Source organism: Astatotilapia calliptera, chromosome 14, assembly GCF_900246225.1.
Source record: "Astatotilapia calliptera chromosome 14, fAstCal1.2, whole genome shotgun sequence".
Classification (NCBI taxonomy): Eukaryota; Metazoa; Chordata; class Actinopteri; order Cichliformes; family Cichlidae; genus Astatotilapia; species Astatotilapia calliptera.
In genome coordinates, this window is record NC_039315.1 from 24,210,172 (window position 1) to 24,420,485 (window position 210,314).

Here is a 210,314-nt window from a genome sequence, read left to right on the forward strand (position 1 = left end):
AGTTACTGTAGATTGCAGTAAAAGGATTACTAGAAATACTTTATATTCTTAATGGAGACAAGCACCTTCATTTTCAAGAAATTTAATAAACTTAAACCCCAAATCTTAAACTCTCTGATGCAATAAATTCAGCATTGTTTGAGATTCCATGAAAGAAAAAGCCAGCGTAAACATTTATTCAGGCATAACTAATCCTGTATCCGAGTGTAATGTAATGCAAAGCAATATAAGAGGAATTGTACAACAGAGAACTCCCACAAACATTATAAAGCAGTGAATATTGCCCTTTTTAAGGGAAATTAAAGAAGCTGCTAATTTTACTACTGAGTTTTTGCCACGAAGCTCGCACTGGCGCACACGCTGAGGTGAAAATGACAGTGGTACATGTTGCTGTTTATTGATGACATGATGACTGGCGCATGAAATGCCTCCCGGTGCTCACATTTTGTGAGTGGGTGTTCATCAACAGGAGACAGCGGCTCCGTTTGGCTGATCACCGTGAAAAGGGCTTACACAGCGTATGAAAGCTTGAAGAAGTTGGGTGGTGACTTGGGACACACATTTGCCCACGGCGTTCCTATTGGTTTATTAGTGATGTGATGACACGGAGGAGTTGGGCTTAACGCTTTATAAAGCTGCTCTGTCCGCGGCGAGCCACTCTTCTAAAGATCACCGTGCCCGAAACTTCACTTTCCAACAAGACACGCAGTGGAAGCAGGGAGGGAAACGTCGGCATTACTGTCCATCATGAGCGAGGTAGGACTATTTTATGATTTAAACCAAAGAAGCGTCGGGATGAACCCTTTTACGCACGGTCCTTGCGCAAAGGGAAACTGTATTAATGAGACGTTTAACGCCCCACGCGAGCTGCCGTGTACGCCGGATTTCTGTTAATTGATGGGATTTCTTCACATCTTCTGTTGCAGCTCGGATATGATTCAGTACTGAGCGTCAGACACTATCAAAGTGTGCCGAACAATGAGCGATGTAGGAAACACCGGGGCGCATTATTGCACCGTGGGCTACTCCCCGTGAAGTGACAGTGGATTTACGATAAATAACTGTATTTTTCAGTACAGTTGCTGTGATTTATATTTTTGAACTACACAGCGTGGTTTGACAGCAGTTACAGGGAACAAAAGGTGGTGAATTTGAGCGCAGTGTGTGTTTGTTTTTTCTTTTTTTCCCTTTGTGCTCTTCGCTGTCATTTTAAAACACTTTTTATTGCAGGGATACGAAGAGGCTGCTGAAGTGTTTTGCTTTTTATCATATAGCTTGTGTGACTGGTAGTACATGGCGATTGTGCCAACTCTACTGTAGGTTTATTGTGCTTCACAAACTCCCAGCAGTTCTGGCTAAAAACGTGTAACATCACAGCTTCCAGCTTTCAGTGGAAAACTGCTGTTTCCTAACTCCGCCAAAACGCCACACAGTCACAGATGTTTCAGCTCCATGAAATTGGAGGGAGGAGGTTATAAATAGCTCAATTTAATGAATAAATTTTTTCGTATTACACCCAGAGTCACCACAGTTTTTCTTTTCTTTAGGTATGGATAGCTGATATTTTCAGCAACTATCACACCTGGTTTACAAAATCATTTAAAAAGAGCTGCTGTTCTGACAATAATATATTCAAAGCTCTTTTTTCTTTGTTCGTTTGATTGACACTGTCAGAAGACGGAGGTGGATCCAAGTGACACCTCCATCCTGGTCAGTACTTGAGATGTCTGGACTCATCTGCTGATGGGACATCAGCACACAGCTGCAAGCAGAGGTGCAGACGCCTTGCAATCAGAGTTCAGTCAGTCAAAGTTGTGCTCGCAAAAACAATACCTTTCACAGAATTTTTTTAATCTATCTATCTATCTATCTATCTATCTATCTATCTATCTATCTATCTATCTATCTATCTATCTATCTATCTATCTATCTATCTATCTATCTATCTATCTATCTATCTATCTGCAATGCTTTGCATATATATACATGCAAAGCATTAATGTATAGGAAGGTTGGCAAATTGAACAGAACTCTTTACTAACAGGAATTATGAAAAATAAATGGTCTCTTGCGAGATGCAAGGTCATTCTTATTCAAATGAATATTGTATTGGCCCCATGAACACACTCACACAGACCTCAGAACCAACCCTGAATCAACAAGTCCCATTGTTAAAGGACTGGACTGTTTTTTGGTTGTGGCTGCTCCTGCGCACCAGCCACGTTCAAGAGGAGTCGCCCTGAACTGTCTCATAGAAGCAACAAACATGCTCCCATGGAGATGCAATATAGTTGGTGATGTGCTCAATCTGGTTAGTGTGAGGCCCTCAGTCTGAAGAGTCTGTTAATAATTCTTGCTTATTAAGCAGACACTACTGGCTAGTACAAACTGCACTAGCCCGCCTGTGTCTAAGGCCATGGATACTGGATGGATTATACTGGATGAATTACCCACACAGCCTCTCAAAAACATACCAGTTGATGCTTCCCACTATCCCCATTTGTCGTCTTTCTCCTTCTCTCCTCCTCCCCGCTCTTCTCCTTTCAAAATAGAAGTATCAACTCCCATCGATATACAGAGAATAAAAGAAAAAAAAATCATGCATAAATGTGAATTAGAAATAAAGTTACTCCCAGTGTCCACAATGCTATAGATGGAGGGATCTGTATCTTTACTGGTTTCTCCTTTTCCCAGGCTCCACCTTTGCACCAAGTTTAATGATATTCAGCATGGTGGTGTTTGCATAATCCTGCTAACTAAAACAGAAGCTGGCAAACCTGACAAACAAAAACCATTTTTTTAAATTAATAAATTGACATTTTTAATCTTGTTACCAAACTGCTGTTGTTGTGATGGCTTAAATTCGGACAGCGAGCATGAATGAATTCATAGTGCGCTACGGTTTTCTGCTGCATCTTATGAGAAAATAAGTTGAACTGAAGTGCTTACCAGGGACAAGTGTGCTTGGAGTTGTGGGAGTTTTCTTGTTTGTACAGGCAGGTGTGTTTGCTTTTCAGAAGCTTATATAGAATTTTTTTGTTTGCGTTTCATCGTGCATACGTTAAGGTTAAAAAACATGGAGTAGGCACAAATGTTTGCACAAAGGATAAGTTCTGAGTCTGTTTGGCTTCAGAGCGAGCCGCTTCCACGTGTTCACAGCAGCAACAGCCTTCAGGTAACAATGGCAGCAATTCTGTCAGAGCTCGGTCCTGCAGGGTAGTGGGTATGCAGTTTGTCACTCGTTTAAATGGATCGGTGGCAGACGTCACCTTTGCGTCTCTTCAAGCTGTTTACAGCAAGCCACTCGCTGGCTGCCTCAGTAATTGATTCATTCCAGGCACACACACACAATGAAAGCATTAACAGCTTCTAAATAATTGAATCCCCTGAATAACCTGAGCCTTTGGTCTGGTAATGCTGTGAAAAGTGAAGAGAAGCCAGCCTGTTGGTTAAAAGAGGTATAAATTTATTGACTATGTGGCTCTGCTGCAAATGTGAGGAAGAGGAAGGAGAATGGGCAGTGGTGGGGGATGCTAAATAACTTTGGAGCGTTTGGGCGAGTGCTGCGCAGAGCGAAGAAGTCCTCAATCAAAGTCATGAACGTATTCAGACTCTGAAGTTGACTTGAAGCCAGTGAGCAAAGCAGAGCAGCTCAGCATGTTCTGGATGGATGAGTCTCGCAGCGGTCAGCACTGCAGTGCATCCTCCCTCACCCCCGCCTCACACTCTGCCCTTGCTCTCTCCACCTTCCTCTTTCTCTCCCTCATCTGCACACACCTACTCTGAATTTTCCCCTTCTTCTTCTTCTTCTTCTTCTTCTTCTTCTTCTTCTTCTTCTTCTTCTTCTTCTTCTTCTTTACCACTTGGCAAATAAACCAAATCTATGACTTAAAGGAAACTTAAAAGAAATCTAGTGGTATAATCTACTGAAAGTCCCTAAAGCTGCTTACATCTGTCAGTGTGTTCATGACATGGAGGAGAGAACAAGCTGACTAGAGAGCCTGAAAACTGTGAGGCAGTCAACATGGAGGGAAGTGGCTGATTTAGAGACTTTATTACTTCTGTGGTCTCTATCAAAGTGGTTTTGTCTTCACCTGTTTGACAACATCTGGATATTCTAATAAGAAATATGAAGCAGAAGCAGTTTTTCGCATGATTGCTGCAGCTGTGTCTCATTACCGTGACCTTGAAGTGTTTGCGTAGTTACCAGAAATCGGCAGAAATGCATTCCTAATATGTTTAAAACTCATAAATGCTCATTATAACTTGTAAAATATTTGTCAAATGGTTCAATAAACACTTTTACTTTCTTAACAAAACATATATATATAATTTGGGGGGAATTAGTTCATGGTTCTGGCTTTCAAGGGTTAAAAATGTTTCCACAGAATGAGAAGTTGGTTTTTCCTTTAAAAAAAATCTTTTGCAGAAAACAAATGACCTTTAGATAAAACCTCATGAAAGTTATTTCTCAAAACAGTCTGTGACATCCATTGAAGAGGAAGTGAGCTTTTATCTCAGCAGCAGTTTGATTTAACAAGCTCAAACTTCATGTATTGATGTAACACCCTGCCCTGGGTTGTTACTTTCGCCCCCATACCCTCCCCCCCCCCCCCCCCCCCCCCCAAAAAAAAAAAGATGAAAAAAATTACTGGCCACTGGAGGGAGCTGCAAAAAGCAAAAACACATTTTTTTTCCTTTTCCTATCATGGTTACAGACACCCTTTTAACAGGATCACATCAGTTTCCATGGTGACTGTGTGTGCCCCGCAGAACTGCTATTATGAAGACTCCCTGCACTAAAAAAACAATTCAAACAAGCAAGAACAAAAGAACCTTGGGACTCTATTTAGTTAAACTAATAAAATAAACATACAGTAACCAGGATTAGAAATTCTAGCACACAGAAAATCCACACATCATCACTGGACACTTCACAAATGTGTGTGAAGTGGCAACAGCGTGACTCTAAACTAAGAAAGGGACGACGAAGGGTTAATGCACAGTTCACGAAATAGTTGTTTGAAGGGTACTTGAACTCCCGTTGACTTGCAGGCATTTGCAAACTACACAATGGCACTGTTATGCTGTTACATTCCTGCAGACACTGACTCATAACTAAGCTCTCGTCAAGCCCAAACAGCAGTCTCCGGTGTCCGCAGCTTCAGGAATGGCTTGTTTCCATCACCGCCAAATAAGCTCCATCATAATTTGAGTCAAGGGTCTTCTTGGTTGTTACTGTCACCTCCCATCCATACTCTGCTGCACTAATTAACGTCAAAGGAGTGCTCTCACAAACTGGCTGGATTATAAAGTAGCAGCACAGATGTGGTGGGTGTGTGCACAGGGTCATTTGAGAAAAGTTGCATTCATGTGTGTGTGTTTTTCTCATCCTAACCCGTAGTTTTTTGCGATGTGCAGCAATTTTTTGAACAAGTTGGCCCATCTGAGAATGGAAATGCTAATTAGCTTGATTAGAAATACAACTTCCAGCTTCCTTGGACATTCAGACCTTTCACTGATTTCAAAATAAAAAAGGTTATATTAGAATATCTAAATGACCAACAATGTTTTTACTTTAAATTACTTGAGTTTTCAATGATAAGAACAGTTTCATGTGATCTCAGTAAGAAATCTGAGTTTTCAGGCTGCTCAGAATTAACCTCGCCTTACTTTTGGTGCAGGCAGGAAGCATAAACATGACAGAAAAAGCTGTTTAATCCACTTTAAGCAGAGATTGGATTCCTCTAAGTGCTTAGACTGAAATAACCCAGGCCAGTGTAACAATGATGCCATCATATTAATAGCCAGCATAAATCAGGCGTCTCTCCATAGCTTTGCAGTTTTTGCGAGACTTCAGATGTGCTTACTTAACCACCCATCTTTAGCTTTGCTGCTCTTGATCAAATTATTTTCTCCTAACTTAGTCTATTTTTCACGAGGGAAGGCGACTGTAATTGAGTCTGACACCCAGATAATTTTCTGCTGTGTGTTTTGTGGCAGCAGCTCTCCGACTTCCATTAGTCTCCAGTAATGCTGGACTGACATCTTCACACATCATCATCGTCGCACGCCTCCGATTGGATTGTTTGGTGTTATCCATGAGCTTTGGGTAGGAACTGTAACAGGAGTTGTAATAAATTCAGCGTGTTAATGACTCCAGACGCTTAAATGTATTTGCTGCTGTGGCTTTATGTGTCATTTTTATTAATGCGGTGACAGTAATGGTATCCATTTTCATTTTTGGTCATTATCTGGGGTGGATGTGAGGAATTGCTTCAGATGATGGTTTTTCCGTCTCGCTTTTGTTGCTCTCAACACTTTGCCAACTCAAAGTTCAAGCATTTGTTCTCCAGCCCATTTGTTTGATTTGTCCATAAGTAGCATGATATACTTTGTGTTTGAAATGCAGGCTGCATCTACGGGTACAAATCTGCATTGATGCTTAGCAGAATTCAAATACATCTGTCCTAGTCTCTCCAGATTGTAAACCTATAACATGGACTGGTCTGCCCCTACAATCAGAGATTAAGCAGCTTTGAAGCATGTACTGCTGGATTAGAGGACTTTTGGGGATTGCATAGATCTGCTTCAGTCTGATTTGCAAGGCTGTTGGCCATATTTTTATACACTGTCCAATGGACAGATGGACCCATGTAAAAAAGTGTTTTTCACCCCAGTGAAACAGACAGATAAATTGGCTTGGCGTTGTAAATGGACTAAAATGTGTTGACATTAAATAAATCGTCTCCTATTTGCCATTTATTGCTGTTAGCCTGTCATAGTTTTAACAGATGATCTGTACCAACAATCAAAGCACTCTGATGGCACCTTTAAAGAGAATTAGGGTGCTGGTCAGCTGATTCACCACTTTAATGCAATTGAAACAAGTATCTGTTTATCTTCATTAGATTGTTGTTTCTGGTTTTGAGTGAAATTTCTGAATTGACCTGGCTAAATATATAACCTGTAACAGTTCCTCATTCACTGGTCAAAATTTCTATTTGTTAGTATTCAAATATAAATCCCGATTTAAACAAAAAAATGTAATGTAACCATTTTAGGCCACCAGTGTATCAGTCATTAGGGATTAAGGTTGCCAGAAAATCAAAGCTCTGATACTAGAAATTAATACTGGATTAGATACTCACTTGCAACAGTATCAATGCCAGCAGTGCTGCAGACAGAAACACAGCCCCTCCCCTCACTCACAGCTGATCACATGACCAGTTGCTCTGAATTTTAAGAGTTCAGTAAAGCTCCCATTTCAACAGCAGTGAAATAGTAAATAGTTATCATAAATGTTAACCTGGCCAGACCACATGTTGATGTTATTAATTTAACTATCAGCATTTACCCAATAGCCGTATTAACAGTCTGTAAAGCTAAGCTAGGTAGCTTTTAGGGGTGTCCAAATTCATGGGCTGCATCCTCCTGAGGACCCAGCCTTCGCGGTCTACGTGGGCCGGGTCCTCAGGAGGATGCAGCCCATGAATTTGGACACCCCCTTAGATACTAGTTTATCTAAGCTAGCTAACTAAGCTAGTAGCTAGCAGCTATGGCTACTAATAAAATATAATGGTAAGGCAATTATCACATCATTTCACTTAAATATAACAGTTTGCTGACTTTAATATGGGGTATAAAGTAGGTAATTATTATATTAGCTTAAGCATTTATGTAAATATTTATATGCATATTTTGGGTAGCACAGTGGCACGATGGTTAGCACTGTTGCCTCACAGCAACAAGGCTGGGGTGTGAAGTTTGCATGTTCTCCCTGTGTCTGCATGGGTACTCCGTCTTCCTCCCACAGCCCAGAGACATGCAGTTTGTGGGGTTAGGTTAATTAGCAAATTTCCCATTGGTAATGAATGTGAGTGCGAATGGTTGTCTGTTTCTCGGCATTAGGGCTGCAACCTGTTGAGGGTTGCAGCCCTAATGCTCATCCAGCTCATCATCCAGCTCATCCAGCCCCTGATAAGAATAAGTGGAAGAGAATGGATGGATTGATATAAGTGTATTTATATAATAGGCTAAAGTTATGTGACATAGCTGATCTCACAACGGCTATAGCAACTGTCTCAAAGGGAAAAAAAAGTTAAAGTGTAGGATAACAAAACAAATTGCTTCCACACCTTTTCTATAAATGTTTGGGAGACGACTATTGTGGCAGTTGCACTAGTTGCATTTGTCCATGTGTAGTTTTTTTCTGTGCTTTTGGGCATTTTCCTCTTCTTCTTCTTCAACATGTAAGGATAAGACAAAAACATTTGTATGTGTATGCTGAGCTTGTCAGTTCAGGAAGTACTGCAGCCTCAGCAATGCACTGCCTACGGTAATAAAAAGAAAAGAACAGAAAAGAAAAGAAAACAAACAAACAACATGAAGTACCATCACGTTTCCAGAATTTGGTATCAAAAGGTATCCTAAGTATGGGTTCTGTTCACTATAAAAGAGTGCTTCTTTCTTTTTAAAATGACTTAGAAATCATGTCACATCAGCCAGATAATGCTATCAGCCCATTTATTATCTGTTTGTTGATTCATATCAGGTTTAGTTTCCTTCATGTGTCTTATTAACAGACACTTCATCACCAGCACAATCTTTATCAACAGCACAGAAGACATGAATGGCAATTTACTCAGCTGCAGCGTCATTAATCACTTGGGTTGGTGTCGAATGCGCAGCGAAACTATTACACACTGGGTGCTTAAGCGACTGGGATGAAAACAGTTTTTGTAATGCATGTGCGACTGTTGTCTGATTAGTATGCAGCCATAAATTCACCAGCTGCGTGCATGCACCACTGATGGGCCCCTGCATCTTGCACAGCCAATAGCTACAATGTGAAGGGAACCAATAACCTAAAATGACATCTTTATTAAATCTGTGGTTTACAGAAGTTGTTTTGTCCTGTCCTGGTTGATGCATGAGATGCCGTCAGATCAAACATAAAATGCACAAAAAACACTCATCATTGCCACTTTTTGACACTGATGGAAAAATATGACACATAAAAATGAGGAAAAACAGAAAAACGTTCAAGCACTGTACGTTATGACTGAACAATAAACTAACTCTCAATACGGTAACACTACAGACTGAAAGATGAAAGCACAGGTTGCCAACCGTAAAATACGTAAGTGCAGGTTTAATAGACACCGTTGCTGGGTAAAAGGGGCCAGAGTCATGGCTGCTCTCTGTGCTAACCGCAGTCGTATAAATCACACATTTCAGCAACATCAGCAACGGTGCGGGCACCTATATTTTAGTCATTCACCTTACGAGTGGTGAGGATTGGGAAGGGCTGAATTAGCAGAGCTGCAAATTTCCCTCCCACAAAATCATTAAAGCGTCACACTCTGCAGATTTGAGAGCAGGAAAACCTCAGGGACCACAGGGTGGTAAAGCCATATAAGACTTCTTTAATAAGATTGTGCACGCTGTTAGATGTTTTTGCAACAACTGTAGCCCTCAACGTTCTTCAGCTTGCACTTACAACTTACAGTTTGCTACAACAACTGCTGTTTTGTTCAGCAGTTCCAAGTTGAGCTCTTTCATTCGGGTCATTTAGTTCTTAAACGGAGGTCATGTTATTTGTGTTTTGTTATTAAATGTCTCTGTCAGGAAGAATAAAGGCTACACTAAGTCTTGATGCATGAATCCAGCAAACTCTGAACTGTCCTCATATCAGCATTTGCTACTTAATGTCCTGTGTCTGTGTTCTCGGTAATTATTACGAGCCGCAGTGCATAAAATTACAAGTTGCTGCAACAGAACTGTGTTCATACTCTGCTGGCTTTTCTTTTAATCCCTCTTTGTAGATCGTGTCCTGTCTTCACTGGTATAATAATAGTGTGTTTGCCATGCTTAAATGTCACACTGATTATTATTGGTTTCATTTTCTAGGGATGTTTTTGAGCACATGTATTTGTAACAATAATCAGTGTGACGTCTTATTTGTTTCTTTAATAAACCACAGAATTGATCTGAATGTTTTCCTGCAGAAGCATTGGGCTATGTTTTATAATGAACACAGTGGCGGTGACACTTTCCAGTTGGAGTGCTTAATTTAACAAAGCTGTAAGTCTAATCGCAGTATTCTCTTTTCTTTCAATTATGGACAAATATGGAGCCTGACTTGTGTTCTCATTTCTACATTGTGGGTCTTTGGCGTTACAAATAACTGGATGTCTGCGGTGATCAGAGCTGAGGGGAAACACAGATCAGGTGGCATAAATTCATGTGATTGGATAGCAATGCCAAAATATAAAAGCAGGTTCTGCATTCCTTCTTCGCATTAGCCAGAAATGGTAAAACAAATAGCACACAATCACTCGGATGCAAGAAGTAAAGTTGTTTTTTCCTCATGGCCCTCAGGTCACCGTCTTTGCTCAGAGCGAATCTGCCTGAAACACTTTTCATCTGAGCAGACACAGTTCAACTCCTGGCCTCTGCACTTTCCCACCGGGAATAATAAAAACGGAGACAACAATGCTGTTTACAATCAATAAACTAGTAGACAATCCCCTTGGCGTTACTTTGAAAATTCAGTTGCTGCTAACCAGCTAACTCTGGCCCTTCCTATATTGTGTTTTCTTACTGCCAGTGTTTGAGATTTATCAGCTGCTTGAGCTTCTCCTCCATCTGTGTTGGATTGTACCTCATGACAGTAATCTTAATTCTGCTCTGGAGTTTCGCTGCAAGTTGTAGGATCACCTGAACAAGAACCTTCTGCATTTTCTGCTTCATGTGCTTCTTTACTGAACTCACCAAGGCTGCAGAGCAGAACAAGGATCAGCTGGAGGAGGAGAGACTAAAGCCTGAATTAGACTTCTGTGGGCAATCTTAGTAGATCCATCCTTTGTTCATCATTTGCTTCCAAAGCATCAGGCTGATGATGACCACATGCTTTAAAACAAGACCTCAGTAACCAATGACGGATGTCAAAGCAGCTACGTCTGTCTTTTATACACAGTCCATGCTCCTTTTGAGTACAGACACACTCCCCTTAACACCGCTACTTTCAAAAATCAAATCCACATCCACCCCTCTCACCTTTAGATTTCTTAGACTGAACTCTCTACTATCTGATCAAGATCTTAGGTTGGTAGTAGGTAGGCTGGTGGTTTCTATACTTTCGCCTCTCGTGGTAGGACAGTAGACTAATCTTTCTCTGACGTAAACTTCAAGAACTAAAAGAATGAAAAGAAACTTTTGCCGTTTACGTTGTTTCACCCTCAACTGTCCTTGACCTACTTTTTCTTTTTTTCAAATTCTCAATGGGCATCATGTGTGGCAGAAAACTGTGGGACACAAGCCTTAAAATAACTGTAGAAAAATGATTTCATTATTTTAAATAAAATTAATTTAAGAGTGATTTAATTTATTTCCAATTCCTCACTTGTTGTTTTTATCCACAGTTCTGATTTGGTTATTACTGCTAAGAAATACACATTAGGGAACCCACTGAACAAGGAGAAAGGAAGTTTGTGGAATCGTTTCCAGGTTATGAGTTGATTCCTGATTATTAACACATCAAATACCAGTTCTTCTTCAGGAAGTTGTTCTGTGGGCCGTCTCTATCTGACGATGTCCGACGGGACGGCACAAGCAGAGGACAGATCGTCATTCCACATAATTAGAGCCTTAATTTGAACACCTTGCTCTTTTCACTTCATTTGCAAAGATACTCTCCTGCTGCCTGGCCCACAAAGGCAGACTGGGGTGCTATCTGGGTCGCCTGGTTAGGTAGCATGCTTTCTTTATGTTACTCCCCCCGTCAAATGATGGCCGCTTGCCTTGTATCTGAAAAACAGAGCTCCTGCCAGCTGGTTGGCCCGCTTCTAAACAAGCCGGTCTACTTCGATGTTAGCTCATCAGATCAAAATGGTCAGTGATCCTGAGCCAGACAAAGAAGCTGAAGCCAAAACCTCAATTATCACATTATGCCAGCTATGCTAATGAATCAGCTATACAGGTCAACTAACTAAGAAGCTTCCGGGATGCAAAATATTCATTTTTCCCTCATTCTCATCTCATCTGCTTCAAAATACAAATAACCATTCCTGTGAGCCACACAACTGAGTTAATGCAAGAAGCTACAGAAGCTTTCCAGGTGTAAATATAATTTTGGTTAATAAAACAATAGATGAGGCAAGAAAGTCTGTTTGCAAGTATGTTTACAAAGATCTTACAGTGTGATTTCAGATTTCATGAAATAATAATAAAAATAAATAAAAATAAACAGAGCTATCATCTTTTTGTGTTGCTAAACTGTGATTTTGGTTGTGAGAGTGTCTCGTGACAATGACGTACGAGCGTGTGACGCCCCTTGCAGCAACAGACGTGTGTAGAACAACAAAAGATAATCTGGAGTGTGGGAGAGAGTACGACCATGCAGCGTTTAAAGCGTGGACGTATTTACATTACTTTGAGTTTTAGCCCGCAAAAAGTGAAAGAAACATTAGCATCCGCTGTAAACTCTGCGTGGGAAGAAAACTTCTTTCTACAGCGAAAAATTAAACTTCAAATCTGAGCATGTACCTAGCAAGCCGCCATGGGAATGTGAAATTCACAGAGAAACTCCCGGATCTCCCCGCTGACATGACCGCTGTAGCACCGGGCAAACCTCCACCCGCCCCACTCCTATTAAACAGGTGAAAATAGATCTAAGTGCGACAGGACGTAGTACCGCTGAGTCTTTGATCTTATTTATTTATTGCTGTGTTTTACTTGCATCAATTTGAAAGAATGAGTGTAAACACAAATTAACTTAAAATTCTATCTTATATGATGGATCATGCAGAAAAAATAGAATTGGGCTGAAAGGTCTATTGCTTTATTACGTATTTAGGTTGTGTATCATGTTTTTAAAAAGTAACTAAGTAACTAATTACTTTTGAAAATAAGTAATCAGTAAAGTAATGGAATTACTTTTTTTTGGAGAAGTAATCAATAATTAGTTATTAATTACTTTTTTCAGGTAACTTGGCCAACACCGGTCGGTGTACGAATGAACGTTTTTGTGGGCGGGTTTTCCAAGTGATCATTGGAGGTTAAGATTTCCTGTCTTTAAGCTTAGCTAACCAGAGGAGGTCAGCAAAACAGCCACTATTTAGACATGAAAGTGTAAGTCAGTGTGAAGCAACACCTGTAAATTAACTGAAATATTCAGCCACTGGCTTCATTAAGCTCTGTGAACAACTTGACCTTTCTGTGAAAAGATGGTTTTGTGTTAAAAACATTAAAATAGAAACAAGTTTTCGCTCTTGCTGCAAAGCTTTGTCAAATCAGCAGGCTCACTGAATGAACCCTCAAGCCGCTCACGTTTATTTCCTGGCTTGCTGGTTAGTCTGTGGCTCTATTGGTCAGTGCAGTCTGTGGCAGCACAATGTACAATGCCAATGCGAGGAAAACCAATCCCCAGACACTTGCGACACCCACATTAATGACAGAAACACAGAAAGATGTAATCTCGCCAATTTCAAGGCTCATTAATTTGTGTAACAGACGGAAGCTTGAAAAAATAATTTGAAGGGGGTTCTAATGCGTTTCCCCCTCCTTTCCTCTTGTTCCTTCCCTCATTGCTTCTCTCAGTGGAAACAGCTTTTCCCCCTTTAGTAGCACACCATGAAAACAAATGATTTTTATTCCAGGGATATTTGTAGTTTTTTTTTTTTTCTGCGCCCCAAAGGCATTAGCACTTCTTTGTTTAGTGTTGACCGCATTATGAGAGCTCAGACTTTCACTGCTGCAAAGCAAAACAAAAGAAAAAGACTTTTGTGAGTCAGTGTGAGAGGTTTGATTTGAGCTTTTCCAGGGAGGGCTCCTTGGTTGCGTGACAGCCGGCCTGCTTTTTTGCTTAGGCTCGTAATTTTACCGAAAGCCCTCCTCAGCCCGAAATTCGGAGGAATGCAAAGGAAGCAAAACAACTAAAAGTGTGTCTCTCACACTGACAGGCACAAGTAAAGGTGGCTAGACGGTGTCAGGAGTAGTGAGGAAGAGAAAAGAGGGGAACGAGGAGTTTGACATCATCTCCTCGCCTAATGAAACGATATGTGTGCGACTGAGTTTCTACGTGTTGAGGTTCCCCGGGCTGACTGTGCAAACGTCCAGGCATCTCAAGTCACCTTCAAACAGCTGATGTTTGTGACACGTACTCCTCCCCTGCTGATTCCCCTTACAGTATCACTAATTCTCCACTGAGGAGGAAAGCCAACTCCACTCGTTATTTGTAAAAGTAGCACCTTCCTTCATCGCAGTGCCGTTCCCGCACCGACACTCAGCAATTTAACAGGAGCCCTTTTTTTGGCTGAAGGTAGGTGTATTCCCTGAGAGCATTTTAGCTTAACAGTATTGCGAATGCGCCCAAATATGAGCTGAGCAACAGCGTTGGTTAATATCTGCCAGTGTTTATTGGTGGCAGCTGTATCACAACAGTGATGTGTTGGCAGCGGTGAAAGGTTTTAAAAAAGCAATTTTTATAATTTTATAAAATAAGAGTTGTTTTCCTGGCACAAAAGAATGAAAATGTACCCGTTTTGAGCCAAACTTCCATTTAAAACATTATTTCGGTGAAAGCTTACGGAGTTAAAAGAGAAAACTATACTAGTAATTGTGTTGTCACTAGTGATTAATACCATTTTCCTTTGGCATGAATGCCACATTCACATGCAGAGTAGCAGCTCAGACACATTTCAACCTTAATGCTCACTTAATGTCTCTCTTTGACTCATAAAAGCCTCTCTTTATGTTCTAATTACTGTGGTCAAACTACTGCCCGTCTTTCTAGAGAAAGTGAAAAAAAACATCCAGGGAAACTCAGTAATCATGTTTCATGGTGCTGCACTGCAGGAGTAAGAACCCACCCACTTCCTCCACACTCTCAACCAGACGTGCACTGGCCGCCCAACAAAGGAAAGAAAATCCAAAAAATCTGCAGTGAGGAGTTATTGACCCAGCACTGATTTGGCGATGCTTCAGGACGCCCTGTGGCCCTTATGACAGTATGGTTTATGTAACTGCCAATGGAGCTCATACAGATGAGTGGTCTGTAACACACAATCCAGCGCACGCAAACGCAGACACACACAGAACACTTGTAGTAAAGAGCACAAGCAGACACCCACTCCCACTGCCTGCACAGTGAGGATGAACACGCTGATTTCTGAAGAGCTGAAGAGGCAGGTGGAGAGTAAAGTTAGAGCACTGAGAGGGAAACAGCACAGCAGCATCCTGAAAAGCACAGAACATGGCCGTAAAGGCTGCAGATGCAGATCGCTACGCCTTTATTAACATGTCACTGTCATGGAAACAAGGCGTCTACAGCCCCGCACGTATCTCTGTATGTTACTGTGGGAAGCCTGTGGAAAAGATATGTAACCGACATGGTGAGTTTGTTATTTTTAGTGCAGCGCTAACACTTCCGTTCTTCCTGCTGATGCCTCACATCCTTGTTGCCGCTTTTGTTTCCTTAAAGGCTCGGTTGTGCAGGCTAACAGATGGAAGTGATGAAGACTTGTGCTCGCACACTGTGGAGGAAATGAGGGGCGATGAAGTATCTGGCCCTCATTTGTGGGGACAGGGCTTAAATCTGCTTTTTATTTCTAAAGCTACAGTAGGAAAACAGTAGTTGGAGATCGCGGCAGGATCAAAATGATTGTGACTGTAGGCTTTAAAACAGTTGCTTCAAAAAAAGGGACCAGGTTTGTGACCATTCATAGTTGTTGTCTTCAACATGACTTTTGCAGCAGTAAAACAGCAGTAAGAGAGTTGAGGGTTTAGCTCACTGCCTTCAAATTCTTGTTTTAAAAATATTTTAGCTGTTTACACTGACCACTTAATTTAGGAATTATTTTTCTGGGTCGATCTCAGTTTTTCAAACGTGAATGAACAGCTCTGATCAGTACAATGATATGGGAGTAGTAATTTATCACTGTCTCACCTCAGACACAGCTAGAATCTGCTCCGGGTCAATCAGCTTCTTCTCCCCCTCCTCAGATGTGCTCCCACCTCCGCCAAACTGCCACACTGACATTTGTAGGAAACCATGAAATTCCTCCTGTTGCTGCCTTTCCCTGAGAATCGGATGAACCCAGAACCTCAGTTTCTTCTTTTTCTTGTTTAGAAAGATCAGGACCATCTCTTCATTTCAACTTCATCTTTTTCATTGAATTGTTTGCAAACACAATGGTTTCATTGCGGATATGCATTACATGTTACAAGTATGAATCTGATAAATGCGGAATTTTTCTGAATTTTTTCTGCAGTGCATTTGGTGTGTAAACCTCTTCAGTCGGCTTTCAGTTAGGTGATCAAATTTGCAATTACCTGCAATCTGTTTGTCATAATACCTCAGCTATCTGTGATAAATTGTTGATAATTACAAATGTGTTGCCATCTACATACATAGAAATTCCCATTGAACAGAAGTCACCTCCACTACTTACATTACAGACGGAACATCAAAGATCTGAGACAGAAACTCTTCCACAATTAATGACGAAGAATGACAGTCTAACTGCAGAATGACATTGGTGCTCTGCAACTTTGCTTTTATATAGAAAACCAGGTAGCAACCAGGTGAGTCGAGTCTGCTATTGCAAAGACCCGTGTTGCAGACAACTTGTGCTCATCAGTGCAGACGGATTCTGCAACAAGCTGAAAAAATGTCCGTGCTTATAAATTAGACGGCAATTATTAACAAACTTCCAATCTGTCTGAATGTGACTGCAGTCGCTCTGAGCTGAACTGCGATCGTTGCTTCCTGCAGGTGACCCATGTAGTCACCTTGCAATTGAAACTGGTCATCCAGAGATTTATGCTGAATCTGTGGGCAAAAAACGCCATAAATGAGGAAAAAATTCAATACAATAACCAGGATGGTTGTGATGTTGCCCAGTTTAGGGATCAACAGGTATGAAATCACCGCCCACTCATGTAAAATAAAGTTGCTATTCTTGGACAGTCCCTCAGACCTGCCATGTTTTATTCTGTTTGTTGACTGTTTCTTATTCAGACATTAGAGAAGCACCTCTATACTTTCCTATCTATATCACGTTTAATTTTCAAAAGAAATACAATAAAATAACAGAATAATAACATCATATTTAATATAATATTGGAACTCATTGGCCAACATGTAGTCTCGAAACCACTGGCTACCATCCGCTGACTTTGACATTAGAGGTCTTCGCTGCTGGCAACCCTGGAGGTGCTGAAACATTGGCCCATAGAGGTTAATCATCAGATAACCACTAGTTCCTCAGATCGTGTCTAACTGCAGGATGGCAGTAGAAGCACTCCTTTAAGACTCCATTCATGTGGACCTGTTTTATGTAGACCTAACTACATAAGCACTGACTTGGTATTTTTTGCTTAGACGCAATCCTGACATTCACTGAACAAGAAATGCTTTGAAAACTTGGAGTTTGACGACTTGATGATAAATCACACAAAAGTCAGGTTCAAAGTGTCGGTTTGCCTCCAGCATCCTATTCTGCAGGGCAGATAACCGGCTTTGACTTGGAGTGAGGAAAATAAAGGCTCGCTCTCGGCAGAATGAAAGGAGGGGGATGATTTAAAGGATTCTCTCTGAAAAACCTCCTCGCTCTCTTCCCGCTCCATCCCCAGATGAATGCCCAATCAGAGATAAAACATATTTACATTTCTCTGATGTGCAATGCGCTTATGGTATGCGCGCACTGGATTTTCTGCTATTCTGTTTAGGGGCACGTGTGCATGCAGGGACTCTTGTTTGCACTGTACGCGTATATGTTTTCTCCTTGCAGTACTGTAATTGAAAGCCTGGAGGCTTTTGCAATGCAGAAACAGCAGCTTTGCATGCGGTGCGCTGCAATCATAGTTTGTGTTTGTCAACTTCACCTAAAGGCACACATACACACACACATCAAAGCATTGTTTGCTGACCTTGTGTCCCTTTGAGTCTGTAAATGATTAATGAGACACACAATATGTATCTCTTTACTCTCTAGCTCCCTCATCATCATATAATTACTGTTTTCTTCTGCTTGATTGGTTTCTCATCTACTTGTTTGTTTCTCAGTGCAGGAAATTCAGTTTCTTGTTGTTCTCCTCCATCCTTTCTACAGGTGCACTGATTTTTTTTTCGAGTGCAGGGTAATCTGCAACGTGAGGATAGCCCCCTTTTCCCCCTCAGTAATCTCACTCATCGAGCGCTGCTGTTATTGCAATTTACACTTGGCTCAGCTCCAGAGCAGCTCGGCCTTAATGGCTCCTCCTCTCTCCGTTGCACTCGAGTGTTATAGCTTCTCATCATCACCTCAGTGCTGAGCTAAGAACTCTTGCTATAAACACAATGACCTCAAGACGCTTCTTGAACTGTAGCCAAACTGTAACCTGTTAAACCCCACAGAACCTGTTGTAACTTTAGTATTATACCAAGTTTACATTCATTGCAATTATTTGGTTGTGTCAGAGGAGAGATTCAAATGTTTCTATTGGTGCTAGACAGCATCAATAAAAATTAAATCAGAAATCAAAATTAAAGCATTATTGCAGACAAATGTGATATTCAGTCACTTGACCGAAGTGCATCTCTGAAAAGCAAATTAAAGTCTTTCCCTTCATTCGTTGTATCTGCATGACATTTGCAAATAAAACTCATAAAAAAAACACTCCACGGTTGTGAGATTACTCTCTATTTCTCCTATGTGCTTTTACGTACAGTGGCCACTTTAGAAAAGACAAATAATTGTGTCAGCTTTTGTCACGTATGTGCAACATTTTTGTGAAGTCTTTGCACTCAGCATGTGTACTGGAGAAATTTGGATAAAACATTTGGTCCAATGAAATACTGGATGGATAGCTCACCGTTGCTCTTGCGGACAACTGAGTTTTTCTTGACACGTGGTTGCACTTAATTTGCCTTTACATTAAGTTCTGTTGGCAGACGCACATTTTCAATATCGCTTGATCGCATTCATTTAATTATGAGAAGTTAAAATGATGATCGAGATTAAAATTCGATTTATTGCGCGCCCCAATGTAGTAGCTGTTTGCTGTTACCAGGGTGCACTGTCACATACAACCACTCTGTGCACGCAAGCATGTCTGTATAGGTTAGGCAGGTTTGTGTTAGCAAATAGGGCACTGACAGAGTTCAGGTTTAGGTTAAACAAAGACTGGATGGCATGTAACAACAGCCCTCTGTTGGGACTCTCCTAATAGACCGGACAGTTTAAGTATAAACTTCCAAGAACCCCCAAAAAACACAGATCAGACTATTTCTGCACTTCCTAAACGGTAAATAGTTGGTCCATGATTCCACAGGGAGAATAAATCAGCAACTATTAGCCAGAAGGTCTTCTTCACAGTTTTTGCTTCCAACTCCTCAAGTCAAGCAACGCTTACATATGCACTGGTGTTATCTAAGAGAAGAGAGTCAGTGATTTCTACTGATGCCTTTAAAACCTCACAGTTGTTATTTCGTGCTGTAACTGTGGCTACCAGATTTATGAAAACCACCCTCAGACATACTCTGCAGCAATTTAGAAGATAAACAAGTAATTTTTTAACACACAGCGTATATTTCAGCAGTAACTGTGGAAAAAGTGAAATATTAATGCTGATGACTAAATGACGCAACAACCTCTCACTGAAACTTGAATTTACCATCTCAGCTTTAATCTCCAGTGTGCTTAGAGACAGATTGCAAACACCACCACGGTGGTTGCTGGACTAGTACATTTATTAGCACTGCTTCCTTACATTGTATTGAATTTAACTGTCTGTATAATTGTTGGAAAACACAGATTAACTGCTATATAAATTCTTGCTGGAGCACGGCCATGAATGGTAAATGCTGTCATTTGAAATGTTGGCACTATCGGTTGGCTTTAAAGGACCATGAACAACAAACCCTTTGTGAAGGATATGAATGGTTATATGTAATTTGTAACCATTTAACAACCCTAAATGAGGTAAAAATGACTGACTTGCTTAGTTTATAATAAATGGAATGGACTCATATGCTACTATCTACTAATAGGCCTGCTGGACAGCTTTAGTGATACAAATAAATTAAAAAAAATATCTGCGAATGGTCGTGTTGTAATAAAGCTGTGACTTTACATCAACATTATAGCTCCAAAAGCAAACACGAAAGACTCAGGCCCATGAGCTTGAGGCTAGTTTTGTGTGCAGTGAGTACTGATGGAGTGCAACGCAGTCTGACTGTCCTCTTTTCTCCTAGTCAACTGGTGCCACAATAGCTTCTGGGAGCCACATGAGTGTATTGTGAAATATCAGCTCCAATAGCTCCAATGCAGGAAGCAGCTAATTTCATGGCTATTACTAAAGGCTGCAGCAGAGACTCAGTTACTCTCTTTGAACTGGGATTAGTAACGAGGAAGAACAAAACAGTGCTCTTATCTGGTCCTGATATTTGTTTGGCGCTGCAGGGGTGACTGGAAGAGAGCTCAGCTGTTTTATTCTAATGTGAATTTTAAAAGTCACTTCCCTTCAGCTTTCTCCTGACAGACAAATGCAAAAGTGAGAACAAATCAGGAACACATGTTGACAGGTAAGCATCACCTGCAGTGTTGTATGCACTTTTTTTTACACACTTGAAGTAATCCGTGTTTTGTTGTGGTTTGAACTGCATCAAAGACCAGCCCTAAATTAGACTTTTCTTCCCAAAAGGCACAGCTGTGTTGTGTTTTGAGTTAGCGTGGATATTTCATACCCTCGCACCGCTCATGCTTCTCCTCAGCATCAAAGCACAGCGCACGCCGTTTGAAATTCATTGAAAGCATTGGATTAATAATGCAGGGAGAGAAGCTGAGAAAAGAAGATACGTAACGTGATGTTTTCTTGACTCCTCAGCTATTAAACCATGGAAACCCATCTGACATGACCGAATGGGAAACCTTTGACCGAGCAGGTGGATAGCTTTTAAAAGCTTGCAGTGAAAATAGCAGGAGCTAAATCCCCCAGGAGGCAGTCAGATACATGCTCCCTAAATGAAACCATTTTCTTTCTCTGTTTTGCTACCGTGGCTTCACCTCATTGTTTCCCACTGAATTTACAGGAGGTTAAAATAAAAATAATAAAATATGTATAGAAAAGAGATGAGTAAAATTAGAATAGAATAGAATGCTTTTATTGTCACTATACAGTTGTACAATGAGATACAGAGCATCTCCTGCTCAGTGTAAACATGCTGGGGGGTACAGTTCTGCAGCGCTATATACATATGGACAGTATTAACATAGGGAAAAAGATATATATATATATATATATATATATATATATATATATATATATATATATATATATATATATATATGTATATATATGTAAAATGTACAAATATACAAGCCGTTTAAAAAAAAAAAAGTAATATTTAATAAATAGTGTTGTGTATATACAGTTGAGTTATTGCACATAGAATTGGTATTGCACAGCGGTGGTCCATAGAGGAAGTAGGAAGAAAAAAAAATTGGGGGGGGGGGGGGGGGGGGGTGCTGTGTTATTGGTGCATGTGTGAGTTCAGGGTGGTTATGGCTTTGGGGAAGAAACAGTTTTTGAGTCTGTGGGTTTTTGTGCTGATGCACCTGTAGCGCTTCCCTGAGGGAAGCAGGCTGAACATATTGAAACCAGGGTGGGAGCTGTCCTTGATAATGTTTGCTGCTCTGCTGAGGCAGCGGGAGGAATAAATGTCCATCAGGGAGGGGAGAGGGCAGCCGATGATCTTTTGTGCTGCCTTGACTACACTCTGAAGCCTCACTCTATCCGCCTTGGTGCAGCTGCGTACCATACCGTGATGCAGTAGGTTAGCAGGCTCTCAATGGACGAGCAGTAGAAGGTCAGCAGCAGGTTGGAGTTCAGCTTGTACTTCCTGAGGACTCTCAGGAAGTGCAGCCGCTGTTGGGCCTTCTTGACGACCGCTGAGATGTTGTCTGTCCAGGAGATGTCAGCAGAGATGAGGACACCAAGGAACCGGAAGGTGTGGACCCTCTGCACACACTCCCCGTTGATGTAAAGGGGGGCCAAGTCAGCGCTGTGTCTCCTGAAGTCAACAATGAGCTCTTTGGTTTTCTTAGTGTTCAGTGCCAGGTTGTTTTCTGAACACCAGGCTGCCAGCTTCAGAACGTCTTCGCTGTAGTCTGCCTCGTCTCCCTTTGAGGTGAGTCCGACTACCGTGGTGTCATCAGCAAACTTTATGATGAGAGTGTTGTTGTGGGTCGAACTGCAGTCGTGGGTGTAGAGAGAATACAGGAGGGGGCTCAGCACACAGCCCTGTGGGGAGCCGGTGCTCAGTGTGTGAGTGGATGCGATTGAATGTGGATGCGGATGTGATGCGATATGATATTGAATCAGTGCGATTCAATATCATATCAATAACTCTGCTAAGCATGGGTAAATAATGTCAAGCCCTGATGATAAGCACTATGCAAGTGAAGGCCCCGTTTCATTTTCTGTACTTTACTTTATCTTCAGTCCTCTTTTATGCTAGTCTTGCGACTAACTTGCTACCAAGCTGTATTTAGCTTAAACTCTGGAGACAGCCAAGATGCTAGCTCCAGTGATAAAAAGTTATCCCAGTACTAAAAGAGGCAAAAGCTGAGGTCCTTTGAACGAGTACATTAAATTTGCTCCAAAGCAGGTGAGTACCATAGAAAGATGTGTTAAAATGGTCCAAATCCACCATGAAAACTGCCCAAAACTAGCTAACGCCTCGTAGCTGTAGTAGTTTCCTCTCATTGAATGTCTATATGTGAAGCAGTTTCTTTTCATAACTTGCCTGTTTAAACTGCATTGGGATAAAGAAACATTACTTTAGTGGCACGACCACTTTGTTACAGACAGTAGCTTTCTACTCATCTTCACTAATTTGACACATTTATCTGATATATAACATGACTTGCTCTTTGGTTCATTGTACAAGCAGAACGTTTGGAGTCAATTTATAAATGTTTTATTTTGTTTTCTGTGGCTGCAGCCAGTAGTTGGTGATGGTTTATATTAAATGGCTACCTTTAATATTTAAATAGAAATACAATTAATTTGCGCAAACACTGTTAGAGGGGCATTCTTGGGTGACACAAGAGATCATCAAAACCTGCTTTGGCTAGCAGATAGTTTAATGGAAGATACCGACTTGGCTGCAAAGTGAGACTGTAAAAAGCATGTTGCAAGTAGGAAACAGATTTTTTTATCTTCAGGGTAAATTTTGTATCTTATTGTAACTAACACATTTCCAAAGAACCAAGTTTTAATGTAAAAATATATGTTCCTCACTTTACGTTGCATGTTTGCACAGTTGCACACAACACAGAAACTACTGGTGACCATGGAAACCTGCTAGTGATAAAAGTAGTCACAAGGAGGTTTACTGTGCAGCATTGTTTACAACATTTTCAAAGCTAGGGACTGTCAGCAACCTCCAGCAACCACTTGCCAACCGGTCATGGAATTCACACTTTTCCCTAGCAACCAGAGGTTACCAGTTGATCATCAACCAATCACCATACCTGCTCGCATTGGGGTTGCTAGCAATGTCACAGCGACTGCCAGCAACCTCACCCAACCAGTTGGGGAATACAGCCAAAGCTTTTAAATGATCAGAATTGGTAAAAGGAATTGTAGCAAGCTGGCATATTTAAAAAGCTGGAACTATGAAGTAATGTAAAAGTAAAATTTAATCTGTAACACATTCTGAAGATATAATCACTGCATTGATCTCTGAGGCATTTATTGACTTGTATTAGTAATAAGAGTTGCACTGAGTGAAAGAGCCCAAACTGTCTGCATGTTGATGGTTTTTGAGGTTTTTTAAAAAAGTCTTCCTTTAGCTAACAACCGGCTAACCAATCACAGGACAGAATCTTCCTCTGAACTATTACCAGTTATAATGCATGTTGGATGATCTGGTTTCTGGTCACTCCCACTTCAGGCTCCAGGAACACATTTGACTGCAAAGGCTGAAAGTCTCAGTCCCCCCCCCCCCCCCCCCCCCCCCCCCGGACCACAGGAGGCAGTCAGAGAGTGGATTGAGGTCATTTATCTTCCCAGTGCCAATGTTTGTAGACTACATCTTAACTGCAAAGGGAGGTATTGATCCTGCTCTCCTCTCTTTATCCCCTCCTCCTCGATACACAAGGGAGAAACGATCACAGCTCACACCCTGGTTATGAATATGAAAATGCATATTGTTGATGTTAAAGTGACATTGTAATTTCTGCAGTGATTTCCTGCAAGAAACTTACTCGACTGCACATGTCTGAGCTCAAATCGACTCACAGTGATTGCACGGGGGACTTTCGAGCCTTGCACCATGTGTGTGGCTTCAGATGGAAATCGCACTGCAAAAAAAAGTTATTAGCAGCAGAAATTTAAACTAGAAGTTTGCTAGTGAGCATTTCCTCCAGGGTGTCTACTTTCTGTGCATAATGATTTTTATTAAAGTGACAGTGAGTTAGGAGTGTTTGCACGCTCTCTCTCCACAGAACCCTTCGGTTGTGGCTCTGAAGATAAATGGGCCACCAAGGCGGGCCCAAACACAGGCCTGGGGATAGGGATAGCTAATACTGAATTAATTAGCATGGGCTGATATGGTGAAGCAGCAAACAAGAGGATCATTTGATGCTATCTGCTTTTAGCTCCATTAATTTTGAACACTGTAGGGAATGCTCTTCGTGTCAATAATTGAATGACAAAAATATATTTTTAAACAAGTAAATAAAAGTGCAGTGACATCATATTCATGCTTCCAGAGAAAAACTTTATTTCTCTGACAGGCTTAGTGCCCAGGGTTTAAGCGAAGTTAAGCTAACCTGCTATTTAAAAAAAATACAAAATGATATTTTATATCTTATAATATTTAATATTTAAAGATTATGAGTTCAAAAGCCAGGGAGGAGACCAGCTGAAAGCTCTGAACCCTATTCTTGTGAGACGAGTGGAGGGAGGAAGAAGATCTAAGAGTGCGAGGGGAAGTGGCAACCTGGAGAAGGTCAGACAGACATGGAGGGGCGAGGCTGTGGATGGCTTGAATGGCCAAAGAAACATTTTGAAATTAATGTGGAATTTAAGTGGGAGCCATTGAAGCTGTTGCAGAACAGGAGTGATGTGGTGAGTGGACTGTAGTGACAATACAAGCAACTGAATTCTGGACCAGCTGAAGCTTAAGAAATTATATAAATATATTTTTTAAAAATAGACATCTGCTGATAGGCTGTGGAAGTGAATTATCTTGCTTGCTTGACTAATCACCAACATTAAAGTATCAACTAAATGCTTTTTTTTTTTTTCAAAATAAAGACACAAAAAGATTTGTGATGTTTTTTTTTAAATAATATGAACGCACACAGCTTTACAAGGATGTCACAGTTTTTTTCATTGGACAACGACTGATCAAAATGTGTGCTGGCTTTTGACACTCAGCTACTCACCAAAAAAAAAGAGGAAAAAGCAAAAGGCTTGAGATGTTGCTCCTCGCTGCAGCCCATCCTCCTCCCTTCCTTTCCTTAATCCGTCTTTACTTCTTTTATTTGGTTCCTTTATGATGATGATGATGTGCCTTCTCTTCCTTGCTGTGCTGCATATTAAAAGCTATAATATGGTTCTAAGAATAGCTTTGCCTAATCTGCTCACTGTGATGAAGTGTCACTCTTATACTCTTCTATAATGTTTTACCCTTTTCATGCCTCTAATGCTGAGAGTACCTGTCTGGATCCCAAACACTTTAACATACAAATGAAGGCATTTTACTACCAAGAGCTATATAGTTGTTTTTTTCTTACATAAACTTGTTTTTATGACCGATATTTAAAAAAAAAAGATGAACATTTATTTTCCCAGCAGACTGATATCTCATTACGAGGCAAAACTTTTCAAACTCCCCGGTGTTTGGGCTCACTTTATGTACACGCTGAGAAAATCACATGTTGTGTTGGCAGAAATGGGTATTACATACATTAACTGAGCGTGTGCGAGTGTGTGTGTGTTATTTCTCTAGAGATTAGTGCTTATTTGCAGTTTGATGGGGGAAAGCGAGTGTGTTTGGAATACAGAGTTAATATGATGTGGCAAATAAATGGCTGTTGGATAATGAGACATGGCATTTAGATAAATGTCGCTGCTTTAGTGTTTAAGGGCATAATGATAATGCTATATCAGCTAAGCGTGGCTATCTGTATTATGTAACATCTAGATTTTATTTATTTAAAGTGTATTTAGCAAACAGGTTGTTTTGGACCTGTGCAAAATACTATTGACTTGTTAATACTATAAACTGATGTGAAATGTGGTATTAGAATGAAGGTACATAATGTAATTGGACTTTATTATACAATAAAACTATACCTACAATGTACACATCCTCATTTAGTTGTCGTTTAAGCCCTTATTTAAAACTAAGGTTTAAGTACTTATCCAGCTGCATGAGGCTGTATAAGATATACTTATATTATCTCATAAATAGTGAGAAAAGAAAACATGTTGCTACTATTGTGACCTCTGTAGTGTCACAGTGACAAGTCATAGTAAAGAGCAACCCCTCGGGTACTGTGTCAGTCCCTGTCTTACTGTAAACTGTCTCTACTGTCACGGGCTCCTTGGTCCACAGGGCCTGCACTGCCCAGCCCACGTGGCCACATTTAAGACCCCCTCTGGCTGTCATGGGGAAGGCGTGCCAGCGTAGCCTCCAGTATGTCAGAAGCAATCATGAGACTGGGTCTTAATAACCAATAAGAGCACAGACCAGTGGCACGTACTCAGGCCCTTTGGATACAAAGACAGGATGCTGTCAGAGTAAAGTCTGGTGGATTAAAATGAGAAGAAATCTGCGCTCCACTGACTCTTACATTTTGTTTTTTGTATTGCAGAGACAAACATCTGGAGCTGCTGCTGGCAACAATAAGACTTCTGGAGGACAAGGTAAAAAAGTCACAAAACGATATGTTTGTTTGTTATTTCCTTTGGAATATACTTGGACATTTATTTTAGGGGAAACAAACTGTTGGTTTAGGGGAGAGGAGATTGGAGTTTACAGTATAGGATGGTTTTAGAAGACAGATGACAGTAGATGGACAGCAACAAGGAGAGAAGGACATGCACAAAGACACAAATTCACCTCAGGCTTTCCATCAGATCTGTTCTTACAAGAGTTCAGGGAATGATGTCATCATATATAACATGGAGAACATTTGATAAATGTCAGAGATTATGTGATTTTTATCAAATTATTCCTTATTATTCAGAACAATATAATAATCTCTTCCCCTGCTTGACAGAAGATCACCTTGTTTATATTGCTTATACTTTATGGCTTTACATTATTTGACAAAGAGGTTTGTTTGCAACTTTGATATCCTGATTCAGCTGGAAAAAAACACCCTAAAAACCAGGAGACAAAAGTGAGATGACCACCAGTGTCTGTAAACACACTTCTCTGATGATTGCCTCCCTGAGCAGAGACAGACGGCCTGTATGAGTTCAGTCCTGGGGGAAATAAAGCACAGCTCTGTGCACCGAGCACGTTACAAATCATGTTTATTGTTGAGCTTTCTGTCATTAAACCCATCACAGCAGAGCAAATAAAGGCTTCAACGAGAGAACTAATATCCTCCCAGCTTTCACCTTCTCTAAATCATGGCGCTGATTTGATGCCCTGACTCAGCAGCGCATCACGGATTGAGATGGGACCAAGTAGGCTGCGCTATTTTTATGAGATAAAACAGTGAATCTCGGATCTTATTCACTTTATTTGTGGGAAACTGCATTAAAACTCAATAGCACCGCTGTTACACTGACACCTGTATGTCACAAATCAGATATGTTAGTCATGTAAAAACTTCTTTTTTTTTTAAATGAAGTAGAGACTGCTTTAATTAGGCATGCCACACTCAGAAGTCCTGAACTCACAAAAAATAAATCACTTGGAGCTATATTTTCAAACCATAGAAATTCGTGAAGACGTGACGTGTTCTGTGCAGCAACAGCTGCTCTGTAAAAGGATACTGTCGGTTGCTCCCAGATTTTTAACACTAGATGCATTTCCTGGTGCAACCCCCAGGGGATTTGTGTCTCCACCCGGGGATCTTTTGCTTGTTAGGCGAATGTGTAACTAGTACACAGTGGAGCAGTTTTGTATGTAATCACAAAGCACGAAGTACAACAACCACAAGGCATTAAAGAAAGTTCAAAGTAAAACAGGAAATAGACGAATGCTAAACAGTAGCCATGAGAGAGAGAGGAGAACAGGCATCATCAGAAAGATTATGAGAGAGAGAGAAAGATGATGACAGAGAGAAAACACTTGTGGAGCTAAAACTGCAACTCATAAAAATCAAAACATCACAGGAAACATAGTTAAAAACCTGATGCCAAACAAAGCAAAGCAGACAAAGCAGTCGTGGTATGTCTGAAAACTCGAACAAAAGAGAGATGACTGTTGATGGTTCCATGTATTTCTACACTTTCTTTGTCTTTCCTAGAGAACCAATCTGGTTAGTTGCTAATAGATGGCCACACACCTTCTCTACTTTTAAGTCATTTACATTTGTGCACATGTAAATTGGGCCTCATTTGTTGAATGAAGATGGTAACACATTCGACTGTTAGAAGCATCACCGCTCTGTCCCTGATGTCAGCATCATAAACCCAGGGGTGCAGCTCCTTGTGTGTATAAACACCTCAATAGGAAAGAAAACAGGGCTGGAAGCGTGCGATAATGAGTTTGCGTCACCACTGACGCAAACTAGAAAATGTTTTGTTTTTTCATTCTAATCTATAGTAAGTAGGAAACAATTCTTAAGCTTTCTGTTGGTAGAAAGTCTAATAAGGATGTCCAAGCAACCTGAAGAAGTACCTGAAACCGACGTCACTGCAGTGGTTAAATTTGGAGCCATTGTTCATACATGTAAAAAAACAAACCAAACAGACGGCCAGTTGACCATTATACAACCATGAAATGTTTGTTGGGATTAAAAACTGAACTGAACTGAATGGATAAAAATGAATTGTAGACTCAAACTAAGACTCACAATCATACAGGAATCAGACTCCAAAATCACAGAAATTCAAACAACAAAATTCAGAAACACAAAACCCAAAGGTGCCAAAAAAGTGGCCAATATGTGGCTGGCAGAGTGCAGACCCAATTGAAGATCTGGAGACACGACCGAACTTTGAACAGCATTTATTGCCAGAGCTTGGGGAGCGAAATACTCTATGCAGAAACTCAGACTAACCAGGAATCAAGCACTTGCAAGTTACAAAACTGAACACGCACACATGGGGGAAAGTATGACAACGACAAAGACCAGAGGGAGACTCGGACAATAAATACACAGGAGGGAATCACGGAAGACAGGAACTCAATGCACATGAGACAAAGGACTATCAAAATAAAACAGGAAACATAACAAACTCAGAAACAGACACTAGAAACAGGAACAGAACACAAACGTGACTGAAAGATGACTCACCTGAGACAACTAACAGAGAGACCAGAGAGCGAGACATAACAGGGATCACAGAATAGAATAAGAAGATAAACACATGCACACTATGACCTAGACAAGAACCTATGAACTAGACGGACCAAAGTTAACCAAATACAGTGACAAAGGCTGACTACTCAAAGAGACAAGACAAGGGGCAGGTGACAAAAGAGGGGACAGATACAGTTCCAGAAATAAGAATATAATACAATGGAAATAACCTTAAACTCGAAACACAGAATACCATAGGACTAAAACCGAAAACATTTCATTAGACCAAAAATAATTCCCAAACCTCTAAAACTCAAAGGAATGGCCCAAAAACCTAAGATGCAAACACACACCGACGTTTGTTGCATTACACACAGGCAGTATTGTCAGAAAATATTACAGTTTATGTGCAATTAGTTGATGAGTGTGATGGTGAGGTTTTTTTTTTTTGCAAAGATAATGATGTATTGTATAGATAAAGTTACATAAAGCAACTTCAATTCAGTTTTATTTCTATTGGATCAAATCACAACAGCAGTCGCCTCAAGGCACTTTATATTGTAAGGTAATACAACTTCAATAGAATCAAAGCAAATCTTTTGTTCCAATGTTTCAATTTCTTATATTATCCACCTGAAAGAGTTAGAAATACTTAAGGGAGTAATCTGCCTGGAAAGTGCGTTTGAAAAGTGCATCCTCATTTGCGATTGAGAGAAGCTTGGAACCAAGTTCACGCAGCAGCTGACCCCGTCTAAAATAAAACAAAAAGTCGCTCCAATTAAACCGAGCTGCTGTTTCAGCTACATTATTCACCAACAGCAATTAACGGGATTATCTCGAGCAGGGTAAACACTGTGATGCAGGAGACTAATTTTTCACTGCCTTTAAAATTCAGCTCTAGCATTTCACTCACTTAATGAAAAGAGAAAGTGAAGGAAACTACACGGCCCGCAGTACACATACACAAACACAGAATGCGCCTTTGTTGTCTGACCTTGAAAATTAATTTGAAGCCTGTAAAAACTGCTTTCCCAGCGTGTCTGAAGTGTGTTTCTTAATACACAGAGATGTGGGGGGAGAGAGAGAGAGTGGGCGAAGGGGGTGGGGAGGGGGAGTAACGCTGCTATTGACTCGCCCACAGCACAGTCTTTAGAGGCAACCTCTCACGGGCTCAAGGACAGCCACAAGCAGATGTATTCATATGCACTGGAACTCATTTTGAACTGGGTACATTTAAGTACATGCAGCTGTGATGCACCTCAGAGATGCAGAAGGGGCTGTTTCCCTGATACCAGCGGGTGGAGGATGCAAGTGTTTACTGCAAAGATAAGGACGCCAGATTGAATGTTTATCAAGTGGATACAAATGAATCTTTTTTCTGCTTTTCTGCATAAAGAGTTAGAGAGTGCTGGCTGCTGGTGCTCATATATTTCACTCTTATTAAAAGAAAGTGATTCAGAAAGTGACACAACAGGCTCTTATTGTTTTAAACGTACAAAAAAAGTCTGCAGAGTGATAATAATGTGCAAAACCTGACATAGATAAAACAGAAGTAACTGCAAATGATGTTGATCAGAAGAGGTCATTTGCAGGGTGTCCTATCTGCTATTTGTTAAATATATAGCTGGAATATTATTTATTTTCATGATGCAACATGATGAAATTTTGCTAATTTTACTACTTTAGTGCAAAACCATCGTAAGGTTTGTTTATCTAACCGCAGAGGAACCTGGACCTTCATTTGAGGCTTTTAGAGTTTGATGTGTAAACTAATCTGTAATTATATTTCTTTTCAAGGTTCACCTCATTTACAGAATAATTCAGCCTGTTTAGCTAAAATGACTAAACTTAAACGTGTAAAATACAAAACTTTTCACTTTAAAGTTTTTCAGTTAGCTTCCCTGTAGCCATTTAATTTGAGAAATTCATGTATTATATTGACATTAACAGTGCTTGAAAGAGAGTAGAGTCAAAGCAACTGTGAATGTGTGCGATTGAATGATTCAGACAATGAAAACCTTACAAAAGAAACATGAGATTGGTGTGCATTATGCTCAAATTGTAATAGCAGCTAGGTGAAGAGCACAGCCAGGCACATTTTTATAATGTCACATGTAGGAGAGTTGTGCTTTCAGGGCTTGAATACACGGTTAATGTTTTTGAAAGGGCGTATTTTAACCCCAGCCTTTATTCAGCTATACAATACCTGAACACAACCAGGCAGTTAAACTGAAAACATTAAACTATTAACAGTAAAAATTTATATTACTATTGTTTTTTTCACTACGCACAAACCTCATTGTCCTAGGTGAAAGGCCTCTGTTTTCATTCTTTCATCCAACTCATTTATGCTTCGTCCACAACAGGTTGACTGTAGTGACTTGCATTTTAAATAGTTATTTAAGTCTTTCAGATTTCAGAAATCTATCCTAGCGTTGACATTTTTTTATGTTTTCATGGCAAACAGGGAGAAAAAAATCACTTCCCAACTCAACTCGCATCTACGCAACTTAGTTAGTTCTGATTGGATCTCGTCTCCCTTGAATTTCATCTCACTTCTACTGGTTGACAAATGTATCAATACATTTTTATCATATTTTTTGTCCTTTTTATTTAGTTACAGTCTTGTTGTAATCAGAAAAAAAATTCTTGTTGAAAATTATTCTTCAAGGAAATTAACAGTTTTTTTGGTCCGATCTCTATAAACCCTACAGATGGTCGTTTTGACGATGTCTACATATCTAAATTTATTGAGCTGCTGCCATGTGATTGGCTGATTCAATATCTGTATTAATGAGTAGTTGAACAGGTGACGGTGTATATTGAAGTCAGTGTACTATTCAGAACCTTTTAGTGGGCTTCTGTGACATTGGCAGACGTGGTTGGAGTCCAGATGTCATGTGTTTGTACCATATGTTTCATTTCTTCAGTGACCTTATGAGCCCAAGTACGACACAGACTGTCCCTGCCACTGAAACAGCTGTTAGTACCACAGCTTTACATGATACTTCATGAACAAACCACACTGACAGTAGCAGTTAAGGATGGGGCACAGTGATGCTGTCATATGGGAAGTGCCCCCTGTTATCTGCTTATTCATGTGGGACATGACACATGAAAACAGCTCAGTTACCTCATGTAAATGTTAAGCTTGCAAAGTAATGTTAAAGAACAATGTGGAACTGCTCCACCAACGGCCCCTCCCCCTCGTTTCAAACAGGCACAGGCGTAATTTCAAGCGGGCTCACCTTAGAGATCAAAGTCATCCTTGTATAATTAGCTTGTGACAAGCCCTCAAAGTGAAGATGACCCATTTTCTACATACTTTTTAATTAGCTTTACTGTACTAAATTATAACCATAACGAATTCTTCCTATTCTGTTGGATAATGTTATTGAATGCACACTGTATTTCTGTTTCAGGAGCTGAAAACACAAACAGTATTTCTTCTTCAGGCCTTTGAATGCACCATGTTTTCTGGCTTCCTCTTTCAAATCTGATGCCATGTGCAAGTAGATTACACAGATGCTTCCTTGCCAAAGAAAGAGAAAAAACATTAAAATAAAAAGTAGACATAAAGGGGAAAACCGTACCAATCGATGCTGACATGGTCCTCCACGTTTATGCGCATATCGATCGTCTCTCTCGCGGTTTTCTGCGCCTCTCTAGTGTCTCATGGCCTCAGGGGTTGACGATGTTTCCTTGACTTTCACGCTGGCTTTAAACTGTACACACACATTTCTACCCACATAAATATATATGCACACAGTACATATGAGGATTTTTCATGGCTCCAAATGAGTCTTTGTAGGGTGACTGCAATTGAGCACAACTGATCTGGGAACAGCGTGTGTTACCTTACTTAAGATGCATTTTCCTTTCTTAAGGAGTCTTTTTTTAGTTATCTTTTGAAATTTAATAGACAAAAAATGTGAAAAATATTTTGTATGTTCACACAAATGAAAATTGACTTAAAAAAATGGTTATATTATTTCTATTGCGCTTTGTTCTTTGGGAGGCTAAAACCTCTTGGGAGGTTCTGTTTGTGTGCACCATATGTCATAGTTAAACAAAATTCTTTCAAGTCCAGATCTTTCAGCAACTCTGTTATTCGTTTTGTGTAAAATTTAGAGGTGCCATGGTAAAAAATGCCAAAAACGTTTAAAAATTCTGACTGGCTTGTTCTGATAGCTGGAGGACATTTCTTGCTTCTTGTCTATCTCAAGGATTCCCAGTCTACTTTAAGCTTCACAGGTGTATATGTGGCAATTGCACTACTGGGTCCATTTGGATAAGGTGTCTCTTTACTGCGTCTTATCTCTTGCTATGCAAATCAGACGCCAGAGTATGCCTCCCCTTGTGTCACCTGATCAATATTACTGATAGCATTGTATAATGATACAGTCCAGGCCACACTTTAGACTCTTAAGCTCAATTTATGATCTTATATGCTGTAAGTGTCACTGATTCAAGTTACATACTTGACAAATAAACTTCCATTCACTGTGACATCTACTGTTGATGATGCCAACATAGCAGAATCCCAACAATGCTTTATATTGTAAGCTACAGACCCACAATAGTTAACAAGAACGCAAACAAAAAGTAAATACAAATCTCATCCTTTCAGCACCAGAAGCAGCATTTTACTATTTTGTAACCCTTTTTTTTACAGCTGTGTAACACCTGTGAAGGGGCTGTCGGGTGTTTCATTGTCACCCCTGGTATTCACTGCATATTCCTGCCAGTTATAATTCCTGGTGTGTTGCACACTGCTTTCTGAGAATAAGACCCAAAGTGAAGAATTTAGAAGCAAAAGATCTAGATTGTTTATCTTCACTAAGTTCGTGGAAAAATGTGTTGCATTTTTCTATTTTGTGGCATTTGAGAAATAGATGCAGTGATTTTGTAACACATGGAAATAAAATTTCTACAATTCTAATGAGATTGAAAGTCAATGTTTGACACAAAAACCTTCACTTTCAGCAACACAGCCTGAATCAAGCCCGAGTCAAGCTTTCTTGTCATTCCTCTAAGTCGTCTTCAGGAATAGTTCTCTGGCTTCTTGAAGGACATTCAAAGCTCTTTATTGGATGCTGGCTGCCTTTTATTCTGTTCGCTGTCAAGACGATCCCACACTGCTCCAGTAATGTTGAGGTACTTTTCTGTGTTCATATTTCCATCAGATTTAAAGGGATCTCCAACACCACTGGTTGAAATTGATCCCCATGACAGAACAGCCACAGTGTTGTGCAGATGGCTGTAGATACTCACCTGTCTCCTGACCTCCTCCATACATACTGAAGATGATTTTATCCAGAACATTCGATTTTGGAACCATCACTCCATCAGACCTGACAGTGTCTTTCAGTCCAGCTCTTGTGTAATTTAGCATAGCTCATCTTTTTTTCTCCTTGTTTCACCTCCTTAAGAATGGCTTCTTTGCAGCCACCTGTTCACTGAGAAGATTTCAGATGGGGGTTTAGTGAGAAGGAGTTAAATCAACTGAAGGGAAAGATGCGTCTCTCGGGTCCTGTATTGGATTATTATTATTTTTCCTATTTCTTAAGGACATTACTTGCAGATACTGGTCTTCCGCTGTAGTCTATTTTAAGCCAGTTCCTCTTTTATCCTTTTTGTCTAGTTACTCAGACTTTGTAAGAACACACTGCAGGTTGTAGGTTCAATTAAAGAAATAGGAGCAAATTATGTGTCTTTGTGGCATGCTGCTAGCAACAACAGCAAAAATATGCGTAAAGTATGCAGCACAGACCATTTTACTCACAGATGTAATAACTTGCTGCAGTAACGTGGGCTAAAATAGCCGTCTACATGCTGTGCGAAAACTTAATAAGTTCTACTTTACTTTCAACAATCACTTTCTTTTGTCTCAAGGTCTGTAAGCCTTCTTTCATGTCTCTCGTCCCCGGCTCACACAAATCCCTCTCATGGCTCAACTGGTTTTAAGCAGTGAAATCAATAAGATGTCCCAACTTTCAGTGGGCTTCAAAGCGGCTTTTAAAAGGCATTCTGAAAGAAAGCCAACCAAGGAGGGTCTTATCATGACTCTTATGAATCTATTCCATTTAAACTAAATCACCTTAGCTTCAGACCTCATAGCAATTAGGCCTAAATTTCAGCAGATACCACACAACAGCACCATGGACTTGTTTATTTATTCTTTTACTTGCTGAAAGTACAAAATCAGACGAGCGGGTGCGGCACCCCGACAGCAGATATTACAGGGGTAATGGGTTTGATGATCTGTAATTTGTGTCGTGAGCAGGAGATGAATCCACAAAGTGAGGAGAATGATCTGTCACTGTCACATTCAGCCGTGGCTTCCTGTCTCATAAAACAGAAGAAAATCCATCCTAAAGACTCCAAGCATTCATCGGGATGACGACGACGTGTTGGGTCTGTGCAAAACTCCAGTTTGCAGTTGTTGATTGCAGAGAGAAACTAAATGTTGCCATGGTAATGCCATTTTTAGTGGGTTTTATTCTCTATTTAGTTTTAGAAGTGAGAATAACAGAGATTGAAGCAGTGGTGTACAAGAAGCAAATGAAACACAATGACAGTGGACAAACTGGGGGACATATGCATGGCAGACAGGCAGAGCTCATGAATGGGTGGGATGGGTGGATGAGAGTCGAGTGATTTGAAAAAGATAAGAAAGTCTGAGGGTGAACAAACCAAAGAATTCAGCTGCTCGTGTTGACAGAGGAAACTAGAAACGTGGGAATGTGTCTGAGAAAATCACAAATTCTAACAGGCTGAAGCTCAATATGAGGACGAAGGAAGGAAATGTTCCCAATAAAAGCACACAAAGTATTAAATGTAGATATTACAAGACATGTTTATATTTTTATCTGTACTGTATTGATTTATCCTTGTATTAATTCTCTTATTTACTGTATGTATTTATTAGTTTATTTTTAGATTAATTAACCTTTTCTTTCTTTTTTTAAATGAATTTTTTTTTATAATCATCCAAACAAAGTGGGCGAATGAGTGGGTCAGTCATGCAGCGTGCGTGACGGCTGATCGACAAAACACAAACAGCGAGTCAGGGCATTGCTAATGAAGGTGCTTAGGTAACATAGCTGACATGTGGCTCTGACTGACATGACTAGCGGCGAACACAGAGGTGAGCCCATTTGCTTTCAGTAATTTGGAAGACGTGTTTTTTTTCCTCCCTTGTTAATAATGTTCATAAATCTTATTTTAAATACTTTTTCATTACTGCTCTTAATTCACTATAGCAGTTTCCCCTCAGGCCCACAGAGAGCACAAAGGATAAATGTCGCTACCATTATGTCACCCATTAGTTTCCGAAGTCCTGTTTTGACTTCCCACTATGAAAGTAAGCATAAGTCGTTAGCCGATGAGCATACCACAGAAAATCCTCCATTTTGAAACATGTTATGACCAAGACTTAAAAAAATAGGCTGAAGTTTTTATTCAACATGGCCCAAAATGAATGACTGAGACCATAAACTCAACAGTGTTTACAGAGGTCGGGGCAGAAAGCCATTTTTATGCAACCACATCTGTCACCATCTGGTGGCCTTCAAACACGCTTCTTTTTTCAGACCTTTAAAATTGAAGCTACATCCATGCAGGATCGAAGTAGCACAGTGTTAGTAAAGTACTGTAAATCGTGCTTGCATTAGCCAATGGGCATCAACTGTTTCATTCACGTTTCCTTGCTCTGCAGTTCTCAACTCACAATGATGGGAGTGGTATAGTTTCTACATACTTGGACAAATGTTGATTAAATTGACCAAAATAGCATCTTTTGAGACATGATATTGAAAACTAGAATAGTAACTTATCCATTTCTAAACAGGTTTGACTTTATGTCTACTGTGCTTATGCACTAGTATTGAAACTGTCCCAATTACTCTCACTGGTGCAGCCTCCTTGGTCCATGTACGATATACAGTATAATTCACTGTATAGTGAGAAAAGCCAGTTTTGGTTACAGCGTTAATTTTGCCCATTTTTGTCCAAAATACACGTTTTCCTACGTTCACACCGCAGGCGAAAGCGCATCAAATCTGACTTTTGTGACCCTATGTGACCCATATCCGATCATGGTATGACAGTTTGAACAGCACAAATCAGATATTTTCCAATCCGACCTTGGTCACTTCTGATACTAAATCCGATACATATCTGATGTTGTAGAAAGCGACTGCTGTTTAAATCCCTCTTTTACTTCACTGACGCAAGACAGAAGCCAATTATCAGCGCCGGAGAAGACAAACGAGAAAGCATGGTGGCCATTGTTAAAGCACGGGCTCTCTTTTTTCTCAGTGTCCTTCTTTCTCTAATTAATTTGTCAAAATTCTGTCGGTTACGATTGTGCAGAAATTGCAACAACACCCACTAGCTCTGTAGCCGCCATTTTTACTTCCGTAAACAGAACGTGTTGTGTGTGAACGTAGCCTAATACACGGCCATCCAACGACAACTGCTGTGAGGTTAAAATGAATATTCCCTGAAATGTGGTTGATGCCAGTCGCTGAAAAAAAATGATTGCTAAAGCCACGGTCATGCAGGCCTACAGATCACTCAGTGAGCCCCTTGCAAATCACCTGTCACTAGTGAAATTGTTTTTCTGGGTTCAGTTTACAGAGGTCTTAATGTGATATGTATGAATACGATTCTATGTTTGTCTGTAGCTTTAAAGGAGTAGAACCTTCGATGCCACTTGGATTCTTAATCAAATCTTTTAGCAGTTTTTGCAACATAAACTGACCGCATTCAACCAGGACAAAGAGATTTTAATGTATTATAAAAAGGTCAGCTCTTTGATGGATGCATTTCTGACTCAAACAAGCTGGACTTGATTTTTTTATGACTTAGCTGAGCTTGACATGATCCCTTCAAGCACTTGAAGGCAGCATCAGATCAGATCCATCCTTTCACCTTCCTCTGTAGACAGACAGTACAGATCTCATCCAGTCGTACTGCAAAGATTACGAACATGTTGACACGGCAGAGGGCACAGCTCAATAGGTAATGCCGCTGGGATGAAAACAGCAGGCATCAGAGCGTTGGAAAATTCAATATCAATTAATGCTGGATTCAAAGTGCGACTTGATATAGAGGTTAGTGTTTTCTCCTTGAGCAGCAAGAGAGAGGTACTCAAGTTCAACCTCAAGGGAACCCAAGGATTAGCTGCACGGTCAATACACGAGTCGCTCCTCTGCTCTTCTGTCGTGTGTTTCTCTGCTGATCAAACTGGAGACAATCAATGTTTTGCAGAAGTTTTGTAAGGCAGCAAAATGCATTAGACTTCATGTGGAGCTCTGCTGGTGACTCATTAGTTGCTCAGAAAAATAAAATGGCTAAAACCACCTAACTTGTGGTTGTGTTTGAGGATCGTTAATCATCACAGATGCAAAATGGTAAAAATTGTATACAGTTATTCTTTACATGGCAAAAACAATGCTATGATTATTATTTTCAGGAGGCCTGAGAGACTTTTACTTTCTTCTAGACTGTTATTCTTGGTGGCAAAAGTTGTTGTTGTTGATATATGTTGGAGCCACAGTGAATGCTGCTTGAGAAAAATCTTCTGATAGCCTCCCTTCATATAACCTACAGGGAGGAAATCATTTTAATCACCAAAACTCTTCTCTGTAACACCACAGCTATTTTCATCTGCTCATTTACTCCTCGATCGGCTATTTATTCATGTTTCTAACCGTTTGTCAGGTAATAAAAATGCACAAATGCTTGTTGACCATATTAAGGACAATAATAACAATAATGACATTTGGAATGACATTCAAATGCTTTGTATTTTCCACTGTGTAGAAATTTAAAATGATAACCTAACACTGATTTGATTTTGGTATATATATACTCTACCAGTCAAAGGTTTGTCACACATTTTCTTTAATAGTTTTTCTTTATTTTCATGACTATTTACATTGTAGATGAATGAACACATGAATTCTGTAGTAAGCAAAAAAAGCGTGGAATAACTCACAACATGTTTATATTTTAGATTCTTCGAAGCAGCCAGCCTTTTTCTTTGATTACTGTTTTGCACACTCTTGCCTTTCTCTCATTGAGCTTCCATGCATGTAGAGATCATCTGTTCACCTTTTCTGCGTCGCACAAACAAACGGTGGGTGGAACCAAAGATCTCAAATTTGGACTAATCAGACCAACGCACAGATTTCTACTGGTCTAATGTCCATTCCTTGTGTTTCTTGGCTCATCTCTTCTGAGATTTATATAATATAAGACATATTTAGAATTATTGTTTTCTTTGCTACATAATTCCATATATCTAGCTTCATATATTTGATGTCTTCAGTATGTACCTACAATGTAGCAAAAATAAAGAAAAAACATTAAATGAGAAGGTGTGCCCAAACTTTTGACTGGTAGTGTGCATATATATGATCTGCTTTCACTGGGATTACAGTCGTGGCCTTTTTGCCAGTGTTGGTTGAGCTCCAGATAGGATTAAGAACTGGTCGTCAATTTATTTCTTGCACTCTGCCCGATTCCCTCACAGAAGCCCTGCTCCACTATTATTTACCCATATCATATGATGTTGTGACAGAACTCTGTGTGTTTCTGTGTATGCTACATATTATCTGTGCATGTGAGTGTCATCATTGCAAAAGTCTTTTAACAGTAGCAGGAAATACCAAAAAAAGCATCTTTAAGTATCTGTAACAGCTACACTGTCAAATGTTTTCAGTCAAACTTTTCGGCTGTGCCAAAAGATGTGGTCTGATCTGTAACTACTGAGTACTCAGGTAATAATGTAGTAGTTAGTTACAGCAGTATTACATAAGCTGATTTTGAGAGATTATGAGATCAAGCCAGCTATGTCCTGCCAACGTTCACACTAGACTAGTTGTCTACACATTACTACTTCAGGTTACGGAAAAGACCACAGCTTTGGAAATCAGCACCTGTGTGCATGCCTTTTCACCTTGGTAATGCTCTGTTGATCTGTACCTATGAGCCCAAATGAAGGCCGAACTGCTAACAAAAGCCTAAACTTTACTCATGTCCACACAGTGCTGATCATATATAGCAGATGTCTTGAAAGACCTTATATGACCATTAAGTCATGCAAACTAACAGAAGCAGTGATCTCTCTACAGTAAGCACTGCCTTGTTATCGGGATATGCTGATGAGGCTTCAAAAAACAACTTTTTAAATTCTAAATGTTGATCCAAAAACGGTCCCGCGGAGATGTCAATAAGTGGAAAAATACAACTTGACCTCTGTCCTTAAGGTTGCTAATCTAAAATCGCTTTTCAGAGCAGAGGCCTTACCTGACCGTGGGATAAACTCCAACTTTGTCCACACTGATGAAAGGTTCAAACACCTTTTCATTTTCCTTTCCAGATGCATCCAAAACGGATGTGCCAGAGGACTTTGACATCGACTTGGACGACCCAGAGACTGAAAAGGCAGCCGTCACCATCCAGTCCCAGTTCAGAAAGTTCCAGAAGAAGAAGAAGTGCGATGAAAAGTCCTAGTGAGCACCATGTTGCTCTGTCACTGTGTGCAGGGACGGCGGGCGGAAGTGACGGCACAGCGACGACGGTGTGACATTTGCATGTAAAACAAATTCATACCAGTTGGAACTCAAAGGGTTGCGATGGGGCTGGGGGGGGGGTGGGGGGTGGAATGCAATAGCCTGTTAATCATATAACATGTCTGTGAAGTTTCCTTACCCTATAATTATAAATGCTATTATTTAATATTCGACTACTGTATCAATAACTAAGTAATAGAGTAATAACGATATGGTTTCTGTCCTGCCATATATGTCCCGTATATCATAAAGTCTAGCTGGTGTTTGTGTTAGAATATGTTTTTGTACTTATATTTCCCCTCACCATCCCTTTCTGTCCTGCTTTAGACCGTGTTTCCCTAAAAGCACCTGTATTCTTAGTGTGGGTGGATTAAAAGCTAATGTTAGAGTGAAGGCTGTTTTAAGGAAACCCTGCCTGGAGCTTTTTCATTCCGAGCATAATATTTCATCCAGAGGCATTTTTATTTCTTACCTGCATGGTACTATCAAAATGTGTATCAATGTAAATTGAATAAATAAAAACTCTGTGTGGAAACTGTGCTGAAATGTGGCTGCTGAATTGTTGCAGTATGCGTAGGGACTTTTACTCTGTCTGCGAATAGAAACTGTTCTGAATAAGCTTGGCCTAATGTATTCCCTTCTCAGCTTGATGACCTTCTCTGTGTAAAGCCAGGCTAACTGAGTGACTGATTCCCACTGAGCTGCTCTCAGCTTTAGGCATTTGCTAACCTACAACCACCCAACAGCATACACCTCATTAAATGTCATATATTTTAGGTCAAACTCCAACAGTGATATTTTGTTGTGAAGTGAAGGATTGTAAAAAATAATAATAATACAATTTTAAAATTGGCTTTTATTGAGTTTTCAGTAGCGATTTGTGTAAAAACTGCATTTGTAGGGGAACTGACATCTGATTTCTGTCTGAACTGCCCGGCTGCTGCTTCATTATTTGATTTTTTTTATAGTTCTGTGTAAATTATTCCAGTGGCCAGGATTTCAGCTGCAGAGCTGTCACAAACAAGCCTTACTCCTTTTGAAACTGATTACAGAAAAGACACAAAGCCTCGCATCATTATGCAGTACAGTATACGACACCGGCACATTATGTGGTTAGCCCTTCCCTCATTAGTCTGTATAAATAAACAAACCAACTCTGGCAAAGACACTGTAAAAGTTAAACCCTGATGTCTGGTTTCAAAAGAATGAAGACCAAAGCACATCACACAAAACACACAACTCTAACAAGCAAGTTGTCAATCACTGATGCTTTTCTAAAAGAAGATTTAATTTTGTTCCCATGCTAGCGCTATCACAATACGAACAGTGATGCCAAAATTTTGACTGGTTAATCAACTACTTTAGTTCAATCAGAAAAATGTGATATTCCATTTTGTTTAAACTGTTAAATGGCCATATCTAGTAGATTCTAGTACGGGCAGTCAGAGGCTCAACAATTAGCAAATGTTCGTAAAATGCAACAGCTAGCACAGCAATAGTGGTACATGCGTGGTACATGCGTAAATAGCTGTATTTGACCCTGTCGAAGTTCAGCACTAAACAAGTAAGTTAAATAAATTGTACTAACAGAAAAGTAATGATGAATATAAATCTGCTAGTTTACCATTTACCATCACCGTTTTAGCATACTGATGTTAGCACTTAGCTTAAATGCACATTAGCGCCTGCCGAACCTGTAATATGGTAGCAGAGTTATCAAAGTTTGTATAATGGCAGTGTGTCGTATAAGGTGAGTCATCATTAAACAGGTTTATCTGTGATCTGACTCTTTCTGCTGTCCGCATTGTGCTGCTGCGACAACTTACCAGTTAAATAACAAATTCACGACTGCCCTTATGCACTAAATCTTCTTATTCTTTAGAAGATGCTGAAGAGAATAAGCTTGTCGGGGGTTTAAACCTGCAAAGCTTATGAAGGTCAGTGGTAACCTTTGCACCCCAGGGAATTGATCCTCACTGCGGATCGGCTTTGTAAGCCTAGGAGGATTAAAGTGCTGAGACAACAGCTACTATTTTCTTATTATTATTAACAGAACAAACACTAAAAGAAAGGGCAACCATTGTATTTTTATATTTAGCTGTCTAGAAAACCTGTGTAGTATATTAATTACATTTTTGTGCCTTGCTTATGTCCCATATACCTGCTAACAAATCAATACAAAGCATGTTTGGTGACATCGCCAGGCTTACTTAAAAGCAGCAGTGCGGATGATCTTTGTGTTTTCACAAAAGGTCACTGTGTTCTGGAAGGACTCGCTGCAGCACCCTGTTTGTTTTATTTTCCACCTGATACCTATTAAAAAGCTCCCTGCCAAGTCATCCAAAGGCCCACAGAGAACAGCAGTCCTCCCAAGGGCCAGACTCTTGTTTGTGTTTGTCTCTCCTAATAGAATTAAAATATGGCATTATCATATGGAGATTGTGTTCTCGTCTTGCATTATGATAAGTCCCTCTCTTCTCCTCTGACAGTAAGAACAAGAGGATGACGACTGTGTCATCCGTTGTGGGTTCTTCGTCCCCTGACATTTGCCTCGAAGGTGTGCTACTCTCACCTACAGTAGAAACAGCTCTGTGTTCTCCAAGCAGGGTTGTACAATACAATAAATGTTAGTAGTTTTGGTTTTAAAGTCAACAGTCACCCTTTTTTGTACTTTACGCACAAAAAAGATTAAAAATAGTACAGCAGGGATATGTACTCACCAGCCTCTTCATTAGCATACCTGTTCACCTGCTCATTGATGCAAATATCTGATCAGCCAATGACTTGGCAGCAAATCAGTGCATTTCAACACGGCCTGCTGGTGTTGCCAAGGTCTTCTTTTTTACTGACGTGTGTTGGGGAGGCAGTGTGACGCACAAGGACGCTAGGAGAATAGACAAGTTGGTGAAGAAGGTTGGCGTGGGGATTGGTAGAACTGTGCACTCATTGGGAATTGTGATGGAAAGGTGTACAGAGAAGAAGGAATGCCATATTTGAAAACCACAGTCATCCTTTCCACAGGAGTTTGGTTGACCATAAAAGTAGATTAAGCGGTCACCTTATCAGATGATAAGTGCTTTAGGACAGAATGCTTTAGAAGATCTTTTGTTTCTACTATCAAGAGATTTTATAATGATTTGTCAGGACAAAAGATTCATGACCTGATCCCCACACTACCTTCCAGCAGTAACAACAGTTGAACATTTATACTCTTTAAACTGTTAATTTATTGAGTTGATCTCTGTGTGTAAGCAACTGGACACATGAATATCCCGTAGGAGATGAATCAATCTTTATCTTCTTATGTTCAAGACGACCTAGAGCGGAAGGCAACACAAATAACCACTAAATCCAACCAAGATATGGAGACGAGGATGTCTGTATTTTTTGTAAACTCTCTTGTAATGGTGTAAGGGGTTGCCCACCATTGTTTACATGCTGTAGCCTACCTGACTATTGTTGCTGCCGTGTCTCTTTATAACCATGGCTGCCAATCCAGCAGGACAACACACCATGTCACAAAGCTCAAATCCTCTCAAATTAGATTAATTACCAAGACACTAAGTTCAGCGTGAACACTATGGTAATGCATGCACTGAAATAAGGATGAAATTTTCCACGTGTACTGAGAATAGAACAGTGAAACTCACTGTGTGCCTCCTGTTCCTCCTATAGAGACAAATATCACTCCTACAGAAACCAGAATAAATCTTGGAGCATTTTTCGTAGCCCTCAGAGTCTGTAAAAGCAGCCTGTAAATGTAGAGGCATCTAAATAAACTGGTTTCTGTGCTTATGTCCCAACAGCCACAGACATCACCTTCACACTACAATGTTACTGATAATAATTTATCAGCCATGATCTTATGAAAACTGACATTTTCATGATTGGTTTACGCACTGCTGTGCACTTTGCATGCCAATGTATTACCTTGGAAATGGTAAATGGCCTGTATTTATATAGCGCTTTACTAGTCCCAAAGGACCTCAAAGGGCTTTACACATCCAGTCATCCACCCATTCACACAATGGTGATGACAGCTACATTGTAGCCACACCCCCCTCTGGGGCGCACTGACAGAGGTGAGGCTGCCGGACATGGGCCCTCTGACAACAGGTGAAGTGTCTTGCCCAAGGACACAACGACCTAGACTGTCCAAGCTGGGGCTCGAACCAGCAAGCTTCTGATTACAAGGCGACCTCCCAACTCTTGAGCCACGATCACCCCATAAATCAACCGATCTGCTTTTTTTCTCGTAAATGTGTGTTTTAACAACATTATAGAAACATAAAATCTCACACATTGTTGTAGTGAGATGTGGTTAGTTGTTCAGAGATAAGGATATTTCTGCACGGTAGTCTTATGCTCCCCGGAGATGTGGAGATGAATGATTCCACTCAGTTTGATTCATTAAAATTGCATTAGTCATTAGTATCCTGTCACACCAACAGTAACATGAATCTGATCTAATCGAGTGAGCGTGTGTGCCTGTGAGCATGATCTGAGGAATTTCGCTGTCAAATACAACGAGCCCTCTGTCTGTACCAAAGACTGATGCTTCCTCTGGAATTAGCACAATTATCATTTTCACTTCTAACACTCCACCAGCCAGTTTTCCAGCACAAAGGACCAGTAAATACCTAATAAGGTATTTTCCATCCAAAGTTGATTTCTTTTGCACGTCAACGTTCTTCCGCTGGCAAATCTCGGAGCGAGACGACAGGAAATTGAGCGCTGATGGATTAAAGCTAAACTTGCTTCTCACGCTTCAGAACAAAACAAAAAATTTTCCGTCTCTCTAAAATCTGATTAAAACTTGATGTCAGAAACAGAGACAGGTGCCTGAGGAGTTTTAGTTAATGGTTTCATATAACACACACCTCTCTGCTGTTCTGTCTTTCTTGGTCTACCTATTGATGGTTGTAGATATGAAGCTCTTCATAAAGCTACAGAAGTTCTAGGCAGCAGCTTTCAGTTTGGGTTTTGGTTTTAGGCGTAAAACAACACAAAAGTTATACGCAGTTTATTTTAAAGTCCACCTGACAGTGTGAGGAACTTCAAGTTCATACAGTTTATCTTTAACCTCCTAAGACCTGAACTCTTTCATGGCATGCATTTTTAATTTCTCTTTGCTATTTGAGCTGATTGTGACCTGTAAAAAAAAAAGTAAAAACAAAGATTTACGTGATTTGTTTTGTTTTTTTGTTTTTTTTACATGATTTTTGTTTCTGACAGAAATGAGATCCACAAATTAGGACATTCGCTTTAAATTTCGATAGAACAGTATATATATAATGTCCTCGTAAGTGGATATCAGACCCTTGTAGAGCAAAATTTGGTATTTTGGTCTAGACAACCCAAAATGTGATGTCCACATATGTGGACGCCAGGTCCTAGGAGGTTAAAGTTCAGCATTGCGGTGATCGGACCACCCAGTGGTCTTTTTTAAAGATGTTTTCTTTTGGGCATTTGCTCCTTTATTAGACAATTAAATAATAACCTCACTGTCCGCACTGTCTCACTTACCATTATTTTATTAAAACACAATATTTCAGTCCAACAGACCTTCATCCGGTACAAAAGAACATCGTGCACGCAATCGCTCCCATCCAACAGGCAGTATTCAGTCATCCAATTAGGCAAAACTGGCTGTCAAAACAGATCAAACGTGTGTGCTGCTAATTAGATATGTCATGGTCCAAGTTTATTATTATCATTTTCCAATTTATTATCATGATTATTATTATTGTTTGAGTTCTACGTGTTACATTCGGTCTGAGTCTGCGTCTGTATCTCTGTCTGTCTACGGTGTCACCCCGTCTGTTTGTGAAGCTGTCTGTTTAGTTCAATGTCTCGTCTGGTTCCATGTGTCTGAGTTTCCTGTTTTATTGTGTAGGTCTGTATCGTATGTGAATGTGCTCAGTTTACGTCTCGTCAGCTGTGATTTCTCCCAGGTGTGTTCCCCTCCTGTCTCTCATCCCTTGATTACTGCCATCTGTGTATTTAAGCCCTGTGTTTCTCTGTGTCAGTGTCGCGTCGTACCCTCAGAATTATGCCTGTGTGTTCAGTTCTCGGTGTCATTGTTCTGTTCACGTTTTCGTTTGTCGCCAGCAATAAAGCTAAGGTTCTCAGTTTCAATTCAGTCTCAATTCAATTCCAGAGTCTCAGAGTCTCGCATTTGGATCCTCCTCTCCATCCGCCTGCACACAGAGCCCTGACAAGATAAGACTGATAAAAACATCTGCCTCTAAAAATTCGATATTCGATCTCGATACACCCTTACAACAAAATGCAAAAACAGTATATCGAGCTAAATGCTCCCTAAGACATTGAACCATGAAGGGACTAGAACAGTATATTTACAGAAAAACAAACATGACTGATGGATGCATCTGTTGCCACTTTATACACTTTGGTAAAAACATTCAATAGAAAAGCTCCAGCTGTCACAGATTCGAATGTGGGCCACTGCAGTAAATGTCGTAACAATATGAGCACCACAGAGTACCTTTGCTATAACTGGGAAGCATTTTGTGAGTTTTTGTTTTTGTTTGCCACTCCTCATTCAACGATTCTCTTTTTCCTTCCAAACCTGATTCAAATATACAGGGAGTGCAGAATTATTAGGCAAGTTGTATTTTTGAGGAATAATGTTATTATTGAACAACAACCATGTTCTCAATGAACCCAAAAAACTCATTAATATCAAAGCTGAATGTTTTTGGAAGTAGTTTTTGGTTTGTTTTTAGTTTTAGCTATTTTAGGGGGATATCTGTGTGTGCAGGTGACTATTACTGTGCATAATTATTAGGCAACTTAACAAAAAACAAATATATACCCATTTCAATTATTTATTTTTACCAGTGAAACCAATATAACATCTCCACATTCACAAATATACATTTCTGACATTCAAAAACAAAACAAAAACAAATCAGCGACCAATATAGCCACCTTTCTTTGCAAGGACACTCAAAAGCCTGCCATCCATGGATTCTGTCAGTGTTTTGATCTGTTCACCATCAACATTGCGTGCAGCAGCAACCACAGCCTCCCAGACACTGTTCAGAGAGGTGTACTGTTTTCCCTCCTTGTAAATCTCACATTTGATGATGGACCACAGGTTCTCAATCTCAATTCTTCTTTTATACCCTTTCTTGCCAGCCACGCTGTGGAGTACTTAGATGCGTGTGATGGAGCATTGTCCTGCATGAAAATCATGTTTTTCTTGAAGGATGCAGACTTCTTCCTGTACCACTGCTTGAAGAAGGTGTCTTCCAGAAACTGGCAGTAGGACTGGGAGTTGAGCTTGACTCCATCCTCAACCCGGAAAGGCCCCACAAGCTCATCTTTGATGATACCAGCCCAAACCAGTACTCCACCTCCACCTTGCTGGCGTCTGAGTGGGACTGGAGCTCTCTGCCCTTTACCAATCCAGCCACGGGCCCATCCATCTGGCCCATCAAGACTCACTCTCATTTCATCAGTCCATAAAACCTTAGAAAAACCAGTCTTGAGATATTTCTTGGCCCAGTCTTGACGTTTCAGCTTGTGTGTCTTGTTCAGTGGTGGTCGTCTTTCAGCCTTTCTTACCTTGGCCATGTCTCTGAGTATTGCACACCTTGTGCTTTTGGGCACTCCAGTGATGTTGCAGCTCTGAAATATGGCCAAACTGGTGGCAAGTGGCATCTTGGCAGCTGCACGCTTGACTTTTCTCAGTTCATGGGCAGTTATTTTGCGCCTTGGTTTTTCCACACGCTTCTTGCGACCCTGTTGACTATTTTGAATGAAACGCTTGATTGTTCGATGATCACGCTTCAGAAGCTTTGCAATTTTGAGACTGCTGCATCCCTCTGCAAGATATCTCACTATTTTTGACTTTTCTGAGCCTGTCAAGTCCTTCTTTTGACCCATTTTGCCAAAGGAAAGGACGTTGCCTAATAATTATGCACACCTGATATAGGGTGTTGATGTCATTAGACCACACCCCTTCTCATTACAGAGATGCACATCACCTAATATGCTTAATTGGTAGTAGGCTTTTGAGCCTATACAGCTTGGAGTAAGACAACATGCATGAAGAGGATGATGTGGACAAAATACTCATTTGCCTAATAATTCTGCACTCCCTGTAGTTGAGAGCCTCAGCTGATCCACACATTTTTGATTTTGTTGTCAAATTTATTTATTTTTCTTTCATTTTTGGCAATTTTTTATATTTCAGACATCCGTATGTACAGGTGCACATGCCAGACCATGGCCACAACTGCAGCAGGCGCAGCCGTGATACTCGCTGTCTGCAGTAGCTTTGCTCTGACTCTATACACATCAATTGACTGTTTTAATTTTTCCAAGGTAGCTTGGTCCAGGACGTGGCCCTCTATGCAAATAGAAGTGTGAAAGGTCTTTAAAGCCACCCTGGCTGAAAATGAACAATTAAAATCAAGTGCACACAGAGTCAATGAGCGTACCATTGAGCAGGCTGAAAGACCAACAGTGTGGCACAACTTGCAGGACTGCAGACTGAAAACAGACAAGCTGAGCAAGCTTGTACCCTCTTTCAAAGAGAAGTGCCAAACATTGACTACGCTGCTGGAAGCAGTTCTTTTCTTGAATAACAACTACCAGAAGGAAGAGGCCTTTTCACATACATACAGGAGGTGAAACCCCTGGAAGAGCAACCAAGGCAGACAAATAATGAAATAATCGACTTGCATACATCTTTACTTTACTCCAAATCACTGAGACGCTCTTTTCATGCCCAGTCATATTACTGACCTGTTATCAGTTAGCCTAATTAACTGCAAAATGTTCTCCCATCTGTTTTTGTTTATTACAAATTCAAATTCTGCCCAAGAACCAACCTTTCTTTGTGATTTGTTGCTGGCATCAGATTCAAAATGAACTAATATGTTTTATGAAATAATAAAATTGGGTTTTGGGGTTGTGTGTTGAATGTGGCCAAGCCATTCCAGACGTGTGTCTGATATCCATCTGTTGGTGTGATTCCTGCCTCACCATAATCAGTGTTGTTCACGTTGCTGTGATGCCACAGCTTTAGGACTTTGTCAATCACGATGTGGTTTCTGGAACAAACAGTAAGCTTTTATTAAATAATTAGAACATTTACTTTGCATTTGCATTATATGCAGGATTGGCAATATTAAGGTTGTCTTTCCATATTTAGCATCATGCTAGTTTGCTAGTGGTAAAGGTACAGCAGAGGTAAATAAAGTAAGCTGTCACATTTGGTATTTTAAAGGAAAATTTAAAAGAGGAAAAAAAACGCTGTGAACCAATTTCTGAAAAGCAAAAAGTGACACCTCACACTCGCTGTAGTGAACTATAATTTCCCATCTTCATATTTGAAAACCGTCCTAGAAACTTTATCCCCCGGCAGTGTTGCTGCTCCACTGACCCTGTGATTGTGAATGAACCCCAGAAACCAGCTGCTATTTATACCCGCTTTTCTTTCTCATTAATGAGACTTCACCTTTGCAGCTACGAATTCCACCTCAAAGGAATTTTTCAATGATGGCAAATTCACTATATACTGTACTCTAAGTACAAAATAAGTGCGTAAGTGGGAAACAAATAACTTGTGCACTTTTCTATCTTTAACAATTTTTAATTGAAGGGAAAGAACATCACAAATACGATTGGACCTTTGTGTGCACAGGCGGAGGTTTTAAAAACAAGCCTTTTCAGATTAGTAAAGTGACTTTAAAATTTTTTGTGCATATCAGAATCCGAACACTTTATTAATCACTAAGGAAATTATGTAAATGCTCACTGTGTAGTCGGCCTTTCATACACACAGCTTACTTGCACTGAAATCGCTCCGTGTGTGAATTAGAGCCTGCCTGCTCTCACAGCAGTTTGTGAATCAGTCATAAAGATGCAGTAGTTAGTTTCCTTTCAGTGATCTTGAATTTGTAAGCGAGTAATTGTTTTAATAGGACGTACGTGTGAGAGCAGGTATTTTTTCCAGAGAGAGCTAGGTGGTGTGTGTTTGTGCATATGGTCACACATCATTGCATGTGAGAGTGGGTAAATACATGTTAAACAACATGGAAAACTGTGCAATTCAATTCAGTTCAATTAAGGGTTGTGATGTTTCACTCGCTGACAGGAGGTTGTTGCAACACACATTTGCGATTATGCAAAGTTACACTAAAGCGATTATACACATTTGTAAATCTTATTTTATGTTTGTAGATCATATCGTGGTTATGTGAAGTAATTTCTCTCTACATAATAACACGATCAGCAAACCATTTGGTAGTAGTTTTGGCACTGCGGGCAGGTGTGAAGTCCTGCCAAAGAAGGAAACCAGCATCTCCATAAGGCTCGTCAGCAGATGGAAGCATGAAGCGCTCTAAAATCTCCCAGTGTGTGGCTGCGTTGACTTTGGACTTGATTAAACACACATTACCAAGAACCACTGACAACAACAGATGATACAACAGCCCGAATAACCACAGACTGCACAAACTTCACACTGGACTTCAAGCACCTCATATTCCTCCAGACTCTACAGCCTTGATTTCAATATGAAATTGAAATTTCACTGTCATCTGTAGAGAGGACTTTGGAAAACAGAAAAACAGGTCAGTTCCTCTCAAGGCTGCCATCATCACTGTTGCTTGTGCAACTTTTTCTTCCACACGTTTCCCTTGCAGGCAACTTTCCATTAATATTATTTGATACAGCATTTTGCAAAAAGCCAGCTTTTCAGGAATCACCTTCCCTCACTCTCCTCACTGATGACCGTTATCTGGACAAGTGTTGGATGGTCTTCACCATGACTGAGGTTGGGGGTATTGAACTATACTGTGAGAAATACAGTGTTTATAATGTTTTACTAGATACCAGATTTCTGATTTCCATGGACTATAAGCCATAATAATCCAATTTAAATCAAAATGCTTAAAGTTCTTCATTTTATAAATAATTTTAATTTTAATTCTTTTAATGCCCCCAGAATACCACTTGTGATCTTTCAGGATAGCTCCTGGAGAAGACTGCAGTTTATATCAATAGTTAGATGTCACATCTCATAGATGCTAAGGGAAAAAAACATCAGCAGTGTGAAGCTTTGAGTTTCTGTGCTGCATATGTTGCTCCTACAGAGTGTTATTGGCTTCTGCATATGCCTCAGAAGCTCATAAAATTACAACAGTTTACATCTGTCTGCACTTGAAAGGAAAAGACTGCATTAATAACTATAAAACATAAATCAGTTGTTAAACTCTTACATATGGAAATAAAACTGTAGAAATCAATAGAGATGCTTTTATCTAATACAGTGTCTGGCTCAGTTAGCTTTACAGTTAAAGCTAAAAAGTGCTGTTCATGAAAGGCTCTGCTGATTAAGGCCCCTGTCCACACGTGCGTGTGTGTTTCGGGAAACAGCTTTTTCTCTGCATCCTGGCCTTTCAGCCACACATCAGTGAGAACAAAGATTTTTGTAAAACTCCTCTAAGGTTGAAGATTTTTAGAAAGTCCATCTCTGCTTTTAAACTGAGGAAAACAAAGATGTTTGCCTGGCCCTGCTGCATGTGCGCACCTGTTCCTCCTTGTATCGACAGCAGACTTTGTTGTTGTATTTCATCTTTTGATTGGCTAACATTTCTGTACAGTTAGGATTATATCACCACCTTTTGCTCTGGCTTGATAGAATTTTTGGCATTTTCATCTGAATGAAAATAGTTTTCAAAATAAAAGCAGAAATCTCAGTTTTCTAAAAATACCCATGTATGTATTGTATAAGTGTGACAGATCTATGAGGTTTTATTGATTTGTGTTTTTTTCCATATTCACTTATCTTCCACTGAAGTTTTATGGGCACTTCAAGTAGCCTTTGACTTGAGGGGACAGTAAAGTAAATTTGTGTTAAACATCACTCCAGATGTGAGTCTGTGTAAAGTCATGAGACATAGTAAGCACACATTATTGACAACATGCCTCTCTCGCAGACCACCATGATTAAATTATGAAGTATGATGCAATTCTCTGAAAGATTTGCAGTTCTTTGGGTTGCTGGTGTTGCTGAGGAGCATCTGGATTATGCTTTCAGACACCAGCTACACTGACACATTGATACCTTGATCTGAAGCTCATTTCATGATATATATAATGATATAGCTGCTTCAATGAGAAACAAACCTTAAGTTTATAAAGCTCTAACTCCTTATTGCATGACTCTTTGCCAGTTTCTAATTAACTGTGAGCAATTACAACAGCTTTTTACAACATCGACTTGGCTTAATCAGACCATCCATCACTTAGTAGTCCATAACACAGGATCTCTTCCTTTAGACAGATCAATATTGTTCAAACATTTGCAATCTGTAATGTTTTACATGACAGTATTAAGTTTTTCATTATAATAACAGATATTTGACAGGGATCATAGCTATCAAACCACCTAACAAACAGCTTGTGTCCTTGACTACAGTGACTTCCTGAGCACTCACTTCTTTTCTTTGAAGTATTCTTTTTCCAGAGTCGAATGATTGTACACTGTACCACTTAAATCACTTAAAAATGGTTCTTATGGTTCTACATGACATGAGCAAGGTCTACAAACTTCGAATTACAGCTCATGACTAACTACTAGTTGCAAGGCTTAAGTCCGCCATGAACAGGAAACTGATGAGCAAAAAAGTAGCACCAAAACTGGCACCTTTAAGTGAGTGAAATTTGCAGCTGCCCACATGGTCAAGACAAATGCATACTGGAGAAACATTTTATGCCCAGAGTTATGTTTGGAGGAGTGAAGGTGAGGCTTTCAAACCTAAGACCAGTGTACCAGCTGTCGAGCATGGTGGCGGTAGCATCATGCACTGGGCTGTTTAATTGCCAGAGGTATGGATAGAATAATGAAAACATTACCTCCAAATTCTTCAACTTCCCCTCAAATCAACAGCTAGACAGTTGAAACTTAGATACAACTGGTTGTTCAACCAGGTCAATGATCTCAAACACACATCAGAACTGGTTTTGGAATGGATAAAGCATGCTAGCGTTAAGCTTTCCCAAAGCCCTGACCTCAACTCTATTGAAAATTTGCATTATTATCACTCCTTGGCAGCCGCTTATCGGGGCCTGGAGCCTGGGGCTTGCTCGGGCCACTTCGGAGGTGGGGTGCCCCCGGCCTCTCGGCCTGGGGCTCGGTCACTCAGGCACGGCTGGCTGCCGGCGGAGCTCACGGGCGCGTCACTGCAACTCCCCCTGGCTTCTGCTCCGCGGCTGCTGAGTGAGCCCTCATCTGGGACTCTCCTCAGCTCTTTCTGGGACAGTGGCGCGGCTGCCCCTCTGTTGGTCTTCTTGAGTCTCTTGTGTTCTGGGGGCCTCAGGATGTCTGGAGTTTTGATCTCCTCCATACCTGCTTCATGCCCTGGAGGACGGGGCTGTGGCCCCCCCACACCCTCTAGCAGATCATTACATGAAGGAACCTTTTAAAAAACAAAAAACAAGCGCGTCCATGCTCACAGGTGTACACACGGGTGATCACACCCACAAACTACACCCTTTTTGGCTCCTACCTCAAAGCACACTGTGTTCTGTTGATCTTATGTGCTGCACAATAATGTTTAACATTTAGTATTTACTGTCATATTCCCATATATCATTGTGATGTTGTTTATTCTATTACTCTTGTTCTCTTCTGCTTGTTTTCTTTTTTCTTTCTCAGCAGGTGACCCAGGTGATTGATATATGCATTTTTTTTCTTTTTTTCTTCTTTTTTTTTTCTGCTCATTCTGTTGGTTTTTGTCTTTTGCCCTTCTCCCCCGTCCCTCTTCTCAGCTGTTTCTCTTTCCCTCTTTCTTTCTCCCCTTCTTTCCCCCATTCAAGTCTGTCCCATATTCAGTAAGTGAAAATAAAATAAACAATAAAAGGTGAATCAAATGGACCATTATGGCAAGGCTGGGATGGTCAATTTGGTAAAGTAAATCCGTTGGGCATCTTTCTTTGCCTTTAGACAACAATTCTGATGGCAAAAGAGCCAAACGGGACAGGCAAAAAAAAAAAAGAAAAAAGAAAATTTGCATTATTATTAACCATGTCTTTAGCAGGAAACTAACCAGTCTAAATTAAATCTACCATATATATAATATTTAACCCAAACTTGTTGATTGCTACCAATAGTGTCTGGTCGTGGTGTAACTTGCTAAGGGACATTTAGCAATGTCTCATTATTGCTGGTGTATGTATATTTTATTCTTTTTTTTTTTAATCAGTGTGGATTAGAGAATAAATTTAAACTTATGCACTCAATTATTATTATTTTTTAGACCTTAAAGGTGTATGCTCTACAATCATTCTACCTCGGAAGAAGAAGAGTTCAAAAAAATGATTAAAAGCCCAAAATTACCATGAACTTCATGTCCACGATGAGAGTGTGTAAACATCTGAAGTGTATTTGTTGGCCTACAATTCCACAGCTAACTCGTTAAGTACTGAAAGTCCACTGGTTTGCTTGAGATGACAAAGGGAACCCATGTGAAATAATCTTCTTGTCAGAAAAATACTGTGCTCTTCAAGTCCTTCACTGAAGACAAGGACAGACGCTGCAGGATCAATACAGAGGCAGAGCAGCGAGATGGAGGTCAAGACTGAGAAGAAAAATAATGGGCCTCGGAGAGATAAACACAGTGGGAACAATCTGAGAACTCCGGGGGAATTTCCTTCCGTTTCATGCTCTCTAAATTGCACCCCTGTCTCCTACCAACTCTTAAGGCACCTCATTATGAAAACCACCTGGGAGCTCTCTTGACTGTTCCTAACCTCGTATGTTCACTGACAGTGCACATCATGCTATGGTATCCTCCTAGGAGAGTTAGAAGAAATCTACTAAAAATCTGCACCACAGCACACAAGGGCTCCTTCTGAAAATTAGCAGTCATACAGTACAGCCTCATTCCCGTGGGAGAGGTCTACTCGGTACGGCAAATTCTGCTGCTCAAAATAAACAATATTTTTCCCCACAAAGTATACCCACATATTGAATCTGAAATTATTCCGCAAGCAAGCTAGCAGAAAAGTCAGAGACAAGTAAGAGATAAATGGATAGAACAGCTAACTAAACTAAAAGTGTATGCATAGTGTTGCTTAAAGGTTACTTGAATTCATATAGCAAAAGAAAGAACGGTTACAAACCACTGCACTACACTTTTATCTTTAAAACCTCCTCATCCCGTTCCACTATCTCAGAGTTTCCCTCTGTGGCTGCTGAGCGTGGTTGGAGGCGCGATAATGGCCCACAGCCAGGAGGCAAGTCACACACTAACACCCCAGTCCTACTTCTTCCTAATGTATGAGGGCAAGTGAACAGGCATGAAGTATTCTTGGTGTGCAGGTGGGCAATCTATCTTTATTATAATACCACACACCAGCGAAGGGAGTCCACAGGTTTAAAAAAGAAACTGCAATTATTGTCATTCGCCCACGGTGCTAAATTTGATTTCCAGTGTGACCGTTTCCTTGCAAACATTTATAGCAACTGCATGAAGTTTTCCTGGTAGCCAATTTCAGAGCCTGCAGCAGATCATTTTTGTGTTGCACTGAATGGACAAATGTACGCACCATAAAGGGAAGAATAAAACAGCAACAGAACAACTTAAAGCAACTTCAGCTGCATCGATTTACCACCAAGGATTAGCATAATGTGTGTGTGTGTGTGTGTGTGTGTGGTTATTCATTGGGGTGCAAGCAATCTTTTCCCAGCTTCTGCTGTCTCATCCACATTTGGGGCACCGTGGGGATCACTGTGACAGTGTAAACCTGATCTAGCCCCCAGTGTCAGCGCTGGCATGAATAATTCACAGTGTTCGGGGTGGCGTGCTCCTGCAAATGGCAGACACACGCTGGAATGGATGCTGGGTTGCCCTTGATGTTTCTCTCCAGGTTGTCACAAATAGTTTTGGTGCTGAACCATCCTTTTCCACCTCCTCCAAGTCCACAAGCTCACTGCTTGTTATCAGCAAAAGGACTCGATTCAGTGACTGCACAGTGCCATCTGTTGATCAAAACCAACGCCGAGCATCCACACAAGCCTGTTTTAATTAATGCTTGTGCCATGCCAAGGTTGTTCTTCGCTGTTACATGCTCCCCGCTGACGTGTGGACACACTCAAGAGACCGATTCATTGCATTCAAACAACTTCTACACACCAGTAATCCTCTGTAAAACGTGACGTGTTTGTTTTTTAATGATGTGTGTATTTTTGTGCTTCAGCTCAGTTTTTGTGGATGCTTATGTTGGTGAGAAATGTTTCGACAAAATAAGAAAAATAAGAGAATAATAATAAAAAATGATCTTTAAAAATTTAAGATTTCTTTAAAGTGGTTTTGTGTTACTTTTAGTTTAGTGTACTAAGCCTACCTTTCTACAGGCAGATATCTCTAAATTGCATATTGCCATGATATGATGTATGTATGGATTTCACAGTAACTGGTAATTCACACAAAATTGGGAATAGTTCAGGTTAACAATGGACATCAAGTGCTGTCAGATGATCGGTGTTATGGTTCCACTGTGACGTCGGACAGTCAGCCGATCAATGCAAAAGGTAAACGTTAATTCAGTTTTTTTTTCTGCTGTATGAGTATACAAATGAAGCAACTTATGGATTTGTTTTCCAGATATCATTAAACCTTTCATCTCCTACTTACTTGTTAATGGTTTTTCAACTTTTTCCTTTACAGTTTAATTATATTTTGTACTGCCAGCAGCTTTTTAGATGAAGGTCTTTTCCTCAAATGGCGATGGCTATATAAATATCTTACAAACTCCCAAACTACAACTATCCCCAAACAAAATAAATTAACTCTGGGAGGAGTTGCGGGTTTGATATTGCACAGCTTCCAGCCAGAAGCCTAGACCATGTCTGACAGATCATACACCTCGAATGCAACCTCTGTGGGTCTTGGACTGTGGTTTTGAGTTTTGAGATGTTTAGTTTCTCTAGTTTTGTATTTTTCATCAATCTTATTCTGTAATGTTGTTTTCTGTTCTCTTTATATTGCGGTTTGCTTTCCTTACCTCAGTTATCTGTGCCTTTAGTTCTTTGACAGTTTTAGTTGTTAGTTTGTGTATTTCCTGCCTCTCTCAGTCCTGTCACCGTCTCTGTCTGTTTACCTTTTGTCTCTGTGTAAAGTCTGCATTTCTGCTCTGTTACTTCCTGGTTAGTTGTGATAGTCTCTTCTTTTGTGTGCGTTGTGTTCAGTTTCCAGCTCTCCCAAGTGGAACAGTTTTGTTCTTTTTGACAATCTTGTCACGGCTGCAAACACCCCTGCACCCGGTGGACCTTTCCCTACCACGCGTTTCACTTCTAGTCAACTTTCCATTAATATTTTCAGCAGTCAACTTCTGTGGCTTCGATGCATTGTTCCCCAATGACAGCTGTGTGTACTGAACTATAGTGATACAAGGTATTTGCACTGTCTGAATAGTAATTTACTCACACTGGAAATTAAACATTTTAATAATTTAAGATACAGGATTTCAGATTTTCATTATTTTTGTTATTACCAAAGTTAAAACAAAAAACAAAAGGTAAAGGAAAGCTTACTTTTTTAATTATTAATCTATTTTGGATGCACTAGTGTTTGGATTTTGCACACTAATGCATTTCCAGGAACAATCTTCAAAGTAAAAAACTTTGAAGATTGTCAAAATGATGTTAAATATGCAGAAAATCAGGCTGCAGCCATCAGGAGGTCATTGATCAAACCTCTTTTAGATATTACCAGATATGGCTGCCCTTTTTTGGTAAATTAGGAAAGTAGGTGGAAAGTATAAGAACAACCAGGTTAAAGAAAAAGGAGGGATATTGATCTTTGGAAATATAAATCAAACTCAGATGTGTGCAAACATGACTAAGGACTTTATTAACCAAATCATTTTCCCCATAATATCCACAAATAAAAGTGATCTCTTTATATATATTCACATTGTATAATTTCATAGTGTGACAAAAATTCTCTTTCTCTGTCTCTTCTTTTTTTTTTGGGATGTCCAGCCATTCCTATTAATTGTCATTGGATCAGTCGCCATGCAGTCGTCAGAAAGGTTGAAAAACATTACGATTGGTCAGCATTGGCGGTCACGTCTGGGGTCTCTCCTCTTCTCCTCTGTTGGCTCCTTGTAGTGCTAAAAACCCCCTCAGTTTCCCAACCACAGATTTCATCACACTGCGACAATAAAACAAAAATAAATTAAGAAAGCAACGTTCTCCTGCAGAGTCCTCCTCCCTGTCCCTTCTTCTTTTTAAAATATTTTCTGTTTTATATAATAATAGTAATATTAATAATGACTATAATTGTCCTTGATATAAATTCAATAGTATTTTTTTCTCTTTCTCAAATTTTAAATAAATCATTTTGGCAATCCTCATATTTTGTCACTTTAGAATAAAAGAATATTCAAGTAGAAAATAAAAACTGTGAGAGAAAATTTCATCAGAAGAGGAGCGAGGCGTGAGAGAATGAAAGGTGTGAAAGCAACAGAGAAGAGCGAGAGAGGAAACAAAGAAAAGAGTGAAAGAAAGAAAGACAGACTCAAAGAAAAGCATCCACTTCAGACGCATGTCAGAAACAGCTCTATATACAACAATTTCTGTTGTGGAAAACTGTCCGTCCTGTGCCTTTCGTCTGCCTCTTGTCCTTCCTCCTCCAGTGTGTCTGCAGTAGTCCTGTTGTCTGAAGCAGTCCTCTGTGTCCCAGTGTTATACCAGAGTGTAAGACTTGGCATAGGGGTTGTTGCTCTGTTTCAGGTGTCCTCTGGAGTCCAGCAGTGACTCCTGGGAGGTGCTAAGCTTGGCAGCCTGTGCTTGGGCTAGATCTCCTGAGGAAGGGACCTCTCCCCGGACCTCACCACGGGCCTCTCCCCTCTCCCGGACATCCCTGTGTGGGAGGGTGGAAGCAGTTCCTGGCTGCCACTGCTGAACCTCCCTGGGTGAGGGCACTTCCATAGGGGTGGGTTCCATGGGAGGTGGCCTCTTCAGGGTACGGCTCCTCTGGGGCTCCAGGCAGGTCTGACCCATGGCTCCTCCGCCTCCTCTTGTTTCCCCTGTAGCACCGGCACCACTTCCACTTGCTCCAGCACCACCTCCACTGCTGCTGCTGCCACTACTGCTGCTGACGCCCCCACCTCGGGCTGGAAGAGGCACGCCGCGGTTCAACAGGAAGTCCATACGGAGGTAAGGCGGCAAGTGGACCAGCTCTCCTCCTGGGAGGTGACACACAGGAGACAAGCAAAAAGACTAAAAATGCTGTCAGCTTCTAAGGTGTTTGTGAAACTAACTAATGTCCCACTCACAGAGGCCTAAAGACCAGTTGGAGACTGCATGGCAACCACTGGTTAATGAGAAACCACAGCAGGAGGATGCTTGCTAATACTATAAAGTGGTCACAAAGAAGTATGCAGCGCCACACCCAAACCTCCTTGAGGTTGCTTGGTTGCTTGCAGATTGCTGCAGTTGCCCACAGTTTGTACTGAAGACACTGACATGTCTGGAAAACACCTTCGTCACTTACTCACAAAGCAGTAATGAAGAAGTGAGGACTGCAATGGAGTTGCACCTTTTGAATCATGTTGGTCTCAGTGCTGAGGCTGTGAAGGTGAATTGTTCTCCTAGTCTGGCTGGTGCTAGGTGGTTAGTTAGAGAGTGTTTGCAGACAAATCTGTGTTTTCCATGCAAATAATCTGGTAGAGACCAAGGTGCAGCACCCAGGGTTCCTGTGACCAATTTTCACCCAGAAAACTTCAGCAACTACTCACCATCTGCATATTCTTCTCTAGAGACCGGAGGTTGCCAGTGGGGTTACCAACCTTGGGTAGCTTTCTTTTTCTCTGCCCATGATGGAAATATCTGTCTTTTCTATCTCTAGCTGCTAAATGCTCAATTACATAGATTCTAACGGTTTTGGGGGGCGAGACAGTTTATAATGGGTGTCAGGATGTTTTTTTTAAATCATTTAGCTTCTGTGTCTGGAGGAAATGCTAAGACCAGTGGGACTAATGAGTAGTTATGTTATGCACCATAAACCAAAGCAATGAGGTGAAAGCCATTAAAATGCTCTGCAGAGCTACTGGCAATAGAGTCGGGTGATAATTCTCCTTGGCTTCTTCATCACAAGATTACACGCGGTCATTTGCTGATTTGCTGAAGACATCGATTTGGGAAGCGTTATTTATTGTCAGCTATCAGGGGTATTTAAATCAATCTAAGGCACTGCTTCAGTGAGGAGGAAATAAAGAAATCTTTGAGATATCATTTAACATAAGCTGATTTTAAGAGATGCCTCTGCTTGCCCTGAAACAGTGAAGCTACTTTCTGGGCTCCCTGCTTGTTCTTCCTTCCCCTCAGTTTAAATTAATTGCACAGAGCCGGAAAAGAAATCTATATTTAATTCACATTCACGCCGGTACATTTTCTCACCTTGGGCCCCTCTCGGGATTATGATTCACGACTATTATTTTAATGTAATACCAATCTTCGCTATTTGTGAATCTATTTAATTTAAGAGTTGGTATTGGGAAAAGAGTGCAGGAGATAATGTAATAGGAAAATGAATATTACAGTGTTAACTTTGCTATCACTGTCAGGGACGGATGCAGTGATGCAGTGGCTCTCTCCTCTTAAAGCGATGAAACTGAGTTATGGCCACCGGCATATATGTATGACATTCATTCATTTGTCAATTTGCACTTTTCTCTCAGTGTTTCACTGCAGGAATGAGAAGAACCTTCAAAGGCCTGTGGACACATAAAGCAGGTCAGATTTAATATCTTGACCAAGTGATAAACTTTGACTAAATGCTGTCCTGTCAATTGTTAAATAATCCTGTGAGGTGTTGGATTAGGAGAGGCGCTTTGGGTTCAGCGAGTTTACTGCTATTGTATCCATTCTACTGAGTGGATTACATGTTTAACACAGCAAACAAGCCAATCTCAAAAGAGCGTCAGGTTACCAGATTGGGTGCTCTGCGGCGAGATTGAACACTTGATGAGCTGAGCAGCACCTGCACTGTTTCATTAGTCATGGAGCGTTTATGTTTCACGGGAGCAGGGATCAACATTTCAACACGTGTACAATTTAACGCTAAAATAACATTTTCAACGCATGCACTCTCTCTCCCACGCACACTGACACACTCACATGTACTCGGCCCACACATGCACAGAAGTATACGCTATATGTAGACCCACACTTCCTGCCTGCACAGCATTAGCCGAGGTCATGTTTGCACTTTCAGCCCAACGTGACCTTGGAGAATGGATTTCTGGGTTCACGGGGAGAATGAATAATTTACTGTGTTTCATAACAAGCCCTATTAGTGCCACCAAAGATGATGAATGAGGAGGAGTGTTGATTGAATTAAATATAGATTTAAGTGATTCCGTGGGGGCTCATTAGAAATGTGGTTTGAAAATTCATCAGCCAGTAAATTTCCGATCGTTCAGTAATGGGGCGTTATGTGTAGCCACGATACAACCGCAGCTCTCTGCCAAACACATTAATCTGTGCAAGTGTCTGTTGCCTTATCGCTGTAGTCTTCTGCAAAGGATATTATGTGTGTCGTTAAGGAAGAGCTACGCGCAAAATATTTACAAGCTGATTGTGCGACGATTGCTGCTCATGGCCCCGTAAATCCAGAGGATTTGTTGCAAAGGCCCAGTGGAAAGCAGCACCTTTGACCCCTGCATGGACAGGTTAGGTGAGCTCATGTCACTCAGGTGTAATAGAGACAAATATAGGGTTGAAGTCAGGTCATTTACCCACAGTCAAGCAAAACAACCTCCACACTGGGTCTGTATTTTTTAGAATTTACAAGTGTGGAGATGTTTTAAATGAGCTGTCTGGCATTTTGGGAAAGTCACTCTCTTCTAAGAGCTTGTTGGAAAGATCGATACTGCTGTCACGTCTGTATGGCTACACCTGCAGAAGCAAGCATGACATGGCATTAAAAATGTCTTTTAAGAAGTTTAATACGGCAGCGGTCCTGGGCAAGTGCACACCATAAGTGATGAACTACGCCTATCATCCAGTTTCCATGCTCACCTGTGCTTTGGATAGCACTATTTCCCTGTAATTGGACTTCTGTTGGTCTTTGAAAAATTTTAACTCTCATTCAAGAGGCTTTTTCAGTCCCAGGTAACTGGCCAGGAAGGTCTTCTGGGGACTTTCTCCTTTTGGAGATGATCCTGAGGGGGACACGTCATCACAAATAAAAGAAGGCCCATTCCCTTCTTTTTTCAAGCTCTCAGGACTACCGTGACCTGGGTGACAGAGATCCTGCATCCACATATTCAACAGTAATATGCATACAATGTTTCTAAATAATTTTGGCCAGATTGGTTAATGTTTTGCATCTCTCTCTCTCTGTACTCTACAAGACAACTTACTAATAAATAGAGCTTTGATAAATCTTTGTTAACTGTAAACTTCCAGAAAACCATGTAGTCATTTTATAGTCCATTAACTGCAAAGGCAGCAAAATACACAATGCTTATACAGCTAAGAAAAGCCGTACCTACCAGACCTGGTGTCAATTACTAATGTAAATGACACCAGGGTCTCAACACTCCGCGCTCCCACACCAGCCTGAAAAGAGTCTGGTATCACACTGACAGGTCTCCAGTGTGGCGGTAAAGAGCCGTTTTGTGCCGAGTGACAATAGGCAATAGAGATTAGGTTGACTGATAGCCTTTAGCCGACCTCTCTCTCCGCTAAACTGGTGATACGAGTCCGCCGTCCTGTGCATAAATGTTACAAACATAATGAAGCCTAAGAGGCCTCAACCCAGTCAGGTCAAACTGAAGATTCTGGGATGCTTATTGTTGAGAAACAAAATAACAACAACACAGACCTAAATTTCCAAACACCTTCGACTCTGCTAATTATCTGCGGCCCCAGAGATCAGAGGGGATGACAAAAGAGCTGTGAATACGTGTGTGTGTTTTTGAATGTCTGCGCTTCTGTGTGTGGCCAGCAGCTTTGCAGCGGGACTGCCAGATCTTGTAACTGAGCTGCAAATCTCCCAGGAGGAGCAGAGGGTCACGTAAGGTAAGACTACAAACCGAGAGGAGAGAGCACAGCACAGCAGGTCTACCTCAAATTGCAGAAGTAATGAAAAACTTTGGAGTCACAGTTTAAAAAAACAACAACAAAACATACGTATCAATTACTAGTAAAACGTTTTTTTGTTTTCTAACAATGACGAGCTTCCCCGGGGTTCAGCAGGGAAAACTGCATATTGGAATTCTTCTTGTTGCTTTGTTAAGGGCCTAAAAGTTGCCAAAACAAGGAGCTACTCTCCCAGGAGGCCTGTAAAGAGCTCTGTACTGGTTTAATGAGACAATACCTTAGCACCAGCTGGGTGAAGACTAAGGGGATGCATCCTTAGGATGGGAAGCTGATGGCAGCTGAATTAAAGCAGAGGGTGGCCATAAAGTGAACTGACCAGCTTCTGCAGAATAATATGTGGTCATTTACAAAACAGCTTAAAAACCAAAGAGACCAAAGTCACTGGTTTTGTTGAAAGACTAGAGAGGTTAGAGAAAATCTTTAATGTAATGTGATTTAGCTGTTCTGCCCATTACACAAAACTATACCTGCCTGTCGGCTTGTAGCTCGTGTTGTTGTAGCTCGTGTTGGCTGCTACAGGAGAACAAAAATCTTTCCAGGACATGTTTGCTCACATTGTTGGTGAAGAAGTAGCTCAAATTTTCCTGTGCGAACCACACAGGTGAGAGAGGTGCACATGAAAGCAAATGGATCTCTGCAACATCTGTTAAGCTATGTTCAGATGAGCAACCCAGTCAGTCTCAAGCATGTGGCATAAATGATTGCAGCTGCCCACATTTTTTGTCTTAGATTTCTGGTTAAATTCTCTCAACTAGTTTTCCTAATGAAGAAGACGAATATAGAAGCTTTTCTGTACATCTAAATGCAGTTTACTGTCAGAAAGGGTGGTTCAGCTACGAACTGTGTGTACGCTGGGCGTGACAAACACCACATCCTCACCAGGTCTGTGCGCTTTGGGCACGGCCATGTTCATGACCCTGCTGACATCCTGAGGTTTGGGCGGAGAAGCGGTAAAGCGGCAGATGCCCGACTCGGACGGTGTGCTAGAGGTCAGGCTGTCGGTGTAGTCGTTGGTCCCTGCTGTCATCTGTTCAGATGAGGTGTCAGAGATGAAGCACTCGGTGATGGTGAACTTGGCATGGCGGAGCTGTTCCTCCATCTTGGCATGCTCATAGGCTCTGGCCAGCTCCTCGTAGGTGGAGGAGGCACTCTCTGTTGATACCATGCTGCTCCGTGCGCGATCTGAGGGTCACAAGTCACACATCGTATAGCACGTGCTTAGTTATTGTAAAGAATGGTGTATTATGAAAAGCTACGGTTTATCATATATGTGGATTATTGCCGTATTTCCTGTGCTTTTCAGGTTTATTTATTATTTAATGTGTTTTAAATATAAAAAATGCGTGGGTTCAAGTTGGACTTGTACCCTGCAATCTTCAGCCAAGAGTACGCCCCAAAACTGCAGTTTGGAATAAAAAACTGCAGCCCAAATGATTTGGATTGCAGAGAAAAGCCAACGTGATATTCATGCTGACTCTTCACACTTGAACATCTCCCAACAGCAACACGATTTCCGTCACCTCCTCCAACTTTAAACCCTGAATTCTACCAAGGGCTACATATGAGTCCATGTTGTTTCTGGACAGCACTGCTCTACCTGTATCCTGTGAGGGGCTGACACTGTAGCTGTCGCTCTCTTTGTCCACAGATCCAGTGGCACGCGGAGTGGGGAGTCTCCAGTCAGTGGTCAGGGTGTGTGAGGAGCTGGTGGGGTGTGGCCGGTTCAGAGTCCACTGGCTGGCGTATCGGCTCCGTGCTGCGGCAGGACCAGCTTTGGCAGTGCGTCTGGCAGTGGGATCTAAGTAAGGACAGAGGGGGTCGCACTGTTAATGAACACAGGTAATAATTTTCAAACCACCAAAGTCCTCTGACACAACAAAAGGCATATTTTTTAGTTTAACTATTAGTTATCTAATAAATAATTGTTAAATGACATGGATAGATCTATTTAGTCCTAGCAACCATTGCAGAGTCCACCACACATGACAGGCACGAGACAAATGGATGCGAACAAAAAAACACATTTTTTCCGTAACTGTGCAGGGATTTAAAAAGTGAATATGTGCGTTTCCTGCTGGGCTTTCATGTAAAGCTACAATTATTCTCTCTAAGAGAACTGAACATTACACTCAATCCAATTGTCTCATTGCAGACAGACACACAAACCGTCACCTGTCACCCTGACCCAGACAGACTACTGGTCTATTCACTGCTGGGCAGATTCAGTCTTTAAAAAAGGCCTGGATTGGATCTGTGCAGAGAAGAATAGTGCTGGTAATTGTAGTAGGTCAGGCTGTAATTTTATCTGCGCGGATGGGGGGATAAATGATGGAGGTGTTTGGCCAGCAGCAGGGAGGAGGAAAAAAAAGCAGAGTCAGCATCTGGGTTCATGCCCCACCGGACAAATTAAACGACCCAATCGTGTGGCTGTTTGATTAAAAATGACTGCAAATGCGTGTGTTTGACTGTGATGAATATTGGACTCGTGCCCATGTTTTCAATTTTATGTGAGCACAGATATGCTGTTGTTCTGTTTATGTCTTGTTTATGTGTTGGCAGATATCAAGTAAAGCTAAAAAGCACATGTTAATGAAAATTAAGAACTTTTCTGATGAATTACAGTCATATTTTTTACAGTCAAGAACCCTGCTGCTGTACTTTTGGAGAGGGAGGTTATCTCACCCTGTCAGTTCAGCACCTTGAGTCTTCTACTATAAAGTAGAATATAATCATTCCATTTAGTTTTGATTTACATTTCAAACAGCCTGTTGTAAAATGAATAATTTAAAGTTTAAGCCATTTAATTAGGACAAAATGAACCGCGTGACTCGGTGTTACAAATACCACAATATATTGTTAGGTGAATCCATCTGCAGCTAACTTTCTGCACAAAATCACTTTGGTACATCACTAAGTGTGTGCATTGAGGTCTGCGTCTGTACTCGGGTCCAGCTGGCCAGTTGGAGCACGGCAGTCAGATGGGAATATGTCAAGAAAAGGCAGGGAGATAACAGCTCTTCATCACTTCTGCTTCAGTGGGACTCAAACACCAGAAGCCCAGCTGTTGTGCTTTGTCATCTCACTGCTGAAAGGTGGTACAATACTCCACGTGAGCTGCCTACTGTTAAACTCAGACCGGCTAGAAAACCCATTTGCTTTGCATGTACTGTACTTCAGCGCGATTTGCACTGAAAAGCTTTTACTGTTTGTGTTTTATGGTGTAAGATGAAGCTGCAGAACAACCAAATAAAACAATATTACTGCTTTATCCACAAGACAGTATTCAACAGTATGCTAGAAGCACAGCACAGCACTTGCAGTAGTATTAGTATTATTAGTAGTAGAGGAAATAAATGTTGAGCACTGACGGTGGTGGGACTCACTGGTTCCAGGCCTAGCATCGGACACATCCACCAGCGGTCCAGTGGCCTGTGACAGAGACTGGTAGTGGACTGTGTGGGTCACTGTGGAGGACTTCTGTTTATTGGTCTCCCCAAAGTCATTGTCTGTCAGCAGCACGGTAGACCTGTCATCTGCAAAACGGAGGAAAAGACTTTAAGTATCGTCCATATTTTACACTTAGACGCACAAGTCTGACTTTGAGGGCCTTACCGATTGTCTCCATGGTGTCTCTCTCCTCGATGAGGAGCTGTGCTCTGGGGATGTCGATGTGCATTCTTAGCGTTTGCTGCTGCTTGTTCACTGTGTCAGGGGTCCGGGTGTTCTTACTGAGGAGATTAATAGGAAAAAAATCCTTACTTTTCAGCTGTGATTTTGCACTATATTGCAGAAATGCTAATTCAATTTAATTTAAGCTGATAAGTAGCTGTAAGAAAGCAGGAGGGACAGTGTGCATGCGATATATTTGATTCTTACTGATGGGCACTGTAACTCCGGGCTACACAGTGATTTATGTTCCCCGCTCAAAGGAAAGCTGTGTGCATAAATTAAAATTAGGAACACATACCTCATCAGCATTTCTGCCAGGCTTTTGGCATCTGTGAAGTCAGCAAAGAGGCAGTTAATATACTATAATAGCACTGTCCTAGTTGATAATCCACAGCAGCGCTAAGAGTCTACAATCACTGACAACAACTCTTACAGAAAGGCGCCAGGTGCAAAATACTCACAGAGGCAATTTCTTCATTTTAAAGGCAAACTAAGCCTAAAGTTTTACATTTAAGATTAATTACACAACACATTTTTGTCCGAGTGCTTATCTGTGTAATGGAGATCAGGTTTGCACACAGACATGTTGGGTTTATGGACCAGATTTACACTTCACACTGTAAACAGAATGCAAATTCATACAAATTATAAAAGCAACACAACTTAATCTACAACCCACCTCTGAGTCTTTTGAGCCTCTGCTCCCGCCTTCTCCTCTTTAGCACCATGAGCATAATAAAAACCAGCACAGCCACCACAAGAATAGAGGTGATGGTCACCACCATCTTCAGACCTCCACTGCCTGACATGTTGTCTGAGATGGGATCTCCTGTTTTCAGCAGAGGAGGGATGGTGCCTTGAAAGGAGGGTGAAAAAACAACATTTGTTAACATTTTCAAATACTTTGCTTTTGAATCTTCAAAAACATTTAATATTCTACAACAACAAAGTGCTGTTGATGGTTTCCTGCAAGACAAACACTGAAGATAAGCTTTTATGCAACACAGTTAAAGAATACAGGGATGATAAGATGCTGATTCTCTCTTAGGATGCTGCTTTTCCACATGCGTGTTCTTTATTGGGATGTCACAAAGGATTCAGCCGAACCCCAAGAGAAGACTCGAGTACACATGACCAGTCGGTGGATTTAAACCTGGTTAACATGGTTGCAAACCTTTGCACACTTTTTAACTTGCAAAAATATATGTATTTGTGACATTTTGGTGCTGTTTTAAACGGCATGCACATTGGCAACATTGGATCAGCTTGTCCATTTCCTGTCTATGTTTGTGAAGTAGCTGTTTTCATCTGGTCTTAATTTATTAGTTAAACTATTTTCTTCCTGGTCTCAAAACCTTTTCAGTTCAATTCAATTTATTTTTATTTATATAGCACCAAATCACAACAACAGTCCCTTCCCGGTGCTTTATATTGTAAGGTAGAGACCTTACAACAATACAGAAAACCCCAACAATCAAATGACTGCTTTGATTAAGCACTTAGCAACAGTGGGAAGGAAAAACTCCCTTTCAACAGGAAAAAATCTCTGGCGAAACCAGCCTCAGGGAGGGGCAGCCATCTGCCATAGCTGGTGGGGGGATGATGGGGAACCAGGTTTGTAGCAGACTGAATATGTGGTGTTAAGTCCGCAGGACTGCTTCTCAGCAGCTGCATTAAGCTGTAGACCCACTCTCACACTCACAATAGCATCCACACACACTTGTGTCCCACACACACTCACTCACATACATGCATGCACGCACACATAACACCCTTACAGGCAGCTTACACATCTCAGCAAAGCTCTTCAAAGGAAATAAGTTAACCGTCTGGAGAGCACAGTGCTTACAAGTTCCTATCCTTCTTCACAGATCCTTTGTGCATGACTGACACAATCTGTAGCCCAAGGCAAATAGAGCGACGCCACAGCCCATGGAGAATCAGAAGACCATCCCCATTCTCTTACTGAGCCTTGTTCAAAGGCTGATAAAACAGTGGGACAGACAATCTAAATAAAAAATACATTCTCGACTGTAGGCAGAAGTGCAGAATGGCACTTTATGGTGTAACGCCGACTCTGCGAGCAGCAAACAGCACCAGAGTATTTAACAGAAGCTTTACTGAACAGACCTCTCAAGTCTGAGAAGCAACGAAAGGATCACACTTTTGCTGTAGTGTTTCCTCGGCTCAGAACAGCCTTCGATTCAAGTCTTCCTTTAACAGTTTGACCCTTCTTAACAGCTAATATATTTTGATTCTTATTATGAGCTATTTTTGTGTATTTTTCATGTAGGATACCTTGTTATTCGTTTCAAATTTTTCTGCTCATTGGAAATATTCTTCAAACTCTGGAACACTCTACAGTTTTCTGTATAAATAAACAATTACTATTATTATTACTGTTAATTGCAATCATTGTAAATACACTATACGGACAAAGGTACGGGACCACACCTCTAAATCTTTTAATTTTAATGTTTTTATTGCCACAGCTGTATAAAATCAACCACCAAGCCATACGGCAGGGGTGGGCAACTCCAGGCCTCGAGGGCTGGTGTCCTGCAGGTTTTAGATATCACCCTGGGTCAAAACACCTGAATCACATGATTACTTCATTACCAAGCCTCTGGAAAACTTTAGGACATGTTGACGAGGTCATTTAGCCATCAACTGTGTTGGATCAAGGACACACCAGCCCTCGAGGCCTGGAGTTGCCCACCCTGCCATATGGCCTGCCTTTACAAACATTTGTGAAAGAATAGGTCGTTCTAAAGAGCTCACTGGAATCGAGTGAGGTACTGTAACAGGATGCCACCATTGCAACAAGTTAGTTTCTGGAATTTCTTCATTCCTAGATATTACATGATCAATTAAAAATGGTTTTATTGCAACATGGAAGTGTTCAGCAACCAGATCAACTCAACCCTGTAGTGTTGATGGTGTTTAAGACTCCCCAGCGCTCTGCTGACAAGTTCCAAATCTGGCATCAACATCTAAGTATGTTTGACCATATACTGTAGTCTTGGGCTCAGACTGGTTTCTTGCAATAGAATGACAGGGTTAAACATTTCCCAACAGACTTTCGTTTTAGTAAGAGCCCAATTTTGCTAATAACATTTCTTCCATCTACTTTTCACATTTTTAGTATTTCTTTAAACATTTTTATGATTTCTTGAGTCATCCATGATTCATCCAAAGATCCGTAACATGCAAACTGTTAAAATCCAAACTCACTTCCATCAGCATTCAAAGTAGCAAAGGTGATCCTCTTCTCTGCTGAGCCGGCGCTGTTGGTGACCTTCATCTGCAGTTCGTACCACGTCGCCTCCTGCAATTCGTACAGGATGTAGCTCTTGGTCAGCGATGTGCGCTGGGCTGTGGTCCAGGTGCCTAAGTCCACTGCTCGGTACTCCAGTATAAAGGAGGTGATTGGACAGCCTCCGTTATTCCAGCCAGCCAGGTTGAGCCTGGCCCTCGTGGAGTTGATGCTGGTGAAGAGTTCATGTTCTTTGGCAAATTGAGGTTCTGAAGAGAATACAGAAAGAAAGTTACAACTTTTGCAAGTAAATACCAACTGACCTTGAAAAACAAAGTCAGTATCAGTGATTGAAATCAAAGTAGCTTAAGTATTATTTTAGATATAGTTCACCACTATTTAGCAGATATCTATGTCTGCCCGCTTGGTGCACCCACACATGACTGTGTGGGTGCACCAAGCTCGCCACTGAAGCTAGCTAGCATTAGCTGCTAAATGTCACCATCTTGTCCAAATATGGATTCCCTCATCTAAGCTCATGAATCCTCTCTCTGTGGGAAAACTGTAACAACTATTTTTGCTTTGACTGCAGAGCACATAACAAATTTATTAAACACAAATAAAACAATAAACACAAATATCAAAAACTTGTTTTAAAACTAAAAATTATAAGTAAATAACTTTCATTTGGTCATATGATCTTCTGCATTTTTGTAAAATAGAAAAAAAAAATCACAGAAAACAACAATAATTATATTTTAGCATTAAAAAAGTTTTCATTAAAGAGCTTGCACCTAACTGGTGCATTAATCATTGCAGTAACATTAAAAAATATGTTATTAATTACCAGTACTGCTAATTTGGGGTAGGTGTGGCATAAAGTTTGTTGTATAGGGTTAGGGTATATTATTTATTTTAAAAGCACCCTTTCCTGGTCAACTATACCCAATGTTGTAGCACTGCTGTTCGCATATTAATACTTGTTAGTATAATAATAATAATAATAAAAATAATATTTTTTTAAAAAAAGTACTCCACACCTTTCCCATGAGTCTTAGCTTCAATGATCTCACTGATGCGCCCTGGTCCCACTGCATTCTGGGCCGTCAGAGTGAATTTGTACCACGTGCCACACTTCAGGTTCTCCAGGCGGTATGAACGCTCGCTGGGGCTGATGGGAAAACTGCCCCACTGCTCACTGTTATCTTCTGAGTACTGCAGAATGTAACCTGCGAGGAGGAGAAAGAGGTATGAATGAAGACATGACACAGTATATCTGGAGTGAGCTGAGTCCGAATAAATTAGATATTTTTCCAGTAATACATAGTAAGCTTGTGTTCCTACCTTTTTAATATATTTATGGCTCCACAGTTAATTATTGGATGTAAGAAAGTATTTTGTTTACAGAGACAAACATTTGTAGCCTTTAATTCACCAGAATGTTTTCTGGTCCTGCATTTATCATCAAAGGAAAACTCTCAATAATGCTTAGACAGAGGCTTATTCTGGAAATTCCTGGAACAATTTCGAAAAATGTTATGACACGGAAGAACTTAAACATCTAAAAAGGATCTCAACTGTGAATCAAGGCAAACAGGTCCAACTATTTCAGATAAATTTGGCACGTATCGGCTAGGAAGCTGAAAAATTTAATCACAGTTTGTTTATAGGTTTTGTGGTCAAAGGATGAGGAAAAATAGACCAACCGCTCATCACAGGATCCCGAGAAAAGGCTGCATGCTAGCCTGCAAACAGACATCAGTAAACTTGCAGTAGATGTGTGTATTTTGGTGATGGCTGTTGCTTTGTGCAGGAAAGCAAAACAAATATCACAGAGAAGGTATCATAGACAGCTTCTTTAACGGCTCCAGCTCTGAGCACAGGAGCCCCTCGATTATGTGCAATGATAAATCATTACAACTAGTCTCAGTGTGATTACACTTTCTTTAAGATGGAGCGCTTTAATCTTCACTTAAAAGGACCTAATCTTCCCTGCTGCTTTTTAATCTGGCTTTTAGGACTCCAGTATTGTGCTGCACCAGCAGATAATGAGACACGAGCAGCAGAAATGGGGGTCAGGCCACAGTTTGTGTGTGGTGGTGGTGGTGGGGGTAATTGTTGTTATATAAAGGTGTATGTTGTTGACCATCCACTTCCTTGTACTGTCTGTTGTATGTGCACATGTTATGTTCTGTGGATGTTGGACACCCTCACCTCTGATTGAACTCCCTCCGTTGTCTCCTGGTATCCATGACAATGTGATCGATGTGGTGGTGGTCTTGGTCACTGTGAGGCGTGGCTGATCAGGTGGTACTGTGGATATGAGGACAAACAAAGGTCAATGCTCGGTTAGTCGCTTGGATTAAAGTGTCTCATGGTTCACTTGATGCAAGTAAAAAGTCAGTTTACTCTATATGGTGTTCACTGTAATTAGGAATTGGGTTGGGCACCTTGCTGTCTTTAGAACTGCAGTAATTCTTCGTGACACAGATTCACAGATTTTGGTTTACATTGGTATGACAGCGTTAAACAGTTGCTGCAGATTTACTGGCTGCACTTCCATGAGTCCATGAATCTCCTGTTTCACCAGATCCCAAAGGTGCTTCCCCGTTCTGATCCTTGGTTTGGTCTTGACCATGTCTATACGCCTAAACCCTGAGCACTGAGTTTGTGCCGTGTGATTGGCTGATTAGACATTTGTGTTAATGAGCAGCTGAACAGGTGTACCTCACCCAAATGCCAGTGAGTGTGTATATAAAAGGTAGAAAATAAATATTTCTTACCTTGCACCTGCAAATTGAGTGTGATCTCATCTGACCCCCAGTTGTTGCTGGCCACACAGCTGTAGTTCCCAGAATCCTCTGCTTTCACTGTACGGATGAGGAAGCTGCCATTGCCGTAGACAATACGACGACCATCCACCAGGACGGGTGTAGGTGTCCCATTGGTGCTGGAAAAAGGCATGAAAATAATCTATCTGTATCCTGCTGACCAGTACTACATGCTTGTTTGTGCATCTGTGTGAGACCTACTTTCCCTTGAGCCACTTGATGGTGGGAGGAGGGTCTCCAACCGCCCTGCATGGTAAAACAATGTCCTTCATCCAAGGAGTGGTCACTGTCCCATTAAACGTCAGGATCCTAGCTGGAGCTAAAAGCAGCACAAAAATAAGTTACTGTTCCTGTCTTCTTATAAGTTTATGCTCTGTGTGATTAAAGCACCACTATTAAAGGAACCATGCAATTCCACTTAAAGAAATAATCCGTGGGAAAATTCCTACATGACACAAAAAAGGCCAGTTTAGTTAGGATTTTGTACCTTTGGCCAGAGGCTGCACTGTGATTTTCTCACTGTTGTTGCCGTGACCTGCAGCAGTCACAGCCACCACCCAGATACTGTACTGTCTGGTCAGAACCAAGTTTGGGATCCTGTAGATGTATGCATCTGGAGAAGCTTCAAACTCACTCATCACCTGTGAAGCAAAGGGACGGAAAGGATTAATGTATCACTGGGCAGCATCAGCATGAGAAAGTGCAGAGAGGCTTGTGAGGAAGACTGAAGAAGACCATGAAAATCTTGTGGTATACAAATGCTATTACCATCGGATGCAGGTTGGAGCAGAAGACGATATATTTCCTGATGATGCCATTGAGTTTGAGCGGAGGCAGCCAGGACACGTAGACTTCTGAGCCACTGGAGGCCGCGGCCTTCACTCCTGCTGGAGGCCCAGGAACTGCAGAGGAACAACACAGTGCCATTTACACTGAAGCATTTTCCAGGAGCAACTAAACTATAGTCAACGGGGAGTTATCTGGTATTTCTTATACCATCCTCTTTGGTGCGGACATAGATCTGTTCACTGCGGACACCATCTCCAGCATTTGTGAAGGCTAACACCTGGATGCTGTAGTTGGTGTACTTCTCCAAACCATCGAGCTCCAGAGAAGGCTGACTGGTGGTCATATTTCTGATTTCTCCCAGTTCTGACACAAAAAAAGAAACATGTTAATAAGTCTGAATGTATAAACTGCGGCAGAGTAGAGCAAGAGCAGTTAATTCAGCTCTGAAAAGTTACAAAACTATCCCTCTTCACATGTGATAAAACTTAGATAAAGTATTTTAACCCGACAAAACTTTATTATATTATTACTCGGATTTTTACTCTACTCTCATCTTCTCTTCCCTCTCTTCTTATGTCCTGTCACTCAGAGCTGAAGCAATGAGGCTCGCTGGAATTATTGCACTGTGAATTATTGATGGCGCCCAGCCAGACTGCAGGTTCGCTCACTGCTATACTGCTATATATTCACAGGAAATACAACCACAAATCTTCCCTCTGTGAACTGCAGGCTTCGCGTTTCTACTGCTGATTAGCATTTGTGAGCAATCAGGATGTAGTGTAACGCACCGCTGATTGTCCAAAAGTCACATGCTGGTCACAAAATATGAAAAATATAAAACATGCAAGTACGTTTATAATCCCAAGGAGATAAAACTGCATGAGACGTAAAAAAAAACAAAACATTATTATTAATGCAACAAGGTGGCTGGAAATTATATTTAAACCTTTAAAAATGGGTAAAAATGAGCTCATCGTTCTGCTGCTAACCACAAACAGGATGAGTCAGAGACAAAGCACCATGAGTGTTGAATAAGTGATAACTGTCCTATACACACACACACACACACACACACACACACACACACACACACACACACACACACACACACACACACACACACACACACAGAAACAGCTTCAAAACACCATTTTACATCATATTGTTGCATCTTGACAAAACCACAGCGCCACCTAGTGCCTGGGTAAGCAAGCAACAGCAATGAAATAAAGACAGGGACCAAAGGATTGGCCTAAGTGGCAACTAAAAGGTGTGTGTGTGTGTGTGTGTGTGTGTGTGTGTGTGTGTGTGTGTGTGTGTGTGTGTGTGTGTGTGTGTGTATGCTAGTACCTCCGTCAGGCAGGTTGGCCCAGTAGATGACTCTGTAGCCCTGCAGGTTCCCGTTCAGAGCCTCCCTGGGTAGAGGTATCCAGGAGAGTGAAATGACCTCTGGAGACTTGGCCACTGCCAGAACATTTTCAGGAGGCCGAGACGGCACTATCAGAGACAAGGGAGACAAAAAAAAGTATTGAAGTGGAAGCATAATGGAGTCTTTTTAAGGAAAAGTACCCTCATCTAGGATATTGAACAAGTATCCAAAAATAAATCACACAAATACCTCCTGCCACCAAATATTAAGTCAAAACCTCCATTTATAAATCATTTTATTTTACAACTATGATTATTTTAAAATGAGGGAAGTTTATGATATATATTTGCATCCTGCAGTGATTCTGATATGTTAAATGTATTATTATGTTGACTAAGTCATATTCTAACATTAAATACTGAATGCATTCTTTAATTTTGGAAAAGAGATGTGTTTTGAGAGACAAAATAAAAGGTTTTAAATAAGAACAAACACTTTATTTTTCTTTTTAAGTTTGTATATCCTTCTATGTTAGAGCCCCAGACAGAAGAGAAGCTTACTGTTTGATGTAATGCAGTTCAAAATATGCCCAGTAGATGGAAACCTTTTCACGAGAATAGCTTTAAGGTTTTGAGCCCCTGCTCATTTAAGGCTTGATGTGAGAGGAATCTGAGAATATGCTGATCCAGTTCAAAATATCTAAAACTGCTTCAGTTACAAATACAGAATAACTAAAATGCATTATTATGCTACAAACTACTCTAACTGCTAAAGTGCAACATTTTCAGTATGGCTGCATGGAAATGCACCAGGTAAGAGGCGCCCACATCCCCTGCTTACCATCCTCCAGTGTCTTAGTGACCACTTGCTGTGAAGACGGCCCGGTGCCTGCTCTGTTTGCAGCCTGCACCACCACACTGTACTGGGTGAATTTCTTCAGGTTGTCCAGCACGATGCTCTCTGTGGTATCGCCCGTGCTGTCCACACTGATAATGGTAAACTGGTGGCTCCCACCGGGGCTGTACTCCCTGTAGCCCACCTGGTAGCCACGGATCACACCGTTCTGCAGGTGTTTCTGTGGAGGCTGTGAGGAGAATCAGGAAGCTCAGACTTACTCAGATTCTTCCTATTGGGTAATTCTGAAATACTTTATGGCTAATTGTGTTTTATATTTGAAATAATTACATTAATACTTTGTCTTATGTCAGTCCATACATACCACAGATTTTAATCAATGCAGCTGAATACACTTAATTACTGTGTTCATTTCATTGTTAAATTCAAGATATAATTTTTACTTTATTGCAGTTTGTTTAAATTCCTGAAAAACACACAAAAAATAAATTAATAAATAAATAGAATGGCAAATGCAAATCAGTATTTGGTCTGTATTTGGAAAAATTCGGCTGTAAATTAAAAGACTGTCTAGTGTTTATTCTCGATGACTAATGAGATGCATGAGAATAGTCCCTGTGTATGAATGGCTCAGCTCATAAAGCGGCACTTAAAAACTTTCAAACAGCACCTTCCAGGAAACTTTGATGCTCTGTGGGGAGGTGGGCTCTAGAGTGACATCTTGTGGAGGGCCATCAGGAGCTGCAAATGAAGCACATCATTTAACGTTATTAAACACCGCTGGGTATAATGCGGGGAAAGATGATTCACTGTGAAATTTCATTTGTTTTCAATCGCGTTCAGCTACACTAGATGGTGCTGTTGAGCTAAGATTGCATGTTCCTCGATGCGCTTGCTGATTCATGACCCCAGCAGGTTTCACCTTAACTTAATAATAATTAAAAAAAGAAAAAAAAACTTGTAACAACTTTAACCTTAAATAATGTGAGGAATGATATATGAATTTTAGCACTTTATTTTAGCAATGAATCTGATAAAATGTGCCATTTTAATGTGCTGGAATGCCTGAGGGAGGATCATTATAGGCAATAGAGGGTAAGTGAACACTGATAGAGATGACTAAAAGCAACGGTGGACTGAGCTGTTTCTCAAGATATAAAAAATGATGATGACCTACATTTAAAGCAACTGCAAAATAATTACGTGCATGACGACTCAACAGGTTTGCGAGGCCGGAGGAAACAGGCTCTACGTTAAACAGAATATCACTCCCCCAAACTGAAGCTCACTGACCTGCTTCATCAGTAGTGATGGTGAGCTCATTGCTGGGGTTGCTGTTGCCGATAACGTTCTTGGCAACCATGCGGATGTTGTAAGTGGAGGAAGGGTGGAGGTCGATAATAGTGGCCTGGTTGAGCTGTGGCGAGACATCTTTGGTTACCTGGGCTGATAGCCATGACGCTAGAAGAAACAAAACACAAGAGGGTGAACACACACTGTCAAACAATCGATAAAGGTTTTGCTCTTTTATTAATTCTGGATTGTTGTTGTTTTTTTTAGTTTGACTCGTGATAGTTACATCGCTCCCCTCTCCTCGCGTCTACCTGATTTGTTCTTGCACTCAATATCGTATCCTGTGATCGGGCTATTTCCATCGAAGCCCATAGTCCAGCGGAGCGCTATGGTTCGATCTTTGACATCCCTAATCTCCACCTCAGGAGGGTCAGGAGGTTCTGTGGAACAGTAAGTTTGAGAGAGAAAGAGATACGAAATATCTCAAACACCAATAAATCACTCAAAACTTTTTCCCGAAACCAATCCACTGACACAAAAAAAAAAGCTGAGGTGAGTTGAAGCTCACCTTGCACTGTCAGCTGTATGATGCCTCGGTCCTCGCCGAAGGAGTTGATGGCATGACAGGAGAAAAACCCAGAGTCCTCGCGAAGAGTAGGCATAATCTACAGAGAAACACACCAAACTCGAGGCTTTCAAGTGTGCAGAGCTTTGCTATCAGGTAGGAATCTAAAACACTGTTTTATCCTGAGTGAGTTTAAAAGACAGCAGGGCACTGAACTCATCTCCAGCACTTTCATCTTTTAATTTGCGATAAACTAGAGAGAGGCTGGACCTCCACTCGATTATCTCTTGGCGTACATTGCTTCAATTTACTGCATTACATTTGTACTTGTTCATAATGTGTATTAACCATTAAATTTAATTGGAAAATACCTCCTTAATAATTAATAATTCATACTCAAAGATTAATACAATGAGAATGTCTTTTAGCCTGAGTTTTCCTCTGCCCTGCCTCCTCTACTCCTCCCTTTCTGCTTTCCATCTGTCTGTACAGATAAAATGACTGAAGGTTGGCGTGCTCCCCGAAGATTTGAAATGCGTTTCGATTTACAGTGAAACCGAGCACTTACCACGAGCGTTGAGATGACTTCGTCGGCCACCTCTTTGACAGTGACCACATATCTGCTGGTCTCGGGGTTGATAATGCGCTCTTCTTTCTCCCAGCGCACCATGATGGGTTTCTCTCCGTGAGCTATGCAGCTCATCCTCTTCTCCTCACCCTGCGTGGCAAGAGTGGTGTTCGGGTAGGAGGTGATCATGGCTGGTACTGAACGGAGAGTTGGGTGGGTAATGAGTAAAAGTGAAAAGAAAACAATATGGTTTACTGTATTTATTTGTTCTTGAACTCCACTACAGTAGCTTTGCATGATTCTCTGAAACAAGCTGTTTTAGCGCCTCTCCTTTTAAGGCCAACCTCCCTTTGAGCAAACTTTCAGAGCAAGAGTTAAACTTCAAGTAGACAGGATTACCCTGCTCACAGCCACACCCACATAATTGAGATGACCATATTAGGGATATCCCCTCTCTTTGTCATCATATCGAGCGAAGAGTAGAAAAAACTCCACTACATACACAAAGCTGACACACACAAATGTATCTACCTATATACAGAAAAAGGAAGGAAATTTGTTTTGGGGTGTGAAGGGTGACTATTTCTTTGTTGCAAATAAATCCTATATTGTTGGAAAGCCTCTTTATTTCCCTTTAAATATCGCCTATGTAAGGAAAATGCATTTGTGGGTTGAGCAGCAGAGTTGAGTAGGAGGGTTGGGCCCATGAAAAATTTGCCAAATATTCTCTGTCAATGCCAAACAGCTTATTTTGCTATTGACTCTTGTTTGGGGTCATTTATTTATTTAGATACACAGCCACAGCAACCTGGAACATCTTCTCAATTCCCAAATATTGGAGGTAGTCTCTGATAAACCCGGCTCTGTGGGGGTTGAGCACTGTCATCTCAGAGGATAGAGTTTGGTCTCAGACGGTGGAGATTTGGGATTGCCTGGAGTCTAACCCCAACAACTGTGAACACTTCTGAGTTCCATCTCACAGCAGTGTTTCCTCAGATTTCAATCATCCGATCCAATGAACAAGGCCAAACCAGAGTCAATAGTTCTTCAGGGGCGCAACCCAACTGCTCAACTCTGCTGCTCAACCCACAAATATGGCACCATTTGAGGGGAAATAAAGTAGAAGATTTATTAATTTCCTGACTGTTAGTGCTAGGTTTCTCTATATGTGGATGTGACATAATGCTTAATGTGTATGTGCCACTTTGGAATCACTACCTTCACGTTTTAGCATAGAGTTTTACATCAAATTAAAATATATCAATATGTATTTCCCAGAACATGGCACACTCTACTGTGTTTCTTGTCTAATGCTGAGAAAACTCTATTTCTGCTTTTTTGTGACAATTATGACAACCACTTAAACACTCCAGGGACCGCCACGAACTCCTGTTTGAGTCTGCCTGTCTCTCCCAGTACTTAGAAGACTGAAAAGGAGCCTTTCAGGTAAGCCAGCGCCTGCTTTGATAAAGACAGTGAAGGGTAACGTGCTCCTTTCTGAAGATGAGGTAGAGGAATGGAGGAAGGAGAAAAAAGCAGTGACTCCTGACTGAACTCCCTTCGGTCTGAGAGTGGAGTCGGTCTGGCTCTACACCGTAACCGCACACCAGGCTCATTAGCAGCACATCTAGCCCATGTGCGAGTGTGTCGTTCAGCAGAATGAGTATCTGTTGTGAACGTCTCTCACCCACAATCTCTACTCACACTATTCTCGTACTCACACTCTCTTTTATTCCATCTTTTTCTCCCTTCTTACACGAAGCTGTCTCCTGATCGTAACACTCGCAGAGACTTTCAGGTGCTATTCACACCATAATGATCTCTAAGGTGTGAAGCTCCTGAATTGGATTACACCATATTAGCTCCTGCAGTCTGAGCAGACTGAATGAATATGTTAATCTCCATCGAAGAGAGCATTATCTCAATTATTATTATACACTTTGCAATTCAAGTAAAACAATTCAGAGGATCCGACTGCTGTCAGTAGTGTTAGACAGCACATCGAAATCAGCAGCAGAATATGGTTATGGGAATCACTCCTATTAGAAAAGCTGTAATTACAGACGATACTGAATCTTAAAAGGTATCTAAGCAGACAAATATGAGCCACAGATTTCAACAAATGACAATAAATAATACATCAAATAATGTTTGCCACATGTAAATAATGTTTTATGAAGTTTTTTTTAAGTTTTATATTAAAATTGTATTCACAAGAGCATTTGAATAAATTGTAAAAGCATATTAAGGACATTCATTTAAATCTTGATTTCCACTTGGGATTATGCATGTCCTTACCTGCCAATTGTCACCCTAGCTTTCTCTAGTCTACAGTGCTGTGCAAAAGTCTTGAGCCATCCCTCATTTCCTTATATTTTACTAGGGACATGGAAAATGGGACATGGGTTCAGCAACTGAAATGTGCAACCATACATAAGAAAGAGTTTGTACGATTCTAACCAGATTCCAACTCAATATTTGTTATGTCCGCCTTTATTCTTCAACACAACCTGAGCTCTCTTAACTAACCTTTCTTGTCATTTCTTCAAGTAGTCTTCAGGAATAGTTCTCCAGGCTTCTTGAAGGACATTCAAAGTTCTTCTTCGGATGTTGTCTGCCTTTTCCCCCCATCCTCACTCAATATGGTCCCACACTGCTTCAATAATGTTGAGGTCCAGGCTCTGGGGAGGCCAGTCCATGACTGACAGTGTTGCAGTGTGTGTTTTTCCTATCCAATATCCTTTTACTGCATTGGCCATGTGTCATTGCCATGCCATCAATTCTGATCAAATCTCCAACACCACTGGCTAAAACGCAGCCCCAAACCCTGACAGAGCCTCCACCGTGTTTTACAGACAGCTGTACGTCTCTCCTGACCTTCTCCCTACATACTGATGATGATTAGAGCCAAAAAATGGATTCGTCTCTTCATAAGACTAGTTGCCACTGATTTTCACTTGAGTTTTTTGTTTAACTGGGCATACCTTAACCTTTCCTTCCCATATTCCTGAGACCATTTCTGATGAAGCTTAAGTGAACTGTAGATGGATCGACTGAGGAGTAAGATGACTCTCTCAGGTACTGCTGTTTTTTAGGCCTGCAATCATGCTGCCAAGTTTTCACAGTTCATAGCTCTTGGGGAATTAGCGGTGCAAAGATTTTATGGCTATCAAACTGTTATCTTTGGTATTTTTCATCAATTGAACAAAAAAAATTTTTTTTGTGACAGACCACTAGTAACAAAGTGCCTAAAGATACAATTAAAAATAGATTTTTTTGCTGGTGTGTGTAGAAACAACAGCCTTGCTTTTTTTTATGCTTGAATGATTTATATGTCAGTCTTAAGTGGCTAAGAAAGCAAACAAAACAAAAACATTCCTCTGAAACTGGTCAGGTACAAGGACTGGACTGGACAGAGCGGGAAAAACAGCAAATGTCCAAAGTAAAGCTTTGAAAGACCTTCAGACAGCCTTGAGAGCTATTGCTCAAGACAAGAAAGTCTGGCTCCCTGAAAGCAAAATATAAAGAAATGAGGGCCGACTCAAGACTTTTGCATGATATCGTATCTGCTTTTTAATAATGGGCAGGTTTGGGGTTGTAATAGGCTGAAAGAGGTTACAAAATGATGCAAAACTGAGAGACGCTTTAGACTCCTTGTCATTTTAAGATTAATTAGTGGAGCAGCTTTCGTCGGTTAATCAGCTACAAAGGATTCTGTCAAAAAGACAAATCTCCAAGTCTTGTTTTTATTAGGAAAACACATTTGTACTACCGGTATATATGCGCTATGCATTTTGAGGTGTTTGCACGCAGTGGTGAGGACTGTGTGACTGAATAGGACAGTAACAGCAGCTACATGTGGCAGATGCTTTTGTAGCAGCGCTCCGAGGCCTTCGCTTCCAAGAAAGGAAGCGATACGTGTGTTTGACTCAGTGCGCGAGTGTCTGTACACTCCTGAACAACGTGCACGTATGTATGAATATGTGTGCGCACGAGAGCGGATGTGTCTGGGGGAGCTAAGTGGGCGAGCGCAGAGAGCAGAAAAGACTTGTGCTCATGACACATCTCAGCCACAGTACACGATGGAGGAGAGAGAGCGAGCATGTACCCCTGCAGCGCTAACTATGATCCCTCGCTCTCTCCCTCGCTCTCTCGCTCCATCTCCCTCCTCAGGCTCCCACCAGGACAGTGATGATTTAATGATGAGAGAGACCACTTTGATTATTCATACACGGCAGACAAGTCCGCTGGCCGTGCTGTTGTCTCACACAGGCGTACACGAACCTCAGATATGCACAGGCGCACACACATACTCACACTCAGAAATGCATAAATACAGCAACGTTGGCCTTGCACACATGCACAGTGCATCTACACACAATAGGCATGCATGTACACAAACAAATCCAAAGTAAAACACAGAGAGCACTGTAGAAACAGACCTGTTACCCACCGTCATCCACAAACACACACGCGCACACAAACACAAAGCATTCCTGTGGTTGAACCAGCATTTGTAGCTAACTTTGTAATAATTTATTTTGGCTGCACACAGTACGCTTTGATTATACTTGGAGTGCCAGGAAGGTTAGACAATCACAAGCCATTTAAAGTACTTGAAAACATAATTAATCATTTATTATCCCACACTTGTGTGAATGGCTATTTGCATGATGGCGTTTGAATTACTCTGATGTGTTGAAACGTCACGCAGGCTGAAAAATGCTGCAGATTATTTTTTGCTCAGTTGTTATTCATCATTTCGGTGGCATGCGTGAAGGTGTCGCTATACCGGATACCACACGTATCAAGGCCTCACCAGCGTTGGATTTTTAAGGTGAGTTCAGGCTTACACACATGCCATAAGCTCTGTGAGGATGTTTGATGAGTTATTTTTATTATTAACCTTTATTTAACCAGGAAAAGTCCCATTGAGATTAAAAACCTCTTTTGCAAGGGAGTCCTGGCCAAGAGGCGACAACATGATAACAACAGCACACTAATGTGTCAAAATAACAATGTTATAATAGTATTGGATGAATAAAAACCTTGGCCTGATGATGGCAAAGGGTGTTATCAAGTTTACAATACAATTTTTCCTTTTAAAATGAAAGGAGCAGAATAATAACACTGCCATCCTGCTCAGGATCTCTGCTTCTAGTGTGGCTAAAACAACCTGTAAATTCCCTCTAGAGGGAAAACTAAATTGTGTGCCTTATCTTTTAATTAGCTCAAACATGTCTTTGAAACATCTGTATATCTGTGATCATTTGCCATCTGCCAAAAACATCAGACTTATATCTCTCAGTCTTTTGTTTTTGATGCTCTACATTCAAATCAAGAGACTCGACAAGCACGTCCGCACACAAGCACGGATCCCGCGTACAGTAACCTCCCCCCACATACAAACAAACAAACACTTACACACAGACTCTTTCAACATGTTTCTCTGTCTTTTTTCCCTCCCTCACAGCACATTTTCATCTTTGAAGCAGCCAGCAAAAATCAAAAGGGGGTTGATACTCGTGCGCGTTTGTGTGTGCCTGCGCGGATGTGCACGCTCGGGTCTGTGCGCTATTGTGCGTGTCAGACTTGGGACTGCCGACGTTTAAACCTCATCCCTTATTCACTTGGAGCCCCTCCCTCTCCCTCGCTCCCAGCGCCATCATTCCCGTACCCACTGCCCCCGCGCAGGAAACTGCTGATTTATTTTGCATAGCAACTATGAATTTTAAGTGAGTCCTATAAACAGAGTCTCCTCAGCCCCATCTCTAAATGTTATTGCTCCTTAACAGGGGCTATTTTCTCCATCTAAATCGGAGGCCTCGGCGAGTTAACATCAACAGGGATCATGTTTGCTCATGAAAAGAACTCTAGAAAGGGCGCACAATGACTGTGAAATCACGTGTGCACGACTGTATTCATCATTTACGGTTGTACCTACGAGCGCATGCTTGACTGCTGAAGTGTTCCTGTGCCCCTGACTGCACATATGAATACCTCTCTGTGCACATTGAGGTATTCAAGCTGTTTTTGACCTTGTATACAAACACGTGTGAATGAAACATGCGAAGTACAATGCAGTACCTAAAATGTTCTACATCTTCTCGGCTGTGCTTCAGTGGCCCGAGCAGAGGTAAGGCCTTCTCCTCATCTGATCTCTATGCATCTACCGTGCAGCACTTGCACAGCCCCGGGCTAAACCTATTCTTTTTGATGGCCTGTAATTGCTCAGTTGATGTATATTTTTTAATATCCAGCAATATTACAGGGGCCTGGTAATAAAACACGGACGGGTAGAGGAGAAAGCGTGAGTGCGAAGAGGGGGAGACAGGAGAGGAGGAGAAAGCTGAGGTGGTCGAGAAGGGAGTGAAAGAGAGGGAACAAAGACAACAGAAAGGAAGAGGAGGACTTAACAGAGGAATGCAAAGATTTATACCCTTTCAAAGCTTTTTGCCACATGGTCAAATTCCCTTACATTAGAAGAGGTGTAAAAAAGGTGAACACTATTTACTTAATAAACAATAACCATGTGTCCGAAACTAAAATGCCACGGTCTCGTGTCTTTGCCCCTGTGTTTTGAGTTTTGACATTTTGGTTCTGTTTATCCTCACATTTTTTGTAATGTGTGCTTTGTCCTGGTCATTTTCAGTTTTGTATTCTAAGTTATTCCTCCTGTTTATTTATTCTCAGTTTCAGTTCTGCCTCCTTTTGTAATTTGTAATTATAGTCAGTTGCAACGCGCATTTGTGTACATAAGATTTTCTGGAGGAGGACAGACATTTGTTTAGAACTTATAAAGATGTCGAAGAAGCAAACTCAACTTAAACAACTTTAAGCAATTACACTTCGGTGTTCCTCCACCTCCAAAGAAATGTCAGAAGGAGTCCGAACCGCAAAAGAAACGCATATTCTCGGAAAAGTGGTTGCAGGAGGTGAGCTGGCTTCGCAAACAGCGTTGCAACTTCTTATCTGGGGCCCGTTCTTCGTACGTCGCTTACTACATCCAAGATCAAATGACACATCCAAGATCAAATCATCGCGCTAACCGTGAGCTCGCTAATCCGGTTCCCTGAACACACCTGCTGTTGACGATTACTACAGCTGGACGCAGGAATGTGACATCACTGGGTGTTGTAAAAGGGGCTACGCATCGATAGTAGAAACATTGATCGGCAACCCGCTGATTGGTCGGCGAAAATGTCCAAGGGGCGTGCTCGGTATTTTCCGGCAGCAGAGCAAGAACTCATGAGTGAGGGATTTCAGGAGTTTCAGAGTTTAATTAAAACGCAAGAGAACACTGCAAAGGCTGCAAAAGCAAGGAGAGAGGGCTGGCAGAAAGTTGCTGACAAATCAAACTCGTAGGTAATTTAATAATAATAATAATAATGGATTGGGTTTATATAGCGCTTTCCAAGGCACCCAAAGCGCTTTACGATACCAGTATTCATTCACTCCCACATTCACACACTGGTGGAGGCAGCTACGGTTGTAGCCAGGCTGCCATATCGCGCCATCGGCCCCTCTGGCCAACACCAGTAGGCGGTAGGGTAGATCTATCATATGACACTATATTGTCCAATATCATATGGCATTATATTATATTATAATATGTTATATTATATCCCCTTTCACATTAGAGCCACAACAGGACCCACAAGAACATGGGAACAAGTAAAAGTGGAATACAGGAGTATTCTACAGAATGGTAATATTTATCTCTTAGATTGCTTTGCGTCTCTTGGCAAGGTAATACTGGCCTGTAATACTCTGTTAGTTTGTTCATAACAGCAACCAAGAAAAGGGCAGAGGAAAAAAAGACAGGTGGTGGTCCTGCACCCCCTCGTCAACAAGTTGGTTAAGTAAATAATATCCTCACGGGAAGATCGATATCTCTCTATGAGCACACTGTCGCGCTGAGCTAAAGGATCCTGTCTGTCCCGCAATATACGCTGAATTCTGAGGACTCTCCTTATCAATCTTGGACCTTCCGCAATGGGTTGGTCGCGTATACGGACAGGACATGGCTGCGACAGGCTTCCCAAATCCACCTTCGCTTTTATAGCCGTGGTCTCTCATCTTGATTACACGAAGTAATTTACAATTACTACTCTGAAATATGAATTACATCTGTAATAATCACATACATGTAATAGAATGTTAATAGTTCATTTCCCTTTTTTAGGAAATGACCTGTATGTATCTGTGTGAAATCAATAAAAGGATCAAGTGCTGCATTATCTTTAGTTACATTGATAATATTTATTTATGGTGAAACAGTGGTGGAATATCGCTGTTGCTTTCGTATAAATGAAGCGGACATACCTGCGTGGCCGCGATCTAATCCTGTTTACATAAAGTAAACCTGCTCCCGAGCAGGTTTACGCTTACGGCTCTGTTGCTATGACAGCAAGTCCCGGATGAGCTTCGGGGAACCGAACGATCCAAGATCACGCGAAATCGTCAACAATCTAATCCGGCTAACCTACTTAGCGAGGTACGAAGAACGGGCCCCTGGTGTGCGTCTTTTATTTTGACAGCGAATGCGGGACTGCGGACCACTTATGTGCACCTCTGCTATTTATGCTAGTGAGTCCCAAAGTGGCAGCACGGTGGCACGGTGGTTAGCACTGTTGCCGCACAGCAAGAAGGTCCTGAGTTCAATTCCAACATCAGGCTGGGGTCTTTCTGTGTGGAGTTTGCATGTTTCTCCCCGTGTTTGCGTGGGTTCCCTCCGGGTACTCCGGCTTCCTCCCACCGTCCAAAGACATGCAGCTTGTGGGGATAGGTTAATCGGATAATCCAAATTGTCACTAGGTGCGAATGAATGTGAGTGTGAATGGTTGTCTGTCCCTATGTGTTGGCCCTGTGACAGACTGGCGACCTGTCCAGGGTGTACCCCGCCTCTCCCCCTATGACAGCTGGGATAGGCTCCAGCGCCCCCCGCGACCCTGAAAAGGATAAGCGGAAGCGGATAGATGGATGGAGTCCCAAAGTGTGTGCTGGGGTCACCTGCTGGGCTGCAACAGAACTACAGGTGGGCCGCAGTAATAGAAGAAATTCAGTTTAAAATTAATCATCATGTAGGGTAACATATCATACTATCGATATAAATGATATAAATTTAGTTTGTGATGATATTCATTACTCTGACCTTAATTTACTGGTCATGTCCCAGTGGCAGGTGGGTCACACATTGGTCTTAACACTTTGCACATGATTAGATGGCATTAGCAATTCGTAGCCCGCAGCCTGTGTTCTTAGGAGACACCTTGCTTTCTCTTGTATTTTGGGGATTAGGGTGAATATTAAAAGGTAAGCTCAATGGGATTTTCTGTTTTTTTATTTAGTTAATTTTTTTTTAAAATTTAACTTAGTTTGTTTAATCAAAAAGTTGGTAGTATCCATCGTATTAAAATTTTATGTTAATGCTATATGCTATTTAGAGAGCCAGTCATGCTGACCTTTAGTAGCTGGAAATCACAAAAACACCTGCTTAATATTTAACCCTGTGCTTTCATTTTTATTTTTACTAATTTGGTTTTTAAAAAGGATTACTAAAAAGAATAAACACTACTTTTTCAACTTTTTCAGTGTCACTGCAGCCCTGTGTATATACAGCACCAAAAGAACAAACAAGTTTGAGGAGCAGGTTAAAAATAACCAGTAAATTTTAAATGTTTCTTTTTTGCTTGTACTTACACTCATAGACTTAACACAAAATTCAATTACACAGACCAACTGATAACACTTGGACATATAACATAATACGGACATAATTAGACTCATAAAATAGCGTAAAAATTTAAATAACCAATTACAACGAACAGCAAAAATATGTAAAATAGATCTTTTGCTATATAACTCGTATATTCATTAGATTAACACTATTTGGTGTGTTATTCAGTCTCTCACTGCTGAATGTGTAAGACGAAACAATGGGCTGAGAGTGCAAATAAAGCAGAGAAACATGCAGACTGCACTTCCCTTGAGCCCACGTCAGCTACTAATTGAGGTATTGATGGATTTAAATGAAGCAGAAATGCACTCAAGAGTTCTAACCTCTCATAAAAGGCACACATACACCCCCACACACACAACTGTATCCTCTCCATACAAGCACAATGCAAACGATGTGTTTTACATGAATACACAAACTCTAAAATATTCCTGCAGCGTGTACAAAAACATATACAATGTATGCCAAGAAAAAAAATTATACACCACTCAGGCGACTTTAGTTCAGCTTTACAGAAAGCAATCTCGAGTACAACAAGTACAAGCTGGGGTTTAAAATGTGAAATCTGATCTCTTGATGAGTGTTCGGCATGGGGCTGAGCCAATGGTAGCAGGGGAAGCTAAGTATGATCAGAGGCCCAAAAGAACATATCACATTTTCCTCTAATGTGAAGTATTCTAACTGTGAAGATGACACGTCAGTGCTAACTGAATCACAAATGACTAAGAAGGTTTGGAATAACTCTATAAAAGAAAAAGAAAGAAGTGTGTTCACATTTGATCTACTTTGATGATCCCATACAGACGTGGCATCAATATAGTAACTGTGGTACAGAAATGTCCAGCCAAGTCAAGTCATCTTTAATCATATAGCACATTTAAAAGACATCAAGTGTCGGCCAAAGTGCTAAACTGAGGGATAATATAATAAAAAGAATTAAAATAGATAAGATGAAAACATTATAGAAAACATTGTAAGACATCCATATATGTTTGTAAAAAATATGTGTACATGCAAATATGCACATACATATACAAAAATGCACACATTCACACACAAGCACACATACGTGAACATTAAATACATGTATGCGCATGCAAACATCATTCAATGAGGTAAAAGACCTGAATAGCTAAAACAGAATAAAAGAGGTGTCAGAGAGATTGGAAAGCCTTGGAAAATGGGTAGGTCTTTAGATTCCATTTGAAGACTTCCAAGGACTGTTCCAGAGCCTCGGGGCGGCAATGGAGAAAGCCCCGTCACCTCTAAGATCATTTAGAAAAAAATGTCTGGAGTGAAAAGTGTATCACTCACTTATATACAGAATATACCATCTTGTATATAACATGAACTGATCCTGGATTAAACAAAATATGACTGTGATCTTAAACGTTTTATACTTAATTTTCTTTTTTCAAATTTCGACTATGATAGAAAATGTTGGACTATGACGATTGGTAGCACTGATCTTTCTTTATGTTTGCCTGCACATTTCCTGAAGAGAAGTGTAAGCTCGGAAGATCTGCTGAACACCTACAGAACAAATGAAAAGTTCTCAATGTTCTCAAATATTACTAAAGTTCATGAACGTGAGAATCAATGGCATCTAATACAAAGGGGGGAGGGAGGGGGGGGGGGGGGTCCATTAACTAGCAATCGTTATTGACTGAAATAAAGTTGCTTGCTCTGTACAAAATCATGCGGAGCCCGCAGGCAGCTATAGAGAATATAAAAATGATATTTCAAGGCCATTTTACTACATTGAGTGTAAGAAATACTATTACATGCCTGCAGCCTCCATTGTAGGCTGCCTTAACCATAAATCTCCAATTCAGTTTTATCGAATCGCCTTCTTTCTCTCCATACTACAACTGTCTCTTTGTAATTTTATAGCAAAGTTTTAAAAAATTACTTTACAAGCACCTAAGAATTTTTTTTTTCCTTTTTGGGGGGGGGGGGGGCAGGATTTTCCCATGTTTTACACTGTACAATCCAAGCTGGGGTATTTTATATAGATATCGTATTACATTATATGAATTATACAAGTGCAGGTTAATTAACTCAGTCACTTTACCTGCAAGTTGCACAAAACAGCAAAGCAGTAAAAACTGGATGTTTAGTCATTTCTCATGTAAAACCCCGCAAGCGTTATCGTCAGAGCCGGTGTATATGTTTTTTTGTTTTTTGTAGCACAGATGTTTCTGAATGACCTGAGAAATATTAAAGGGATATTTTAGGAATAGAGTACAGCCAGCATTGCTAGTTCAGCACTACGGACAGCGGCATGGACTGCAGACACAGCAAGGCAGGCCATTGATTGCAGTGGCTGATTGTATCTTAGCCTAATAGCAGAAAGAACTGTGATAGATGCAGGTGACTTTATAGTTCGGTAATGCAGATTATCGACAGCACGGCCTCAAGAGGACTGGAGTGTTTGTGTTTGCTGGAGAGCGTGACAGAGCGAGGGGAGGAGAAGGTATTCTAGTAATCTCAGCCAAGTTATTTATAAACGAGTCATCTTTGTCGCTTTTACAGCTGCTCGAATGTTTGATATTTTCTAATAAGTTGCATATGTTGTCGCATGAGGAGTGAGGAAGACTCATTTTGGTTACTTTGGGTGGAAAGAAGCATCTTTAGAGCACAAATCCCTGAACATCTTTCCAACTAAAGATGTGCAGGTGCAGTGCACTTGGTGCTTTAGGGAGAAAAAAGATTTTATCAGCACCACAGGCCTATCGTGTGTGTATGTGGCTTCAAAAATTCACCCAACTATGTTGGGAATATATAACTCGCGCTTTAAAGGAATAGAACATGTTTCTGTTCATTTAAAGCAGAAGAACATGTTTTCATATAAATAATAAAAGCTGTAAATCATGTTACGGTTACAGTTCATGTTAATGAAACTACTAGTTGTGAGAAGCAAGCGTACATTATTCAGTAGTGAAGTTATTAGAATTCCCTTTGATAGAGCCCAGTGCAACGTGAAACTGAAGCCTGCAGCAACAGCAGAGTGCATTCAATAGGTCAAGCCTCTCTCACGCACACACATATACACAACTCTCTCACACTGCTGTGGCAGCTAGTGCAGCTGAATATTAGGATCAATGAAAGTGAAACTATGCAAGCAGTTTCTGTTCACTCCTCACACGATTCCATTTCCTACTAGAATACAAAATGCACACCAATAACACAGCATAAACAGTCCACTGCTGTTTCCTGTCGAGTAGAGGTATGGGTTATTGATTGTTCATGTCCTCCACAAATAACACACATACACTCACTGGACATTTTGTTACATACACCTCTTCAGCTGCTTGTTAACACAAATATTTAACCAGCCAGTCTCATGGGGTAAACTCAGTGCATTTAGTCATGTAGACGTGGTCAAGACGACCTGCTGAAGTTCAAACTGAGCATCAGAATCTGATGACTCTTGTTTTCTGCTGCAACATTTGGACTGTAGGGTCAAACTTTGGAGTAAACAACATGAAAGCATGGGCTTATCCTGCTTTATATGAGTGGTTTAGGCTGCTGATATAATAGTGTGGGGTATATTTCCTTGGCACACTTTGGTCCCATTACCACCAACTGAGCATTGTTGAAACAGAGCAGCCTACCAGAGTATTGCTGCTGAGCATGTCTGTCTCTTTATGACCACAGTGTACCCATCTTCTGATGCCTTCTTCTGGTATTATAACGAGCCATGTCACAAAGCTCAAATCATCTCGAACTGATTTCTTGTGCATGACGATGAGTTCACTGTGTTGGGATGTGGTGGAACATCATGGATGTGCAGGGTATCGTCACTCATTTCTAGAATCGATTCGATTCCGAGTCACAAGGTCCCGAATCGATTCGATCCACGATTCGATTCAATTTGAATCGGGAAATTTTGCCTCAGACAGTCAGAAATATTATAATTCAGATCATGCATCAGTACATTTCTATATTTTTATATCTATAAAAAGAAATCTGACACTTGCAAGACATAATCAAGGGCATGAGCGTCACAGCAGATGCCTTTGTGTCAAAGTAGCTGAGGATAAAACACAGAAAAACATGAAGGTGATTTTCCTGGCCTGGATTTAATAAAAATATTCTGCAGTAGATCAAAAACGCAACAAAACCGTTAATGAACATATGAACATTACCTGATGCTGCTGACGTGAAGCAGAGCAAAGTTACAGAGGTTTTATTAGAGACACAGCTGAGCGTTTTGCAATTTTGCATAATTTTAAAAAGTTTAGATTTGTTCAGTATTGAACGGCAGAAATGAGGCTTTCTTTTCGGAAGTAAGTGAAAGGAAAAAAAAAAACAGCGTCCGACAGCGCTGTCGGAGAGAGAGAGAGAGAGAGAGAGAGACAGCTGTGCATGTAGTGTGATTTTATCGAGGTGGCAGCAAAACAATAAGAGGGAATTCATGACGATGTTTATGTGAATCGAGTTTGCTGCTTCTTTTGCTGCTGGTTCAGTCAATAAAGTTTGGAGAGAGATAAAAACTGCAGCTTCAGAATCAGGGCAAAAATGGCGCAAACACAAAGCGCGGACACGCCGAAACATCAGAATCAGCGAGCTGTCGGCTTTCAGCTTGTGTCCATGTCCGTGCCGTCGGGTGAGAAAGGCGACATCTCACTGATTCTGATCCGTCGGCGGGTCCGAGCTGTGTGTTTACATCTTTGTGCAGAATCCGTGTACCTGCTCTCATTTATTGTTTTAGCTGTTTGGTGGTTGTTGAAATTTTGTTTGGTTTAACCTGAGATTCTGGCGTTTCGGGCAAAAAAAAAATTATATTAAAAAATCGATTCAGGATTTTAATGAATCGATATCACGTTATCCAAGCGAGAATCGATTTTAATCGATAAATTGATAATCAAAACCCACCCCTAATAAGGAAGCCCAAAGGGTGGACTGCACAGTGACTGATACTAAAGCAATGTGGCAGTGTGTGGAAAATGCACTTTACATGTTCTAGCATGTAAATAAGCTGCATGTGTGCACACCAGCATGTTTGATTCGGCCAATAAACTCTATGCTCCCTTCTGCACACCTCACATACACCTAGGAGCTCTGACTTAGGGTGGGGATTGATGAGAATGATCATTGAGGAGTCACCCAGAAAAGCACACCAATATCTTCTCTGCTGCTGCACATTATCTCAGTGAACTCCTGCGAGAAGACCTCACAAAGGGACTAAAAGTTGACTAAAACGAAAAAGGTCAGAGATGAGAGAAAAAGAGAAGATCTGCATTGCTGTTGCATTCAACAACAGCAAAGATTAAATTATTGAGCTATATTATCTTATTCTAACATCTTTAGCATTCTCTGTGACCCTGAGGAGCACATATGGGTGGATTTTAACAGATACACTGAAAGCATAATATAAAGAAAATGCAGGCCCGATTTATTTTATGTATTTTTTTAGTTAATGGTTAAAGCATACTGTGTGCCGTAAGAACTTGTTCACTTATCATTTTCTTCAGTTGAAATACATGAAAATCAATGTTTGGAGTTTGATATGCTACTGAGAGTTGAGACTGCAGTAGCTGCAGCTGCAGTGTTTGCTCTCTGCGTGGTAGAAAATAGAAGAAAAAAGGTTGGCACAGCCATAGGTCAACTTGCTGCATAGCAACTGGGTGCCACAGTCAGCAAACTGACCTATGAAAACACAGAGTTTGTTCCTCTCTGAGCTTGCTGTTTCAGTGCTGACAGCTTCTCAGCCTTGTACACTGCGAGGCTTAATTACAGTGACACATGAATATCCACGATGTGCCCGCTGATATTAATGATAGAACATACAGATTCACCCAGAAGGCGGGTTCTGCACAAATTATTTTTCACAGAGAGGTCAGAGGTCACAGTATGATAGAGAACATTTTGAACACCTGACCTTTATCCTGTCAGACTAACTTAAATATTAAATTGAGCTGGAGTCACAGTCTTGTTTATGTACACCCAAGAAGAAAACAGAGGATGAGACGGAGAAAGAAAGAGTGCTGCCTGTCAGCAGGGAACCTCATGCTCGAGTTTGATAACAGTAGCAGAGGGAAAATAATCCCCACTTGCATCTAAGTACCACTCCTAGCACGTTAGGGGAGCTACATGCTAATGCTCGTGGAAGCAGGACACCAGCAGTCATGGACATTAAACTAAGACACGTTCACGTGGAGGTGTGAGGTATAACTGATGTATATAGAAAAATGTTCTCGTCATGATCTGTTCGTTCATAAGCTGCACAGCTTAACTCCTGAAAATAATGGAAGCCAATTCAGCCTACTGCTCCTTCAGCCCAGACAGCGAAGCAGAAATTGATTACAGCTGCATCAGATGTGGATTCTTACTTTTGACTGTGAGGTACATGGACTTGCTGACATCCGCTCCCACGTCGTTGCTGACTTTACACAGGTAGAAGCCGCTGTCGTCCTCCAGCACGTGTTTGATAAGCAGCGAACCGTTGCTCAGCAGCTGGATACGAGAGCCGGTGTTCAGAGGGATGGGCTGAAACTGGGGGACGCCGGCACCTAGTGCGAGCAGGTAGAGACGGGCCAAAAAAAGACAAAATCAGGAACTGTTTTAAATCAGAAAAGAGGCATTCAGATTTATTTATACGGCTCATTCAGTGCACCACGACACAGAGAAAAATACACATATATGAAGATAAATAGCATTACAGTACTTAACAGTAAGAGGACCTAGAATGTGTGTGTCCATGTGCATTCACTTGACCATGCATCTGTGTTTACAGATTTGACGACAAAGCCTGTCAGATTCAGCAAGGATTGTAAACATGTTTCTTAACACCAGGCCTAAATCCTTAAATCGCCAAACAGCTGCTGAGCAGAGCGAAACAGGCTGAGCTCCTGGTGTGATGCAATCAGAACAGACATAATGCTCATGTTTAACAAGAAGGCAGATTGGTGCAGAGGAACAACGGGGAGAGCAGGGAGGCCTTATATTGGAACTAGCCTTCGATGCAGAGTCAGGCAGATTTCTCCGCTGAAGTTAGAAGAGGATTTTCTCCTTTTTTCTTTTTGTTCTTGTGTTTCCAACTCTGGATTTAGTCTTTGCTCTTGTGTTTGCTGAATTCACCAAAAGAATAACACAGAAATGTCCTTAGAAACACATTTCTGGCCAGTCTGAAAGACAAGGACACACTAATCCTGAAGCAGTGGGTTCGATGCTTTGCGCCGTTCTTTATCTGTAAAAGTCAAATATGACTGACATTTGAAATTCATTCTTAAAATTTTTCAAAATAACTAACAAAATCTGTCCGGTACCTGTCTGAAGTCTGCTAACAGATGGGTAGGAAACTGTCTCTGTCTTTTAAATAGAAAATTATATAATCAGTCTCTTTTTACTGTTATACATTACAGTATCTCTTCCTGAACTGGCAGCCCTTAAGTCTCTAAGAAATGTCACCAACACTGAATTATAAGGCCCATATCTTTAACTAGTCTTGCTCATGTAGCATTAAACGCATGCAAAGTGAGCCAGACGTTGCATAAGCTCGTGTTAAAGTTAGCGTGTACAGATTAGACCATTTAGGGAGCTGTGGGTATTTGCTGTTTAATTAAAATGCAGTCAAGTGGCCGTGGCTAGAGAAGGGTCAAGTGGTGACTTTGTTCCTGCTCCCCTGGCTCTTAGAGAGGCAGAGGGAGGTAGAGGTGTTCTTCCTTGAATTATGGATTCTGCATATCCAAATAGTGCTAGTCGTTATGTTAATAGCAGTTGACCTTTACTTACTGTTCCATATCTCTCGGAGACACTCATCTGGCTCTTAGCTATTACTGTTGCAGTAAAAGCATGCCAGGCAGCTATTCTCTGGACAAACTGCAGTCTGGCTAACAACAAATTAGGCATTAGCGAGCTAAACTGCCTGCCCTGGATAAGTTGATTTTCATTGTCCCTTTGCTCTGACAGCTATCCTGTAGAGAAACAGGAAGTGTGTGAAATGCTGAGGTAAAAAGGTCCCAGAAACCAAAAAATAGGACTGACTGGTAGTCTGGCTTAAGCAAACCTGACCAATAAGCTAGCTTCAAACACTACAAGCGAGTAGACACATGCTGAGCTCAGGCCGATCCCTCTGTACATACTGATCAGGCCTGGTCAGACACTGCTAATCAGGCACAGACATGCACACGAGCACACATAAATCCCATCAAAGGGTGAAAAACAGATCTGATTCTTTCACTCCTTTGATCATGGCACCGAGCACGCAGACACACACATGCGCACGCTCTGCTCCTCGTTGGCTGTTGTGTTTCTCTTGGTGAAGCTTTCATCCCAGGTTATATGGATGATGGAGCAAACATCTGGGGCCCCTTTCTTCATCTGCCCTGCTCAAGTGACTAAAATCACCTGCTGCCTTGCTGCCTGTCTGTCTGCTTCAGTCTGTTCTCGTCTTTTTCTCTCTGATGATTTTCTAACGATGCAGGTGGGAACTGTGAAAACTAACAGCCCTAAATTGAAGTGGTGTGTGCGTTTGTATGTCCTGCGCATTCATAGACATGTATGCCAGCCGCAGGTAAAGAAAGCAGCAAGCAGAGTGATTTCTCCCTGTTTTGACTGATGTTTGCACCTCTTCTCACATGTTCAACCATCTTCCCTTTACATTCAGTTCATTTAATGTACCTTTGGAGTGTTCCCAAACGATGGTAGGTGGTGGATAACCTTCAGCGGAGCAGTTAAGAGTCACAGTTTTGCCATAGATCCCATCTTGATCCTCAGGCTGAACCACAAACTGAGGAGGGACTGTACACAGCAACAAACACAACAAACAGCAACACTTCATGGTGTTTCCCAGCTGATTTTACTGATAGATGGAAGGTGGATGCTGTCTTACCCCTAACGATCAGCTGGCTCTGGTGCTCCACAACAGCAGCTTCATTGCGGGCGATGCAGGTGTAGTTGCCGTTGTGGTCGGGTGTTAGGTTGGAGATCCTCAGCGAGCTGGTAAAGTCTATGTTGTCCACAGTTACGCCCAAGCTGGCGGGGATCGGCCGCCCGTCCTTCTGCCACGTGATGTCCAGCGGTCGGTCACCAGACATGACCACGCAGGGGATGAAGACGCGTTGGCCGATGGTGAAACGCTGAAACTCGAAGGGCTGGATGTAGGGAGGGACTGCAGGTGGAGGGATAAAAATCTAAATGATTACAAGTCATCTGAACTCCCTGGATTCTGTTAAAGTTGCTGTGTCCCTTATTGAGACTAACCCTATAAGCATCACTCTCTCTCTCTGTTAAGAAAACAAGAGGTCACTGAAAGAACATAAAAGACTTGAATAGCAAAACATGCTGCAATAATTCGTTGTCATTCCCAGGCTGGAACATTTTGTCCTCAGAGTGCATAGAAAGAGAGAAAGAAAATAAATAATAATAACTTTCAAGGTGACTTGTTGTGATGCTTTAGAAAAAGAAACCTTAACGAACCTGAGCCTTTTCCCTTTATCTATAAATGATCATATATCAAGCCACTAACCTACACCTATGTGCATTAACATCTAGCTGCAACAACACTATCAAATTATAGCACAAAAATCATGATTACAGGAAATATTTATACTTGCATTTATATTACAATATAAAGAATTAACAACTTTAAACTAAACAGAGGCTACATCCCTTGCACCACCTCAGTCTTCAATGCACCTGTCTTGAATAACTGAAATTCAGAAACAAAGTCAATCTATCTGCACGATATAATCACAGTTACAATATGATCTATTCAAATTGACTGCGCTATATTCTCTGGGAAATCTCCAGCCATCACACAAGTCATCTGCGCGAGCGTCCATTCAGTTCAAATAACACTGAAATAAGCAGCACTTTAGCCGCTTATTTAATTCACAACAAAGTGGAGATAATGGACTCCAGGGATCCCCAAAGACACTTCGGCATTTTAAGCATGAGCAGAGTAAATTAACAAATGCACTCCCTCACTATAGCACCGCTGGGAAGGGTTGCTTTATATCATCACTCTCTCTTTCTCACTCTCTTTCTTCCTCCGTTTCCCTCGCTCTGTGGGAAAGTGTATTATAGTGAAAACAACATTACATACTGTGCAGAGGGAAGGAAATGAGACATAATGGGGAAGCCCGTTTTTTTAGTATAATCTATTACAGTTGTAAGATCTCAGTGGAGATCAGTCAGTCAGCCCTGTAATATCAGCTGCCATCTTCACTTCTTCTTCATAAGCCAGACTAATGTACCCAGGAATATCAGGTAGATTAATTAATTTAGTCCGGAGAGATCTATTTATATTGTGGCGTCTGGATGGGAGGAGAAGAGTGAGCCGAAACCTTTTTTCACCACTGTATCACACAAAGTTGGAACTGTGACAGTTTCCCACAAAACCTATGGAGGAATATGCCTATGCCTTTTGGCTAAATGTGACGTGTGAAGATCAATACCACACATGCAATACTATACAGGGTAATGGCACATTTTTTTTTAGCTCAGATTGTTAATATTAAATAGATGTAATACTACATATTAATTGTTGAGCTGCAGAGGGAAGTGTCGGTAGGTAGAGTTTATTACTTAGGCTAGTTTTTCCAATATTTATGCCGGACTTGCTTGTAAATGTTTGTTAATTTGTGAATTGATGAATTGTAGTAAGAAAGCGCTTTGAGTGAAAAAGCGCTACATAGGTAGCGGTCCATTTTACCATGAAGTGGTAGAGAAATATCTATGTTTATAGGACATTATCATCATCCTGGTACCCTTGACAGAAGGTCAGTAGTTGTTTTTTCCCATATGCTTTTGGATTATTGCAGAAAATAAGTGTAAATGCATGAGTACTTAGTGACCTTTTTATGTTTTAGAAATGCAAATTTCTAAAGCATGTGTTAACAATAGACCATTCGATCAAAAACCAAGAACACAGACTTAAAGAGAAGGGAGCTCGAAGGGCAAAGTGATGCTTTATTTCTGTAGCATTAACTTTATTTGTCTCCAAGCACTTTTTTTTCCCTCAATGTGACTGTGACATTAGCTAATTCCAGTAATGATCTGTGTGGTGTGTTTTGGAGCATTTAGATATGATTTGCAGTTGGCACATACATGGTTTTCAAATCCACATAGAAACCAGATTAACATATCACAACATAGTAACAATCTTGCTAGTATTTGCTGATAACTTGATAAACATGGCTATCTTTTGTTCCAAGAAAAAACAAGATCATTTGAAGTTAAACACTAAATGCTATAAAATGTCAGTTTGCTAATTAATGACCACCCTTTATATACAGTCTATGCACTAATAATCACAGAATTGGTTTACCAAATAGATTTAATAACAGTATGTCACCAATAACAAATTATAAAGCACATGCAACGTATTTTTAGCGGCATCAACGTTCTCATTTCTTATGCAGGGCATCCTGATAGTAGTCGCAGCGATTCACTTAACTTTGTTCATGTTACAGCCTTAATATAAAATGGGTTAAATTCATTATTCACCTCAAAATTCAACACACAATACCCCAAAAAGACAGAATTTAAAAAGAGTTTGCTTAAATATACCTACGTTTCTATATCTACTCCATACTGGTACTCAGGTTGTTGCACTCTATTTATCTGTATAACTTATTACTTGTTATTCTATTTTCTTTTTATTCTGTTTCTTTCGCTCTGGGACTGTGTGCACGTAATTTCGTTCCACCTCATGTAAACATGTGATGCGAATGACTATAAAACAATCCTTGCATCCTTGAAATTCTTGCAATTTTGTTAAAAATAAAACAAAAATGAATAATGAAAAAATGTGAAACAGGTGAAGTGCTGTAAATACTTTCCGGATGTACTGCACCTTTCTAATGACTTTATGTCAAAGAGTAATCAGAGTAAGAATAACACATCAAGGTTGCCAGTGGCAACTTGGTGAGCTGCAGTTTCATTGGACTTACCTCTCACTCGGACGTGGACGCTCTGGGAGTCCATCTTGTTGGGCTGAACCATCACCTTGCAGTTATACTCGCCGGCGTCCACCTGCTGCACGTTACTAAGCTTCAGCGTGCCGTTGTTCTCGAACGCTCGCTGCCTGTGGTTGAAAGGTAGCAGCGCAGAGTTCTTGTACCACTTTATGGAATAGTAAGGGTAGCCAATGACGCGACAGTGAACGAAGGCATCCCGTCCAGCGATTGCGGTGATGTTTTTCATTGGACGAATGCTGGCTCGGCCTAAAAAGGCACAGAGATTAAAAATGTAAGATTTTAAGGACAGCGGTATTCACAGAAAATCACAACAACAGTGTGAATGAGTGTGGTTTGCTTTATTATGGTGTTTTTACAAACAGACTCGTGACTCGTTAAACGTATTCAGGATTTCAACATGAAAGTGTTTCCCCTCACAGCTCCACAAGTCCTACCAGGCACCAAGTACTCACAGGAGAAGTGAAAGGAAGCTGCTGTTTAAAGCTTTTGTTTAACTACAAGAAATAAGACAGAACTCTAAGTAGAAGGCGGTGAAATGACAAGCAGATTAAAGTGTGCTAACTATATGAAGGAAAAGAGAGCATTAAAATAACACTGTACTACGCGTGCTTATAACTTGGCTGTAATACATTCTGTTTCCCATCAAATGTTATACATGCCGAGCCTCATTCTGTGTCTCATAAAATGGAAACAGAGTAATTGCTTTAGCATCTGATCGAGAAGAGTCGAATTGGCTGCTTGAGTAAATACACAAAGACACACATGACTCGCACACACAAGCACACCGGGGGATAAATGTATTCAAACAGAAGAAATGCATTTTTCTTCTGGCTATTTACAAACCATATCCAGATAGGCGTACGAGCAGCAAACCAGCATAATTCATTTGACCTAAAATGCAAGCGTGTTGGAAAAGCACAGTAACAATTTGGAGAGAAAATTACAAAGCAACAATTTTAGAAAAGTATACGTGGTTTAGGATTAAGAGACAGTAACAGGAAAACAAAACTGAGGCAAAATCAGTCGCTGGAGAGCAACTTAAAAGGAGATGTAAGTGTGAATAAAGATTTCAAATTAAAAATAAAATAATAGCAAAGAAAAAAACAAACACCAAATTTTAAGAACAAGTTTTTCGCAGATAAATTCCAGATCCAAACAACAAGCAGCTCTCATATACGACACAGAGACAGACACATAGAGAGACAGACAGGTATGTGTATTTGTTCTTGGAGGAGCTGATTTGACAAGCACCTCTTACGTTTATTCGAGCCTGGTGGTACACGACCCCGGCCGAGTTGCTGCACGTGCACCGATACACCCCGCCGTCTTGCACCTGGGTGTGCGTGACATTGAGCTGGCTGACCACGTGGCCCTCGTGGGTCTCGTAGTGGCCCAGGTGGTGGTGGCTGTCTTTGATGACGGGGTCGTCGTCCAGCGACCAGGTGCACCTCGGAGGCGGGGTGCCCTTGACGTTGCAGACCAGGAAGACGGGCTCGTTCGGGTTCACCACCTTTTCGCTGAAGGAGGACAAGATTTTCGGAGTACCATCTGTGACAGAAGACAAAAGTGGAACGTGGTGGTGAATAAAAGAGAGGCTAAGTCACACAGAAGTACTAAGTTTAAAAGTGAGAGCGGTTTAGTGAATAATGTCATCATAAATTATGTATTTTGGGGGTAGTTTGTTGTTTTAACCCTGTAACGCCAAGTGTATCATATTTGAAATATGAGATTTTGAGACCTCAACATCATCGGTGTGAAAAACCTAATGTCTACAATCAGACACACGCAATACTACTGTGAGTAATAAAATAACAAAAACGCCAGATGTAGCAAAAATGACTGAACAAATGGAGATTCATGTATGTAAATTGCTATTTCGTTTTTTAAAAACTCATGAATCAGGCTTTACAGGATTGACAAACAAAGCTGAAACGTGCACATGTGGAAAAAGGGAAAAGGAAATGCGTTATAATGTCGATCCCTGACAGGATTCAAACCAGTCACAGATGAAATCGTGCATGTTAGGTCACTGTAACACACCTGTCTTCAATAGATTTTTGTAGTTTAAAGGGCAACCGTTTAAAAACTGAATATACCTGCTGATATCTCATTTTATAATCTCGGTAGTTTTGGACACAATAACAGCTTTACTTATGTGTTTCATAGTTCATCAAACAACGGCAATAAGGCATATGTAAAAAGGCTGACTCCAAGTGTGGGAGAGTGGGGAAGAAATGCTAGACTTTAAACAATTCCCAGGCAGAAACGGGATGATTACTGATCTTTTCTCACATACCACTCAAATTAAACATTTGTGCTGACTAATTAGCCGAGCCAGTGAGTTTGTGTTGGGCACAAATCACAGTGAGCCAGTTTGATTCCTTTCTCACTACTCACTAAAATGGCCGTGAGAAATACATATATATATAGCTTTGATTTTCAACTAGTGCTTTGAGACACAAAGGGAAGCTCCTAAATATCACTGAACGCTGTTGCACCAGCTGTGTGATGAATCCAATATGTATATTTTTTAAGCTTTGCAAACTAAGCTAATGTGCCTATTGGGGTTTTTCAGACATGTGATTGCTAACCACATGGTGTTAACCTGTCCACCTATAACAATAATGATGGTGACAATGTAGGCCCGAGCAAATAAAGCCCCAGTGACACAGTTGTGTGCTCCCCACTGGCTAGCAAAGCCAAAATGGTTTGGTAGCTAGCACCCCTCTCAGGTGTTGACCATGCCAGCATGTCTACAAGCTACTCTCTGAGTGGTGGCAAAACTGGAAAGTGAGATAAAAAAAAAAAAACATAAATAGTTTGTCTTCCGTGCAAAAGTTACGGCTTTGGAAATCTGGATGCAAATTTTGTTAGCACTTGGCTGGTAGCTGGCAATCCACATCTTTCTTGCAAACTCCTGGTAACTGCAGCAATCTTCTAAAAATCAAGGCAATCATAAAGATGGCTTTGTGGCACAGCACACTTTGTGATCAATTTCACCAAGTGACTGCCAGCAACCTCCAGGTGCCACTCACTAACCAGTCGGTAATTACACATTTTTCCACTTTTGGGCAAGTGATGTAAAATCTTTGTTCATCTGATACAGCTTCTACTGAAATCCTGCATAAAAACCAGGTAAATTTTTTTCAGTCATTTACTCATTATTCAAAAAAACCCATTTATATCCTGTATTGTCTACATACTACTCTTTGTAATATCCAGACGCAGTATACATTTGTTGTTGGAGACAAATCTGTTTTTTCTTTAGAAGAAAACATTTTTGTTAATAAAACAGTGATAGAAAGCAGCAAAAGGAAAGGAAAAAAATCATGTCTTTCTGAGAAGCCATTTTTTCATTAAGAACATAGATCCATGAGCTTTTCTACCAGACACAGAGAGTTGTCGGCTTTTCAAATGTCTGTGTCTGCCTGCTGCTGCTGCTGCTGCTGCTCTCTGATAATCTAGGTGTATTCCACATGATTATAGATTATCAATATCTTCTTTTTACAGCTCCCTGGCCACAGGAGACAGTTGCCTAAGCAACGCTTCCAAGGTAAGTTAATGGATTAAAGAGTGTGTGGATGTATTTTTGTATGTGTTTGTGAAGTGTGGGGCAATCATTCTAGTGGTGGCAGAGAATCGCAGCAGCATGCCATTAACACATAAACCCTATTGATCTTCAAGGCCTGAATCTGTTTGTGCTAACTCACTGAATATGTATAGGACAGCTGCTACTGTGTAGCGTTTTGGTCAGTATTTGTGTGTTTGGATACCTTTGCAGCAGTGATGCCATTTTACCTTCAAGGATAACCTGAACAAAGTCCTGTGCAGACATCTTGCCCTTCCTGGCGAAGCACTGGTAAGCCCCGCCATCACTTTTCGACATTCCTTCCATCATGAGGTTCTCCCGGTTTAGCCCAATGAAGCGAACATTGTTGCCAGGGTAGATGATCTCTCCGTTGCGATACCATGACAGCTCGTATTCATCTGAGCCGCTCACGCTACAGGACAGAGACACCTTGCTACCCACGCTGCCCTTCACCTTTCGAGGGCTGACCACTACTTTCAAGGGTTCTGTGGACACAGAAATCAAAGAGATGTTTAAGAAAAAAAATTGGGTAGTAAATATAATAATGAGGTACAGTATGATTATCATTATATTTGTCCAAGTTCAATGTTTATTCTTAATCATTAAGAATGCTAGCGCTAACATTTGATTCTCATCAATGCAGTACGTCACTGTATCAAACAAAACAAGCAGGGTGTCACTTGCTATCACTAAACACAGCCCCCAGTGGTGCTGCTGGTGCAGGAGTCAGTTACTGGCAAATCATTTCAATCTCACACACACGTATTTACTAGGGGTGCAACGATACACAAAATTCACGGTTCGGTTCGATACTTTGGTGTCACGGTTCGATATTTTTTCGATACAAAAAAAATGTTCATGCATTTTTAATTTGTCATTTATTAAAATTATAAATATATATTTTAACTCAAAAGTACAGTTTTTAAATTTAACCCTAACCCTTGTGCGTGTTTTTTATTTTGACAGCGAATGCGCACCTGCGGACCACTTATGTGCAGCCCTGGTTATTTAGCTCATCATATCGCAGCCACAGAAATTCTTTTGTCCATGAAACCATAAAGCTGCACTTTCTTTTTGCCTTATAGTCTGATTTGTCATAACTTCTCCGTTTTGTGGTAAGCTTTTCTTTGGCTGTCACTTCTTCACCCTGACCTGTCTTATTTGGCTCAGCAGAACTGAAATGCTTTTACACACGCACTCACATAAGCTCAGCGATTCTCTGCGCGATCAACCTCTCACATGTTTAAGCTTGCTGCGGGAGATTTCACTTGTCATGTTTGCATAGTAAGCTAACGATTAATAAGACGATGTCAGAGGAATTGGTGCACAAATTATCATCACTCACAGATCAGTGCTGTCGCTCTCTATACACAGTTCGCACGATTGCAAAGTGAAAGCAAAAAAACAAGCGCAAATTCAAACGCGACTTCAATATGTCACATATTGACAGTGGCTCACCGATGCCAATGACATAATTACCCAGCTACATTTCTGAAAGAATGCAAAAGCATTGACATATATTTTTCCTACAATAGACCGACGGGCAGGGCAGAGATAGATTTTGGTAGCCGGACTGAAAAAATCGCTAGCTCCGGGACGTCGGGCTAGCGATATTGCGAGCCCTGTATCTGATTGAGGAATCACTCATCTTTGGAAAAGAGAGTTTATTACAGAGAAATGGCTCTTTCCAAAATAAAAGCTATACTATCCGCTTCTTCTGGGCTATATTCTCAGCAGCATAAGGAGAATCATGTGCTAACAGCTGTCTAAATGACTCGGCTAAAGTTAGTAGCATGCTTGCTTTTTTTTGTCTGCTTCCACTTGTCTTTGCACTAGGATGATGTCGGCGTAAATGTGCAGTCATATTCGTTGTGTTCCCACTAGTGCTTTCAGGTTAATCTCGTTGAAATGACCTTAACGCCACAACACGGCAAATCTCCGTTAACGAGCTACCGCCGATCGCTCCGTGCATGGGGCTAGACGGCAAACACGTTAACGAGCTAACTGCGCTAACACACTAGTTCACACCAATGTAATTGAGCATTGCATGGTACATCCAACATACTGTTTTACTTTAGTCCAGAGGTGGGACCAAGTCATTGTTTTGCAAGTCTCAAGTAAGTCTCAAGTCTTTATCCTCAAGTCTCAAGTCAAGTCTCAAGTAATGTCAGGCAAGTCAGAGTCGAGTCTCAAGTCACTGGTGTAAAAGTCCGAGTCAAGTCACAAGTCTGAAACTTTGAATTTCAAGTCCTTTCGAGTCTTTAAAAAAAAAAACGAAAAAAAGCATGTTGCAGTTATATGCTAAATGTAAATATTAGACCATGTAATTTTTTAATCTGTGTTTTTCTCAACACATGACAAAATAGTGAACTTAGAAAATATACACAAATTGTGAAATTGCACCTCTTTAAAATGCAGCTCAATTAAACCTAGCTCCAAGAATAATTTTCACCGACAGTTCTGAGATAAGCTGCATGTTATTCTTGGATGCGGTTGTAGGACCGGCTTTGGAATCGCATGACAAAAATATCATACATAAATAAATGATATTTTTTTTTAAAATATCATTTAAAAAAAAAACTGCATCACCAACGTAGCCTTGAAAACATTTGCTAGTTAGATGAAGTCAGCTATCTCATCGTAGCATATTTATATGCATATTTATAATCATACGGTTCTTGGAGTGAGTGCATACACTCATGAAGTTTAGTAACTTCCGGTCACTGCAACAAGCCCAGGTACAGTTTACCGACGGATGGGTGCAGGACCTTGAAATGCACCGTGTAGAAAGTAAAGACCATCGTACGTATCATAAGTTTACCAGTCTCACAAATTGTCGTCATAAATACACATTCCTTAACCGTTTATTAATAGGACCTTTGAGCTCAACGGTAATTAATTAGTAGTGGAAATAATTTCTGGTAGCATCACAGAAATGTAGCAGTGACAATAATACTGTATGCTGTAATCGTACTGGGCAATTAGTGATACAAAAAACCTGTTTTATCCTGTGAATAAAAGTATATGTTTTTGTCAATGTAATAACAGAAGCGAAACGCAATATTGTGTCAGGACAATTCACTATTTATGCACAATAAACAAAGGAGCATAGCGCGACAATTTCTGTTCAGCGCCAGACTTGCTTGTAACCTATATCACCAATTATGTTATGAAAATGACGTATTAACTACAACAGCAGACTGACCTTTGTGTAAATGCTTGGAGCAGACTAACCTGTGAGCTGGAGTGTTCTGGGACGTTATATTTGATCTTTGAATGGCTGCAATCCAGGCCATCCGTCGCGTCTTTGTTACTTTGGAAACATGGCTCGAACAATTTCTCTTCAACGACGTAATCCGATAACAACCGATCTCTTTACCCGTCGGCTTCCCGTGGCTGTCATGCGACCGGCTATTGCAGTTAATAATACAACAGCTTCTTGACATTTTTGTGTTTCTTTTTATCGCTGTATAACTGATTTTAATTGAAAGCCTGCCTGCGCTAGTACCTCTTGCCACGAGTTCCCAGAATCCTTTGCGGTTCTACCCGTGAATGACGTCACATTTTCAATCTCTATATAATATGCATGTTAAATTTTATATTTGGGGTAAAATATCAAGTCTTTTCAAGTAAACCGGTTCAAGTCCAATTCAAGTCCCAAGTCATTGGTGTAAAAGTCCAAGTCAAGTCACAAGTCTTACAACATTTTTTCAAGTCAAGTCTAAAGTCATAAAATTAATGACTCGAGTCTGACTCGAGTCCAAGTCATGTGACTCGAGTCCACACCTCTGCTTTAGTCCATGACTCGCTTACCTTCAGGGTCATACGTCACATGAAAACCAAAATAATTCCAAACGCCAGATCTGAATGAGGTTCAATTTGCCTGTTGCAAGTAGAGCTTAACTTCTGTCTCGCTAGCTTGCCCTGTGCTCTTCCTTCTGACTATGCTGTCTGTGTTGAGCGCTCAGTGGATCTGCGCTCGACAGTGCAGCCTAGGCGGAGTAGTCGAACACAGATTCACTGAGCGCTCAACACAGACAGCATCGTCAGAAGGAAAATTGATAAAATAAATTACAAATGTTGTATTGTTCGATACATATGCGTACCGAACCGAAAGCACTGTATCGAACGGTTCAATATCGATACGAATATCGTTGCACCCCTAGTATTTACTGTTGTAGCTTCATAATCCTTAATTACCTCCAACAAGGAAGTTATGTTTTTGGTAGCGTTTGCCTGTGTGTGTGTCATTCGTTCTGTCTGTAAACACCAAGGTGTAAAAGTTTCAAATGAATTCTGATGTGTAGAGTGTAGAGTGGGGTCATGTTAACAATCCTTTAAAATTCAGCTTACATCCACCGATGTCTTCAAGGTCAACTAAATGATTTATTATTGAAAACTGACAAAAAGCCTCATACCTTAGAAACTACAAATATTACAAATGTGGTGTGTGTTGTCAGCATATAGAAAGTTCTATAAAGAAAGAACGATTTAAAATCATGTCGCATTTGACCTCTGACCTCCTTCAAGGTCAGCAGATTCCTCTGAAGGCTATGTAGCGCTATTTAAATCTATGTTTCTTACTGACATTGCTTGTATTGACAACATATAAGCATACAGGGAATCACATATGTGGATTCTAGTCTACAAAGTACATTTAAAAAGAGCAAAGAAAAGAAAATTAATATATACAAAATATAATGGTATATTCTTACAAGTGCCCAGAGAGTGAGCCGCCTCGGTGGAGGTATGTGCTCTCTGAGTACTTCTTGTTTAGTTTATATGTTCATTTTACTCACATGAACCAAACTAACCATCCACTCTCTAACACGTGCCAAGGCTGTTTTTTTTTCCACTCATTTCACTTCATTACTCTAATACAGCAGTTTCAGCTACCCACAACATAGAAGAACCCCTGAATTTTATAAAGCACTTACGTTTGACATACAGGCGACCCATGACCTCCGCGGTGCCATAGCTGTTCCACACCTCACAGACATATGTTCCCGAGTCACTGGGCTGTGTGCTCTCTATCAGCAACCCCGAGGTTGTCTGGTGTATGCGACTGTCGAGCTCCAAGGGGCTGTTGTCCTTCAGCCAGCGGTATTTGGGCATTGGGTAGCCTGAAGCCTTGCAGGGCAGCTCCACCCGATGATTAATCATCACCTCTCGGTGGTCAAAGCCATCCAAGATGACTGGCTCAGCATTGGTGGGGTCTGGAAGGAGCAGAGAATTTAGTGTTAATTAGTGGTGAGCGTTGCCAGCCGCTCGACAGTCTAATCCAATATTGATTCTTCGGGTCAACATTCAGTTCTACATACTGTATATTTTGTTACGTGGTGGAAAAGAGAGAAAGAGACTTGCTTCTGTAATTTACCGCAGTTTTACTGTCTCCTACAACCGAATTCAGACATACTAAATAAATGAAGAATATAAATGTGCATTTCATGCTAAATGACTTATTTTTATCAGAATCTACTGCAATTTTATAAGAAGCTCTTTGCTGATACCTCCTGGTTTGTTTACTTTTATCTAACATCTGACACAATGACGATGAAAAAGACAGAATAGGTCACTGCATAACTCAGTTTTGTCTGCAACACACCATATGTGGAGATGCAGCTTCTTTATCTTATGACATTTTAAAATGCCCAACCCAACTCTAAATTTTCAATGTACAGGGAGTGCAGAATTATTAGGCAAATGAGTATTTTGTCCACATCATCCTCTTCATGCATGTTGTCTTACTCCAAGCTGTATAGGCTCGAAAGCCTACTACCAATTAAGCATATTAGGTGATGTGCATCTCTGTAATGAGAAGGGGTGTGGTCTAATGACATCAACACCCTATATCAGGTGTGCATAATTATTAGGCAACGTCCTTTCCTTTGGCAAAATGGGTCAAAAGAAGGACTCGACAGGCTCAGAAAAGTCAAAAATAGTGAGATATCTTGCAGAGGGATGCAGCAGTCTCAAAATTGCAAAGCTTCTGAAGCGTGATCATCGAACAATCAAGCGTTTCATTCAAAATAGTCAACAGGGTCGCAAGAAGCGTGTGGAAAAACCAAGGTGCAAAATAACTGCCCATGAACTGAGAAAAGTCAAGCGTGCAGCTGCCAAGATGCCACTTGCCACCAGTTTGGCCATATTTCAGAGCTGCAACATCACTGGAGTGCCCAAAAGCACAAGGTGTGCAATACTCAGAGACATGGGCAAGGTAAGAAAGGCTGAAAGACGACCACCACTGAACAAGACACACAAGCTGAAACGTCAAGACTGGGCCAAGAAATATCTCAAGACTGGTTTTTCTAAGGTTTTATGGACTGATGAAATGAGAGTGAGTCTTGATGGGCCCGTGGCTGGATTGGTAAAGGGCAGAGAGCTCCAGTCCGACTCAGACGCCAGCAAGGTGGAGGTGGAGTACTGGTTTGGGCTGGTATCATCAAAGATGAGCTTGTGGGGCCTTTTCGGGTTGAGGATGGAGTCGAGCTCAACTCCCAGTCCTACTGCCAGTTTCTGGAAGACACCTTCTTCAAGCAGTGGTACAGGAAGAAGTCTGCATCCTTCAAGAAAAACATGATTTTCATGCAGGACAATGCTCCATCACACGCGTCCAAGTACTCCACAGCGTGGCTGGCAAGAAAGGGTATAAAAGAAGAAAAACTAATGACATGGCCTCCTTGTTCACCTGATCTGAACCCCATTGAGAACCTGTGGTCCATCATCAAATGTGAGATTTACAAGGAGGGAAAACAGTGCACCTCTCTGAACAGTGTCTGGGAGGCTGTGGTTGCTGCTGCACGCAATGTTGATGGTGAACAGATCAAAACACTGACAGAATCCATGGATGGCAGGCTTTTGAGTGTCCTTGCAAAGAAAGGTGGCTATATTGGTCGCTGATTTGTTTTTGTTTTGTTTTTGAATGTCAGAAATGTATATTTGTGAATGTGGAGATGTTATATTGGTTTCACTGGTAAAAATAAATAATTGAAATGGGTATATATTTGTTTTTTGTTAAGTTGCCTAATAATTATGCACAGTAATAGTCACCTGCACACACAGATATCCCCCTAAAATGGCTAAAACTAAAAACAAACTAAAAACTACTTCCAAAAACATTCAGCTTTGATATTAATGAGTTTTTGGGTTCCCTGAGAACATGGTTGTTGTTCAATAATAACATTATTCCTCAAAAATACAACTTGCCTAATAATTCTGCACTCCCTGTAGGGATGATCCCAGTATCAAATATGAAAAGCGCATATATATTTGTAACTTCTGACTAAGTGTTATCTTTAAATGCAGTACTGACCCGACACAATGAGACGTGCACTGTTGCTCTGGCGAGTTTCACCGGTGTAGCGGTGACGCGTGGTGCAGCGATAGTTATTCAGGCCATCCTCAGGCAGGACGTCCAAAATATACAAGGCTCCCGTGGATGTGATGAGATATCTTTGTCCTGGAGAAGATAAGAAAGAAAGCAGTTGTGTGGTTGTCTTATAGCATCACAACAGCTTTTACAATATAAAGAAAATGCATTCACTCCAGCACCACTGAGAGATTTTCTCTCTTCCTCCATAGGGTGCTAATGAATTTCTAATGTCACAGATGTCACATATAAATACACACCACAAGAAATATCATCTTAAATGATGCTGTAACTGCTATAAATATTGAATTAATCATGTACAAAATATACAAATTAAAAACTCAGTCCACATATTGTGTTTATTATACGAGTCCTTAACCTTTAACAGCTTTTATTGTCTTGTCTTTGTGCTGTTGCAGTAGCCTCACTGGCGCCATAGTCTGTTACAGAAAACCAATCCCTCTTATGCTGTCACAGGCAGTTCTGTAAGTACGGTAATATTATGTTAATTCTGCAGATCAAACGAGGTTGAGTGGGGTTGTCACCATCCATAAGGAAAGAAACCTTCCTCACAGCCATCACGTGGATGCCCACAGTCCCATGGGAGCAGATTGACGTCAAAACTGATTGAAAAAGCAATTTACAGGATATTGTCTTCTCTGTGCAGTGGTGGGTATGCTACAACAGAGATAGCACAGGAAGCCTTTCGGGCTAGGGAGAGTCCTACAACAGCAATAGGTGACGACGACCGGGTCGAGAAGAAAAATATCGTACTGTGCCATCACGGGGTTGCAAAGCTGCAGCGGTACCCGTTCGATTTTTTTAAATCCTTTTTGGCACTCTAGTCTACTTTTTTTTCCTCCACATAAATATAAGATATAAAGTGAACCCAAATAGAACTATAAGCTATACTAAGAGTCCAAAAAAAAAGTATTTGGCATTTTTGTTTGTTAGCCAGATCAAGCTTTAATTTGAACATATACTTGATATTACTGCACAAAAAATGAATTTATGAAATTCCCCATGGTGCACAAATTGTAGCACCATTTAAAAGTAAAATCTCAATTCTTAAAAAGTAGGAACGCTGTGCATATAAGAAGAAATAAAATAAAAAAACTAAACAAAATGCAATTCTTTGAAAATCTTACAAACCCACATTTTATTCACAGTAGAGCATATAAAATATATCAAATCTTTAAATGGAGTCAGTGCACAATTTTAGGGAAAATGTGCTCATTTTAAATTTGATGGCAGCCACATGTGTAGAAAGTTGGGACAGAGCCGTGTTTACGACTGTGCGGCATCAACAGTTCATAAACTTCTGGCAAATGAGGAGTCCACCTGCTGGACCAATGGGAGATGGGAATGTTGTTTGATAGAGGATTCTAGCTGCTGAACAGTCCTGGGTCTTCTTTGTTGTATTTTTAATTTCATGATGCTCCAGACAGTTTCAAATGGTGACCGCCTGGACTGCAGACAGTGCAGTTCAGCTGTGATTTAGCATTGTCTTACTGAAATATGCAAGGCCTTCTCTGAAGAAGACGTCATCTGGATAGGAGCATTTGTTGCTCTAAAACCTGTATGTATATTTCAAAATTGATGCTGCCTTTTCCAGATGTTCAAGCTGCCAATTTAAAAAGAACTAAGTCACACTAACACCATTAGAGATGCAGGCTTCTGGACTGAATGCTGATAACAAGCAGAATCGTCCCACTCCTCTGTCTGGGTGACATGACATCTATGTTTCCCAAAAATCAAAATCCCATAATTTAGATTTTTCTGACCAGTAACAGTGCTCCCCATTGGCTCAGTCCATTTTAAATGAACTGTGGCCCAAAGAGGAGGCCAGCGTTTCTGTTCACTTACAGCTCATTTTCAGACAGACTTCTAACCTGCAGTTCTGAATGGCACCGTGAACTTTCTGGAAGACTCATGACTGTTTTAATGCAATGCGGCATTGAAGACTTGACTTTTGGGTTTTCTCCAGATTCTTTAAAACTTTTAATCAAATTATATACTGCAGATGATAGAAGATATTCAAAGAGCAAAGGTTTCTGGTCAGCTGCTGTTTGTTTGCCTGTTAGTTGTACCACAAAAAAGCTCACACCAACCTCAAAGCCAACTGTTTCATTGAGAGCTGTCAGTTACTGCTGACTGTAATGACGCTGTGTGTATGACTAGTAAAAAGATTTTTAAAAATTAATTAAAACAGTGGGATTAAATACCAAAGGCACTTGGTTAGCTAACATCAACATTTCATTCAAAAACACAAAAGGAACTTTGCACAGATAAAAACAGATAATGGGCTCAGCAGAAGTCTTCTGACAGCTAAATCATTTGCATGGTAAAGAGAAGTCCCTCCACCACCGCACAGCAGGTAAAGCATTCTCTCCAGGACGCAGATGTAAGCACATGTTTCCTAGTTAAAGATCAAATAACAACTTCATGACAAGAAACTCAGAGGATTCTGCACTAGATGTAAACCCCTGCTAAACCAATAAAACAACAGAAAAAAGCTAAAAGTTGACACATGTAGAGTGGTGGTAAACGAATTGAAAAAAAAAAATCATGCTAAGAGGACATTGTGGACAAGATAACCAACAGTGCATACTCAAAAACATGGTTGTGCACTGGAATTTATTTGTCACTGAATGTGCCGAAGCGTTTATGGCCTGGAGTGTGTACTCTGTGTCATCACCTTACTGTGCAAATATTTGGCTATCTGCTTGTGAAGCAAGATTTCGACAATAACAAGGTTATAATATGTTAATGTGCAGCTATTTTTAAGAGTGACATGTTTCATGAGGGATTTTTTCCTCAAGGAAGTTTCTTGTTTCCCCTGTATGTTTAGTTTGGTTGAAAATAAGCACAACGTAAGCAACATCCCTCACAAGAAAAACATAGATTGACAGATAAACTGTATAAAAAAAAAATGAAAGTCAGTGGCTTGGATATGAATGTACAGGCCATAGTACATTCTTCCATCATTATCAAAAGGAAGAGAAACCTCCAATTACACCAAGTGGTTTAAGTCTGGATTACTCTGATTCAAGCTGAGTAGTGTCAACTGAAACTAAACTAAAAACTAAAATTAGACATTAAAAAATATGTTGTTAACTAAAATAAAAACAAGACCTTTAAAAATGGTATGCCCATACAATGATGATTGAAAAGACAAACTAACACTGAAACTAATAAAAACCTAGGAAAACTAAACATTTAAACAACTTAACAAATGAATGAGATAAAAGTAAAAACAAATTAGAAGACAGAAAAATATAACGACTTACAGTAAGATCTGTACACCCTCCTATTTTCTTAAGGCATACTGTAGTTTTTTTCATTTTTAATATATGTTTTGCATTATTTCCTGAATGCATTTGACTGTTTTTATTAGCGAAACATTTCTCTGCATATTTAATTTGCATTACATATGATATCTAAAGGAGACCAGCAGTGGTTAACTCATATAAACTGAAAGGTAGGAGCTGTGGGTCTATTGTTAAACATCCTATTAACTATATCTATTGACGTGCTTTAAAAAAAAATCAATAAAAAGAACAAACAAACCAAAAAACTAAGGACTGTAATGTTTTTTTCTTTTTTTAAAAAATAGTTCTTGAGTGAAGAATTTTAATATTTATTATTGTGTTTAGGTCAAAATGTCCAAACAGATTTCAAAATCCAAGTAGGTGCAAAGGTTTCTTTTTCCTATGTAGGTTTGTAAATTAGATGTGACGTCCCTCGTCTAACAACATCCCCCAGAAAATCAGAGAAAATTATAGAAAAAAATGTATGTCACAATGTAATCCCGATCTCTCTCCTACATTTGGTGCAGTGGTTGGCCGCAGCGCCACGATGAGCTACAGTGTTACCAGACAGAACCAATTAGCTACAAAAACAGTGAGTGGGGAGGTGGTGAGCGAATTTAACCTAATCTTAGATTATACACTAATGCTAACATCAAACCGCTACATGTTTTAATATTCCACCGGAGACTAATATGTATGAAGGAAGCAAAGCGTGCTTAATATGCTTACATCTTATATGCATTTTAGATGTTTGCACAGGCAGAGGAAAATCAACCTTGTGGGGTAAAAGCAAACAGGAGGAATACAGAGAGAGGCGAGAGAAGCAAAACAAAACTGCTCAGCTATTGTAAGCATTGACCTAGATAGAACCGACAACAGATTCCACGGATTTGATGTCCTGAAGGGGTTTCGCGGGTTTTACATACAGGGCTGTTAGATGGGCAACCAGCAAGTGGAATCTATAAAGAGAGCGAGAGAGGGTGTGACTGTGTGTGTGTATGCCGGCAGCCATGCATGCACGCCAGCGAGCAAGACAATTGGTAAAAGGAAATCTTCTCAGAGGTCGAGGAGGCCAGATGCGAGAAAAACAACGCTGTTTTTCATCAACGCCTTCTCTTTTCAGCTCCATTTTCACTGGTTTTGTACGCAGCTGTAGCGGCAGTTCTCATTTATCTGATGTGTGTACCTTTACTTCACATACCGATCACTTTTCGCTGGCTGGTTTTAATAAAAATATATGTAAGAGTGTACTTGTAAAATCCTAGAAACCATATTACAACAATGCAGCAGCAAAAACTCAATTCAAACATCTCCTCCAAAGCTGTCCACTACACACACACACACTGCCTCCTTCCCTTTTTCCCTCTCCTCCCTTCTGGCTTCTCCATTTTGATTCTGTACTGGTCGTCTGAAATCTCACTGTGGAATCCATCTTGAGTGAGGCAAAATGGTATTTCACTCCAGCCGCTGTGAGCTGCTGCAATTTTCTCTTCAAGCACCTCTATGCTCCTGCAATGCCTTTTAAGACGTCAGAGCTCAGTTATTGTGTTATGACAGAATGAAGGGGACACTACAGTAGGGAGGGGATTCAGAATGAGAGCTATTGTATTGAATTGTACTGCACTGTATTGTATTTCTTCTCCACAACCCGCTCCTCTTTAATTCGCTCGCAGCGTTGGCTTTTAGGAGTAATTTCTGTTCAACGTCAGCAAGAAATTACGGCCGTTTAAAAGTTAAATGTAAAAATTGGAAACTGGTGAAGACGTAGTGTATAGCACATAAACTGCTATGGGTTAATTGAGCGAGAGCGACCGAGGCCTCGGCTGCAAGATGCATTAAAAAACATTCGGTGGAGATTTGGGTGTTATTGTCAGAGAGTGGAGTCTTTCTCTCCATTCATTTGCAGGCACTGCTACTGTAAAGTAAAAAGAGCTCCACTCCACCAGACACACTTTATCTAATCATCCCCACTTTGCCAGAGACAGAATCTAATAGGAACAGCGGGCTCTCACTCTCAGCAGGCTAAATAAGCCTCGACGTACAGATGAACTAGTGTCACAGCATCCTCGCTGCCAACAGACGCTCTGAAGTTGCTGCGATTTAAATGAGAGCCAAGTCGGTCAGATCTTAGCTGACAATCTGCATTTCGGTGACAAGCCACCAGCGTTTTTATGCACCAATCAACATCAGCGGACCAGTGTGAACGGAAGTGGCTGAGATAACCGACATGTTGCCAATAAAACCCTGCTAATGTCGCACTGACGTTGATACTACATTATGTATATGACGCTGCTTGAGTGCGAAAGGTTAAAAATGTTTAGTAAAGGGTGTTCGCTTCCATAAAGGTTGCGCCGGTGAGTCAGTGTTGTTATTGTTTAAAGAGGAAGGTGGGACCGGCTCTGAGTAAACTGTGAGTCAGACACAGCGAGGAGGGACCCAGTTCTAGTCGGGTCAGCAGAGACGCAGAGATGATAAATGAGCTTATGAATGTTCTGGCTTTGTGTGGTACCTTCATGGCCCACTTCAACTCTCCTGTGTCACTTTTCAGACATTAAATTAAAATTAAAACATCTGTCTCATCAAAGCCTTACAGTGCGCCACACGTGTTCGAAAAGATGCAGTCAAACGCTCCTCTCTCCTCTAACACGGTTTACTTTGTTTCTTAGAGCAGTTACTGTGGTACAATCTTGTGCCACTGCAACAGAAAAACATTACGGGGAATATAATGCATTGACCACCCAGCGGTGGTGAGAAGCGAGAGTTGCATTCTGAGACTAATTTCAGAGTCGGGGTTATGCTGCATCGGGAAACAAGTCGCAGGGGGACCAGACGTTGGATCAGAGCTTTAATCTAAGCTGATTGAGGTCAGACCGCAGGACTGAACTTTCCACCACTCCTCGGGGTAGCACGGCTACGCAAAGAGAAACTGAAATCAGTGCTGTGACCATCCTGCAGGAAACCAGGAAAATATTTGTTGTTAATCTGCTTCTCGGACTATCTGGCTACTAATGAACTGTATAACAGCCGTGCTTTGAAACTGTTACAGATTCACTAAACTAAACTGAAACCCTCAAATGAAACTGAATATGAGAATAAGAATAAATGTATGTTACCTGGAAAGGGACAAACAGTAATCATGATTCATATATTGTGCATATGACACCAAATAGGCTCCTCTATTGTGAGGAGTAGCAGTAAGTACATTACAGCATGAGCTATGTGGGTTACTACAGGCTGCATAATCTGGTGGAAGTGAAAGGAATTAAGTGAATTAGTCCTCTGGAGGTATAGTGTGTAGTGAGGCGTAATTCACTGAGCTCAACCAAAAATTGAAGTATAAAAAAAACAACAACCCCAAACTACCTTAACCGTACATTCAGTTAAAACAAACTGTGATGCATTTGTCCGGTTGCTGCTTTGTGTGGGTTGGGTGACAAAGCTGACCTTCAAATCCTGCTGCTGACTAAATTACCAGTCTATTATGGTCAATATGGAAAATATGTTGAGTTCCAACTGATCCCTGCACATTTACATTCCAGGTCTCCAAAAAATCCAGTTTAAAAATACTGAAAAAATGAATGGTGTGTTTTGTTGTGTTAACTAATTCAGAGCCATACCAAAATTTTCAACACTAGTTTTGAGAGCAACTAAAACAACATAACTACTACCAAGTCTGTGTGCCATTTCTGAACTGTTCAGATAACAGTCAATCTTTGTAAGTCATGGTAACCATGGGGATAGATACATGAATAAAGCCACCTCCACACCTGTAGAGTCTTGCTTGTCATGGGTCGCGTTGAAGCTGATGGTTGGCCGCCCGCAGACCTACTAGTCTCCAGTTGTGGTCACTCGCATTTACCTCATATTCATCTCACCAAGTTTTTGGTATCGTCTAGGCTATATTTCTAACATTATGTCATACAAACCGAAGGCCACACAGAGGAAATGGTTTGCTGACAGCTGGCCACTAGTGGACATTCGAGCGTCCGAATGGCATATCTCAATAAACAGTATTATTTTGTATTATTGGTACTTTCTTTAATTGCACAAAAGTTAAGAAGAGTTTGACTTTTGGGACTACTTTGCATTGCCAGACTTTTTGTTCATGTTTTTCATGCCTGCAGTTGCTCAAAGTCACCAAATGTCATTGACTTTCTATGGCACTCATCACTTTAAATCAGTTCCTGTGTGGACACAGGAATACCACAACATTCCATCACATATGTTGTGGAAAAGACTCCATCCAGTTGTATCTGTAACTTCCGTGTATATTTTACATCTAAATATGCAATGATTTAAGGCACTTAATCTCATGCAAACATGTACGTATGGCTAGTTTGAATGTCTTATGAGTCACAGCAAAACAAAAGTCCAACCTTAAAACTTGCGGTTAAGTAGGCAGCGTGTAATGGTGGGGGAAAACAAAGAAAATGGGTTTTTGAATAAAAGTCTAAGAGGTGAGAAAACAGTTATAAAATACACGATGTGCAGTGGATTTGTCTCAAGGCTGGAAAACTGAAGACAAAAATCAATTCTACATCATATTTCTTATGAGGTAGCAGTTAAAATATAAAGCTGTTTTTATAGTGCTATCACCTGGCCAATCAGTGTGGGGTGTTTTTTTCCATGGCAGAAGAAAATTGCTCAAAAAGCTCAAAACAATTGTTTGGAGGGGGGGTAAAAGCAAGAATGGAGACTTTCAGTGGATGAAAAGCAAATGCAAATACTGAAGCTAACACTAAAATCAGGACAAATCTTCAGCACCTGTAAAAGTCACCTATAAAAATGTCTTTCTCTCGATGCACCTGCAGTGTGAAAAGATTCAAGGAATACAAGTAAATGACAGAGCTGCCATTGAAGCCCTAGTGAAGAAAGCATCCTTGATTCAGTCAAAAGTTTTGGCATCAGAGCTGGAATACTAAGAGACTCTCTGTCTCTTATTCAGCCTCAAAAACCTCTGTGTTCCTGTTTGGCTCATTCTACTTCCTCTCCTGCTTCTTCACTCTCTAGCGCTTGGTCTCTCTCTTTCTCCTCCTCTCCTGGCTCTCCCTCTGTGTGCTGAATGCTAAAACAGTGGCTGGCTGTGTCAGAACACTGCAATGAAACCTGCAGTCTCAAACGCCCACATCAAGAAAACACCTACCTTTACCAAGACACTGACCTACAAAAGCTTTTACATATTTAAATTGATAAACATCCATTAAGAGGTGAACATTTGTTTTGCAGGTTTGGAATAATATTTGAGAATAAAATCATGTATTTTTTATCAGACCATTCATAGAATAAATACTAATAATTATATCAATCATGTGTGCCAAAAGAATAACTCATACACCGAAACATTAACAAGAAATGTGTCAAAGTGTCACAATGTATATTTTCTGCATCTAGTGTTGCAGCTACAACAAAACACCATTAACATCATTAAAAGCTAATGTGGGTGCAATAACACTAAAATACTATATGTTATCATTTTTCTTTAGTTTTTGAAAAAAAATATTTCCAAATTGAAGACATTTACAGAGTGAGATGCAGTGACTTTTAGTGTCATACCAACATTGTTGTGAATTAAAGATGGCTTTTCATTTATCATGAATAATTTACGCATCATAATTCATGCAAAAAATGTCCAACTGTCACAAGACGAACAATTCATATTTAATAAACAACCGAACGAGTGAAGGATGTCACTTTAATAAATCATGTACTCTTGTGCACCCCGTTTCAGCGTGGTGCTCAGGTCTCGGTACTGGTCAGACTGCTTTTGTAGTGTGAGGTACAGTATCAGCTAGTAGACAGAATATCTAGTGAGCAGAAGCTGTAGCCTGTTTCCAGAAGAGTTAGGACACTTTATAAAAAATGAATGAAAACAGAAGGCTGTGACTTGCAAATCATTTAAAGTCTATGTTTAATTATAAAAATAAAAATAAAAACAGACTAATCAGGTCTTTTTCTGGAATAGATGCTCAGTTTGAATTTGATGGTAGTAACACTTTCAAAGAAAAGATGGGGAAGTTTACTGTGTTGCATTTTATACAGCTTTTATTTATTTTAACTTGCATCTCTTAACGCACCAACAAACTTTACCTTTAGACTGAAGAGTTCTTGAGATTTCTACCACGGAATCACAACCGGGTATTTCTTTTATGCTGGAGATATTTCATAAGGCTATTGTGTATCACAGATGCTGTAATCTGTATGACTCAGCCTTTGTGACTCAGCATCTTTTTTTCACACCAATCATTATGGGGTAACAATTCTCCAATTTCAAAGTTTTCTTTCTGTTTTCAATGTTTGGGGGTGGGGGTCTGAGAGAGTAACTTAATGGTAAGTGGATCATGAACTAAAAAGTAATGAAATCCATCACTGTGATGTATTTCCAGTTTACTTTTTAACAGTGATGGGAATAACGGCGTTACTTTTTTTCAGTAACGATTAATCTAACTAATTACTGCAACGCCGTTACAGTTACTAACGGTCCGTTACTATTTTTCAACAAACAGACGGTTGAAACTGTGTTCAGCTTACCGCATCTTATATCAGTTGCACGGAAGTAGCTGTAAGTAATCTGGGCACTACAGCTTTAAGCAGCTGGACGGTAATCACTTTCTGGCAGACGATCACTTTTTGGCACACCTGGAGCTAAGGGGGCAAAAAATGAGTGCTGCTGTTTGACTGAGGAAGAATAAAGCAGTCGTGGTAAGACCACTTAAAGACAAAGCAACAAGGTGATATATACCAGTTTTTAAATTGTGTTGATAGGCCACGTAAAACCAGAGTCATGATAAACAATATATACGTGGCGTTTTCCTAGTTTTGTCACGTTTACTGCCTAAGGACAGCGCTAGCAAGCACTCTCTGCTTATGAGCAAAAAAAGGAAAAATGAGTGACTGCGAGAGAGAGAGAAACTGTAGAAAAAGAGAGAGAGCGAGTTTTGAGATGTGAGAGATTTGTGATGTTTAGCGTGTTTGGAGTGTGTAGTTAATGTGTTGTCTTGTGTAGTTAGTGTGTAGTGTTGTGGATAGTTTTGTGTTGTGTGACAGAACAATGAGGCGACTGCTGTCTCCAGGTAGAAAAAGGAGTGACACACCTGCTGCTGTCAGACCTGCAGGTATCAGGCTGTGATGTTCTCCTTTTTAGTGGAGTTTTTTTTTTTTGGAGTGGCACAAATAATTTGTGTGGCATCTTATTGAATGCAGAACAGCTGATTGTTCTGTAAATTGTTTGAATGGTTATTTAAAAAAATCAAGGTAAAAGGTAAATGAATGCAAATAACTTTGTTGTTTGCAAAACTTGTGCATATGACAATTTATATTTGCATTTAAAGTTATGCAATATGATTCATTAAACATGTTTGTGGTTGTTACAGTAAAAAATTCTACTCTTATTTTATGTTTTTGTCTGATTTTAGATCAATTGTGTTAATACAGTATGTCAAAATGAAAACATAACTGTAAATTCAGACACGTGAGGTTGTGCTGAAAAGGATGATACCAAACAAGGTATTTAGGTGTTTTTAAAGGTGAAATGTGGAGGGAAAATCAAAAGTAGTTAAAAATGGCCAATTATACCCTGGACCCCAGAGGGTTAAACATTTTTTTAATGTAACGCAATAGTTACTTTTCAAGTAATTAATTACTTTCAGAATATTGTAACTCAGTTACTAACTCAGTTACTTTTTCAAATAAGTTACTAGTAACTATAACTAATTACTTTTTCAAAGTAACTTGCCCAACACTGCTCTTTAAAGACTACAACAGTCACCAGACTAGTGTGCTTTACTGGGCACTAACTACCACAACTAGTAATCATCAGTGACCACAGACGTTCCTACTATCCTACTCAATTTTTTGGTTTGTAAAAAGTCACATTCTTTTTCTCAACCCCTAAGATGCAGATACTTATTCAGGACCAAGCTTCACACCGTGGGTACCCTTTTAGTGTCATTTTACAAAGTACAGATTAGACAAAGAGTTTAACTTGAGTACCTCAATATCTGAAATGCAAACTGTAGGCAAAAGTGCTCTGCTGGAAATGTTGCTGGAGCAGGACACATTTAAGAAACTTGTTGCAGATGTGAAAAGTTTGCCTTTTAACATGTGCTTTCCATTATGAAAAATTTGCATTTAAACCCCCCAAAAAGTATTCTCTTAAACTTAACAAAATGGGAAAATGAATGTAAAATCAGTACAAAAACAAAATAAAACCCAACATAAACCAAATAGGGCACTAATTTGTGTCGACTGGCTGAAGGACTGTGTGATTATTTAAACACATTCAGAAAGAAACTGTTACTGTTTCAGTATTACTACAGGAAATGTACTTATCTAAAGTCCAAAGCCACATACAGTATAGTATCATATTACAGTGATGGCGCAAGAACTGGTTTGTGACAGGTGGGCACCTTTGTACAAGAATGCATGGTGTAGAATTAATTCTACATTAATGTATAGCACCTTGCTGAGCTAGGCTACCAGCATACACTTAGGCAGACACATATCACAGAAACTGCTGAAAAAGAGAGTCAGGTCTCCAAGGTTAAAGAGTCTGGTGGGTGCTGATGTCTTTGATGATGTTAGCGATCCAGTAATCGCTGTTGAAGCCCAGAGCTATTAAACAGCAGGTTGATAAGCAAGTGTATTGAAGAAAGTCTGGACAGCAGCAGGTTTAAGGAGATATTTCAGCAATGAAGGAGAATAGACATATTTACCAGTGTTTTCCAGAGACAATAACCACAAGTACAAAATGAGTCGTGTTTTTCAGTTCGCCTGCTTCATTATGCTGTACTGTAATATGTGATGGAATTTTCATTTAATATTACTGATCTTTAAACCAGGTATCAAATAAATATTTCTAGGTAGAGATGCATCAATTGCAATTTTCTTGGCTGATTTGGATTCCTGATATTTCGTAAGTGTGACGTGCTAATGAGAAATGACGATTCGAGTTTTTCTCTGACAGCATATACAATCAAAAATGAACTTCTCTTCAAAACAAAGTTTTATCTTTACATTAAATTAAATTAAACTTGAAAATTTCTCCCCAAACTGTAGTTACAGGTAAGTTACAGGATGTTCTTTAACTTAAATAAGTGAAAATAAAGTGTTATATTATTAGAAAGAGGTACAAATAATTAACTGAAAATAAATTACTTATACACCCAACTTCACCTTACCAAACAAAAGCACGTGTAACACATTTGTATAACAAAAGAAATATCATCTTTATACCATTATAACTGAGGCAGCTAGCTTTTGGCTTGCTGTGATTAGCTTTAGCCACTTTGCTAGCTTCTTTAAATTTTCCACGTTTAGCAGGGTGAGGGTGATTTAAAGTGTCTGATTAGGTGTTTTGTTTAAATTTTTTCCTGCTGGTCTCCCCTCGTTCTACATGGGAGCTCTTTACTTCAGAGTAAAGATCTTCCATGCTAATAACATGTTAGCATGTAGCTAATAGTACATGTCCACATGACTATTTACCTGCACTGCTGCGTGCATGCTGTGCAGACATGAAATGGACTGACTTATAATCAAACATACATGATCAAACATTCCCCAGCTGGTCCCCAGTTATGGCTAAGAACTCTGAAAATTGACCTCTATATCTGTATCTAACTCAAACAGTTTCATGAGAAAGCAAAAAAGAAGGAATAAGCTAATAAGACAGACAGTAATCAAATTAAAGTAAAAAAAAATTACACAGTAATCAACGCCTCCTTATACCCTGCTGCACGACCAAGTGTTGGTTTCAGAAAGACTTAATTACAAACTTATAAACATCAAATCTGTTATAATACATTTTTCTGGACAAACATTTGAGTTCCACATGTCAGACGTTAGTCTGTTTTCCCAGGGCGGTGCTCTGTTAACCTGTGAGATCACTATCCCTCACTCAAAGTTTTTCTGCATGATAGTTTAGGATAATGGATCATTTCATTTTAGAGAAAATTGGCCCATTGCATATAGTGCGTTGTATTAATCTTGCTGTATCACGTTGAGCATTGCTCTAAGCCAGGCAGCAATAAACGGTGAAAAGTTGTGGTGACACAACGTTGGACAGAGTGACCTCATCTGAAAAACAACCTTTCCTATGAAGCTCATGTTCATTTGTGGAAAAGATCCCAGCTCATATTACACCATGTTTATCTTTCTACCTCTGTGCTTTGTCTGCTTCATCTTAGTAGATGCCACAGCCAAATGGCCTGCGGCCTAATCTCATCATTTACCTCTAGTGTACTCTTACAACACCACAGAGCATTGTAGTTAAAAAGAAGATTTCTTTAAACCACAGCAAGAGGAACTGTTGTCAACTGTTGCTCTTTGTGTTGGGCTCCATGTCTGTAAAATTATATTCACAGATGGATTGTAAAATGAGTAATTAAATCTAGCCTTCTATTTCCACCATGCTGGAGAAGGGATGTTGGCTTGGGGGCTGCTTGGGTGCGTGTGTGTACGTGCATGCAACATGTGTTGCAGTCTGCCATCATAACCTAATTATTGCAGCAGCTTAACAACAGCAATTAGCACATTTCCATCAGACGACACTAATTTGTGAATTCCATTCCAGCGCCATTCAGGACTGGCTGAGAGAGAGACTTAATTCACTGTTGAGCTACTAGCGATGCTAAATCCATATCTATAGAGCTGTGAAAATTGCTTATGGTAATTGCAGTTATTTTAAAACTAGGCTAACACTTTAATGACATTTCTAATTTTAATCAGTTATTTTCTGTGTAGTCCACATTGAACGTCTTCTCACCCCAGGGAAACCCATGTTTCCTCATCTGACTTCCCAATAAAATGCCTCTTCCCAAGAGCTTCCTAAGATAAAGAATATTGTTTTATCTAAAAACAGATTTCCAATGCCACATACTAGGAAATGTACATAGACCATGATTATTTAAAATTAACACTAAACCCACAAATGTAAAAGTTGTTTTAGCTCAATTTTTGGCTTCCTCCAACTCCAACAAGGTGCTTGATGGAGGAGAAAACAGCAGCGACTGTAAATTATAAAGCAAAATGGTGAACGACCCTTAAATACTTTGCAGAGTTGAGGGGATCTACCGACAACTGATATTCATCACGACTAACAATCATTTTGGCAACATTAAAAATCAACATCTGATAGTGAATTATTTTGTTTTCTTGATAACACACCTCTACATGTAGCTGCAGCTATACTTAATGGTTAAAGAAACTGAATGTTTCTCAGTTTTCTTTTAAGTCAGAGCTTTCTTTTAAGGATGCACAACCATCAGTCAAAAAATATTTCGAGGTGAACAGCTCCAGCAGTCTTTGTGCATACAACTGCCTCAGAATAACAATCCCCCACCCTTCCTCCACATCCCCCTGAATCCCCCATCTCCCTGTCTTTCTCCACCCTCTGCCCCCCCTCCTCCCTTACATCCTACGCAGAGATGCATGTTGAGTGATAGGCCTGTGGATGAGTCTGGACAGTGCGTCTGAGGCCCTGGTTTTTAATAGGGTTCTGTTCCCAGTAATTATGCTGACACAATTTGATCAGCGCGGGGCTAAGTATCTTCATCTGAGGGAGATCGGGGGGAATTAACGCTGATGTAATAAGTACAATTTGTCACTATTAAGACAGAGGTGTTGACAGGCACTGGTGTTGTCAGGGCAACTGATGGTGCTCCCTTGCTACAGTATGTATTCTGCTGCATCCGGCGAGCAGAGCTGTCAGGCCTCCTCAGTAATCGATTTCTGGGGTTGCTTTGCACAGGCAAAAGCATGCAACTATGCCATATATACAGCGCGTATGCATATAATAAATAGACATAGTGCACCTGGATGTGATGGAGTGTTTCAATATGGCATTAACTCGATGAACAGATAAGTAGCACAAGCTAAAATATTTGCAAGAAAACCACAAGAAAAATATGCATTATGCTTATTAGCTGCAGTACATTAATGTCACGCCAGTCCAGCGATTAGATGGTGAAAACATACAAACCTGATCATAACAAAGACACAACTGAAAGACTCACTGTTCTTACATCGGGTCTGCTGGGTAGGAAGAGGAAGAAATGTACTAATGGCACAGGGTTCAACCCTGGCTACTTGCAGGGGAGAGAAGCAAAGCCAAGGTCATGACCCTCTAATCCATCTCACTGAGCTTTTTTTTTTTTTTTTTAAAGGAGCACACATTAGCAATTTGTTCAAAATGTACTTACACAGAGAAAGCTAAAGTGCTTTAATGAGGTCTAAGCCTCTGCTGGTGACCAGTCATCTGAGTTCAGCGAGCTGTGAAACGCAAACAGCAGGCAATAGACAAACTGGAACTAGCATTGGAACTAATTCACAGTATTTGAGGTTTAGTCCCAGTGATAAAAATAAAAGCTGTAGTAGATCCATTGATGTCAGTTTCAAGATCTGCGATACATATCAACAGGTCCTCTAACAAGAATCTGTGGAAGACTGTAGAGGCTGCAGCAGCAGCACCCACATGCATGTATGGTATGTGGTTATGTTAGCTTACTATGACGCAATCCACACACAACTGCTCATTTTCTATATCAAAACACTTCACTGACATTACGAAATGTGATCGCAATTTCTACTTTGCTCATTTAGAGCACTCACTAAGGCGGTTAATGCCACATGAGCGGAGCTGCCGGGGCTGCGGTGCTGCACAGACTGCAGCTTATTGTACTATGATGACATTAATAGCTATTTCAGCATACCTGACATCCCAGTTCAGTTGGAGCTTCAGCTGTGAGTTGACTTCCCTCAAGAGCAGCTCAACTTTTAAAATAAAATGTGTGCTCAGAGACTTTCAGACTTTAGCGTGTACCCTGGAGAAACATTAGGGCAATATGACAAGTCACCTGATCCTACCGGCACAAATATTAAGTTGTGCCATTGGTTTAGCCTCTGTTACGTCTTCTGTACCATGAAGTGCCCGCAAGAACAGCATATAAATCTCTATATTCACTGTTTCACTAAGAAAAGACTTGTTATCAAAAAGTATTGACAACATTTGTCATAAATTAGGCGAAGACTGGAAAATATATCATTATCAATGGCTATCCTTTTAAGAGCTTTCTGAAAAGGTCAGCACATATGCAGTGTAAGGTCCATAATAGCTGTGATATAAACTGATGTTGCACTGTTTTGCGGTGTGCCATTTTAGCATGATGACCCACTCCATAGGTAAACCTTGTTAATAAAAACACATAAAGCTGCTAAACGCGATTTCATTCACACAAAAAAACCCATTTACATGAATACCTGGACAAACCATACAGAGCAGTAACACAATGAAGCAATATAAATAAAAATTTAGGCTAAGTCTGGCCTAAAGAACATGGCAAGTGGAAATAAACCCGCATAACTACGTCTCACCCTTTGACAGATATGGCCCTTAGCAAAATTATAATGCCGGAGCTTTGATATTAAGCAACAGGAGCAACCACAGAATACATTTCACAATTCAGCGCTGTTGTTCTTTATGAGAAATGGCTCAATGAAGCATGTAAAAGGGTCAGAAACATGCCCCGGATTACATTCTTGCCTCAGGCCCCAATTTACCTGAGCGAGCAGGTCGCAGTCATGTTCGGAAGAGGGAAGAGTGGCGTAGGAACGAGTACACGTGTGCCTGTTATATTACATGCAAGCACTAATAAAAGTCAGTGTGTGCAGATAAGGGATGCCAGTATAGACATTTTTTTAAAGTATCTGAAGAACAGAGAACAGCAGGTGTATTAGAGAGCCAAGAAAATGATGGTGCACGACACACAGGATTTCAATCCAGCTTCACGTCGTGTAGTCCGAGGTGTGTTATTGTAGTCTGACCAAAATTCAGACCCCTTTCACAGACGAGCACCTTCTGTGTGTTTCCAGCTGCAAAAATAAGCAATTTAATTTCAATGTATAAAGTGTATTTCTTCTATTTATACATACACTCACTTGCCACTTTATTAGGAACACCTTGCTAGTACCAAGCTAACTCCCATAATTCTCAATGGTACAGATTCAACAAGGTGCTGGAAACATTTCCCAGACATTTAGGTCTGTACTAAAGATGGCATCACGCAGTTCCTGCAGATATGTCAGCTGCACATCCATGATGACAATCTCTCGTTCCATCACATCCCAGAGGTGCTCTATTGGGATCTGGTGACTGTGGAGGCTATTTGAGTAAAGTGAATCTTCAAGAAACAAGTTTGAGATTTTTTTTTTCTCAATATGTGTTAATACACCATTAGTTTTTATTAATCTCTGACTCTCTTCCACAGCGTGTCTTCATCTTCCCTCATCCCTCAGCCATTCACAGCACATGTGTTCCTCCCTGAGTCTGGCTCTACTGAGGGTTTCTTCCTCTTAAAAGGGAGTTTTCCTTTCCACTGTCACCAAAGCACATGCTCATGAGGGGGCCATGTAATTGCTGGCGTTTTTCTTTGTTTTCTCTGTGTTATTGAAGGGGCTTTACTTATAATAATGTACCTTGAGGAAACTGTTTTTGTATTTGGTGCTATAAAATATGACATGCAGGATGGATCCATGCTTTCATGTAGTTTATGCCAAAGTGTAGCCCTACCATCTCAGTGTAGCAGCAGGAATTTAGACTCATCAGACCAGGCAACATTTGTTTCAATCTTTTATTATCCAATTCTGGTGAACCTGTGTGAATTGTAGCCTCGGTTTCCTGTTCTTAGCTGATAGGAGGGGGAACTGATGGGATGTCCTGCTGCTGTAGCCCATCTGTTTCATGGTTTGATGTGCTATGTGTTCAGACATGCTCTTCTGCGTATCTTGGTTGTAACCAGTGCTTAATTGAGTTACTGTCTTTGATGCAGTCTGGCCATTTTCGTCTGATCTCAGACATTAACAAGGTATTTTTTCCCAGAGAACTGTTGCTAACTGGATATTTTCTCTTTTTCAGACTATTTTCTGTTAGCCCATGCAACATTCAAAGTCGCTTAACTCACCTTTCTTCCAATTCAGCTCAACTCAACTTTATTTATATAGCGCCGAATCACAACTACAGTTATGCTTTATATTGTAAGGTAGACCCTACACTAATAAATAGAGAGAGAAACCCAATAATCTAATGACCCCCTATGAGAAAGCACTTGGGAACAGTGGGAAGGAAAAACTTAACAGGAAGAGAAATCCAGCAGATTAAGGCTCAGGGATGGGTATTAATCTGCCGTGACCACTTGGGGTGAGGGGAGGAAGACAGGGCAGGACTTCCTAATTCTGATGCTCATTTTGAACTTCAGAGGGTCTTCTTGACCATGTCTTCATGCGTAAATGACTTGAGTTGCTGCCATGTGATTGGCTGAGTATATATGGTGTTTAAGAACAGTCGAGCAGGTGTGCCTGTTCTGTGGCCAGACAGTGTTATTAAATTACATTTATTAACTATATAAACACATATTATTTTTTCAAATCAAGAGAGCAGTGAAATTAATGGTTGCTCTTAACCGGCTCACTGTGATTCTTCTTGAGTAGAACCAAGCCATTGTTGATGTTATCAAAAACACCATCTGTCTGCTGTGAGAGAAAAAAAAGGCTCTCAGGAACGATAACCTCTTCGATCCTAACAGGTGCAAAAACAAAACTAAGAGGAGGGTCACATACTTGTCAGTCAGGCACTCTGCGCACACCCACACAGTCCTCAGACAAGTTGTAATCAGCCACAATAGATGAAGACACCTGTGTGGGTGGACCAAAGGTGTGCAGGGCCTTTGATATGAGCATCTAATGAAGCTGCCTGTTTCTAACCTCTATTTGATGTCTCTGCTGTTAACTGACTATAAAATACCAGGTGGTAAACTAAACCAAACTGTTAAACTTAAAGGCACACACAGCTTTTTAGTTATAACTGATGATCATATTTTTCTGTTCTGACTGCACCGTATGCTTTACACTGAAAGTCGTGGAGGCCTGCTATTTAGGGCCAGCTAAGGGTTTAAATCTGATGAGATCACCTGAGAAATGTTATTACGTAACTAAAAAACAAGCTTAATTTTCCCATTGTCTTTTCAAGGAAATTAGCACAGATACTGGAAAAGCTTTTGTTAAAGATCTATCTGTATTAACGCTGACTTTAAAGTTTGAAAAAGAACATTTTCCATTATATAAAAGGTAATAATTTTTTGGTTAGCTTTGTCATCCATCTGTCTAAGTGACAACTCTTACAATTACATAAAGAAGGCAAGGTTCAGTTTTAATATCACATCCACCTTTTTCACTCTCTCTTGTGTCTCATCTCTTCCTCATGCCCTCGGTCTCTTTATTCAAAAGTTTTCAGCTTTGAAATTTTAATGCAGTTTTTCTGTGAACTTCAGCAGAGACTTCACTCTGTCCATTTTGTTCACCAAACACACTGAAAGGCTGCGCTTCTGAGATAGCATAGGGCCTTTCTTTGTGCTTTGAGTAAAGTGCTTTGTATCTGGTAGACTCAGGCTTTTGCCAAAGAGATGCATGTCAAAATGAAGAAAAACAGAAACCTCTGAAGCCCTTTTCAGATGTGGCATAAGTAACACTGCGGACTTCATCAATCTGTCATTCAGACATGTTTTACTTTTGCATACATATATTATTCTTCATTGCTTTGTTCAGTGATTCCCACAACACTGATGGAGCGCACCAAATTACACACAGGATATTATTTACTTTGTGCAAAATATGTCATCAAGTGATGAGTCAGAGCTTTCCTACGGGCTCTGTTTTGATAGATTGACAATTAGAGAAAACACGTACTACACGAAGTGACTCAAACACATTCATATGCACTTTGGGAAACTTGAGTAAAATGATTATACTATACTATACGATTATACTATTATGAAAGTTTAGCTCATGAACTGTCTGCGCATGAGAGGTCATCTGTCTGAATTGAAGTACACATTGTCATTTGTAGTTGCTCTCAGTGTAAAGAATGATAAATTGGAAGTACTTAATGAAGCTGCTGCTATTGTGCCAAATAGCAGCAGCAAATGCAAATGCACACAACTTTTATTCTGGGGAAGTTTAAGCAGGTATATAAAGGCTGAGGTATGTAATAAACTCAGAAGAAGTAGCTGGAAGCTACAGTGACAGACGTAGTTTTCATCATAGTAAAAACTACTTCAAAGTGAGTGAAAAAATGTGAGAGGAACTTTCTGGAGGTCTGTGAAATTAAGTTGGAGTAACCAGAGAGAGCCAACGCAGCCAGAAAGGCCCAGAAGTTGGATTCAAACCCAGGAACTTTTGGTGCATAGGAACAGACTGCTGACTTCGCAAATGCCTCTACTTTGCAATAATACCAATTACAGTTGATGGTGGAATATCAAAACAGTGGTGACCTCTTATAGCACAACTCCCAAATTCAGTCAGTTTTTTAGAACGACTTATTTTTTTCACTTCATGGGTGCTTAATTTTACACAGCAATGGAAATGTGATTGAAACACTTGAAATGAAAGATTATGTGTGCTTTTGTAGTGTATGTGTTGCAGGCATTAAATACAGTTCCCAGTTGACTTACATAGCTTCAGATTTATGCTATACAAAGAATCTGCAATCATGCTGCGGATAAAGACTGAAAGCCAGTGTTTGAGACCACTGTTCTGCTCCTCTGCAACCCCTATTCGCTTTGTGCTTCAATGGAAGGCCACCCGGCTGCCACACACTAACGAGGGTTAGCTCAGTCACAGTGAACACCTTAACCATTACTCAAACACCAAAAAACCCCTCTGATGTTTAGTCTCCACAGAAATATTTAAATAATCCACAATGTCCCGGACAAGCCCCCATTTATGTTACCCAAAGTTGCAACACAGATGTGAAGACTGACACCAGAGTTTTAAGAAGCATGGGATTTATTTAACATGTTTATTTAACAGTTGCAACCCAGTGAGCATTAGGGCAAGAAGTGATGTCTCCCAAAGTCCACCTTTATCCAGACCTCACCTGGGGTAGACTCAAACACTCTCAATGCAAAGAGAATAGGGTTTGCTGTAGTTAGTAGGAATTGTCTACAAACTACAAGAATGTTCCCTTTGCATTATTATTATATACAAAATTTGCTGAAAATATCCCGTCTTTAGTGATCTGAGTAACTCATAGAAGACACACCAAGTCTTAGTCCTGTGTATGTCTATCAATTAACATATTATAATGTGAAATTGGGCTTTTTCTGTGTTAAACATAATACATAAATGTTACTAGGTCTAGCAAGACTAGCATTAGTTTCGAATGTTTTACAGCAAAGCAATTAAGGTGCCAAAATAAGGTTCAAATTCTGAGACTGTGTTGAGATGAGATTTCAGAGTGATGTGTGGATGTGTGTGCATCTGTCAAAGGACTGAACTCACACCAGAAACCTCCCCTGTTCTCTTTGCTGTTCTGGAACCCAGGGTCTCAAATAATGTACATACTCATATAAAAACAGGGATAATTACTGACTCATGTACAACTCCTCTTTTCCTCCATACCACTTCAAGGGATAATTAACCTCGGTTTGCCCTGCTGCTCTGAAATATCATTGATGTGGTCCTGCATCCCTCTGTGAAGGAGACTGACTCTGGTCACTAAAGATTCCTGTCAAGTCACGTTGTCATTCGAGGGTGACATAAAAGACACAAAAGTGACGTGTGACATTAACCAAAGGTCACATGTAGACTTCTTCCACAGTCAGAATGACTCAGAGCCTCAAAGGGATATGTGTTATCATCCAATCGTGTGGACACGGGTAAGCCAAACAGGAAGTGATACACTCTGAGCTGTGTGGCTCGCCTTCTCGATTGGACAGTGTTATGACATAATCGCCTCTGGCAGCTCAAATCTGGATTTTGGGTACCAGGACTCGTGTTGATGAAAAAAGTTGTTTTATTTGACAAGAGGCTTGTTAGCAGTCAGAAACGTGTCTTTATCTGATCTCATATGCGTCATCTGCATATGAGATCTGATAGGGTGTCTGTTAATTTAGTGCTTCTCATTTATGGCACACACAAATGTACGAGCACATTTGCTTGATATGCTGTGATGTACAATATTTAGGCATTGTCTTGGCAGGCATTTTCCATGTGTGTGTGGTTGTGTGTGTTTGTTTGCATGCTTAAGGCTCAGTCAGCAATTCCACATCGTGCTGTCCAGCTGACGTCAGGAGGGCAAGAGCTACTGAGCCAACCAGCCAGGCAACCCCCATGCACTGCCCTCTGAGAGCTTTCGACCTATGCACCCACATAGATCTCTCTTTCTGCTCACTGCCTTGTTTTCCTATATTCTGATATTAGCTGCTTTCCTCTGTCTCTTTCTCTTTGTCTCCTTCCATCTTATCTTTTCCTACTCTTTCATCACCTCTGCCTCGCTGCTCATTCCTACCTCCACTTCTTTGTTGCAAAAATCAGTTGTGTCTTATTTTCCTACATTATATGCACTTGTCATTCTCGGTGCGCCATCCTCTCGGTTCTCTTGTCATTCTCCCCCTACTTCTTCCTCTTTCACTCCATCTCTCCTCATCTGTCTACATCCCTTACTCCTCTCTCTCTCCCTCTCCAAGCACCCCTTCCTCTTTCCTTCCTCCCGTTTTGAAAGCAAACACTGCCTTTCCTTGTCCGCGGTCAAAGACTCCTCTGTCCTCTAACCACCGTTTTGGAGAGTCACTGCAGGCTTGCCACTCAGTATGCACAGTGGCCACGTGGCCCGACAATGGCTCATTTCAACCTCAATTTCCCCCGAAATGAATGGGAGCCCACCCCGGTGCACGCGGCATGCCTTTTAATTGGCCCAAGTTAGATTCAAACCATTAAACCACTGATGTCGACACATCTTCGCCGCGCCCATTTGCCCCCACCCCGTAGCCCCATTCACACACACACACATGCACGCACAAGCACACACACACTCTTTTCCCTCTTAGGCTGCCAGAACATAAACGTCTTATCTCTCGGTCCCAACCGAGCACAGACGCCATGAATATTCAGCAGCTTCCATCTCCGTTTCAACACACAGACACACACACTAAAGCAGGGAAAAAACACACAAACACATATATACATACACATAGACAGGGTCTTTGTCCTGCACACAGTATTTCAAAATGGGCATTGTTTACGCTTTGCTGAGTTTAGCTCGTTTGTCTCTTTCCCCTCATTTGCTACAGTGTGAACACTGCATATCTGGGGGATATTGATTAGAAGCCAAAGGAGAACCACCAATGCAGATATTAGCCCTTTGTGTGGACACCAAATCAACATTTTTTACTTTAGAGTTTGTATAAGACTTACCTGCTTCCAGGGAAGGAAAGCATGGCAGGAAGATAGACAGACAGAGAGGGTAAGAGAGAGAAAGGTTTAGATCTGTGCTTTGCAGTATCAAAATGCAGCATGACCATATAGTTTCAAGCATTTTTATGCTATATATTGGCAAATCAGTTATATAATTTTCTGCTGAACAGGACAGTAATCATGTGATCAACACCTATCAGCACTAATTAAGCTAATTCCAAAGAATTCAACCCTTGGCAGGGAGATCACAAAACAATTTGTTCTTCAGCGCATCTGAAAACAAATAATGGAATCAGAATATGAACTGAAAGATTAACAATGACAAATTCATTTTAAAAAAAGGACACACAAAGGTCTGCCTGTGGTGGCTTTGCCAGAAACAAGCGCGCTCAAAGAATATTATCTCTTGCTATCGGTCAGTCATTAAATAAAGAGCAGATTAATCAGGGAGGGCCCCGTGGCATTGGGTACAAACCCTCATCTAATCAGAGGAAAGGCTGGGAACCAGGTGTGCTTCATCTCTCTGAAACACAGACTGAACTCAGCCGAGGAGCCCAGCCCCACTCCAACACCCCTTTGAAATATTTCACTCCAAATTCACAATAGCCCAATCCCCCCATGGATGTTGTCAAAGATGAAAGAGCTAGCGTGCACTGGTGCTCTGTCCGCACTGCTCTCGCTTTCTCTCTCTGCTCATTCTCTCTGGAATAGAGAGAGAAAAAAGAAAGTGAATACTCAAGTAGCTCCTGCACTCTTCAACCATTTTACACTACCTGCTTTGATCTCCTTACAGCATGCCGCTGTCATAGTAACAGATCAAAATCTCAGTGTCTTTGTATTAGAAGCTTTTCTCCCTCTTTTGCCTTAGCTTGACTCGCATGCATTTATTTACTTGTCTAAACCATCCCTCTTTTCTCTCTTTCTCCCTCTGTGTCTCTCTGCCTCTCTTACCCTCCAGTTGCTAGTAGGGTTTTCCTCCTCGTTTAGCTCGTTAGTGTGTGGCGGTAGCCGGCAGGATCAATTATGAGGGAATGTGAGCTTGCGTCTCGGTATCATTACCCAGCAAAAACTATATTAGTTCAGTCTGAGGGGAACACATGGGCAGTAGACAGCCTGATTATTATACCAGCCTGCCAGCCAGCCAGCTACTGTGTCTGTTCTTTGGCAGCCTCTGCTACTGATCTCCAGCCGTACTGGCCTTGCTCACTCCTCTGTTCTCTTCTGAGCTAGACAGGATACCATGCTCACTTTGATCACAATCAAAAATTACTTCAATTGACCACAAAAGCGCGACAGTAGTATTCAGAAATAGACTTAATGCGAACTGGCATTTCTGTCAGTGGAGCTGCTGATGTCTCGACACTGTATGCTCGGGTTGGGCCGATGGACAAAGTGATCGGTGATAGCTAATCAGTCAAGGCAATTTTTTTTTAGCTAATTTTCCTGCTGCTGCTTTAACGCTATTATGAGATGGATAATTAATTGAAGCGTCCTCGCAAAAGTTCATGCTTGGACTTATGCATGCTTTCAAACTAATGTGTGTGCGCATGTGGTGGCCACACTGATCCATCAAAAACTGAAGGAGGATATTTCTCACTGTTGGTTGGAATTTTTAAATTAGAGCTTAACGTGACGATGCACTTGCAGAGACACTTGCTCATCTCGCCTCCTTAACTTTCTCTTTCTTTTTGACAGTTATACATGCCACAGTGCGTGGGGACAACACGATGAAAAGTGAGATAAGTGATCTAATTTGCAGACATAAAACCAGACTGGACAAGATAATAAAACCATAGGGTCTATATTTGTTTGGTTTATTTAAAGCCAGCATATGTTATGAATTACAGAGCTAAAATTACTGCTGTTTATGTGAATCTGTAAATGTCAAAAAAGGGATATATGCACATATTTGTTGTTGGGTCTGTGAAAGTTATTCTCGTTAACGACAAAAACAAGACGAACGTCTTTTACTTGCTAGCAAGGGAGGCCCCAGCCGGTGTCTCAGAAAGCACTCCTGAATCCTACCGCAATGACCCCAATGACGGCCTCCGCTTGCTGCCTTTTATTGGGAAAACAGTTCACACAATACACATCACAGCGAAGCAACGCCCACCATAAAACCCCCCAAATGGTTCTAAGACAAGGCACTATGTGTGTGTATGTGTAAACATCTGTATGCATCTGCTGTTTCTAACAACATCCTGGTCATAAAGAGGGTAACCTCCCCCACACCCAATGTATGGTTCACCATGCATAACACAGTGAAGCCATACAAAGGGCAGGAAGCTTACCAAACATCAAACAGAATCTTTGCAAGGGATGTGTAATAATCCTCCCCCAGCACAGAGTGGCTGGAGAGGTGGTCAGGGACAAAGGAATGTCTTGATCCTATAGATTGAACTAAGACCTTACAAATTTAAGAAGCATAATGACAAACATTCAACAATTAGACTTAACATTTATGTTCAGCGGTCAGTAAGCTACAGTATATATTCAGTATACACATTTAATATAAATCCAAAAAAAAAAAAGAGTCATTCAAAAGCATTTTAAAGCCTTTCGTCTCTGTTATATGAAGTGAATTAACTGTATTTTTTTGTCGAAGAAGGAACCATTCATCAGGTAAATCACATGATGCAATCAAATTTCCTGTGGACCGTTTAATTGACCTTGTTTTTCTCAGCTGCTGCATTCAAGAAGTCAGGAATGACCTTTCAGACTCAAATGCACATGGAGTATGTCATATCACCAAATTCACGCTGAACTGGGGAAAATGGGGTTAAATGCTGGGCCATTCAAACTCTATTAAAAATAAAATCCATATTTTGTCAGAGCATTTAAAGGTCACGTGTATGTGTTTGTAATCTCAGTGCAAGAAGCTGTTTAAATAAGGATTTTTAAAGGTTAATTGTTCCTATAATGATGGTTTAATGTGTTGGTGTATTATCAGAGATATGTGTAAATAAACTGTACCTCTTTAGGTTACACCTTAATAACAGGGGTACTCACGTTAACACAGAATTTAGCTGTATGGTTTAAATAAGTAAAAAATTGACTGTTTCCTGTAGTAAAGCGTAACTTCACTGAAACACATTTTCGAAACCTTTCAAATGAAGACGGTGAAACACATTCGGGATTGATTTAATGAGTTTGATCCCTCCCCTGTCTGCTGTTTATCTCTGATGATCTCTCTCACGTAGCTCTCTTCCTCCATCTCAGTAACTTAAATCTGTTTTCTTTTGCTTTGTACTGCTTTCTTCGTCTTTGCCCGCCCAAATCCCCTTTGTTCCAGGCCCCATCACTCTGCTTCTCTGTCCCCATTTCAGTCTCCATTTCTATTTATTTCTCTCACTCTTTTCGTCACCCTCTCGCCTCTCCCTCAGAGAGCAGACTTTAGGGAGTAATCCAGCCTCCCAGACAGCTGCACATCACCAGCTGTCTGAGAAAGCTGCACCCGCGCTCTCTCTCTCTCTCTCCTCTTCCTCTGTCTGCTTCTCTTCCTCCTTCCTTGCCTGCCCCCCCTCTGCCTCTCCTGGCTCATCTGAGTGTACAGATTGGGCACGGCCAGATGCAGCCCGTCACCGATGTCAGATTGTGACACAAATTACCTCTATTTGATCGGTAATGGAAGCCATTTAGTGTCAACGAATGCTTCAGTACTACACATGAAGAGGAGGATTTTACTTCAGTCTATCATCTCGTAGAGAGAAAATATGTGATTTAATATACATTATATGGCATTCAGAATATTTTTTAATGCATAAATGGAATTGGTAATGTATGGAGGACAGCAGGTCCAAGAGAGTGTATCATCAGGTTGTAACAACATGAGATAAATCTTTATTTTACAGGTATATGACAGGATTGTAGGCAAACACTAACCACAATTGTATTAGTTAGCAACTACATAAAAACCTCATCACAAGTAACACATTCATAATTTATCATCTTGGCTGCAGACTAAACTGTACATTTTGTGTTTTATGTTTTATGTACAGGTCCACACCTTTCATTCAACTCTAATTTAAATATGTGGGAAGAACATATAACAGAACTACTAAACTGTATTACATTATCAGATCATTATATTTACAGTACAGCTATTATTCAAAACTTTTCCTGTCTCAAAATGGGCCTTCGGATGGTGGCTACACACTACACTGAACGTGATTGGCCTGATGGCAATCGACGATGGACTCTGTGTTACTGTACAGAGGAGTATGCATTTCTATTGTTATTTCAACTCATTTCATAAATTTAAAAAAGTGTATTACATGACTGACTATGTGAACTCCCACCGCCAAAAAGGAAAACAAAAAAAGTTCAAAGAAATATGTTTGGTGATTTTCCATTAGGTTTTTAAGATTCAGGATCATGTTACTGTATTTATGGATTTGGAGACTGCACAATGAAATAAGAGCTGTAGCACTTTGTGCCACCAAAGGATGAATCTGGTAAAAAGGAAAGACGGTGCTCCAAAATCTGGTGGTAGAGCAGTGAGCCACTTCCCAGATAGCAGCAGGCTGTGGGACTGGGGTTTAATAACCACTTGATCACTGATTTTTACTTTCCACAATAATTAGTTAACACAACAAAACACACCTTTCAGCTTTTCATGAATTTGGAACCTGGGTTTGCTTGGATCCATTTAAATATGCCTGTCTCTAAAGGGTCAACTTCTGTTGTTTAAATGAACTATAAATGAAACAGACATGACAGTCAACACAAAAAGGTTCAGACATTTTGCATAGTGCATGTTTGAGGTGTATTTTTTTTATTTCTAAAAAGTAATTTATTTGACATAATTAACTGGACTACATACTGAACTTAGAGGACAGAAACAAAGGATCGATCCGATACCAATGCAGGCTTTGGTAATACATAGGACAGTTTTCACAACATTAACATGCACAGTGAGTGTTTTTCAGTCAAAGTGTGTTTTCATTGTTTTAATCAATAATGAAGTCACACTGCAGGAACGATATTCAGTCATGTTCATGTTTACTCTTCCAACCACCATGCTGCACTTCCTGGTTTGGCTGACTGGTTTCTGCTGTTGGCTGATTTGCTTTATGCCGCAGTTTTGCTTTTTTCTTCTTCTTGTTTTTTTCTTTGTTTGTTTGTTTGTTTGGTCAGTTTACCTTTTGTGAAGAGTTAAATCAATGTGCAACACCTCGAGTTATGTGTTTAGAAATGCATACAGCAGGCCTTTTAAATAACATAGAGATACAGTCACTGTCGTAACTGTTATTTCTGTTTTGATTTGAATATTCCCATCACTGTCTTTACTGAGATTTGGGTAAAATGAGGTTAGTCAGCTTTCTCTGTGTCTCTGGTGCAAAAACTGCTGACCCCCTAAAGTGTTTTGTACTGGCTTCATAATGCTTCATTTAATGTTTGGGATCATCTGGGTTATGAGTGAACAATGGACAGTTGTTTCATGGGAAGGGATTACAGGGGACCACATGTCCACCAAAACAATAACCTCAACAAATGATCATGAAAATCTCTCCAATAGTGCACAGCATGTGTTGCACATTAAAGCCCTTTACATGGCATACTTTAGTCCCATGTAAACAGGATGAGCAAAATGTAATCTGGAATAATTACCTTGGTGTCTTCTATAGTTTTTTCTTTCAGATTCCTTAACTTTCGCATATATATAATAATTTCAATAATTTAACACATAGTCAGATAAGTCACAGGGCTATAATATAAAAGAAAATGTACACAGAAGACCTTTCAGTTCACATTATCCTTGCATAACTGTCCGGCAGGCCTGTGCACCGTGTCCGTCAATATCACATAGTTTATGCATTTCCCACATGAGTGCAGAGTGGACAGAGGAATGGGAAGGGGGCTGATGAAGTAAGAGTTGTGGCTCACAAGCAAGACAGAAATCTTGGTGCACAGTAAAGACTCCAAATCACACTACAAAAATCTTGGCTTGAATTTCAGTGATGGAGTCGATGGGACACAGTGGATGGGAATGATTAGAGAAATCCAGTTCCACACAAGCTCACAGCTTTTTTTTTTATTGTACTTAAGAAACATTGCATTACTTAAAGATTGGTTGCTAAAGTAGCTGAAAGCACAGTTGCACTGTGTTTCTATTGCCACAACTTCCAGCCTAAGGATAAAAGTTCAGCGCAGCAGAAAAACAGTTCAACTACATTATAAAACAAAATCAAATTTGTGATCAGCAGCATCACAGAAGGTTCAGTTTATTTGCTTTTCTTTCATATTAAGGAATAAAACTTCCTCAGACGCACAGGCCTACAGACCGGCCAGCAGCTCCCAGTAACCACTACGGAAAAATGTTACATTTTAATGGGGGCTGTGCGAGAAAATAAAATGAAATAAAAAAGAAAACACAGTTACAGTCAATTATTCCTATAATTAATTTGTACTGAAATCAAATCAGATTAATATTTTTCTATTGCAAACAATAAATCAGAATTACATTTAAGTTTTATTTTGGGATTTAACACAAACCTAACAATAATCTATAAGAATTATCACTCAGCTCTGGATGTCTGTTTAGATTCATGGAACATTTTGACCTTTTTTTGCCATTTTCTGCAGAAATCTTGTTCGGTACAAGCGTGCTGCCACACGTACACAACAACAAAGTTAGCAACTTTTGAAGCATTAAGCAGGTGAAGTGCAGCATTGAGCAGCACTAGATTACTGCTTTAAGAATCCCTTTAAGGAATGCATTGATTAAAGTGTCAATATGACCATGCAGTTTAAGAGGAAGTGCAGCACACAAGTACATTAGTAGGAAATGTATAACCACAGGCTGAAACTTGATTCGGCTGTGTTTTGATAGCACAGTGTTAATTTGTATTGATGACATTATACTATCCTGAAACATTTACTTACAGTATCTTGAGAGATAGAACAAGATAGAAAACGATACATGGTTAGTTTACTTGCCAGTGATGCTGAAAAGTTGCTGAAGTTGATCATCTCTGTACAGGCTGTCAGTGCTGATTAGTCAAATATGATGTAACTCTGATGTTTTCTCCCAAATCTAAGCTGGTTCATTCTCATATTGTCCCCCTCTCTCATTCTCGGTCTCTCTCACACACACACATACACACACACAGCGGGGATTAGTCACTTCTCAGTGGAAACTTAAACAGACAGTCAACCACTTAACCTGCCTAATAGGAGTGATTTCCAGTGTAAGATTTCATTTAGCAACTGATGACAAGCTTTGCATTACTCCTCCCAATGGAAATAAGGAAGATAGAGACATTGTTGCCACAGAAACCTGGAACGAGACACTCCAGCATTTGCATAGAGCTTAATTTGATCTACTTGAGATTGCAACCTCCTTCCACTTGATGTAATTAAACCGAGAGATGTGACTAATTAAGTTGACGGTGAGAAACGAGAACACGGCAAAGGCGGCTGATGTACCGGCAGACGATAGTAAATATTGACAAGGGACGTTGATTGGGAGCGAACAGTATTACTGGGTGAGGACTGTAGCAATGTCAGGATAGTCATCATACACACAGATAATGTGAATGTCGTGTTGTGCACCGTCCACGTTTGTGTAAATGCCGCGTGCGTGAGCAAATTATTACTAAAAACAGAATGCGATGATTTGCAAATCTCATAAACCCATAAAAACTCATTTTGAATTTGATGACAGCAGCAGGTCTCAAAAAAAGTTGGGACTGAGCAGCGAAAGGCTGGAAAAGTAAATGGTACTAAAAGAAACAGCTGGAGATGCATAATGCAACTAATTAGGTTAAAAGACTACAGATCTGTAACATGATGGGTGTAAAGAACATCTTAGAGAGGCAGAGCTTCACAGAGGTAAAGATGAGCAGAGGTTCACCACAGAGTAAAAACTTTAAATATCTCATCAGCTGCAGTGCATCATATCATCAAAAGATTCAGATAATCTGGAGAAATCTCTGTGTGCAAAGGACAAGGCTGAAAATCAATACCAGATGCTGATGATTATGTGATGGAAATCATTGCATGGTTTCAGGAATGCTTCCAGAATTCGCTGTCTGAACACAGTTCAAAATGAAATCCATAAATACAGGTTAAAGTTCTGAAATTGGCAGCTTGAACATGTGGAAAGGCACCATCGCTGTAGAAAGGTAAATACAGGTTTTATATACAGGTATTAGAGCAACATGTGCTCCGATCCAAATTACAATTTTCAAGGAAGGCCTTGCATATTTACAAAAGCATGACTTCATAGGAGAAGAGTTCGGATGCTGAATTGGCTTGCCTGCGGTCCAGACCTTTCACCATTTAAAATCCTGTATCAGACAAGAGTGAGACAACATTCCTCTCCCCAAAATCTAACAGCTGGTCTCCTCAGTTCCCAGATGTTTATGGACTGCCTCTAAAAGAAGAGGGAATCACATATCACATCACATATTCAACAATCATTGGATATGTGAGACTGGCAGTGAAGCTGAGGAAATCTATGCAAATCTTTGGAGCAAGTATAGGCAAATTTGCGGTGCTGATCAACAGCATTTTGTAAGTCCTGACATATGAAGCCACAGTAAAGACTGGAAATCACACTACACTATGATTGTGTGTTATCTAACATTCACCTCATAAAACCCAAATCTGCTATTATGTAAACGGCTCCAACAAAGAACGAGGGCTCACAACGAGGCCGAATCTGCTAAATCACACTAGGACATGCATGTAGCTCGAAGATGCTGTTATGACTGACTGAAAGGCTCCTGGCTGGGCGGTTTGTTAGTTTAGGGTTGCAGTTATCTCCCCCTAACAAGTGCAGCACAGAAATAAGATGGGAACAGCTCCATACCATGGTTAAATGTGACACATTCTGATTGATGTCACTGATTGAACCTGCTAGAGCAGGGACGTCATATTCATTTTACACCACAGGCCACATATAGGCCATTTTGATTTAAAGTGGGCCAGACCAGTGAAATTCTCCTTTCTTTCAGTTTAAAGAAGTTTAACTAGACATTTAGTCCCTGAGAGATTTTAATAAAGGATAATAAGTGCAATTTCAATAACACATCTCTGTAGTAAATAAAATAAATCTATCAACACGACTCTCTGGGCTTAAATTGTATGAAATAAATGTGTAAAGTTACAGAAAATGTTCTGCTAGCACATTGGCCAGACTGTCCTGTAATTATAAGACAAAATGTTTTTGTTAATTTCTCTGAAAATGTCCTTTTATTTAGAAAAAAAAAACGCAGGACAGAACTTTTATATCATTTAATGGTATCTCTTGGTTAATAACCATGGTGTAGTATGAAGGGTCACGGTGAAGGTCTTTATCAAGCTATAAAACTTGAAATGTTTTATAATGTGAGAATTCTGTTCACATTTTCTAAAGCCATCCAGTGGGCTGGATTGGTGTCTTTGCCGGCCCATTCAGGCCCTCTGGCCTTATGTTTGACACACCCCGCGTTAGAGGATCCTCAAACGTCACACATGCACACGTGTAATCAAAGCGCATGTATATCTCATTGACAAGAATAAGCATGCGTTGTACTTTTGCATGCCTTACATTTGGTCTCATATGAGCACACTGTATGCCTTTAAATGAGAGCCTCTGAACCTGTTGCACACACTCATATGCCCGTACGAGCGGCCTGCTTATTACTGTAACATTTGGCAGATGTGTTTTCCCAGATGAAATTCTTGGGCCAATCTGTGCAGAGCCCAGAGGCCTCGTTCACTTCATTTAGAGCTTTTATGATGCTGCAGCAGACGGAGAGACTTTAAAAGTACATAAAAGAACAGATGTTAATATGAGCGTTGCTGGTCTGCTCCAACACGTTCTCCCTATCTGGCTGTATCTATTTGTTTATCAACCTTCATGTGACGTCGATCGCATTTGTGTACAGCGATGTTTTCCGGAGATTCAAAAAAAAAACAAAAACACCCTCACACATTTATTTTAATACTGCCTCTTTCAAATGAATTCAAGTGCATTATACACATGTACATTAGATATAATCGCTGAATGTGATTCATTGAGCTTCAATGGAGCCACTCAGCAAAGCAGAGCAGGCAGCACCCACGCACACTTTTACCTTTAATTGAATTTTAATCTGTGTTTGCGGTCACAAATCATGCAGCGCGGGGTAATTATCTATTAACGATAATGTTATTGGATTTACATGGAAATGCCAAGCCAGCAAACTGAACTTGTGGTGTGGTCATGAGCAGACAGTGTAATCAGCAGATGCTGCTGGCTGGGCAGTGGCTTTTGTTTCTGGAACGGTAGCTGACAGAGAGGGTTTCTCGTGTGCAGCGAGCAGATACAAGACAATGGCAACCCTGCCTCCATGCTGCCCATCTTCCTGTGATACATGTCTGTTTTTCTCTGTGTCTGCATCTCTCTGCCACCCCCTTGCTGCTCTCTCCCTCTCCGTGTCCTCCAGTGGTCTCATTAGGGCGGGACTGTGAAGGGAAGGTGAGATGGTTACTGTGACAACAGCAGAGAATGACAGGCAGAGTGGCAGAGAGCACCGCGCGTGTGTGCAGACGTGTATGTGTGTGTTTACAAGAAGCCTTTCAACAGTATCCATTACCATTTTAATACGTGCATTGTGCAGCATATGCCTTGCAAGCTGGTCTAGCTCAGTGGTGAAAGTTATTTATTTGGCCTAAGAGAAAAAGAAAGAAGAAAAGAGAAGGGTGCGGTATTGCCACCAAAAGTAAACAACAAAACACCATTGCATAATTGAGTAGGCCATCCATTAAAATCCTTATCTATTTCAGGGGAATTAGAATCTGCTCACTGCTCCACAGTGCCAGGAAATGATGGGCAGCACTGAGGGGCAGAGCTAAGATTAGACTGGAGTGATTGACAGGTTGATAGAGCCAACTGGAAGCCTGCCATTCCACCTTTAAGATAGTCTCCTTACAGTAATGAAGCAGAGTGAGCCAGCTCAACATGAGGGCATAAGCAGCCAAGGAGATAATGAGGAAGTTGAGGACATTTTGTGCAATCCTTCAATCTTATGTCTGTCTCACTTGGTCTAGGTCGCAGGAATTGCAATAAACAAGAGGAATGTCATTGGAGCCTCGAGACTGTGATGTCGACCTCTGACCTCAGCCTCGAGTTTCTTCGCTTGTGTGGAAAAATGAACACGCGACACACAGAAAGAAAAAAACCCAATAAAACCAAAGAAAGATGGTCTTCGCCATCTTCAGAAGTTGAAGAGACAGAGAAAACAACACAGTGGGGGGTGCGAAGTGTACCCATGTCTGCTGCCTCCTGTGGTGTGGGTGACCTTTCCGAGACCACATAGCTCTGCAAGACTCTGATAAGACCAGCTGGGAGGTGACAAAATGCCCTTGTGGTAGAAACAATACCCACGAACACCGGGGTAAAACACACACAGGGGCAACCAGCTGTCCAAGAAGTATAGTTTGACTGAGGTCACCGGTTCTCTTTCCTTTTCTGCAGAGTCTGTTTAAGATCAAACATGGCAGCGGAGATAGAGCTGCCACTGGATACTTTATGTCTTAAAACAATGCTAAGATGCTATGCAGACAGGTACTGACTCCTTTCCTCTCATAATGATGCATTACTAATTGCTGAAACCTGGGTTAAAGGTTTCCACAAATAAAAACAGAAAGCATGCGCAGTCATCAATCAAGATGTTCACTTTGTCCAAATAAATATCATCTGCTCCAAGACACAATGTATAATTTCTGCCATTAAACTGTGTATAATACAGTGAAAAGGTATTTGTCCCTCTCCTGATGTCTTTCTGTTCTTTTTAAATATTTCTCACACTTATATATGACAAACAAATTTTAATAGTAGACAAAGATAAGCTGAGTAAATCCAAAATGCAGTTTAGAAATCATCATTTCATTCATTAAGCGGAATAAGCTATCCAAACCTACCTGGTCCTATGTAAAAAAAAACAAAAAACCTCCCAGTAAATTAATCATAAATTATCTGTGATTAACCACATTTTATTTTTGGACAGCTGAATTCAATTTCATGAGCCACACCTAGGCCGAGGCTAAAAGATCTCAAAAAGCAACACATCATGCCCTGATGTAAAGAAACAGCTGAGCAACAAAGCCATTGACCTCTGTCAGTCTGTAAAGCCATTTTAAAGGCTTTGGGATTCAATGAACCACCTTCCCAAAAGTGGCCGACCTACAAAAATTACTCCAAGAGCAGATGGATGACCCGTCCAAGAGGTTAGGCCAGTTATGATCAGAGTTGATGATTCAACAATAAGAAAGAGACAAAAATGGGCAAAAATGGGAGAGTTCCAAGGAGAAAACCACTGCTGACCAAAAACAGTACAAAGGCTTTTCTCACATTTAACAAAAAACATTTTGATGATCCCTAAGATGTCCAAGAAAATATTTGTGGACTGATGAGACAAAAGCTGAACTTTTTAGATGGTTTGAGTCCGGTTTTGCATAAAACTAACACAGCATTTCATAAAAAGAACATCATACCAGCAGTCAGATATGGTGGTTGTAGTATGATGGTCTGGGAGCTGATTTTGCTGCTTTAGGACCAGAAATGTCCCACAATCAGTTCATCCCCTGTAGCACACTTGAATTGAGCAGCAGGACAACGATCCAAAACACACCAGCAAGTCTGCCCCTGAATTGCTCACAAAACAGATATTTTAGGTTTTGGAGTGGGAGAGTTAAATTCTAGACTTAAATCAGATTCAGATTCTTTGGCATGACCTTAAATGGACTGTTTACGGACTAAAACCCTTGAATATTGCTGAATTAAAACAATTCTGTGAAGAACAGTGGGCCAAAATTCATCCAGTGAGGTGAAAGACTCATTGCCGGTTATCAAACGCTTGATTACAGTTCTTGTTGCCAAGGGTTGTGCAACCAGTTATTAGGTTTAGGAGGCAATAGCTTTTTCACATAGGGCCAGGTAGGTTTGGATAGCTTTTTTCCCATTAATGATCAAAATCATCATTTATAAACTGCATTGAGCAATTACTCGGTTTATCTTTGTCTAATATTTAAATTCGTTTGACGACCTGAAACATCCAAGTGTGAGAAATGTGCAAACATTTAAGAAATCAGGAAGGGGGCAAATACTTTTTCACAGCACTGTGTTGGTGAATACACACACACTGAACTCAGCAGTAAAAATTAAAAGGGCAGAAAATTTTAAATTAATTCCTGAGAAATGAGAATCTGGTGTGATAAGATGGCCCCAAGTAAAAGCCAAAAAGCATCTGGAGGACTTTGCTAAAAGAAATGTCCTTTTCAACATTAATTAGCTTTAGAGAATCCAACAAGAGTCAGAGAGAATGAGAGGAGGAATGTGGAAAATGAAAGATGAAAGGGAAAGATGAGAAGGCTGGTGTGTCTGCAATAAATGGAGCAGAATATGTAAAAGCACAGCTTGTGTGACACACTGACATGCTACGCTTCCTTTTAAGCTCTTCTGGTTTAGATACCTTCTGAACCAGGTGCACCCAAAAATGTAGCACATATGTGAACACTTTAACACACACGTGCGAGCACTGACCTTGTCTCTAGACTCTCTGAAGTCCAGAGAAGGTAACAGACTCAAATTGAATGAATGTATCCTGGCCACACATGCTGTCAGACCTACCGCTGTTGCCTCAAGAGATGGGTCTGGCCCAAATGACCAGACACACATAAAGCAACCCAAATTGAAGCAGTAGTAATCTGATTATGTAGCAGCTGTCGCAGAGTGCCATGATTTCTGTGTTCAATGTGAACACTGTAGCACACATGCACGCTTCACTACACACAGTTACACTGGTAGGACCCACGTACAGTGCAAGCATATAAGCATGTGTCCAAATAAATACTGTACACCCACATGGACAAATACAACTGCTCTCTTAAAATTTACAGTAGCTACAGGACCACATGTATCAACAGTTCTGATGCCTGTGATTACAGAGTTAAGACAACCAAATTCAAGACAGAGTAAAACAATAGACGGCATTTAAGGCATCAAATGGAAATAGTTTGTTACTCAGATCTTCCACTGAATGCAAGTTACTGAAATAAAGCATGTAGATGGTAACTGCAGGTCAGACAAACTGAAAACTAACAAAGCTGCACAAGAATAACTAAGACTAACTAAAGCAAAGAAAAAATAAAAAATGAAATGTGATCAGCGACTTGTTCCAAATCCTTTCTACACTAATTGGACTTTATAGGAAAATGCAGCAGAACTTTGTCAATAAGGATGAAACAGACTGCAGGGCTGGTCTCTTCTATTTGAATAAACAGGCACACACACTCAGAAGCAGAGCCACCAGTCTATTTCTTCCCAGGCTCTTTTATCTCATCACTTCTTCAAATTTCTTCCCATATCTGAGTTAATGGGAAAAAATGGAAATGTGCTTGTCAGTCAGAGAGCCGTCGTGCTGATATCAAGAGCGAGGCTTCCCTTACCGCACTGATAAAAACACATGATGAGACAAAGCAACTGTCAGCTGGTCAGTCTGCGGATGCAAGTCAATCAGTCAGTCAGTAGAGTGGGTCAGTCAGTTAATTAGTGAGTCAGTAGACCAGCCATGTGGCTGTATTAGTTAGTGAGCCAGCCGGCCAGCCAGTCAGTAAGTCTCTGCTTAAGTCAGTCATTTAGATGGCCAGCCAGACAGTCAATTAGAGTCAATATGTTAATCAGTGACTGCTGTCAGTCAGCCAGTCGGCGTGATAATGATGAACCACCAGCTCATGAAGGATAATGACAGCCAGTCTCACTCAGCCAGATGTTTCTTTATAGCTTGTTTTAATGTGATAACATGTGAACAGATCCAGCCCACTGAAACTGTCAACTGGGAATAAAGCTAGAAAGGCTGACAGATAAATAATCCCGTTTCACCTATAAAAACAAAACAAAACAAAAAAATATTTACACTGAAAGGATAGAGGAAGAAATCTGGGTTGACCCTGTTAACACAGGAGCTAAAAGTCACCATTCCCCCTGCAAGCCAGACTAACAGATCAAGAATTAGCAAGCAGATGGAAACAGTTTGCTCTTGTCTAGTGTGAGTGTTTTCTGTTACAGCGGGGGGAGGAGGGAAGGTGCAGGGACAGACTGCATAATGCTGAGAAAGAGAGAGGAGAGTGGCAATGCGAGGGAGGCCTCTCTGATCACATCCACGCTGCACATCAAAAATCAGAGGAAGAAAACGCTCACTTTCATCATCTGAGAACCGTTTGCTGAGGGGAATTGCAGTTTGTCGTTGTCTTTGACTACGACTGGGAAATTGTGTCTGTCGCATTCGTGCGTGCGCCTGTGTGTTTGCGTGCATGCGTATGGTTGTTCATGTAGGTGTGTGTGTGTGTTTAAGATGACACAGGGGGTGGTCGCATTTACAAACAGAATGGCATATGGTGCCTTGCTTTTTGGCAATCACGAGTGACAAGTGAGGAAGGGAATCAACAGTCAATGCCGGGTGTGCCGAGGGGTTGCGGGTAGCAATGGGAGGGCCTTGCTTAATGATCTCATCTGCGTTTGTGTACTCGAGTGTGTCTGTGTGTGCGTGTCTGTGCTTAGCTCTAGGCAATACAGTGCTCCTTTATGTAGATGAATGTGGAACAGGTCTCGCCATTTAACAGTGTTATATAAATACATTATAACAATACTGAGCAGGAGCTCAGCACAGAGCGGCTCTCAACGCAATGTCAACAGTTGCCTCAGGGCACGTTTTTCTTCCTTACTGCGTTCAGATCGCAAGATGAAAATCTTTCACACAGGCTCACAACCCCTCACCCTCTCCATCTTCCACTGCCACCCTAACACGCAAACACCCTCCTTCCTACGGTGCTAATTGTGGGTCCCATAAGGACGCAATGTGCGGGAGGGGCCCTGGGAGATTTGTCCAATTTGTTGGCTGGTGTCTTCTGGGTTAGGAAATGATTGACTAACGAGCACCATGCTCCTCATCGAGCCAATTCACCCTGTTAGTTACCGTTTGTCATTTGTGTCTAATTAAGATTTGAATTGTCTCCAGCAAATCCTGGAACAGACGCAAATATAAATTTGGGTTTCTACCAAGCGTGAAAATGCAAAAGGTGACAATCACGGATTTGTCTTACACCTGGGTGTCTTATGGTGTGATTCAACAAGGTGAATTCCCCAGTCTAATGCTACAAGAGGCTCTGTTTTGCATCAGCCCCCACCCCCATTGCAAATAAGAGCGTCCAACCTTGCAGTCCAGCTAGTCTACTCGGACAGCTGGGCCGCCATATTTAATGTAGCACATGTCAACGTCAGCTTAAAAAAATGGACCAAAAAAGGATTTTCTTTAAAAGTCGGACAGGTGAGATTTTATTTTGATAATGCTGATAATACTATTAACTCTTTAATTGCCAGGAAACATAAATGTGTTAAAATGTGCTTCTAGCAGAAACGCCAAAAGTTTCTCAGTATTTGCTATGAACTCCTGCATCAGGCTCATTATTCTTCTCTGGGTCTCATCCACAGTGTGTTTTTTGTCCCGTCTTCCTCACCTTACCCTGTACCAGTCAGAGCAGATGGCTGCCCCTCTCTGAGCCCAGTTCTACCAAATATCTCTTCCTGCTAAACAGTAGTTTTTCCTTCCCACTGTCACCAAGTGCTTGCTTAAAGGGGATCATCTGATTGTTGAGGTTTACTTTGCACTGTAGTTTTTTTTTTTATCCCACAACATAAACCACCCTGAGGCAACTGTTATAGGGATTTGGTGCTATATAAATAAAATTTCATTTCATTTAACTGCACTGAGGTTGGCAAAAACTATAATCTTTAAACCTGGCTCAGCTTTCGCTGCAACACAGCAACTGTAGATTAAGGGAACCATCTTGGCTTTAAAGGTGGTCTATAGTCAAACTTTTCAAGGTTTCCTGTGTGTTAAGTGTTAAAAAGTGGCAGTAACTTCCTAGCACTGCAGCTGGACCCTAAATACTGACTGCATTCTCCTCTGGACACAAATGATGGTGAGCAGCAGCACATCTGCATTTAAAGTAAAGACACAAAAGGATAGCTCTGAAAAAAGCTATGTTTGTGAGGTATTTTGTGGAAAACGGTTTAGAGATTTTATTCAACTGCGGGGTTGTCTATTAACTCGTTAGAAAAATACAGGACCTTTAATTAGCACGGACTATAACCCTCTGTTCGGTCCAGCAGGGTTCTGTAATGCACAGAGAATTATATTAGCTAGCGTTAGTGGAATGACAGCTATTGTGAACCGTTATGTGCATGGCCGCCATGCTGATTGCTGCCTAACTGTACATGGCCCAAGCCTCCTGGATAATAGGAGACTATTTTTAGAACAGCGGAGAGAGGGAAGTGGGAGAGGGACCGAGAGAACATATAGGGCTGAAATAGAGAGGGAGAAAAGGAGGTGAGAGAGAAAAGGGAGATTGCATTGACAATCATGCAACACTGAAGTAGCGCGGAGAAGACAGGAAAATGTTATGGGCAACCAAGCAACTAATAAGCTTGAACCTCAGCACTATGCATAATGCAACAGCTCATTACCGCCCAATTAGGCATTACAATGCCTTGCTTACTGAGGTTTATTGATGCAAATCAACTAGGAAAAGATACCCCGGTGCCAAAAAAACAGGAGGTGAAATTGGATGAGAATTTGTCGAAAGTACGGGCTCTGTGGCAGTTCAATCAATTTACAAAGTCTCTGTGGGGGAGGTCATCCACATTAGAATGTGATTCTGACAATATGGAGCTGATTTTTTTCATCATCTCATCATCAAACCGCTGAGGTTTTCTGTGATATTATGATGACTCTTTTCACAGCATACAGCCACGCACTCGGTCTCCAATAATGTAATTAATTACACCATCTGTCTGGTACGCAATTACTTGGCATGCAACACCCCTCTTCAGATGTAAAAATATCTTAACACAGTTACAAATCATGTCACTCCTTCTCAAACGTTCCCAAACATGCATGCACAAACCCACCCTTGGAGTGACATGGAGAAGCTGAGTGTTCCCTCCTACAGGTCTGCAGAAAGCCACCAGGATGCTTTAATTTCTTTATTTTCTTCTGGACTTCTAATTCCCCTCCTCCCATATGCCGCCTACATGGATTATCACATGCTACTAAACTCAGTCGGGATCTGGCATGAGGTAATTACTTTAATACTGTGTCGGGAGGGGTGCGGTGGGGGATGTTATGTACTGATAAGCTGCGTCCCTGTTAAGGTTTTCTAATATGTTGCCACTCAAATATGGCAAAAACATGGTTGAGTCAAGACTTCATATGCAGTTGGTGCAATGCAACTGGTCAGGTCAGTGGTTCTCAGATTAGTGCCTGGGAACCCCATTTCCAACGGGTGTGCAAAATAGTAAAATAATTTTCTACAAATGACATGTTTTCGATATTAAACGTTTTCAGATCATTTAAGGTTGTTGCAAATGTTTCTTTCCAGTAAGGGCTCATTGGCTTTAAGCATGTGCAAACTGAGACATATTTTCATTTGGAGGTTTTTACTCATGAGCCTACAGCTGCATTTGGTTCGAGGCTGGTTTATCGTAGCTGTATAAGGTGTAGAGTATCAACTGTAGAAGAGTAAAAACACCAATGTGGGAACAAAAGGAGATTGAATGATACATGATAGGTTTTAATTCATGTAATATGTATATTTTGATGTTCCAGCCAGATCCAAAGAGCCAGGTGTTTTCCATCAACTCCTTTTTAAATTAAGAAATTTTGCATCTGTGTTGGCTTGTCCACGTTGCTCCCTGCTGATGTGTGGTCTCAACACAAACTGCAACTGTCTGCATTTAAATAATTTAACAGTCAATTACTCCAGTCATGTTTATGAGAGTGCAATAATACAGTTGTTTAAACGGAGCGGTCGCATTCACTCTCACTAAAGCTAGCTGTGGAGGGATCTGGCTGTCTTTGCTACATCATTTCGAGTGGAGGGAGACAAAGCAAGGGAAAAAAAAACAGTCTCCATTTTGTTTCTTTCCCAAGGACAGAGAGGAAGGAAGACACTTGCACAGAAATTCTCCCCAAATACGTCCAGTTCAATGAGAGATTTTGCCAGTCAGTCACACACATACATGCACAGGCTGCACATAGGCAGTAATAAGCACAGACATTCAATATCCACACTGACAAAGAAAGCACAAACACACACACAAACACACACACACACACACTCTGCCTGGGCCGACTAATATTCACGCGTGTCAGGTGGAACGGTCCATTCAGGGTGAGAACAGAGGGGTGCGTGTGTGTGCACAGGTCCTGCCTGGTAGCGTTTAATGGACCAGTGGTGTAGTCCGATAAAGGGCAGCCATCTATCTGCACCCACCCAGTCAACTCTGACACTGTTTCCACGGAAACGGCACCCGCGGGAGCCAGAAAGGGAGGGTGAGACCTTGAGGGAGCATATTCTCCTGTGCTGTCAGACTGCCAGGAGGAAGGAGACCAGGGATGGAGTGATAGAGGGACGGAGGAGTGGAGGGAGAGCAGAAGGAGAGACAGAGGAGGGGTGCACCAGCCGCCTCACAGGGGTTAACTTTAATCAGACCTGACACACACACACCCCAGGAAAAAAGAGTGACAAATGCAACCAGAATCACATACTTACACAGATACACTTGCACAGGGAGAGGCGTCACACAGAGCCTGTGTTCATAAATGGCATATGGCAGACATAGAGCATGCATATGTATGTGCGTGTGGATGTCGTGTTCCTGCAGATGAATACACTGCGAAATGTGCAGCTAATAGAAAAGCAACACTTCCTGTTTCATTGTGAGATCGTTATCTATCACTTCTCCGCACTTTGTGAGTGACACAAAAAGCCTCAGATTCAAAGGAGTGAGATAGCATTGCCGTCCCATAGCCAGGTCAGTGTCATCTCCAATTATATCACAAATTAACAACTTTATCATTCATCATGTGAGTTGTGTCAGGTAATTTGTGCAGCCTGATTCACTTCCAAAGTATAGACAAAGTGTCAAACCTCAATATGTGTTTGCAGAAACCAAAAGATGGCTATAAAATACAAGCTAACATTGTTCATGTTAAATAAGACTGGAATGTCAGTCCACTTCTACTAATATTTTGAACCATGATTTAATCAATAATAAAGGTCATGATCTACTCAGTCATTACCAGCACTTACGAAAGTTAACAATAATAATAATAAAGAACAAAAATCTGCTAATGGAAAAAATGCACACTTTTGTTTAGCCTATTGTGATCTCATTACTTTACATGCTTTAGTGCAGTTTTCTGTTAAACAGCAAATTTGCCATTCTGAAGTCATTATCATCATTACTACAAATCCACACTACATAAAAACCAGTCTACACAGCACTAAACTACAGTGAACCACACTGTCCCACAGCCGCTAGCACCAATTAGAAGGTGTAATCTCTGCACATCTATCTGCCAGGAGGCCTGGGCACAAACACTGAGAAAAGAGAAAGCGGGAGAGGAGGAGGAGGAGAAAATAACCATTATTATTAGCAGGGCTGTCTGTACTGAAGGCCTGATCACCTTCTTTGCACACGCTCAGATTTCTGGGCTTTCTGCAGTCTGAGGACACACACATACCTCCTGTTAGGAAAGCTATTGTTGTAGACTTTTCCATAATACATCCTCATATCCCTCAACAACAAAATGCCACTAGTGCTGATGAATCTTAAAATGACATACGGGACGTGAGGGTGGGCAGATTTGTTGGTCTAGTGCCTCTGTGAGACAGATGGTGAAAAAGACTCTGTGCCAGGAAGCCTTTAGGAGTCAGGTGAGGTAATACAAAGAGTTCACATTTACTGGATGTAGAAGCACACGAGTCTTGGGTTCACGTCCTGTTTGTAGCTGTTATTTAAAGGCAGTTTTATTTACCGGTAGTATTATCAATATTATTATTACATTTAAGCACCTTCCACAAACTAAATCACACACCAGAAGCTTGTCTAACATTTGTATGGGTTTCCTGATAAGGCGTGGCGGTGGCCACACAACTAACCATCTGGAAAATTCTAAGATTTTACATGCAATTGTTCACGCAACCACAAGAGGCTATGTGGGCATCTGCCGTTTTAACCCCCTTATGAAAAGAACAGTGTTGATTTTTTTTTCTGGTGAAGTTGGGCAGCTTTTGGCAAACTGTAATTGAGTTGTAAAAAAGCAGGATTTTTTTGTTTTTTATATCCTTCTGTGTAATGCCGTCATCCTCCTTCTGCTCGTCTGCTGATTACAGTCTGTGTAGTGTCTAGCAGTGTAACACTGACTTAATGTTATTTTGGCTGAGCAGAGCCACTGCAGCGACCCAAATGTCCATATACTATAATCTAATCTAAGATGATTCTGGCTCCAGATTGGCTAATCCAACACCACTCTTCCTAATCTGATGTCTAATAGATGACATCTGGACAAGATGACATAAAATAGAAAAAAAAAAAACACACAGGAGGCAATCTGAGTGACTTGTTTGTGAACAATAATCCCGCCTGTACAGTATGTTTAATCACTTAAGCATCAGTTTAGCTACATGTTTACCACAAAGAGAGACAGACAAACATCTTTTCTTTGAGTCAAAGCTTACAATGACACTCTGATATCGACCTTTTAATGTTGTGCTTTCAACCAAAATCCAATCACATGATTTTATTTCACTTTTATCGAAACATTTTAAACCGATAACTGAACCGGTTACACGCTTTAGCTGAGAGTTTTAGAAGTAAATAATGAAATACTTAATAAATAGTTAAAACGAGCTCGTCATGCTCACCTTTTTCTAGACAGCATGTGTCTTCCCTGCATTCACACCTCTCCCTAAAAAGAAATGAATAAGTACAGAGTCTATTTCTGCTGGTGTCAACACGTTCCTTTGAGTGTATAATGGATCAAATCATCAATAATCAATTGAATCTGTCACCTAGTGGAGGGAGCCCCCCTCGCTCTGACTGCCCATTTTTCTTCTGTCCACTCTGGAGGTGTGATACAAACCCTGAGTGGATGTTCAGTGTCTTTTTCCAAGCTGCGGGAGACCTTCTCAAAGAGCATAGCAACAGACCTGTCTACCCTGTAAAAATAGGATTGGCTTCTGTGAAGCCGACTTGACGCCACAGATACAACACACACACACTTCACTTCATTGATTATGCGCCCAAGCCCCCTCAGAGCCCAGCTTTACAAGTGATGTCTTCCCCTCTTCGCCTTGCTCGCTCTCCTTATAGCCCACATTTTCATCCTCTCGCTCAGATTTTGAGTCATTTACCTGCAACCCCATCAATATTTTAACCTTTCTGGATGCGGAGACTTCCATTATTTTTTCCTTTTGTATATTTCTATTGTTTCCTCTGGATAATGAAATGTTAATGTTACATGGGAATGAGAGACAGACTATAAACACACAGTGAAGACAAAACAGTGGGAGCCATGTTGCAGAAACTGTGAAAACTGAGGCCATCTTCATAGGTGGATTCTTTCTATTTAAATGTACACTTTATTGTATGCAGTAAGACAAATGCTGCTAACGTTATTAACTAATTTGACAATAATACATTTTTTGAAATCAACAGATATCATGAAAAAAGCTAAACCAGTTTCATCTTTATAACTTTAAGCTGCGCTGTGGTTTAGAGACGGCTTAAAGCACATTAGTGATCATTTTTGATTCATTTTAGGCGTCTACAGTGCTGATGCTGTGAAGAAACAAAGCTACACCATATTGCACCAAAGGACTCTCCCTGTTAAATTGAGCAATTATTAACTTGGAGGCAAAATATTATTTACATCCTGTTACTTGTTGCTTATTCATCGTCAGATTGAGCCGCTACAGATATGGTGGCTCTAAATTTTAGGCGGTACATCAAGTGATTTTCACAAATTATGCCAGTAAAGGGGAAAAATATGTAAACATTTCATACCCGAGAGTGTTTCATCCCATTATTTAGATATTATAGGCCTCTGCGAATCAGGGTCTGCACACTGTAGCATACAGATATTTCACACCAGCTTTCAGCAGCTGTCTATTACAGTCCGATAACGCAGAGAGAAGTATAAAATGCAGGTGCCGGGGCAGCGGAGTCTGAGCAAACAAATACCCTAAGAGGTTGGACAGATGTATTGAAAGCTGTTGAGTGATGTGTTTTTTCTTTATTGCAGTGCACACTGTTGACCGAGACAGAAGGAAACAAGGATATGGAGCAAAGAGAGAAAAAGGGAGACGAGGTGTTTTAGCTTGGCCACAATGTGTTCATGAGGGTGTTACCCAGAAAAAGACCAGACTGCACTGTATACGTGGCTCACAGATTATGGCTTTGACAACACCTTCCTTCTTTTATTTTAATTTTTTTTCTTGAGTAGAATATTCAAAATTTATTGGTTTAAGAAAATTTCCAATAATCAAAAGCAAATTAAACCTAATCTCTGATTTCAGAGTTTTTGAAATGTGCACATTATCTTTAAATGTGCTCTCTTTTCAAACAATATGCTCTCATTAATGGTTTCTCGCTACATCTATTTGGGAAACTCAGATTATGGGTTATCCTGGATTATGCAAAGGACCCTATGCACAAACACTTATCAGTTTCATTTTTTTGTCCTCCCAATGATATTCATGCCAAATCCCACAGCGCCATATCTTTGCTCACAGCTGGCAAGTGTAACTAAAGGATTATGCAAGCAGCTTCTACAAGCAAATAGATTTCTCTCTACTTCAGAGGAAACTGCTAGTTATGCAGCGCCTATCTGTCCGCCAGGCATGCACAAAAACATGTCTCCCCTTTTTCATTTTTTTCCACTTGTTTTAACAGAGGAAGATGGAGGGAGGAGAGAAGAGCAGGAATGGGAAAGTAAACAAAACGAGCATTGAACCAGAAGGCTGTTCGCATATAGGCACAGCCATTTTGTATTGTACAGCTGGCTGTACCGTAAACCACAGGCGTGCACACCTTTGGATTTAATGGAATATGGCTGCTAAAACAATAGAAGGCTGAACTTTGCGCGAACTGGATTTGCATTAAAGCACATGATTAGACAAGGCGCTGCCTCCGCCTAACAAGCCAATTAACATATGCCACTGGATAAACACTGATTGTCCACTTAGCTTCTCAGACTGAGCCCCAGCTCATGACTGATGCCTCGTAGCGGCAGCGCTGTTGGAAACATACGACACGAGGCTCCAGCTATTTGCTGTATGCAAATATTTGGAAGGTTTATTTCCTCATAAAGCTCTCGGCTCAACTCTAGCCTATGACGGCAATTTCTGATTGTCTGCATGGCCTCCCCACCGTCCCTGGGGGAAATGTGTATTAATTAGCATCGATCTGGAGGAAGAAAACACAGAGCAGATTGGGGCAGGTCCAAGGCCATCACAGATGCAGAGGCTTACTCGAAATAAGGCATTGTACATTTTAAGCAGCTAGCTGTCATCCCCACCCAAAGCAGAACACAATAAGTGAAACATTAATGTTATTGTGTGCTAAATTAACTCAATCAACAATATACACCTTTTTTAACCTAGATATCGGTGAGCATGTTTTGCGGAGACATCCAGACTTTTTGTGCCTCCCTCAGGCACTTTCTAATATACTGTAAATACAGTCAGAGTGCTGACCTCAGCTCCATCAGCTTTTGGACCATTTTTCTTCGATAATGTCCTAAAAGCCATAATGTAAATGTTTCTCGATCAGCAGCAATCAAATGCCCCGAGATGCATTCCATATCTTCTTGCTGAGGAGGCAAGGCCTCTTTGAGCCATTAGACTCCAAACAGCTGTGAAGGCCTCGTTATGTGCACAGCAGTGTATCACTGGACTCTCACAGAGAGCTCTGATATCTAATTTATTTTTTAAAGATGCATCTATCAGATGATGTGCAGCAAACTCAGTTTAGGATTATGCTACTCTTTTTTTTTCCTTTTCCTCCTCGCTTCCTTTGTCTGTCTCCGTCTTCAAAATTTGTGCGTGAACACATTTTGTTCTTTTAATCTAAACTCTGCAAAGGTTCAGTCACGGCCATTTTCACTGATTATATCTGAGCTTCTTTTGAAAATAAAGCTCTTATATTATGGTAATCAGTCAGGGGACAACAGGAGCAAAGAGCTGTAAATCACTGACAAGCCTTATAGATACAGCAATAAATCATAAAGCAAAGGAAATAATAAAACACTTACCTTTTGAACCCATTTAAAGCTGAAATTCATTAACCGTGAATTAAGAGAAATTCATCTGTTTTGATAACCGATGCATCATTTATCAAAACGCATGACAAGCGACTGCAAACGATCTTGACACTTAGACTTTCTCGGTTGTGCAGATTCTTTATTGCTTCTTAAATTAAACCTTAAAGTAAAGTGCACATCTTTGAGTTTTAGACAGTTGGATGGATAAAAACAATATTTGAATAGACCGGTGTTTGGGACTTTGGTCTTAGGGGCATTATAATAATTTATGCACTGGCCTTATATGGGGAAACATAGCTACTGCCTCTCAATATATATGAGATTTCTCAGTCAGAGTAGTTGGATAAACTTAAATGTTACATTGTTAAGCAATTTCCAAAGCTCCCTTTCAGAGAACATGGAATTTTTTTGGCTGGATGGCGGTACTGTGCTACTATTAATACAAATATTCTGTCTCAGCCAGCTGCAAAAAAGAAACCCAAGAACCATTTTATCTACAGTATGTTTCCATTTTTCAGAGACAAAAGACAAAGGAAAGGAAAGGAAAGGAAAGTTTGCTGGAAGAAAGAGACAACAATTACACTTGCCCTAGGAGGCCGAGGGAACCTGACCACGTTGCTATGGAAACTCAAGTACAGCAGAAAGTAACACGAAAATCAATTCAGATTGAGCTTATCTCTCCTCTCTCTCTTTCCTTTCTCATTTCGCAAGGGCTACAAAGCATGCTTCCACTCTGAATCACATTTTTAACTATTGCTGGGCTGATGCAGCACTAATCAGAACAAACACAAAGACTTTCCTTCCATTCGACCCTTAAATGGGAGGGAAAAAATGTGGATTATAGGATCCAGAAAAATGCTTCTTCAAACGCACACCTTAGAAACTGTATGAAAGAAAGATGCAGGCGAGAATGTGCTGCGACACAACACAAATCAGCCTCTGTCTCAGGCACTCATTCTTGTGCTTTCTTTCCTTTCTCTCCATCCTCTTCACTCGCTCCCTCAAAGGGGCAACAGCAGCTGTACGCAGGTGATAAGCGTGTGCGGCGATGGGCGCTCGGCTGTGATAGGCTGGCTCAACTCCTACGCTGATGTGCAGATTACAGGCTGCGTCTGTCAAAAGGCCACTCTGCCCGTGGTTGTCACCTCGTGACGTCACTGCTGCAAATGACAGTTTGACTGGCCACATACACGCACAGCGCCATTAATGCTTCAGTACGACGCGTCCTCTCAGGTTTAAGAACCTCTTGTACAAGAAGTCCCCCACATATCTCGAAATCATTAATTCAGTGCGGTAATATCACAGGAAGCTTAATTATAAATGTTTTTGTCTGCTTTTAATTGCACATAGACACACAGCTAGCACACAGTGAGGACATAGCAGACCCGCTGTTTTCACCACAGCCACTTAGCAGCAGTCCACCGGGAGTTTGGGTGTTTGGATCTTAGTCACTGGCTGCACAATGACAAGGTGAGGTCAAAGACGGGCCACGAGTATACCGAGTGTGTGATTGTCTGTGTGTGTCTAAGTGTTGTTCTCAAGGCTCATGCCAAAGAAGAGGCAAGAGGAAAGAAAACGAGCCTTGAAGAAAAATAATGATGCTTGATGCCTCATACATCAAGGAAAAGATGGAGGGTCACCTTGCTGTGAAGTCAGCTGGTCATTTACTTGTGATGGATTCAATCTGGAGAGCGATTTGTCCATTTGTCACCGGTGAAGTCAACTCAAACTTGCACGATGCGCTAAAACTGTGCAGTAATTGGACATCTCAGGTGTTCGGGGAATGGCTAAAACAAAGCTGTATCAGAAGAAAAGTGACCAGTTATAGCTGCTTGGCACCAAAAAGAACATTAAAAAAAGAACAGTACAGCAACTAACAGTGAGAAAAATTACGATAGTATATTTGTTGCACTAGTCCCAAACACTGATTAATGTTCAAGCCACCAATAAGCTCAATCGGGTTCATTTTCTTTTATTATTTGGCAAAAGAGTTTAAAATTTGCGCTTTTAAAATATTCTGATGATATTAGCAGGCTTCACCAGGTCACTGTATTAAGGGTTTGGGGTAGGATTAGTTTCACATCTTCACCTTTATTGGGGAAAATGGAAATCCTATAACAGAAAAAGTCTGGGGCTAAAATGCATGCAACAACATGTAATAGTTTCTAAAACTATGTTTGTTTAGCGCGTGGCAAAAATGCATCCTAACGCTAGCCCAGATGAACGTGAACAGGTCAACGCTTGAGGAGACACAGCAAAGAAAAGAAAAAGAAACAAAGTCTAGTCAAATTTGATCGACCCGAGAGGGAAATTCTGCCTCCCAGACACTGATTCTTATTTTCCATAATGCAACTCAATGGCAATCCTGCCTGGTCAGAGCACGTGTCTTTCAAGTTCCAAGCATTTTACAGAGGCTGTCCGGTAACATTTGTAGCAACTAAACCTGAGCTGAGATAACACGGAGAGCTCCCAGAGCTTCGTAACTCGGGAAGATGCAGTAGTGTTTTCACAAGCTATAGCTGGATGTTAAGACGAACTTATACATCCACACAGTGTTTGGTTGTAAAATTAGATCCCTCTCTCTGACTCTGTGATTGGTGTCCACTGCAGGTGTTCTGAAACCATGATCATGTCTAATCAGTGTTACAGATGCCCAGCATGGGGCCCACGGGCTCCCAGGCACTGTGTGAAAGTTTAAAGAGGCTCAATGTGATTTACTGTATTTTTACAGATTTACCACCCTGGGAGAAGAATAAGAGCAAGTATTAATCCTTGATTGGATGGAAGATGAGAGAGAGAGAAAAAAATGGAGTGAAAAATCCCTATTAGGTCAGCAGAGTAATTTGAGTTATTAAGTGCCTTTTTTACTCTAATCAGTCACTTAAGATGGGATCAGACACTGCTGCATTATGGGATGTGACTGAGCACACCAGTTTGTCTCAATTTATCCCAGTGCTTGAGCTGGGAACATATGGACACATTCCTCCGTGAACCCCACCACCTGTCATGCATGACACATGCAGACACATGCATGAGCACAGGGTGCTTGCACCTACGCAGCCATTTCATTCAGCAGCCCACATACAGGAGAGTTTATAAACAGAAATTAATTGCTTGTTCCGGCTGTAATTAGCTCACACCATGCTTATTACTAATCTGTGTTTTGGCCCGACGCCAGGCTAGTTCTGGCCCGGATCCAGTCCATTTTCAGCCGAGCATTGCTCTACAGTAATCCAAAAGCTCAGGCAGGATGGACCTTTTCCTCTAGATGAGCTTCTTTCAACCACAAAACTTAAATTTCTAACTTTTCTCTGGAAAAAAAGCTAAGTTATTTACATCTTTCTATTTCTGTCTTATTTGTTAAGGTAATAAGACAATGCGTATAAGATCAAGAGTAACTTCAAATTGCATGTCATCTCGATAGTCTACACTTTCTTTCAGCAGATCGCACTGGCCTCCGTAACACAAATTTCCTAAAATGAGATCACTGCACTCGCAGCACACTCTTCCAAATCAGCGCTTATCTAAGCTTCTGTCTTCAGGCCAAGTCAAAAACAAAGCGGCATCCCCCATAGCCAAATTGCCTATTAAAGATGAGAGCATGTTCAGTCTCCCATTGCGCCTAGCCATCACCACCCTAATCATTCTCAGCCTAAACAGCCTAATGGCTGCCATATTGCTACTGTTTATTAGTAAACACTGATGGAAGAATGCCCGCCTCAACAGTTGTTGATTTTGTCTATCCGTATGGAGTATCAGCTGGGAATCACAGCCACCGTGCCAGAACGCTGCCTGCTGTTCAGTCCCCCATCACTAAACAGATTGCTTTATTGTTTTATGTGCATAGCGATTATGTCAGTAGACGGTTTAATATAAAACATGAACATCAGTGAAACAGTTGTTCAACAGATGAACTAAAAAAAAAGAAAAAGGAAAAGAGAGGACATGAAAGGAACTTTTTTAAAAATTGCATTGTGTTTCTGTGAGAATGTACGAGTCTGTGCATCAGCTCCAGAGCTGGATTCTTCAAAGATCACCTTAGGTTTAAGATGCTTTTGGGAAGCCCAGTCCAAGATTGATTTCCCTCCATCTCAGTCTCAGTAACCCTTCTATCGATCCTTATCAAATATGTATCACGTCCTCAAGCCCTCACCACAACTAAGATGGAGACTTCAAACAGTGGAAGCTCAAAGAGAAAGTCAGAGGGGAGCGAGGTTTTCTTTATCTCTCCTCTGTACTGAAGGAAGATCTGAATCCAAATAATAATGTACAAAGCGTAAAAATGTTCCTGAACCATCCAAAAACCGCTGCTTATTAAAGAACCTTCAAGATGAAAATGTGATCCCAGCTATTTTAAAGCCTCAAACATCAAAGCTTTCAAAATAACACGGTGTGAATGCCACCCAACAGCGAGCTAAGACAAGGCAACAGTGAGATGACTGCGCGCACAATGCGTGTACACAAGAAAACATCTCCGCGCTAACCTCACTTCTTGCTAAAAGGGTCTTGTCTCGTCCTGTTCCAATTCCCCAAACTCCCCTTCACGCAGCACTCATAAGTCGCAAATGCACAAAATGCATCCTTCAGCTCGCGTTCCCATAATTCTCTGTGGCAGCAGAGTGATTAATGCGCACAACTATTGATTTTGCTTTTTGCTTTTTTTATTACGAGAGAGTGGCCTTAGCCCACCAACCCAAAACACTCCTTATGTGACAACATCACAATCTGCACACACAACAAATATGTGCTGTTAAAAATAGAAATAGTTACTCAGAAGCAGCACATTTACAGAGAAACATACTATAGAAAGAAAAAGCACCCCATCTCCTTTAGAGTCAGTGTGTGTGTGTGTGTGTGTGTGTGTGTGTGTGTGTGTGTGTGTGTGTGTGTGTGTGTGTGTGTGTGTGTGTGTGTGTGTGTGTGTACATGTTTAGACGTCCTTGTTGAGGACAGAAAATTGGCTTGGCACTATACTTGTGGGGACCAACAGTCACTTATGGGGACAAATGCCCGTCCCCACAAGTTTAAAGGCATTTTTAAGGCTCAAAATGTGGTTTTAGTGTCAGGGTTACAATTAGGTTATCATTAGGTTTAGGCTGAGAACCATAACCATTTTTAATGGTTAGGGTAAGCGGCTAGGGAAAGCATTATGTCAATTAGATGTCTTCACTAAGATATGAAAACAAGCGCGTGCGTGTGTGTGTGTGTGTGTGTGTGTGTGTGTGTGTGTGTGTGTGTGTGTGTGTGTGTGTGTGTGTGGGGACTGGGAAAAGGGGTGCAGTGAAAGACAAGGGTCAGCATTTCACTAACTGCTGATCTGTGTGGGAGGAGGGGGGGAGCAAAATGATAGGCGGTGTTGTTTTCATAGGGTTTCACTGCAGAATGGGTGGAGTGTGGTGCAAACACACACATACACACAGGCACATATATGTGCTGATATGCGCACATGCTCATAATAATATCTTGAGCTTTCTCTGAATTCCAGTCATCGCACTCTTGTGCTTGACCCATTTTCAAGCCCCCCAACAACAAGATCAACAAACCCTGCTCGTGTGGGGAGGAAGAAACAGAAATTTGAAAGAGACTGAAAGTGAGAACGAGTGAAGAAAGCTTTAAAGAGGAAGACAGAGGGACGAGATCATGTGGCGAATGTGATGCAGTCTCTTGTTTACCAAAGAAAAAGCCTCACCCACACGTCTCTCTAGCCCTTCCTTCTCACTCTTTTGTTTCCTCAACTCTCCCCTCACTTCCTTTCTTCTAATCTGTCCTCTCCTTCTCGACATTTCATTGCATCTTATTCCCTCGCAAGCTCATTCCTAGCACTGTGCCCTCCTTTCAAGGTTGGCCTGACTTTGGGCGTGTTGAATTTACAGCCCCATCTCTGCCTGCCTTCTCAGTGCCCTCACTGTCAATCTCAGTGAAAAATGGAGACGGTGGCACATCACTGGCATGATAAAAATCCTGCAACAGTGATCACGTAAACCAAACACCTACAGTAGCCCCTTTGAAGACATCCTTTACATTCCCGCGACTGGGCCGCTGGCTGGTTAAGGCTGTGATTCTATTAGGAAGCAAACTGTTTAATTAGCCCCTATAAGCACTCACAAGGAAGAGAGACGAGTGAGCAGAATGCAAGAAGCCAACACGCATGTGACTGAAAAATGTAGCCAGATTTTTTTTTTTGTCCCCTTCGCCGATGCTCTGAGTATTGGATGGAGTTATTTGCATAAAGCAAATAAAAAAAATAGCATTTTCCATGCAGGAGGAAATTGACTGGGGCACTGTGCCAAGCAGGTTATGCAACGAAATGAGAGGAAAAGAAAAAAGTCCGACAGTCAAGGCCGGCGGAGGAGGATGGAAGAGAAGAGAAGTATTTTCCTCAGTCAAACATAAACATAAAAAATGTCAACATCTGATTTTATCATTATGGATAAACACTATATTACAATATATTATATATAGTGTATACAAACCAAAAAAACTCTCTCTCTTTAAAACGTGCGCGGTATGATCCAGTGATACAGGATATGTTTGTAGTTCTATTTTGCAATTAATAAACAGTTAATAAATATTAGAAATATTTAGTTTATCACAATATAATTTGCGAACAAAATCAAAACAAACAAAAAATGTGATATTTGTTAATAAATGAAGTATGAGGACATGTTTTTGGTTAAAAAAAAATTACTGAATAGTAAAAATATATTTATATAAAGATTTGGCCAAATCTAGACGACAGACAAGTGCTGTACTCTTATAGAATGTATGCACTGTCCAAATTTTATTCAAACATCGGAGAAGAAAAGTTATGCAATGTTGTGTGGAATTTAGAGGGTGGACAGCCAAGATGGCAGCACACCCTGGAAGTAGGCAGGACCTGTGGAGTCTCTTCCTTCCTTCGCACTCTAAGCCTGTGTCTTACTGTATTGCACAATAAAGCTTCCTGTCTTTCATCTCTAACCTAATCTCCTGCCCGAAAAGACGAGAGGCATGCATTTTCTTTCCCTGAAGGAGGCCATATCTCCCTGTCACAAGGAGATACGGCCTCCTTCTTCTTTTCCTGTCCTCTCCCCATCCTACCTGACCCCTCCTCACCTTTCCCCTCTTTACCAGCTGTCCCCCAGGGAGTTTCTGCAGGTCATCGGTCTGGCTTACACGTCATTATCATAGGCTGTGTCAGGTTTCCTCCCGGATTAGTTTGTGATAGGTGTACAGGTTTAGTTTCTCTTAGCCTAAGTACATTACAGCACTGGGCCTGATAGGTCTTGTCAAATGAATCATATCATTCATTTTGATTTTAATAGTTAGAAACCAAAGCTACAAATCCCCAGCAATTTAAAAGACAACGATATGAGGCTAACTATTACAAATGATGAGATGGTTGATAAGTGTTGTCAGTGGTCAGTGACAGCTGAGCCTAGTTCTTCCAGAAGTTTCATCCTGTTAAAAGAGAGTTTTTCTTCCCACTGTTGCCAAGTGCTTGATCAAACATTTCCCTTCTTAAACTCATTTTGTCATTTTGTCCTGTATTTTCATGTTATTTTTATTTTAGATGCATAGCACTTTCACCAACAGCTGTTTTTTTAATGTGCTATAGATTAAACTTGATTTGGCACAATCTTTAAAAAGAAAGATTCTGATGCTTTTTGGGACAACATCCTAGACCAAGATAGGCAGCAATCTGACATTATTGAGAAATACAAGTCAAATTATAATTTATTAACCTAAAGAAAGGATCCAATTACATAATCTAAACACTCACATCTAGGCACTACGCCGAAAATTCCGCTCTTTCAGTTTCAAAGTTTGATGCCTCTACTTGCAAAACAAAAGTTAAACCCTGAGAGCTATCTTGTGTGCATCCTTTCTTACCAACAGCATGATAACTTTGGGCTAATGTTCCCTCTTCATCTATAGTGCGCAAGAACAGTCAATAAGAAGTTGGTCTGTACACGGTAGGCACAAGAGGAACTAATCTACGACTTGACAGATTTCAGCTCACGACTGACGATGCAAGCACAGGGCGAATTTGTGCTCAAATTGCACAACATAGGTAACTATGAGCATCCTAGAGACGAGCACAAGGTCTCTGAGACAACATGTTCTCTGCAGCTCATTCGGCGTTTAAGCACTGGTTTTGCAGAAGCTCTTGTCTGAAACCAAGGCCGCCCAGCTCATTAAGCTGCCTCATATCATGAATGATAGGAGACAAAAGGCAGGTAGATAGAAAACAAAGAGACACACACTAACCCTTTTCAAAAAGCACGGGCACTTGACATGCAAACACACCGGGGTGTGTAAAAAAAAAAAGAAAAGCTCTGCATTTACATGAATTTGTGCACACAGGTAGTAAGACAACAGGAGCGCACACGTGCATTCAAATAAAGGTCCATCATATAAAATCCTGGCAGGACCACAGTAGGACACAGCTCAACTCCTCCCCTCCCTACTCTACCTTCCTTCCTTTCATATTTTTTTACCCCTTTCATCTCTGTATTAGCTCTGTCAATTGTTTATCAAAAGCGGCGAGGAGGCGATCGGAGCCGGCCATTTGAAAGCTCGTGCTGCGAGATCCATTTTAAAATTCATGACGGGTTAATGGTATGTTAGTGGCAACATTAGGACCCGGTGAGCTTGCATCATGCTCATTCACATTGAAAACAGGCTGCTTCAAATGACTACTAAGCAGTCCTCGTTCTGAAAGGTAATTCATATTGTAATTAACTTTTCAATCACAGCTGATTAATTAAGACAAGCTCTAGTCTGTAATTATGCATCTATTTTTGACCCTAATGTGAATCACTGGATATTCCACAGATGTCAGCAGCTGCGATTTGAGCCAGTTTCCTCTCTGCGACTTAGAGATCTCAAAAGGCAAAAACTCACACCTGAACATTTAAGCAGTGAGCACATTGTTGGTATCAGCTTAGATGTTTCAGAGCCGCAGGTCTTTATCACCATGATCTGCCACAATGTTTTAACCATTTTGATTATTTCAGCCTCTATTCAGAGAAATATCTTATAAAAGATGTGTCTTTCTTCTAATTCTGATGCACCGTGCAAAGGTAGAGAAGTGCACTTGATGTTACCGCTCCCAACAAAAACCTGAGATTAATAATTCAGTGAGGCGGTGGGATAGCTTTATTTTGTGTCCTCTGAGACTAAATCGTCTTTTATGTAAAACTGAATAAAAGAAAGGAAAGGGCTGTGGGAGAAAAAAAAGTCGGAAAACTAGGCTGGGCCAGACTGCATCCCCCTGCCATTGTCAAGCCCGGTTGGTATCCTTATGGTGTCTCTCACTCACTCTCTTGTTCTTTGCTCACGCACAAACACGAGCACACAACACACACACACACACCTCCTAACCCTCCTAGAGTAAACATACCCTCTCCATAACAGTGCGCGGTGAATCCGCTCATGCATCAGAATCTACCATCAAATATTTATCACCGAGCAGCAGTGATTTTGACCGTGTGCTCATGCTTTTGACAGCACTCGCCTGCTGCAATACTTATTGGAGTAAACACAGACAATCCGATATCGTTGTTCTTTTGAACACTCGTGAAAGAACTCAAAAGAACACCAAGTGTACAATATAATCCATCAAAACTTCACTGCATATTCTATAGGCCGTCTGGCCTGCGGTAAAAAGCACAGACATCACTGTGGACTGTATCAGAGCTGATTTGGAAAAAATAATTGGCAGACATTGCATTTTAATTTGCAGAAATGGCACAAATACTACTCCTGGTCTATACACGGAGAGGCGTTCTTCATGTATTTTCTAATTCAGGACAACAAACTTTTGTTTTTGATCTAGAGAACACACGTAAAAGTATTTCATTTGCATGGACGCTTTTGTTTTTTCAGTCACACTTAAGATAAACATCATCTCTGGGTCTTGTCTACATGATTCATTTCATTTGCGGAACCTAATCATATCTGCATGCTGCATATTTGCTCGCTCTCCGTGACATTAGGCAATGTCTTCAACCAGCAGCTTGCAGCGAGTAACTCGAGTAACCTCGAGTAAATAAGTCGCTGGCATGGATCAGAAGACACATCTTCATGCTTGAGCACACACATTTAAAATGCCACCAAAACACCGTCCCAGATTCTGCCTTCAGTCAAATGACATCAAGTGCTCACTTACAGGTCCCTGAACGCCACAGTATGAAGCAAAATCAGCCAGCGGGCAGTACATGGAGCAATCAAAGAGATAAGCATCCCATTTAACCTGAGTAAAAATTCAAGCTACAGAACGTTCTGGTGTGTTGCGCTATCCCGCTGTGCCACTGGATTCAAATAAGGAGGGTAAACTAGGTCATTGGTATGTAATGCTATGTAAACTGTCCCACTTTACCCCTTGCTGGACTCAAAATGGCGTTGGCTGAGGTGGAGTGTGTACAAGAAAGAGAAGCCCAGTGATTCAATGTGACAGTTATCAACATCCTCTGGCTAGTGAGAGGACATAGCTGTATAGAGCTGCAGAGCCCCAGTAATGGCAGACTCAGCCAGTAAACAGGTAAGAAGATGACTCACAGCTAAACAGAACACAGCGTCCAAAGAGCACAGAGCAAAGTGGAAGGCAACTGGGCATAAACAGCAAAAAAAAAAAAAAAGGACACAACTCTCAGAAATTACCGGCATGGCCACTAAAAGTCTTTTTTAGTACATACCTTGCACAAAGTTACAAATGTGGTCGGTCATTTTAGCATCAATGTTTGCTTTTTACCTTCAGATATACACATTAAGTTCAGTTATTACCATGTTGTGAACATGGAGGCTTTGAGTGCTAAAAGCTCTATATTTGAAGTTTTTCTCCTACCTGAGCTGAGCGACACGGTGTCTTTCTCCCATGATACGACAGTGACGTAGGCCTCCACAGAAGCAGGAATAATGCACTTGAACACGGCTACACTCCCTCTCATAGCCTTCTGGTCAGCCACTCTGACTGTGTAGGGTTCCCGTGATACTATTGAACAATTAAAAAACAGAATTAAAAGGCACGTCTCATTTACAGGGCAAAATAATGACATTATTATGCATTTTTTTAAAGACATCTAGGGTGAAGCAAACTGGGTCTGCCATCAAAGAAAGCATCAGAGTTCAGATCTATGGTATAAAATTGCAAAGAAAGGGACACTTTCCATGGTAGTGGAAAGTGTAGCTTAAAGTAGAGACACAAGTTTCACCTAAAAAAATTTAACTACAAAACTGGTGCATGTTATAGCATGAACTTCTAATCTTATCTGTGTTTCAGAGAACACAGTCCACAGCAGGTATCAACCACCTTACACAACTCCTTGTAGCTATGTAGGAACAGATCAACGGAGGTGCATAACATGGGCTATTCAGACCCCCAGCCTCCGTCAGAATGCTGCTGAAGTTCTACTAGAGGTGGGACGCACCTCCTCAGTATACATTTAGGCATGGCTGGGCTAATTGGCATCCTCCACTCACCATTAGTTATTGCTGAGCTCCTCTCTTCCCCTGATTGTTCAACACATTTGGCCAAAAGTCTACTGATACAGTTACAAAACTGATCATTGACCTATGCCCTAGGGTGTCCTGGTTAACATTCTTATGCGTGAACGTGGTGTTATTTATGGACAAATATTCCAATGCCAGAACAGTGCCTGGATTCAGATCATTCAGATTTACTGTCATTGCCCAGATGAGCACTGAAGTCCCCCAGTAGGACAATGGTGTCTCCAACTTGGGCCACTTCCATCACCCTACTCAGGGACTCCAAGAAACTACCAGAAACTCAGAGCTGTTATTTTGTGCTTTACAGTCAGGATCTCTTTTTTTGACACTAGGGAGAACCCCAGTTTTCAAGCACGCTTCGATGATACAAGTATGCCCACCTCTGTCCGACACTGCCCTGTCCAATCACTGAGGGCAATAGCAGATTGCACTAAAGTCTAGCCTTCTCCAGTAGACTAGTTCCAAAAGCTGTGCATTGAAGTCCAACATTATCAGGCCAGTTTCTCCTAATCTAAAGCGCTACCTTAGGTTTCTTCCCAAAGAGAGAAGTGACCTTGCATGTCCTGAGAACAACTTGGGATTGGACCATCAAGGGTTGTGCCTGGCAACTGTCTGATCTATACCTACAGATCAATCATTAGTTGCTCTAAGCCTTTAAGCAGCATTATTGTAAGATTTTGGACCTTTGCTGGACTTAACCACTAAACTACAAAAAAATAACACACTATCAGTACTACAAGTGTTGTACACTCAGTCTGTTAAATTCATACTCATGCAAGTTCCCCCATCATCACAATAACAACAAGTCCTTCAAACCCTTATCTGGAGACTCACCGGCTTTGATGTGGACATCCTGACTCCTAATCTTGCCAGAAGGGTTCTCGGCAGTGCAGTAGTACGTGTTGTCATGGATCAGCTTGCTAAAGCTGGATGGCAGGAAGTTAAAGATCTGGAGGGTTCCATTGGGGTGAACGTGACGGATGCCGGGGACATCGTAGATCTCCTCGCCGGTAGCCAGATACCATCGCAGCGAGGCAGGCGGCGCACCCCCAGCAGGACAGGGCACAGAGGTCCCTGTGGTGCTGGCAAATACTACCTCTTGCAGAGATGCATTGACAAAGTATAAGCTGGAATGTAGGTCTTCACTGAAAACTGGAAAAGAAAAAAAATAGGAGAACATCACAATCTGTGGTTTTGATTTTATTTATCAGTCTTTCATTTTTAAATTTTGCAGTAATTATTGCTGAAAGCACCACCTTAACATAAGTTGATAAATAAGCTCTTGATATTAAGCTCTTGATATTTAAGTATCAATTTAAATTAGTTAAGATGAAGAAGATTGAATCAGTATTTATTAAAAATCTCTGACTCCAAGTGTTGCTTATTCATTGCTCATGATCAGCAGTTATAGATTCATCAGTGTATTCCCATCCCTGGGATTTTGGGAACATTAAATTAACATAAACTCCCATCAATTATGAAATAAGGTCCACGGCCGTGATTATGTTCATGCTTCGGTTTAAACTGGCATCACTGTAAAGAGAATGGCATTAAATGTAGTTAGTGCAGGAGCATTCTCAAGAGGATAGGAGGGTAATAAATGTCAATGTTGGCTCAATTAGCTGCATATAAATCTACAGCTGTTTGATTTCAGAGTGAAGAAGCCAAGGCAGCAGAAGTCTACGATCTGAGGTTCTGTGAAAAGACAGTTTGTTTGTATTTCAGGCAAAAATACAGCATTTGTGTGTGTATGCCTTGTCGCCTCAGCCTGGTGGCAAAGCTCTGCAGTAAATGGCTTACAGTGGCACTGGCAGCTGGCTTGGACCCTCTCTGGGGAGAAAACATTTTAGCACTTCATAAATTCCTAACAAGGTTTCAAATTGCAGACATTTCCATCCTTTTCTCTGCTCCAGTAGCTCTGAACTAGCAATGAGACACTCCACTGACCTGCACATGTACACATGCAAAACACTCATTTGAAGATTAGGAATTCAACACACAAAAATTATTATGGAGGTAAGGATCACTGCTGGAGCCTTTCTCCTGAGAAAGGAATATGCAGATATATTGAAAAGTTGGGCAGAGACCTATATTTTCAATGTTATATAAAGTACACTACACCACTACACTAAAAAAAAACTATACAGACATTTCATTTAAATGTTTTGACTGTAGTTCAGGGCAGGATAACTATTTATCAAAATACAAACAGACAGTATATTTTTCTGTGAGATTATAAAGCTATATATTTGCTACATTAAGCTTAGATAAAACAGTGTTCTGTATATTGCTCCCCCCCACTACAGTATTTTCTTATAAATGTATTTTTTTCTTACAAAATAATTTAAATAATATTATATTATGAGGGGTAAACTGTGCTTCTGCAAATAGACAGCAAGTGAAAGAGTTTTTTCCCCCCAGGAATATGAATAAATGGCGAAAATAACCTTATCTTTTATGTTAGCTTAAATTAGCGCTATAAAGGCTAATGCTAATTTAAAATAAAATACAAAATAAACGAGCTAACACTGATATTAGTAGCATTCAAACCCGCGAAAAACTATGTCAAAAAAGTGCACTCATTTTAGATGTACTTGAAACTTCTAGATTAAAATGTTTAGGCTAACAAAGTTAGTTGTTTTTTGTTGTTTTTTTAGCTAGCTAGAAACCCACAAATGGGATGGTAGCTGTTTATTCTTCCTGTATTAAAACACACTGGTCAGAATCATATCAATTGTTATGTCAAATTAAACAATGCTGTTTTTTCTACTGAGACTGTAATATCACAGGTATCACTGCAATATCTCACCATGCCTGCCTGGTCTCCCTGGTTGGCAAGAATGCAGCCTAAATTTTATTACCAAAAAGGAGCAAAGTGCCTTATATGGCTTGCATTATAGCTTTTAGGGGGCTCTAATCACCTTTGTGAGGAAAAATGTAAGACACAATAAAATAATATATTTATAGAAAACACATTTTTGATGCTGTAATTATGGTTTTTAACATGTCAGCTGTGACTCAGACTGTAGTACAGCCCACAAGTAGCAAGTACCAATCAATCAATGTCTGCGTCCCTTTTTTTATACAATACGTGACTCTGCTTGCTGCCTGTCTGCAATATGTTATCTGCCTGTCCTAGAACATGCCCATATGCATACATGCAAAATATTTTCTGCAGATTCATTTGTTTAAAGGGGTGATAAGATGTTTACTCAACTCATTATGTTTCTCAGATATGTGGAAAAAATAGGTATTTGTTAAATATAGTGTATTATATAGTTTATATCTTATAATATATATTGCATATACAGTTTCTTCAACAATATATAAAGCAGATTGTGTAAATGTCACATATGCGTTTATAGAAAGACTGACTTTTTAAGAGTGGGTGGTCCAAATAAAATTTCTGCAATGTGCACTATATATGCTCCCAGCAGAGAAACTTTCATATACCTGTACAGTCTCTAACATCAAAAAGTTTTAGCCAATTTAAATATTTTAAGACGCTGTGGGATTGTGCGCCGGGTTCTCGATGGGTCTGTGGCACCGGCTAAGATGAAAATAATACATCAAAGTCATATTAAATTCTGATTCATTCTCTTTTTCCAGCTGGCACTGGGAGTATCAATCTTCTCAGTGCTCTGTTGATAATACAGATCGGAGGTGATGGTGGTGGTAGTAGTTTTTTTTTTAGGGGGGTTCAGCCTCACCTGATGGTGCTCAAGGTTAGTGAGAAGGAGAAGACACTTTAAAATAACTCATGTCAAGATATTTTAAACATACTGCTTTGATTCGTTTTCATCCAGCAGAGAATTTCCCTCATGTGAAATCCAAAATACACAGCTGATTATGCTAAAGACAGTTTGTGTTGTGAATGAGGTGTGTGTGTATGCATGTAGTAAAACGTCATATTTTGTAAACTTCAATTGATTGGATTTGGGGAAGTAAGTGAAGAAAGTTTGTCAATTTTATTTAAACGAAATTAAAAAATACACATAATATTTTTTTTTAATTTAAAAAAAAATCCAGTTACAAACAGCTAGCACACTTCAAAGTTTTCCAATCAAATTATTCAAGTGAAGTTAATTGACTCTTGAAGATGTTACAATAGAAAATGTCTCGAGAGAAGATAGATTAAAGAAGTGTGCAGTTGCTTGAAAAGCTTCTATTCTTCGCGAGCATCAGAGAAATTGGATTAGGATTTATGCCACGGCTGTTTTGATATTCGCCTATTGCACATTTAAAAGTAGGTGAGAGCTATTCAATTTAGACTGGCTGAGTGAGATTGATTTAATTTAACAAAGAAATGGACTCTGGTGAAAGTGCGCATATCGCTGCACTGCTCGTTTTCCTAATTGACTAAACTCAGGAGCCAGACCGCAAAATGGTGTGATGACGCATGTACATCACTCCCCTCGACCTCACAAAGAGCAGCAAGTCATGCCCCAACAAATGGCCTCAGGGTCCAACCACTTACTACATTGCCCTGGAGGAAATCAGTAATTGGCATAATTTTTCATGAACTCAACTGTAAAAGGTGAAATAAATGACACTGTTCAATAATGCATTATATGCATCTATAATTGACTATGATTTTTTTTTTCGGGATCTTCAGAGGGACAGGAGGAATGAGGAAAGCTGTTTTATGTAAACCTTAACTATCACAAGAACTTTTTTAATATTTACCCTCTTTTAAATGTAAGCTTTTTATTCACTAATCTGGTGCTTACTGTCATAGTTTTGAGTGCTATTCTTGCAGTTTCCTATAGCTAGCTCAATTGTATTTTGTTTGCACGTTGCACTTCTGTAATTCCCACTGTTTATGCAACTGGTTTAGAAAGCAATGAGACAGATATTGGAGCAATAATGTTAAAAACTATCATTATTTACTATTTTTTAAGACTTTCAAAGCTATAAAGAAATCTCTACAGGGCTGAAGTGTATGTGTATGAAGTGTTTGTGTTTGGATTGCGTTATAAGCATGTAAGAATATATAAGAACGTATATAAACACATCAAACGCGACTATATCACCAAAAATAAATAAATGCATATAAAATCACACTATTACTTACATCAGCGGTCCCCAACCCCCAGGCCACGGACCGGTAATGGTCCGTGAGTCGTTTGGTACCAGGCCACGAGAGTTGAGGCTTGGGTGTAAAATTTATGGTTTTCTGGGGTTTTATCGGTTTTTAATCAGGGGGTTTTTTTTAATCATTTTTATCATTAACTCGGTTTCCCTGGGTCTTTTCCCGAGTGTTATGAATAAATCTTTTTTTTTGGTAGCAGTGCTGGTTTTCTTTTTTTGTATTTATCCACAAACCCTTAAAGGCCGGCCAGTGAAAATATTGTTGGACATAAACCGGTCCATGGCGCAAAAACGGTTGACTTACATGGAATAATATTATCATTCATTTTATTACATCTGGAGATGTGTTTGTGATTCTGAGTCATAAAAGCCCAATAGAGGCTCTCCTTTTAGCTTTGCTTTGGTCTCCACCCACTCGTGCTAAATGCTACACTAAGTTCACCAGCTAGATGCCAGCTGTCTCCATCTTTTGTTTGGTTATGAACCAATATGTATACATATTTTTTCCCCTTAGAAGAGCTTTCTTGTAAAACTAAAGAGGCGTGAAGAGTGAACAGAAGTTATCCATCATAAAACAATAAGATGCAAGACACAACAGTGGTGTGTAGCGACAGGTGATCATTTTTGGAGAGTTTATTACTAAAAAAAACCCATTGACCATATAAAAATATTCCTTAGAGCACCATTTTGTATTGTGTTATACTGTGTCCTCATTCTATAGTGTTTTTTATATGCATTATACACGTAAAAACATCACGTAAAAGTTTAAAGGTTTTTATTGGGAATGTAAGATATGGGAAAATTAGCTCTTTGTTTATTGCCATCTGCTTTAATGGGACGACAAAGGTTGGTAGTGTGTCTGTTGTTAGACTGCCACACAGATATTTAAACATAACTATACAGTTATTTCTTGCAGAGCTGTTGTAATCTATTGTCTGTTTAATGTTATAACTGAAAAACTATTAGAAAAATCTGTTTATTGAGTGTTTGACCTTCTGATGATCTGTTTCAGAGAAGCTGTAACATTCCTACAGAATTACTGTATATACAGCAAACAACACCTATTATGAGCCATAGCTGTGCTCCTTTCCACAGCATAACTGATCGGCTGACAGGCTGTTACCATCCACAGCAGAGCCACGTAAACAGTGAATCAGTGTTAATGCAAGGAAATAAAGATTAGTATACATGGTTGATTCCACAGGTCCTGAAGTCCTTGACTCGCCGCTTAATTATTTTTCAGCCTGACACATGCTCAAAACATGCTACAGTCACTTTTTGTGTGATGTTTTCCTCTCTCATGTGTCCTTGCAAGTTAAGATGAATGGTCCCGGTGCCACATGGGACTTCTCATCCCACACCAACATATTCCATCTTTTATGCAGCTGCTAGTTTTTTTGTCATGAACTCTCTGTGACATGTGAAGAAGAGAGAACAGCAGAAAGCAAACAAGAAGGGGCAAAAAGAGAATCAGAGAGATAGTGGGATTGATTCAGCTTCCCATATTTCAGGGGGCACTTGTGTTGCATCTGTTGAGCGAGCAGATCCATTGTCTGAGTTGTCAACGCCACCGCAGCATGGGGACTCTGCACTGCATGGTAGCGTGGCACCGGGTACCTCATAGTGACAATGTGACAGCAGGAACCTTGGGTAATTAAAGCAGCTCTGTGCTCTGTGCCCTCAGGGCATGTCTGCCTGGGATGTGGAGATCATACCTGGCTCACTCACATTCAACACTAACAGCTGAAGCAATTTTCAACCTTAACAAATTCCTGCTCTGTGCATTTATGGATAGTAGCATTAGTGTGATGTAGGCAGCGCTCGAGCATGTGATCAAGCTTTATTCCCAGCAGCTAAAAATAGGGCCTTGACCTGTGGGTGACCCAAATTTGAAATACACTGTACAGGTACACTGCATTTCATTTAATCTGATTACCATGGATGAAAATCATATTTCACCAAAGTAAGTTATTTTTTCTTTATATCAGTCTATGAACTTGAAAGCAATATGTGTAGAGCTATGTATAGAGCTAGGAGCTCTGATACAGGGAGATGATAACCAGCCAGGGCCAGGGAGTCCACTGTGAGTAAGCATTCCCACTGATCTGATCTGCCCAGAGGCAATACACCATGCATGGAAGTTAAATGACTGTATTCCAATTTGCTCTCATGAATATTAAGCAGGGCTGTGACAGAAAGGGCTGGCTGTACGCAAGCTGCTGATCCACACCGACAGATCAGTCCTCTGATGTCTAGGAGGGGCGGGCAACTCTAAAAACGAGGCCCCCACAGCAGATGAGCCTCCTCCTCCTCCCTGGTCTATTTTCATGTCTTAAATGGGCCAGAGTGGCTGGCTGTCTCATCAAGGGAAAGCCAGAGACCCTGGACTGGTTCTCAGTTAGTATAACTAAGCAATAAAGACGTTGATGTCTAAATTATGCTGCTGCTACTGCTGATGATGATGAGTGCAAGTGAATCTGATGAGGGATTATACCGTAGCAAACTATAGCAGCTCCCTCTGCTGCTGCTGCTGATGAATAAAAACCTCCACTAGTAGAAATCTAATATTGCTATGTAATATAACAAGCGCACTAGAAGGTGGAGGGAAACCAAGGTCTGTAATAAAGTAAACAAAAAAGCACTGCTTTGAAATTGTTGCATATATCCACTGCAGATTTACAAGGAGTTGGATTTTACTATGTGAACCTGGAAAACGCTGCTACTGAACCGCAGCAGCTTCTCCAATTAGACCAAACTTATTACAGATGATTTAAGATTTCAACACCTGCAGTTTTACCTATTAATTAAAATAATTTTCTAATTTTACTAAGACCTGAGGAGAGCAGCACTGCGCTGTTGCCTCTCCTCAACCCAATTAACATGAATAAAACCTGTGTATTTATAGAAAGCTAATGCTAATCCTTTTGACAAACAGGCACAGGATTGTTTGTTATAAATATATTTTAGGGGTGATTTATTCCCACAGGGTGCAACATTGATGGTGTGCTGTATAAAGTAATCCAGCACTGCTAAAAAGAAGCATTTAGTAATGTATTTACTGTATAAACCAATAATTTTTTTGTATGTTACATAAAATAATCAGAGGACTATCCCGTGAACTCCACAGTGGGGGTTGAGTTGTTATCTTTTAATTTTAATAAGTTTGCCAGGTGAAAGTTGATTGAGAGGAGCGAAGATACTTTATATTTATACACCGATTAATAATGTAAATGCTTTTATTTGTGTGAAGGAAACATTAAATGGAAGGAACCAAGTAACAATCAAAGCAGCACATAATCTAGCGAGGGTCTCATTTAATCACTGATTTATTATCTCTGCAGACTCACCACAAACACAGGCATGCTGGATGCCTTTTACATTTAAAACGATGTTACCTTTTTAAATATAAAAGAAAATTTATCAATGAATCAATTTTTGTTTAATTTTTAATAGTAGTTCATCTATTTTAGCTAGCTAGAAAACTTTGATTAATTGGTGCTACGTAGCGCTCTGCTAGGATTAGCTAGGCGAATTCAAGTCAGCACAGCTGTTGCTGCTTTTTTGGAGCATTTTTGGTAGAAGTTTAAAAAGTTTTAACTCCAGTATTGGTGAGTGAAATTATTCTACTTTGTTAGTCTGGCACTTAGCACCAGTTAGCAGGTATCTGTTTTTGTGATGTTTATGGATGTAGCTTGCTAACCCAACTTGCTAATTTGAATAATAACTCCATCCTTTCATCTAAATACAATAACTTCTCACTCGTGCTACTACACACATGTAATGTGCTCACTTATAAGATACCGGTAGCATTGTTCTGCTTGCCTAGAGTCATGGTATAAAGAAAGTAGACCATCTGTCAATATTAAGGTTTATATTGTAGAACAGTTTGGTATACAAAGGAGTTTGTGATCAATTCAAAGGCTGCAAGGCGCCCAGGCCCTGTGGCTGCAGAATAAGCCGCAGTCATCTCCAGCAGCTCTGTGGAGCTTTTCTATAAACACAACACTGTGCATTACAGTCAGAAATCTCCACTTTGGTCTCATTTGTCTAAAGGACATTGTTACACAGGTCTTGTGAGCTTGTTGCAACTTTCTTAGCTGTGCCGTCATGTCCTTTTCAGTGACAGTGTCTTCTCCTGCCTTCACCCTTCCAAACCTGTTCATTCTTTTTTTAATTGTACTGTCATGAACTTTTAACATTTAACATGCTAACTGAGGGCTGTAAAGTCTGACATGTAGCACTGAAGGATTTGTTGCAGTTTCTCAGCTTCTCATTGCTCAGTCTGACCTTGTGGTGAATTTGCTAGGAAATTGACTCCTGAGAAGACCGGTAACTGTCTTGAATGTTCACTGTAGAATGATGGACTTCAGACTGTTTGGAAATGGCCTTATAGCCCTTCCCAGATTAATAGACGGCAGCGGTTGCATCATCTAAAATAGTTACTGATGTCTTTCCTCTGTGGCATCATGTTAACACACACCTGAATGCTCCGGACCATCAAACTGCCAAACCTTCTGTCTCATAGAGGGCCTCCCATGCTCTGATGATCAGTTAATCAAGTCCATTTGACTAGCAGGACCTGGCTTCTACTTACCCTCTTAATTCTTGTGGATGCCACAAGGTTGTACTTAGTTTTTCACACACTTTGTCTACATTTGGCTTAATTTTTGTTAAATAAATAATGACGCAGTGTAAGGTCTGAGGTTCTGAGGTTGTATTTTCCTAATTGCAAGATCGGCTGTGGCCAAGATTATTATGTTTAATACATAAAAATTTAGAATTTAAAGAGGATGTGCTTTTTTTTTACCATAACTGTATATTTTCTGCCACAGTTTTTATTCAAATAATACATCGCTAAATCAGTAACCCATTCTCTTAAGAAACATATGCAAATACATCCTTTAAAGAAGTAAGTCCAGCTTCATCGAAGAGTCTGCGTTGCTATGGCTCTATATTTATAATGATGACTTTATAGAACAGTCAGGCCCAGGTTTGTCAGAAATAGACATCATAATCTTCTATCCTTTAAGACTGTCTGTATGTATTCAACAGGTTTGATTGAGCCTTCACTGGATATAATCAAATCACCTCCAAAATAATCTAATGGTCAACATACACTGCCTTTCTTGATAACATGATTAAGCAGCAACATTCTCACTGAACAGATGCTTTTTCAGTCTACCAGAGGCCCAACCTCAGTTAGACAAGCAGATATCACACATACTGGACAAGCAACCTTATTATGTCACCCAGCATTAAGTCTAAGGGCCTTCAGAAAAGTTGCTGCTGTTGGATTTATCATAACTGCTGTCCACCTGGATGGTACCTAGGGAGCTCCATGGTGGTTTCATAGGGGTATATGAGAAGCTTCTGAAGAGGCTGACCTGACACAGATAGCCTTTGGCCCTCAGGCTTTGTTATTTTATCTGTGCCAGCTAAATCTGTTAGGTAGCCATGGCACACCTGTGCAAAATATGCAGAGGAAACTTTTTCTGTTTACTTAGAAGTCAAAGCAAACACCTGATTTCACAACACAAGCATCGGCAAACTCACATAACCAATTCGATTTACGTACAGAGGAGGCGCAACAGAGATAGTTAAATCCAGACCACAGAAAACTGATTGTCGATATTAGCTCTGAGGAAATAATGCAGGTTCTGGGTGTCTAAACATAGCCAGAAGGAAGCAGCTACAATGAGCAAACTTCTGCAGGAGTTGACACTGAAAGGAAAAACAAATTAAACTTGTTGCCAGCGAACACGATTTACAGATATCTTCACCATCAGCATTTGGATGTTTGTTTGCTAACGCGACGCCCATGCTCAGTATCACATATGCTTTTTTTGGTTTCTTCCTGTTCTGTCAGCCTTTTTCTGTGTTTTTAAATGAGCCGTTGGTTTGAATTGCACTATCATTTGAAGCCCGCCTTGTTCTTCCAGCTGATTGCAGCGTCCTTATTAGCTTTTTTGCGACCCTCCTGAACTCGATTTTGAGAAGTGCTTTACACTTGTGATTTTATTGCTACCAATACTGCACAGGTAATAATACAATTATTGCCTCGGTTACCCTTTTAAGATACATACCCCTGTCCCTGTTTTGTCCAAGAGATGTCTGTGACCAGCAGCTGGTAGAGTGTGTTAATGTGGATGTCACAGCAGCTGGCTGCTCTCATCCTGTTAGCTCTGCCTGCCATTATCAGGCCCTCCAACCGCCACCACCTACTCCCCCTCCAAAGCTGCTGTGATTGCTGCTGCGTGCCGTACTCATTTTAATACTCCAGACTCATTTGACCGTCTTTATGGACTTATCATATTAAACATTTATCACAGCCATTTCCCTAAATCAAGCATGTTTATTCAACACTTAGGGGACCACAGCCGGGATCCTTTCAGCACCCCCACCCCCGGCACACTCACACATTTCACACACACACACATCTTTATTTTCTCCTTTTCCTTGTTTCTCTCCGTTCCTCCTCTACTCTCCCTCAGCCCCCCTGGCTTGCTTTATTACAGTCCTCGTTTCCCTCTGTACGCCTGCCTGAATAAAATGAGAGGCAGTTTTGTACAGTTTCTTCCCTTTTCCTTTCCGGTCATCCTTTCCTCCAGTGGCTAGGACACAAGGGGAATTGTGCTGTGCGAAGCCGAGCAGCCAAGCAGACACAAATGTATTCTGAGCATTTAGTTCTTTGAATAAATCGAGTTTTAATTTAATCATCTGATCAAACACTAATTAGCATAATCACTTGTGGGGATGGATGGTCTAGATAGAGACACAGAGCAATACATAATAGACCCCGTCTATGTGTTGCTAAATGTCTGCGGGACACTTAAAAACACATACAGTATATAAATGTTACAAGCTTCTAGGGACCCATGTGGGGCTTTGCCCAAATTACCTCCTCTTGCACGAACAATAGAGGGAAGTCTTCTTCAACAGCACAGCCCCAGCAAAGTGATATATTCACTGCTACACTACCCTACAATCAAATGCACTGAAGCCAGGCCCCGCGTCCTCTTATTTGATCTTGGACAAGATGGCTTACTGCAGCATCACACCTTGGCCTGAGCAAAGGAGGTCTGGGAATTCTAGGAATACCACAAAGTGCTAAGATTATTGACAATGCACTCAGTCTCACACCGGGCCGAGGGATCGATGAGTGGCCAGAAGGACATAAATCAGACTCCTGTGGCTCCACTCCATGTCACACACTAGCCCACCCACCCCACTTCCCAATTAAACTCACGTACGCACTGGTTTGCATGCACACAGGAACACACACTCCGTAAAGCCTCCCGACACATTATATATATACTTCACATGAACACCAGGAAATACAGCACTACCTTCCACATCTCACACACACACACACACACACACACACACACACACACACACACACACACACACACACACACACACACACACAGGCATATTCTCACACACCTTACAAACAAGATGACAGCGCTTTAAAAATTGCCAGCTAAAAATAACCGCCACTAACTTGGTCTTAAATCTTAGCATCTGTGCCAGGTTTAAAAATAAGGAGCAATGTCAAGAAACCAAGCTGGACCCATTTGTCTTTCTGTCACTCTGTCTATCCAGCTTTGCCTCCTCCGTTATCCCGTAGCCTACTTTAATATTCGGACAACGGAGCATGAGACACTGGGACAGACTTGATGATGAAATATCTCCAGGAAATGCATTTTTGAATAAACTGACTGAGATGCAGATTTGAATATACAAGGAGGGTCCATGAAAAGCCAAGCTCAGAGGCATCACTGGAAAGAAAGAGACAGGCTGGCAGACAGTTGGTGAGCCACAATACATCAGGCATGCATCATGCTAAGGACAAAGTCACGCGAATCAATTCAGCCTTGGGCTACCAAGTGAGTCGAGTTCAATTCCTGGACCTGGTATGTGGATGGCTGGATTAACAGCCAGTATTTATGAGGTGCAGTGTGATTGTTTGTCTCTAGGGGTGATGGATAGCAAACTTGTCGCACCTTCAACACCTGTCTTCCACGATGGGCAAAAACTGTGGTGGGATACTCACCACAAGTGAGCCTGCAGACACACACACACACCAATGAGACCCAAAAAGGACTACTGGTGTGCGTGCACATATAATCTATATTTTATGAAAAGGTCATGCATGTTTTTATATTTGACACAAGTATTAAATAACATTTCTCTGTCCTGTTTGGAAAAAGGGAATCAAAACTGGATTGAATTTCACAAAACCAAGTTTCTTCTGGCAAAACAGCAGCACATAAAAACTGCAAATAGAGAAACAAGGTTTTACTTCTAATGAACTCGTTTTGGGGGGGATATTGTCACAAAGGCTCATGCAACCTTGTAACAATATAATCTCATGTTTAGAATAATTGCTATTTAAAGCAAACATCTGATTGGAAGCAGATCACAAACTAAAGCAAGTTAGCAAAGCTAACTTAGAACACTTTAAACCCAAAAAAGATACAAAAGTCATTGAGAAGATTGAGTAGTTTAATTAAATTGTGCTACTAACACTTTGGGTTTGATGAGACACATTTTGTTCATTTTTGAATAAACTATACTTCAATAACTTGAAGCTTTTTGAGAATTTTTTTTCTAAACCAGTTCCTGACTAACATTTGGAGACCTCACTGCAACTATGAAAAAGAAATAAATGAAATAACATATTTTTTTTTATATGTGTAGTTGCCTGGTGAGTGTGTTGAAATTTGTTTTTTGTTTTACACACCTTCATTTTTGACCAATTGCAATTAGGTGTGCAACCAACTTGTCACCCAGAGGTTGATTGTGCAACAACCTTCTAACTATTTTGGATTGTAAGGTTATTGCAGAGGTCACCTGGTGGGAGCCAACCTGTCTGCAAACAATCGCAGTGTGACTGCAACCACTCCCAGACAGATTGACGAAGGTTTTCAGATAACTTCTGTCAGATTGACTGCAACGTGTTGGCAATCTGAGTCAGGACCCGTCTCTTTCTAATTGGCTTTCTACTTAACTTATCTGGTCGCTAACTGATTTTATTCTGGTTATAGTCCTTTATAAAAGTGAGGTTGCTGAGTGCCTGTGTCATTTTGCACTTAAATTGTCATCTTGCAGAAACTATGTCACTATTTATGGAGGAATTTCTGAATTTCAAATCAGACGGAAACTCACTTGCAACAGATCTGCAAGTTTTCATCATTAATCGCCACATTATCTCAGACAGATCTCACAAACTTGCCAGCTTAACCCCATTCAGTCAAACTGAGAGCAGACTGACTCTGTAATATGCCATTTTATCCCACCAAAATCACTCTGAAGACAGCAGCTGACTGCGAGTGCACACAAACCTGCTCAAAGGTAATGATATGGCAAGCTATTTTACAATATCGTTGGTCTGACGTCACTGTTACATAATTTAAAAAAAGGCAATCAGCTTCCTCAAATGTTTGAGTGCTTTTAACTTATTTGGGCAAAGAGAGCGGGCCACAGTGTACTGTTGTATCAACACATATTTATTCATTCAGTATCTTCTGCCTGTGCTGATCATGTCACAATTGGTTAACTTGTCATATCCAGACTGATAATGTACAGTACAGTACGATACAGAGTACTAATAAAATGATAAAGTTGACTATGTAACAGGTTTTGTAGGCATGTTTGTAACTGGGATTAACCAAACTCCAGTTAATATACAAATTTTTGATTGAATGCTGTTATAAGTTGCGTATAGGACCTTGTTTCATTCTTGATGATCCACATGTTTGATTTGGGAAAGATTTTACACTTTATACCTCTCCTGATGCAACCCTGCAGATATATCCAGGTTTGGAACTGAAACTGGGAGTACACTGGCTCGAGACCCCCTGTTATGGTGTATGGTTTGGAGACAGTGACACTAACGAAAAGACAAAAGGCCAAGCTGGAGGTGGCAGAGTTGAAGATGTTTAGACTTAACCAGGATAGACAGAATTACAAATGAGTACATCAGAGGGACAGCTCAGGTCAATCGTTTTGGAAACAAACTTTTGACCTTGAAAAAGTTTTATTAAATCAGAATTAGCACCTTGCAGTAGATCTTCACGTTTCAGGTTTTGCATCAAGAAGAGCGGTCTGTAGGTCTGCGGGTCTGTTATTGAGACACTCACTGGGTCTTTTGTCATAAGTGGGCGTGTTCCAAACTACTTTGAAACTAAAATCAACAGAAAACCACTTCTGCAGAGGAGAGCAGAAGTGGTTCACTGGTCTTTTTTAAACTGTCAAATAAAGCTTCTACACCAGTTCCCCCACTACAGTACCTGTGCAGTGTAGCCCAGTAATATAACATGTCACTTTGACAGGTGCTGAGTGAATTAAAAACATCCTCTCTACTGAGAACCCTCTCTGAGAGGGAAACCCCCGCCAGATGTACTACAGCCTCACTTTGCACACATGATCAAACACCTACATCTGGGTGCTGAGGGCTTTTCTGCTCTTCCCCGCAGATGCTAAATGATATCGTTAACATTTTAATGCAAGAGACATTTACACGCGGGCTTGCGCAATTACACCTCCGATTCAGTGGAATCCTGTCAGACACAGTGTGATCGGTAATTAGATTTTACATTGGGTGAAATGCAGCACACACACATAAGCATGCGCGCACATGCACGAGTCACCAAAGCTTGCTCCTAATTAGGGAGCTAGACAGGCTCGAGGAGGTATGGTACAGTAGAGTAGCCCTCATTATACAGCTGGGATGTATGAACTAGGGGATATCTATTATGATCGCACATCAGGGTATCCATTACCCAACATTAGCACCTCTTTCAACTGGAATCGCGCGCAGAGTTCAAAACGTAACCCAACAAACCTTCACACAACTCAGACAAGTGAGGAAGAGTTAAGTGGGTTTGTAAACTTAATTTAGCCCATTAGATATTCAGATCAGAGTGAGACTGCACAAGATGATCTATCACTTGACTGTACGCTGGGTGCTTTCATGGGGTAATTTGATTTCAAGAGCTATGATACTGCTTGTGCAACCAAATCCTAATTGGTAATTAGTAAACAGTTAGTCGTGAGTGCAACAATAAGGGTGGTCAGGTTTCTCTCCATTTGCTTTACAGACCCGGCCGCTGGGAAGCCACTGATCTTTAGTCATTTTTACAGAGGCATCTCCGACAAAAGGAGGCTCTCATCACTGCACTGGCTTTATCGCCTTCATGTAGATTTATTACCACACAAACACTCGTCCCACCTTCTATTTGCAGCCAAGTTCAATCTATCCATCCACACCAGTCTCCGCAGCATTTCCATCCAGTGTTGCAGGTTGCTAATAATGTGGGGTCATGTAAAATTGGCAGGCTAACTGATGTTGGCAGCTATTTACTGTACTGTAAGCTACACTGGGATGGATGCTCTGGAAGAGCTTCCTTATTTTGGTGTGTGTGTGTGTGTGTGTGTGTGTGTGTGTGTGTGTGTGTGTGTGTGTGTGTGTGTGTGTGTGTGTGTGTGTGTAGTCCGCGAAAGGTCACAGCTAATTGAGATCAAAATTTGATTGCATGATTTCCTGACCTCTACATAATAGTTCGTTTATTGAAGAAATACGAGATAAGTCCTTTTTAAGTCACAAGCGTCGGGTTAAGCCGCGTGCATGTCTACAAATCATCGCAGTCTTGGTGGGGACTCTGTGAGAAGCCTTGTCTCATTATATCTTTGCAACGAGAATTTGAATAGGCCGGTTTAGCTTGCTGTAGTTTTGCCCAGAGGCAACTTTCAGGCAGAGATATTTAATGGTTCCTCTCCTGTACTGATGACTGAATTTATAGATGCTACTTTGATAGGTGCAGGAAATAGCAAGAGCATAAAGTCTTAAACGGAATACAAAAAGTAATTGTGCCTCTTGGCTGGTGAATGTGTCAGATTTAACATTTTAATTTTCATAAAAAGAGTAATAAGGACCGGGGTTGTCTTTTGCTTCCTTTTGATAATAAACAATCAATTGCAAAGATAAGGAAAGCAATTAAAATGTGACATTTTTGAGCATTGTGTGGTTGCGAATCCGTTTCCCTTTCTTTAATTGAGTTCATTAAGCTGATATCCAGTGAATGTACGCAAAGAACACAGAGAACCCAGAAGCGCTGTGAGGTGCTCGGTTATAATATGGTTGCTTATAACACCTGTGGACACAACGATGTAACGAGATGTGATTAGCTTTGGGTCGGGAGCTTCCAGGTCAGCACGGTTTGCAGACAAACTCACAGTTCCCATCAGGAATAGTCTAATATTTCCACAGGTGTGCCATTTTTTTATTTTTTAAAAAGGTTTCCAGTTTGTGAAGAATTATTAAGCCCAACCTAGTGAATGAAATCATCCGGTTATCCAATGTTATGAACGGGAATTCTGAACTGCATGGTATTTTCTTTGCACAACACCACATCATATGGCTTTCTTTCCCCCCCATACGGTGAAGAGTGAATGGGTGAACGTTTTAGGACGCAGCCCCTAACACCCATTAAGGAGGTTACCATAGAGACAGGCCAGTGTGCACATGATAGGCCTAACTCTGAAACAGCAAGAACTGTCTGGAATCCAATCTCCGTGCTGGCTTCCATCTACAAGGTCATTCATTCATTCTGACAATGACTACTCAGCCGATGAACACCTCATTTTCATGATAATCAACCATATATATATAGCCAGGGTCCTGTACATAATGGGAAAATCAAATATAAATGATAGAAAAAGGTAAAGATACTTTAAAATTCACTTATACACACACATACATATATATATATATATATATATATATATATATATATATATATATATATATACACACACACACATATATACACACACATATATATACACACACATATATATGTGTATATATGTATATATGTGTGGGTGTGTAATGATTGCAGTGCAAATAACAAGCACAAAAAGTGTAACGTCTGCACTCAAGGCTGTCTATTGCTTAATCCCTATCAGTTGCCTCAGGCCTCCTCAATAATCCCTTAAGCAATAAACGGACACAATCTTGCATGGCAGTTGATCTAATGTCAGAGTCAGATGATTATGATTAATGAGGATTCCTTATTGTTCCTTTATGAGTTTCAGCACAAGCTGGGCTGAGGGAGATACCATTTTATATGGAGTCAATGTCAATAAACGGCACCGACGGAGGGTTGCCTCAGCACCGAAAACGCGTTGGCACAGAAACAAAAATCCATTTCGAAGCTTTATTTTATCATTCCGGCCAGAGGGGGGAAAATCCATTTTGGGGGCATACTATAATATATCACAGCCCCTTGATGCGGTTGAATGTATTCATACCTGTAAATCCCCACTTCCCTAATTTTTCTTTTGTGAAATCTCTTTTTTTTCCATACAAAAGCAACCGACCACTGATTTTTTTTTCCAATCCCCATCTTGTCACCCTGATGTCTCCCAGACATGTTTCCATTTTCTTTCCTTCTCCTTCTTCAACTCTCCCTTTTTCTTCCCCTGTTTTCGTACACACCCAGTCGGCCATAATCCCTCCCTGTAGAAGGGACTCTGGCCAATAAGTGAACGCAATAAACTGTATCAATTTTCCACCATTGATTTTATATATATGCATATATACGCACTGTGAGAGTGTGCAAATATACCTGCATGGTGTCTCGCATGTGTGCAATGGCACAAATGCATGCAACTGCACTTGTGTACACGAAAAACAGCGACAAGATGCACGACCAGGTCTGAACGTCTCAATTCCAGCATTTGAATGGAAAAAATGCATTTCACACTCTTTTCACGAGTAAATTTGTGAAGTACTTTTGCATTTGCAGACAAATAAAATACAAAAATGACCCCTGAGGACTGTGTTTCATCCAAAAACATTACACCTGTACTGTTCATTACATTCGTTGCATGAACATTTTGTACTAATGGTGCACGCTTTCTCTCTGCTAACTACATTTTAAGGTAAATAAACAAAAAGCTGAGCTCTCATTTGTAACAAAACTCGTTTTGCAGGTGCTGCTCAAGCCAGAAATATAATTTAATTTTTTTAATTAAAAAACAAACAAACCCCAAAACGTTAAAATGCAAATACGAATGACTGCCTTTAAGGATCTTTGTATAAACTGGCCTTTTTTTTTTATGCTTTAGTGTCAATTTAGGCCATTTGAACTTGAAAAATATGCTCTCTGTGGGGGATGGGGAAAGGGTTAAACCAAATGTCCATTATATCAAAGACGTCACTTATTACTAAGGGCCACAGTGAAACAAGGTTGTGACAGGAAAAAATAAGTATCATTTGGTATAAAATAAAAACAAATATTATTAATATGATTCAAATGAAAAACTATTCAAACTTGACATAATATCCAACTATTGCAATTAAACAGACTGACTACAGGCACACTAACAACATGGTATAGCCGTTTTATTTCTCCTGGTTCAGGGTGTATATCTGAAGGCCAGATATGGGTCTAATGGTTTGTAGGAGAGCTTGAAGGATTTAAAACGCAATTCATGCCTCGCCCGTCTCTCCCCCTCTATCAGGGGTGTCAGCCTTTTGACAAGCATATAAAATCCATTTCATGTGGGTCACAGGTGACCTCCATCCTCCCTCCTCAGTCACTTAGCTGTCTACCAGTGATTTGCCTTCTGCAGTATGTGATGAGCAATAATAATAATAATAATAAAAATATGAGCAGGTGCAACTTACCATTCAAGATGCTCTGGGAAAAGATAAAAGCCAATATCCACATGCCCTGCTCCGTTCAATCCCCCCAAGCTATGCTTTCTCTTCTTCCTCTGACCGGTGCCTCCCTGGGTTTCTCTTCTGTGCGCTTGGGCTAAGGTTAAACATTTGCCACTGTCTTGAAGCAAACCGGTCCAAGTCTCTACTTTTAATATCTCCTTCGTACTTTTTTGTTACACTGATTTGGTTTCTGGGATGTCTCGGAGCATAAATGCGCCTCTGTGATTTTCTTGGGGAGAGCTCTGCTCAGACTCTCCTTCCTGTGCTCCGCGTCTTGCTGCTTGTCCCTGTTATTCAAAAGGATGCTGAAGGGGTGAAGCCCAGGTGTGTGTGTGATGCTGAGTCAGAGCCGGGTTAGAGCGGATCCTGGGAAAAGAAATTAAATCCGAAAACAAGAAAGAAACAAACAAAAATTAAAATTTAGAAAAAATGGTTAAACTAAATCTTTAAAAGAAAAATGTCCGGTTTCAGGTTTCCTGAATAAAACACTGGAAGACGGATCATCCTTGAAGGTAAAAATAAATGAATAAATAAAATGTTACAAAATTAAAACAACTAAAAGAGAAAAGAAGCAAAGAGAAGAGAGAGGGCGGTGGCAGAAGAATGAAAAGCAGGTTTTTTGCTCAGACTCCAAAGTCAGATCATCTTCATCGCCTCTGTGCGTCCAGCAAGAGGCGAGCAAGCGCATCTTCCCCGCTGCCGCTCTCTAATCGCACCACACTGACTCTCTGAGCATTACACAGAATAACCCTCTCCCCTGCCGCTGCAGACGCTTTAATTCCTCATTGCCTTAAAGGAGCAGAGGCGGCAGCCGGTCGCGCCTCGGGGCAGGATACTGTTGTGGAGGTGGAAGAGTGTGAGAGCACGCAGCGAGTGGGGCATTTGCATTAAGGAAATGAGCTGCACCTGACGCACCAAGGTACCAAAGATTTTTACGCACGGGGTTGTATCAGCTCAAACAGAAAGCGCTGTCTGCTGGCGTGCAGGTGTACGCGGAACACGCCGCTGTGCCCCAGATCTGGCTTGAATTTAGTTCCTAATGTTTTTCTTTCGTGTGTGAAAACAGAAGCGAGCTCCCCCGTAATAATGGAAATCTGCAAGGACACCCAGTGACGCGTATTTTCTGTTGTTTAAGTAGAAAATGTAGTTGTTTTTTTCTTTTAAACTGAATAACAACGTGAACTTGATTGATGAGATTTAATAATCGCATTGAACAGAAGATAGGAGGGGAAGGCAGCCACTCTGTCAGGGGGAAGAAAAGGGGTTAAGATGAAGAGCCCCCCCACCCCAAAGACGCACATACTCACACAGTTTATATCGCCTCCCTCAACCCAATAATCCACCACTCACCACCACCACCAACCCCCACTACCACCACCCCTCTATTTTAATGCCTGCCTTGAAGTCAAGGGTATAGCTGTGGAAGCCTGTGGGCCTGTCCACAGCGCCGGGTTACACTCAGTGTGATATAACCGCCAGCTCATGCTCTGTCCCACATGACAGAATACATTGCAAGTGAGATTCCAGCTATATACCCCCAAGACACTCATTTTGTATGCTCATATCCTTACAAGTCTGAATGTGTACAAAGATAAATAAATAGAAGGTTTCATGGTGAAAGGCTATACTGACTACATTTGTAGCGCTAATAGCTGCCTTTTAAGTTGGTAAAGATGCTGAGCTGAGAGTTCTCGGTTCAGCTATTTTGATCTTTGCATTTTGCTGCTGTCCAGTCTGGTTTGTCCCTGTGTCTAATCTGTCACAGCGTTCTTCCTGTTTCTTTCCACACTCCAGCAGACAAACAGGAGCGTTGCTTGCCTCAAAACTGTTCAAGTAGTACTCAGATATTTGTATTTACTCATGTTTGATTGGTCAGATATTGTCTGGATTTTTTTTTTTTTACTACTAATGCTACTCCAGAATGTCTGTTTGAATGAGTGATGCTGTTTTACTTTTTGCCTATACGTGCAAGATAAATCCAAACAAGTTTAAGACTGGAGGAAAGGAGAAAGTGCTAGTGTTTCAGGGCAAATGGTTAAAGATCCAGGCTGTCATTTAGAGCTGATTAGGAGCACTGTGCTGGTTTTTTGGCTGTAAATTCTTGGCATGGAAGAACAGCTGAGTTGATTAGCTGCTGCAGAATGTGAGATATGATCATTTGCCGTGCCATATTTTTATCCAAGCTTTGTTTTCGCCTCGCTTGCTGCCCATACTCATTCACAGCAGTCACACTTAAATACTGTAATACAGAAACAAGGTTTCATCATCTGTTTCCAATAAGCTATTTTAAAATGAAAGTAAAACACCTTGCTCAAGGGCATCTCTGTAAAGTTCAAGGACTACGTGTTAGTGATGCCGAAGGCAAAGCCCATTCATGCCCTACAGGTAATCAAATGGAGCAGAACTGCCCGTAGTTTTCCTCGGTTCAGCCTTTTTAGTAATGTTAAAAGAAAGCTTTTCCACAACTAAAGGTGACATCCGCAGCCTGTCAAGACAAACAGTTCTTAGAGAGGGAGGAAAAAAAGGCTTTGACTGTGGGTTCAAGGGATTGAGGGAGGGATCCATGGCATTAGAGACTGCCATCTGACATTTTAGGGGGAAATGAAGCATTGGTGTAATCAAAGTCCTTATAACGTCTCTGGTGTAATCTCGCTCAGCAAACAGGATTTTATGAGAAGCTGAAATTAAAACTTTGGCAGTGAAATAGATAAAGCAAAGCTAATCAAAAGGTGATATTTGTTTGCCTTTGAAAACTAACGTTTGGCGTCACAAAGCATGGAATAGAGGCAATGACACAGCCTCACCTCAGCACATAGGTCAGGGGCATATGTACTGTGTGTGTACACTATATACACTGTCACACCGCTGTACGCACGCCCCGAATGAGGGCGCTTCCAGTAAAAGCACAATTTCACAAAGTGTGTTTGACAGCAAACAAGCACAGTGTAACATCAACACCGACAACATGACCTCACAACAACCAAATTACAGCCGGTGTGTTTGATGACTCAACTCATATTCATTTCAGCAAAGAATGCTCACATTGCTGGACTGCGATTGAGGAAAAAAAGGCTCTAACCTGTATTTATATATAATCCTTTTAATCAATATTGCTCCCAGTAATTACAGTACTTTGTCTATGAGCCATGTTTGATCTCTATATGAGTATGTAATATCTGGTTAGCATGGGTTAAATTCCCTTTTACATTAAAAACCATAATTATAAAATAATTACCTCTCTCCCTTCTATTTAATAAAAAACATGGATGCCGTGAGAGAAGCTTTTATTACCACAAGAAAACAACATTTTTTTTAAAAAATTTTATACTTTATGCTTTAAAAAACAGTCAAATGAAGTGGAGACACTTTTGACCCCTGATGGCACGAATTGCATACAAATCGGGAGGACATCACAAGGGTTAATAGGCAACTACAATTTAGCAAATGTTTAAAACCACTTACACGAAGATGTCCCCAGAGTAGAAACATGTGTCTAGAAAGGACTTTGTTATCACAGGAGTAATTAGCTGTTTTTGCACTGCAGGACCGACCTACTAATCAGAGCCTTCTGCTTTTCCGCATCAGCTGCAGTGTCGCATTTTGGAAGCTGTTGCAACATTTTGCAACAGCTTCCACCAAAAATTTCAATTCTGAACAAGCCAAAAGAAAAATATTGGAGAAAACCAAGATGGCTGCTGTTTTTCTACTAGAGGAAAACTGTTTAGTTGTTGAAGCTGATGTCTGAGCAGCAGTTTGATGTTATTTGTCTTGATTTTGGTATTTTTCAAAAAATGCTTTCAGAGATGAACCAGTCCACTTTAACATCAGCTCGCAAGCCTTTTTTGGGGGGCACTGCGAGGCACCTTCCACAGAACATGCACAAATGTACCAGTTGTATGAAGACAAGTGAAGATGAAGCTGTGGTCCAAAGCTTTATTGGCACAAAGACTGATGTGCTCCCATTGCAAGCTGATACTAAAGTGGTAACCTACAGTCACTCTATAAAACTGTATTAAATGCATGTGTTTGCACTTTTAGAAACACCAATCAGGCTTTTTTGGTTCATCCATCGTGTAACTTTATTTGATTTTAGTTCATTTGACAAAATCTCCCAAACCAAAATTATAAGGAGAAAAAGGGCCATTTTCAGCCACAAGGGAAAGAAATCCATATGACAAATCCAATAACTATATAACAGCATTCAGTGGCTCCACAGCCATGTTTTGGACATGAGCAGAGTCAATTTCAGTGGGGTTTGAGTTCACTGCGTGGGTTGGGGGAGGAGAAGAGAGTTCGTTTTAGCCCCCCAGCATGATGCCTAAACAGCAGTAAGTAAATGTGACAATGAAGCCCCCGGGCTGCTGCAGGCAGTCTTGGCCTTGCAGTGCATGTCTTTGTGCGGGGGTGTTCGCATGTGCCAATGTATCGGTGCGTGCATATAAGGAAGGAAATGGAGCACATGTGAGACAATTCGTGGCACTGCACAGTCAAGGTCGTGACTCCTCTGACTGTGATACTCACACTGGCATGGGATCTGTTGGCGCTTTTTATTTTACTGCCAGCTTCAGCGGGGATGATAAAATTAGATCAAAGATATTAATCAGAGTGGTGGCAGCCACTGTTAAACCAGTGGAAGTTGTATTGTTGTGATTTATCCCATTTGCACTGCACTCATCCCATTTCTCCAAGAACAGATGAATCAGGAACTACAGAAGAGCAAGCATTTTAAATTTTGGAAGTTAAAGCTTCTGATGAACTCTGCTTCTTATAAATGGATTGTATGTAAATGTATGTGCATGTCGAACTGTCCCATCTGGCTCCATTATTTGTGCTTTAACATACAGTTGCAACACCCATCAGCACTTTGTATTCACCATAAACAGTCCTATAGGACACGGGCTCCTATGTTATTCTATCCTATGTGTTGGTCACTAAAACTGGAAGCTTTTATTGGACAACCTTGTTGATCAAGCCAGTCAGTAATTGCAAAGAAAACTATAATTAAGGTCTCAAACAAAATGATATCATCTTGGGTTAAATGGCTAATGGAGTTGTATAGTAGTTTAATGGAGACAGTGGGAAATTAGATTTTAGAGAAAGCAAATAGGTTCCCTTCCTAAGCTTCCTTGAGTACTTCACAGCACTTAGAGGACCCACATGACACCTCAAATTCATTTATTCTCTGTTAAGCATTGGTCCAAAATACAGCGTAATGGAGTAAATGTATGATGCAGTTCAGGAATGCACTCTTTTTTTTCCTCTGTTTTTTCATGTAATGTATACAATATACAGTGCCATGAAAAGGTCTGGGGCTGCTTAACTTCTTCCAGATGTCCAAGCATTAGTTTGTGCCCTAAAGCTGAAGCACACTCGGGTTCTGTAGCAGGACAAACATGTCCTATAAAACATAACAGCAATGGTGGCCTTGCAAAAAAAAAAAAAGGTTTTGGAGTGGCATAGTCAAAATCTGGACTTAAATCAGATTGAGATTCTTTGGCACGACTTTAAATGGGCTGTTTATGGACTAAAACTCTCTAATGTGCCTGAATTAAAATAATTTTGCAAAGAAGAGTGAGCCAAAGTTCGTCCACAGGGATGTGAAAGACTCATTGCCAGTTATCAAACACTTGATTGCAGTTCTTGCTGCCTAGAGTGGCAAAACCAGTTATTAGGTTTAGACGGCAATTACTTTTTCTGATACAGTCACTTGGGTTTAGATAGCTTTTTTCTCTTAATAAATGAAACCATAATTTAAAAACTGCATTTGATATTTATTTTTGTCTGAAATTAAAATTTGTTTGATGAAACATGTAAGTGTGACAAATATGGAAAAACTAAGAAAATCAAGAAGGGGATAAAATAGTTTTCCACGGCACCGTATGCAGTATAAAATTAAAATTACAAATATTAATAAAAATAAATTACAAATAATAAGGCGTGAATGTGTAATTTATTTATTTGACGGTAAGACAAAAAGAAAAATGTAAAACAAGTTAAAGAAGGAAATCAGACAAAGTGGGACATAATAAAAGAACCTGAAGCTCTTAATGAAGTGAAATATTAACTCCATAATGTTGTAATAGTGAGTAAGTGTAAGTGTCTATAATGTGATGTAGGTAACCAGTGCTGGGAAGTAACGGAATACATGTGCCAACGTTACGTATTTAAAATACAAAATATGAGTAACTGTATTTTGTTACAGTTACTGTTAAAAAAGGTGATAATTAGAATACAGTTTGATAAAATAAATGGACTACACGGCCGTCTTTTCCTGTTTTATATGTTAGGCTATCCCCTCTCTACTTTTGGTAACTCCAAACAAAACACGAAATAAGAGGCTCTAATGTAAGCATCCTGTTAATGTTGGTGGCGTCAGTTACACAATGACCTGGAGCCAGCACAACAGCAGTGCACGGGCAGGAATGCATTTCTTACTTGGAACTACTGTGACCGTTCAATGCCAGCAACCAAGATGCTCTCAGCTCAAAAGACTCCAACTCCAACCCTTAAGAAACATCTGGAAGTAAGTTCTTTTTAAAAAAAAAAATTAACGTTAGCCTACTGCAACTACCTTGTTTTAGTTGTGGTAGCTACCTGGGTTATGTCCCATTTCAGCATCTTCAATGTACTATTGCTGTGTGATTTATTACTATTACTGAAGGCCACTCGCCATCGAGCTAATATTGTTAGTTTCCTGTTACCTGAGGTTAGTTTATAGACTGCAGAATGTTAGACTAAAGCTAGCTAACAATGTTAGCTAGCATGGCGAGTAGCCTTCAGTAATAGTAATATAGTAATAAATCACACAACAATAGTACATTATGTAGTTGTAAAACTATGACAATATATTAAGTAATCCAAAGTATTCAGAATACGTTAATAACATTGAGTAACTTAACGGAATAGGTTACAAAATACATTTTGGGGCATGTATTCTGTAATCTGTACTGGAATACATTTTAAAAGTAACCTTCCCAACACTGTAGGTAACAATACGCAGTATGCTTCAGTAGGCAGTGTAATTTCCCCATAATCTACATCCAGTCAAGCTCTTTCTGTGATTAACTGAAACATACTCCAATGGTGTTAAAAATTCTCACATCAAAATATCAACACTGACAGGAAGTGGCATATTCTCCTTTAGCTACGTTTCCTCCATTCAGCACCTTCCACACACGTGCAAACACACACACACACAACCCCGGCTGTCCCTCTGGTCAACCCTGTCCCTGGCGTGTGTGCAGACAGGCCGGGTAATCCCTCAGGATGGGGTCTCTTGTTTTGACAACGCCTGTGAAGCCCAGCGTCTCTTACAACAAAACACAGACTGGCCTATCATCAGCAAAATGTCAGCCTTCAGGTCACTCCTTTCGCCACCCAAAGGAGGATCAGGTTGCCTTTACACTATGTGACCCATTAACTCAGAATAGAAACATTCTCAGCACCGGTATAATGATCCCTTTTGTTTGCTAAGACAATGACATTGATAAGAGACAAGCCATGCTCGTGGCTCCTTATACAACTGTGTATAAGGTGACAGAGTGGCCAGAGTAGTTCAAGCTGCTGTATGTTTACAATCTAGTAGTTCCCCTTGGGATGAACACGATACCTGCGGGTCAATCAGCATTAGGACACATGCACACTCTTTAAATTAGGGCAGAACTGCTATAACCTGGGAATGTGCCAGCTGCATGAAAGGCATCAGGGTTTGGAAGTCAACATGTCAAAGGAACTATGAGTTTATATGATACAGAAGCTTTTTAGAACTCGATACTTAAATTACGTAAATCGCACGTAATACATAATTACGTAAATGTATTGTTTTTATGTATTGTTACTGATATATGAACCTATCTCCAAAAGACAATCTTGAAGCATCGCTATGCTATGTTATTATCAGCTGCGTGGTTCGTTTTAAGATGTGTGGGTGAAATTCTAGTATTTTATTTGGGATGTTACTCAGCTCTAATCAGCAGCTATCTGTGTCCGTGTGACGCATCCATACAGTTTATGGATGTAGCTTGCTAACTAAGTAAGCAATTATCACCAGGTGTTCCAGGTGAGTTAGAATGATCCAGAATGGTGTTCTAGCACCTTTCGTTAATGAGAAATGAAATTGTGAAGGCAGATTCATGCATTTTACTGTCAAATGAGTTATTTTTTTGTGTGCTGAGATACTTGCTCACTATGAAGAAGATAAGTCATTTTATTCGTTCTCATCCGTGCAGTCCATTCATGGTACAGATATAAATAAAGTTGCAGCTGTAGCATTTAGCTAGTGCTGCGGTAGAGGTCAGATAATCAGTCATACTGTTTGCGTATCGGTGAATTTTAAATGCAACTTGCAAATACCTCAACACATATAATATTTCTGGGTGATTTACAGCTTTTTGTATTTTTCCGGAGTGAGGTTAATGCGCAACACTGAGAGATGGAGAACAAAGTACGAAAGGAAAGAAAAGAAAAGAAAAGAAAAGAGAGAAAGGTGAGAGCGTTTGGTGGCATTTGATCATTTTTAACATAGACATAGTTTTTAAAAATGTTGAAAACTGGACATTTAAATTGTATATGTGATGTTGTAATGCATTTTTAAACTTTTTTTTTCTGAGTTTTGAAATCAGGTAGTGGAGGTATATATATATTGTGTGTTTCTGAGTTACATTTTTGCAAAACATCTTGCAAAGAAATGTGAAGAATGCTAATGTTCTTTTATTTAGGGATTGCATGAAAATGCCAGACAGTTTAGTGCGTGCTGTGCTGGATATTTTGCAGTGTTGTGACGAAGTTTGCAGCAGTGCACTGTGTTGGCCTGGTGCTGAGCTGTTGTTGTGTTCAGCGTCATCATTAGATCAAGAGTAGCAGGCACCGTTTTACATTTAAGGTGAGGATACTGATTAGTTTCATTTAGTGAATGAATAATACTAGTGTTATAGTATCTCTGGCTGGAAATCAGCCATGTAGCACACTTCAGTTGTTAAATCCAGAAGAGCATCAAAAAAATCTACTGGAGCTGACAAAACAAGTTATTTTCGACAATTTATTTCTAATGAATTCTACACCGCTACAGCAGATCTTAGTGGTCCTTCACATGCTAACCTGAACATTTTTAACCCCCTATTACTACCAATAACCTATTGCTATACCAATTTATAGTCAAGTATTTAGTTTATGAATTTGATTGACAGATATTTCTTTTTTGGAGGATTAATTTTGTTCTAAAGTAGGACAAGATCTATAAATACCATATGAAACCATGAAACAGGGGATATAGCTAACCTACTACTGTTAATTTACAAAATAATTTTATCAGCACTTTTAAAGCGCAGTCTTTAAACAGATTACTCAAACTGTGGATTGGATTGTATGATTGTATGTATTCACCTGTGAACTCTACATGTGCTTTAAGTGTAGTTTGTTATCTCAGAGCAGAGGCTATCCCTTGGCCCATATTTCCACTCAGCGTCTGCATGCTCGATGCCTTTGTTCCCTTCCTACTGCAAACTCTCAAAAACCTGACTATTCTTTTATTCGTTTTTCTTAATTGCTAATTCAGATTTAGGCCCTAACTTCAGTCACACGTAGCAGATGTTACAGGATTTCAGAGGCAGTAATAATGAGCCAAATTCCCCAAATTATGCGTTTTAACCTAAGTGTGCTGCAACTGACAGCTGAGTGCGCTGCAGCGTATGAAAGCACAGACAAGTCGACAAAACACACGCAAAGTGAGAAAACACCTTTACTAATTTGATAATACACACAGAGCAATTAGGGAAAAAACATGCTTCAATGTGAGAAAACACAATGAAATTCAGACAGACATGTTTCCAGGGGACACTAAAAAGTGACGTACACGCTTGGAAGCGTTTGTTGTTGCTGTGGTGAATAATAAAGTTAATGAAGTCGTCTGTTCAACTGTGCTGTGAGAAAATGAGCTGCTTTTTTTTTTTCAGACCACATTTTTCAGATATCGACTGTTAACCCTGCAAGCGTTTCAGGGTCACGTGCTTAAGACTTCGCTTCGACTCTGCAAAACGGACCACAGCACACACAGCAACCTTTTCCCGTCTCCTCCTCAATTCGTAATACCAACACCCCAGCCTGCTACAGCAACCCCAGACAGTTTTCCATTGGTTAGCCCCAAGACACAGAGGAGCATATCTGTAGCCAACCTTGACGTGCTAAACTAGGACGCTGAAGGGGACAGAAATGGGAGGAGAGAGCAGGAGAGTAAGCGAGGGGAGGGGAGGGGAGAGGAGTGGAAGGGGGAACCTAATGAAAACCTGCTGGAGGAGTGGCAGAAATAAGGAAGTGAGGATGGAGAGCTGAGAGGGTTATGGCAAAGAGGGGGACGGAGAAAGGAGCAGTGGAGAGGGAAGGGAGTGAAGGTGGAGAGTGTGAGTAAAGGGATGGAGAGAATAGGGTGGATTTATTTTTTTATTTTGGTGATTTGTACTCCGGCTGCATATGTGCCTGGTCTCCATCTCCTCCATTCTCTGCTTCAAAACTGGAAAAATCAATACACCCACAGTCTAGTGTATCCCCACAAGAACTGGATCATTAAAAATATATAATCAAACGCCCGCTCGTCATTTTTCATCACCATTACCATCATCACGTATCTGAAGAGCGCACAGATACCAGTATATCACCAACATGGTTGTAACAATTTAATAACCCAATCAATGGCCTTCTAATTATTTCAGTGCCACAGTTAATCGTCCAGTTAAAGCAGTCCTTCAGCCTCGACTCGCGCAGAGAATGGCACACGGAGACAGGCTGCTTGTTAACAAATGCACACAGCAGAACCGAAGCTGGGCTGTTGTAATAAGAATATCTGACTTCTCAATTTCACAACTCAATCCAACTCAGGGTCGCAGTGTTGCCTAGTAACGATGGCACACTACTGACCTTATCTACGTGGTCATAAAAATGTATGAAGAAGCCCCCCCCCCCCCCCCCCCCCTCACGCCTTCAACCTCCTCCCCGCCAGCCTTCGCTTAGTCCTTCCTATAACCACACAACAACCTCAGAGCTCTTATCTCCCCTCTTTTACGAGTAGCAAGTAGCCAGGGGCCGAGCATCCTCTACACTCCCCCTAACCCTGCCGGGCAGCTCTGCGGTGGGTATTCTCTGCCCAGGAGCTCCTGTCTCTTTTTATACAGAAAGGGGGGGGGTGAGGAACATGAAAACACTTGAGCCTTCACAAAAACACAATGCGCTTGTTTCTGTGCACACTACATGCATGCAGAACACAACAGATACAACGCTGGTGGGCGTGAAGTGGGAGGCTGGAAGGATGCAGATTGCATGCTATGAAACTGATAGATAGCTGTAAGAACAGAGGGACACAGTCAAGCGCAAAGGAGACTGAATACCGCACTGCAAGGTGAGTCGGTGCACCAGCCTTCATAATAATATTCTTTCAGAGTGGATTTTCTCTTCAGCCTGCAGTGGGGGGGAAACAAGAGTGTGATATAAGTGTGGAAGAGTGTGAGAAAATGTGTTTAGTGGGAACAGAAATACAGTATCAGCACCACAAATATAGTTTATTGATGAAAGCAATTTGCCAGTGAGAGATGAGATGCATCTGATCTCTATCCGCTCGTGAGCACCGAGAGCCGGGTTCAGCTTTTCTAATTGGGTATCGCCTTGGAGACGCCCATCCTAATTAGGAGACAAACTCCAGGTGTTGCACCTGACATCACCTCTGAAAGTCACAGAGGGAGTGTGACACATACTGTATAAACACACATATCTGCTCCATCTGCTGGCTTTACAATTAACGCAGCCAGGCCGGAATATGTCGAAATTCCCGCAGCAAACTTAAAACGGACAAGGGGAAGGTCTTTTTTATTCGGCTATGGAGGCAGACCATCGAAGTAATTGTTCTTTGTTTTTATTTATTATTTTTTTTTCGGGGGGGGGGGCACAAGCAAACCTTTATGCTCATGTCTCACCTGAAAGCGATGGCATCTATGGGCAGATTGGAATGGATGGTTACAGATTTCATGCACTATGATAAAATTCCCTGTTAAATTACAGTGAAGTGCTGGAGCTAAATCTGCTAGCATGAAACTGTATACAATATATAAGCTGTGCAGTATGATACTGTCAGCTGTGCGAGTGCCATTTCTTTTTTTTAATTTAGTGTTCTTCCTCTAATCTCCATAAACAGTATATGACTGTAAAATATAGTGAAGCATTGAATAACTGCAACATTAAAAACATGGTAACAACCGCTGAGGTTCCCTGTGTGTCCTCGTTCACACTGAATTATTGTATTCCCTTTCTAAATTATGACATAAGGTGAGCAATTCCCATTGTCTTTAACTGCACAGTCATAATCCTGCTTTATACAACATTTTGACAGCCACCCTGAAGATGAACTCTGGGTATGTGGATGGATGTGACTAATCATTTATGCTCTCATAACTGAAACAACCACCACAACACAATTAACGTTGTAAACATCCACATTCCTGCGAGTGCTGGCAGGCCTCTCATTTCTGATTTGAGCTGAAAAATCTACATAGTTCAGATTGCACACTACCTTTCTTGTTTCTCTGAGGTATCAGTATTTATGGGATTCAGCTGTATTCACCAAGACTGCTCACTACTGCGCAGAATTTCCTGTATTTACAGTGTGTGGTGAATAGAGTGAATGATTATAAGAAGAACCACTTCATTAAAGAGATCCCACTAGAGAGGAGAACCCCAACAGCATCTCAGTAATGAGGATGTCCACAGCCTCCCACTGCAGTCCGGCCCACAACTACAGCAACATCTGCTCTGTGGCACCCAACACATCAGGTGGGATCCGCTCTGTTTGAACAAACACAGGAGGCATATGTATGCATATGTACGAGTTAGAGTAACTAGGGAGACTGGTGAGGGTATGAGTAGTGCCTTGAGGCGAGGAGCAGAAGGGTGGCAGGGTTTCTGACACGCCGTGGACTGTTTAGACGCAAGCCTCTATGACTCATCTACGTGTCACTAATGCTTTTCCTATGAATGAACAAACAGATACACTGCGGAGAGGCATCGCTATCACCACAGGGGGAAGAGTAAGTGTGAGTAGCCTGTGAGACTAGGATGAGACACCCTTAGTCATACTCCCGCCTGTCTGAGGAGCTAGAGTTGCTGTACAGTTACAAGTAATCGATCTAAAAAAAAATGAAACAGATCAAAACCAGCTGTCTTTTATATGGCTGGAATCATACAGTGTGGTGCCAGTGGATGAGCCGTGATGTATCCATGCACCTGTTGTCTGGCACGTCCCTCTCATCTTATGTAGACTCTCCTCATTTGGGCTCATCTCCTGCAGCAGCAGCTGTGAATATGTGCACCTTGTTAGGCGGTTGACAGTTCTGGCAGAAGGAGAGACGGGGAAGTAGCTTGTTATGAAGAACAGGCTAACTATATGTCAATCTCTGCCGTGCAGAGAAGAAACAAAAACAAAGATGTGCAAAAAAATCCTTTTAATCTCAGCCTAAATTCATTCTTAAAGCAAGCTACGTTGTATTTATTTAAATATTTGAGTCCACTAAACTAAAAGCTAATTGACCCCAGCCATTTTTTTTTGCTAATACACTGCACTGCTGATTAGATACCAAAAAATGAGATTTGCCTGAGAAACATGTGGACAGCCTGATTATGATGATCTGCCCCACTGTGATCCCCATTTACCGCTCATCCAGCTCAATCATATCTGTGCTGTAATTACACTGCATTCAAAATGCTAGCAGATTCAGCAAACCTCTGAGCAGCATTATACACTTACAGTGATTGGGCTGTCTGCAGGCCTGATTATTATAGCCCTGCGTGATGCTTTAAAAAAAATAAAAAGGATGAGAGCTGGGGTCACCGAGAAAGCAGCAGAGCTAATTCGGGACTTCACAGCACAATATTTATTTCTATGATCAACCTGTTTGATAGACCTGCTTATGCTTTAAAATAATGCACTGTGTCAAATTAGACTGGTAAGAGTAAGAACAAGTGTTCAGATGATATTTTGTGCAGTGTTAATATTTTTACAACATCCTATACTTTCTTACACTGTGGCAGCCGATAGCCAGTAATCTTTGGAAATATTCATTTATTTGATCTTCAAATAGTTTCATTTAAGCTTTTAAACACGTTTTATGCTGCATTGATTTCTTAACAAAAGGAGAACTCACTCATTCACACTCACTTATGTCAAAATTGCCAAAATCCCAAGTTAATTATTAAATCAAACATGTACAATTTTGAAACCCTGTAAAAACAGAAAGCACTTTTTTAATTCCACATGGTTACCATCTACTTACTTTCTTTTTAGATGACTGTGCACTAAATATATTTTCACCTGCTGGTCAGGTAAAATCAGACATTTACATATCTGATGTCAGGCTTGAGGAAAGTTTGACTGCCTGTAAAAAAAAGAAAAGAAAAAAAACCCCAGTGAGTTTAAAGCAGATTAATCAATAAGAAAAACATAATTTGCTATAATATAATTTACTTTAGAGAACAAAACTATGAGAATTTAATAAATATATATTAAATTCATCGTGGTAATTAGTTGGCATAATGTTACATTTAGATGTGCATCTGTGCTTAGACGTCGATGTTTGTTGTTGAGGCTGAGGAGGAGGGCTTGCATTTGAGACAATGTGGAGCAGTCTCCTCCTCTCATCAGCTGTAATGATCAGAGCTGTGAGGATTAAGTACCGATGTCCCAGTAAAGGAACTTTGCAATGCCAAATGTAGGACCACTGGCTCCCCTAAGCTGTCTAATTTGCTCATCCACCAGATGCTACAGCTCTCTTAGATTGGATTAAAGGCACAAAAAGGGTGTTGAGCGCCTTGTTGTGGGCAAAAGTGGAACTGCAGGGAGAGGCTTTAGGACCAGATTAGAAACATTGAATTGGATATAAGACGGGCACATTATTAAAAATACACTTTATAAAAGTCATGAATGGGTATTTTGTCATAATTTACATTCTTTGATGAATCACTTTTGGTCTTTTTTACCAATGAGTCTTTATCTGATGGAACCTGATCTCTACGAAACCGAAGATTAAATAAAAGGAGTCTTTTCCATTAGATCTGTTTGATCTGATCATCATTACAACTCTTTAGCTAAAACTTTTAATTTGTAATTGGTACACTTTTTAACGTGTTTACAAATTTACAAGTATATTGTGGCTTTAAATGACATAAAGCTCCACTTCTCATTAGAAGACTTCATAAACAAAACCAGGTAGAGAGCCCTAAAAAGTTGTTAAACTCTTCAGTCAAAGGATATATAACATACCTCCTGATTTTCTGCATTAAGGGGTTAGTAGGCTACCAGACAAATGATGCATTAAAGCTTCGTCCTGTTTTTAAAACTCTCAGGGTAAGGAAATACCCCAAGGTCCAGGGAAGAAGAAATAGGAATTGTGCTTAAATGGGTCATTCACAAGACCCAGTGCATGACAAGCAGTCCACCGGAAAGATACATTTTTGTGGTCACAGTAGTTTCCCACATTATTAAGGCTAATATAACTATAGCGATTAACTTCAATGAGGGTGTGAGACAAGCATGGGTGGGGGACAGGGAAAAGAGCCGAACATGTGACACTACTGTGCACTCATGAGGTATTCAGTGTGAGACACTGGTTGTCTGTGTGTGGAAACAGGCAGCATGGAGAAGACCTGTGACAGCGATCTTGCCTTCCTTTCTTACTCTTTCTCCCCATACGCTGTCAGTGCCGAACCGAAGCCGTCTCAGCTGAAACATGCACGTAAAGCTTTCTAACTTGGGGAATGAAGTCATGCAAAGTTGAAATGCATACACAAAAGTTTTGTTCCCTAATACTGTAGTGAACAGTTCACAAGTTGGTGGGTGGATATATATCAAATTATAACTTGTTTGACAAAGACAGTTTCTGTAGTTTTCCCTGTGTACGCCACCATCATGGGTTTTAAACCAATATTAAGTCTTTGCGAGGGCAGACTTTCAGCTTTATTTAAAAGTTGTTGTTTTTTTTTCAGCAGTTTTTATACACTTTCCCCCATTGTAATGGGGACAAACACAATTGGACATTTGATCGACAGGCAGTTTCATTGCCAATTGAGGCCTGTTCCCTCGTTATTTCATGACAAATGAAGTAGACATAATGCTCCACGTTTACCCAAAGTATTCACTCACCCACCAAATCATTCAGTTCAGGTGTTCCAATCACTTCCATGGCCACAGGTGTGCAAAATCGAGCACTTAGGCATGCAGACAGCTTCCAGCGCGGTACCGTGATTGGATGCCACCTGTGCATCAAGTCCAGTTGTGAAATTTCCTCAGTACTAAATATTCCACAGTCAACTATTGGTGGTATTTTAACCACTAAAAGCAAAAGTAATAGGCCACATAAAATCAGAGGGTGGGGTCAGCAGATGCTGAGGTGCATAGTACACAGACGTTTCTGCAGAGTCAATCACTACAGACATTTAAACTTGTGTTCTTTAGAATAAATCAAGAACAGTGCATAGAGAGCTTGATGGAATGGATTTTCATGGTCAAGGAGCTGCATTCGAGTCTTACATCATTAAGTCCAATGCAAAGTGTGGAATGCAACAGTGTAGAGCACCCCACCACTGGACTCAGATCAGTAGACACTGGCAATCTGATGGACAAGCATGGGTTTAGCCATTGCCAGGAGAACGGTAGTCATCTAACATGGATGAGAGAGCTTGGTGTGGAAGAGTTTCAAAGCCATTATAGCTGCAAATGGTACGCTGACATTATATTAAATGCTATGGATGAAGAATGGGATGTGGCTCAATTTCATATATGTGTGAAGGTAGAAGATGAAACACTTTTGTAATATAGTGCATCTGAACATGATTCAAGTGTTGGATTTGTGTTTCATAGCTTTTAATTGTAATTTAAAATATGGGAAGCCATCATTAGCCTGCAAAAAAACAAACAAACCCTAAAACCTAAGAGAGATAGGAAGAACTTCAGGATTGGCCAAATCAACAGTAAGGTTCATTCTTAAAAAGAACGAATGCATTGAGTAGCTCAGCAACACTACAAGGCCTGAAAGACCACAGAAGAAAAATAAAGTGAATGATAGGATTATTTCAATGCTTAAGAAAACATCTAACCAATAGGACTTGAAGAGGCAGGCGTCTCAACCAACCAAGAGATGCCCTCATGAACGTAAATACAGAGAGTTTGCATGGTGCAAACCACTGGTTACACTCAGAACAAGATTATACACATAGCATACTTGGAGTGTGGTGTGCTAATAAAAGATACTGGACATGTTACCATTTATTCAGAGGCTTATAACCACAAATCATTTTGACCATTTTCTCAAGTGTGGTGTTAAAAATACAAAAATAACTAGACATCATGGGTTTTCCAATGCACAAGGCTGAGTATTTACAGGTATTTTTATTGTAGACTTTCAGATATACACATAAGTTAAACAATGGAATTAAGACTTCTAGTGAAAGCCTAGTTTCAGCGTCCTCAATACTGGTATAACTTGAACCGAGTCATCTTTGTAGAATATCTTCACAAAGCCCTTAGCAAACATGGGTGGAGCAATAAACGAAGATATAAAAATGATGCTGTAAATTCAGACATTACCGACAAGACATTTTATAATAAACCTTTCCATAATTAGGCAGAGGCTCAAGCTGCTGGGAGGAAGCAAGAATAGTGTCTTACACAATTAATTTGAACACATAAGACCTTAAAACTCGCAATGACCAACATATCAAAAACTCAATCCATATTCAAAAACAAGGCTTCAGTCTTTGGCCTAAATGCGCCTATTGCTCCCCGAGCAGGCAGTGAGCCACAGTTGTGTCTAATGGGTGAAGGTCCGACCACCAGGAACTCACCGACATCACCTCCACTAGGCCTGGCTCCAGGGTGGTGCTCCAGTATCCCATCCCTGGTAAGGTAACTGGGTCTCTGTTGCTCCCTACCTATAACCCATTTACCTTGGGAGACCCTACCAAGGGGAAGTTACCTTTGTAACTCCATGGGTTACTCAGGCACCAACTCATAACATAGCAGTATCTGCATGGGGGGGAGAGAGACGAGAGTTTGTTTTGAAATCCAGGAAAGCAGTGGAGTCTAATACAAACGTGCATTAGGATTCACCACAAAGATTACTGAAAATTATAAGCATCTTGTGACCCTTCACACCTTCTCAGAGGTCTGTAACACAAAGGATTTATTTTAGCCCTGATTCCCAGTGTTATGAGGGTTACACTTTATTGTTTCATTA

General features: G+C 40.7%; 2 protein-coding genes and 1 long non-coding RNA gene across 4 annotated transcripts; 1 reads left to right on the plus strand and 2 right to left on the minus strand.

The window, feature by feature from the left end:
• Window positions 1-458: 458 nt before the first annotated feature.
• Window positions 459-41,612, plus strand: pcp4b (Purkinje cell protein 4b). Its single transcript, XM_026192624.1, has 3 exons — window positions 459-756; window positions 26,877-26,928; window positions 40,879-41,612. The coding sequence occupies exons 1-3, from the start codon at window positions 748-750 to the stop codon at window positions 41,010-41,012; spliced, it is 195 nt and encodes a 64-aa protein (XP_026048409.1). The 5' UTR covers window positions 459-747; the 3' UTR covers window positions 41,013-41,612.
• Window positions 41,613-58,943: 17,331 nt separating this feature from the next.
• Window positions 58,944-193,433, minus strand: dscamb (Down syndrome cell adhesion molecule b). 2 transcript variants are annotated; one of them, XM_026193164.1, is made up of 33 exons: window positions 192,016-193,433; window positions 173,061-173,378; window positions 171,565-171,711; window positions 111,995-112,141; window positions 109,620-109,898; window positions 104,892-105,167; window positions 102,345-102,641; window positions 101,067-101,339; window positions 98,003-98,281; window positions 97,792-97,911; window positions 95,502-95,681; window positions 79,425-79,621; window positions 78,860-78,956; window positions 78,603-78,731; window positions 78,292-78,459; window positions 77,669-77,739; window positions 76,984-77,227; window positions 76,125-76,271; window positions 74,982-75,137; window positions 74,754-74,887; window positions 74,473-74,626; window positions 74,187-74,304; window positions 73,938-74,104; window positions 73,369-73,467; window positions 72,195-72,383; window positions 71,133-71,423; window positions 68,578-68,754; window positions 68,197-68,227; window positions 67,842-67,957; window positions 67,598-67,762; window positions 65,827-66,027; window positions 65,109-65,411; window positions 58,944-60,307 (listed from the first exon to the last, which is right to left on the minus strand). In XM_026193164.1, exons 1-33 carry the CDS (start codon window positions 192,056-192,058, stop codon window positions 59,805-59,807), a joined length of 6,216 nt encoding a protein of 2,071 aa, XP_026048949.1. In that variant the 5' UTR covers window positions 192,059-193,433; the 3' UTR covers window positions 58,944-59,804. The 2 variants fall into 2 exon arrangements, with proteins under 2 accessions (XP_026048949.1, XP_026048950.1); XM_026193165.1 differs by having other exon boundaries at window positions 67,613-67,762; window positions 192,016-193,432.
• A 9,610-nt stretch (window positions 193,434-203,043) lies between these two features.
• Window positions 203,044-206,680, minus strand: LOC113036639 (uncharacterized). Its single transcript, XR_003274468.1, has 3 exons — window positions 206,624-206,680; window positions 206,358-206,459; window positions 203,044-205,418 (listed from the first exon to the last, which is right to left on the minus strand). It is a non-coding gene; the product is annotated as an uncharacterized LOC113036639 (long non-coding RNA).
• Window positions 206,681-210,314: the final 3,634 nt, after the last annotated feature.

Bases quoted from the DNA above. Each gene is read 5' to 3' on its own strand.
- pcp4b (XM_026192624.1), top strand. The intron at 26,929-40,878 runs GTAAAAAAGTCA...TTTCCTTTCCAG, and splicing joins TAAGACTTCTGGAGGACAAG to ATGCATCCAAAACGGATGTG.
- dscamb (XM_026193164.1), bottom strand. From the start codon at position 192,058: ATGTGGATATTGGCTTTTATCTTTTCCCAGAGCATCTTGAATG. The intron at 78,732-78,859 runs GTGAGCTTCAAC...ACTGTTCCACAG, and splicing joins CATACAGCTGACAGTGCAAG to AACCTCCTGACCCTCCTGAG. The intron at 72,384-73,368 runs GTGAGGGTGTCC...TCCTCCTCGCAG, and splicing joins CGGAGGGAGTTCAATCAGAG to GTTACATTCTGCAGTACTCA.